This window comes from Gobio gobio (genome assembly GCF_949357685.1).
Source record: "Gobio gobio genome assembly, chromosome: 1".
NCBI lineage: Eukaryota > Metazoa > Chordata > Actinopteri > Cypriniformes > Gobionidae > Gobio > Gobio gobio.
Window position 1 is genome coordinate 50,706,114 of NC_137097.1, and position 288,358 is coordinate 50,994,471.

Below are 288,358 nucleotides of genomic sequence, written 5' to 3' on the forward strand. Positions count from 1 at the left end.
GCGGGTTGGGTACAATATTTTCTTCTTTTTTTTTTGCGGTCCGAGTTGCGGGCGGGTTAGTTGAAAACGCCGGTCGGGTGCGGGTTGTTTATACATTGACCCGCGCATCACTGCCAGATACTGACTGGTTTCTAGACCCCCCCAATACAGTAAAACTGCACATTTTAGAGCGGCCTTTTATTGTGGCCAGCCACCTGTGCAATAATCATGCTGTGTAATCAGCATCTTGATATGCCACACCTGTGAGGTGGATGGATTATCCCGGAAAAGGAGAAGTGCTCACTAACACAGATTTAGACAGATTTGTGAACAATATTTGAGAGAAATACGCCTTTTGTATACATAGAAAAAGTCTTAGATCTTTGAGTTCAGCTCATGAAAAATGGGGGCAAAAACAAATGTTGCGTTTATAATTTTGTTCAGTGTATATACATGCATATGTATAATTATACACAGTACACACACATATATTATGTAAACACAAACTTTTATTTTGGATGTGATTAAATCGCGATTGCCCAGCACTATAAAATAATAACAACAAAAAAAATTATGATATATAATGTCTTAAATAGTATCATGTTTTTCTGCCTTTGTCATAAAAACAAAAGCCTTTTCTGATTTGTTTAATCGAGAGATTTTGTTTATCATCATTTCATAGCTAGAATAATGCTCCCTTCCTGGTTATCGTAAATGTCATACTTCCCACTTTTGAAGTCGTGATTACAAGCCCATCGCATCCAATGCTACCTTCATGCCATGTCGTGATTACAGTAGTTTGTGATGACAGACACGTGACGTTCTATTCTGAGCTGTTAGGTGTGCTCGACTTGAAGAAGCGCTGCACAGGTGATCGTTGTATGACATCAAAGTACTGCAAATTGCTCTCACTGTTATACACTGATCAGTCTTTAAATCATACACACCTGTTCACATCCTCGAACTGCGAATTATGCATTTCTATGGCAACACTATCAATGCCTAAATTAATCTGTAGTGGTCAGGTGGTACAGGTAGGAGCTCTCAGAAAATTCCCATCTTACGAGCTGTAATTACGAGCTCTACAAGGACGTGAACGTTGAAATCTTGTTATTGCAACATGGTGTGAAGTGGCGGTGCTAGGTCGGGGCTTGCTGGGGCTATAACCCCACCAGAAATGTACTTAGCACCAGCACAGCCGGTTTAATAATGTTTTGATTGGGGAGGAGTCAATTGCACGCTCAGGTATGGTCTCCATTTCATGGAGAGGGCGGAGTTTATGAGCTATACTGCATCCAGTCACCTGGGGGCGATCGAGACGCTTTGGCTTCAATTTTCAGGACTTGTGTGGCACACTTGGCCCCAGATCTTAACTTTGTTGCGTTGCTGGAAACGCCCCATCCGGTTTACAACAGTCACTGTCGCTCGTGTCACTGGAAATCACCTGCTCTCCATTGAAATGATGTCGCTGACGTAAGACTCTGTAACGTGTTATCTGGTATCTGCTATCGCACCCGTGCTATCGCACCAGATAACACGTCACAGCGTCTTACGTCAGCAGCGTCACTGTGGCGCGTGAACGCGGATTCAAACTAAACCGGAAGAGAAGACAATGCTTAATAAAGTCTTAGTTTTTGTTATTTTTGGACCAAAATGTATTGTCGACGCTTCAAAAGAGTCTAACTAACAAAATGATGTCACACATGAACTACTTTGATGATGTTTTCATTACCTTTCTGGACGTGGACAGCAAAGTGTGCATACACTTACATTCACAGGACTGAAAGCCCTCGGACTAAATCTAAAATATCTTAAACTGTGTTCCGAGGATCAACGGAGGTCTTACGGGTGTGGAACAACATTGGGGTGAGTCATTAATGGAAGAAATTTCATTTTGGGTGAACTAACCCTTTAATTGAAGCACTTAACTTGAACTGGTGCTAAGGCGAAGTAGCTGTTGTGGAAAAAACAAATAAAGAATACCAGTCACAGGCAGCAATAATTCTCCCCTCCGCCATGTTTCAAGTTTTTGGCCCGTCCAACTTGGGTATCAAAATTTTCCCCAAGCTTTCTAGTGGTAGGCTAAACACGACTTGTGAGGGCATTCATGTCCACTTTTTAAATATGAAACTTGTGTTTACGATAATTCCGATAGCACATGAAAGTGAAGGCACATGAAGGCAGCATATGCGCTCACAGGTAGAGATGCAAACCATTCAGATAAAAACCATAAAGCAACTCTGCAAACGAGAACTGCACTAGTTTTAAGGGACTGTTCATGTGATTAAAGATACTTTGAGAATGTAAATTATGTAAATTATGACACAATAACACCAACAAATTCAGCTCCCTCACTCACACAAACGGAACAGATGAACAGTCTGTGGCCAATTAGTTTTATGTCACCATAGGCTGCCATTCAAATTCAATTGTTGAAATAAAATAATTGATTTCTTAGTTGAAATTCCAATTTCACATATCAGAAATACAATTCTTACAGTAAAAATCATAATATGTTTATATCTATAATTACTTTATTATAGTGCAAATGTCTGTTCTTGATATCAACAATTGAATTGCTATTGTTAAAAATGCTCAGTTTTTATATCAATAATTCGATTGTCACTAGTGAAGAGGTTAATTTCTGATATCTGTGATTGTTACTAGTAAGAAAGCCATTTTAGATATCTGAAATAACAAATGTATCATGTTGAAATACATTTACAGATACCAAGAATTAACATTTCAAGTTTATGGAATTCATGATATCACAAATTAATATTTTTAAAAATATAAAAAATTATGATTTTTAATTTATTATTTTTACTAGTAAGAATTGTATTTCTGATATGTGAAATTGGACTTTCAACTAGTAAGAAATAATTTCTTCATGTCATCAATTGAATTTGAATGGCAGCCTATGGTGACATTTAACTAGAGAAAATACAATTTTATCAAGAATTATAGTTTTTACTAGTGGAAATGTAATTATCAAAAAATGCCATTGTTACTAGTAAAACAAATGTAATCCCTGATATCAACAATTAGCATTTTAACTAGTGAAAATTTAGTTGTTGATATCAAGAATTCATATCCTGGGAATTAATAAAAGTCAAAATGGCTTGCCATAGATGTACTGCAGTTGTGCAAGTGGTGCGCCACTCGCCCTCTAGCGGTTAGATGAGAAAGCGCGTGCTGGGCCTGCCTTCTGCTCAGGAGTCCGGGGATGCTGTCTGTTGCTGGCTTTAAGAATGCTGTGTCTATAGGAACCAGCTCAGAATACTGATTCCACAGTGCAGCACTTGTGCATCAGGGCTGCAGTTAGGCAGACTCAGGCCAAAGACTGTCCACTGTCTTTACCCCCTTCTAAATAAAACAAATGTGTATTATATATTTGGCAATCAATCTATGGTCACAAAATTGTTTTTTGAAGGTATGCTCTACTCATACTTTTAAATCAACCAGATATTAACAAGCAAACAAATATAACCTAAAAAAACAAAAACAATGTCAAGACAGAAATAGATTATGACCCTTCTTATCTAGCTATGCTTTTATTAAGGAGACATGAAAATCTTTTAAGGTTTCTTAATTCTTCCAATAAATTCCAAAGCATGTTGTTTTTATATTGTGTAGATACTCTTGTACTTTAAAAGATATCTGATCTGTGTGCCTTATGACACTACTAATAGACATGGTCCTATGTTAGAAGTGTATTTGGGCATTATATCCTCCTATATTATATCCTCTAAACAAGGGCAAATATTCATAAACATTTATACATTCATAATTTCAATCTGCAAAATATACCAAGAGATATCTTTCTGCATGAATCATACAAACAATGATATCATCTGTGTATGTTAAACAGCACGTTTAGAGGCCATAAACAATAATGAAGGGTAGTTATGAGATCATGAGAGGGGAAGATGAGGAGGGGTGAAGAGCAGAAGCTTGTGCACACTGCCCTATCTCTGAAAAAAAAAAGTACAATTTTGTACCATAGAAGGTACAAACCCTTGTCCCTGGGGTGGTACCTTTTAAGGGGACAGAATTGAAAATCATTAAGAAGACCTTTGTCTCAAAATATAAACATACATTTTATCGATTCTTATTTGCTACTTAAATCTACAACATTTAAAAAAACATCAAATGTTAGATACAAATATAAAGGAACAAATTTGTACCATTCCAGTTTGTACCTTAAAGGACATGATTTGTGCCATGGGGAACCAAAATGTACCTTTAGGTTTTTAAAACTTCAAAGGTACAAATCTTGTCCCTTAAGGTACTACCCCAGGGACAAGCCCGTTTGTACCTTAACTATGTTCCTCCAAGAACTATTAAAGGACATTTTCCTATTGAATAACATACACATTCTACAACTGAATTCAAAAGGCATTTTAAGGCGGTTGAACAAACACTGTTCCAGCTTCCAGTAAAATATTTCTTTGTGTAAATAAATAGTACATCTTTCCAGTTTACAATAAAGACTTCAAAAATTAACAGAGTATCACTTTTAAAATAGCTCAAGTTGCTGCAAAATATTTCACAATACAATTATACTAAAGACTAGACAACCCACTGACTTGTACCTCTAGACTTAATGTAAAATATTTATCATCTAACTACAGATTCTTTGCATATTACACCTGTCAGATTGTGACAATTGTTAACTTTCTCCCTGAATATCACCAGAATTAAATCAATAGCAGAATGAAAGCATACACATCTAAAAAGACATTTAGCATTTATAAAATACATAAAATATTAAATTCATACTTTCAAGTAATCTAAAGACAAAACATGCACACCACAAAGATTCACAGCAACAGCTTATTTTCTGGCATCCATGTAATGTGCTTCTCTAACAGATTTCCCCTTAGCCAACATCAACACATTGGACACACTTTCGCTTAAAGGGTTAATTCACCCCCATAAGACCTTCGCTCATCTTCGGAACACAAATTAAGATATTTTTGAGGAAATCTTTTGTTGAGAAAGCTTTTAGAAATAATTTCTGGTTATTAAGGTCTTGCGGGTTCGAAAAAACATGAGGGTGAGTTAAGAATTTTTGGGTCAACTAACCCTTTAACGAATCCTGGAAACACCTTAAATCAGTTACAGCATACATTCGGCCAATTTCCTGGAATAACTGAAATGCCGATAAGAAAAGAAGAATTCATTACAATTTACGTTATTTCTTGTTTACCATTGAGTAAAATAAAAATTCACACACAGTTTCCATGTTTTATGGGAACTTTCCATAGGCAATTTCTACAATGTACAAACTGCATATTCTATCCCCTAACCCTGCCCTTAAACATAACCCTCACAAAAAAACCCCCACAACAGTTTCACATGATTGACTTTAAGCTTTAAAAAAATACCCAGAAAAAGCATGAATTGTTCTAACAATCATTGTTAGCAGCAGCCCTATATTGCAGTGAAAAAAATGATAGAAGCTTTTTCCCACATTGAGAAACTGCAATATAGAGCTAGGGCTATACTGTATGGGGAAAGGTAAGATGTTCACTAAAAATAAGATGAAAGTCACATGGACAATATTTGTAATGCATTAAGAATTTAAATTTAAGTAATTAAATGGTTAGTTCACTCAAAATGAAAATTCTGTCATCATTTACTCGCCCTCATGTCATTCCAAACCCCAAAAGACTTTTGTACCTCTACAAAACACATGAAGATATATATTGTAATGAAATCTGAGAGCTTTCTGTCGCTCCATTGACAGTCCACGCAACTACCACTTTGATGCTTCAAAAAGTTTATAAAGCGATCATTAAACTAAACCATTTGAATAAAGCGGTTTAGTCCAAATTTTCTGAAGAGACTCGATCACTTTATATGATGAACCGATTGAATGAGTCTTTTATTCACATATAAACATTGAACAAACAGAAGCTCAACCGTAATTGCTTGATGCATGAGAACAAACCTCACTGGTTCTTGTGGAGGCTCAATCATATGTAACACGAGAATGAACCTCATTGTTTCTAGTTGTCCGTTTACCATATCTGATGTGTGCATTGATTAATGCTTATATGTGAATAAAAGCGTAAATTAAATCTGTTCATCATATAAAATGATCGAGTCTCTTCGGAAAATTTGGACTAAACTGCTTGATTCATATGGATCAGCATCAAAGTGGCAGCTGTATGCACTGTAAATGGAGGAACAGAAATCTCTCATTTTCATTAAAGCATTTTCATTTGTGTTTTGAAAATGAATAACAGTCTTAAAGGTTTGGAGTGGCACGAGGGGGAGTAAATTACAATTTTCATTTTGGGATTAACTAACTCTTTAACAATTAGCTGCCATTGTATAGACATCAGCAAGAGAGACATACTGGTTGTGTTGTACTGGTCCTGCAAGGTCTTCACATGGACATTGATTGAAATAGCATCCAATTCCTCACAAACAGCAGACAGTCTTCACCTGCCTATAAATGCAAAACACACACATATGTACTGGCAATATTATTTTGTAAGATTGTATTATATTTAATGTGAATGACCTATTCATTTGGTCAAAGATTAGTGTAACACAATACATTTTACAGATGTATACTGTGTATCAGACATTGCCACCTTGATGGATACCAGTCATCACTCTTGTTGCGCAGAAGAAAAAAAAAATACTTACACTGTTCCATACCTTGGGTCGTGATTTGCTAGACCCCTAAAGCCACTTTGAATGCCCTCTGTGAATTATTCATCAATAATAAAACATGATTTTTTTTTTTCAATCTTCTCAGGGTTTATAAGCCATACTGACAGTAAATGTTAATTACAAAGTTCACGAAAGAATGAACACCAATAAATGTCGATTTTCTCACCCTCATGTTGTTACACACCCCTAAGACTTTCATCCATCGTTGAAACATATATGAGGATATTTTTAATGAAAAAGAGGATTAAATTGCAAGTAAAAATAGAGTTTATTGAATACAATGATAAGGGAGCAGAAATGGTCAGATGATGCAGGGGCAGAACAGCATCTCTGGATAGCGCAGGGACGTTGAATGGGCAACCCGATCCTTCATGGAAGAAGAAGAAGAAGCGAAAAGGTAATCCACACGAACCCAGGCTGGAAACTCAGACTTCCAGATTAATAATAGTGATGTTCGGTTCTTGAACGAACAAATGAGCCGGTTCAAACATCTGTCGAAGTTTGCCGAGGATTACCGAGGATGATTGAGTTGCTGCGAAAAATTTCACAATACAATTATACTACTTGGCGACGAAAGTCTGAGGCATGTAGGCTACAGGAAATATGCTTATGACTACTGTTATTAAATACATTTTATTAAAACCTGCAAAAACCTTTCTGTCGAGATTTAAATACATTTTACTGTAGTTTATTGTGCATGCAGAATAAATTGTTAAGCAAAGTGTATACGTTTATAAGACAGGTTTATTATTTATATAGTTTACTTAAGACATAACATATCCGCGTTTATGCATGTCTGTAATATGTGCTGCATGTCCGAAACTTATTTGAATCTTATCCAAGATGTGGGCTACTCAATATTGGTCAGTCATATACTATCAGACATAAAAGGATCCGCGAATGAAACTGTACTGAAACTGTGAAACACACAGACACACACAGACACACACAGACACACGCAGACACACGCAGACACACGCAGACACACGCAGACACACACAGACACACACAGACACACACAGACAGACACAGACACACACACACACAGACACACACAGACACACACACACAGACACACACACAGAGACACACAGAGAAAGAGTCAGTGAATTCATGAACCGTGACAGAAACCTTATGGTCTCTCAGTTGAAAGTCTGTTGACCCAAAAATGTGATGCTTCAAAAAGTTCATGAAGAGATTATTAAATAAATTAATATGAATCAAATATTTATCAGTGAACAAAGTTTATAGCATTCAGTTTTGGTAAAAGGAAGCTCAAGCATGCTTGCACAATGCATATAAAAGTCTCAATTCATTGATGAGGTTCATTCTCACATTACACCAGCACAAACATGAGCAATGAGATTTGCTTGACATACAAGAACCAGTATGGTTGAGCTTCTGATCAATGTTTATTTAGAAATAAAGGGCTAAATTAGATCTATTCTCTATATAAAGTGATCCCGTTTCTTTAGAAGTCTTGGATTTAGCCACTTGATTCGTATTTATTTTAGAATCTCTTTGTTAAGGAAGCATAAAGTAAGCAAATGTCAATGCAATATGTAAATTGTCAATGATTTCCGTATTTAAATTTACTTTGTCCATACATGTGTGCAACATTTAGGGAAAAATGATCATTCAAATTCAATAATATAATTACATTTGCCATTTCCTACACTAGTTTTAACATATAATTTGTTTAAAAACATAAATAAATGTTTTTTAAATATTTTAAATTAAAATTAAAATGTGTTACAAAAATGATTAGATAGGGGAGAGCGGGGCACAACCTAACGCTTTTTGACTGTCTCAGTTTGTGTAAATCCACTTGGGGTTCAGAGTATTTATTTTTTCCACATTAATTGTACACATGTCTAGTACAATTATTTTGTTTTGTTTCATTAATACAGTGTATATTTTTTTCTTTATTTACCCCAAAAGAATGGAAGTGAAATGTGACAACAAGCCCCATAGGTGAGGTACATTGTAACATGTGAGGGGCACATTGTAATATGAACTTATGGCAGCTTTAAATGTTATCTGATATAATCAAAAAATATCCATGACAAACTAAAATATTTAACTATAGGTCAAAACATTATAATTATTAATAATTTCTGAACATTGACTCACAGTCTTCATTCACATTTTCCTCATGGTTTCTCAATAGAATTCATAAAAGTATAGAAAATAAATGCATATTTCTAATAGGGGCTCATTGTGTTACATCATGCCCCACCTGCACAACTGGGTTGTAAACCCGGCTCATGACGTGTCTTCTGCAGTTAGATCAGCATTAAAGAACTATCTCAAATCTTAAATAACAGATATACGATTACAATAATATTAGATTTGTCTTATTCTAAATAAACACAAAAAAAAAAAATTAACGTTGCAAAATTCAATGTGGCTTTGAAAATGCATTTCGAGCTGCCTTGATGCAATGACTGACAGAGCAGGTCAGGACATGATCATTGAATGTTGTGCATCCATTGTAGGTATTTAATAAAAATGGAAATAACAAGTGTCTTAACCGTTAGTGTAAAAGTAGAAAAAAAAACTTACAATTATCATTTTGCTAAATATTTTGCTTGTTACATATTAAACATATCTAATCATTTTAACACATTTTAATTTCGCAACTTATAAAATGTATGTTTAAATTTTATGTTTAAACTATTGTAGGAAATGGAAAATGTAAATTATATATATATTTATTTATTTTTTTTAATTATCCTTTTGCTCCAAGCATTGCACATAGCATGGAAAATGTAAACTCAAATAAGAAATTCAATGCCACTCTACTAATATTTACATTTGCTACATGTGTGCTTCATGGTTTACAAATATTTTGAAGCATCAGAGATTTGAGTAAATAGACTTTCAATGAAGGGACAGAGATTTCATCTGAAGTGCAGTTTTACAGTGCTTTATCAAGATTGACATTACTCTGTCATTATGGCAAACAAACTCTGAGAACTAAAATTTCAACCTTCGTGTGCTCAGAAGAAAGAATATCATAAGGGAATGTTGTAAGATTAAAAAACATTTTGAACTAATACTTGCAGACTTGTTGGATCAATTTAACTGCTTCTTACAATAACTTACTTCTCAAAAAAACTGCTATTCGTGAGACCAGCACTGACAGTTTCCCCATCATCTTCGTGATGTGAAAGTTAAAAGACACATTTGCTGAGTTTTAAAGTAACGTTACTCTAATAAAATGAATGACATGTGACTTTGAGATAGGGCAGAATCAAGCAAATCACGGGACGGAACACGCATCGCTCGCTGGTGTGTCAATGGGTGGCTGTGTAACATCTTATACAATTTTGATTCGTTTAAATATAAACATAAAACTCACCTTTGAATTTCCTCCGATCTTCTTCTGATAATTGGAGTCGAGCCTCTCGCTTATGAAGTTCTTCTGACGATAAAGAAGCCGAAGTCCTGGTAACTTTAGCGGTGACGCTGAAGCCACCCGGGCGGCTCTGCTTCCCGCTCTCCGTTGTTTGAAAATTCCGTAACGGCTGCTGCGACTTCGGCCAATCAAGTCTTGTGTTGCAACTGTTAATAGTTACAGTGGAAAATATTAAGCAAACGCCATTTTGTATAAGTCCCTATAAAGTCAAAACTAAACATGTGTTCTGAGTTCCTCACACCACAGATAAATGTGTTATGAACCACCCAGCCAAATTTGAATCATAAAAAAATTCGGGAAGTACATAAAATAGCTTATCAAAAACCTGAAAAAATGAGCAGCATTCTCTGCTCTCAAACGCTGGGGGTGTGTCCGCTGTCGGCGCCGAAACCACGCCCACTCGCGGGAAAGCGGCAGTAGCACACAAGACAACACTCACTGATCACGTCTATGATCACGACGTACCAGATGTCGGCAGGACGGGAGGATGAAGGCCTGGGCGGGGGATAGTCGGTTCTGCAGCGGATTATCAGTGAAACCCAGTTGTCTCCGGTGAAAGTTTGTAAAACGATCCGGTGTAAAGTCACTGCAGAGGTAGGTGTAGGTGATGATCCTCAGCTCTCCATCAAGGCTGCTGTTCACAAAATGAATCCACCTCTTCATCGTTTTTGTTTTGTAAGCTGTTATGTAAGTTGTTGACTATAGTAACTAACAGTACTAACAGTAACTCGCGATCGAACTGATGCGAATGTGTTCTAGTTATGATCGTGTTAGGGGAGGAGCCAGGCTCGGTGGCTCCAGTGCGTCATCGAGCCACCGTTTTAGCCCCGCCCAGAACATCCTGAACACAGCAACGGTGAAAAACTGTTTAACGGTCTAACTTCTGAATTCAGTACTTCATAGTTCACAGTCTTTGTAATGTGTTTCAGCAATACATTTCTAACATTTATAATGCGTTTAGAAACAAATCTCAGAATTGCCTTTACAGGGACTTTAGCATTAGTCGCGAAAAGCATTGAGTTCTCCGTAAACTAATTTTGCAAATTTCACGTTGAGTGGCTGAAACATTTAAAATTTTGACTTTTGAACTTAATATTACTTAAATTATCAAAACTCACCTTTTACATTTAGTCGTCTTCATCAAGTTTAACAATAAAAATCCATACTCAAAAAAACTTTTATATTGATAAACGGGCCCAAAAAAAAATAGTCTGCATGACTGCATCCCGCTCTGTTTGAAAATTTATTGATTTCGACCAATCGGAGTCTTGTTGCTATGCCTAATATTTAATAGTTAAAATGTATCACTTGTACCTATGATATGAGAACATTTATGTACCTTAATTAGGGCCCAAGCCCTGAAAGGGCGCAGAGCCCTATTGTTCTTCCTCTGTTTCTTATTAGGGCTCAAGCCTGAAAGGGCGCAGAGCCCTATTGTTTTCCTTAGGATTATTATTAGGGCCCAAGCCCAAAGGGCGCAGAGCCCTATTGTTCTTCCTCTGTTTCTTATTAGGGCCCAAGCCCTGAAAGGGCGCAGAGCCCTATTGTTCTTCCTCAGATTATTCTTTGTTTTTTTTTTTTTTTTTTTTATTTTTTTTTTCGACTTCTCGGGTACTTTTGGGGCACTTAACATGCTCGAAAACTCTTGAAACTTCGCACAGGCGTCGGAATGCGCGGCCATCAGAGCCGGGCTGAAGCTGGTACCCGGGCGTGGCAGGGGGGCTCGACAGCGCCCCCTAAAGTGGGGTCTGAAAACTTGGTCCATATATCAAACACACTTGCACGTACATGTATGAAACTCGGTACACATATAGACCTCATCGGGCCAAACAACTTTCGTGCTCATAGTTATGCGTCAGCCCAACAGGAAGTGAGCTATAATCGGTTGTTCGGAAAACGCATGCTCTGGAATTTAATATACTCCTCCGAGGCCATTGTTTCGATCATTGCCAAACTCGGTCAGCATGAAGAGAACATATCCAGGATGCTAAATTGCGAGCGGATTTTTGATATCTCGAAAAGTCTGGCCGTGGCGATGCAACGAATTTATGGCGAGAAAAGGGAAACAGGAAGTGTGTTATAACTTGTGCAAACATTGACTGGTTTGGATGAAACTTCAGCTGTGTGTTTGTTATAAGAAGCCGATCACATGGATATGACTTTTGTGAGTCAAAGTTATAGCGCCACCAACTGGCAGCAGGAAGTGTGTCACTTTCAAAAATGCTTTGAATCACCATCTTATTTTCACCAGATTTATTTCAAACTTCATCAGTATAATGTGAAAACATGACAGATAGAGACGTATGAAATGGATTCCTGAAATTTCAAATACTGTTGCCATGGCAACGTGTCAAAGTTTAATAATCTTTTGGCTGTTCTGAGGCTCTTAGCATGCTTGAAATTGCTTGAAACTGCTTGAAACTCAACACACACATCAGAGATGTCAGTCAGTACACATTGGCAAAGCCTCAGAAACGGGCGGGGATGAGGGGCTCTCTAGCGCCACCTTTTGACAAAAGTGAAGGGCTTCGTTTCATCTACAATCACCAAACTCAGTATATATATTGACCTCATCGAGCCGGACAACTTTCTAATTTACAGTCATTAGCTCCGACCAACAGGAAGTCAGATATTTTGGTTTGAAGGTAAATTTTTGGTTAAATCGGGGTCTGAGTTTTTACGTTCTCCTCGTAGGCGTTTTATTCAATCTCCACCAAACTCGGTCAACATGAAACAAAGATACTGAAGATGCTAAAATGTGAACGGATATTGGATATCTCAAACGGTGTTTCCATGGCAAGGGATTAAATAAGGACAAAAAAGGGGAACAGAAATTCTCTGTGTCTGCTGCTCTCCCCTCAATGAACACAAGATGGCAGCATTGTATTAGTTTTGAAGCAGGATAAAAAAAAAACTTGTTTCTCTCTCTCTCTCTCTCTCTCTCTCTCTCTCTCTCTCTTGTTTGTGATTTATGAGGACACAAATTTGTATAATGACATGGGTATTACACTGGTATTACAACGTGTATGTGTGTGTGTTTAAAAACATACTAAAACAATGTTTTATTAAAATGTAACCAAATAGCTTTAAAATAATCATACTATTTTTCAGATCAATATATTTATTTTATTTAATATATTTCTTCTGAATATTTCTTCTCTGTCTGCCCTCCCCTCACTAAAAGGTAGCAGTGTTGTTCTGAGGCTCTTAGCATGCTTGAAATTGCTTGAAACTGCTTGAAACTCAAAACACACATCAGAGATGTCAGTCAGTACACATGGACAAAGCCTCAGAAACGGGCGGGGATGAGGGGCTCTCTAGCGCCACCTTTTGACAAAAGTGGGGGGGTTAGTTTTATCTTGAGTCACCAAACTCGGTACATATATTGTTCTCTTCGAGCCGGACAACTTTCTAATTTACAGTCATTAGCTCCGACCAACAGGAAGTCAGATATTTTGGTTTTAAGGTGAATTTTTGGTTAAATCGGGGTCTGAGTTTTTACGTTCTCCTCGTAGGCGATTTATTCAATCTCCACCAAACTCGGTCAACATGAAACAAAGATACGGAAGATGCTAAAATGTGAACGGATTTTGGATATCTCAAACGGTGTTGCCATGGCGAGGGATTAAATAAGGACAAAAAAGAGGAACAGAAATTGTCTCATATCTTGTAAAATCATATTTTGATTTCAATTAAATTAAGATTGTATGTTTGGCAATTGAACTTAGATTAATTTAAAATGACTATACTATTTTTCAGATGAATATATTTATTTATTTAAAATATTTCTGTGAATAATATTTTCTGTGTCTGCTGCTCTCCCCTCAATGAACACAAGATGGCAGCATTGTATTAGTTTTGAAGCAGGACAAAAAAAAACTTGTTTCTCTCTCTCTCTCTTGTTTATGTGATTTATGAGGACACAAATTTGTATAATGACATGGGTATTACACTGGTATTACAACGTGTATGTGTGTGTGTTTAAAAACATACTAAAACAATGTTTTATTAAAATGTAACCAAATAGCTTTAAAATAATCATACTATTTTTCAGATCAATATATTTATTTTATTTAATATATTTCTTCTGAATATTTATTCTCTGTCTGCCCTCCCCTCACTAAAAGGTAGCAGTGTTGTGTTATTTTTTAAACTCTCTTTGTGTGTGTGTGTGTGTGTGTGTGTGTGTGTGTGTGTGTGTGTGTGTGTGTGTGTGTGTGTGTGTGTGTGTGTGTGTGTGTGTGTGTGTGTGTGTGTGTGTGTGTGTGTGTGTGTGTGTGTGTGTGTGTGTGTGTGTGTGTGTGTGTGTGTGTGTGTGTGTGTGTGTGTGTGTGTGTGTGTGTGCAGGCCCGTCGCGACAAGGCAGGCAAACCAAGCAATTGCTTGGGGCCTCGAGCTGGCCTGGGGCCCCAAGACAGCGACAGGTTAAGAATAAAATGAAACGACAAACTGTGTGAGCGCCCCATTGATAGTCAATGCAGTAAAGTGCAATGACACTGCTATCGGGATCCCCCTTAAGGGGCCCCTCTCAGAAGTCGCTGACAGCAGCCAGCCACAACCACGCGATCTCTGCTGTCGGCAAAATACAAAATCTTCGGATTTTAAGCGGAATTTTATGCTTCAGGAAGCCAGAAAAGAAAATAGAGAAAGGAAGAGGAGGATAAGAAAAAACAAGATAGTGGTATGTGATAAATTACACTGGATAAAATAGCTCTACTTGTCTTGTACAAAAAAAGTGTAAGTTTGCAGCAGGTAGGCTAGCAAAAATATGTTTATGTTAGCTATCGTTACCTGCCTGACGGCAAATGCTGCTTGTAACGAACAGTTAGTGCAACTTTTTTTTCGAAAAGACGGAATGACATGAGATTGCTATAGCTTTGTAATAGGTTTTGATGAAAGTGGCATAGCATGCTATACTAACTATTATTTATGCTATGCATAAATAACCTGGAATAGTTAATATAGCATGCTATATTAACAATTATTATAAACATTATTTAACCAGAAAGAGGCAGAGGAACATGATTTTTTTCATAGCTTATCTTAATGTGCTAGTGTCGGGATATACGGTAGTGACAGTTTATGCAAATATGACATTATTTTTATGAGTTACCAATAGATCTTGAACAATTACTTTATTCTGTGGCAATTTTTACACTGTTACCCAGATAGCAAAAAATATCGGCACGGCTTCTTTTTGCCGCCGGCCCTAAGCTGTCGGCTATAGGTGCGTCCCGCTGGCGGTGATGAAACGTTTGCCGCCGAATACGTCACTCCCATTTCTTGCGAGATGCCGCGGCCGACTAGCCGGCGGGCCGCCGGCTTCATTTTCTCTGGCGGTTGCCTCCGCCTAATGGACCGCGGCCGGCTGGCGGCAAGCCGCTGTGAAATACAAGGATTTCTACTCTCAAATTCGACCAGCCACGTTGGCTATGTTTGGCTTGTTGGGAAATAGAGTGGAACTGACAGCATTTTAACTAGTTCTCACATTTGAAGCGATTATAAAATCATAATAGCCTATATGTGAATTATATCAAATATTAGTTTTTTTTGCTCCAAAGCCATTAGGGTTTATAACAGATTCTTGACTCTTGATTCCATGATAAGGTTAGGTTTAGGAAATTACATTTAAATTTTCACTTGATTATTTGCATGTCGAGTGTGTTTAAACAGTGTTGGTCAATTTGACCCATAATGGATGTAATACTTTTTTTTTTTTTAGCATAATAGGAGGGTTAAGAAAGTTTGAAAGTTCATTTTAGGATAACACTTATTTTTGTATTGCCCTTTTTTCTATTTCTTTTTGGACTGACTTTAAAATAGACATGACAAAAAATTAGAACTAACTTCATGACATTTTACTTTGTTTTCAAAACCCATATTTTTCTGAAAAACAAAAATATATTATTAATTATTTAGGAAAAATTCTACATTCATAAGACAAGAATAACTCAAAAGAAGCCCTCTAATATTACCTCTTATAAAGCTGATTTTTACAACTTTGAAACCCTCTCAAACATGAGGTCGCAAAACAAAAAGCTTACAAAACAGAAACCTGAAAGCTTTTCAATTTCATGTGACTGCCTTAATATTATAAAGTATTTTCTATCTCAGAATTCTTATTTTTATTATTTATTTTATATACAGTGTTACATTTGTTGTTATTCTTTGTTCTACATATTCGGAACTGTACCACAATGCTTTATTATTTTTATTTTTCTCTCATTGTACTTTTTGTATTGTACTTGTCTATACTTGTCTATAAAAATAAAATAAAAAAAAACAGAGAAGTACCTCCACCGGCCGAGAGGGGCAGTATACCTAAAAAAGGCGGAAGACAAACCGGTAAAACATACAGATTTACCAACAGCGGCCGCTCATCACATGGTTTTAGTATTTGAAGAGACTGAGAGGAGATCAGAAAATATCCTCGACTACGAGCGTTTAAGTAAGTACATGTTTCCTTTTTGTGTCACACAATATTATGTTCATTTTTGATGTATATACCGGTAGGTTGTTTTAATTAGTTTGTTCAGACACGCACGCTGATATAGTGCACAATTCACAGTGTTAGCTAACACGTGCTGTTTCGCCTTTTTTACACACTGAGTTCAAGCATGTTCTACATGTTAAAATGTATCTAGCTACTGTAGGTAAGTTAGCCAAAGCTTTACATCTAGAAAGACTTAAGTTTAACTTTTGGTGTTTTCTAACAAAACAGAATGATGTATATAGGTTATTTAAATTATTTTGTTAGTCCGAACAAGCATGCTGCTAGGTCAGTTTTAGCAAGTGTTAGCTAACATGTGCTGTGTTGCTACTGTTCTTCTAGCATTTAAGGTCATTTATGAGTTATTTCTCTGAACTGCTGTACTTTTTATGTTTGAGGACAATGCAGTTTACTTTAATCACTACACTGAATGAATACATTTTACTGTTCCACATTTGGCTGACCAGTTTTCCCCCCACAGCATAGCTACTGTATATTCTGTATATAACGTTAACAATGCGGTTTTGTTCACATTTTCTTGCAGATACCTTGACCAGAGCACAATCGGTTATCTTCATCCAAGAGACCTACTATTGGACAATCGTTTCGGCTTTCAAGGTAAATAAATTGTTAGTCACAATGTCTAGTTACTGGGCTATAAGGAGAAGAATATTGAAAGGAGTTGAGATGGACAAACAGGAAATTGCAGATGTTGGAAACTTTAACAGTATGGAAAATTGTGCCTGTAGTTGTTGTTTTATTTATATATATATATATATATATATATATATATATATATATATATATATATATATATATATATATATATATATATATATAATTAAAATAAAATATTTTTTATGTAGATTTCCAGAATGAGAACCAAGCCCTGAGGGAAAGCAATGCACAAGCAGGTGAGAACATGCACTCTTTCTTAAATTTTACTTTTTTGACTGTGATGTAGGTCCAAAATTACCAAATGCCTTTCATTTTGTAGCTTCGGATGACAGCGGCTCACTTCATGAGCAGGTGAAGCAAGTTGGGACAATGTTGACGACGTTTGCTCGTACTGGGCAATCAGGTACAACTTGCAAACAACACCTGTGGTTGTTGGTTTAATTCCCACTGGGGCCACCTGTACATGTAGTAGACCTAGTTGTAAATGTCATAGTTTAGTAGTTGAGGGACCAGGACTGACTGCTTTATTCTTTTATTCTGTGAACCCCTGTAGGTGCAGATCAGACCCTAATGCTGCGACGTCTTGGAGAGTTTGGCGATGTTGTGCGTAGCATGGACAACAAAATGGACACTATGCTGCAACATTTCAGTGCCAATGTGTCTTTTGGAGAGTTATCCCTGCCAGGGGGTCTGTTACTCCCCCTAGACAACCCATTTGGCGTTGCTTGACAACAGTTTGAGGCAGGATAAAGAGCTCCAGTAAGTGTGCTGATTTTGTTTATAATGCTGTAGGGTAATCTAAAAAGTAAAATTTAAGATTGTACACTGCATATTCTACAGTCTGAATCCACAGCCTGTCACATTTTTATATTTATGTATGAGAAGCTTCAGAGATATGTAATTTGTAACACTTTTTTGTATTTTCAGCTTCGGTTTTTGGCAATCAAATGTGGGAGGGACCTAAAGACAACCGTGTGGCGAATACTTCAGAGTATCTTCTCTAATCACCTTTCCATTAATACAACCTGGACGGGTGTAGGGGATAAAGCATGTTTTAGAGACATGTTCCTGAAGACCATTGTTCAAAGTAATATATATAAATATATAAATTTGTTATATATTTAAGTAGATGTGTGTGGCCTTATGACATTCACATGGAATGACAGATCTGTATTTTCTACAGGAGCCATCCGGAAGAACCCGGCAACCCAGGATGCCACTGATGAGGCGGTCCAGGTTAGCGCTATGCGTTACCTGAAAGGAACATCTGATCGTGAAGGCGGAAAAAGACGCCGCACAGCTGAGAGGGACCCACAGCCGACCTCTTACACCTAGGCTGACTACTGACACCTGGAACCCTTTCTTTATCCTGCAGTCAGTAACATCAAGACCCCTAAAGAAGCCAGAAGTTTCAGGCTACACTCACCCAATCCACACTGTTCACTGTGGAAATTACTTTTTTTTATTCCCTGTGACCCTGCCTTGAAGGCAGCTCCTTGGATAGATATGGGATGGCGAGGTTGTTTGTCCTTTATATAGGCGCACAAGAAATCACTGAAGATGAGCCAATTTGCGCTGCCTCATTCTGGAGGTCGGGGAAAACCGGAGAACCCATAGTCAGGCTTGTTATAATGTTCTGTTCTACTACTGTTCTATTCTTCTCCAGAGCTTTACTCTAAATTATTACCATTTATCCTATTGTTAGAAATGGCTTGTTAAATGTGATGTTATACCTCGATTTATTTGGTATCCTGCACATTCTTTGGTACCAAATATCCTCATTATTTGATATAATATTTAATGGTAATTCTTTTCATCCCAGAGCTGACCTATTTGTTATTAACAAATATTGTAAGTGTTATAATTTGCTTGTAAGGCTGTTTTTTTTTTTTTAAACCGAAATTTAATTGGAAACATGCAGGTTCTTTAGTAAAAATGTTTTTTGTTATTTATAGGCCTATTTAAGCTTATTTATTGTCTGTTATATTTCATTTATATTATCTTGTATCTGACAGTTAATGTACTTTGAAATGTGGAATAAAAATGCCAAATGGGAATTTATCTGGTTTGTTCAATTATTATCCATCATAAACTGCATGTTACAAATATATGAATATTAAATAAATATATATATTATTTATTACACAATAAGCGGAGGCAGATCGCTCGAAAATAGCGTTTGCCTCCGACGGGCCGCCTTTTGGTATAAAGGCGGCGGAACGGCGGTTTGCCTGCGGGCCGGCGGCGGTACGAAGGCGGTAGGAAGCCGGCTGCCGCTTTTAAAAAGCGGCTGCCGCCGGCGGTGCGCCGTCAAACGTGTTTGCGATTACGCAATTCTGACGCTTCTACAGCCGCCGGATCACCGCCGGTGGTCCGCCGACTCATTGCTATCTGGGTACATTTTGAAGTACAGTATCAGGACAACCCACATGTTTGACTGGTACTGTTTACATGTTTTACTGGTACTGCCCACGTTTTACTGGTACTGTTTATTAAACTATTTAACAAGGTATTATAGTCATCGGTTGCAACTTTATAATAACCATCCAGATAATGTTTATAGACAGTTTACAAAACAACTAGTAACCCTTAAGTATTCCCAAAGTGTTAGGAATATCTGGTCCGTCTATCTATGTAAAAGTAATGTTTATAGATGTTTAAAAAATGGTTACTTAAAGGTTTAAAAAAAATTTAATGATACAGTGGTGTTTTTTGCAAATGTTTTCAAATTTTATGCACAGTATATGCAACAACAGTATTTGCACTGTAAACCTTTTTATTAATATAAAGTGTAGGTGAACTTAAACTGTATGGCTATGCTGCGGTATGCTGTCTGTGTGTGTGTGTGTGTGTGTGTGTGTGTGTGTGTGTGTGTGTGTGTGTGTGTGTGTGTGTGTGTGTGTGTGTGTGTGTCAGTGTCCTATCTGTGTGGATGCGTCTCATGTCAGCTAATCAAGGGACACTGACACACACACACACACACACACACACACACACACACTCGACGCATAGATAGACTCGCGTCAGTTTCCTGCTCACATCGAGTTCTCTTTTGCTCTTGAACAAACAATAACACAGAGGATTGTGAGTATTTTCATATTCGAGTCTTAAATTAGTTAAATAACGTCTTAAATGAACTTAAAGAGTTGTGAGGAAATGAGATGCGCGGGACAGCGCGTGAGACCCGCGGCTGTTCTTAAAGTGACAGGAGCACTGATGATGCCTGTCATTAATGTTCACCAAAGAACAACGGGAACAGAGAAAATTGTAGCTTTAATGATGATTCATCTATATTTCATTTATTATTTATGCAGTTAAGGAAGGTTTGATAACTATTACATTTCTGTATAACAGGGAAGGCCATGGGTAAATATAACATTTATTATTTTGGTGATTTAGGTAAAATGGTTTAAAAAAACACAGCAGAACCACAGCGCATCTGATATGACTGGCATAACGCTGGCGAAGTTAGGGACCGTCTGCAAAGTTACATACAACATTGAAACGTGTATAACGTTACCAAACTTCACTAGCATTTAAAGAGAATGACAGTCATAAAACTGACTGTAAAGTGTTCATCTAGGTGTCAGGTATGATGCACACATTTTGATATTTAATAAAATAAACTGTCAAATCATATGGAAATATGGATATGCATTATTTCACTTGGATACTGTTTGGGCTCTAACACAAAATATGCTTGATTTAAATGCATCATAGCTGAACACTGATGAGAATATTTATTGAGAATATATTTACAGAGATAATATTAGAGATTATATTTACGACAAATTATTATTATTTATGCGTTATGCGTTGCTATTGACGACGGCCATTAAGTAAAGAAATCCCACAGAATCTAGCTTAAAAAAGTGCTTAGAGCTGCTTTAGTTATTTGTTGTTTGTTTAATTTCAAATATAAAACTTGTTGAAATGTTTTAAGTGTGTGCATCTGTTCTTTTTGAACACTTTCATCTTGTTTGAACAAAACCGTGATAATATTGATAACCGTGATAATTTGGGTCACTATAATCGTGATGTTAAATTTCCATACCGTTTCATCCCTACTTTAGTGTGAATAAGTAAAAAAGAACTACAAACACCTTGAATTAAATACTGGCCTTCTGGACTTACAAAATTTTGAGCAGGAAAATATAACTTTTATTTATTTTATCCTATGATATTAAAATGAATCTAGATTTAAATTACATCATGGGTGTGGCTTGTGGTGATAGTGGCACCAGTTGCTGCGGTAAATGTGGCATATTCGAGCGATTCTAAAATATTCTCCTGTTTAAATGCATATTGCCTGCCGTGCACAGTTAAGCTGATGCCACCGGCGTGGCGGTGCCACCGGCTTGGGCCCGTCATCGCTGCTCGCAGCTTTAATTAGGGCCCAAGCCCAAAGGGCGCAGAGCCCTATTGTTCTTCCTCAGATTATTCTTTGTTTTTTTTTTTATTTTTTTTTTCGACTTCTCGGGTACTTTTGGGGCACTTAACATGCTCGAAAACTCTTGAAACTTCGCACGGGCGTCGGAATGCGCGGCCATCAGAGCCGGGCTGAAGCTGGTACCCGGGCGTGGCAGGGGGGCTCGACAGCGCCCCCTTAAGTGGGGTCTGAAAACTTGGTCCATATATCAAACACACTTGCACGTACATGTATGAAACTCGGTACACATATAGACCTCCTTGGGCCAAACAACTTTCGTGCTCTAAGTTATGCGTCAGCCCTACAGGAAGTGAGCTATAATGGGTTGTTCGGAAAACGCATGCTCTGGAATTTAATATACTCCTCCGAGGCCATTGTTTCGATCATTGCCAAACTCGGTCAGCATCAAGTGAACATATTCAGGATGCTAAATTGCGAGCGGATTTTTGATATCTCAAATGGTTTGGCCGTGGCGAAGCAACGAATTTATGGCGAGAAAAGGGAAACAGGAAGTGTGTTATAACTTGTGCAAACATTGACTGATTTGGATGAAACTTCAGCTGTGTGTTCGTTGTAAGAGGCCGATCACATGGATATGACTTTTGTGAGTCAAAGTTATAGCGCCACCAACTGGCAGCAGGAAGTGTGTCACTTTCAAAAATGCTTTAAATCACCATCTTATTTTGACCCGATTTATTTCAAACTTCATCAGTATAATGTGAAAACATGACAGATAGAGACTTATGAAATGGATTCCTGAAATTTCAAATACTGTTGCCATGGCAACGTGTCAAAGTTTAATAATCGTTTGGCTGTTCTGAGGCTCTTAGCATGCTTGAAATTGCTTGAAACTGCTTGAAACTCAACACACACATCAGAGATATCAGTCAGTACACAATGGCAAAGCCTCAGAAACGGGTGGGGATGAGGGGCTCTCTAGCGCCACCTTTTGACAAAAGTGAAGGGCTTCGTTTCATCTACAATCACCAAACTCAGTATATATATTGACCTCATCGAGCCGGACAACTTTCTAATTTACAGTCATTAGCTCCGACCAACAGGAAGTCAGATATTTTTGTTTGAAGGTGAATTTTTGATTAAATCGGGGTCTGAGTTTTTACGTTCTCCTCGTAGGCGATTTATTCAATCTCCACCAAACTCGGTCAACATGAAACAAAGATACTGAAGATGCTAAAATGTGAACGGATATTGGATATCTCAAACGGTGTTTCCATGGCAAGGAATTAAATAAGGACAAAAAAGGGGAACAGAAATTATCTGTGTCTGCTGCTCTCCCCTCAATGAACACAAGATGGCAGCATTGTATTAGTTTTGAAGCAGGATAAAAAAAAAACTTGTTTCTCTCTCTCTCTCTCTCTCTCTCTCTCTCTCTCTCTCTTGTTTGTGATTTATGAGGACACAAATTTGTATAATGACATGGGTATTAAACTGGTATTACAACGTGTATGTGTGTGTGTTTAAAAACATACTAAAACAATGTTTTATTCAAATGTAATCAAATAGCTTTAAAACAAGCAAATAACGCAGCGTCCGTTTTTATATCCATTTTTGCTTAGCGTTACATGATCACGCTCCTATTCATGTAAATGCTTCCAAGCGCGACAAGACACAAGAGAGCGCGCTGTATGCCAATGTCCTGTGTGTGTGTGTGTGTGTGTGTGTGTGTCAGTGTCCTGTCTGTGTGTGTGTGTGTGTGTGTGTGTGTGTGTGCCAGTGTCCTGTCTGTGTGTGTGTGTGTCAGTGTCCTGTCTGTGTGTGTGTGTGTGTGTGTGTGTGTGTGTGTGTGTGTGTGTGTGTGTGTGTGTGTGTGTGTGTGTGTGTGTGTGTGTGTGTGTGTGTGTGTGTGTCAGTGTCCTGTCTGTGTGGATGCGTCTCATGTCAGCTAATCAAGGTACACTGACACACACACACACACACACACACACACACACACACACACACACACACACACACACACACACTCGATGCATAGATAGACTCGCGTCAGTTTCCTGCTCACATCGAGTTCTCTTTTGCCCAGGGTTGCCAACTCTCACGCATTTGGCGTGACAATCATGCTTTCAGGCTCTGTCTCACGCTCTCACGCTGCCCAACTTAATCTCACGAAATTGCCAAACCTGCTTTTGATATTAAACAATGTCTAAGCTTTTACATTTTTTAAAGTTTTAATGCGAAATTCAAACAATAAATAGCGTTTTGGCGCTAATATGGCATAACAGTTAAAGCCAGAGTGTTGAAAAACCATACGGAGTTGCGACATGCTCTATCATCTCCCGGCGGCGCGCGCAGTCGTGCTTCACAGAAATCTCAATACTTCTAGCGCTGTGTCAATACATTTGAATGGCTTGATACACAACAGCTCCACTTTACAGGGGTTTGCAGCAAGTTTTGGTAAACAGTACAGCATAGTGTGCATTGATTATAACGTCAACCATACAGGATCGTTTTATAATGGAGAGTAATGCAACAATGTTAACATTAATGTTAATGTTTTTTATTGTACTTAGCCTTCAGGTATTCCATACTAATTGGTCATACTCATACTAATTGATGGTCAAATGTGACCATACACCTTAACTATTTTTCAATTAAATAAATGTTCTATATTTTAGTTCAATAATATTTATTGAATATTTTGAGGAGATCTTTTGGTACTAAATACTAGTTGTGCAATATTTATTGTCAATAATGACCACTTAAAATATTTTTCTTCTAATATTTGTATTATTTATATTACAATTAGTATAGTAATAAGGTTAAATTAGAGAATTATTTTTCAAAGAGGCAAATTAGAGTCATTTTGTGGAGTCAGCTTGTCATTAATGTTCATCAAAGAACAACGGGAACAGAGAAAATTGTAGCTTTAATGATGATTCATCTATATTTCATTTATTATTTATACAGTTAAGGAAGGTTTGATAACTATTACATTTCTGTATAACAGGGAAGGCCATGGGTAAATATAACATTTATTATTTTCATTTATTATTTATTTATTCCATTTATTATCATTTATTATTACTATACTCTCCTTGAAGTTTACTTCCCGCTACTTTTTCCCTCTTCCTCCCAACCGCGGCTGCAACTGTCTTCTTCTTCTTCGATAGTAGCCTAAGCCAGTGTTTCCCAACCTTTTTTCAGTCATTTTATCATACGTTACGCTAGGGGTGTAACGGTACAGATTGCTCACGGTTCGGTTTGTATCACGGTTTAAGGTTCACCGTTTCGGTACGGTTCAGTATTTGCTATGTTCAGGGAAAAAAGGACTACTGTCAAATAAAACAAAAGAAAATAATAAGAACAAATCATTTAAATACAAGCAGCAGCACAAATAAATACTATTGAGCAAAGATACTAATAAAATAAACTATGCTTTTCAGGTTTTTCAGGTACGTCTAACATTAGTTTTCAGGTACAGAAATTGATCAAATGTAAAATAACATTGCATATATGACTGTATAAATTAAAGATTAATCCTATTAAACTTACAAACGTTATTCAATCAAGAGCAGTGAGTGATGCCCTTGTCTTTTGTTTGACATTAAACAGACAGCAGTAAAGGCTACTGCCCCTTTAAGACCTCGGATATGCGTCGTCTTTTCTGGACTGTATAAAGCTTACTTAAGCCATATACAGACTATGTCTGCTAGAATACTCATCAATATGTTGACATACTTTTTGCGTGAGTTTGTCCATTCAAGAGCAAGACTTGAAAGAGAACTCAATATTTGCGCGCTGAGAGACGTGTGCGCGCTCTCGGATGAGTGCACGGAAAATTTTCTCACAGTGCGCGCGACTTCTCATTCGCGTCTTCTGGCACTAAACCAGATAGTTGCGTGTTCTGAGTTAACACAATCAGAACGTAAAAATACGGGATATTTTACGGGAAAATACTAAAACGGGAAGACAGCGGGAAAAGAGCTAAAATACGTGAGAAACCCGGAAAAAACGGGAGGGTTGACAGCTATGGTGTGTGTGTGTGTGTGTGTGTGTGCGTGCGATATGTAGGCTTAGGGGTAGTGTAGGGGGATAGAATGTACAGTTTGTACAGTATACAAACCATTAAGTCTATGGAATGCCATCTGCCTGTCTTTCCCCTTCCCCCTCTCTATCTGTGTGTGTGTGTGTGTGTGTGTGTGTGTGTGGGGGGGGGGGTCTCTCTCTCACCCTGTGAGTTTGTGTGTGTGCCTTTCTCTCAGTCCTTCCCCTCCCCCTCACTCTCACTCTATCATTGTGTGTGTGTGTGACTTTCTCTCTTGATCATAATTTAACCCTTTCATATAGGCTATCACAAATAACTATCACTTGAAATAAAAACGTCATGTGATGTGTTTGCCAAGATCACGTATGATGCACATGTCTTTAAATTAATTATTTACTGATATAATATAAATGTATTAAAACATAAATTTCACATGATTTTATAAAAGTGGCTATTTATAATAAACTTCCATAAAATGTAGACACGCATCTTACTCTTACCTGACACTGATATTAAAATCATCTTTGCAGTTTCTGTGATTTGGCTCCATTTATACATTTTTTATTAAAAAAAATTTATTGGACCACCCATATTGAAATTAAAGCATGTTTTATGGTGCATAAGATTGGTGCACAAATGGTAGCTAAGGTAGCTCAAAAACACATGAAGAGAAGTGTTAGAATAAAACAACATCAGCATTCGAATGGTATTCTGAACTCATTCCAATTTGACCTTTGACATAATCTGACATGAAATTCATATAAATTTAATTGATCTCATAGATGTGGCTGTTGTGGTTTGTGGTCATAGCAGCACCAACTGCTGCAGTTAATGTGGTGAATTCAGATGACTTTGACATAGTCCTTTTATGTTTTCCAATTTTAAATGCCTATTGCCTGCCGTGCACAGTTAAACTGATGCCACCGGGGTGGCGGTGCCACCGGCTTGGGCCCGTCATCGCTGCTCGCAGCTTTAATTAGGGCCCAAGCCCTGAAAGGGCGCAGAGCCCTATTGTTCTTCCTCAGATTATTCTTTGTTTTTTTTTTTTTTTTTTTTTTTTTTTTTTTTTTTGACTTCTCGGGTACTTTTGGGGCACTTAACATGCTCGAAAACTCTTGAAACTTCGCACAGGCGTCGGAATGCGCGGCCATCAGAGCCGGACTGAAGCTGGTACCCGGGCGTGGCAGGGGGGCTCGACAGCGCCCCCTAAAGTGGGGTCTGAAAACTTGGTCCATATATCAAACACACTTGCACGTACATGTATGAAACTCGGTACACATATAGATCTCATCGGGCCAAACAACTTTCGTGCTCATAGTTATGCGTCAGCCCAACAGGAAGTGAGCTATAATCGGTTGTTCGGAAAACCCATGCTCTGGAATTTAATATACTCCTCCGAGGCCATTGTTTCGATCATTGCCAAACTCGGTCAGCATCAAGTGAACATATCCAGGATGCTAAATTGCGAGCGGATTTTTGATATCTCAAATGGTTTGGCCGTGGCGAAGCAACGAATTTATGGCGAGAAAAGGGAAACAGGAAGTGTGTTATAACGTCAGCAAACATTGACTGATTTGGATGAAACTTCAGCTGTGTGTTCGTTGTAAGAGGCCGATCACATGGATATGACTTTTGTGAGTCAAAGTTATTGCGCCACCAACTGGCAGCAGGAAGTGTGTCACTTTCAAAAATGCTTTGAATCACCATCTTATTTTCACACGATTGACTTCAAACTTCATCAGTATAATGTGAAAACATGACAGATAGAGACATATGAATGAATTCCTGATATTTCAAATAATGCTGCCATGGCAACATGTCAAAGTTTAATAATGTTTTGACTGTTTGTGTGCCCTCCCCTCTATCACCAAAAGGGGGCAGTGTTGTATTATTTTTGAAACTCCCTTTCTCTCTCTCTCTCTCTCTCTGTGCTTGCTTATGTGATTTATGAGGACACAAATGTGTATGATGACATGGCTATTGGTATTACAACGTAGTGGTTAATGTGGACATGAACTATGACACTATATCACTACAGAACTCATTTTCTAAATCACATTTGAGTTGCAATTCTTATCATCTGACAGCCGTGATTTCATGTACTCATTCAGACAGAACTCTTTTTTTAAAACAGAGGAGTGTGAGTGTGTTTTCTATACATGTGCTTTACAGAAGGTCATGTGCTGTGTTTGCAAAGATCACTTTTGACACATTTGTCTTTAAATTCATTATTTACTGACATAGTTCAAATTTATTTAAAAAAAAAATTCACATTATTTTCTACAAGTGTCTGTTTATAAGTGTCTTTTTTTCACAGAAAGTTTTTGTTTGAACGTGAATATTTGTATAATTCAGGGTCTGAGTTTTTACGTTCTCCTCGTAGGTGATTTATTCAATCTCCACCAAACTCGGTCAACGTGAAACGGAAGCTTAACGCATTAAAAATATTTAACGCAAATAACACAGCGTCCGTTTTTATATCCATTTTTGCTTAGCGTTACATGATCACGCTCCTATTCATGTACATGCTTCCAAGCGCGACAAGACACAAGAGAGCGCGCTGTATGCCAGTGTCCTGTCTGTGTGTGTGTTAGTGTCCTGTCTGTGTGTGTGTGTGTGTGTGTGTGTGTCCTGTCTGTGTGTGTGTGTGTGTGTGTGTGTGTGTATGTGTATGTGTGTGTGTCAGTGTCCTGTCTGTGTGGATGCGTCTCATGTCAGCTATTCAAGGGACACTGACACACACACACACACACACACACACACACACACACACACACACACACACACACACACACTCGATGCATAGATAGACTCGCGTCAGTTTCCTGCTCACATCGAGTTCTCTTTTGCCTAGGGTTGCCAACTCTCACGCATTTGGCGTGACACTCACGCTTTCAGGCTCTGTCTCACGCTCTCACGCTGCCCAACTTAATCTCACGCCAAATTGCCAAACCTGCTTTTGATATTAAACAATGTCTAAGCTTTTACATTTTTTAAAGTTTTAATGCGAAATTCAAACAATAAATAGCGTTTTGGCGCTAATATGGCATAACAGTTAAAGCCAGAGTGTTGAAAAACCATACGGAGTTGCGACATGCTCTATCATCTCCCGGCGGCGCGCGCAGTCGTGCTTCACAGAAATCTCAATACTTCTAGCGCTGTGTCAATACATTTGAATGGCTTGATACACAACAGCTCCACTTTACAGGGGTTTGCAGCAAGTTTTGGTAAACAGTACAGCATAGTGTGCATTGATTATTACATCAACCATACAGGATCGTTTTATAATGGAGAGTAATGCAACAATGTTAACATTAATGTTAATGTTTTTTATTGTACTTAGCCTTCAGGTATTCCATACTAATTGGTCATACTCATACTAATTGATGGTCAAATGTGACCATACACCTTAACTATTTTTCAATTAAATAAATGTTCTATATTTTAGTTCAATAATATTTATTGAATATTTTGAGGAGATCTTTTGGTACTAAATACTAGTTGTGCAATATTTATTGTCAATAATGACCACTTAAAATATTTTTCTTCTAATATTTGTATTATTTATATTACAATTAGTATAGTAATAAGGTTAAATTAGAGAATTATTTTTCAAAGAGGCAAATTAGAGTCATTTTGTGGAGTCAGCCTGTCATTAATGTTCATCAAAGATCAACGGGAACAGAGAAAATTGTAGCTTTAATGATGATTCATCTATATTTCATTTATTATTTATACAGTTAAGGAAGGTTTGATAACTATTACATTTCTGTATAACAGGGAAGGCCATGGGTAAATATAACATTTATTATTTTCATTTATTATTTATTTATTCCATTTATTATCATTTATTATTACTATACTCTCCTTGAAGTTTACTTCCCGCTACTTTTTCCCTCTTCCTCCCAACCGCGGCTGCAACTGTCTTCTTCTTCTTCGATAGTAGCCTAAGCCAGTGTTTCCCAACCTTTTTTCAGTCATTTTATCATACGTTACGCTAGGGGTGTAACGGTACAGATTGCTCACGGTTCGGTTTGTATCACGGTTTAAGGTTCACCGTTTCGGTACGGTTCAGTATTTGCTATGTTCAGGGAAAAAAGGACTACTGTCAAATAAAACAAAAGAAAATAATAAGAACAAATCATTTAAATACAAGCAGCAGCACAAATAAATACTATTGAGCAAAGATACTAATAAAATAAACTATGCTTTTCAGGTTTTTCAGGTACGTCTAACATTAGTTTTCAGGTACAGAAATTGATCAAATGTAAAATAACATTGCATATATGACTGTATAAATTAAAGATTAATCCTATTAAACTTACAAACGTTATTCAATCAAGAGCAGTGAGTGATGCCCTTGTCTTTTGTTTGACATTAAACAGACAGCAGTAAAGGCTACTGCCCCTTTAAGACCTCGGATATGCGTCGTCTTTTCTGGACTGTATAAAGCTTACTTAAGCCATATACAGACTATGTCTGCTAGAATACTCATCAATATGTTGACATACTTTTTGCGTGAGTTTGTCCATTCAAGAGCAAGACTTGAAAGAGAACTCAATATTTGCGCGCTGAGAGACGTGTGCGCGCTCTCGGATGAGTGCACGGAAAATTTTCTCACAGTGCGCGCGACTTCTCATTCGCGTCTTCTGGCACTAAACCAGATAGTTGCGTGTTCTGAGTTAACACAATCAGAACGTAAAAATACGGGATATTTTACGGGAAAATACTAAAACGGGAAGACAGCGGGAAAAGAGCTAAAATACGTGAGAAACCCGGAAAAAACGGGAGGGTTGACAGCTATGGTGTGTGTGTGTGTGTGTGTGTGTGTGTGTGTGTGTGTGTGTGTGTGTGTGTGTGTGTGCGATATGTAGGCTTAGGGGTAGTGTAGGGGGATAGAATGTACAGTTTGTACAGTATACAAACCATTAAGTCTATGGAATGCCATCTGCCTGTCTTTCCCCTTCCCCCTCTCTATCTGTGTGTGTGTGTGTGTGTGTGTGTGTGTGTGTGTGTGTGGGGGGGGGTCTCTCTCTCACCCTGTGAGTTTGTGTGTGTGCCTTTCTCTCAGTCCTTCCCCTCCCCCTCACTCTCACTCTATCATTGTGTGTGTGTGTGTGTGTGTGTGTGACTTTCTCTCTTGATCATAATTTAACCCTTTCATATAGGCTATCACAAATAACTATCACTTGAAATAAAAACGTCATGTGATGTGTTTGCCAAGATCACGTATGATGCACATGTCTTTAAATTAATTATTTACTGATATAATATAAATGTATTAAAACATAAATTTCACATGATTTTATAAAAGTGGCTATTTATAATAAACTTCCATAAAATGTAGACACGCATCTTACTCTTACCTGACACTGATATTAAAATCATCTTTGCAGTTTCTGTGATTTGGCTCCATTTATACATTTTTTATTAAAAAAAATTTATTGGACCACCCATATTGAAATTAAAGCATGTTTTATGGTGCATAAGATTGGTGCACAAACGGTAGCTAAGGTAGCTCAAAAACACATGAAGAGAAGTGTTAGAATAAAACAACATCAGCATTCGAATGGTATTCTGAACTCATTCCAATTTGACCTTTGACATAATCTGACATGAAATTCATATAAATTTAATTGATCTCATAGATGTGGCTGTTGTGGTTTGTGGTCATAGCAGCACCAACTGCTGCAGTTAATGTGGTGAATTCAGATGACTTTGACATAGTCCTTTTATGTTTTCCCATTTTAAATGCCTATTGCCTGCCGTGCACAGTTAAACTGATGCCACCGGGGTGGCGGTGCCACCGGCTTGGGCCCGACATCGCTGCTCGCAGCTTTAATTTTAATTGTACCTTGAAAGGTACCAAACAGCGTCATCTGAGGTCTTTCATGTACCATTAAAGGTAACGTTACAGTTATTGAAAAGGTACAAAACTGTTCTTCGAGGAACATTCATTGCACCATCCAGTACCTTTTTTTCTGAGAGTGTGGGGAATAGCTGTTTGTCCTGCCAGAGCACCTTATATAAGAGAGCACAGTACAGAGAGGAGACCAACACAGACTCACCCCTCGGCCACATTGACATACTGCCGACCCTTTCATCCCTGCGTTTCTCTCTTTTACAAACTCCATATACCTCACAAGGAGGTCTATATAATAACAGAGACTTCTGGTCCTTCCTCAAAAAAAGGTTATCCATCAATTAATAGTTATTATACTAGTAACTGCATTTATTTAAAATATGTATAAAACTATATAGTCCATAATAAACAAACTGGATAAAGGCTAATATAAATTCTTTCACTTGATTACCTGTTAATAAATAATAATAAAAACAATAAAAAATTATTCAACATCATTACATTGTTCTTTTAAAAACTGAAATATCTGGACATTTTAATGAGTAATTGCATTAAATTGTAGTAAATATGAGGTAAGTGCAAATGTATATTGTATTAGCTAAGCTGTCAGGCAAATTGTGTATCTTTATGCTATGCTACTAAGAAAGCTAACTAAAACAAACATTAATAGTCATTATAATGTGGTTAAAACGACAAATGTAATGTGATTTTTTTTATTTTAAACCCATTAAAAGCCAATGGAATCGCTTGTGGTCCTAATAGAAACCCTGATTTTGAGGGACGATCTGATTTATTGTGACACTGGCGTAAAAAAGTCACATAATCAAGCTCAGTCGAAAGCCATCTTATTTTGAAGGATCCTTGGAAGGCAGCCTTCGTTTCACATCCTTCATTCTGCGTTTTTTGAAGGATGCATCAAGTGTATCCTTCGCATCCTCTAATCACCCACAATCCTTTGCACACGTTTCGCTTCACAAACTAGAAATGGCGGGAAATTAGTCGGCACTGAACTCGTCCAATTTCATTTTGAAATCCAAGACAAAAAATATATAATTTTCAGAGATGAAGACATTGTTTTCTTTAGTTGTGTTGTAAATAAATCACATAATGATAAAATGATGTAAATGTAAGTTGTCATTAACTTTATTGTAATAGTTTCAACATTTTTATTACCTAGTATTTTTCTCAAATTCATTTTGAATTTCTGCCGTGACCGCGTGGGCAGAAACCTTCTGTTTGAGAAACACCCTTTGATGAATCGCTGCCATGAGATCAGGCTAGCATGCTTATTAGCCAAACCTTGACCCCTTGGTTTTTCCTAGTGAAATCCAGGCTGGTGCAAGGGTTCAAGCATCTTATAATCCAAACCATCTTTCGTCTTTTCCCCATATCTCTCTCTGATGCTTGGTTGAAACGGCCTGTTGAAGTATTAGTAAGCCTTTCCCTTTGAAAAAGCACAAAAAAGACAAGCCGTGACAAATAAAAAGTGATGAACACGCCAAGGTCTAAGCTCATCATAAAACAGAGCCATCCTTGATAAATCCTTACTAATATTGCCGGAAGGGTTGTGGGTGAGGGGCAAAGCAATTCTTGCCAAGAGTGCAGAAAATCTACCATGTGTGGAGGGAGAAAGGCCTAAATAGTGTGTGAAGAGCTTCCAGGGTTCTTATTACGCTGTGAAATGATGGGGGAAGCAGTTTCGCAACGAGGCAGTGAGGACAAAGAGTCTTAATTAGGTGAGCTCCCTTTGGACACTGTCGTCAACAAAAGCCTCAATCCAAACTTGACACCCTCCGACGCTAAGAGGGATGCTCGGTTCTCAAGGACAAAACCTGCAGGCCTTGTGAAACTAAATTATTGTTGTTGCTTGAGATTGCTACAGCAAAATGTACACACATGGAAAACAGGCAGAGAGGTGCAATGAAAGTCCTTAGCAGCTCTCGTCCAACTGTGATGTAATGGTGGGATTGGGTGGGAGGCCAGAGGGAGTGGGGAGAGCCAGCTGTTTCTTTAGCGTGGACATCTGGGAATGAGTGCTATGGTGCGTTGCGGTTTGACAGATGAATGTGACAGAGGAAGGTAAAATTCCAGACACTGCCCTCATCATCTCTTATTACAATGAAGCTGCCGTCGGTCTGTGCACTAATTAGCTCTTTGTTAGCGATTCTGCAGAATATTATCCACCTGCTTTGAGACATACACTTGCAAATATGTAGAATTATGGAATAAAAAGTAGCACAGAAGTGTTTTGACAAAGGCACGAGCTGAGATTTAGTGTGGACTTTTCCAACCTCATTCTGAATCAACCTTTGTCCTCCAGGAACCATGTGAATGTACAATACTAATTAAGGTATATACAGCATTCATTATCGACCAAGCACCTGAAGGCCAGGATTTTCGCTGAGTCAGGGGGATCTACAAGGGTGCCATTGATCCACTTCCTGCTCTGCAGCACAGCTTCCCTGGTGCAACCTTTTACAGAGGTCATTCACAGAAAACAAAGTTAGACCACACTTCTTGGCAAAAGCCATTTGAGTTGGGTCCATAGACGTAAGATTATAACTTTTAATTTGATCTTGTTTCAGTTTTAATGGACAGCACATTTCAATTATGTGTGCATTCGGAAACAAACTGTGCTGATCCTCTTCCCTATTGTGACATGTCCGAGTGAAACAGCTAATCGAACTAGAAAAATGTTGGGCAAGACTTGATTTTGTGATTTGGGAATTGATTGGAAAGTTGGATCAGTATGGTTTGTTACTTTTGATATCGCATTCAAGTGAGGCATTGCTGCGTGCTTGCACCAGTAAACACAGCGCAACAATCTGAAAGGCTAGCAGCTGATATCCTAGAAAGTGATTACCAAAGGTGTGCTCAAATCTAATGTATGAATCAGAAAGTCATTTGAGAATCATTGACCATTGTGATGTACATGGGAAGATGTAGTTGTTTGACCTTTGATGCATGTCATTGTCAACATGGTGAGACCTCCAAAACAAACCCTTTTCACATTTCTGGGTTTCTTAGTAGCTAATGTCATAGTTGGGTTAATTATTATAACAGTGAATGTGAGTATACATTAAATGTTCCAATTTGCCAAAATAGCAAAATAAACTTCAAAAAGAGGGAATTTAAATGTATTTTTTCTTAATGAAGATACAAAACTTTGCAGGATTTACAATAATTATAGTTCAGTCACCAGTCTGTGAAAAGAAACCTTTATAAAAATAAATTCAAGCTCTCCATTTCACATGTACTATACTATAGCTTCCACACTCTGCCCAAGCACTTGGATATGCACCCAATAACAGTGCACATATCCAAGCTAACATTAGAGTGGCCATGTTGCTACCAACATTTCAATAAGCCATATTTAAGGTCTGCCAAACACTGAGGGGCAGTATATCGCCTTGTTTTTATTATGTATTAAAAACAAACATTTGTTTGAAGTGGTGCAGTCCTATTGCAATATTTAAAAGGTTTCATCGAGTAAAAAAAATTTAACCACTGCAATAACCTGTACAATTGAGTGCACTTAACCTCTTCTGAAAAAAGACAAGTCAGATATGGTTTACACCACTTTTATTAAACAACTCTGCAGTACTGCATGACAACACCAGACAGAGCACATTTATGACTCCTCCTTGGCGAGACGGTCTTTCTTGAGGGGTCCCTGTTGAAAAGAGAAAGAAAATGGTTACCAGCTAATTCAAATTGAGATGAACTACTGTAGATTTTATAAAGATAAGTCATGTCACCAGAGAGTGAACAGGGAGGAAGCACATGAATTCTCACTCCCCTGCCTCACTGAGTTTTAATTTTGCACTGGAATGGAACCCAAATTTCAGACTGATTGGCTGAAACAGGTTACGAACAGTGCACTGATGTGCAAAGGATCATGGGAACTGCATTTTCCCCACCACTTCAGTTTAAACATGCTACACTACATGTAGAGTGAGAAATAAAGCCACTATTGAGTCAGAGCAGAATCATTGCAATTCTTTAGCTAATGTTGTCATTTCTGTTCAGTTGTAGGCAACACCATTCAAGAGGCCCATTACCTATAAACACTACCAATTAGTTTCTTTAAAGGAGACCCATGCACTAACACCCTATAGACTCAGGGCTGACCTCTGACAGATCTTTGGCGACAGCAGGGTTATGGTGCTGAGAAGCCATTGAGTCCTAAAGTTATCATGCACTCACCATGAAGTTCTTCTTCTCTTCGATAGTCTGGAAACGTCCATGACCAAACTTGGAGGTGGTGTCGATGAATTTGAGTTCAATCTTCTCCTGAGCACGGCGGCTGGTCTGGACCAGAAGAGATTTGCGCAGGGTCAAAACCCTCTTCTTGGTTCCGATCACACAGCCTTTCACCATGAGGAAGTCGTTGGTCACCTCACCATAGTGCACAAATCCACCCTGAGGAAAAACACAAGTCAGTTTAAAAGAGCAACTACAGTCTGACGCAACCAAAAGTCACATAAGACAAGACACTCACCAGGGGATTGATGCTCTTGTTGGACAGATCATAATCAGTAGAGGCATTGCTCTTAACTACTTTTCCATCCTTGTTGTGATAGCCCACACCAATCTTGTAGATCTATATAAAAAAAAATAAACCCTCATGAGAAAAACAAATGCACAAAATTGATCCCACAGGAACACTAGGGTCTATTTCTTAGGCCTCACCTTCTTGTTGATCTCAGTGCGGTGGTGGTAGCCCTTCTGACCAGCACGAGCCACAGAGAAAGCCACACGGGCAGGATGCCAGGCTCCAATACAGGCCACCTTACGCAGACCACGATGGGTCTTGCGGGGCAGCTTCTTTGTGTGCCAACGGCTTGTCACACCTACAAGACATTTCTTTGATCAGAAAAGGCCTTTTTGAAGCTCATTTACTTAACATGGCAAGTGTGCTGTCAGAAGGAAGGCAGCATGGTAACTTTCCTCATGCGTTTCGGGCGCCATGCCTGACGCGATTAATCCATGTTTTTCATCATTTTGCACAATGCTTTAAGTCAGTTAAAGCTTTGGGGACAGACTGATGTTGAACAAAAAGCATTTCACCTACCCTTGCATCCATGACCCTTTGTAACGCCGATAACGTCAATCATCTCATCCTGAGCAAAGACATTAGAAATGGGAACCAACTGCTCAAGCTTCTCTCTGGCCCAGTCGACTTTATCAGCGATGGATCCACCATTAAGTTGAATCTCCATCAAGTGAGACTTCTTCTGTCTGTGGGGCAGCAGGCGCATCTACAGAAAAAAAAAAGAAAGTTTGGTAAACCTTCATGACAACTTTACAAAAGCACATATCCAATTATAATAAGTAAAACATACTAAGACTAATGCGTTAAGTTTATACAGCTCGGTGTATGCAACAGATTAATATTGCTGCCTTTTGTTGTAGGGATGGGACGGTATGAAAATATCACGATTATATTGACCAAAATTATCAAGGCTTTGTTAGAGATGAAATTCTTAAATAAAAAATAAAAAAAACCTAGCATTACGTCTTGTACACTATACAAAATAGATTTCTCTCAATTCAATGTCCCCATAATTATCTGGTATAAAAATTAATAAGCTTTTAATGAATATACACCATTATCCGTTAAAAATCACCCTTAATAGTCTTGTTTGAACTTGTTCATTTATCTTTGGCTCAAAGCCACTTGCTGCAAACTTTTCTTAGCGGAAGCTAAGTTGAGAAATTTCACAGGACCCGTCAATAGATGTTGATTTCCACTTGTACACATTACAAACCAGTCACCAGGGCCAGTCACAGTTAAGCTCTCACCTGTGTGTGGGCAATGATGCGAATGATCTGGCAGTACTTCTTCATGGAGGCGAAGTCTTTCTCCAGCTGCTTCTTGCCTTCCTCATCCTGCCACCTCTTGCAGTACTTGGTAAAGGCCTTCTTCTTGGACTTGTACCTGAACGTGGTAGATGAGGGCAGGGAGAAGCACAAAAAAAGGTTTGCACAGCCCCTTCATAGCCTAGCAGGCCAGTGGAAGGAGACTGGGCGTAGCTGCTTTGCCCATCCTCATGGTGAAGGGGAGGCATCAACAGCATTAGGTCATTTTGGCTCATGGCACGGTTTCTAAGGAGCCCTTTCCACCGGCCAGAGGAGCCCGGAGCTCATCAGGGCACAAGGCACCTGAGCGGAGCTGCACCACACCGACACGTTAGATTGGCTCAGAAAAACATGACTGTTTAATCTGGCCAACAACCACCAGCTCCAGACTAAACATGCAAGCAATCATAGCTCTTTTAAAACCAAGTCTTACCAGTTCTTATAGAAGCGACGCTTGCACTCATCACTGATGTGCTCTGCAAAGATGGTCTTGAAAGAGCGCAGGCCACGGGGGGTCATGACGTATCCAACAACACCCACTACGACCATGGGGGGAGCCTCCACAATGGTCACTGCCTCAACCACCTCCTTTTTGTTGACCTCTAAGCACAAGCACAAACTAGTTAGTAAGATGAAAACAATAAGACTTCACTGGTTTTAAACACCAAGCTATATCTAATAATGCAGGTTTAACACTTGGATGGCAACTGCGCTCAGTACTCGACATTCAGCAAGGGCTATAGGCCCAAATATGTCCGCCCGTCGAGGCTCTCATCACTGGCAGGCACACTTCAGGCAAAGTAGGACACGTTTCTAAATGTAACAAATCTGAATGCTGAAACATTAACTCACTTGAGCCAGGTCGGTCAACCTCACGGACTATGTGGGTCATGCCAGCCTTGTAGCCAAGGAAAGCAGTCAGGTGAACAGGCTTGCTGGGATCATCTTTTGGGAAACTCTTCACCTTGCCACGATGGCGTTTGCACCTCTTGCGCGGCAGGAAGCCCAGAGAGCCGTGGCGTGGGGCCGAAAATTTACGGTGAGACTGTTGAAAAAAAAAAAAAGAAGTTATTTTGAGCATCACAAATTCTCAATGTTAAGCTCCCAGTGACCTGACATGATCGGCATAAGTCCATTAGTTTTACAACTGATTTAATTATGTTGGCTACAAACTTAGAAATTGCTCTATGAAAATTATTTAATTTACAATAGAATATTCTTACGGGACCGTTCAAATAGAATGCATTTTTCCATTGACCTGCGCTACTTACCCCATTGTTTTCAATTTAGACACGTGCATGTGGTGCTCAAATTAATACAAAATTAACTTTAAAAAACGCATTGTGTGCGAATGGCCCCTTTCAATAACAAGTGTCAAAGAAAACGCATAATTTTATTTACATCTCCTGAAATGTAACGTTACATGTTTTATTAGAGGAAAGAAACAAACGCGATTTTAAGAGTGGGTCTCCACATGGAAACATCAAGTCTGCCATAAACTACTGCGTAAAAAAACTACTGTTGCCCCTTGTAACTTGCGACTGTAAAATTTATGTCGGCACTTCACGTGATAGGCCCAACAAAGAAATCGCAAAACAGAAACCATAACGAGAACAGCTAAACTCCGAAAAAAGAACATTTGACATGGGGAAAGATTTAATAACTCGGTAGTACCTTCGTGTTTCCTAGAGCATATTAAAATCGTTAAGAGTTAACATAGAAGAACGAAAGCAGCCTGCCATTTTCCCCTCACCGTCAAAATCAAACACTATGTACCAAACACTCAGACTCACACTCCATAATCACAGCAAAACATTTGTTTACCATCTATGTATAATATATTGAATAGGATGTGTCTAAAATCAGAAGGATGACTTTGATTTAGGGTGGATTGAGAAAAAGAGACAGACACTCACCATTTTGTCCCCGGTCCGTTGAAAGAGAGAGACTGAGAGGCGGCGCTTCTTTATAAAGCAAGACGCAAGTTCGACGTGTTTGCGTCACGGCCTACGCATCTCGTACGTTACGGTACGTTACGATCTGTGGTTACGACCATAGACTGTTGGCGTCGCCCTCTGTTGGTGTGTAATGCATTGTGCTCAACATGTAGTTGAACGTAGTAGTGTTTTTTTTTACAGTCTATGTGCTCAACATGTAGTTTGCAGTTCATATAAAGATTTATTTATGAACATGTATTCATTATGTGCCAATAATGTCAAACACACGTAAGAAAATCTATATGCAACAGTTCTTAATGTTTATTTTCTTTGCACGCTTTTTCTTACTATTATTATTAAATGCCTTAATCATCACAGTATGCTAGTGCAAGGGATTAATCAATATGCTGATTGAGGACTGTTTGGGACACTCAGGAACAGAATGGTTCTGTCTGGGGAGACAGGGTCGTTTGACCTCAGTGATATAACGTACCATGTGCTTCACAGGACACGTGCTTTCCACTACATACTATTTATCTAACATGTGTTCTAACATGTAACTATCTCATGTTTGGCCTCATCTTGCAGCTTATAAACTGAACTGAATGATAGTGAACTTAATAGAGATATTAAATCATAATGTACAATCTAGGTAGGCTATTGCTTAAACATGCATTGAGGAGAATATGTTAATGTATTGCTTATCCCCCTCTCAATCACCATTTGCCCTATCTCTTGGTTTTCGTGTTTGTATTCCACTCGTGTTTAGCAATGCTTTGCCCAGGGTATAAGAAGGAAAGGTAACTGTTGATCTGGAAGAAACCATGCCACTCCCGCAAACCGTTGCATAACCTCCTCATACTACAAGAAATGTACAGCCTGTTTGTTATTTGTTGCAGCAAAGTTTTTCTATACGGTATATAGCTTTCTGTATAACATGTAACTTAATAATAAACCTTTCCTGTTTTAAAAGCTTTGAGAATCTTTCCTTTTACCACTGATAATGTTGAAAGCTAAAGTTCTAAGAAAGATTTTCTACCATTAAAGAATAACAACTTTAACGAAGTCAGATAAATAACTGAATCGTGCACGTTATCCTTCAACTGCTTTTTGCTCCGACTGTTGGTTCAAAATAGCAGTAAGCTTCTAGCCTTACAGTGGCTGCATGCAGAATTAGTAAAGATGCAAGTTTAAATTGTAATAAAATTCATATTTGAAATATTTTATGTTTCCTTAATTTCAAGTGTGCTATTACAAAATATCTATAAACAAATTATCACACTAATGTAATCATATTTAACCAAAAAGTACAATTACCATAGTTTCCACCAAAGTTAAAATTCTGTATTTACCCTCACATTAGTCCAACCCTGTATGTCTGTCTAGTAGTAGGGAGGTTAAGCCCAAAAAATAGGCCTTTGACTTCAAGTCATGATGCAAAGGTCCCCTTTGGTAGGTATGGAAGTACCTTAGGGCCATAGAAATAAATGTATCCTAAGACACAAGTGAGATCACATTTTGTAAGTTCAGAAAAAGACCCAAATATATCCTATTCGCCTATTCATTATTTTTCTCACATGAATAGGGTAAAAAATGTAACCTTTAGATATCACAATGAAAATTACTGAGTTGATTACTTATATCAAGACAAACAAAAAAAATTTAAATTGTTTGTTAACATGGACAAACGGTGCATAATCTAATTACATATGTGCTAATTTGCATTGGGTGGAATAAAGATGATGTTCAGCAGTGTTCAAACATTGTTTTTTTTATTTGTCATTTTGTCCATTCAGTAGAAGTGGATGGGGACCAGTGACAGCTGTGGTCACCATTCACTCTCATTGTATAGAAAAGTCATTTAAAAATTCTGCTGGGTAACTCCTGATGTGTTACATGTAAGAAATTAAAGTCCTATCACGCCATGGAAGGACATGAGAGTGAGAAAATGTCGATTTTTATTTTTGAGTGAACTTACCCCTTAAGAATAAATCGTTCTGCTCACATTCCATCTATACCAGGCATATTCAATTACTTTTTATGTACTTTCTCACACTTACTCAGAAATGCAACCTAAAAATAATTTATGTAGTATGGCTTCCTTTTGCTTCAGTAAATGCGGAAAAAGGATTTTAAATGTCTTTTATTAGATAAAATGTGAGAACTGTCTAATCATTTCAAGTCAGCAGTATGTTTACAGCAGTAGATATTGTTTGTATCTGAACTAAATGCAGGTGTAGTTAACAGGACGAGCAAAATAAAAAAATCCCTGTTAAAAAACAACAAGTAAAGCTCAGTACTGAGCTCATTCATTCTGAGGTTTCTTCAACAGGAACAGCAGAGGGCAGCACCGAGTCTTTAATAAAAGGAACTCAAGTCATGCACTGCAGATACAACAACCTGGATGTCTCACCCAACCCTCAGCCATTTCAATAAGTGGGGCATTAATGGGGAGGTAGTGTTTCTGCCAGCATGCTTTGGTATTGTTCCCTAAGGCATCATAGGGTTTGGGGGGGATTGTGCATTTATTGATGCGTCATAACTGAAGTCCTACATCTCAGACGCAAAGTATTAGTTAAAGTCTCACAGCTTTTAATTCCTTGTGCCAGTCAGTAGGCACATCACCCAACAGTTAGAGTTTCCTTCAAAAAACTCTGAGAGAAAAAAAAAAACAAAAAAAAACTCATTACAATGCTGGGTTTAAGTCATCAGTGTTTGCAGTAGCTGACAAGGAGTCCCTCTCAGCTTCCTCAGGGCTTGATCCTGGACAAACCACAGGTCCTCTCGCCCATCTCAAAGACCGCATCTTGCCTGATCCAGATTACGCTTCTGAAAGAAAGTCTTCCCGAACTCATAAGTGCTGATCATGACTGCACAGGCGGGAGCAACTTTGATCACTCTTGGAAGGAAACCTGAAAAAAGCAAAGCTGTTTATTGAATGTATTCAACAGTCTCACTGTTTAAATATAGAAAAAAGTTTAGGCCGTGGTGTGTAGTTTCAAATCCAGTTCGGTCCCACACCAAAATATTGTTTCAGCCAGAAATTGAAAAAAAAAAAAAAAAAGACATCTTATGCTTTGTTACATTTCCAACTTTCTTCAGTGTTACTGTTTGAGCAGGGAAAAGGTCAAAGTGACTCCAAAGGGAGTTATTCTGTATATCAGTAAACTCTGTTTATTCCTCATTTAAATAAGGCTGTCCTGGCTGAATTGCATTAGTTGTGTGTTGAAAATCGCCGTTATGATAAGGGGCGTGACAACTCCAAAACAAGCTTGAAACGGTTGACCAATCTCAACTGGTCCAGCCTACCAATAAGAGCACATCATGCTTTTTAGAAAAAAGTGCTTAATTCATAGTTTTCACGTGTCGTCACACGCTTATAGGAACGCCCACCTGGAGGGCAAAACAAGGCTCTCCTCCATTGCCCGCTAGTCATTTTTACGAGGTTTGTAGTCAGTATAAATGCGGTAAAACAGTGATATTAAAATAATAAATTCAATATACACCTTATTGATGTTGCATACTTTGTACAGGAAAGCAGACGAACACGGAATATTAGTGCAACACAAGGTTTCTCGTTAGGTGTTTTCCCCATCGAAATCCATTATAAAGAAAACGCGTTGCGTTCATATTCTTGCCTCATCTACTCGCCTGTATATAGTATACATCATAAAAAAGGTGTAAACTGAATTTGATCTTTTAATATCACTGTTTAAGTGCATTACGGCACTTTAAGGGTGGGTTGCACTAAGGATTCTTTAGCCTGTAGTCAGTTCACCCTCCATCTGCTGCTTGATCAGCTCTATAACGTTTTACTGCGTAATTAATCTGTTTAAAATGAAGTGGTGCAACAACTCGATTTAAAATAAAACCCAACAAATCCTTTAAACTTTGCTTAATTTAATCCTTATTGGTGCAGCTCACCCTATAGTGTTTTTCACGTTAAGCGTTTTAAAAACGTCCCGCTGTTTTCAGTGATTGAAATACTGCAGCAGGTGCTGTATATGGCTCATAAGTGCCCAAAATGTGCATCTTGTTCACATATTTTTGTTTTAAGATGGAAATTTGACAGGCTTGTGCTGTAGTTCTATGGCGGTTTTGCCCTCCAAGGCTCCGCGACAGTCACGTGACTGAAAACTATGGATAGACTGGAACTAAACAGAGCGTTACTGACAGACTGAGAAATGCTGAAACAATGTCAATATGTGAAAAACTATTTTTTTTTTTTTTTTGGAACATTCAAGCATGAAAACTTATTCTAGTAGACCCCAAAAAACAAGCTTTTGTAAAACGGCATAATATGGCCTCTTTAAAATGTAGGCAGTTGAGTTCATTTTGAGAGTCACAAACAGGCCTGACGTCAATCGCTAGTTTGGTTGATGAAGTTATATAACTACTCTGACATCAATGTCACTAGAAATTAGAGCTTACCTGCAAACAAACCCCTGTATCCCATGTCAATCCAGATATTCCTCATCATGTTCCATGTGGAGGCTGGTTTCTTCATAGAGATTGCTGAGAAAGGTCAAAATGTCATGAAATTTGAGGCCTGACAAATGTAATTAATTTAAGCTTAAGTAATCAGCTCTGAATTGTTTTTAAAAGCGAGTAGTCACCTATTGAGATCATATGTCAGGTTGTATTACTACACTCTTTCTAACGTATAAACAGGTGAAACTACAGAAGCTGCTATACCTCCGAGAGCCTCCATTTCTCCTAACTGGATTTGTCTGCGCGTTTTCACCACGTCAAAGGGCAGGGTCAGAACTGCAGCGATCTGTCAAAAAGAAAATTGATATTTTAATAAGGCAGGCCATATTGCTTTATAAAATCATATCATGGTTTTCAGAAAAATATTCAAAGCAGCACAACTGTTTTCAACATTGATGATAAATGTTTCTTGAGCTTCAAATCATATTAGAATGATTTTTCAAGGATCATGTGACACTGAATACTGGAGTAATTTTTTTCGTTACAGGAATAAACCACATTTATTTTCTATTTTACTACTTATTTGTTCTTCAAATAAATGCAGCCTTGGTGAGCAGAAGAGAACATTAATTATTACTCAGTTATATTCACAATTATACAATTCTATTATCACTGCAAAACCAATCCATTATAAAGAACTTCAACAATGTAGTCATGTTTTAAGTATGTAGTAAGATAATACACAAAATATCACTTGACCATTAGTTAAATGCAATCAGTTTCACTCATGTCCTACATTCATCTGGGACATAAGTCGGCCCAGCATTTGTTCTCATGGAAAAGCCTTTATTGTTAATCAGTCAGGCCAGATAAGATAGGAAGCTCTTTACATTGTTTAATCTTTTTTTTCCTCACAGTAGCCTTTTATAATCATTCATAAACTCATCCATATTAATTTATAGCCATTGAGTTCCTTCTAATGTGTCATTTACAATAAAGTAAAAGTCATCAATAATTTCTGGCTTTTGAGAGTGAGGTGACACTGGGATACTCACTGCTCCTGAGATGGCCCCGGCTGTAAAACTGATGGTGAAGGAGGTCTGTGGTGCCCGGTACCGCTCACACAGCTGTGCCTTCACTAGCTCATAGTTAAACCAGTACAGGGCTAAAGGGGAGAAAAAAAAAAAAGAAACAGTCAAGCATTGCATCTGTGGAACATCCCGCTCACTATCACGCTGCCAGAGAATGAACAGGTCACTGACCTGAAAAGGGCACGTCCCGTAGGACAGTGGGTCCCCACCCTCTCCAGAGAGATAACCAGCCATCCTGAGCCACAGCCGAGCGGACACACAACATCAGCTCACTGTATGGGAGTCTGCGGGACTGCATCTTAGTCCGAACTAACTCCAGAGGGCTGATCACAGACACTGCTCCCACTGAGCAGCACAGAGAGGAGACGTCAATAATGTGACAACAGAGATCACATCACAGCAGTATCGATCTAACATAACAAGTACAACACTAAGGGGTAAAACTGGGGATGCACCAACATTAACATTTTGCAGTTTTTTATTTTTGTCTAAATACATTTATAATAGAACATTTTAAATACTAAAAGTGAATTTACAGCATTATAAATGTACAGTATGAAAAATGTATTTGAGATTTGCTAAAGATTACATATAAACTTAAAGGATTAGTTCACTTCAAAATGAAAATTCTGATATTTTACTCACCCCCATCTCATCCAAGATGTTCATGTCTGTCTTCAGTCGAAAAGAAAATACGTTTTTTGAGGAAAGCATTCCAGGATTTCTCTCCACCATTGACTTCCATTGCAACCAAAATGTTGAAGGTCCAAATCAATGCAGTTTCAAAGCGCTTCGAAGGGCTTCAGAGGCTCTGCATGATCCCAGACGAGGAATAGGGTCTTATCTAGCGAAACCATTGGCCATTTAAAAAAAATATATATATATATTTAAAATGAATATACTTTTTAACCTAAATTGCTCATCTTGCGCTGCTCTGCGCTCGCGAAAACACCACACTAGACATAGGCGGAAGCACCACCCCCGTGTTTACTTCGACATTTTGGTTGCCATGGAAGTCAATGGTGGAGAGAAAAATCCTGGAATGTTTTCCTGAAAAACTTAATTTCTTTTCGACTAAAGAAAGACATGAACATCTTGGATGAGATGGGGGTGAGTAAAATATCAGGAAAATTTAATTTTGAAGTGAACTAATCCTTTAAATATATATACTACTGTTCAAAGTTTTTTGTCTTAAAAATAAATTAGAATCTTTTGTAACATTGTAATGTGTCTTTAAAGTCTTTAAAAGTATTATTTAAAATAAATGCTGTTCTTTCTAATCATCAAAAAAAAATCACTGGTTTCCACAAAAGTATTAAGCAGCACAAGCATTTTCAAGATTAATAAAAATACAAAAAAAAAAATTCTTAAACACCAAATCAGCATATTATAATGATTTCTGAAGGATCATGTGACCGAAGACTGCATTAATGATGCTGAAAATTCAGCTTTTACATCACAGGAATAAATTACATTTTAAAATTGAAAATTTATTTTTAAATGTAATAATATTACTGTTTTACTGCATTTTGATTAAATAAATGCACATATATACATACATAAACATATATATAATTTTTTATTTTTTTTTATTTTTTATATAACTGATTTATTATGCAAGTTTTGTTTAAGGATGCACATTATATAATTTTAAGATCTTCATAATACACATTACAATAATGCAGTACCCATTAAAATAATGCAGTCCCCATCAAAAGATGCTTGTATGAGACAGGAAGGACGAGAAAATACTTACATCTCGCTAACCCTCCTGCTATAAGGGGAATATGGTCCCCTTGATAGCCCATGCCGTAACACAGGAAGTCTCGCAGCTGGTCATAACAGGTGAAGTAGATGACTGTGGCAGGAACTGCCATCACTCTTCAAACACAAACACACCAATGACCATTAGTTGTAAACAACTTGTGCACAAATGTGTGTCATTTTCAAGGATTCATGGTTGTTTTTATTTGCTGGTTTGTCAAGCTCAAGTCAACAGACCCCAAAAAAGATTATTTATTTTACAGTCAGACGTTCAATCATTAACACATATAGACGCTTACACAGCATTTCAGCTATTCAGTAAACAGCATGACTACTGTAGTCGTATTCACAACTAATGACTTCTTTTAATGAGAGTTATCTGTCAGAATCCTACACTCAATGAACTTTGAATCTGTCAAAGCATTTACAGAATTAAAATAACTTAATTACTAAACTTAAAGTCATTGCTTTTGACAACTGCACTTGTTCCAGCAGAATCGAAGTATTTCGTATGAGCTGCAGTTACAGCACACACTTTACAAATATTGGCACACTAACACAAGACTAGATTAGATCTGTCCTATAAAACTGATTTAGTACAAAAAAAAAATATATATATATATATATATATATATAAACTGCGCAAGTCACAGTTTATATGTGTACACTGTGTACACTGGCATGATGCTGGACTTACAGTGTGGGGGGAAGTCCACTCCATAAAGACCTGATCCCCTCATTACGTGTGATCTTAACAAATGCATCCTGAAAAACAAAAAGTGAATTAATCAAGACATGTCATTACAAAAACTTCACAATTTGAATCACAATTTGTAAAGATGCAAATAATTTTTTACCACGGTCCCATTGAAGTGGTTGGGGGTTTTGTACCAGCTGGAACAGCTTGACATATTCTGACACACATAGACGTGGTCCATCAACCCGTTACAATAGAGGAAACATTTCCCTAAAAAGAAAATATAGTAGTATAAACCTAATTTGTAATACTTTTGCAAATAAATTTCCAATTGCCACAAGCACCCAAGTATTTAAAGACATTAGACATACAAAAATACACTCATATTACTTAAGAATGAGAGAAGGTACAATGAGCAAGATGGTGGAATAAGTCCCGCCTTCTAAAATAAAAGACCCAATCACTGATTGATGAAGTCATTGTGTCACTGCAGCTGCCGTTAGAAGCTCCGTTTGCTTTAGAAACAGTTGCCCTATGTAAATACGCACTTGACCACTTGTCTACTTACATGACGTATTTCCTGTACTTGGCCCAAGTGTTCAACTTTGTGTTTATCTAATTAATTTAACTTACAGTGGAACTTTTTCCTCGACATCTCGTGATTTCACGAGTGTGCACTTCAGTGTGCATTAAGGGTACTGCGCTTTGACATGGGACACTTGCGCACTTACTTCCTGTCGCGTACACGCGCTCTCAAGTGGCCAAGACCGCAAGTGAGGGTATTTGGATAGGGCAAGTCTGTTCTGAGACTCATGCTTAGGACTGCACACACGCATTGGCAGATTTAGCCTGAAAAAAAAGGCTTTTTTAATGCTATTTGAGCGTAAGAAACAACATTTATGGGACAGTCGGACAAGTCAGATCTTGTTGCTGATTTGAAATATGTTATTTAATTGTGAGTTCGGAAATCAGTTCTTGAGATTTCAGGTCTCCCTCATTCAAGTTGTCAATTGCATATTTGCAGCACCTCCAAGACCAAGTCTTATCAGCATGAAATTGAACTTGGTCTTGGAGGTGCTGCAAATATGGCCACAGAGTGAACAGACTTTCCTTGAAAGGGACTTTGATAAAGATCAAATCACAAAAAAATTAACCATACAAAACACTTCATTCATTTTTAATCTCAATTGGTTATTGTAGAACATTAAGTAGAAACTTGCAGTCTAAATGGTTAAAGTTAGGACAGCAACTAAACATTAACAATATACATATATGAGTTTAAGACGACATTAAACAAAGACAATTCTCTCTGGTGACGTATGGAGGGCTTCTCCAATCCTTTTGTCTGCTTAAACCCTTACAATTGACTGCAAGCATTTACATCAGCCTCCATCCAATCAACAACCGATGCATAGAACCAAATCACCTCCATACTGTTCTGATACGTCAAATATGGGAGGGAAAGACTTCTGTTTTATTGTGACTTTGAACACTGCCACAATACAGTTAATAACAACAAAAAGACAAAACTGTCTATACAGTGTGAAACCTCAATGACTCCTGGATTGTTGTATTTGCAGACATATGGCAGACATGTGTTTACAATGAGTTTTCCAAGAAAGCCGTTTCCAATAATTTCCTGTATTCAGTTCAAAGGATTTGGTGATTAGGACTGAGGTCTTAGATAAGAGGCTCTATAAATATTAGCGACCATGGCATTGACCATGCTGCGACAGTTTAACCAATTCCAGCCTTGGCACAAACAAGCAGTCCTCCTACTATTTTAAGACATTACGCAAGACCGGTTCAAGGTAGGTCTACCTGGCATGGCTTTTAGTTTGTCCTCAAGAGTTCAGTAAATGATCCACTGCTATAAACACATTGAATAAACATTTAGATACAAGCAGAGAAGACCTCTGAAATATTTTCTGAATGCATTTTTCAACTTGTTGGGGTGTTTTGTGCACATGTGTCATGTCTGTTTGCAATGTGACCTTGCATTTACCCCTTTAGAGACGTGTTATATACCGGTAAGCCAAAATGTTGTTTGCACTATGTGATTTAGTTGTTTTGCAGAACGTTTTTGTAATTCTTTGAGTGGTAGTTAGTGAGTGTTAGTAAAGCGAGCTGCTGGTCTTTGTGAGAGGACCACTGATGACACTTCATCTGATTTACATACTCACATTTTGAAGGGCGGATGACCCTAGCCCAAGGCCTTGAGTCTGCTGCTAGTGCTACGAGAGAGAGAGAGAGAGAGAGAGAGAAAGAAAGCTCATAGTGCATATAGCAAATGCAAAACAGCATGAGGTATGTGTTATCAAGGGCTTATAGCAGGTTTTTAGATATAAACTACTGTTCAAAAGTTTGGGGTCAGTTTGGCTTCAGCAAGGATGCATTCACTTGTCAAAAGTCAAAAGGCATTTATAATGTTACAAAAGATTTCCATTTGAAATCAATTTAAAATCGTAATACTATTTCACAATGTTAGTGTTTTACCGTATTTTTGATCAAATAAAAACAGAATTGGTGAGCAAAAGATACTTCTTTCATAAACATGAAAAAATATATTATGGAATATTGCTGTATTTATTATACATAATTTATCCCACTATTTTTTTGTTATTCATGAGCCGTGGTAATTTACAAATCAAAATAACTTCCTCTCCCTATTGCAGTGACATCTCTTCTCTTCTCAGATTAAGTGTTTACTGGCGTGAGGGCAGGACAACCTGTCATTCACATGACATCACGGCAATAGCAAATCAGAACAATCCAACCAATTCCCAATTGAGAAAATGAAGTCCCTCCCTACACTTTTCTAGTTCGAGAAGCCGTTTCACTAAGATACATTTCACAATAGGGAAGAAAAGACTAATCGCAACTTCCGCTTCATGACGACTTTAAAGACCCCAAACTTTTGAACGTTAGTATAGCTTATTTTTTTTTACTGTTAATAAAGCTCAGTTCTAATTATTTAATTCCAGCTTAATATGCAGAGAGTAAGCCCTTTTTAGGTCAATCAAAGCCATTTGTAGCAATCAAAACATTAGGGGTGTTGAAATGAACCATTGCATCGCGATGCAGAATCTTCCACGTCCGCATCAATGCAGTAATAGACCATAATCGATTATAGCCTACTGATGTTTCTCTGACATCATTCGTCACATACGCGCTTCTAGCTAGCACAAAATGGCAAAACACAAACTATGGCACCCACTATTTTTAACATTTATAGCGTGTGAGCGCGTGCGAGGCTGCATGCATGTGCGTGAGCGTTATTGTAATTTAAGTACACTACTTGACAGTTTCATGCGCTTTTAGTATTTACTAGTTCTAAATGGTCCAGTCGTCTCTGTTCAGACTTAAGTTGTGTTTGATGTTTGCTACATTCATGAAGTGTACTTTCTTGGAGCAGATAAATAAAGGGAGTTCATATATCTGACTGCTTGTATTCATTGTCGAAAATGTAGCCATGTGCAGTAAAATTGAAAATTATGGATGCAACGCATTGTGATATCGAATCGAAGACATGATAATCGTAATCGAATTGAATCGTGAGACCAGTGACATTTCACACCCCTACAAAACATTAGCTCTATTTGTACCCTAACCAACCCAACAGGACGTTGACTCAACCAATGGTGAGAGTTTGGGGCAGGACTGAGTTTAGCAAACTATGGCAGATGGTGTGTGTTTGGAATCAGTCATTTTTGCAATGCTAGTGGCACAGAAAATTCACTTAGCTTCAAGAGACATATTTTGAAGAGGGGAAAAAAATAATTCAGAGATAAAGACCAATATGAACTTGAAGACTGTTTATTTAAAGCATTTGAATGGAAATTTGAAGCACTGGTTGTAGAAACACTGGAACTGATGTTGAACTTGTGTGACTTGTATAATGTCTGGAGAAAATGCATGAAGTTTACAGTTCAATCATCTGACATTCTGTATGTGATCAAGAATTGAAAAGCTGCTTGAGATCTGTACCTTGATAGGGAGGAGTTTGCTGGGTTTGAAGTCTGATCTTCACCACATCCAATGGTGTGACTGCAGAGCAAGAGGGAGAAAAAGTGAAAAAAAAATAAGATTTAGCCTTGTATAAAAGTTAGCATTTCGATTCTACATATAACAAGGCTTGCACAAGCACAATGCAGGAAATGTCCAATTACACTGTAAAACTTTAAACACACTTACTTTATGAAAACATATATACATTTCCCAACATATACTACCGTTCAAAAGTTTGGGGTTCTGTTTGTTTTGAGAAGTGTCTTATGCTCACCAAGAATATATTTTAAAATTTAATTTAGTCCTTTGGTGTCAAAGCTGAATTTTCAGCAGCCATGATGATTCCAGTCCAATATCACATGATCTTTCAAAAATCATTCTAATGATTTACTGAGCAATAAAAAAATTTGTTATTATTATTATCAATGTTGAAAACAGTTGCTTTATATTTTTATGGAAACGGATACATTTTTCAGGAATCCTTGATGAATAGAAAGTTCAAATATCAAGCATTTATTTGAAATGGATATTTTGTAACATTATAAATGTCACTTTTAACCAATTTAAAGGGTCCTTGCTGGGAAAATTATTTAATGTAATGCATTTAATCCCAAATGCAATTTATTAATACTAAAACATATGTATTTGATAACATTTTTACTCTTTCACACTCACTCACACACTCACACACACTCACACGCTAAAATTGGACAAATTAAGGAAATTACGTTACGGTAAAAACAGAAACAAAATTATTGTGCTGATTCTTGTCCTCACCAAACAGAGATGTTAGCACAGCCCCAGTGCCAGACGCCAGCATCTGCTGCACGGGCGTAATAGCAGCCGAAGGCCTGACTGCAGGCCCTTCCCCCATCCTGCCAGCCCACCTGAAAGACAGAGCAGAGGCGACTATTGCATATATCAGAATACATTCATCCTCAGGATTTATCTTTTTTTATGGTCCTGTTTTATAGCTCCTGTCATCAGGGAGACCTCTACTGACCTCCTCAGTCCTCTGTAAGACAGTGTAATATCATCTGCTCTTAAATAACGACATTTATTTTAAAAAACAAAGAGAAAGTAACTCCTAGCAGCAGGGGTGATTATAATGGCCCAGCACAGCATACTGATATCTTATCTACTGAGCACACAGCTGGGGTGGGTCACCCTCCCCGTAGCCTATACTATCCCTGCAGAAGTCTGTAAACTAGCTTATAAGAAACAAGTGTGCTGTCTGGATGCTTTCAGCATGCAACATGTTCAGTGTCAAAGATTGGGGTAGTTAGGAGAGTTAAAGGGAAAGTTCAACCAGAAATGAAAATCCTGAATATTTTGAAAAAGATTGGTAAAGTTGTGGTTCCCTTTGACTTCCATTGATTATTTTCACCCATACAATGGAAGTCAATGGGATCCATAAAATGGAAGTCAATGGGAACCAAAACCAGTCGATTAACAACATTTTTTAAATGTTGGTATAACTTTTTATGTTCCACCGAAGAAAGTCATATGGGTTTGGAATGACATGAGGGTCAGCAAATCTATTCCTTTCAAATCAAGGCATATTATATGAGAATACTAGGGGGGAAAAACAGCAACACTTGTGTGCTGGAGAATTTGAACTACATTGACAAATAGTGCAAAAGCTAGAACAAATGACAGCTTTAGGCTAGTAACACAAAGTAAAATCCATATGCTAAAAGATCAAGAGAGAGCAGAGCAGCTGTGAGCAAAATTGATCTTCATATTGGCCTGACACATATGAGGTACAGGAAGCTGCTGCTAATACGCCATCATGGGTTTTTGCTCTCATTTTGATCAGTGTAAACATGCTCATTTTACATCTGTGTTAAAAGACTCAAAAAGGACAGTCCATAATCTCTAGAGCAGCCAAACAACCCCCAAATAGGTTTTATATCACTCCATCACATCCCTTCATATATACAGGGGTTGGACAATGAAACTGAAACACTGGCCAATATAGTGTTGGAGGTTACCTTTACCTATGGTATCCAGGTTAAATGTCAATATACCACCACGCAGGACGAATCATCATCTCTGATGAGTCCACCATCACTGTTTTTCCCACATCCGGGGGAGTTACGGTGGGGAGAAGACCCAAAGACTCCCATGACATGACAGATGACATTGAAGTTAGTTGACGAATTGCGACAAAAGAGGCCAATGAGCCTTCACGGAGCATAACGGCTTAGGTTTTATTTGTTTTTTGTAAAAGGCGATTTTCAAAGTGAGGTCGCTTCCATAGCAAACATGTCACAACCTGGCATATCTAAAAAAACACTTAATGCTTTAGGGCCTACCTACATTTGGTTTCTAAGGGAAGAGCTGTTGACTATAAAAACAGAAAATCTGACAGTTGATGAGTGAACTCGATGAACTCGTTTAAGATTTCCTAACAACAGATAAAATGAGATTTTGTAAGACAGGATACGAATCCTAAATCAAGATAAGATTTGCTTCTTTTATACAAATTTGTGGAAAATCCTAAATTAACAAAGAGGAATGGCTCAGAATCCCTCTGGCCACTGTGCGGGACTTGTATCGGTCATATCCAAGACGAATTGATGCTGTAATAGCACCAAAAGAAGGCCCTACACCATACTAATAAATTAATGTGGTCTAAAATGAGATGTTTCCTGTATACAAACAAGATTGTTGAGACGTGGGGAAACATGCCACTAGTTTTGCAAATAGTAACATATCTACTTATTAAATTTAGGCAATCCTTTCCGTCAATGCTGCAAAAGTCACTTGATAGCTGCATTTTCTAATCTACATCAGAATAGTTTATTAAATTAATAACATTTCAGATGTATGTATTACATTAAAAAGCTATATGCATTAAGCATATCCAAAATGTTATGGATGTAATCCTTAAGCCTTAAAAAACACTACTGAGCAGCCACAATTCAAAAACAAAGAACAAAAGGTGCTGTCAACTCAAAAACAAAACACTAGTAGGCGAGGAAGTTGATCAAGTCATGGGGTAGCTACAATATTGCCTGTCCAGAACAAAGCACAATGTCATTTTTTTGCTGTTGCCACTATTGGTTAAAAACAAAACAAAACCATTACGGAACGAACATCAAAATCATCAGATACCTGTGCGGTAACGGGTTCTGCTCCATCAATCCAGTTTCAAGAGCTGTACGTGCTCTGCTCGCATTAAAAAGCAATGGCGCACGATCGTGGCACATTGTGTACAGAGCAGTGAATTTAGTCCTTTTGAAGCTAATGGCAAAAATGGAAGGTTGGTTGAGGATTAATATTACGGCTCGTGCAGATAACTCACCTTTTGTCTAAACCGGAGGGTTTTCGTGCATTTGTTCGGTTCGTGACATTCTGAAGTGAGACTCTCCTCCGCTGCGCAGTCGGATTGTCTCAATGCGCACGAGCAGCGCGCAGCGGGTGATAATGAGAAACACAATGCGCCCCCTGCCGGCAGGCCTGAATCCAAATACAGGTTTAGGGTTGTTTTTGTCGTGCAGCCCAGCTAGTTGTGTCACGTTTTAGGCAATGAGAAGAGGGATACAACATACAAGTAACATTTAATGCACTTAATTATATCGCAGGATATCTGCTATCAACTGAAATTATAAGACAAGCATAACAGAGACATGATATATGACTTTTAAAAATTATATAAAAAAAAGGATTTACATAAGTCACATAATAATGACATAACATAGATGAATTGTATATTTTATTGAACTGAAACAAATGCATTTATTATACCTGCTTCCAACCATTAAGGTTGCAGTTTCCCCAAAACATGAAAAAAAAAAAACAGTGAGGCAACATTTTGTGTGAAAAATCCTTGTCTCTGCCAATGCTCCCCTAATTTAGAGCTAGGGCTAAAATGAGTTTTATACACTGGTGATGAAAAAAAACAAGTTTGTAAATGTTTTCAAACAGAAAAAATTTGTCAAAATGAGTTTATAGCTTTAAGAAATCCTTATATGTTAGCTCTCATGTTTACAATGCTCTATGTGAGGTTTATGTACAGTGGGGAGAACAAGTATTTGATACACTGCCGATTTTGCAGGTTTTCCTACTTACAAAGCATTTAGAGATGCTTCTGGATGATCCAGAGGAGGAATGGGAGAAGGTCATGTGGTCTGATGAGAAAAAAATAGAGCTTTTTGGTCTAAACTCCACTCGCCGTGTTTGGAGGGAGAAGGATGAGTACAACCTCAAGAACACCATCCCAACCGTGAAGCATGGAGGTGGAAACATCATTCTTTTGGGATACTTTTCTGCAAAGGGGACAGGACGACTGCACTGTATTGAGGGGAGGATGGATGGGGTCATGTATCATGCGATCTTGGCCAACAACCTCCTTCCCTCAGTAAGAGCACTTAAGAAATACTTATGCAATAAAATGCAAATTAACTACTTAAAAATCATACAATGTGATTTTCTGGATTTTTGTTTTAGATTCCGTCTCTCACAGTTGAAGAGTACCCATGATAAAAATTACAGACCTCTACATGCTTTGCAAGAGGGCAAACCTGCAGTGTATCAAATACTTGTAGAGATTTATCATCATTCATAACCAAGTTCATGTGGGTCTGCATTACCACTTGGCTATTTGTTATCCAGTGTGGTTATAGAGTTTAACATTGTTCACAAATATCTTGGTTGATGTAATACTCTGAATTATGTCACGCAACCTTACAACACGAACAGTAATGTCATATTAGACACAACCAGTAACAACCTTGAGGATTTTGCTTCATTCTATTTTGATTATGAGAAACTTCAGACAACACATCTCTTCCAAAAGTGATTATCAGGAAATACAAAGCGATTATAAGTAACCAAGGTCAAAAGAAATAAGGCAAGGACCACTTGGTGGAATTTTTACAGATTTATTTGCGAAAACAAAAGCTTAGAATCGGAGCTTCTGGAAGAACCATTTGTTCTTGCCTGTCTTGTACCTGTAAAAGAAAACAGTCAGTCATCACAGTATCACAACATTTAGGACAATACATGCATATACTAATAGTAGCAAAGCGAATATTATGTCCTGTGCACAATATCAGACTGTTCATACATCTGAACAGAAGGTAAAGTTAGCAGGTTTTGGATTACATTACGAGTCAAATTCTGCCAGTCATTCCTAGATAAAATTTGGGCAAATTTAGCCAATTATCTGTGCACTACACTATAATCCTTTATGTAACATGCAAGCATTAAATATAAAACAGCATCCAATTTAATTGTAATTGTAAAATGAAGTAGTTCAGATGTATCTGGTGACCAACACCTACCTCTCTTCAAACTTAACCTTGGCCTCTCTCCTGGCTTTGCGCTTCAGAGCAGGGTCCCTGAAAACATCCTTGTTGACAACAGTTTTGTCCAGAGGAATGTCAACAGAGTATCTGAGGAAACATGATGTATTGATTAGACAAACAAATGTACATGAGTAAAATGTGCCTCGTTAGAGTCAGCATTCATTAGACAGGGAAAAGAAACCACGTGCCAGTCAAGAGCCAAAAACAAAACATGAACTCTGAACAGAGAACACCAGACACGCCACACAACTTTATAAATCACAATTAAAAAGGCAAATTAAGGCCTAAAACCTGCTCTGGCTTTAACACTTTGGCTTCAAGAGGAAATGGAGTGGGCATGTAGAGCTAAAGTCATTTCAATTCACTGATTTGCTCTCACCCTTGTTGCAACTGTAACACATTGTGCTTAAAGTGGTCAAATTAAATTCTCTTTTTTTTATTCACAATATAAGCATTTATTAGTGGTAACTGTACAAAAGTTCCATCCTTAAAGCAGCACATTCAATCATGAAAACTGTATGCGACAGTCTGTAAGGTGCACTTAGATCATAAATAGCCCACATCATGACGAGTTAAGACCCCGTGAAAAGCCAGAGTATGCACGCCACATCTGTTAATCTAAAATCCATCGCGTCTCCTCAGAAGACTAAATCACTCAATTTATTATTTTTTACAATGCCTTATTGCCATTTTTTTATCTTTTAAGTTTTAGAGAAATGGAGTTTAAATAAAAGGACAAACCTTTGGATTCCAAATTGTCTTTGGAAGTTGAACTAAAATCTTATAGGTTTGAAACTACATTTTTAGATGAATTATACCTTTTAAAGGGATAGTTCACCCAAAAATTAAAATTAGCCCATAATTTACTCACCCTCAAGTCATCCTAGGTGTATGACATTCTTCTTTCAGACGAATAAAATCTGAGTTATATTAAAAATGTTCTGGCGAATCCAAGCATTATAATAACAGCAATAGTTGCTCTGTTTTTGAAGTACATAAAAAAAATTAGCATCTGTCCGTCAAATAACGTGCTCCATGCGGCTCCAGGGTGTTAATTAAGGCCTTCTGAAGCGAATCAATGTGTTTGTGTAAGAAAAATATACATATTTTAAAAATGTAATTTTTCTTCAATGGCTCTGCATCAGCCGTCCCCGCGCTATCACTTCCGGCCGGCAAAGTGACATGCGTCTGATAAGAGGTAATAAAAATAAATAGATAAATAAATAATTTTTTAAAAACTGTTCACTTTCTCGCAGAAACAGATCGTTTTGTGTCTTTAGACCTCAATGTGTCGCCACGAGCCGCATGGTTTAATAAGGATTTGTATGTCTGTGTTTTTACTCATACTCTAAAATACCCATTGACATGCATTATACGACTATCACACTGCAAAGTAGTGTAAGCAGTCTTGTTTAAAACTTAATTGTCAATCTTATCGTTTACATCAACGATGTCGCATTTTTATGATGCATTGTTAAGACGCCCAATATAAACTACCCCTCAACTTTGTGCTTAGCAGGACATAAAATTAATCAAAGTGACAGTACAGACATTTATATTACAAAATACTTATTTCTCAAATAAACGGTTCTTTTGAACATTCAATGTAAAAAATCCTGGGGGTAATATATCTCACTATATCACAGTATTACTGTTTTTACCGTATTTTTAATCAAATTAATACATCCCTGGTGAGTATGAGACCGTGTTAGGGCTGTGCGATACTGAAGAAATATGCAATATCCTTGTTAAATAATGCAATATTCGATACGATATTGCTTTAAGTGTGTAAAATCTATTTCTTTCCCCAACTGATATCTTTCACTTAAAGCATAGCCGACTGTATTTACATGAATACTAATCAAGACAGCAATTTTGACATAACTGTATTTGACAGTTCGAGTGTGTAACAAGACACGAAAAAAAGAACGGCTTGTGCGCACGTTTTGGTGTCAGACAGCGCAAGACTGCAAAGAGTTGTTTTTTGCAAGTTATTGTGTTTAGTAACTCTTTTTAACGTCAAGCAAGTCACATAAGTAACAGTCGTGTGCCCAGTCTATTCCCTGCTATATACGTCGAACCTAAAACATACACTTTTCACAAATTTGAAGTAGCCTATTAAAATCATTCAGATATTACATCCTGTTGCGATATTTCGATATATTGCGCAGCCCTAGACTGTGTCATAAGAGCAAGCGATGCTCTCAACCTGTGCAAATTATTGCACAGACGTCCCTCAGACTGTTCAGGATGTACATACCTGGTTGGCATGAGGTGGTTGTAGTTGAACACCTTCACAAAGGCCTTGATCTTGGACCTCTTGGCAACCTTCTTCTTGCCCATGGTTGCTGTGACTTTACGAGGATAACGGTCGATGCCTGCGACCAGAGCGTGGCTGTAAGGACGGTCTGCGGTGCCATCATCAATGTTCTGAAAGAAGGAAAAAGAGCACAACACTGTCAATATACACACACTCAAGATGTTATGATTCTAAACGAATATAGCCCCTGGAACCCATCTTTCCCTGAAAATGGAGATATATCACTGAAATGTACCTTGACAATCACAGCCTTTCGTCCAGCATAACGTCCAGCCAGGACCATCACCACCTTACCAGGTTTCATAAACTTGCCCATCTCTGAAAAACATGAGTATGCAGGACATTAGCTCTGCAAGCAAAACCAGCATACAAGACGCCAAGTAGCACAACACAAGCAGTTTATATCGCCATAACCGTTGTGAGCACAATAACGTTGAAGTAATAGTTATAAAGAAGCTATAAAAGTAACAAATGGTCTTTCGGTGCAGCACATTTACCAGTCTAGCTATGGCAGATTACAGCACTATGCTAACTGATAATGATACAGCTGTACTAAAACGCCAGAGTCGAAAATATCTTAGTAATTTCATAATGGAACAAATTAATCTTTACATATTAATTTGTATATTGCACACGAGTCATAATGAACGTAGAGGCTGCCGCTGGTTCCTCGGCACGGGCAGGAAAGCTATCATGTTAGAAGGCAGAGACGGAGAGACTAATAAACCTATTATCTCATACCCGTAACGTAATATTCAGACAATAAACACTTTAAACAGGCGACAGGGATATTCTCTCTATAAGTGACATGAAAGAAACCCCCGTAGGTGTTTTAGTTTTGTCGATGTTCATGGATTATTTTCTCGTGTATGTAACTTACTGATGGTGCTCTATGGCCGACGACAACAGGAAAGGAAGTAGAAAGAGCGAGCGTGACCTTTGGCACCCGCGGCGAGTGACGTATTTCCGAATAAATGTCACCCTCTACACGTAAAAGTTTCTCAAGCTTGCGCAAAAATAACAAACAATTTTTGTGTGAAATAATTTCATTTCACACACATTTGGAACATAGCTTCAATAGTGATTTAATTTCAATTCCACGAATTCAACGAATAAAAATGCATAATGAATGCACCATAAAATGCATAATATATTATTTTCAGAACATTATCATTATTGTAATTGTTTTATAGTATTTATTAAAAGTTTGTGGAAATACCTCAAACATATTTGATAATGTAGTTATGGGTTATTTCCTATGGAAAATGAAACGTATTATTACAAACTACACTGATTTTGTTTTCATTCAATTTTAATTTTAATTCCTCAGTTTTACAAACAATTTACAGTTCTACATCTTACCACCCAATTCAAATTCAGAAACTACCAACTGCCAAAGCCATTGTCAATTCTAGCAACCATTATTAAAATGATATTAAAAATACCTGGAGCTATTATTATTTTGTTTGTACATCCATTTAGAAATCAGTTATAAATAAGTATGAGATAAATAAAACTATAACTAAATCTAATAGCATTAGTAGACCAAATCTATTTTGGAAACTGTAAATATCTTCATTAAATTGTATTATATTTATTAAATTATATATTTTTATGAGAAGAGAGAAAGAACTGGAGCGAATGTGACAGATTCAAAGAGCATCCAGAACATTTAATCCATAAAATCACGGAAAAGACACCATCATTACATCCAAAAATGATGGCACATTTTTTTAAAAAGTGAATGTAATTGACACTGATTTGAAATTATTGAAAGACTATTTAGGTCTAAGTAGAGGTACAAAGATAGCAATCGTTTCTTAAAAAAAAAAACATAGATGGACATCAAAATAAGCCAATCATATATTCATGTGGTGGAGAAGAAAAAGACTACATTAAATAAAAAGGGCTAATAAATGCACAGGGCTCATGGTACAGAGAAAGATCAATTTCCAGTATATGGTAACAAACAGTCCCTTCTTACTGCATGAAGGTTTCAGGAAATCTGTATTTAAGATGGTTTAAAGAACGTGGAATCTGGAATCAGAAGGTGTGCAGCAGCAGGATACAATATCAAGGTTTGTACATTCAATATTTCAGAGCAGTAAAGAAGGATTGACAAGACATGGAAATTACAAGGTATTCAAGCAGAGCCTCTGAACACGGGCATAACAGGTCATAAATAATTCAGTCAGCATCAATGCACAGCATATCAGTTTCATATTCAGCAAATGTGTTTGATGCACTTCCTCCTATAGCAGCACTACCACAAGATTCAGTTTTGTACAATCAGTTTTACAGTGTCAACTGGCAGCAGTGAGCCAGTTTGTGTGAAGGAGAAGAATACAGTGTTTTAAAAACACCAATGAGCATCTCTTCGTTTTTTTCAGAATGACCTGAGTGTCTTGATTGACCTAAGCGAGGTCTCACCAGCATGCATGGTCTCCTCAGACACACAGAGCAGCAATGACCCAGATATGATATGCACTATTCCAGTGTTTGAAATGTAATCACTTTAAATAATGCAAATGGAAAACTTTTTAAAAAGAAAAACATCTTATGTTTTGTCTGTGAAGCACTTTGCAGAAATGTAGTGCATGCTCAGGAAATGAGTGCACTTGGCTACATAAAGTTTATAACAAACCAAATGTATTTAAACCATTAAGTTACTATTTTGCAACTGTGTGTGTGTATTTTTGTAGTGTATGTTATACAGTATACACTGTAGTGCATCTCAAATATATGCACTGGCCCTTGAAAAGAGCTCAAGTAATAAATCATTCTTCTATATAATGTAATGTGGTTGATTTTGGTAAAAGCTAGACATAAACCCCTTCAAAGGAAGCAGTCACATACTCAGGGTCACTAAACTGAGCACATTTCCTGTGAGTTGTGACCAATGCAGCATATTAAAACCTGCCTCAAGTCTCAAAAAAGTGCACAAGTTGCTTCATTTCCATTTTTTAATTCCAGTGTACTTCTGGGAATATGATTTTAACTTCTGAATAAAGAGAAATAGTATTACCGAATGCGTTTTCCATCATAATTTTAATATTTTGAGGATAGGGAGGGTTCCTATTTCCTTATCTCGCCAAAGTGATCAAATATATTTTAGCTTAGAAAGCATCTTTGATATTTTTCAGCTGCCTGACAGCCAAGTCTACAGGAAGGCTGAATTTGAGATGGCTGAGGCGGCCCAGGATGCGCAGGGCACCTTCAAAGCCTGTCTGGGCCATGTAGCTCCAGGGCTGGTAGTGTGAGTGTATGAGTATCCCAGACTTACACAGCAGGTTGAACCATGACACAAGCCTCTGCTCATTGAGAGCCATGCACACTAAGGCCTTGAACTCAGAGTCTGCGCTACGTTTGAATCGTCCGTGCTCTTTAAGAACTGTATGAATGGCCCATAACAGAGACTGTTTGGGTGTGACCGTCACAGGACCGTCCCCTACAGGCAAACTGAAGGATTGCGAGAGCTGTCGGGCAGGTGATTCCACAAACGCCTGGCCATTTTTGGAATGATAGTACTTGACGAAAAGTTCCCAAGGATGCAGGGTCTGAGGAGAGGAGCTGAAGGGCAGCAGGCAGGAAATGGGGGCAAGGACCAGGCTCATGCCCTGAGAAGGAGCATATAATCCGTGGGACAGCAGGTCCCGGAGCGCAACGGCTAGCTCTTTACGCACCAACGCAGTGAGTTCGTCCCGTGGTCCTCCCGGCAACAGGCAGGCGGAGTGGCTGACCACATGTTCCTCCTGAGAGCTGGGCTGCTGGCGGGAGGCTTGGAGACGCACACACTCCACGGCTCCTTCGAGTTTCTGTATCAAGGGGCCGTAATCTTGAGCTTCGGCACCCTGAGACCACACATTCGGGGGCACGTGGCCTGCAGCGCATCCAAACTGGCTCAGAGCAAAGATCTGCAAAACCGCTAAGGCTTTCTGGATGAGCTGGAGCCCGGTTTCCCGCATCCTCTGGGCCTGTTCGGGATCCACTTTGGATGGGAGAAAAAAGGGATGTAAAGTTACATGTCTTAGCTTTAAAATCTAATGAAATGGTATTATAAAGTGAAGTGTAATAACCTCGCTTCATCCCTCCAGTGGCTCCAGCGTTTGGTCCGGCAGCTTGGGGCTGCTGGCTCTTCACACCATCATTTAACAGAGGGTTCCCTACTTCATCTGCGAGGAGCAAGATCAGGACAATGAACGTAAATGTATTTATTTTACTCTACATAGGCACATCAAACTCAAAGGTAACAAAGGCCGAATTTATGCGCAGAAAACTGCAGATAATGGCATAAGAGTCAATAAGATAAACTACCATTCAAAAGTTTGGGGTTAGTAAGATTAAAAAATAATAATAATAATAATACTTTAATTATACTGATCTATTCAGCAAATATATAATGTTACAAAAGATTTCCATTTCAAATAAATGCTGTTATTTGGAACTTTCTTTTCATCAAAGAATCCTGGGGGGAAAATGTATCACAGTTTCCACAAAAATATTAAGCAGCACAACTGTTTTTTCAACATGGCGAATACTAAGAAATGTTTCTTGAGTAGCAAATCATCATATTAGACTGATTTCTGAAGGATCATGTGACACTGAAGACTGGAGTAACAACATCAGAGGAATAAATTACATTTTTGAATATATTAAAATAGAAATTTAATATTAAATAGCTGTTTTCACTTTATTTTAATCAAACAAATGATCCATGCTGAGCATATGAAACTTTCAAAAACATTAAAAATTCTTACTGACCACAATCTTTTAAAAATGATTGAGTCCCTAGTAAAGTATACTAATCTTAGAAAAACCTTTATACCATTTTCAAGAAATGTTTTACATATGCATAACATATTTTCCTTATTCCTTACATTAGTGTCTGCAGGGGTCCACTCTATGATATCACTTGCAGTTGTTTTTTATCTGCATGTTGATCGCACCACATGACTTTGATTTAGCAGACAAACGTTATTTCAAATATTAATAAGCAGTGAGAAGCAGTTTCTTTTTAGAAATAATAATAATAATAATAAAACATGCCAAAAAACTTATAAAATTAATTTTGCTTATTCATGCTTATCATGGAAGAAGTGTATTTAGGTCACTGTACATACAGTATAAATTACATATGAAAGTATTTTTGAATAAATTAAGAGAAACATTAGTGTCACATCAGTAGCCCAAAGCAGACCTCCTCACCCTGTATGAAGTTAATGAACATCTCCAGGTCTCTGATTTGGGTCTTGAGCTGCTCAACCAGCTGCTCTTTGACTCGAGCTGGGTTGACAATCTGAGCTATGGCAGCGTCCACTCTCTGTCGGAGCTCCTCTGGTGTGAGGTTCCCAATGTCTTCATTCAGATTCACGTCCAGCTTCTTAATTAGCTCATCAATGATCACCTAGACCCCAACAATGGTTTTAAGAGTTATTACTTGCATCTTCAAATGACTTTAGGAATGATGTAAACGGCATGAGAGAGTATTATCAGTCATACCCTCTGCCTCTCCATGACAACAGACTGAGGCAGTGAGTCATAACTGCCCTCCTGGTAGGCGAAGCGTTCCAGGTCGTCAAGTTGGGTCTTCAGCTGGAAAATCAGCTCCTTCTGCTTGTTTCGCTGAGCTTCCAAGCGCTCCCTCTTCTCCCTTTCACTCTGCATATCATAAAAGCAAAAACACACAACTTAAAGTCAACCTTAAAATAACCACAATATTTACATTGTAGCTAGCTGAAGATATTTGCATGCTTCCGAGAAGGATAACAAGCTTTTAATTGGTTTGCTTCATTTGACTTTGTTTTGGACGGTTATCTAGAAACGCAATGCAATTCAGAATAGACATAACTACACACAACGTGGCTTCAGGTTAACCATAATCACGTAAAGTGTCTACATTTAATAGGCTCTGAGCACAATATGTAACTGATTAATACAAAAAAGAAAGAGAGACCGAATGAAACAAAACCAAGTATGAATTGTGTCATATTAGAAATACTTAAAATAAACACTAAAGTTCAAAGAAAAGACTGCACAAGCTTATACTACTACTCACCAATTCATCCTGCAAGCAAAGTGTGTGCAGAGGAGGAAATAAGGAGAAAGGAAGGCATTTTAATGGCAGTAACAAGATACTCCAGCATATGAGAAGGAACAGGAAGAAACACAGGGAAAAAGTGACTTTTAAATGTTCCTTGTGCAGTGTTTACTGTGTTTTTTTAACCATAATACGGTGCTGATTATTTTAAAGGGTGTGTTGAAAAGGTGCTGAATGACAAAAACAAGCTTTTAAACAAAAGAGACAGACAAATTGAATGCTTATTCCTGAGGGAAAGCAAATGTCCATTGTTTAGTCTGATTATGTGTGGGTGGGCGCTGGGCGGGGGTTTGTCTTATTATTGATGGGTGTATCACATGTGCATATTGTTAGGAGCTATTGAGGAGTACTGAAGCAGGCCTATTAAAAACAAAACAAAACTGATGACACTGTAGATTAGGTGTTTTCAAACTGGGGTCCATGGAGACGTTCAGAGAAACACGTCATTACAGAGTAAAACTAAATAAATAAGATTACAAAAAAAAAAAAAAATTTGATAAATAAATAAAATACATCTAACAGTACAGTAATGATGTGAATAGGGGAAAATGTGTAACTTAACACACACTAAATGTTTTCCAAATAATATTTTAGACATATTTACAATAATAAAAATATTACACAGTATAAACTGTATCTTTATACAAACTCTATAGATGCATTTTTTTTTGGATGAGGGTCCCTTGCATGAGGATGAACATATTTGGGGGGCCCATGGCATCTAAACGATTGAAAAGCCTCGCTGTGGATTGCATGCATTACAGAGGCTTTCATGCCCCTCAGCACTTGTTTTGAGTCATATTTGAGATCTGGCGATCTACCTGCAGCCTACAACTGTTTGCTGTTAGCTGATTCCAGCTTGGCCAAGCTGGTTTATATCCCCAAAACTGCAGGTCTTAGTTGACTTCAGCTGGTCTAGCTGGACTCCCAGCCTAGCAAAGCTGTTCTTTAGCTGGATTGCAAGCTGGTCCTTCTGCCCAAAGACTATAGATTGCCTGACCAGCTACTCACTCCCTTCAAAAGACTAGTGTGACCCGACTGAGACACCAACTAACTATCTTAGGCTGGTTTAATGTGTTTAATCGAATCCACTACGACAGAAAACAATGAAACTCACAGAGTTTTCCAGCATCTGAGCATCCTGTGCTCTGCACCCGATGACATGAGGGCATCCTTTGAAAGCAAAGTCCTCCAGCTCCAGCAGCATCCTCTCTTTCTCGTCGCTCTGCGCGTGGACGATCTGTTTCAGTCGAAACTGCACTTGAGCGAAGTGAGACGTTAACGCGAGGAGCGATGAATTCAACTGCTCCTGCTCACCCTCTAGCTTCCGCAGCCTGGCAACCATGTCTGCATCGCTGGACGACACGGAACCAACCTGCGTGCCCCTCTTCCACAGCTCATCCTCCGGGCTGGCCACGGCTCCAACGGGCGCCCAGCGCTCCCCGGCTCCAGCGAAGGCAGCTTCGCTGTCGGAAGTGGACAGGTCCTCCGTCGACATCTGGTTGACAGTTGAAGTAGACAGCCTGGCTGCCCTTTTACAGAACACAACTTCGGTCAACTTAATTGATGCGCAGTTTTTTACCGTGAATTCAGAATATACGCAACTACTCCTTCAGCAGGTGCAGCGCAGTGTAATACTTACGTCTTCAGAAAACATTGAAACGTAAGCGAAACGATAGAAGATCTCGCTGTAATATGGAACCAACGCAGCAGAGCCGACAGACGTGCCTTTCTATCAAGATGTTCTATGCATCAACGAATGTGTGGGCAGGATGTTTACGTCAGTGCGTAATGACGTCAGCGAAACGCACAGTTAAATCGACGCCTTTACAGTTTGTTGATCGTTTCTGTCCATATTTACTCTGCCTTCCATTCTCTCTCTGTTTGCTTTAATGAAACGCCCTAAGTGTCAGAGAATTGGATGCCAAACGCACCCTATGACTTTCCTGCCATAGCAGAGATTTTTATTACTGCCATCAAGGCACCACCGACCAGGGAGATTTGATAAGCAACAGTTAAAGAACCGTTAATGGGTTCTTTGATCAGTTATTATGGGTGTCCTGCTGCCCTCTGCCTGCAATGACATGCTACAGTTCAGTATTATTATTGTTGTTGTTGTTTGTGGTGTTGTTGTTATAGTATTAGTAGTTTCCATTTCTTTCTTATTACTGTGCAAAAAAAAAAAAAAAAGTTAAAATCAACCTAAACTGGTTGACCACTAGGTGAGACAAGAAAATAAGCTTAGGTTGGTTTTCTTTCTTTAATTATTAAGTAGGCTATTTATGACATAATACAGGAAAGATTAAATGTAATATTTGTTACTTTTAAAAATGTAGTTGTCCTTCAAAAAAGTGATCTGCATACGAATGATATAAATTATGGAAAAACTGGGTGAACATGCATAGGATATCAACTTTCCTATATACAATTAATTTTAACAAAATCTTTAAGTTTTTTAAGTTTAAATCTTTAATCTTTAAATAAGTTCCCTATCTGTCAGTCATTTCAACGTTGTGTCGATGCGATGACACTAGGGGTCGCATTTGACTTGGGATCCTCAAACACCTCTGATCATAGACTGTAAAACACCTCTGGTCCTCTGATAAGCCTTTTCGCCCGTGTATTTCTTCAGTTGTTTGGCCTGAGCGGCCCGTGCCCAGGCTGAAACGGCGTTTGTGGATGACATGCACTCATTACGAGAGCATGGCCATGGGAACGTCGCGGTCACGACTTTCATTCATTTTAGAAAGGAAGTCACTCCAGTTGCTCCCCATCCTGGTCCTTCTGCTGTCAAGCACAAGACCGCAAGCTCTGGAGGTGAATTGGGGGCTTCAATGGAAGCGTTTCAAGCCTTCCATTCCCTAAAACGCTGGTTTCTTCTGGTCGAGTTCGCGAATGAGCTAGGCAGTTGTTCACGTCGAATTGTAGCCTAGCCTACTTCTGCTCCTAATGTAAACAAATTTAGGAGCACCTTCTGATCAATTACAGAAACTAACATTCTCAACACATAACGATTTTTGACTCCTTAAATTGATTTCCAGGGTAATTTTTTAAACCTTTGTAGGTTTTTTTTTATAACCTTATGCATGTTATCTTTTATGTCAAATTATTACATTTATATTTATAAACTAATTCAAAATGTAATTAACTGATTGGAAAAATGCATGCAATTAGAATAATTAGACACAACAATCAGGCAGAATAATTTATCAATCAAATAAAATCATTAACAAAATTAATTTGCATTGCAAAGGTGGTACAGAAGCACACAAGAAGTGCATTATATTTACAGACTGTTTAATAAGGGTCAGAGGTGGCATGAATGGATTTATGAATGACATGCTGCCCTGTCAATCATCGTCACAGTTAAATTCCTCCACATTTAATTTAATTTCCTACCGTATCGGAGATAAATGTAGTAGCACGTTGATCTGCCAGTCGTGAGTCTTTAATGCAGAGACTCCCCTCATGTGTTTGCAATTTAAAAGGTAATGGCCAAACGTATCATTACAAAAATTCACAATGCTGCTGCATGTGGATAACATTGAATAAATATCTTTTCATCAGGTTAAATACTGATAATTGATCACTCAAACCCCTTAATATAAACCTCTCTACTTAACTAATGTTTGTAGGTTTTTTTAACACTTTTTATCCACGTTTGTAGTTCTAATCGAATCCTCGCCCAACTCGCAATGGTTTGTGGGCAATATCAGCCGTTAGAGTGTGCATTGATCTGCACTTCGTATTCTGACCGGAAATGGTAGACCAACTGGGTATCTTTGGAATACTCTTTTCAACATACTACGATTTGGGACATACTAATTCTATTTTCGATTAGCCGCCACTGGACTCTAGAGCAGTGGAGACGTGTTCTATGGAGTGACGAATCACGCCCCTGTGTCTGGCAATCCGATGGACGAGTCGGTTTCCAGGAGAACGGTACTTGCCTGACTGCATTGTGCCACGTGTGAAGTTTGGTGGAGGGGGGATTGTGGTGTGGGGTTGTTTTTCAGAGTTTGGGATTGGCCCATTAGTTCCAGTGAAAGGAACTCTTAATGCTTCAGCATACCAAGATATTTTGGACAATTTTATGCTCCCAACTTTGTGGGAACAGTTCGGGGATGGCCTCTTCCTGTTCCAACATGACTGTGCACCAGTGCTCAACGAAAGGTCCATAAAGACATGGATGAGTGAATTTGGTGTGGAGGAACTGACCTCAACCCGATAGAACACCTTTGGGATGAATTAGAGCGGAGACTGCGAGCCAGGCCTTCTCATCCAACATCAGTGCCTGACCTCACAAATGCACTTCAAGAAGAATGGTCCCAACACACTCCTTTCCACACCTTGTGGAAAGCTTTCCCAGAAGAGTTGAAGCCATTATAACTGCGAAGGGTGGGCCAACTCCATATTAAACCCTACGGATTAAGAATGGGATGTCATTAAATTTCATGTGCATGTAAAGGCAGGCGTCCCAAAACGTTTGGCAATATAGTGTATATGAGAACGTGAAAGCACTGTAAGCTCAGACTTGACTCCTGAGATGGGCATGGCGCAGCGGCACACATTGCATGACTACCCTGCTGTCCTGGCGCAGCACTTCAGTTCTTGGACTTTTAAGTTTTTCAAGGAATCCACCCTCTGAATACTGTAGTATTCTCTGAAGGGAAAACAAAAGACTACTTCTGACTAAGGCCCCTCTCGGCACAGACGTGCTGGCACACAGCTGCCCCGGGGCCTAAGGGGATATGCATTTTCCACAGTGAGGCTAATTGCACAAATATTGTGCAAAGTCAAGGAGGACAAAAGACGCTGGGCGCTGTACATGCCCAACAGGACTTGGTTCTTGGAACTCATGCGTCTTTCGACAGCCCCTCCCTGGCAAATTATTTTGAAGAAAAAATTTCTCAGGTACAATTGGGCACCCAGGCTAAGACTTCTAGAACTTCAACGTCTGGCCCCTAGATGGGTCATGGCTCATGGGAGACCGAAAGTGGCATTCCAAGCCCAGGGTCTGCCGTGCATACAGTTTGCACTAACAAATACCTCACTAACAGACATGTGTAGAGCAGCAGGCTGCATGGACTACACCCAATTCCTTTGTGTTGCCTCTGGCTTGGCTTGCTCATTTGGGGACACTAAATCTTTCTACATTTTTCAACTAAATATCCAAATAAATCTAATTATTAAACTAAATTAACCATATAAACTAAATTACTGATCTAAAGCCCACACTGTCACTCTATGATAATTGAAATGAGCTAGATGACATCACCGTTTTCTCCGGAATGACTATACGGCTGAATAAAATTCTGTTGCATTATTTTCCTGTTTAACACTGTGAAGCTGCTTTGAAACAACCTGCATTGTTAAAAGCGCTACATAAATAAAGTTGACTTGACTTGACTTGACTTGTGAGATTCTACAATCTCTGAGTTGAGCCAATGTGTTGAACCCATGTTATTGGTCATGAACAGGTAAACTGCAGGCAACTGGCCGGGTGTATCACTTGCACACACCACCTTTCCTATCCCTGAGGTGATAACGTGCGCTTTTTGGTCCATGGGAGTTCCCCGTGTCTGGCAAACAATGGCCATCTTTCTAACCTTTAGCACTCATTGGTGGCAAAGTTCGGAAGAGGAATTCACTACCAGGCCCATTACTCGTGGCATGCCCTTTTTCAGGTAAGTTCTCCATATGTGCTGATTCCCTGACAGTATTCCCATATAATGTATTTTGAGACATTATAAATTGTACACACACACAGATTTTAGCTTAGAGTGTGCGTAAGCTAAAATCCAGACCAACGTTGATATTTATAAAAACAGTCTTTGCGCCACTTAAAGGTCTACGGAGCCCCGCACATGACATGCAGAAACAACTAGTAGACTAAATCGTGCACACGATTTACTAATTCGTTCCCTCGATTTATAGATTGTGCGCACAATTTATAAATCGAGGGAATGAATTAGGAAATCGTGTGGACGGTTTAGCAAGTCGAGGGAACGAAGTAGTAAATTGTGCTCATGATTTATAAATCGAGGGAACGAATTAGTAAATCGTGCGCACAATTTACTATTTTTTTCTTGCACGTCATGTGCGGGGCTCCGTAAAGGTCTAAGCAGACGTATGCACTTTTCCATCGTAACATCAAATGTAGGACAGTTTCTACACATCATTTTTATAAATGTGCCCTGTGTCTTCCCCTGGGCAGAGTCTGTAGAGCTCCTCCCTCTTCAGGTAGGATCTACCACAGGGACAGCATTAGCCACCAGATGGCAGGAGGGTGAACAGTCCATGAAAAGGGTGAGAGGGGTCGTTTGCAATACGGGTAGCTCTGCGGATGCAGCAGTTATGGTATAAGGTATCTATAGTTTGTAAAGAGATCCCATCGATCTTTTCCGCTGTCCTCACAGTCCGCTTTAGAGTCTTGCGGTCGGAGGCTGTGCAGTTCCCGTACCACACAGTGAGACAGCTGGTCAGGACGCTCTCTATCGTCCCTCTGTAGAAGGAGGTGAGAATGGTCGGTGCAAGATTGACTCTCTTTTACCTCTGCAGAAAGTGGACATGTTGCTGGGCCTTCTTGACTAGGTAGGTGGTGTTAAGAGTCCAGGAGAGATCCTCTGTCATATGCACACCAAGAAACGTGGAGCTTTTGACTCTTTCCACATGTGTTTCATTGATGTGTAGTGGTGAGTGGTCCGCTTGGGTTCTCCTGAAGTCAACAATCATTCTTAGTCTTATCAACATTAAGAGATAGATTGTTGTCTCTACACCATACTGCAAGCTGGTACACCTCCTCCCTATACTCTGATTCATCATTATTGCTGATGAGGCCCACACAACCCTGTGGGGCGCCGGTGTTCAATGTGATGGCGCGGGAAGTGGAGTTGCCGATCTTAACAGACTGGGATCTCCCGGTCAAAAAGTCCAGAATCCAGTTGCAGAATGACATCAACGCTAATGTTAGTCTCTCTGTTTTTCCAGAGGTTTACTGTAGTCTGCCGGATCCAGATCAGATGGTGGACCTGCACATGAGACATGACCACAACGCAGAGACCGTGTTAACTAGACTCTCCCTGTGAAAGCCTCCTTCACCTTCCTTCCCCTCTGTACAGATAAAAACACATATGCACTCTTACGTATTCAAACACGCTTGGCTGAACACGTAATGCTTGCGTACATGCCGTCGCCTCTTTCACGGACTCGCCTTTTTTAAGGTTTGCGCGGGGATGATGTGGGTATAGTTTCAAAACTATTTCAAGCCTATTTCATGGTTTGCGTTCTCGGGCCACCAAGTGCTCTTGACGTGCGGATGGGGTCCGGAAGGCATTGGGGGTTTCTGTTTTAGTTGAGGATGGCGTTGTTTAAGTGGTGCCAATTGAAATAACTAATCAGTTTTTACAACGGAAATTAGGCCCCGTTTACACGTACACGGTTATTTTGAAAAACTGAGACATTTCCTTTCGTTTGCGCCCTTCATTTACACGCAAACGGAGAGTTCGCCTCTGAAAACGAGTCTTTCTAAAAACTCCGGCCAGAGTGGAGATTTTGAAAATCTTCGTTTGCACGTTTGTATGTAAACTGAGACAAACGGGTGTTTAGGCAGCCAACGTCACAGTATGCGCCAGAGCTCGCACCTACGTCAAAAGTGCGACCTGTGATCATGGAAGCGTTCAGAGTAGCAGTCGCATTTATGTTGGTGCAAACTCTTCTCGTGTGTTTGCATTTGCAAATACAGCTGCTCCATTATGTCGAGGAGCAGAGACGAATGAGTGCTCGGAGGTCAGCAATTTTGCAACAACTTCTTCCTCCAACACGAAGAACCAATCCGCGTCACCGCCAGCGCCGCCGGTTTTGGGTCCGACCTGGGCGAACTGCTGTCTGGGTGGGAAAACTATTTTCGGGATTCTGATTGGCTTACGTGGGCTTGAGCTTCTCGTTACACCGCCACCTACAGGTTTGGCATGCTCTTGACGGCATATATACACGGGTACATGTAAATGAACACTTTTCTGAAAACTGACATGTGTGCGCGATGTTATTTTTGAAACCGGAGAGGTTGAAATGTCCGTTTATGAAAATAGCCGCCCACGTGTAAACGTAGCCTGAATCAATCAAAAACTTACTTTAGCTTTTCTTCTAAAACAAAATACATTTCCTGTTATCACTGTAAAGCTGCTTTTAAGCAATCTGTGTTGTGAAAAGCGCTATACTAAATGAAGGTGACTTGACTTGCCTTGACTAGTTTCATCACATCGATACAATGCCTAAGTGACTGACAGATAAAGAATGTCTTGATTACTATTGTAACCTCCGTTCCCTGATGGAGGGAATGAGACGATGTGTCCCTCCTGCCACAACACTGAACTACCCACTGAAATGACTGAACTGTCTCGGCTCAGCATAAACCTGAATGAGTGGATTCAAGCCACCTTTTATATCCGTATGTCCAGTGGAGTGGCATTCAAATTCCACTCGCCAATTTTCTGGGGTATCAGGTTTGGGGCTCCCAAGTGCGTTCATCAGAGAATGAAGTTTACAACAGTGACCAAGTCATTCATTGACATAGTATTTGTCTACTTATTTGTATTTATGCTATATATTTTTTTTTTATAAAATACAAAATCAATATTACATAAAATATATATTTTATTTTTTAACCATTTTAATTATATATATATATATATATATTAATTGAATAAATTTGGATATATTTGAATGTAAAAAGAAGATATAAAAGGAAATAAGAGACAAACAATTCTCTTTTATTTATCTTTTAGAACTGATAAGGTTTCAGATCATTCACATTTTTACTTGAGAAATTATTTAGTCTGTCATTTAAAGTCACAAAGCTCAATCAATATAACAGTTAAAAACCAGTAAGCATTTAATTAATTAAAAGAGGAAATTACACAAATAAGAGGAAAGATCAAGACTTGCATAGGGAAGTTACACCGAAAACATCTGGTCTCTGAAGAGGTTAATTTTATATTTTTCCTTGCAGGGCAATATATAATCAAAAAGTCATAATCACAAGACTGCATGATGTCAAGTCTGAAAAAAAAGTAACATTAAAACCAGAGAGGCCTGTGACATTTGTACATGGCAAATTACAATGACTGGCATGTGAATTAATGTGTAAATTCAGCCACTAAAAGGTAATCTACGCTTCAATATGTGTTACATCTTTACACTATTCCATAGTCAAATTAATCTTCAGATAAACTGAGCAGTAACCAAAACACTGAGGAAAAAATGTAAAACTATAAACACTGTGTACACACTTTACAATACAATGACACATTCTTAAAATGTACAAATGGCCCAATGGCTAAAACGTAGTTGGTATTACTGATAGACAATGGAAACTTTAACATCATTGTCAGCCCTCATCAAACTTCCCCCTGCTAATAAAATCAAATTTTTGCAGTAAACGGTCTGATTACCTCTGATTAGTACTTTGTAAAAATGTTTAAATCTGACACCTGGGCACTTTATAAGTGTCTCAGTGGAAATAACCCAGGCGTTTTTTATAGAGTTGCAGCTCGTTTCTTTTTGGAGAAGAACACCCTCCAGTTGTCCCAGTTGTTCCAGTCAAAGCCTACGCCTGGAGTACAAATTCCACCCTCACCACATTGGTCTCCAGCAGGGCAGCAGTGTTTCATATCATCACAGCACTTCGCCTTTAGAGAGAACGATAGCAAAGGAAAGAATGGAGTGAATGAAAGTAGAAGGACGAGAATAGGAATTTGGCTAAATTCAAATGGCATGCAAATGGCATGTATATTTTTATTGTACAGTAAAGTCAATAGAATTGTGATCAGTGTGCTCATTCAAAAGAAAATCATTCTTCAATGCAGCTACATCTTTAACCCAAATGCATTCTTTAAATAAAATCTATTTCTGTTTAGAATCTGATGCAGACAGATGAGGAAGTGATTATATAACCGCAACCATAATATACTGTTACATGTAAGATTTGAAGATATAATTCACTCAAAAATGTAAATTCTGTCATAACCCTCACCCTCATGTCGGTCAAAGCCTTTACAACAAAAGACGATATTCTGAAGAATATTGGTGTTCAATTGGTTCAACATTGGTGTTCAAAACAACACTGGACCCCACTGACATTCATTGTATGGACAAATAAACACAGATATTTCAAAAAAAAAATCTCCTTTCGTGTTCAAAAGAAGAAAAGAAAGTTTGGAATGACATGAGGGTGAGTAAATGATGACAGTTTTCTTTGGTTGCAATTTTTTCTTCTTCTTGGTTTCCATTAAAATATTTTAACTTCCTGAAATTAGATACATGTACTTGAGAGGAAAAATTGCACAAGGTAGTGAAGTCTTGAAGTCTATTTCTTTTACTACATTGGTTTTTCTGTATTTTATGCTTAAAAAAACAACTATTTGCTAAGGGGAAAAAATACTTACTTTCAGAGAATATATCTTAAATTAAATGACTTTTTACATGAGGGTGAGTACAACATTTTTGCGTGAACTATCAATTTAAGGTTTAATACTTTACCATAGAAAACGGGCAACAGCCCCAGGAGGTCTTGGAAGTTGGACAACAGGTCTGACCATCTTGGCAGCTATATCCACCACCACACTGAATGTCTCTCAGCTGTGGATCTTGGACACCAATGTGGACAAGTGTGACTCTTTCCACATACAGCCAGCTGGTCTTTATGCAGGAGCGTCCAAGCAAGTCACACTTGTAGCCTTTGGGACAGCAGTGCTCCTGGTTTGAGCAGCAAACAGCCTATGGCATATAAGTGGTGTATTAAAATTATTAAACGTGAATACATCTTCTGTAGCCAGTCCACATACACATATCAAGATGAACATATTGATCTTCATAACATTCTCCTTTAACAGTGTATTTGTTTTGAAATAGCAAAACAAATTGCATATACTACCGTTCAAAAATTTGGTGAGAATGTTTTTGAAAAAAGTATCTTATTCTCATTTAGTGCTGCATTTACTTGATCAAAAATATTGTGAACACAGTAATATTGTGAAATTGTAATATGTATGATATTTTAATTATGTTTTAATATATTTTTAAAAGATAATTTATTCCTGTGATGCCAAAACTGAATTTTCAGCATCATTACTCCAGTCTTCAGTGTCACATGATCCTTCAGAAATCATTAATCTAATATTCTGTGCTGCTCAAGAAACATTTATTATTTGCTGCGTAATATTTTTGCGGAAACCATGACTATTTTTTCAGAACTCCTTGATGAATAGATATTTTCTATAGAAATCTTTTCTAACATTATAAATGTCTTTACTGTCATTTTTGGTCCTTCCTGAATAAAAGTATTGTTTTCTTTAAAAAAAAAAAAAAGAAAAATTACTGACCACAAAAAAACGGAATAGTTTTTTAGCATCTATTGTCAGTTAGTGAGAAGTGTGCATATCTGTTACAAGCACAAGGAAGTATCTGGAAATATATATACCCTCATCAAAACAAAGGGGCCTCTTCATAATGTAGATGCAATGTCATGATGGTAAAACCAGAAAAACAGGCTCCAAAGTAAACAACAACCGTTTCAGGAGAATTGAGAAGATGTTTAGCACAAATAAACATCTCTATTTTGTATATAAAAGAGTCACACTCACTTCAGACTGAGGGCAACAGCCCCATTTGTTGTTTTTTACAAGACAGCAAGTGGTGTGATCTGGACAGGAAGTATGCGCATCACATGGAACCCTGATTTCATACTTCCCCACTTCCTCTTTCACTTCCTCGTACTGTCTCTGTTCCTCCTTATCTGAGGCTGGGATTATGTCTGACATAGGTACAGAGGTGGTGTTGCTATTACAGGTGAGTGTTACAACGTCACAAGTGGTGCCGCGTGGACAGCAGTGGAATTTATCCCAACAACACACAGCCTGCAGACAGAACAGCCTGACTTTTAGTTATTTTTATGATTCATTCGTTATACTAATATGTGCACTATTAGTATTTATTAATGGGGAAAATAAACTTAATTCAAGATATATACCACTTTTCAAAAGTTCAGTAAGGTAGATCAGTAAGATTCTTTTTTTTAAATGGATTAATTAAATTGGTCAAAATTGGCAAAAATATATATTTTTTAAACAATTATATCCTTTTTAACTTTTAATCAAAGAATCCTGAAAAAAGTGTAAAACTGTTTCCACAAAACTATTAAGCAGCATAATTGTTTTCAACATGGATAATCAAAAATGTTTCTTGAGCAGCAAATCATCATATCAGAATGCTTTCTGAAGGATCATGTGACACTGAAGACTGGAGTAATGATGCTGAAAATTCAGCTTTACACAGTAATAAATACAATTTTAAAATATATATTAAAATAGAAAATAGTTATTTCAAATTGTTGTAATTATGTCACAATATTATTGTTTTTACTGGATTTTTGATCAAATAAAAGCAGCCTTGGTGAGCATAAGACGAATGGTAGGGTATTCCCAGACAATTCTGTCTGAAAGTCTTATTTTACACGGTTTGATATCTCAAATAAATGTTGCTGGGCAACTGAACATCCTTGTGAAAGAGGGACTAAGGGATATCACCAAGAACAATAGAATTCAAAGTTGAATACGGACTGTATATTTTCTCATTCGGTTACTCATGCAAGATTAGACACAAGAAGTATTTTTCCTCTGTGATGTACTGTACCTCAGGCAAAGGACAGCAGCCCCAGTCTCCATCAACATTCTTACAGCAAGTGTTGGATTCAGGACAAACGTGACTAGAGTCGCAATTCACGTTCTCAGTTGACCTTTGATCTGCTCTAGGGCGAGTAGGCACCTTCTCCAGCCAGGGCACACAAGAGCCTGAAGGGTCATCACATGTCCCAGCAGCAACATTACATTTCTTACCATGAGGACAGCAGTGGATGAAGTCGTCACAACACACGGCCTACAGAGAAAATGAACACACACCTTTAACTTTACCTAATACATCAGGACTTGCTATACGAGATGGAGATGTCATGGTCAAGGGGTGATTTACCTCTGGTAGAGGACAGCAGGCCCATCCTCCAGTTTGAGTCTTACAGCACGTGGTTCCATCTTCACAGCTTGCAGTGTCATCACAGGGAACATCGGAGTCTGAATATGCAGAAAGTAAACGGACAGATTTATGTAAAATGTGTACATGTGTTTTCAGTTTCAGCTCTTTGGAGTATTTGTTGACTTACTTTGTACGTCAATCCCATTCTGACTGATGACTGGTTTGACGGGCACCTTCTCCAGCCAGGGCACACTAGAGCCTGAAGGGTCATCACATGTCCCAGCAGCAACATTACATTTCTTACCATGAGGACAGCAGTGGATGAAGTCGTCACAACACACGGCCTACAGAGAAAATGAACACACACCTTTAACTTTACCTAATACATCAGGACTTGCTATACGAGATGGAGATGTCATGGTCAAGGGGTGATTTACCTCTGGTAGAGGACAGCAGGCCCATCCTCCAGTTTGAGTCTTACAGCACGTGGTTCCATCTTCACAGCTTGCAGTGTCATCACAGGGAACATCTGAATACACTGAAGACACAAGAAATTATAGAAACAGATTAAAGGGGTCATTAACTGGCTGACATCTTTGCATATGAAATAAGTAGTACATGTGGAATTCTCTTGAAATCTTTTTCTACGTTTTTTCTATTATGCCATCTTAACAATCCTAAAATTTGTTTAGAGCTTTTTGGATTCAACCGACTTTTTTTTTTTTTTGATACAATTATTTTACAAATTAATATTGTATTTATAAAAATTATTTTATTAACAAGTGTCATGTTTGTGATTTTCATTTGTCAAGTAGCCAGATCCTGCTGATGAAAACGTGATGTTATGGTATTAATTTTATTTATTCAGATACAGAAGTAACATGTGTATTTAACCTTTCTTTTATGTCAGTATTAAAAACTCCAACAGCCAATTCCTTCATTTGACAGACGCCCCGTTTTATTTTTGACGAGCTGAAGCTATATTTTCCTCATCCATTTTGAAACAAAACTTGATTCTACATTATTAAATTACATAAAACATTGATTCTACATTATTAAATTACCTGTACATAAAATATTTTTTATTAACAAATGTCATTTTTTTTTTACTTAGTTCTGAACAGAGTTTAGATCAATACTTGATCAAGCAATATTCAGAAATAGTTTTCTGATGAAGTTTTATTCGATTGAAAAAAACACAAAATTGCAAAAATAAGGATGGATGATGTTTGAGAGGTAATACGTCTACAATTTAATAATATAAATATAATAGATTTAGTGCGCCTCTGAACTACAGAGAAACGTTGCTTTAACGGGAGCAACGGCACGCACGGAAACTGTATATAATAGGCTAATTCTGTCATGTGACACCACATTTATTTGCGTTAAAGCTTTTTTTCTTGACAAAAAATATGAAAAAAGATAGTCAACATTTGCGAAAAAATATGCGATAATTGGCATTTCCATCAACTATATCGGTAAACATTCTGATGCGCTAAACATTTTTTAGCAAAAAAACTCCTTGGATGGAAACCTGGCTATTGATCATAACAGGAGTTTTGGCAGGAGTCCAGAACTCAGTCACTGATAAACTTTGATTGTTTTCTGTATATGTTTTAATTACAATTTAAATAAGAGATTATTTTCATGCTACTAAGAGTAAACCGGAAGTTGACTTTAGTTACTGGTTTGATTTACTGATGCATAAACAGTAATAAACGATTTTGAGACAGAACGTCTGACTACATGAATCATTACATATTACAAATTAGGCATTAGAATTAATGAGCGGTTACTCTCATGTAGTGGCATTACTGTTGGCTTCATATTTTACAGTAAAAGTCTACATTTTGTGCCGAAATTGCGACTGATTTACCAAAGAATCCACAGTGAAATGTACCGAAAAAACGAATAATGCTCTACTTAGACATTTACATAGTTGAAAATAAATAACTACTTTCCTAGCTCTTGTCTTCTCATCTCACTAACGCAGGCAGTTATACTGTGTCTGTGTATGATGGATTCAGTGCTTTGAACTACCTTGTTTAACAGCCACATTCTGACTGATGACTGGTTGGACGGGCACCTTCTTCAGCCAGGGCACACTAGAGCCTGAAGGGTCATAACATTTCCCAGCAGCAACATTACATTTCTTACCATGAGGACAGCAGTGGATGAAGTCGTCACAACACACGGCCTACAGAGAAAATGAACACACACCTTTAACTTTACCCAATACATCAGGACTTGCTATACGAGATGGAGATGTCATGGTCAAGGGGTGATTTACCTCTGGTAGAGGACAGCAGGCCCATCCTCCAGTTTGAGTCTTACAGCACGTGGTTCCATCTTCACAGCTTGCAGTGTCATCACAGGGAACATCAGAGTCTGAATATGCAGAAAGTAAACAGACAGTTCTATGTAAAATGTGTACATGTGTTTTCGGTTTCAGCGCTTTGGAGTATTTGTTGATTTACTTTTTGTGTCAATCCCATTCTGACTGATGACTGGTTGGACGGGCACCTTCTCCAGCCAGGGCACACTAGAGCCTGAAGGGTCATCACATGTCCCAGCAGCAACATTACATTTCTTACCATGAGGACAGCAGTGGATGAAGTCGTCACAACACACGGCCTACAGAGAAAATGAACACACACCTTTAACTTTACCTAATACATCAGGACTTGCTATACGAGATGGAGATGTCATGGTCAAGGGGTGATTTACCTCTGGCAGAGGACAGCAGGCCCATCCTCCAGTTTGAGTCTTACAGCACGTGGTTCCATCTTCACAGCTTGCAGTGTCATCACAGGGAACATCTGAATACACTGAAGACACAAGAAATTATAGAAACAGATTAAAGGGGTCATTAACTGGCTGACATCTTTGCATATGAAATAAGTAGTACATGTGGAATTCTCTTGAAATCTTTTTCTACGTTTTTTCTATTATGCCATCTTAACAATCCTAAAATTTGTTTAGAGCTTTTTGGATTCAACCGACTTTTTTTTTTTTAGATACAATTATTTTACAAATTAATATTGTATTTATAAAAATTATTTTATTAACAAGTGTCATGTTTGTGATTTTCATTTGTCAAGTAGCCAGATCCTGCTGATGAAAACGTGATGTTATGGTATTAATTTTATTTATTCAGATACAGAAGTAACATGTGTATTTTACCTTTCTTTTATGTCAGTATTAAAAACTCCAACAGCCAATTCCTTCATTTGACAGACGCCCCGTTTTATTTTTGACGAGCTGAAGCTATATTTTCCTCATCCATTTTGAAACAAAACTTGATTCTACATTATTAAATTACATAAAACATTGATTCTACATTATTAAATTACCTGTACATAAAATATTTTTTATTAACAAGTGTCATTTTTTTTTTACTTAGTTCTGAACAGAGTTTAGATCAATACTTGATCAAGCAATATTCAGAAATAGTTTTCTGATGAAGTTTTATTCGATTGAAAAAAACACAAAATTGCAAAAATAAGGATGGATGATGTTTGAGAGGTAATACGTCTACAATTTAATAATATAAATATAATAGATTTAGTGCGCCTCTGAACTACAGAGAAACGTTGCTTTAACGGGAGCAACGGCACGCACGGAAACTGTATATAATAGGCTAATTCTGTCATGTGACACCACATTTATTTGCGTTAAAGCTTTTTTTCTTGACAAAAAATATGAAAAAAGATAGTCAACATTTGCGAAAAAATATGCGATAATTGGCATTTCCATCAACTATATCGGTAAACATTCTGATGCGCTAAACATTTTTTAGCAAAAAAACTCCTTGGATGGAAACCTGGCTATTGATCATAACAGGAGTTTTGGCAGGAGTCCAGAACTCAGTCACTGATAAACTTTGATTGTTTTCTGTATATGTTTTAATCACAATTTAAATAAGAGATTATTTTCATGCTACTAAGAGTAAACCGGAAGTTGACTTTAGTTACTGGTTTGATTTACTGATGCATAAACAGTAATAAACGATTTTGAGACAGAACGTCTGACTACATGAATCATTACATATTACAAATTAGGCATTAGAATTAATGAGCGGTTACTCTCATGTAGTGGCATTACTGTTGGCTTCATATTTTACAGTAAAAGTCTACATTTTGTGCCGAAATTGCGACTGATTTACCAAAGAATCCACAGTGAAATGTACCGAAAAAAACGAATAATGCTCTACTTAGACATTTACATAGTTGAAAATAAATAACTACTTTCCTAGCTCTTGTCTTCTCATCTCACTAACGCAGGCAGTTATACTGTGTCTGTGTATGATGGATTCAGTGCTTTGAACTACCTTGTTTAACAGCCACATTCTGACTGATGACTGGTTGGACGGGCACCTTCTTCAGCCAGGGCACACTAGAGCCTGAAGGGTCATAACATTTCCCAGCAGCAACATTACATTTCTTACCATGAGGACAGCAGTGGATGAAGTCGTCACAACACACGGCCTACAGAGAAAATGAACACACACCTTTAACTTTACCCAATACATCAGGACTTGCTATACGAGATGGAGATGTCATGGTCAAGGGGTGATTTACCTCTGGTAGAGGACAGCAGGCCCATCCTCCAGTTTGAGTCTTACAGCACGTGGTTCCATCTTCACAGCTTGCAGTGTCATCACAGGGAACATCAGAGTCTGAATATGCAGAAAGTAAACGGACAGTTCTATGTAAAATGTGTACATGTGTTTTCGGTTTCAGCGCTTAGGAGTATTTGTTGATTTACTTTTTGTGTCAATCCCATTCTGACTGATGACTGGTTTGACGGGCACCTTCTCCAGCCAGGGCACACTAGAGCCTGAAGTGCCCTCACATGTCCCAGCAGCAACATTACATTTCTTACCATGAGGACAGCAGTGGATGAAGTCGTCACAACACACGGCCTACAGAAACAAATTAAGGTGTTCCTGTAACTTAGTGCACATTTTTTTAAAAAATCTTTTCATGGGGCTTGATGACTTCCATATATATAAACCATGGTATTTGCATGATACTCCAAGGTATTACCATGGTACATTACAAAAAAAGGTAATATAATGTTCTCAGATCCAAAATCCTCTTGAATACCATGGTACATTTTGTTACTGAACTGAACTCCATCAGAGTTAGCTATAATTTAAAAAACAAGGGGTCTTGAAAAATGTTTGTTGTCCAGGAGCCCTGAATATGATGAACCCCTTGTAGGGACCTCCATCATAAAATAGAAAAATATTTTAATGTAAAAAGACCCATTTAAAAGGTCTTTAAAAAAAAAAAAACCTCTCAAGAGTCATATTTGAAAAGCAAGAATTTGTTATATTAAATGCATTAAATTCACACTACAGTTCATAATGTTCAGGTCAGTAAGATTTCTTTGAAAGAAACTAATATTTGTATTGAGCAACGATGCATTAAAGTAAAGACGTTTACATCTTGATACAAAATGTTTCCTTTTAAAATAAGTGCTGTTCTTTTAAACTTTCTATTCATCAAAGAATCATAAAAAAGTGTCAAGTTTACACAAAATATTTTATAATATATCAGCACAACTATTTTCAACATGTTTTTTGAGCAGCAAATCATCATATTATAATGATGTCTGAATAACCATGTGACACTGAAGACTGGAGTAACAATGCTGAAAATACAGCTTTGCATCACAGAAATAAATTACATTTTAAAATATATTCAAATAAAAAACTGTTACTTTTAAATTTTACATTTCTTTTCTCTCTCAAATTGTCTATGCAAGCATCCCCAGTGCAAACCATCTCTGGCTCTGCAGTTATTGTAGTTATTGGACAGATATTACAGCTGAGCTAATTGTGCACTGATTCTGCTAAAGTAATAAGATCAGGTGAGGTGATTTACCTCTGGCAGAGGACAGCAGGCCCATCCTCCAGTTTGAGTCTTACAGCACGTGGTTCCATCTTCACAGCTTGCATGGTCATCACAGGGAACATCAGAGTCTGAATATGCAGAAAGTAAACGGACAGTTCTATGTAAAATGTGTACATGTGTTTTCGGTTTCAGCGCTTTGGAGTATTTGTTGATTTACTTTTTGTGTCAATCCCATTCTGACTGATGACTGGTTTGACGGGCACCTTCTCCAGCCAGGGCACACTAGAGCCTGAAGGGTCATCACATGTCCCAGCAGCAACATTACATTTCTTACCATGAGGACAGCAGTGGATGAAGTCGTCACAACACACGGCCTACAGAGAAAATGAACACACACCTTTAACTTTACCTAATACATCAGGACTTGCTATACGAGATGGAGATGTCATGGTCAAGGGGTGATTTACCTCTGGCAGAGGACAGCAGGCCCATCCTCCAGTTTGAGTCTTACAGCACGTGGTTCCATCTTCACAGCTTGCAGTGTCATCACAGGGAACATCGGAGTCTGAATATGCAGAAAGTAAACGAACAGATTTATGTAAAATGTGTACATGTGTTTTCGGTTTCAGCTCTTTGGAGTATTTGTTGACTTACTTTGTACGTCAATCCTATTCTGACTGATTACTTGTTGCACGGGCACCTTCTCCAGCCAGGGCACACTAGAGCCTGAAGGGTCATCACATGTCCCAGCAGCAACATTACATTTCGTACCATGAGGACAGCAGTGGATGAAGTCGTCACAACACACAGCCTACAGAGAAAATGAACACACACCTTTAACTTTACCAAATACATCAGGACTTGCTATACGAGATGGAGATGTCATGGTCCAGGGGTGATTTACCTCTGGCAGAGGACAGCAGGCCCATCCTCCATCTTTAGTCTTACAGCACGTGGTTCCATCTTCACAGCTTGCAGTGTCATTACAGGGAACATCAGAGTCTGAATATGCAGAAGGCACAGGAAATGACAGAAACAGTTTGGGAAGTGTTATATTTTATATGTGCATATAATGTATTACCCTCTTTTCTGCAGCTTTTGAAGGAGAGCAAAGGAATTAAAATGCTGAATTCTATCATTGGAAGTCTCCACTGGAAGTTATCAGAAAATGTATAAATCTCTGGGACAATAGCCTACGTTTGTGATCTTCCCATTCAGCCCTGAGGCGAGCAGGGAACTTGTCCCACATGGGCAGCTCCTGATTGGTGGAGGACATGCATTTAGAGCCTTCAACATCACAAACACTGCCCTCTGGGCAACAGTGGATTTTATCATCACAGCATACAGCCTAAAGAAAACACGTAATAGAGAAAAGAATGCACATTTTTTCAAGGATTCTTTGATGCATACGAACAGGATGTATTTGAAATACAGGACGTTTTTGTAACAATGTCTTTACTGTCACTTTTTAAATTTCAATTGTATTTATGCATATATATTTATTTAAATGTGGTTCTCTGACTGTGAAAAAAATTGCAGGTCTATGCACATATTGGTGTATCGAAACTGTACCCATACCCTTGGCATGGGGCAGCACGACCATTGACCATCTTCTGTCTCACAACACGTGGTGTCCACAGGACACTCTGACTTCCCATCTCCGCAAAGAACAGTCTCAACTTGTCCTAAAAACAATCACATGACAACACTGATGTGGAAACACACAAAGATGACTTAAATTGATTTCCCATCAAAATTACAACATTTAATCTTACGACTGTAAATGCTAATTATAATAATAATAACGACAACTATATTAGCGTCCACACCAACACACAATAACTTTCTGTTTATTATAAGCACTCTGCAGTTATGCAATGTTCTGTTGTAAATGCTCAAGCTCTATGAAGCAGGATGGATACCGATTGGCTGTAAATGTTCTGAAAGTGTTTCCAACAATATTGTTCCTCTGTGTCATTACAGCTGTGGTGTGGACTTCTCTTTTCTCATAGAATAAGAATAATTATTAAAAGTTCATAGTTATAGTTATCATTCTTGGTGTGAGCGGGCCTTTAAACCCTAATACATGTATGTGGGATGATGCATGTTTTAATCCTCTCCCCAAAAACTTTCTTCCATACCTTTTTGTTTGACACACGAACTGCTGTTTGCACTGCATTCATGGTATTTTGGGCAGCAGTGTTTCCCGTCTGAGCACACAAATCCCTGAAACCATTAAAACTACAGTCAACATTTTTTAAACAAATTCTTGCCCCAATTATACATTCATTTACATTTCATTGACTCACAAATATTAATCTGTCTACATGGGTTTATGATTTAGCCACACCCATCTTTTGGGACAGGGTCCTGATGCAGGCCATTCATCATTTCTTTGATAAGGAGGCAATGGTTTGGACCTACAATCCTGTAATAATATAACTTACTTCTGCTACTGGACAACATCCATAAGATGAAGTCATCAGCAGACAGGAGAACTCGGCAGGACAGAAAGAGCCATCAGGGCAGGTGATGTCGTCTTCACTTACAGGTAATGAGGGGATCATTCTGAACGACTGAAGAACAAGAATTATTAAGACATTGCAAATGGCTTCGAGTACTATTATTTTGTCTCTTTATATAATTTCTCACTTTGGAAAGGTCTGTCAGTTTAGTCGGTATCCTCTTCACCAATGGCAGTGTATGTGTGGCGTTTATACATGTGAAGTCCACAACACCGCACAGCATGCCTTCAGGACAGCAGTGCATGTGGTCCTCACAACACTCTCCCTACACACACACACACACACACACAATTATACACATGCATGAGCTGATCATTTATACATGATAAAGACCTCCTGATTACAGCTTCATTTCTTTGAGCTCTTTGAATAGCAAGGTCATCTAGTTAAATAGTGAAGTCATTTGAATGCTGATACTACACGAGTCCCTTATCATAACCTTTATGAAAAGAGATGACAATGTGGATGTGTCTAGTAAAGGGTGCTATTAAATATCTGACAAAGCATAAAAAAATTAGTGACCGTAGAACACGTTGAATTTCGTATCAATGTGCAATTTACTTTGTCTTGTCTAATCTGATCTGCTTTTTACTACCTTTATTAGATTTCTAGAAGAGAATCTGAACCTAATACTCTGAAATTACAAGACTTAAAGGGTTACTTCAGCGATTAGCATTAAGCTTTGTATCAGTAGAAACCCTGTAGTATATTCAAATTATGGTACTTTCCCCTCTCCTGTCCCCCTGAGATGAGAGAATTATGCCTTTTATTTCTGGAAAAAATCCACAGATGACGCAAATATCTTTTTTGGCCAGAGGCTATAGACTACAGCCACTAGATGGAGCTGTTCCGCATGTTATCAATCTGCCCACAGGGGAGGGATCTCACTCACAGAATGTAAATGCGCACGGTGCCGCTCGGCTCGAGCATTCATAACGGAGCAGTGCGGAGCAAAGTGAGTGTTTCAACTTTTCAATTAATTCGTATGAAAGTTTATCTTCCATAGACATGATCTGATAACGCGCCAGACTGGACACGCGCCATGAATTACTGTCGCGCTTACCTCAGCTCTTCGCTCTTGTGATGAATGAAATCTGACTCCTGCTGCATTTGTGTCGTTACTTTCGTTCGGCTCACTCACACTTTATTGAAAAGACACGTTCAAGTTTTAATTGTAGTGTCTGTTCTCTAACTGAACAAAATTATTTTATTACTATGAATATCAAAACCAAAAGCAAGTGATAACCAGTAGCCGTGGCTTTGGGAGTGGCCTGGTAGGGCAGCGAAGCAAGTGCATTCTGGGAGTTGTCTTTCATCCACATGAGACAAAAATAAATGTTCTGTCTTTTCTCGGTCTAGAAGGCACCAAATTCAAAAATAATTTCACATTCCTACTACATAAATGACCCAGTTTAAATACACATTCATCTTCCCAGCGCTTAAGTGCCCCTTTAAGTTAGTCCCAGACTAAAATGCTTGTTTGAGCTGTAGTAACTGAATATGATATCTTAAAATATGTCATTGTCATTGTTTTGTCTCAAGATGCACACCAGTAATGTTTTTTTTTCTAAGGCAGGTTTATAAAAGCTACTTAAATGTTCTAATTGAACTAAGGCCAAATCCTGGCTTAATCTTAGCCCTGTCTGTGAAACCAGGGGCCAGTTGCATAAACTAAGCCATTATGTTAAGACAGTGTCTTAAGATCTAGTATGAGCCACTAGCAGTTAGGCAAGTGGCATTGAGTCTTACTTTTCGTATCAAATTAGGCCAGTCTATGTTTTTATGTAACTGATTTAAAAAAATTATGAACAGTCTTAAAGAAAAAAAAATGTATGTCTAACTTGTAAGACTAGTCTTAACGGTTTATGCAACCAGCCCCAGCAGGCCTTTATGTATCTGTCACTAATTAATTCTCTCACATGATGGAAAGGACAGCAGCAGAACTCTCCGGTGGGATCCTGGCAGCATGTCTGGCCTGCCTCACAGAATTCATTGTTGGGGCACTGCGAGCAAGCAACCAGGGTCACCAGAGCTAGGCTTACTATCAGTTTCAACATCTGGATGGATGGAAAGAGAGAGAGTTCAAATGTTAAAACTAACAGATTTGAAATGTCAAACGTGACTGACGCATTTAAGTGAAAACATGCAAACAGGTCATTTTACAGACTGCAACCCATCAGACCTTCATATCTCAGACGCAGGGTCACAATTTAATAAAACTATTAGGATGTATAGTTCACTGTATGCTCTTGCATAGCAGTGCAAGTTTTAATTCTGGCATTGCTTCCTCTTTCACATCTAGAAATGTTTGGCAGATGCTCGCCAGAGAATCTATGCTGACCTCAGAAACAATAACTGAAACTATAGCATTATGAATGTTTTACAGAAAGCTTTTCAAATCCCACAAAAATAAATTTGGATGTACAGTTGGTCAGTGTCTTTTTGTCTTATTACTGACTGAGGGCACACCAAGGACACTAATCAATTAAAAGTGTGCAATATTGTAAAATAAAATACCTGTGTTCTTAAAGCCCTAGAGTAATTAATCATTGTTATCATGTACATTTTAAATTTAAGATGAAGTTGTAAAAACTTTCATTTATATTTCCTTTTGGAAATGGAAATTCCCCTTATGTTTGCCAACCCACAGTCTGCAAAAACGAGGAACTGCATGGTTCACCTGTTCCGGGTTTTTTTTTTTTTTTTTTTTAAATGAATAAAATTATACAGGCACTGAATAAAAAACTGAAAGAAAGTAAAGTAGTTGCAATTTACCCTCAGCATAATGCTAAAATTAATAACGAATTTATTTCAGTCAATAACATAAACATCAATAAACCTCTTCTGAAGTAAATAAAAGGGAGAAAATGCACTTTAATTCAACTTACCTTTTAATGTAAGGAAGAGGTGGATTTGTAAACAGTTGAAAGTGAATGACCAGTCCGTGGATCCGTGGGGTCCAAGTTACCGATCTGTGAACAGAGATACATGTTTTAGATAAGAGTAACTCAATCATCTTTCCATTGGTCTTTCACAGTTTGTTACATAAATAAATATAATAATAATAATACTACAAATTCTAAACAGACGATCGTATATGCAATGAGTCTGTCAAGTTTAATTTATAATTTCGTGAGTCAATTCATTGTAGGAAAAAAATGTCACATAGCAACTAGTGACGCGTTATTCTGCTTTATGAACCACAATGCGCAAAACACTTTGACACGAAACTTTCACAGTTCAGTTAGAAAATGCACAAAGGACGTCAAAGACGAATGAAAGTTATGCAAGACTTACCGTGGCTCCTCGCGACGTTCCCACACGGAATAAAGAAATGTCTACCTCTTAAATAAACTTAGACTTGTCAAGCTCCGCCTAATTTAGAGGACAGCCTTTGGTTAATTTAACTATCAAAGGTGTGTCATCCGTGTTACAAGGGAATGCGCATGGCAAGATGATCCGCAAGAACGAGCACATGAACAGGATAGTTAGGATAAAATAAAATAAAATAAAAATTTTTTTAATCCCAACGCATGTGGTTCATGAAAGGAACGAAATTACGTGCTCAGGTCCCAGGAATAACCCAACATAGCATTAACGATAATAACAATAATAGTAATAATAATAATAATAATAATAATAATTCATAATAATAATAAAAAGAAATTGGCAAACATATCCAAGCAGACAATCAATGATTAGGCTATGTTAGAGATCAATTTGTATAAGAAATAACACAAATAGTAAATAAGCTTAGAAAATAAATTATTATTAGCCTATTATTAATATCTTAAGTATTTTATCTAACAGATGAATCGTGAAGATCAGAGTATAGAAAAAAGAAGGACCCAAAAGAAGTAAGATGTTTGCATAATGAAAGGAGGAAGAAGAGAAGAAGAGGAAGAAGAAGCCCCGAGTCTTCTGAAACTAAAACTAAACATATGGACTAGGAAAAGTTGACCAGGGAAAGTACCTGATGTCACATCCGCCAGCTGCAGTGCCTTTAATCTCCACCAGAGGGCACTCCTCCCGACTCCTGGGCTTTTGCATTATGGACTTCATTTCTCAGTATCAATTGTCTGTTCTCATGATTGCTGTGTGATTTGTCTGCCTATTTAAGCCCTGTGTTTTCATTCTCACTTTGCATAGTCTTGTTTTGTGTTACACTGCTATTCTGAGTGCCTGTATCCTGGTTTCTCTTGTCTTGGTCTTGTTCTTCTGCCCGTTGTCCTGGATATCCTTGTTTGCCTGTGTTTTTGGACTCGAGTGTAGATTGTTTGGTCTATGGTTTTGACCCTATGTCTGTTATATGGATTATGATTATGTACAGTCCCAATAAAACTGCATTTGGATCTTCAACCCAAGTCTCGAAGCAGTTTGTGGCACCAAGGTACATCACGTGATCAATTCTGATGGAAAATTCACATCACACAGCACAGAAGAGGCACAAAAGGTCTTACATTTGAGAATAATCAAACATATCAGAGTATATGGAATTGTAAATGATTAAAGAAAATAAATGAAAATCAATAACATGTAAAAGACAAGGATATACATCTTTAAAAGGTTATGAGGGCTGAAATGCCAAGGCTAGCATGCTTCAATTTCAAGAAGTTTAGGTGTTGATGGGCCTTCTTTATCAAGCTGGCCATGTTGTTACTCCAGATGAGCTCATCATTAATATGCTCTCCCAAGTATTTGAAGCTGGAGACCACCTCAATGGCTATTCCTCTGATGTCTAGAGGAGGAGAGATGATGCCACCCTTCCTAAAGCCCACAATCATCTCTTTTGTTTTGTTTTTTCACATTAGAGGTTATTTGCTCTACACAAACACCTCCATTCGTTCCACCACTACTTTGACTCATCATTGTTGGAAATGAAACCCACTACTACAGTATCGTCTGCAAATTTAACAATAAGAGTGCTTAAATGCGTGGCTGTGCAATTGTAGGTCAATAAAGTGTACAGAAGAGGGGCTCAAGACACAGCCCTGGGGGGAGCCGGTATTGAGAAGAATGCTGGAGGATGAGAGATAATGAATAATAAACACACCGGTGCCTATTTGTTAAGAGATCTAGTATCCAATTGCATAGAGATGGACTCAGATGAAGCATTGCCAGCTTATTCACCAGAGTTTGTGGGATGATGGTAGAAGCTGAGCTAAAATCAAGGAAGAGATGTCTGACAGATGAGTCTGATTCATTACCAAATGAGTAAGGAATAAGTTAACCATGCACAAAATGAGATGACATTAGCAGTAGATAGGTTTCTCCCATGCGTACTGGTAAGGATCCAAGCCCCCATGTCCTTTATGTGAGCCATAACTACCGCTCAAAGCACTTCATGACTAATGAAGTGCCACCGGTAGACATTTAGGCATAACACTGACAAACTGACAGATTTTATTAATAATATAATAAAATAAAATAGCTGGTGTTCTTACAGCCCTAGAGTAGGCCTAATTATGTAATTGTTATCATGTACATTTTAGCAACTCTGGCACTACCTGAACTTAAAGCTAATGCCTATTTTCCTGTAGCCTGCTGTTTTGTTGTTGTTGTTGTTGTTGTTGATAAAATCAACCCAAATTGTGTCTCCCTATAGGCCTATATCACACTATTTATCTACAAAACAAAGATCTAGATTTATGGCACGACATTTGTAGGCTATAGGTAACGTTAGGTCTAAAAATATAATAACGTAGGCTATACTGGCATACTGTTGCTATACATATATGTTAAGTGATCAACAACACCCCCATGCGAATATGGGCCAGGTTTATTGACGCCGCCCATAGCCTACTGAAACGAAAGCGAAACTGCTCTCTCCTGTTTGCTTCATCGCGGTATGTGTTTGTCTCATCTGTTTACTTATAATTAGCTTATGCGCAAAATAGATTATTACAAGGCTAAACAACAAAAAAGTAGATAAGCTATACAGTGGTTTTAACGGAAAGTCACTATACGTCACTAACTGAATGTTTTGTCGTTGTTTAAAAGGTAGCCGTGAAAGACGCAGCGGATATCACAAGTGAAAGTGTTTAGTGTCAGAATATTTAATTTAAAAAAATTGAAGAAAACAAAACAATTAAGTATAAAAACCATGGTCTTTTCCTATTTATCAAGTGTTTCATAGCGTTTTTTACGATGTCAACAACTCGTGTTGCCATAGTGTGTTGAACTTCATGAAGTTCATACTAAGCTTTAGTAGCCTAATTAAACTGGAATAGCTCGACGGATAAATATGCATTAGATTTTACGAATCACCTAGTTTATAAAAAACGACCTTCTGTCTTTGGTAACCGTGCTTTCTGTCTGTTCACAGGTTCTTGCGTTGGCAGAAATGTCTACTGAGGTAAAGGAAGTGGTCTGGCAAAGTTTTTTGTTGTTGTTGTTTGATTATATATTCAGTACATTGACACTGTTTGTCAATTCAGGATTTCTCTCTTGTTATGGATGTTGATTCTTTGGACAGTAAACAGAAGGAGATCCACAAATGCAAGGTTTGTGAGTTGCTTTTAAAGCTGGATAGGCCTACCTGTCAACCAAAATTCAAGGCATTAATCATTATGTCCTCTCACCTGTCCGCAGAAACAGCATGACGTGTTATTGAGGGAACAAAAAATACTGAGTGATGGCATCGATATAAACAAAAAATTTGCCAAGGAATTTCGACAACGAGCTGAGGATAGGAAAGTGGCAATTGAGGAAGAAAACAAGAAATGTACTAAGACAATTCAGAAAGAGAAGGTCTGTGTAAATAAATATGCTGACACTCATTATATCCACTCATTTAAAGATATATGTTTTATGTTAATGTTAATGGGTTCCTCTGTGTGCAGGAGAAATGCAGAGTAATAGAGGAGGAGAAAAACAGACTGCAGATAGAGATCATGAAAATAAAGGAGGAGCTGCAAAGCCTGGACTGTAAAAACAGCAATCTGAAAAAACAAACTGAGGTTTACAGTATCAAAATATAAAATATATTCACAAAAATATTTTAACTAGTATTCTAAACATTTTCTATATTTTCCCTTTACATTCATATAAATTTGACCCTAAAATCTCCATGTTGATCTAAAAAACATGATACACCAACTGTGAGATTAACACAACTCTATACATTGCCTCCACAGATCTCTACAGCGGTGCCTGAGAGGAGAGTCGTTTTTCAAGGAAAGACAAAAGAGGGAGCGCATGCTGTGAGTTTTGATGTGAATTCACGCATAGTTTATCCGATGGAGGGTGGAACGGCACTGATCACCTTTGAGGAAGAGGATGGTATGTAGCATCGTCACAATGGGAAACGGTCAAAAGTGCTTAAAGGTGCAGTGTGTAATATTTATGAGGATCTATTGACAGAAATTCAATATAGTATACATAACTATGTTTTCAGTGGTATATAAAGACCTTACATAATTAACTGTTAGGTTTTTATTACCTTAGAATGAGCCATTTCTATCTATATACACCGCGGGTCCCCTTACAGTGAAGTCACCATCATGTTTCTACAGTAGCCCTAAACGGACAAACTGCTCTACAGAGCGCTAGCTACTCTCTGCGGTCTCAGACGATGACATCTTTGTCCTGTGTCGGCCACCGTAGCTTCTCTATGTGGTTCGATAGGGAGGGGTGAGCGGTGGGTGGTTGCAAATCCCAACTTCACCACTAGATGCCGATAAAGTTTACACACTGCACCTTTAAAGGGTTAGTTCACCCAAAAATGAAAATTCTGTCATTAATTACTTACCCTCATGTCGTTCGACACCCGTAAGACCTCCGTTTGTCTTCGTAACACAAATGAAGATATTTTAGTTGAAATCTGATGCCTCTGAAAGTCCTCCATTGGCACAATGCACGGTTCACTCTCAAGACCCTTAAAAGGTACTAAAGACGTCGTTACAAAGTCCATCTCACTACAGTGGTTCTAAAATAACTTTATGAATCGGCGAGAATAGTTTTTGTGCGCAAAAAAACCCTAAATAACGACTTACATAGTGATGACGATTTCAAAATACGGCCTCATGAAGCTTCGAAGCGTTATGAATCAGTGAGTCGAATCATGATTCGGATCGCGTGTCAAACCGCCAAACTGCTGAAATTTGGCGATCCAAACTGCTGATTCGGTTCACTGATTCATAACGCTTCGTAGCTTCATGAGGCCGTGTTTTGAAATCGTCATCACTATACAAGTCGTTATTTACGTTTTTTTTGCGCACAAAAACTATTCTCGCCGATTCATAAAGTTATTTTAGAAACCACTGTAGTGAGATGGACTTTGTAACAACGTCCTTTTAAGGGTCTTGAGAGTGAACCGTGCATTGTGCCAATGGAGGGCTTTCAGAGCCATCAGATTTCAACTAAAATATCTTCATTTGTGTTCCGAAGACGAACGGAGGTCTTACGGGTGTCGAACGACATGAGGGTAAGTAATTAATGACAGAATTTTCATTTTTGGGTGAACTAACCCTTTAAAGGGACAGTTGAGCTGTAATACAGAATTTCTACTCATTTACGCATGTCATGATTTTCTTTCACAAAATAAACACAACACAAAATAAGATATTTTAAAGCTGCAGTCCATAACTTTTTGCGCTCTAGCGGTTAATAAACAGAACTGCATGCATCTTGCGGAAGAACATTGCAGCCGGAGCTACTTCTCTCTGTTTATGTCTATGGTGAATCACGCATGGACTGTGCTCCTCCTCCGCGGTTCCTGAAATAGTCCCAATATAAACACTTATTATAAGTGTACCATAATGATGCAGGGTAAGACAAAAACACGGTTTGGAAAATATATTCATGTTGTACATTCTCATTATATAATTTTTGTAAATCTTGAACACAAAAAAAGTTACGGACAGCAGCTTTAAGTAATTTTTCTACTGTTTTTGACCATACAATGAAAGTCAATGGGGTTGTTTGGTCGTTGTTAACTCCATTAACTCACAACAATATTTGAAGGCCCCCAACCAAAACATATTTTAATATATGGTCACTCTTAGTTCTTAAAAAAAGGTGAGAGGTTAAAATAAAATTAGAAAAACGTCTTGATTTTTTTTTTTAAATCATTAAATTCACTGTAATGCATGGGCTTTTGTGACTTATTGTTGTATTCACTTCTCTTCCTTCATTCAAATCTCTTCTAATCCTGCATCTTTAGTGGCTCAGAAAATCTTGAGCCATAAGGAGCATAAAGTGGAGCTTGGGGACTGTGCCATCATTGTGCAGGCTAAACCCATTCAGTTCCTGGTACCTGAATATGTTGAGGTAATGGGTTGACTTCCGTTTACCTACATGGATTGTATATTATGGACTGCATTGTGTTCCTATGGACTATCATGACATAAAACATCTCTCTCTTTCTCTCTCCATCTGTTAGATGGAAACACAGGTGTGCCCACGCAGAATCCTAGTGTCTAACCTGCCAAAGGAAGAAGCCGAGGACCGAGTACTAGACAAACTGGACATCCATTTCTCTAAGAAAAAGAACGGAGGCGGCGAGGTGGAGGAAACAGACATGCTGCACGACTCTGGCACTGTGGTCATTACCTTTGTAGATGATAATAGTACGTTAACCAAATTCATGCAATCGGACATATCTCAGCACAAGATGCTTGAGGTATTTTTTTCTAATTCTTCTATTTGTGTCTCATTCGTCTTCAGTTGCCAAACATCTCTCAGACAAACAGGATCATGAGGTAGATTTTGCTAGGAAGAAGTACAAGGTGAAGGTCACTCCATTCCTCAATGGCGAAATTGCACAGATGAAGGTATGTCACGATAGTGTAAACTGGTAATACCGGTGTTGTTAGGACGTAAACTGACTGTCGCTTCCTCTCAGATTTGTAACTCGGAGTGCATGCGCACAGTGCTGCTTACGGGCATCCCTGACATCATGGACAAGGACAACCTGCAGGACAACCTGGAGATCCACTTCCAGAAGACAACCAATGGTGGTGGAGAGGTGGAAGGCATCATCTACAACCCTCTGGGCCACACCACCCTGGCTTTGTTTGAAGAAGACTGTCCTAAAGACAGCCAGTGAGAAAGCTAATAAACCTCTACAGCCCATAGATCTTATGCTGCCTGTAGATGACAAAATGGAGAATTAATTCATAATCAACTATATGGTACGCTTTATGAACTCTCGATTATGGCCTATTTTGTAGAACGACTATGGATCTAATCTATACATCATTATCCTTTATAGAATATAAATTATGTAATAATATACTTGCCATGTATACATTTGTTTCTTATTTACAGTCCTTAGTTGTATTCTTTGTCTTTTGATGATAAAAATGTGGTCAGATTGAGTTAAGGTGTATGGGTTCATCTGAATCATAGGAGACACGTCTCAAAACTATTGCTATCTGGAAGTGAAAACAACAAAACCTTTAAAAGTAATAAATAAATGTGACAAAACTATCATTGTGATGTGTATGATACAGTGATAGGAACCAAATGAAACCAATGGCAAAAACCCAAAGAAGAAAAGAGAAATTATATTCTGCACAATTAAATTTAAGGTTATTATTATTATTTTTTTTACATGACATTTTATTTGTTTCAATGTTTTTAACTCACAGGTTATTCTCATTACTGTAACAAATTAGTTGTATAATTTATCATTTACTTTCAGTGATTATATCTAATAAGATAGCTATTAAGAAAATACATTACAATTTTAGATTACATGGAGATAAAAAGATAGTCTAACAAATATTACCATGAAGTATCAATATTTTACAGTTTAAATAATATATACATATCTTGTTGGCATTTCAGTAATGAGAAATTTTGTCAGAATTGTGCTTAATTGACACAGAAAACTATTTTTATCTATAATGTTCGGGTAACACTTTATTTCGATAGTCCACTTTAGACATTCTACTGACTATATAAGTAACTTTGCACCTACATGACAATTAACTCTCATTAGAGTATTAGTAGACTGCTTAATATCTTCTGATACTTTATTTTGAAGCTCTCTCAACAGACATTCTACTGACTATAAGTAACTTTGCAAGTACATGTCAACTTGTTCTCCTAACACGTAACCGAGTTAGTTGGCATGTAGTTGCAAAGTTACTTATAGTTAGTAGAAAGTCTAAAGTGTAACAATGTTCTGTTGATTACTTTTCAGATAAAATATGGATCCGACATGCTCTTGTCAAGTGACATTTAGCCAATAATGTGTGGAGGAAGTTTCCTAACATTTTACAGCCACAGAATATTTTTTTTTAATAACCACACATGAAAGCAAACCAGACCTGCTGAAACAAATATTTGTAAGTGGTTAAAGCAAAAGGCATATTATATATTTGGACGCAAATTGAGTTTATTTGTAAAAATACAGTAACAGAAAAAAAGTAAAGACATCTACCCCGAAAACCAACAAAACAAACCATTCTTGAACACAGCAGCAGCCCCCTCAGCACAGTAATGACAAATCTGAAAGATAACTCAAAGAGAAAGTAACAGTCAACTCCATCAGGCACTTAGAAGAGAGATGTGGAGTGCACCCATTAAAATGCTAGTTTAAAATGACGACAAAAAAAAGAGAAAGAAATAAGGGGGGTTCACAAAGAACAAAGATATTTTTTTAAAACAGCCGATGTGTATTTTAGCCATATAACCACTAAAACGACACCAGAAATAAGTTAAAACCGATACATTCTACATGTTCAGCAAACATTACACATTTCACACACACATGTACATACAGGTCACATTGTAGTTCCAGATATATCATATAGATAACAAACAGCCTAGTGATGATCACCTATGATTATCATATCAACATTTTTCTAGTGGTCTCTAGAGCTGCTAATGTCTGGGCCGACCTGAAGCCCTTTGTGCGTGCATAATTTCAGCTCATGGTTTTAAATCATCTAAATCTGGTGAGAATATATTGTCCTTGTTCTAACACCCTTCTCTAGATAGACATATACAATCATTTACACGTTGGACATAAAAATACCAATTTAGTGTCTTTTAAAAGAAAACAGAACTGTTTAGATTGAAGTAAAACTAATAAATACATGTCCCCTGGAGAGTAACAGAGAAGCATGACGGGTCTGTAATTCTCTTACATTACACAAAATAAACAAGCTGCTTAATAAATGAACATTACATTAAAATCAATATGTGCTGAAGTCTGATAGTTCCCAACTGTCTGATTTCTTTTCACCATTCCCTCCATATAAAACTGAAATGTTAATACAGTTAAAAGTTGTAAAAAAAAAAAAAAGAAAGTGTTCAGCCATTTTAGGAGACAAAAAGGACTGGTTGGGAAAAAACACAGGATCAGCAACTACTGCAAAGAGAAAATATTTGCTTGTGCCTTTGTACTTAGTTATATATGGCTTATGACGCGTGTGCTTGACAGGCTTAGGGACGATTTCTAGTGCTACACATTGTGCCATATGGATCTCTAAGCAAGCAGGATGTAAAGTTATCTGGAAAGACTGCATTTATTTAGAAAGGTTGTTACTGTAGAAGAACACCCCTGTCAATTTAGTCCACACAAACACGTGAGATGAGAGGTTTTAGACATGAAACCTGCATGAGATCGGTTAGACGACCAGCGGTGCCCAGTCCCTCTGAATGCGCCCATACTGTACATGGAGAAACGGAGCAGAGGTTTAGGATGGAATGAAAGAAAAATGATGACCGTATTAGGAATTCAAGAGTAATCCAAAAGTAACAAGATTTTACCTGGATGTCAGTGAGCTCCTTATGGAATTTCTTGGCAAGGTCTGGACCGTTTTTCATTGTCGGAATTGGGTAGGTCTAAAAGATAAAAGGAGAGTTTTCAATAAATGTAGTAATATTTATTAAGCTGTAAAAACGCTTTCAATGGACATTTGCATTAGAGAACCGAAGTGCGCATTTTCTGGTTACCTTTCCTCTGTAGAGCAGACTGCCAACTGGACACACCACACACGCAGTGCCAGAACCGAACACCTCCAGAACTCGTCCATCATCTAGAGCACCTATCAGCTCCTGCATTAATACTCGACGCTCTGTAACTTTGAAGTCCCCCTAAAAACGACACACAACCCTTACAAAAATAACTATAGTGGAATCATGATACAGGTATGGCAACAGACACCTTGGTACTTGATATATAACATGTTATGGAACGATCGCAATAGTCAAATATCAGCGGTCGGGAACCTATGATTTGTGAGCCACATCTGGCTCTTTGACAGAAATCATGTGACTCGCCAGGTCTCTCACCCTTTACCAGCAAAAAGCCATGCACATTTGTTTGTTTTTAGTTATCTATGGACATAATAAAGTTACTAGTATTTAAATGGTTTTACAAAAAACACACCGATCAGGAATAACCTTATGACCGCTGACAGGTGAAGTGAATAACACTGATTATCTCTTCATTTTATCCTCAAAGTTGATGTGTTAGAAGCAGGAAAAATGGGTAACCGTAAGGATTTGATTGAGTTTGACAAGGGCCAAATTGTGATGGCTAGACGACTAGTGTTCCCTGGTCTGCAGTGGTCAGTATCTATCAAAAGTGGTCCAAGGAAGGAACAGTGGTGAACCGGTGACAGGGTCATGGGCGGCCAAGGCTCATTGATGCACGTGGGGAGTGAAGGCTGGTCCGTGTGGTCCAATCAAACAGACGAGCTACTGCAGCTCAAATTGCTCAAGAAGTTTAGGCTGGTTCTGATAGAAAGGTGTCAGAATACACAGTGCATCACAGTTTGTTGCGTATGGGGCGGCATAGCCGCAGACCAGTCAGGGTATCCATGCTGACCCGTCCACTGCCGAAAGCGCCAGCAGGGCACGTGAGAATCAGAACTGGACCACGGAGCAATGGAAGAAGGTGGCCTGGTCTGATGAATCACGCTTTCTTTTACATCACGTGGATGGCCGGATGCGTGTGTGTTGCTTACCTGGGGAACACATGGCACCAGGATGTACTATGGGACGAAGGCAAGCTGGTGTGATGTTTTGGGCATTGTTCTGCTGGGAAACCTTGGGTCCTGACATCCATGTGGATGTTACTTTGACACATACCACCTACCTAAGCATTGTTGCAGACCATGTGCACCCTTTCATGGAAACGGTATATATGCGCCCTGCCACAAAGCAAAAATGGTTCAGGAATGTTTGAGGAGCACAACAACGAGTTTGAGGTGTTGACTTGCCCAAATCTCAATCCAATAGAGCATCTGTGGGATGTGCTGAACAAACAAGTCCGATTCCTGGAGGCCCCACCTCGCAACTTACAGGACTAAAAGGATCTTCTGCTAACATCTGGGTGCCAGATACTACAGCACACCCTCAGGGGTCTAGTGGAATCCAAGCCTCGATGGGTAAGGGCTGTTTTTGGCAGTAAAAGGGGGACCAACACAACATTAGGAAGATGGTCTCACCCATTCTCTGGCGAGATCTAGCAGCGACTGCCTGGTGACTCCTGGAAGAATGACGCCATCAAGTGGAGGGGTGACGAGCTCTTTCTCTGCAAAGACACACAAATGAGATGCATTAATATGTATCGCCAGAAGGGGGAGACAAGCATCATTCAACAGGGAATACTGAATGAACATCTTGCCAAAATATACAGCAGAGCTCACTGCATGAGAAACTGTATCCCACAATGCAATGCACTTGACTTGACCTGGCTATTCGGAGAGTGAAAAATGAACCAAAACCAATATCTATTTACTTTAACAGTTTTTTTTGTCTCTTAAGTGCTCCCACACCATTTGATAAATGCATTTCCATGGCTTTTCCATTCCTTCATGATTATCGATTAAAGATAGAAAAAAACACCTTACAGATTTTAAACAAAGAACAATTTCCAGCCAAGTAAATATTTTAGAGCACAACTTATGATGTTACATCACATGATGTTATGAAAATTATATTCATTATATAAATGTCCATATCTTAAGATTCTATTCATTTTCAAGTCTTTTCTGGGCCTGCATATCTCAATTCCATGATAGGAACTGCAGGAACCCTGTAAGGTATTTTTACACACTTACACACACGCTGTGTTTTCATGTTTTATGGGGACTTTCCATAGACATAATGATTTTATGAGATGGATATAAATGAAAGAGAAGATACGCTACCGGCTGACGAAAATCCTCTCAGTTGGTGGCAAAATTATGCAGTATAACGTTATATGTATCCACATATTGCGCAGCTGGCAAATACATAGCTACTTGATCATACCTCACCAAAAAACGCTCAGCACTCGCTGCATGTCAAGTTGACTGTTTGGTGTTTTTGACGAACAATATATAGATATTTAGTGAGTGGAAATGAATTGTTTCTGAATGTCAGTTTGCTATTTTGTGTTCACGTTATGTTCTGTTGAAACGCGTTTTCTCAGGTTACTGATGCACTTGCAGTTTTATTGCACTATGCACTTTTGTTACCTAATTTTCCTTACATGCTCATTAAGGAAATTATATTTTATTTAAAGGGCACCTATTATGCAAAATCCACTTTAACATGATGTTTGAACAAAAATGTGTGTGTAAACAACCACCCTATAACGATTAAAATCCACCCAGTATTTTTTTTTTAATCCCAAAAATCATGAGCAGTGTTTCAGAACAAGCTGTTCTCTGATTCTCTGCAGTGTGACATCACACTGCAAAGGCCCGCCCGCAAGGTTTGACTGACACTGCCATTTTAACATAGACCCGCCCTGTGAGACCTGTATGCAATCTGGCATTGAGGAGAGATGTATATGCTACGCCCTCTTCTAAAGACGGGGCGGGGATATGCAGCTCATTTACATTTAAAGCGGTACACACCAAAACAGTGTTTTTTATAGACAGGCCTCAAAATGACATTTTCAACACGTTATAATAAATTATCTATGGGGTATTTTGTGCTGAAACTTTACAGACACATTTTGGGGACACCAAAGACCAATATGACATCTTGTAAAAAGGGGCAAAATAGGTGCCCTTTAATAACAATTGTTTGAAAAGTTAATGCACTGTAAAAAGTGTGAATGTCATTTCATTTCAATAAAAGACGCAATGCTTGATTTGGTTTACATTTGCTTGTTGCGTTCGCTTGCGCCCTCTTGTGGGCATAGGAGATAATACAGTACTTTTCCCCTCTAAAATTAAGTATTGCCTTTAGAATTCGAATATAATTTGAATTTTGATCATATTTAAGAAAGAATTTCGAATTTAGCTTTTCAGCCATTTTGACAGCCCTACTGCAGAAGGTTTTAATTTACAGTTTCTAGAACAGGGTTTCTGCAGTACATTTAAAGCAACACTTCAGAGCTTGAAGATAAAACTTTTAACAGATATCCATTACGTTTCAATTCATTCTTCATCAAAAAAGATTTACTTGACATCACATTTACTTGAGATGCAAAATTACAGTTTTGTTTTCTATCAAAATGAAGTGAGTTTATGATTCAAACAAGAACAAATATCTGCCAATGGGCTGAGTAAAATCAACTTAATTCAAAGGGAAGTTTTCATAACTTATTGACAGATATTTGTTCTCTGTTTTAAAGCATAAACTCATTTCAGTTTGTTCCATTTTTCAAGATTTCATTTTACATTTGCATCTCAAGAAAATGTATCTTGATTTAAGGAGGTTTAGATATTTGTAATGGAAAAGAGGACAAAAATACTGAAGACATTTTTGTAATGCATGCAATATTTAATGCCCTAACTTTCTGCTCTGATTTAAGTCTTTAAGGCCTTAATTTGTGTGAATTAAGACTAAAACCTGCAGAAACCCTGTAGAAGCTACTCTCACCTCCTTTCTCTGTGGTCCAGTAGATGAAGAGATTCATGGTTCCGACCTCAGTGATCTCCTCCTCCTCTCCGTACAGCCAGAGGACCTGCTGGCAGCCCAGCCTGGCCGCCTCGCTCTGAACAGCGATTGTCGGTCCGTAGTTACTGGGAAACAAACCCACAATTACAGATCTGCATTCAGGCCACAAAACAGTGGGTTACTGCGTTCAAATCAAACATTTGAATGGACGACGTTTATAACAAAGAGTGAAAACACTGTGATTCATAATATAAACAGACATACACTGTCTACACATTATCTGAACACTACGGGACAGCAGCAAAAGCTTTGCTGAAGTGGGCCTTAAATGCTTAATGGGGCAGTAAGACAAGGACCATTAAGAGAGGTGAGTAGCGAAAGATACAGCACATAAACAGAAACCAGAGCTGCATTAGTGTGAAGGGTCAAGGCTGAGGATTTACAACAATCCACAGTTGCACATGACTAGCCTAATGTAGCCTGTGCAAGGCTCAACTTATAACCTGAATGTGGAAATCTACTCCTTAAAAAAAATATTATTTCAAAGGGCAATGGAGTTTGCAACAAATAATCTCCAGCAGAAGTGTAACTGCTCTTCTGCAATTCATGATCTCACCATTAAAACAAGAAAATGCATCACTATCCTGCAACAACGAGAAACCGGATAAAAGTTTAATGCAGATAAGTAACATTTGAAATCCTTTAGCTTTTTCACTTATGAAAATACAAACCAGAGAAAATGGTTCCAAAGTGTTCTTAAATAAAGGTCCCACTTGTTTATATTAAGTGTCTGAATAAAACTGCTATGTACAAACACACTGTTGCAAGTGTTTTGCTGTACAACATGAACATAAGTACATTGTACCTAACTTTTATTTTTTTAATGCAAGTACATATTTGTTAAATACAACTAATATAAAGTGTGACCATAAAGAATAATTTCAGTAACACATTTCTGCTTTAAATTAGCAGGTTTAACTAGGCAAATGTGTTTTATTAACACCAAGAACATATTCAAAAGGACACGAAAAATAAAAATTGAAGTTTGAGATTTTCTCTTATAATGTATGCTTATGCTCATTCGAGAAATGTGACCAAGTCTTTGTGAAAACTCACCCTCCCATCTTGTATTCTCCAACACCGCCCCTCCAGGCCCGAACGTATCGAGGATCTGCCAGCAAAGACACCGGACTAAAGCTTCCAGTGGCAAAATAAGGTCCAACGGGTCCAATAATGACAAAGAGCAAAGCGTGACCTGCTCGGGACACACCTAGAGAAGGCTGAATTAAAGAAGGACGGTCAAAATTAAAGATGAAAAGACCAAAATCATTCAACATATTACACTCACTGGCAACTGTAGCACAGTACACACTTTGCTAGTACCAGGTTGGACCCCATTTTGCCTTATTGCGGCATAGATTCAACAAGGTGCTGGAAACATTCTCATAGATTTTGGTTCATATTGAAATGATAGCATCATGGAGTTGCAGCAGATTTGTTGGCTGTTGCACTACATCCCAAAAGTGCTCTATTGGATTGACATTTGGTGACTGTGGAGGCCATTTGAGTATAGTGAACTCATTGTCATGTTCAAGAAACCAGTTTGAGATCATTTGAGGTGCGTCATGGCACGTTATCTTGCTGGAAGTAGCTGTCAGAAGATGGGTACACTGAGGTCATAAACGGATGGACGTGGTCAGCAACAGTGCTCAGGTAGTCTGTGGTGTTTAAAGATGCTCAATTGGTTCTAAGGGGCCCAAAGTGTACCAAGAAAATATCCTCCACGCCATTACACCAGCAGCAACAGCCTAAACCGTTGATACAAGGAAGGATTATATTTTCTCTTTTTCTGACCATTCTCTGTAAACCCTAGAGATGGTTGTGTGTGAAAGTCCCAGCAGATCAGCAGTTTCTTAAATATTCAGACCAACCCATCTGGGACCAACAACCATGCCACATTGAAAGTCACTTAAATCACCTTACTTCCGCATTCTGATGCTCAGTTTGAAATTCAGCAGATCGTATTGACCATGTCTACATGCTTAAATGCATTGAGGTACCGCCATGTGATTGGCTGATTAACAGGTGTACATAATAAAGTGGCCAGTGAGTGTTCATTTTAATATTTAAGGTTTCTTACTTCAGTTCCTATAAACGTTGGTCTGATGTACAGGCTGGCGTCTGTGGAGTAAGGAACCCATTCTTGGTCGATCTCAACCAGCTTATTGATACACTTCACCAGTTCGACCTTATCAAACAACTAGAAGAGACAGACAGGGAGAATATGTTGATGGCGATGAAAGAAAATACAGTCCACAGATTGGCTCATTTGAAATGTGATATTATCAAAGAGCATCAGTCAATAAACTAAAGTGGCTCTGTAAGTGCCTAATAGGATAAAATGAAGACTAACAGGTAGGCAGCTCCTGTCAGTGCTCCGGTACATGCGCTCCATATTCAACATCGGTCTGAAGAGACGAATGTGGTTATCTACTCCCCGGAAGGCCTTCATGCCCTCAAAAAGCTGAGAAGAAAACAGAAGAACAGAAAAGATCAGATAAAAAAAGGGATTAACTGAAGAAAAGAAAAACTGGCAATAATGTTGGAAATACGGAAATTACGGTTCACTCTAGTTCAAACTGCATCTAATAATAAACAATAGCAATAGTTCGGAATAACTAAGATTTTGTTCATGTTTTGAAGGCTTATGTGCTCACCAAGGCTGAATTAATTTAGTTTTAAAAAACACACAGTAAAAACAGTAATATTGTGAAATATTATTACAATTTAAAATGCTATTTAAATTTACAACTTTTCTAAGTAAATATATTTTAAAATATAACTCATTCCTGTGATGGTAAAGCTGAAATTTCAGCATCATTACTCCAGTCTTCAGTGTCACATGATCCTTCAAAAATCATTCTAATATAATGATTTGCTGCTAAATTAATTATCAAATATTATTAGTGCTGAACTATGAATAATGGTTATTATCATTATCAATGCTGGGATTTTTTTTTTCAGGATTCTTTTGATGAATAGAACTAATTTATTTCTGAATAAAATGTATTGCATCCTTATATATATTAGGGCTGTGACCTTTAACGCGTGCAATTAATTTAAATTCGGACTGTCTATTCACATTTCGAGTGCAAATAGCGGGCCTTGTTGGCAAGTGCTATTTGCACTAGCTCTGCCTAACAATGCCTGGTTTGGCCAAACAAGATTTTTTTTTAAAAAGCTTGTATTTCAACATCTTCAGTGGCTTAAGGATCTTGGTTTTGACTCGATCGACCTGGGTTCGAATTCGCCTTTTGCAGAACTCGCTCTTTTCACTTTTCTCATCACAGATCACATCGGAAAGGCATTTACTTTGAATAAAAATAGGAAAGAAAATAGGAGTGGAAATAAAGTGCCTGACGAAATGTTTAGTAACAATAAAAGCATTTATTGGGTAGGGTTAGGGGTAGGTAACTTTTACTGTCCCATTAAGGCGGCATCCATTTAATAATTTTAATAAATAGAATCATTAACACTATGTAATTATTGCATCCTGTTAATGTACAACAATACTGAGGTGCAAATAGTATGTATCTGTCAAAATAAAGAAAAAATTCCATGCAATTACTATTTACACATATTGCAAAGAACTGCTTCTTTTCTATGGTGTAAATAGAATTTATCACTATTTTCACTTAGTATGCCATTTCACTGTAAATATCATCTAACGCTAAGGTTATTAGCAAATGATGACAAAATGAATGTTATTAATGAGATAAATGGCGTATGCTTAATTTTATGATACGTGTGTGATTAATTGCGATTAATCACACAATATTGCGATTAATCACACACACACACATACATTATATATATATATATATAGAACCATGTGATTCACACACTCCTTTACCTCTATGGAGTAATGCAGAGCTGAGCAAGCAGGGTGAAGGGACAGATTCTGGAAGGGCTTGATCTGAGGTGCCTTCCATCCTTCTGCGGCAGACCAACTGATGGTCAGCATGTGGTCTGAAAACTGCTTGCCAAACACAAGGGTTGAAGGGTCCGGCTTTGGCTTCAGTACAGGGTTCTTCTCTATGGTAAGATCTGCAGCCTGACACAAACAAACAGGGAGAGAAAGACAGAAAAGAGGGAGAGAAAACGAAAAGAGAGAGAGGGGCAGGGGAGTAAAGCGGGCACGTGGAGAGGTGTTTATTCATTATCATTGATTGCACATGCGTTTGAAAAATTAATCTGGATTCATCATGCCAGTCAAGCTCTTATGGAAATTGAATTCAATTAAATTGCCGTGAGAAGAAGGGAAGGGGGTTGTTGGAAGAAAGAAAGCGTGCAAGAAGGCAAAGGCACAAAGAAAAGAGACGTCAGATCCCAAAAGGTGACACTGTGGCCTGCTGTTTAACACTTCAGAAACGGCAACTCAAGATGAGCCATAAAACTTTACAGGTCTGGAAAAGATCTGCATTGCCCCCAAAAATGTGATGTGAGGGAAGACTGAAACAATTGCACAAATTCACAAGACCTGAAACACAGGCTGACTTGTGGTGGAACAGAATCAAAAGCGATGCGTGAACCTGGCTCGACAGGTTTGTTTTAATACCTTGAAGGAGGTACTGACGAACCGCAACGACCCACATGACAGGGAGAGAGGGTGAAGAAAGCGTCCATTTAGTGCCTTAAAACAGAAACAGAATGTGACTTCAACCATTTCCTTTCACAGCTGCTGTTTAGCCCTCAAGGTTGAGTATGTACCAGCTTTATATACCTGCATTTGTGCACAAGGAGACAGCTGGGTCACACAGTAACAGTGCTTTTAATAGCTAAAAAACCCTGAGTGAATCAGCAAAGCAAACAAAGGTAGTGTGTGTTAGCCTATTTTTCATTAATAAACTATAAGACACACACCAGTCAGCTCCCCTTCTAATTCGTTTTCTTTGCATGATATTTTTTATTAGGCCTTTGTTTGCATAATAAATAATGTAGCATGGCTACACGATAGCTTGCTGCTCGATCTGTTGGGTGAACTGAACCCTGCGCATAATTTGGCAAACAAGGCATCTTATGCAAAGACGTTTGACCATTAGTTAATGACAAATTAACTAGCATATATTGCAACTAGTATTTGTTTTAATTAGCACGTATAGCAATAGTTGTTAGTATCTTTTTCAACTTCACAACAATATCAACACATTTCTTGCTAGTATCTATTGGGACAGCATTAGTGAACTCAGTTGTTAGTATGATTTCTTATCTCACTGGTTAAAATAGCATTTTACTCATATGTAATGTCTGACTACTAGTCAGAACCTATTAGTTGAATATTAAAAATATTCAATGTAACTAAAGAATAAGTCTGTTTGTTTATAGTTTAACACTATACCAACTACCCCGGCTATATTCATGGCGAGAAAGATATTACAAATTTCAATTATCTTAGTAAGACCAGATCTAGTTTTAGAATTTTTTATCTATTACTTCATTCAAATCTTTTCATAAATGTCCTAAATAATAAGTACTAGCACCTAATGACAAGTTGCAAGAAAAACAGAGATAGGTGGACTACACACTAGTTGGAAATGAGTAGATAACTTCACAGATCCATATTGATTTTATTTGCAAACTGTAAGTAGTAAAAGTGGAATAGTTTCTTGTTGGATAGTGACTGGAAGCAAAAGGGACACAAGTAACTAAAAAAATATTTGTCACTACTACTGTAATGAAAAAAAAAAAAAAAAAAAATATATATATATATATATATATATATATATATATATATAAAATAAAGCCTCATAATATTGAAATACTAGTAATAAAAAAACGAGCTGGCAAGTGGCAACATAAAGAGATCGTTAAGCCGTCTTGCCGGAAATACGTGTAAGCTGGAGTCATAGCACAAGCGTTCACCCGCGATTTGCAAGCATTTTAGAGAACAGAAATTAAGTGATAACAAAAAAATGATGTTTTATTCTGAAACCCCCGACCCCCCCAAAAAAACAACAAAGACCTAAAATTGTGCATCCCGCACCAGCGGTTTTTGAAACTTGAGTGTTGTCGATTTGCAACGTCTATGATCTGCAGTTTGAAGCTGCTAATTTCAGTTCTGTTAAATGTACTCCAGATACGTCGAGTGTGTTTACGTTAGACAGACCCGTTAAATATTGACAGAATGATTTGGGATGTGGTGGCGGAGATAAGTGAAATGATCTTTGAACTCACCGTCCTGAGCGCTGCCATTGCTGCTGAGATGAATGGTAAACTAGTCCGAGTGGGAGCAACTGCCCCAGACTGACGGATCTCTGCGTTCCGGATTGGACCCCTAGAGAAATAGCGGCAATGTGCTCAGGTTTTGAAATAGTAAAGCTTCATGTTTTTTTTAAATTTTGGTTTATTCTCATCATTTTCGACACGGCTCGTTTGAAATATCTTAAATGTTGTTATTTGTGATGCCTCAAGGATAGCCTTCAAAAGTCAGATACTGGAAACTTTCTAAATGAGTAGAGCATTTTTATTTTTCTGACCACTCATATATAATAATCTTTAATAAAGATGAATCTAGTATATCATTATATGAATTTAAAAATGCATTAATATTACAAACAAAACAATTCCCATCCACCAAAGGGTTAATAATCACCCGCGCGGGTAGGAGTGACGGATCTCTCGCATCTGATTGGATAAAAAAGAGTTGCGGTCAAATCAACGGGGTTAAACAAGGTCACGAGGGAAACATTCCATTCATTCATTAGTTAGTTAGTATACGAGGCGTTGGTCCGACCTGGCTAAATGATTGGCTTTTGGAAATTTGAATAAATATGTTTTATGTCAGTACCTTCAGACGATGATGTGATTCAAATATAAATAGGCTGTCACCTGTGTTGGTCGCTTTTGTAAACAAGGGTGTGTGGCTTTAGATTTCACTGAAGACTGAAACCCAGTTTCTATGTGCATGTTTTATTGATTTGGGTTTTCTTTTTTTTTTTTTATATATTCTGTCATAAACTTTTAAATTAAAGATTTACCAGCTCTTTGCATGGCCATATCATTTTGATATTAAAGGACTCATGACAGTATAGACACATTATTTGTCTTACACTTTTCTGTCTTACATTATCTCAGAATAAGCCCTTGCGTGGCACTGGCCATGTTAAAGACGTTTTGTAATACTTTTTATAGTTAATATTGAATAAAATAATTTGACAACAAATATGTGAAATAGTTAAGCTTTTTAATTGGTACAAAAATTGCAGAAACACAATGTATGAAACAAATCACAACCTATCAAGAGTCATTAATTAAGATTCCAGAACTCACTAAATTTCACTACACGTTTCAAATCTGATTATTATGTGACAAACTGGGCTGGAAATGTTTACTTGTAAACATCAGTCTTCATGGTACTGTAATTCACAGTTCAGGTCCCTTTCATATAATATTTAACTACTATAATATTGGCATTAATAAAAATGAAAAACTCAGCATTAAGATGAATTTCTTAAAATTTCCCAGTAACAATTATTGCACCATTTACCTGACCAAGAAAGTACATGGAAAGTAAAATAATTTCTGAACTTCAGAAAACCTGCAATGATTGTTTAATAGTAAACAAACTCATTCAAATAAAAGTTGTGCAAATTATTTGTGTAATGATTTCAAATGGTGCAATGAAAAAAATCACGGTTATTTTAGTATCCCTGTTACACATATTATATGTACTTATAATAGCAATAACAGTAAATTATGCGCAATTAAACCTAAACCAAACCCTAATCATACATTTGTATAATTACATTGTAACAAAGGCACCTTAAAAAAATGTTACCAAAATCTCATATTTGAAAAGTCAGATACGCATTAAACAAGCTGTCAGAGAGGAGGAATTAAATCAAATTATCATTTCAAGGACCTTTCCATCATTGTTAAGTTATGGAACTTGGCTTTTGAAGCTGTAGTTCAGTTCGGCCCCTCCGCTTAGAAACAAATCTATCCCAGTACAGAAAGTGGCATCAGCTGCCAAGAAAAGGGCAGCTAATCCACTCTCAGCCTCCGTTCCCATTCGACCAATCAGCTGTTGAGTAGAAAACTGTTACTATAACATATCCACCAGCTTCTTCTATTGCTCACTTGCACTTATGAACACTTACCTGAGCATTTTCTCCACCCTTAATAGTGGCCGAAGGGTTTTCGGTTTGGCCAGCAAGCTCCTCCCACAGAGATGTCATTATATTGCCTGGAGAGATGCTATAAAAGAGTTTGAATTTAAAGCCTGGTAATATAACCACAATTAATAAAATATGTCCACAGATGGAAATTCGGTAGGATCAGAGAAAATGAATAAATAGCTTAGATATAAATAAAAAAGGAAGGAACAGCTTAGATGGCAGGTTGATAATGTCACTCACCAGTTCACTCTCACTTGATAGCGACTCTCATCCACAGCCATTGCTTTAGTCATGGCGGTGATCGCCCCCTTGTGGATATATGTAAGTGTTGCCATTACTATCAAGATGATCACGTGCATTTGGCACAAGCTGAGAAACTCACCTTGGTTGCTACATAGGGAACTGCGTCTTTCTGACCTATTGAGGCGACAAGGCTGGACAAATTGATGATATTTCCTTGTGTTTTGCGCAGGTACGGAAGTGCATACTGCCCCGAGGTAATAAAAAGAGGTTAAAAAATGAAACAAAAATCAGTAATTCTGCACTAGATAAGAGACCACAGTGTTATGTTACTTGAGATGTTACCTTGGAAGCAAGGAAGTAGCTGATGAGGTTCAGATTAAGCAGGTCTCTAAACTCCTCTGCAGTGGTTTCATCTGTGGGCTTGTGAGGGGGGTCTGATGTATCATTTAGGGATTTAAATTGAGATCAGAATTTTTAGACTATTTATTTTTATAATTATTATTTTCAAAATAAATGCAAAAGTCCCTGGTTAAAACAATGATCACAAAAAGTTGCAAGTACAAAAAAAAAACCCTACAAAGAAGATGAATAAAACTTCGACTTACGCCACCCAGCGTTGTTCACCAAACAGTCGATTTGTCCAAACCTCTCAATCGTCTCACTTATTAATCGCTTCAAGGTAAGATATCATAATAAAAATAAACAATACATGCATTATAAAATAAACTACTTGGCTTTTAGAAATAGAAATCAGAATTATTTAAGTTTTAAATGGAAACATTTTTTAAATATGGAAACAATTGGAACCCTAAAACCATAAAACGTTCAACTAATAAAGTAAACTTTGAGAGGAAGAAGATAAAGGGGTAGGACAGAGACTGAGGTGAGTGACAAGTTATAAATGCAATCATTTTTTATGATTGCAACAAAACAAAAAACAATATATATATATATATATATATATATATATATATATATATATATATATATATATATATATATATATATATATATATATATATATATATATATATATATATATATATATATATATATATATAAATATACAACTTTGTATACAATGAACATATTGTTAATACATTTTGTATAATGTCAGCAGAATACACAAGAGAAAAAAAGGAGTTAATGATTGGCTGAAAAATGAAAAATACCAAAAGAAAAATAAGGGAAGAGAAAAGATAGAGGAAAATAACACGAGGGGAAGATATTAATCTATACATAAATTACAGTGTACAAATTAAAGTCATTCTACTTGATTTCTTATTTACTGAAGATGTAATATAGTATTAAGATACATTTTAAATTCTTTCAAAAAGACAGAACTAAATAGTTTGTTGTTAGTAAACTTACATTTATGGATATAAAATTTGCAAAGAAGATAAATTAAATTTATAACAAAACAAGGATTTATTTCTAGTAGGGTCAGATGCATATACACCGATCAGGCATTACATTATGACCTAATATTGTGTTAGTCCCCCTGTTTGCTGCCAAAACAGCCCTGACCCGTCGAGGCATGGACTCCACTAGACCCCTGAAGCTGTTGTGGTATCTGGCATCAAATTGTCAGCAGCAGATCCTTTAAGTCCTGTAAGTTGTGAGGTGGGGCCTCCATGGATCAGACTTGTTTGTTCAGCACATCCCACAGATGCTCGATTGGATTGAGATCTGGGCAATTTGGAAGCCAAGTCAACACCTCAAATTTGTTGTTGTGCTCCTCAAACCATTCCTGAACCATTTTTGCTTTGTGGCAGGGCACATTATCCTGCTGAAGGAGGACACAGCCACCAGGGAATACCGTTTCCATGAAAGGTGTACATGGTCTGCAACAATGCTTAGGTAGGTGGTACGTGTCAAAGTAACATCCACATGGATGGCAGGACCCAAGGTTTCCCAGCAGAACATTGCCCAAAGCATCACACACGCCATAGTGCATCCTGGTGCCATGTGTTCCCCAGGTAAGCGACGCACACACACCCGGCCATCCACGTGATGTAAAAGAAAATGTGATTCATCAGGCCAGGCCACCTTCTTCCATTGCTCTGCGGTCCAGTTCTGATGCCTTGCTGTGGACAGGGGTCAGCATGGGCACCCTGACTGGTCTGCGGCTGACCCTGTCGCCAGTTCACCACTGTTCCTTCCTTGGACCACTTTTGATAGATACTGACCACTGCAGACCAGGAACACCCCACAAGAGCTGCAGTTTTGGAGATTCTCTGACCCAGTCGTCTAGCCATCACAATTTGGCCCTTGTCAAACTCGCTCAAATCCTTATGCTTCCCCATTTTTCCTGCTTCTAACACATCAACTCTAAGGACAAAATGTTCACTTGCTGCCTAATATATCCCACCCACTAACAGGTGCCGTGATGAAGAGATAATCAGCATTATACACTTCACTTGTCTGGTCATAATGTTATGCCTGATCGGTGTATCTTGCTGAATATCATCTTTAATAAATGTGTCAATACTTTTCCAAAGTGGTTCAGCATAGAAACATGACCCAAAAAAATGTATAGACAGTTTCTGTGTGAACTTGGCAAAATGAGCACATTGTATCAATATCAGCTTTATATTTAGACATGAAATGTTTGACAGGGTTTATCTATTTTTTATTTTGAAAGACACTTCGTTTACCTTATTAGTGAGAAAGTATTTTTGTTTTAAAGGGATAGTTCACCCAAAAATGAAAATTCTGTCATCATTTAGTCACGCTCAAGTTCCAAACCTGTATACATTTCTTTGTTCTGCTGAACACAAAGGAAGATATTTGGAAGAATGTTTGTAACCAAGCAGATCTCGGCAGCCACTGACTACCATAGTGCGGTAAAAAATACTATGGTAGTCAATGGCTGCCGAGATCTACTTAGTTACAAACATTCATACAACTTGACGGTGAGTAAATGATGACAGAATTTTCATTTTTGGATGAAATATCCCTTTAAGGTCCAATTTAAAATGTAAAATTAATTTTAACCCTTTCATGCATAGTGGTCATTACAGTGGACAGCTATTCAAAAAGCATTTTCTTGCTTATGCATGGGTTTTGATGGCATAGTTGCACATCAACCTCTACAGTGGACCCTTGTGCATCATCCTATACATTGCCACCAAGTGGCAAGCTGTTAAATATCTATGTTTTCCCCTCCAAACCAAGATGGCCAATGGCCAGTCAGAAATGCCAAGTTGCTCCAGAATATCCATCCATTCCTTCTATCCTAGGAGACTCTTGAAGTAAAAAAAAAAATGTTGTAGCACCAAGCAATATCTAATGAGTCATATCACAATTATATTTTTTAAGTATTGATTTTAGATTGGGAGAAAACTCTGATTAATCATCTGTCCACTATAGTGGACATTATGCATCAATAGCTATATTTCAGCTACAGTTCATATTATCATAGAGCTATGGTAGAAATGTGTCCATCTTGAACATAATCATAATTATCAGCTAATAAGGGTAAATCGACATACACTGGTACACTGAAGGGAGCATCTGAGTTGGGCTTCCACAGTTGTACCTTGACAGGTTGTCGAGATCTCTGATGGAATCACATCCTCTTGTTCTGATATCAAAGATACGCAAATTTCAACTTGTATGAAGTTCAATTGCGTTTGCAATCTTTCACATCTATATTTTTGTATATATTTTCATAGTTTTCATACAATTTTATTGATTGGTTTGTTAAATACACACAATATTGCTGTGTTGTTGTATTATGGTTAATACAGAATATCTTCTGTTTAAACCACAAACGCATGCTGTCCACTCTAGTGGACATCTGAAAATCTATTTGAAAAATATATGTCAAAGAATACGTTTCAAATCTTGTTTTTTATGCCCCGAGAGCGATAAAAACAGGGGGGGAAATCCTGACTGAGGTTATCATAATTCATGCATGAAAGGGTTAAATAAATGATTCCAATAAAAGATTGTAGGAGATACAGAAATAATATTTTCAAGAAAAATGGATCTAACTTTATAATTTCTATCCCTTTTTAAAACCTATTTTGCCTATTGGAGTTTCTGATGGCTCAGGGAAAGAAGTACAAGCACAAGTACCATACAACGCCTATGCTTACCTTGATGTCACCCTCTTTTGTCACGTCACATGACAAAAACATGCACGATCCCGGTCCTTCCTTATTCAACACAGACTCAAGAGACTGGCCAGCTGGCAACTCAGCTGACGATTATGGGAGAAAGAAGGAAACGTTATTGAATCCATTGCTGTATTCAACCTTCCAGTCTTCAAAAGTATATTTAAATCAATCACATACTCTCTTGAGCGCAGAACACAACTTTGGACCCATTTTGCACTGCAAAGCAAACAGGACAATATTTTATTTACTCTTCCTTTACTTTCGATTAATGCATAGAAAGATACATTCTATAAATCCTTACCAAACACTTTAACGATGCCCCTTCCGATGCCTCTAGTGCCCCCAGTAACGATGACAACTTTGTTGACATATCGCTGAGCACAAGCCATGTTACTGTGCGTTATACGTCCACTTATGCGTAAGTTACTAATGCAGGAAATGCAACAAATGTCAAGTGTCTGCACACGACTGACAACGTCTTACCGAGTAAGCTGTTTCCAGTGCACTAAAATCATCTGATAGAGAACTATAGCACTTGATATCACGTGTGTATGTGTGTCAAATAGGGATGTTCGCTTCCTGGATGAATCGTTGTTTCGAATCGCTTTTAGCGAACTGGATGAACCAGTTCACGAAGTCCGACTGAATCGTCTGGATCCCTGCTTTCCCGTTTAAACAAAAAACAAACAAACAAACCAACTAACAAAAAATCTCAACAGCGTCCGAGCACATGTCCAAGTAGATGCGGCCTGAAACCGAGCATGTCGTGTACGTGTGTGTGTGTGTGTGTTTTGTGGGTTTGCAAATATGTGGGCTTTGCAAATTTGGTTTGCAGAGAAGAGCGCCGGCTAAACTGGATCCTGTACTATAGGCTATTTTGTAACATACTCATTTAATTTTCTTTTAATTATCGCCTGTTTTGGGTGCTTTAAAAACTGATGAATTAATTATTATTTGGCCTATTATTAGCTAATATTTAATTGAATAAAATGTAAATCAGCTAAACGCGCTTACTCATGACTAATGTGCCAGGATTGTGTATTTGTGACGTAATTGCAGAGGGGTAAATGAACTGAATCGTTTTTTTTCTTCCCCTTTTTCTTCAAATGATCAAATGAACCAGCTGGCTTCGATCTCCGCCCTAAAAAATATCGGTCTTCCTATCAGTTGTCAACAGAACAATCACGTGGATTATGGGACTTGTAGGACTTGTTGGGTTCATTCTGTAAAGAAAGAAAAAATAAATATGTATTTCTATTCACTATATTTATATACAGAAATTATTTATATAAATAATAATTAAACATTCAGTTTATATATTATATTAACCTGTTAACTTTCACTGGCCCACTGGTGGGCCCATTTGCCACTGCATGTTTAAAACAATGATATCCAGTGGCATAACTTTGCTTTGAAAAGTGGTGGGGACACCGCACAACTCATTTTGCTATGTGTTTATTTAAAAAACGAATTTACTTGGGGACTGAGTTCAGAGTTGGAAATGCACTTAATTTTCACTTTGATGTACATGCATTACGTTCACAAATTATTCTATAAACATCCAATAAGCTAAACGTAACATTCGCAACACATCTAGGGTAATGTTAGCCTAATATCAATCAAAATACGCAAGCTAAATATGGCGAACTTACCATTTCATAGTCAGCTCAGCTACAGCGTATTCATTAATTGCACAATTCTTGTGTGTAGCCGCGTTTCCATTACAGATTTGCGCAAAACTTTTGCGATATTTTCTAAAAGTCGATAAAACAATATTGCGAAATGACGCCGTTTCCATTAACTGATGTTATGCGACTAAAACTCCTCTCGTGATAAGTCATTCCAAAAATTATGCCACGTATGTTGTTAGGTTTATATATTATCACTATATTATCTTCACTGCATGTATATTTAAATATATAAGTTATGAAACTTCTCTTTGCCCTCAGTCAAAACGATTTGGCAGACAACAAATTATAGATTCATGACACCAAAGATCGCCCGTTAGATCCACACAAGACGAACCACTACAGGACATCAGAGCCAGCGGCAAACGTCAGAAGGACTGGCCGAGGAAAGGTTGCTCTCGCCGGGGTTAATGAGCGCTGAGTGCCCAGTGATCGCCTGGATCTCACAACTCCAAAATATTTTTTTTAAAATAAGCACTCTCTCTATAAATAAACCACAGATTTGAGCTTTAAACAACTACATTCTCACCTGAAAAAGTCTTAAAACTACCTTTTGTGACACAATAGTAGTATTTTTTAATTATGCAGGGTTTCTCATCACGTCACTTTACCACGTGACAGCAGCAAGCAGGCTCCTGATTGGTTAACGAGGCACGAATTGACGCCAAAGTAAAAAAAAATCAACTCGGGCATCAGACGCGAATTCGCTTCAAACGCGTGAATGCACAAAAAGCACCATTCGCGCATAACACACGTGTTGTACAAGACGCTCAATTTGCGTCATTTAAAGTCCTCATGAAATCAAAATCGATCTTATTTAATTTGTTAGCCCACATTACAGGTTTTAGGGTGAACAACTAATCCGTGCAAGTTAATACACAGAAAAAAATTGTTTGCCGCGGTAATCTTTAATCAAAATCTGAAAAGTAACTTCCGGTCTTGAATGGCGTTCCCTTTCCGATGACGGCAGTTTGACGGCTTGGGTTTGAATATCCTTAACCACTCCCCTCCATCCGTTAGTCTGCTATGAGCGCGAGATGGAGAGGAGGAGCGCTGAAGTAAAACCCTGCCCTCTATTCAATATTCCGTTTCACCTGGAAATACGTCACAGCACTGAAATAAAGTCAGTTGCAACTTCCGGTTCACAGGGACTTTAAGCAAACTGGACGTGCTAATGAGGCGGAATCGCGTCCATCGCGCCGCGCGAAACGTGTCTATCGCGCCGCAGGACCTCCTTTCCATTGACATAACATTGAAATCACTCGCTCCTGACGCTCTATTTGCGTTTGGTGTGAACTCAGCATAAGGCTGAAACTATAGCGGCTTTCTGTTTTAAAACATTTCTTGAATATATGTCTTAATTAAAGTAGGCCTATAGATAGTTATGATATTTGTGGCTGCACCGGGGTCTCTCATTACTAGGTTAAAGTTATGCCACTCTCCTTATTAGGAGAAAATATATGTCGTTTTAACAACATAAGATCTCGTTATTACGACATACTTGAGTGGAAAAAAATAATATGTAGGCCCTATGTGGGAGCAATGCGTGCAGCGTGACCATACCAGGTGACCTGGCAATGCGAAAAAACGGCTCGGGTTATGTATATAACCCTTGTTCCCTGAGAAAGGGAACGAGCACTGCATCGGAACGACGAATTTGGGGACACTCCCTAAGCAACAGCGCGTCTGAAGTATGAATGAAATCAGGCCAATCCTGATTGGTGTTGCGTCATGACGTAACTATGACGGCATACCCGGAAGATACATAAAGGGCAGCCCAGGCATAGTAATGGCAGTTATCGCGATGAAGCATGCGCTCCAGGCCTGCCGAGGTGTGGCGACGAGATGCAGTGCTCGCTCCCTTTCTCAGGGAACAAGGGTTATATACATAACCCGAGCCGTTCCCTTTCGAGGGAACTCCCACTGCATCGGAACGACGAATTTGGGGAACGAGTACCCACTAGGCCACACCGACGGTAGCACCAGTCCTAGTGTGAAGCCGGAGACCGGGCACAGCTAGGACTGGAGTACCCTAGCACCGGGCGTCGCAGGGAGGTGCAGACTATAAAACCTAATAAAGGTGTGTGGAGTAGCCCATCCGGCTGCCTCGCAAATGTCCTGCAAGGGGACCCCAGAAAGGAGGGCCACCGAAGAGGCCATGCCCCTGGTGGAATGTGCCCTCACGGCCATAGGTGAAGGCAGGTTGCGCACCTGATAGGCCGTGGCTATTGCCTGGACAATCCAGTTACTGATAGTCTGGGTTGACGCAGGCAGCCCCTTCTTAGATGAACCAAAACACACTAATAGCTGCTCAGACTTCCTCCACTGCGCAGACTTCTCCACATATAATTTAAGGGCTCTGACCGGGCAGAGCAGGTGAAGCCTCCCTTCTTCCGCCGTCACGTGAGGCAGAGGATGAAATGCCTGAAGAACCAAAGGCCTGACCACGTTCGATGGCACCTTGGGCACATAACCGGCCCTAGGGTGTAAGATGGCCTTCACTTCGCCAGGGGCAAACTCCAGGCAAGTCGGCGTAAGCGCCAAGGCCTGAAGGTCCCCCACCCTCCTCAGAGAAGTGATGGCTAAGAGAAAGGCCATCTTAAGGGTCAAGCTCTTTGGGTCTGCTGACTCTAGTGGCTCGAAGGGGGCCTCAGCCAATCCCTCGACAACCACTGCCAGGTCCCAGGTTGGGACTCTGGACCGAGCCGCAGGCCTCATCCTCCGAGCCCCACGGAGGAACCGTACAACCAACTGGTGCCTACCCAAAGGCCCATCACCCAACGGTGTGTGGAAAGCCCCAATGGCAGCCACGTACACCTTGAGTGTGGACGGGGTAAGCCCTGCAGAGAAACGATCTTGGAGGAACTCCAGCACTGAAGCCACTGGGCAGTTAACTGGGTCCACCTCACGCTCTCTACACCAAGTGGAAAACACATTCCACTTGAGGCTGTACAGTCTCCTTGTAGATGGAGCCCTGGAACTGAGTAAGGTCTCGATCACATGGGCCGGCAGGCCAGCCTCTAGGTATCTGGCCCCCTCAGGGTCATCTCCCAGGGTTGACCTGCCGGCAGAGATATGATGTCCGAGAACCAAACCCGAGTCGGCCAACGTGGCGCCACCAGAAGCAGGTTGGCGCCCTGTCGACGGACCCGCTCCAGGACTCCCGGGAGCAGAGCGATCGGGGGAAATGCATACAGACGTAGCCTCGGCCATGTCAGCACCATGGCATCCAGCCCCAGAGGGGCCGGATGCGTGAGAGAAAACCACAGTGGGAAGTGGGTCGTCTCTCGAGACGCGAATAAATCCACTTCCACTGGGCCAAACCTCTCGCACATGGCATCCACCACCTACGGGTGGAGTCGCCATTCCCCGGGCCTCAGCCCCTGCCTCGACAGGATGTCTGCTCCCTGATTTTGGACCCCCGGGACATACATTGCCCTGATGGACAACAGTTTCCCTTGGGCCCACAGGAGGATCTGATGCGCCAGTCTGCATAGAGGGCGCGATCTGAGACCCCCCTGCCGGTTGAGGTACGCTACGACAGACGTATTGTCTGTCCGTACCAGGACATGGTGACCGCCGAGGTCCGGGAGAAAGCTCCTGAGAGCTTTGTAGACCGCCATCATCTCCAGGCAATTTATGTGCCAGGAGGAATGACGGCCCTCCCAAGGGCCCCTCGCAAAGCGGCCGTCCATGACCGCGCCCCAACCAGTGAGGGAGGCGTCTGTTGAAACGGATTTCCGGCAACAGGACGCTCCCAACACTGGCCCCTGGGACAGAAACCAAGGTTCTTTCCATATGGCTAGGGAACGAAGGCAAACGCGCGTTACCCTGATCATACGGAACGGGTTCCCCCTGGGGGAAAACCCCTTGGTTTTCAGCCACCACTGTAGAGGTCTCATGTGCAGCAGGCCAAAAGGTATTACGTTGGACGCTGCTGCCATGTGACCCAGCACCCTCTGGAAGTGCCTGACAGTGATGCTGTGGCCTAGCCTTAATCCTGAGACCATCGCCCGCGTGGTCTCGACTCGTGCGGGGGCTAATTGCAAATCCCACAAGACTCCCAGGAACGTAGTTCTCTGGGATGGTGTCAACACACTTTTCTTGGTGTTGAGTCTCAGCCCCAAGCACTTTATGTGGGCCAGAACGACATCTCAATGCCGAACCGCCATATCGTACGATTGGGCCAGAATGAGCCAATCGTCGATATAATGCAGCACACGGATGCCCTGGAGTCTCATTGGAGCCAGAGCTGCATCCATGCACTTTGTGAATGTGCGTGGGGAAAGAGCTAGACCAAAGGGAAGCACTCGATATTGGTACGCCTCGCCCCCGAAAGCGAACCTCAAGAGCTTCCTGTGACACGGAAGGATGGATATATGGAAGTATGTGTCCTTCAGATCTATCGTGACGAACCAGTCCTCGGACTGGATCTGACTCACGATAGTAGGAATGGTGAGCATTTTGAACCTGAACCTCATCAGAGATCGGTTCAAATACCTCAGATCCAGAATAGGACGCAACCCTCCATCCTTCTTTGGAACTATGAAGTACCGGCTGTAGAACCCGGACTCCCTCTCTGGCGGGGGAACATACTCTATGGCCCCCTTTACCAGCAAGGATTCTACTTCCTGTTCCATAACCCGAACCCGCTCTGGTTCCACTACAGTCCATGTCACTCCACAGAATTTTGGTGGAGGGTGGCTGAACTGCAGTCTGTAACCTTTTTCTACAGTACGCAGGACCCACGTAGAAATACTCGGAAGGCGTTTCCACGCACCGAGATAATCTACTAAGGGAACCAGCCTCTCGAGGTTGGCTTCGGGTATCAACCGAGCCTTGTCCAACCCCCTGAAGCGGCGAACCGGCAGGGAGCAGTTGGGGACAATTTTCGGTGTACGGACGTGTTAACTGCCCAGTCGCAAGTCCTCCCGGAGGCGGCTGGAGCAGTGAACGTCCGCGGGAAACCGATGTGGCCCGAAGCGTCTGTGATGGCGGGATTACCACATCGATTTCCCGAGAGCGCCGCGGCGGGGACAACCTCGGTTGTTCCTGCGCGGGGGGGACCGCTCTTTGAAGTCCAGCCGAAGCTAGGACTTCTTCCCAGCAGCCTTCCTAGCCTGAAGGACGTTTCTCAAATCGCCCATAGGTGCGGAAGCCTGCTGGTGCGAGCGCCGCCTCTGTTGCCAAGCTCCAGGAGGAGGGGCTCGAGAGGCGACGCTCTGCTTTTGCACCTGCCGGTGCGAGGAACTGGTGGACGGCTGAGGCTTCCCGCTGGAGGCAGCCTTCCCTTTGGAGCGACGAGGGAGATATTGGCGGAAAGCTGCTGACTGCTTCCTCGCCTCCTGGAATCTGTCGACGACGATATTAACGGCGTCGCCGAACAGACCAGAAGGCGAGATCGGGGAATCCAGAAGGAAGGTTTTATCCTTCTCCTTCATCCCCGATAAATTCAGCCATAAATGTCTCTCCACAGTCACCATAGATGCCATAGAGCGGCCCACAGCGCGGGCCGTCTCCTTGGTGATGCGGAGAGACAAATCCGCAGCTTTCCGGAGCTCCAATATGTCCCCCGGAGAGGGACCCTCACCCTCGTCCAACTCCTTCAGGAGGTCGGCCTGGTAGGCTTGCAAGATGGAAAGGGTATGCAAGGAACTACCAGCCTGCCCAGCCGCCATATAGGCTCTGCCCACCAAGGCTGAGGTGTCCCTGCAGGGCTTGGTGGGCAGTACCGGGGCTTTCAGCGACGATGCCGACTCGGGAGAAAGATAGCCCGCGAGCGCATCTTCCACCCGCGGCATCGTCCCGTATCCGGCTTCACGCGCCCCCAGGACATTAGAATAGTCCAATACAGGGGGATTAGAAACGCGTGCCGAATACGGCTTTCTCGTGCAAGTCCGGGAAAAAAGGCAAACCCCGGCGAGGTGTTTGAGCCCGGCGTGAAAGGAATCGGTCATCCAGCCTGCTTGGTGGCTGGATTTCCTCATTTTCCTGTGGCCAATCTAATCTTAATTTGGCCACCGCACGGGTCAAAACCTCGACCAGTTCCTCTTGAGCGGGTGGGTGAAGTGGCGACTCATCTGGTGCTTCACCGCCCGCTTCGATGTCCACCTCATCTGGTTCCTCAGAACCAGAGAGAATGAACATCGGATTCTCCACCCCGGGGGAAGAAGCCGCAGCGCGGGCTTCCACACGGGGAGGGAGAATCTCGGAATCGTCAGACGAAGTTTGGGAAGGTGCCTCAGCAGTCCCAAACCTGTCTGATAGATCCCGCTGTGAGCCCCAGGATCTGCGACGCCGCTTTGCCTCGGCAACAGCGGGTCCAGAACCAGAGGGCTCACGAGGCTGGCCGGCCTCATCGAACACGGCCAGCCGAGAACGCAAGAGCCTGAGTGTGAGCCGCTCACAATGTTCACAGGCGGCTCCCTCGAGAGCCGCCTGAGCATGCTCCACACCCAGGCACTGAACACAAAGCGAGTGTGTGTCCGAGCCCGACATGTAGCGGGGACACGGGTGCACACACTGCTTGAAGTCCCTTGCCTTCTCAGTAGCCATCTCACACACTTTTTCACTCTCACAACGAACAACAATACATAGACAGACAGATTTCACAAAGAGCGCTATGCTGAAGAGCGATAACTGCCATTACTATGCCTGGGCTGCCCTTTATGTATCTTCCGGGTATGCCGTCATAGTTACGTCATGACGCAACACCAATCAGGATTGGCCTGATTTCATTCATACTTCAGACGCGCTGTTGCTTAGGGAGTGTCCCCAAATTCGTCGTTCCGATGCAGTGGGAGTTCCCTCGAAAGGGAACTGTTTCCAATGCAGTTTTGCGAAAATGTCCTTGCCTGAAAAACCACCTCATACGAGGGAGATAAATGGGAGTTTTTGCGAAATTGACGCATTTCCATTGGGCGAATTTTCAATTCGCAATTTCAATTTGCACAATTTGAAACGCGGCTTGTGAGTGTATTAAAATTCATTCTACTTAGAATTACTTACATATTTCCTCTAAATACCAGCAGGACAACTTGCTAAAAGCAGGTGTGATGCAGAACGCGCTGAACATGGAAGAATCAACATTATGTAAAGAGTCAAGACAAGCCCACAAAATGTTTCCTCATCCAATCAAATAATTTAACCAATCCTGAACTACGCAAAACCTTGTGTAAAACAAGAATGAAAGTTAATTTGTATTTAAATGGTTAAACTATCTTTATTAATTAAATAATTAAATAAATAAAATAGTTTGACAAATCTTTTTTTTATTACGTTTTTATAAAAGCTCTATTTTTCCTCCCCCACCCCACATATGTAAAGGCTAGTTAACGGTAAATGTTGCTACCTTTAGCGTAAATGTTAAAACCTAAAAAAAATGTCTAAGAGAAAGTGTGGATTTAAACGAGATTTAATATTCATCGTTGAGGACGTTGAAAAGCTTCTGACCGGCGGAAAAATTTGTTAAATTAATTAATTAAATTATGAAGAATGACGATTTGTAGATTGTGCTTTTGCTTTAATACACACCTTCCGCAATCTATTTTTCAATTACTTTTAAAAAGTGGTGGGGACAATATCGAGCCTGGCAAAAAGTGGTGGGAACATGTCCCACCCGTAAATTACGCCTATGATTATATCCTATATTTATCCTGATCTAATGTTATATTATTCGAAAGCTTACGAACTCAAGATTCATCCTGTGAAAACCGTTTTGAAATCGAATTTAGCGTTACCATGGAAACGGTACTCTAAATTCTTCTAGCGGCTCCTCCGCTAGTGGGCGTCGTCATGTTTCATATTACAACATTTATTTTAAAAACTTTATAATAAAAACCTGTTCTAATCTTGACAAAACACATATTGTAGGAAAGGTCTGAGTCTCACGGTTCTATATCTGCCAACTGTTTTGTGATATTTGGACAAATATATGTACATTTGTTACAGGAGATTACATGATAAAAATCTATGGAATTTCAATGACACCCGGTGGCTATTTGTGGTACAGCGCCTAAACAAAATATCATGGGAACTTACATTTTTGTGATATCAACTTGGTTAGACATTTGGCTTTGATTTGATAGTAATTTTAGAGTACAAATTATTTTGTAACATATACATTTTATATAAAATATTTAGTAAAGTACATTTGATTTACAGTACATTCAACCTTTCATAACTTTTTCATACTTTTATTTTTATACTATATTTTAAGTGATTTCACTTGAGCCATAATCTGCTGACTGTCTTCTTTAAAATGAGACCAAACTTATGTCTAAATTCCAAAGCATTTCTGAATTGCAACCATTTAAGTTTGGATAGTGCATTTTCATATATTTTCAAAAAGGGGGGTGACAGTTAACAGGTCAATTGACTGGAATATTTATGAATACAGCCTAGCTTTACACAAAGAAGATTTTTAATTCATAATAATTCAAACTGCATTACTATTTTAATAAGCTACAATAGAATTACAAAAAGGTGACTTTAAAAACCTTGAAAAAATGGTGAAAGATACATTTTCCAAGAACTATGATTTAATTTAATTTAATTTATGTTCTTAATAATTATTATGGATGGTTATGTTCAGAATTGTTTTATATTTTAACAAATATTTATATTGTTTACTGGCAGAAGTTTTGGGGTGCACAGGATCAATAAACATATTGCAAATCTTTGTATTGTAAAGAAAAATATAAAAGAGAGTAAATGAGAGAGAGAGGCATTTTAAGGTGGTGCTGGTGTGAAGATGTTTGGGACAGTGAGCTGATGAGGGGACGAGGGGCTCTGGATTGAATTTCAGCATGACAGCATTCCCCATAGCTGCAGTGAGCATGAGAGGAGCGTGAAGACAGTGACCTACAACAGGTTTAAGTAGCTATCCTTACTGCACCGACAGAGAGAGAACAGAGTTTATGGTTCAGGAGAAAACACCTCCTGTTTAACTCATAGGGTAGACCGCCTGGCAGAAGGGGGGACAGTAGATACACAGCTCATGGTGTGGAGCAGGTAGGGAAGAAACACGGACAGCGTGGGGTAACTGTTCTGGATCTACGGTCAGGGTAAGTGGAGGGACAGAGTGTCTTCTTAGAAACTTTTCAGAGACTTTATGATACCAAAAATTCAGAATAATAACAGATACTTCAGTTCACGGGTTGTTTTGGTGTCTTCATATAAACCGGCTCTGTTAATTTACCGTGAGGGTCAAAGTGGTAATGGAGTCAACACAGGGTTAGGACAGAGTGCGTGAAATATTTGTATATGATTTCATGGGAATCACTTAAGGAAGGATCTTCAGTTAGGTAACTGAAATAAAAATAAAAAATCATTATATATATATATATATATATATATATATATATATATATATATATATATTATAAATGTACTTTTTATATATGTACATTTAAATGTAAATGTACATTTTAAATAAATAATTAGGCTACATTTACATTTTTAAAAAGACATTTAAATAAATTTAAATGAGTATTACCTATTTTCCTGCTTTACATTATTCCGTAATTGTAATCTTTGCTGTCATTAAAATATGAAAATATATTGATTTAAATGTATTCATTTATTGATTTTAATTTATTAAATAGTTTCAAATTTAATGATAGCAAACAAGATAGTACACAATAATTATATATATATATATATATATATATATATATATATATATATATATATATATATATATATATATATATATATATATATATAATAAATTCAAATCAATAAATTAGATCAAAAATAGCAAATAAGTGCAAAATAATGTAACATTTGAAAATGAGATCTCTTTATTGACAAGGCTGTCAGGTGATACTGGAACTGACACCAGGAGGAATTACCACTTTTGTTAGTCAGCCTAGCTGATACATCAGTCTAACATCAATAATATGTTTCTACAATCCTTCGACTGCTGGGTTCATGTTTAGCTGAAATTATTCTGTTTCTACCCCATATAACAGACTGAGTGAAAAAGAAAGAAGAAAAGATGGACAAAGGAGGAGAAGAAGGAGGAGGAGGAGGATCTGACGGTGGAATCGAGGGCAAAAAACAAGTAGAGGAAGAGGTCAGTGAGAGTGACAAGAAGCTCAAGGACCAGCGCAACAAGGCAGAAAAGGGTGACAAAGAGAAAGGAGAGAGAAAGAGAGAGAATAGAAGATCTGGTTCAATGAGTAGAGGAGGTTGGGCACTGTCTGAAAGACTGGCCATCAATGTGTCCGGCATGCGCTACGAGACACAAATTCGAACCCTGGCCCAGTTCCCTGACTCTCTGCTCGGAGACCCTCAGCGTCGCCTGCGCTACTTTGACCCGCTCCGCAATGAGATCTTCCTGGACCGCAATCGATTCTGCTTTGATGCCATCCTCTACTTCTATCAGTCTGGAGGTCGGTTACGGCGGCCTGCCAATGTGCCTCTGGACGTCTTCATGGATGAACTGCGGTTTTATGAGCTGGGAGAGGATATCATGACTCGCTTCAAGGAAGATGAGGGCTTCCCCAAGGAGGAACCTCGGCCCCTGCCAGACAATGAGATCCAGCGTAAGCTATGGATGCTCTTTGAACACCCAGAATCCTCTGGAGGTGCCCGTATCATCGCCATCATCAGCGTGATGGTGATCGTGGTCTCCATCCTGATCTTCTGTTTGGAAACGCTGCCTGACTTCAGAATAGAAAAGGAGATGAGAGAGGTGAGAGGAGTTACAATGTTTGACCAGAATGTAGCTAACATGATTTGCAAATTGCTATTCCCCTACATAGGATTTTACCATCAATAAACAAAACATGACCAACAACTTGCAGCAAACCCATAGTAATGGGAAAGAATGGTAGAGTGGCAGTTAGCATGAAGCAGATGGGTCCCTGAGCATTTGAAATTGAATGAGCATACATTAATATGTAATATTACATATTAATAGCTATTAATACTATACAACATATATTACTACCATACTATACTATCCTATACTATCCTATACTATCCTATACTATACTATACTATACTATACTATACTATACTATACTATACTATACTATACTATACTATACTATACTATACTACAGAGCTATTAAAAACTTTTAAAACTATTATTTAAAGCCTATTTGTGCAGTCACATTTACTGGTGTTCAGTATTTTGACAAAGAATTCACACAATATGATGTTTCATTAACAAAGTTCGGGAGGAGCACGTTCAAATGATCTATCCAATCATTATGTCATTCCAACCACCTGCCCGCAATCAGTAATCAACATGTCTACCCAATCAGCACAAGTGGAGGACTATATAAATACCCAGTCAACTCATCAATGTTCCTTGACAGGTTTTCAGCATCCCTCCACCACCCCATCTTCCTCACACTCACCTGGTTACTTTCCTAGCCAGAGATACGGGGGGAGTACTCTGGGTTCGGGCCAAATACAGAGCTCGGAGCCCTCTCCTCGGACAGCACGCCAAATACGCATACCATTTATTCTATCTGACATATTTGTAAGTGTGAACTTGTGAACGCAAATTTAGTGCGAAGCTAAAGATTTACCAACGCTGATTTCACAACGAGTTGTGTCGACCAACAGAACGCTGCTTGGTGTGAACCAAGATTAAATATTGGATTAAATATTCTCAGTGTACTTTCTTCACTTCAACAGTGTTGTGGAGGACATGTGCGAGCAGCATTGCCACATAGTACATATTCATTTTCTCATAGCTGGATGGACAGGATGAACCAATCAGTCATTTTTGATTACAGGACAAGTCTGGATATCTACCAATACTTGAAATTAGACTGAGACCAAAAAAAAAGAGAGGAAATTCCCGTTCTCGTAGCATTTGTGACTCAGTGAGCAAAACCCAGATGGTTGACATGTTGTTTTGTTGCCACTTTGAATTATGGGAAATAACATTTAGGCTAGTGTTGTTTGTATTATATACATTTTAGAGCCTTTCGCAAAGTTGTCCCACGTGTAATATGTTTATGCACACTCAATACTAAATTTCTATCAATTGTAAAAACAATGTTATACTGAATACACACTGTCTATATACACTTTTAGTTACAAAACCACATTTAATATCACAAAAAAAAGCGTATCTTTGGAGTGTGAAAAGTAACATTAAAAGAAAAGAAAGGACAGATGAAGAATTTGGGAGCAGGAGAGAGTGTAGAGTTATTGCTGAGATTATTTTAGAAGCGTCATTAAATCTGATACACAGATTGGGAGCAGAGAATCTGGGGGGCTGGAAAACAGTCAAGTGACGTGTCTATGGAGAGATTCAACCGGCATACACAGATAGAAAAAAGGGAAGGAGATGAGAAATGACAAGATGACAGGTGACAGTATGAAAGAGCGTTTGTGCCTGATTGAGTGCGTGGAAAATAGTGAGGCGCAATGCAGGGTGGGGTAGTGTGCAAGGAGAGAAAGTTAGTAAAGAGTATCAAATTAGTTTCCCAGCAGCGACCCACAACCCAGCAACCTCAACACGCTGCCAAAGCAGCTCAGAAATTCTACATGGATCAGACAGTTAACGACAAGTAAACTAAAGCGGGTTGTGGGTCGCTTGCAGAGGGTTATTCTCAAGTTTCACCTTAGAGATCTAAGGCGATATTTTTAGAGTAACACAGATACAGGAGCTTGTATTAATAAACAGACCCACTCAAATGCTGAAATAGGAATGGAAACACACACTTCCACAACATCTTATGATGAGTTTAGCAAAATCAAAATAAGCACTACGATAGGGAACACATAAGAGCCAGCTAGCCAGACACAAGTTGACACATAGCACACGTGCATTTACACATCTCACATGTCATACCATCTAATCTCCTGTTACTCTTTTAAAATCTGTTTACCATGCAAACACACATGCTTAGCTTTTTAACTGGTCATTTAAGTAAGTTTATAGATCTTTAGTGAAACATATTTTAAAATACCCCTACTCTGGTTACCTATTACTCACATACTGATGTGGTTTGCTCTTGTGTACGTTAGACTAAGTAAATTCGTTATGGAGTCATAGTGATACAGAGCAAAAATGACCGACCTTTGAGTGAAAGGTCATATACTGTGACCCTAAAAGCAGAATGAGACCTTCAACATCACTCAAGAAGTGGTTGTCAAATGAGCAACCAAATTGTTTCTGTCAGACACTTGTTAGGCAAAGCATGTCTGGCCTTAAATGCAGTGTCAGAAATAAAATATGTTATATTCTTATTAGGGTTGGGAACTAAGAACCGGTACATTTCCATTAAAGCAAAGCCTGGGTCTGCGGGCAGCGTTTGCAAGTTTCCCACCTGGTCCTTGAAAGGAGTAGGAATTTTGGACACGTATCTGGGCCGGGGTCTCAGGATAACGTGAGACAGGGCTGGCCCGACTCAAGGCGAGATTTGCTGACCGAAAATACCTGCAGGTCCCCATCCTCTTAAAGGAAGCGAGCGTGGTCAGGAGCGCTGTCTTTAGAGACAGGATTTTAAGCTCAACTAAGTCCAGCCACTTGAACTGAGCTCTGTATACCAGAAAGGACCAGAGAGAGGTCCCAGGGGGGATGAGGTGCGGTCTGGGAGGATTTAACCTCCTGGCCCCTCTTAGGAACCTGATGACCAGGTTGTGCTTTCCCAGTGACCTGCCATCAACAGCATCGTGATGTGTTGAGATGGTGGCCACATACACCTTCAATGTGGAAGGGGACAGCCTATGCTTCAAGCCCTCTTAAAGGAAGGAAAGCACAGAGCCAATCGGGTATTTCCAGGGGTCTTCCCATCAGGAAGAACACCACTCAGCGAACAGACTCCACTTCAAAGCATAAGCGCGCCTGTTACAGGGGACTCTAGCTTGAGTGATGGTTCATGCCCATCTCAGGACTCGGCAGTGTAGCCAGTGCTAAAGCGGTCTCAGATGCATCAAACCAGCTGTGGATGCCATATGCCCCAGGAGCCTCTAAAAATGTTTCAGTGGAACCGCTGTCTTCCACCTGAATGCATTCAGGCATTTCACCAACGACATTGGTGAGAACCACTGTCATACTGACCGAGTCCAACTGAGGGGGTAAGGGCAGCCTCCGCGACTTTGGTAAAGACACGGGGAGGCAGGGACAGCCCAAAGGGGAGACCCTCAAACTCAAAGGGTAGGAACGGTCTGTGTCGAGGGACAATCGAGACATGAAAGTACGAGTCCTTCAGGTCGATCGCTGCAAACCAATCCTTAGAGCGAACGCATATGAGGATGCGTTTCTGCATGAGCATCTTGAACGGGAGCTTGTGAAGGGCATCCTGGTTCAGAGCATCCCCCTCCATCTCTGGGCCACCCGTCTCAGAGCCACTTCAATGTGCGCTTTGAGGGTTTAGCGGTCTGAACAGGAAGCGTTGCCTTCCTGCGGGAGGCTCGGGGTGGACGCAATGCCTCCGGTCTTCCCGAAGATGGTGCAGCCCGCTCAGCGACGAGCAGGCTGAGGGGCAGCCCACGGCGGCTTGGTAGCAGTGTCACGCCATGCTAGGATGTGCTTTATTGCCTCAGTCTGGGAGATGGGGGCACCAAGAAAGCTAACTTTGTCGCTGTCCTGCATCTCAGCCAGGTCCAACCAGAGATGAAATCTGAGAGTGTTACTCTTTCGAATGATTCTTTCATCGCAGCTCCTGCAACAACCCTGGCTTATAGCTACCCTCGTGCAGCTCTTTGAGAGCTTTTGCCTGATTGACCATAGCATGCAGGGGGAGGTGGCCTGTCCAGCAGTGCTGTAAGACATCGCATCCAGGGCTGCTGTTGTCTTACTGAACGATAAAAAGCAGAGTGGTGAAACACTGCACTTTCTCCACGCACACCGCTGGATGCGCCTTCACACCGGCAAGAGTTCCCATGACGAGCTGCAAAGCAAAGCAATTTAAATAGCTGTTTTCGGAGGTAATATTTCCTGTTAGCAATTAAAATTGCTGTTTGCTCTTAAAGTACTGTAATGCTTGGAAATAATGATTGGAATGAGCGACCGCTGTCACAACCGCTTGGCTCTGAAGCAAAACATGAATGAAGTGAGTAATGCCGGTCATATTTATACTTGTATATCCAGGGGGATGTGACTGACTGGCATGCAAATCTCACTGGCCAATGTTCATTGGCTCGTTTATTTACCACTTGGAGGTAATTGGGCTCCTAGACGAGACCCCATGACGTCAGTCTGACGTAACATCGAACGTGACTGACTGAATGGAAACAAATTATTCTTATGAGCCAGTTCTTTTTAGTGAATCCGAAACATGCAGTGCAACCAGTGTAGACCAAAACTCAAATGCATGACTCTAATGAGTCTGTTCTTTTTAGTGATTCAAAGTATGTTTTTGCTTGTTTAATATACATGTTTGCTCCCAGCCCTGGTTAATTTCTGACTCTGCTCAACAGAGACATTTATCAACAGATGTAGATGTGCACACACACACACACACACGTTTACTTAGGGACATTACATAGACAATTATATACTGTATTTAGTTATAATAGTTTTAAATACTGTAGCATAACCCTAACTGAAAACCTAATGTTTTTGTTATTGTTGTTTTCAACAAATTAGGCTGTCCCAAAAAGGTTTGTCCAATTTAGCTCACTTACGGGTAGAACTTTGTCCCCGAAACACATACAAACACAGATGCAGAGTAAATGAAAGTATTATGTAAAAATCTCAAAAGCACAAACAATTAGAATATTAATAAACTTTGAATATACAAAATGATCTTTATACTCTAGCCATCAGTTTCCAATTTCTGCATTTAATTTCTCTTTTATTCTTTACTGTCTTTTTTTTCAGCAAAATGCATACCATCCTCATCTCCCTGGAAACAGTACCACAAACATCCCCATGTCTTCTCCCTTCCATGATCCATTCTTCCTGGTGGAGACCATTTGCATCTGCTGGTTCTCGTTTGAGCTATTGATGCGTTTCGCTTGCTCTCCCAGTAAGATGGTCTTCTTCAAGGATGTGATGAACATCATAGACTTCTTTGCCATCATTCCCTACTTCGTCACGCTCGGCACCGAGCTGGCCAAGTCTAAAGGAGCGACGCCGTCCATGTCCCTGGCGATCATAAGGGTCATCCGTCTGGTTCGAGTTTTCCGAATCTTCAAGCTGTCTCGCCACTCCAAAGGCCTTCAGATTCTTGGCCAGACGCTGAAGGCCAGCTTGAGAGAGCTGGCGCTGCTCATCTTCTTCCTCTTCATCGGAGTCATCCTGTTCTCCTCAGCTGTGTACTTTGCCGAGGTGGACTGTCCGGACACGTCCTTCACCAGCATCCCGGAAGCCTTCTGGTGGGCTGTGGTCTCCATGACGACAGTGGGGTATGGCGACATGTACCCGGTGACGGTGGGCGGAAAGCTGGTGGGCTCCATGTGCGCCATCGCGGGCGTGCTCACCATCTCGCTTCCCGTTCCTGTCATCGTTTCCAACTTCAGCTACTTCTACCACCGTGAGACGGAGTGTGTGGAGAACCAGGAGTTCACGCACGTCAGCACCTCTGTTTGGGAGGAGGAAGAGGGTGGTGAAGAAGGAGAAGATGGCGAGGAAGGGCCTGAGGAACAGGGAGACCGCGTTCCACTTGAAGGAGGCACGACCTACAGGGGGATCTGCGCCCCTCTCAATGGGACTCTCCTGGCTGGGCTTTGTGCGGGGCAGGCCGGAGAGCAAAGTGTAGGGAGCGTTTACCCGCTAGTCACCCAAGTCTGAGAGACTGGAGATCATAAAGCGGGAATGGGAGACTATTTGGGGATGACGGGAAGGCGGAGAAGTATGAAGTCACAAAAAACATTGATATTAACCTCCATAAAACATTTTTCTAACGTTCCGGTTACAAAACCTTTATTTTGACATCACAACCTTTACACTGAATGTATTTATTTGTGAAACTATTTGTATCTTTTCAGAGAGATGCTTGGATGCGTTTGGAAAAACTTGCTACGCATAAGCTGAGATGTGTAATACAAGCGTTTGCACTTTTGCTTTAAAGATCTTGCTGGAATTCTCAACATACAGTATATATGTATATATATATATATATATATATATATATATATATATATATATATATATATATATATATATATATATATATATATATATATATATATTGGACTTATTCATAGGAAGAAACGCCATGCGGTGTCATTTAAATGTCATGTATTTTGTCACCCGGGTTGCAGCCATGAATGTGCCAGGGATTTGTGTGCCTGACGGATGGCTAAAGTCTTAAGCATAATTCTCCTGGAACAGTTTAATGTTACTGCTGTTCTGAATGACACTGTTGAAGTGATGTGGATGAGAGATGTGTGTCTACCATTGTGTGTATATTTAAAAGCTTTTAGGAAAATATGTAATATCTAATGTGTGTGCGTGCGCTTTATGAATTATGTAACTCTGAGCCATGTTTGTGTACTATTTATTAAAATTTTTAATCACACAAAAATCATACTGAAGTGACTCAGTGAACTACAAAAAGAACAAACAAATCTGCTCCAGCAGATATCCGTCATGTTATTTAAAATACAATGTTTAATTTAATGTTTAATTTAACAATATTTAAGTTAATAATGATACTTACATAACTTTAAATAATTTTAGACCACAGCAAATAAATAAATATATTCAAATAAATACAGTTTCAGGCAACAAAATACAGTAACAAAACATTTTTAACCTTGCACTACAGTGATAAAGTAAAGTGTGCCTCCATAACTGATGTTCACCAGTCCTCATTTCTTAGTATGCAGACTGGGACTGTACGGAGTCTGTATGCCTGATTGATGTCCCATTCCATATGGGTCACCAGAGTCCAGGTTAATATCTTGATTATACTGTTTCACCTCCTGTATCTGGCTGTCCTCTGCCACCTTATTCATAATGGGGAGGAACCGAGAAAGCTGAGCACCGTGTTTCCGCCCAGACTGCTTTGAGAGGAGCGCCACAGGACGCTTAGTGTGTGGAGAAAGGAAAAAAGAGTATCCATCTACCAGCAATTCCTGAAAGGTGCAGTCTTTTTCTATGTACAGCTGAAAGAGAAAACAAAACCACATGAGTTCAAGTCTCCAATGAAAATGATAAAAGTACCTTAAATGAATACACTGTAACAGTGTTTATTTGCATAACGCATTCGCTGTTCACTATGAAAATGGTTGCTAGCCACAAACAAACAATTCTACACTTTTCAATAATAATAAAAAAAATTGTAAAAATATAAAAAACAAATATGAAACATGAGATAAATATACATTTTATTATATAAAATATAATAAAATCTACATTATGATTAAAAAGACAGAAACGTAATTGAGTATGGTAAATAGAAAAAGTAATTATTAATTATAAAATCATTATTTATGAATACATTTTATATCAATGATTTTAAATGTTTAAAAAATACAATATACAGTTCAAATGTTTAGGGGCTGGTAAATGTTTTTAATGTTTTTGAAAGAAGTTCCTTATGCTCACCAAGACAGTAAAAACAATAATATTATGGAAGATTATTAGAATTTAAAATAACTGTTTCCTATTTCAATGTATTTAAAAATGTAATTTATTCCTGTGATGGCAAAGCCGAATTTACGATCATTATGATCCTTCAGAAATCATTCTGATGATGATTTGCTTCTGAATAAACATTTCTTCTTATTATTATTATTATCAGTGTTTATTAAAAATATCTTTGTGGAAACATTTTTTTTTTAAAGATTATTTGATGAATAAAAAACGGTAAAAAGAACAGCATTTATCTGAAATAAAAATCTTTTGTAAAATTACAAATACTGTCACTTTTGATCAATTTAATGCATCTAACAGTGTTGATCAAAAATACTCATTACCTTCATATGTTTAAATAATAATGCATATTATTAAGTGATTTTAATATTTTAAAGTAAAATAATTTACTCTGACTGCTCTCTAACAAAGCTAAACTAGAATGGTGTCTTTTTGACTGATTGCTATTTTCAGTTTAATAAAAAAATAAAAAAAAACATTTAAATCGACTCTATTGGATGTTTCATATTTGCAATGACGAGATATAATGTTCAGACCTGTCCTTTCAAGTTGTCTTCATCATCCACACAGAGGAAGAGCGATGTAGCCACACTTTTGATGACGGTCTCACCCGCTTGCACTGAACGCAGTTCCAGCACACCTGAGGCGCAAACACCACACCTCTGTCAGCACCATAATTCACATTCATCACCTTTGGACCTCAAATACTAACAACCACTGCCACCATGAAATATTTTCATAACATCAAACCAAAATGACAACAAACGTGCTATTATTTGCATAATCACTGATATTATGAACCCCTTATCTCTTTGATAAGGCATTTTTCTTTGAAGGACATTTGGAGAAGTATCTTGACAGTTACTTAATGACTACTCTTACAGTAAACGGTGCTCTTTAACTCATGTTTGCAGAAGTTGCTTACAGTTTTGTCTTTTTTCCGGAGACCCTCTGACGGAGCCATCAGGATTCATTTCAAGGCACAGTCCATGTGATTTGCTCTCTAAAATGAACAAAAAAACACACAGACACATGAACACACTTGATGCCATTACCTCAAGCCAGTAATTGAGTCGTTTCTCTTTAGGAACAAACCACAGTACACCTGCAGTGCAAAACGAATGCCCTGAAGTAAAAGGCATTTTTATTGTAACATAGAACCAAAAAATGGAAGACGGAAGAAAGTAGCACGTCGCAGTTACCCACATTATGAAAATTGTAACATTTAAACATGACTGTAAATACAAAAATAAGAACATTGCAATAGGTTAAAGGTTAGGATTACCTGTGTAGAGCAGGCGTTCCCTGACATGTGTGCTGAACGGTAGAAGCACGTTCTGTGCAGGAACATACATACACCAATGAATCGTTGGAAACAGAGTAAAAAATATGAAAAAACAGGCAAAAAACATGATTGACCAAGCCGACCAGGTGGACATCAAGAGATATTGATGACTTGAATGAATAGAAATAGAATATGCAAAGGTAAAAAATATCCGTAAAAATGAAATAACTGTAAAAATAAGTCTGAAATATTAACTCCAATCTAAAAACTACTAAGTTAAGCCTAAGATAAACTGAGCCGTGATATCTCCTAGACTTCCAGATATGATGGTCTCCACAAGAAGACATGTCCCAGTAAACTCGTATTTATGAGAGAGAGCGACAGAGAATCCATGAGTCACTCAAGTACGAAAAGGAAAAATGATAACAAACTTGTTTTCAGGAAATGAACCAGGATGAACTGATGGTAAATCTCACAAGGCTATGCCAGTCATGCCAGAGAACTGGGGACCCCCGACTTTCTCAAGAGGAGAAACATCTATAAATTTGCATATTATCAGAGATAAATGAATGTTTATTCAATATAAAGTTATTTCCCCAGTATTGAGAGGAAATGGGAGTGGAGGTGGAGGTGGCAGTTTAAACAGAACAGATAAGAGGCCATAAAAAACACTTTGTGGTCAGCTGTACATCCTCACCTAGGAGATGACAGGATGCGAGGACACTACACTACCATCCCGTCAGCTAGAGAGGGCAGTGTGGCATCAAATTATGATCTATTAATCTTTTTAATGAGAAACTTGCAGTGTGCATGTCTTATCTTAAGAAAAGATAACACAAACGTTATAGCCTGGTCTGTGAATAATTGTCCGATTCCAGGAAATGATTAAAGACTGTAAATACTGAGGTGCAATTGGACAGCTGGGCTCCAACAAGTGATGGCTGATGTCCTTAAGGGCTCACATCCTTTCCCCCAATTGCCATCCTAATACAACTCCCTTAAGCTTTCCCGCTCCGTGTCTGTGACGTCCAGGGGTTCCACGATAACGTCAGTGTCCCTTGTAATCATCCGTGTCCTGCCTCACTGTTGTCCTGGGAAGAATGAGGAGGATTGATGTCTTTCTGGCCATCTGCTGCTCTCTCCCATCCTTTGCTCTCTCCTTCGCTCTTCTTTGAGCGGATTAAATGTCTTTGTCTCATCATTGTGCGAGAAAATTTTGACTCTGCGTACACGAAGGGATTTTGTTTGACCACCGGTCTTAATGCGAGAGCGAGACAGGATTTAAACGTGCTTCACGTTGACACTGACTCTTACACAAGAGGCATTAAAGCACAAACCACTCAAATAAGTTTAAAATAAATTGTTAAGATTTTATTATGCACACCACAGACAGCAGCTGATGTGGTAGAGTATGAATTCAGGGACAAGGGGACACCGTGAGGCGTTTCAGAGATACACTTATGGGGAAATGAATTAAAGTCTATCAGACATACATGAGTCAGACAAAAGACATAAACAACAGCAATTTTTCAAGTGCAACACTAGATAATCATGATAATCAATAATAGCAAATGACAACTAAATTAACATCAAAGTAATTCTTAAATTGTAAAGGAGAAAATATTGCTCTTTCCGAGGTTGTTCTTTCATAGATTAAAAGGCTCAAATGATTTCTCAGTTATGCTTTAGGTATCAATTTCATAAATAAATAAATACAAATAAAAAAAAGATACAATTGTTGATGTACAGTAAGATTACAGAACTATATTGTCCATTGCTTATGATTTGGGAAATAATTGATGAGAAATTTGTGAGTTCATACTGAAATGTGAGATGCTTGATGGAAGATTTTGGTATTGTTATATAAAATTTGAAATTTAGGATCTGTACTAGGCTCTTCTTTTTTCTGACTTCAGCAAAAGTCTCCAATTTCTCTCCATTTTAATGGGAGAAACAATTAAGATATTTTTTAAATTTTATTGGATTTGCACTACCGTTCAAAAGTTTGGAGTCTGTACGATTTTTTTATATTTTCTAAGGAAGTCTTTTAAGCTCACAAAGGCTGCATTTATTTGCAGTAATATTGTGAAACATTATTATAAATTAAAATAACTATTTTAATATATTTAATACAATATTTAATATATTTTTCTATTTGTCACATGACCCTTCATAAATCATTCTAATATGATGTTTTGCTGCTCAAGAAACATTTCTTATTATCATTATGTGGAACACCGGTGTGTTGCTTAATATTTTTGTCAAAACTATTTTTTTGATGAGCAAAAAGATTTACAGGATATATTTTGAATAGATTTTTTGTAACATTACACATGAAAAAAGGTATTAAGACCCCAAACTTTTGAACAGTAGTGTATTTATCTATAATTTAATAATAATTAATACAAAATAATTGATAAATGAATGTGATATTTAGAAGAAAGTCAATTTCAAATGATTTTAATAAATAAAAACATTCTCCGCAATGCTTTGGCAATTTGTACTAAAGCATCCCATGGCAATAAAGCAAAATGAATTCGAAAATAAATTAAAGAAACATCTAATTTGTGTTTTTTAATAGGCTGGATGTGAGTGAGAACTACACTGACATTCATATGAGAGTGGATGACTTGCACGATGACAATAACGTCCTACGTCAGGTTTGTGTAACTGCACTTGGCCTAGTGACTTTGAAGTGTATAAGCCTGACATCACTCGCACTGATCTAAGCAGTGTTTTGGTAAATATGTGCATGCAAATGACGTTCTCAGTATATGATTCACTTTAAGACATGCGGAACGAAAAGAACATGAGGGGTACGGGGAGAAACTTTCATGTATTACTCACAGTTGCTTGTGACGTCCTTGTCACCGTCAAAAGAAAAACCCAACACATCATAAAACGGTTTGGAACCCTTTAAACTGTTTATATTAACCAACTGCCTCGACTCATTTGAACTGCCTGTTGTCATTTCTTTGTTTATGTTGCACTGGAACAATGAACAGAAGACGTCTAGGCTATAAAAAGTCCACTAAGGCAGCTCAAATGAGTCAATGCTCTCTTTTACTTAGATCATTGTGTAAGTCTGGGCTTTACAGTGCAGTGCAATGGCATTACAACCAGTATCCCAGCAGCCAATAAATTATATGACAGGGAAGTCAAAGACTAAATAAAATCAAGAGTGGCACAGCACGTGCAATAAACGCTCAAAGCACTCGTCCGATTTATTATTGAAATCCTGTAAAAGCAAATAACCAATAAAAGCAAATAAGCTGTAAGTTACAAACAATTGGTGTTGCTAGACTATAAAGCTGACACTAAGAAACATACTTGCCAGTGAACCCTCTTTTCTCAAAGCAGAACAAACACACGACACACAAGTCTTTGCCAAACATCAAAACACCAGCTTTCATCCAGCAAGGTGGGTGCTGAAATACAGAAGAAGTATTGTGGAAATGTGGTAAAGCTTTGTCTGTTCCTGTTCAGGGCAGGTCACAAGGTGGGACGGCATGGCGTCTGTCGTACGCAGTGTCATCGCTTTCCTCTCCGTCACTCCCCTCGTCCATCATTCTTTCCTTCTCCTCATCTTCCTCAGTCTCGCTCCCTTTATCCCGCTCCCGTTCTCGCAGTCTCTCTCTTTCTCGGTTTCTTTCCCGGTCTCTGCCTCTCTCTCGGAAACCTCTGGGAAGTGTGGTTATCTGCAGGATATAAAGTGATGAGCGTCAGGGAACAGCATATCTACCCAACAACAACATCATAGTATAGGAATTACCTGATCAGACTGACTCATGTCTTTGCAAACCACATTGTAAAAAAAAAATATTTGCATTTTTCTTTTCAGAAAGACTGCAAAAAATGTATGTTTATTGGCTACCTGTACACAGTGAAAAACAAATGGTTCAACACTGCTGTCAAAATAAAATTTATGGTTTTTGCCAGGAACAATTGTGAAATATTGTTTAATTGATGGTGTAAAACAGTAAAAGGACATTCCTAGAGGTCTCTGTGTGTTAGGTCAAATATCATTTTTTTTTTTTTATAACCAATTTTGTTTATTCTTTTTTTTTCTTACTCTGATGGTGTTTTGTCTTTGTATGACCCCGTACACCAACTATATACCCTTTTAATGTCATGAACACTGATTCATCATGAGGCCTTCTATTGTACCACCTGTATTATTATAGTAGTTATCAGTACATTTTAGGTAAAAAGCTTATTTTGATATTATACCACTTAATGAAATCTTTCCCAGTGTTTATTTTATTTTTTTTATTTTTTAAATATATATAAAGTTGCCAGCCACTGTCATTGATAATTTTCACAAAATGTTCATGGCCCCTAAAATATTTTATTGTATGAATATCTGAACATGCAATATATCAAACGAAAGTACAGAGCTCCTTCTTTAAAAAAGAAAAAAAAGCAATATTTTGAACAAAAATCTGAGAAAATAGCGTTTTTTTCCCCCCAAAGACTAGAAAAAGACTAGAACTAAGCAATCCTTTTATGGCGTGTTTCTGCTTCTTCACCTGTGTTTTGATCTGGAAATTCTCTACTCTTTCAGTAGATGCAAAACAGCGCCCCCTACCGCATAACAGCGAAAACATGGATTGCCGGAAAATTCTGTCAATGGCGGGGAAAGAGTTAAAGGGTACTTCACCGCTGGCAAAATGGGCTTTCAATAAAACTTGACTGCCTATACAGTAGAAAGGTGAATTTATTTGAAATCAGTGCTACCTGGATAGAGAAAACAGAAAAAAAGGCGGCTTTTGCCAAATTGGTAGGAAAACTTCAACACCCATTAATGTACTGCCATCCAAGGCCACTCATACCGCTTACCAGAGTCAAATACCGCCTTGCTTTAGAAGGAAATACTTCTAAGCCAACTTTTAGTCATAATGGTGTGGACTTTTATTGTTCCCGCTCTGTCAGTTCCCCCAAATCCCGCGAAGCAAAACGTTCATAAAGCATTCAAAAACAAACCTCATGGATCAGTCCAATTTGTGAACAAATCATTCAGAGGTTTTGAGAACTGACAGGATTTGACACAAAATAAAGATATAATCACAGATTGGACAGTGTAACTTCTCTCTTGAACACTCCTAAATATGCCAAGAAGCGCTTGACAGTGAATAATGACTTATGGTGATGATACACAGGGCAAGTTTTTGAGCAATGTTACCGTCAACGGGCAACCAGGTAAGAAACAGGGCCCACGACCGATCTAAAGTATCCAGATAGAAATTTGTTGCCCATTCCCAATGGGAAAGTGGCCAAGCAACATTGCTTTGTAACATTGCCCAGCAACATTGCTCAAAAAAGTTGCCCCATTTATCATCACCTTTAGATCTCGTTCTGTTCCTTGCACAAAACAATTGTATTAGTTCAGAGAACTTGCCAATAAAGCACACAGGTTGTATGGATAACTTTTGTGGTAGGCTATATGGAAAATAAAAATAACTAATTGTATGCAGGTTTGGAACGACATGAAGGTGAGTAAATAATAACAGAAATTTCAATATCAGGTAAACTTGATATATAACTAACAGTTCAAAGAAGTGTGTGGCCATTTATTTCAGAACATCACAGCTTAAAAACTTCTGTAAACTAAGAAGAAATCTTAAAATCCTCTAATAATTACAATGACTTAAATCCTCACCTGGTTGTCGTAAGTGGGCAGGGCACAGTATCCAGGCTCTGTCCCGCGTAAAAGACGGGGGGAATGTGTTCGGAAAGGCCTTGGTGAGTGAGAGCACACAGAACGAGGGGAGGGCGAACGGATGGAGTGAGGTGACGGGGAGCGGACGGAACGGGGCGAGTGCGGGATGGAGTGCGATTGAGACTGTGAAGGGGTCAGAGACGGGGCGTGATGATTGAGCTTTGGGGGGCGCGGAGAGCGCGGGGGCAGTTCAGGTGGTTTGAGAGGATCTATAAGGTCTATTTCAGTGAGGAGAGGCGGAGGGGGGACAAACGGCTCATCTGATAGGGGGATGTCCCCGTCGATCACAGCGAGCTCTGCCCGTGACAGGTGGTCCACAATGCCTGCCCCGAAAGAGTCGCCCACCACGTTAATGGAGGTGCGCATTCTGTCACTAAAGACACACAAAAGACAGCTCTAAAAGCTGATACAGAAAAGCTCAGGACAGCTGTTTATGTTCATGAAGACAGTTGATAATTAGTCAGGACGAAACCAGGACCGTCGGCAGGGGGATGCAAGCGACGGCCCTATACGGAACCCAAACAGAGCTGTTTAAACTCACAGAAGCCAGTCGACAGCGACGAGCAGGCTGATGTCTTGAGTCGGAAGGCCCACAGCGGTCAAGATTAGCAACATGGTGACCAGACCTGCACTGGGAATACTGGCCGCTCCCACACTGGCCAAAGTCGCTGTCATACTTAAGAGAAAGAAAGAGAGGGGATTATGATACTATAATGACAGCTGAGACATTATGGGGTGGCACTGACAGATATGATATATTATGAGGGAGTGAAAAGGATTTAAAAAAAAAAAAGAGTAAAAGTTCAATGGACCAAAGAAGGAAAATAACAACAAAAGTAAAATGAATTGGAAGAAGATGTTAGTTCAGTTAAAGGAGAACATATGTGATGCAGCTGTAGCTGCAGGTTAAAGTTCTGTAACTGTATCACAGTTATAGAGCCATTGTAATAAAAATAAATTATAATAACTGTAATAATACCCAGATTGTTATGGAACAACACAAAGGATCATAAAGCCAAACATGTGACTCATAAATCAAGACTGTATTAAGGCTGTTTGAGAAAAGTGCAAAGAGACAACAAAATTTGTTGCAAAAAAAAAATAGAATTTTAAAAGAGGAATAAATGAAATCAATTCTTATCTGAACAAATGCAATTTGAAATAAAATAACATACAAATTTTCAGTCATTAAATTTTTTATATTTTATATATAAATGGATTACAAGGAATAAATTCTTGAACAAAACAAAATAAAATAATTGTAATCATTTCAATAAAATTAAATTGACTATAAATTTGAAGTCATTAAAATGTGAATATGCAGCCTGAAAACTGATTGCTAATCCTGTAAATATGGAAAATTACAAACTAAGAGCCCATTAATAGTAATTCTCTCCAAAGAGAAAGGGATTTTGCTGATGAAAGGGTTATTATACTTTATCGCAGCCACAGCAGAAGCAGCCACAGTTTGTCTGGTTTCAGTTCCATAGTGCCATATTTCCTTACCTGACAGTAATAATCTGTCCTCCATCTAAGGCAATATCATTCATCTGGGCAATGAAAATGGCAGCCACAGCCTCATAGAGTGCAGTCCCATCCATGTTTATGGTGGCTCCAATGGGCAGCACAAAACGAGTCACACGCTTATCAATATTTAGATTCTCCTCCAGACAACGAAATGTCACTGGCAATGTCCCAGCACTGAGAAAGAGAAAGTTATATTGATTATAATCGTTGAAAAACTGCCCTGACTGTCCAAAATAACTCACAAACAGTTGTGTTTTTAAAGAATAAAAAAAGTTGATAGGATTGCATGCATATTCTGTGCCAAATTGACAGTTGGTTTAACATTCAGAAAATGGTTTGGCTTAACAGATGTAATCCCACAAACCCAGCTTTATTCATAAACAACTCTCTAAAATATGTTTTCATAATTTCCCTTCTCTTCCATTTAGACTGATTAATCATTCTGGACTTCTATTCTGGAGAACATCAGAAAGTGTGTGTTTTACTTTGGCCAGATTAGGTCATGCGATTTACGATTGTTTCTAAAATATATCAAGTCATCCATCAGATTTTTTTGGGTTATGTTTGAGTTTATAATAAAATATATATATTTTTTTCAACATAAAAATGTGTTTTGGCTGTAAAAATGTGTATCTCGCTATACTCAAGTCAAAAATGTTTGAACCAAATGTGACCTTTAACTTCAGTCTGTGCTGCCAGAACTCTTCAGTCAGCATTTCCCCATAGACACATAATGTGAATGGTCTGCTAGCTGTACCTGCTGGCTGTTCCCAGAGCAGTGATCCAAGCCTGGAAGATGCCAGAGTAAAACGTGAAGGGGTTTTTCCGAGTCATGGCAAAGTATATGAATGGCAGGATGAGCCCACCATGAATGATGAGGCCAACAATGACCGTGACCATGTACATGCCTAGCTGTCGTGCCACCACTTCCAGGTCACCGATGGCAGCAATTTTCCCACAGATGAGGGAGGCAATGCCAAATGGAGAGTACCTGAGGATAGAAGATCAGTCGAGTTACTTGGAGATTAGTTATGGCTTTTAGCTGCTCTGTTTAGAGTTAGACTCTGAAGTGTGTTTTATCTTATGTTGCTGAGATAGATAGATAGATAGATAGATAGACAGACAGACAGACAGACAGACAGACAGACAGACAGACAGACAGACAGACAGACAGACAGACAGACAGACAGACATTTTAGGAAGAGAGTCTCACACAAGTGGATCATCATATTTACCCAATTTTGTAACCTGAGCGGTAAATTATGTGTCATGAAATGTTACTTCTTATGTGGTCTGAATTTAATTAATCTAAAATGCTATGTATAAATATTTCACCGTCTGTTATGGTAAGCAACAGATGATGTTTATTGTACCATTTGAACCGTTTACATACTGCGAGCGGAAAACACAGGACACTGTTAGTTACAGATGGGACGGTCTCAGGGCTGAGCGGAGTCTGTCTTTGTTGTCATATGCTTTTGTTTTGGGGTATTTACTTATTCTGTGTTTGTTCTTTTATTGTTAAAAACGTATTCGAATATGAAATGAACATGTTCCATCCCACCGTCTCACTCCTTTTGTGCTGTAAAATGTCCTGTTAGATTTATGGATCAAGCGTTTCATTTCTGCAGGCATGCTTTATAAATTCAGCACTGTCTCTGTTTTCAGCTATGTCTGTCTTTGCCAGTGTGTGGGTATCTGTCTGCGGTCTATGTGTCGGAGGATGTATTACATCCAAAATAAAACTCCCACATTTACTCATGGGAACACAAATATGATTCTGCTCTCTCTCAGATTCTTGTTCTGTTCTCTTCCTGACACATTCCCCTCTCTCTTTCTTCCTTACACGCTATACTTTTTTCTTTCTAATTCTCTCACTCTGCTGAACAACTCAGACAGATTTAAAAAAAAACTTTTACACTTCACTAGCTTGTTTTATTCCATGTCTTCGGAATTAAAATATGCAGAGAATAATTAGTGTTCTTTATGACACTCAAAAATGGTTAAAACAACTTAATTTGTTTCCGTTGCAGTAGATAAATAATTGGAAAACACTCAAAATAAATGAAGAATACTGACCACATGATCATGGACACCATCTTCATGATGATCTCATTAAGGATGTTGAAGAAATCAGACATGAGTTTCCCCCTCTCTCCCATTTTCCCCATGCAGATACCAAAGGTGATGAAGAACCCAATCAAACCTTACAAGTAAATAAAAATTTCAATTAAAAACAATTAAATTAAATAGAAATCTATCTATATTCTAACAATAATGTGTGACATTATTTGGTTTTCCAATAATGCAAATACATTCACAATTGGAACAACACTTGTTATATATTTTTTTGGTACTTAAAGGGATAGTTCACCCAAAAATGAAAATTAGCCCATGATTTACTCACCCTCAAGTCATCCTAGGTGTATATGACATTCTTCTTTCAGACTAACACAATCAGCGTTGTATTAAAAATGTCCTGGCTCTTCCAAACTTTATAATGGCAGTGACTGTTGCTCTGTTTTTGAAGTCCATAAAAGTGCATCTATCCGTCAAATAACTGCTCCACACGGCTCTGGGGGGTTAATAAAGGCCTTCTGAAGCAAATCGATGCATTTGTGTGAGAAAAATGTCCATATTTAAAACTTTATAAAGTAAAGTTCCAGCCGATCGCCTTCCGTGGAAAAGTGTTGAAAGTGCCTCGCAATTCAAAATGCGTACGCAACGTCTGATGAGCGTACCTTCAACACTTTTTCCATAAATTGAATACGGAAGGCGATCGGCCGAAACTTTACTTTATAAAGTTTTAAATATGGATACTTTTCTTACACAAACACATCGATTCGCTTCAGAAGGCCTTTATTAACCTCCCAGAGCCATGTGGAGCACGTTATTTGATGGACAAATGCATTTTTTATGGACTTCAAAAACAATTTTGTAATATATCTGATTTTATTCGTCTGAAATAATGTCATATACAGCTAGGATGACTTTAGGGTGAGTAAATCATGGGCTAATTTTCATTTTTGGGTGAACTATCCCTTTAAAATTACATTTATGTTGCAGTTTCTTTTGTTTCAAATAGGCCTACAGAAAAACAGAATATCCTCTAACCTAAAACATTCATTCCCCACTTCATTTCCAGTTTCTTCCTACTGACAAGGACCGGTTCTGTTTGGTTCTCGACTGGCACAGCTACTTTTTTCAGCACCGTTTGAACCTGAAAAGAGAAGTAAGAAAAAGATGATCATTCTTTAAAACTGTAAGCAAACAAACTAAACTAAACTAAATATATTTATTATTATTATTTACCTTTAACAAGAAAGGAATGTAAAAAAGCTGTAAATGCTTTTCTTATTTAAGGAGAAGTCGCCGCATGGCATATCACATTTGATTTTATCATATTTAAATAGCCTCTATCCTCCACGGTGTTTTGAAAACTATTTTAGTGCGGTGTTGCTCAATGAAAATGCGATGTGCAACACTCTCAAAGCAAACAAACTATGAGGGAAAGAGCTCATGATTCAGGTGAATCCACTGTGAAATGGTGCATTTAAAGCACTGAAAAAACATTAACTGGAAGGAACTCCTCAGATGAGAGCTTGGTTATTTGGAATCAATCTCATACACACCGTTGTAATGTTTATCTTCTGCTGTGTAAGTATTCAAAAGCCTCACTGCATTGCAGTAAATGGAAGAACGTGTGCTTCTGCAATACTAAATATAAACTACAGTGTGGACATAAGATATCTTTAAATACATTTTTAAAAAGTGTGAATGTGTCAGGCTTATGTTCTGTTTTTTACTAGGGGTGGAACGGTTCAAATTAATCACGGTTTGGTTTGTATCGCAGTTATAGGGTTACAGTTTCGGTACGGTTCGTTATGTGCTGCGTTCAGGGTGATTAGGACATTTGTCCAATAAAAATAAACAAAATAAGAACAAATAATCAAACTACAAGCAACAGCACGTGTTAAATACGTGTTGTGTGCGGGTGACAAATCAGCGCGCGTGAAATACACATTAAAAATCAGTTTGAACAGGTCAGTGTCATTGGCAAAAAATCCCCTATCAGTGTGCGCACGGTCTCTTTCGCGTCTTGCTCTTGAAAGTTTACATTGGCAAGGCTTAAATGAGTTTAGTTTAAACCCAACGTGTGATGTTCAGGTCTCACCTGCGCTTGGTGACACCGGGTGATGGCAGTTTAAAGTCACGTTCGAGCATATGACACTCGCATACAAGAGTGACAGTTTGGTCCATGCTTTTTGATCATTGCTGTTGCTGTAATGTAGTGGGAAGCCAGAATGTGTATCCATCGACAGAAACATACATTAACCTTACTCTGTCTGTCTATTTTACACGTTGTTATTTTCAACAGACCATATTATCGATGCGTCATCAGATTTGAGATTACCGTGGTGCAAGCATGTGCCGAACCGAGGGTGGAGAACCATACAGTTCGTTTTTTTTTAGCTTGAACCGTTTCACCCCTAATCTTTACTGACTTTTAGTTTGTATTACATAGTTTGCCTGTGTTGTGTTCCTGTTTCCTTTGTTCCTGTTTCTTCTCTGTCTCCTAGGTTACTGATTCGCACACAGCCTGTTTGCTTCCATGCTTCCGGTGTCTAGTTTAGCTTCCCTTGTAGGATATATAGCCCTAAGTTTCTGTTGTCTCTTGTCGGTTCCTGTCATTGTTTAATGTGTTGTATATTTGTATTAACCAAAGAATCCTCAATGTTTTGGTTTCATGGATTAGAGATAATTGAAGTTATCATTCTGAGACGTTCGTGTTGGATTGCACAGCAACAAATGTTTTACAGTGTGCAAAATTTTAAAGATCAAGGTGCACGACAAATCTGCCTAAATTTACTGTCTCCTAAAAGAAAGAATTGATTCTGAACTGCCCAAACAAGTTGTCAGCACCTCCAATCTCACTTCTGTAACACATTTAAATAGGTTTGTAACAAATTTGCATAATGACAGCCTATGGTCTTCATTTGCTGCCTGCAAACAATGTCTCCTTATTTAGTACTTTGACCTGCCCTCAAACACTGTAGTTGTAGCTGTGAAGCAACATGTCGACAACACTACGATGCTACAACATGTCGGGAAAACACTCTTTTGTGCACTACATTCGACTTTGCATGCACTTCCAAAGGATGAGGGCTTGTGCTGGAATTGATGCTGTAAAAACGACGCCATTTTTACTGTTCATATCACTGTGTATACAAGTGCCTAGGAAACATCCGGAGCTGAAATTCAAATATGGCAATGTGCATTCCATTTTTTAAAATGCGCTGTAAACAGTAGACCAATCACAACAGACCGGGCCATCTGACCAATCGGAGCAGAGTAGGCTCGTGGAAAGAAGGAGTTTAATACTGACTCCTTTATCAAGCCGTTTCAGACACTGTGAGAAAAGTGGTGATGTGCAATGTATATTATGAGAAAATTTAAGCGTTTTTTAAACTTGGATGCATGTAAACCTATTGTAGGAGACCTCCAAAACAAAATTATGAAAATTTAAAATATCTTAATAAAAGGCACTTAAAAAGAGATGAGAAAGTGATTCTCACATTGTTTGTTGTCTCTTGTTAGAAGCTAGACAAATTAGGCAGATGGACAGGACAGGTTGTGTGACATGTCCTCATGCTCAAAAAACCAAGAACAAATAATGCAAAAAAAACAACAGCTGTGAATCATTGGCTGCAGACAGCATGAAACCCTCGATCAAATTGAATATGATAGGTCGAACTCGAACCCAGGTTCCCGTGAGCACAGCTTCTTACACACCACAAAGCAACCTGCTACCCTCTGCGCCACTGTTCTGACAGATTTACATTTTCCTAACGACAGAAAAGCAAAAAGACAAATTGCCCATCAGAGACATACATTTTCAAAGCACAAACAATAAGTTTTACCTGTTGAAAACAGGCCTGGACAAGGTTCTCTGGGAAAAGGTTTCGGATCAGATCCAGAAAGGCATCCAGACTGCTGACCTCTTGGTTCTTGGGGGCGGAGCTGACCTGACGGGATCTGAGTTTTGGATTCCCAGGGTGTATGCTAAGCACCAGGATGACACCTAGAATAGCAGCAATTACTGTGGTGGACATGTAGTACACCATTGCTCTGGAGCCCATTCTTCCACTGGAGCGAGCATCCAGACCGGCCAGGCCTGCAAGCCAGGGAGAAGAAGAGAGAGATGCTGTATCAAAGATATTCTTTTCTTGTGCTGTAGACACGCCATTGACATTTAACAAGCAGAAAACAGAGAGTGTGTTCGAGGCCTAACCTGTAATGAGACTGGAGATGATGAGGGGCAGGATGAGCATCTTCAGCATTCTCATCAGTACGTCCCCCGGAAAGGAAACCAGCATGAGACTGTTTGTGTCCAGATCAGGAACATAACGAAGCAACATGCCCATCAGTGTGCCTGCTATTACACCTGTGAGAGTGTGGCAATTACACCGGTTATGTTCAGCCTGCTTATTAAAAGGTGTATGGGTCTCAGCATTGTAGAATTCTAGGTTTTTCACACGCACGACTGCCTAACTGTCCTGCATCTGCAACATCTCAAACTACTGCTGTATAAACAATGTCACTACATGGGGCCAAAGAAAATTGTGGAGGACTTGCTAGTTTGGTATTTGTCTGCGGTTTGATAGATGATCACAGTTATAAAACGACAAACAAGGTTTATATGAATGTTAGTATAAGGAAAGAGTAGATGAAAGCAAAAGATAAAGCCTAACTGGGATTAGAGCATCATATCATAACATTTTTTATAAGTTTTTGGGTGCACTTATACATTTTTGGGCCCAAAATATGAATATATTAGTTTGCATGACCTTGTATTATCCTCTTTCCAGCTTCTATGTATTTAATAAACACCCCCTTTTTGAAATAATCTAATCTCTTCCTGTATGTTATCAACAGTGTTTAGTGATAGTACTGTCTCTCCTGCTTATCACCTCTCTGTGACTTGATTGTCTTTATGAGTTTAAAGCCATATTCGGGTGGTAATTGTTTCTTACATGGAAGTCCATAAAAAGAAATTTGCATGCCACAACAAGTGATAAAACTTGTGTATTTGGATGGGGATTTATTCAAGTTGGAGGAGCGAGTTATGTGATCCTGCGCACCTCAGGTGGTCAATAACATGATTGTATGCTGTAAATAACATTTCATATGCTTGGTATAATAAGAATAAATGCATATTTGATTTAATAATAGGAAAATAATATCCTAATTATTATTTAATTATTTAAATCTGTTTAAAAATAGGAAGATATATAGACGCACATTATAGTTCAAATGGTTTTCTGTCTTGTATTTTATTTTGTCATTTTATTCCACATGGAAATGAACGGAAATAAGTAAATACTTATAAATACTTGCCAGCATTTCAGTAGTAAAAGTCTAGATCTTTAAAATGCGTCCAAATTACAGTGAAGCGCAAATAAAGAGTGGTCAAAAAGGATATAAACAGTGACTTTTGAAGTGATACATTCTTGAAAACTCAGAGATGTGGATTCAGACGGCAATTAAATTACCACATGACCTTGGTGTTTGACAAAAAACAGTAGGTAATTCGGCCAGGGATTTTTACGCGGGTGGTGGGAGAAAAACACTGACATTCTGGATTCGGACAGCAATAAAATCACAGACTAGCCCGTCATTGAGGAAAATACCTTATGACCCCACGAGAAACAATTACCGTCCAATTAGGGCTTATGACCACCAAGTAGGCATTATTATCATAAACTGGCAAACTCCTCGGAACTTCCAAGGAAGGATAACACACACATGTCTGAAGTTGTATACAAACACTCCCCCACATTCATGCACACACAAACACATGTGCGCACCTAGCACGGTGAGAGCAAGAAGAAGGTTGCGTATAAACCAGCCGCATTGTTGGTGTGAGGTGTCTTTTAATTCTGCATGCAGTCCATCGTCCATCTGCAATGCTGTACTTGTCTGGTTGCCCAAATGCTTATTCGTCATTCTATCTGCAAGAGTCAAGAGAGAGAAAGAGAGAAAGGTCAAGGTAAATAAACAATGATGATCACTTAAACATCCTACTCATCACTCTCTGTCTCCAGTGAACTCAGGCTGTCATGCAAAAGGTCAGGGGGTCAAGGTTTTGCTGGTTAGCATGGCCTAGTTAGCCCCTAATGGTTGATGCCATAATTACACAATATTACTGCAAAAACGTCTTGGGTTACGAATGTAACCATGGTTCCCTGACAAGGGGAATGAGACACTGGGTCCTAGGATGCTAATGGGGAATTCCTCCGGCATGACTGGTGTCTGAAGCACGTGTCAAAACGCGACAATAACATTGGTCGGCGACAGCCTATGAAGTCACTACTGGTGTGACCAGAGTAATAAAGGGCACCTGTGAATTACGTCATCCACGTCTTGTCTGAAGGAAACATGGGCAGGCATGCCTGAAGCATCGCAATGAGACACAGTGTCTCGTTCCCCTTCTCAGGCAACCAAAGGTTACATTCATAACCCAATACATTCCCTTTTGAATGGGAATAGAACAAATGCACACTCCGCCATGCTGAAGGAATGAGTGCATTATGGCTGACATAAGTCAGCGATTCAACGAAGCTAATCCAGAATTACAGTTCCCCATCCTAAAAGCTATGCACCAGCAGTCATTTTGACTATACCCAAAGGCCAGAATTTCTGGCTACATACAGTATCAATGGGCAGCTTAGCTCAGGGCCTGGTTTTTAAAGAACATCTTAAGGGGTTAGTTCACCCAAAGATTTAAATTATCCCATAATTTACTCACCCTCAAGCCCTCCTAGGTGTCCATGACTTTCTTCTTTCAGCTAAACACAATCATAATTATATTTAAAAAATATCCTGGTTCTTCCAAGTTTTACAATGAGAGTAAATGGTAACTTGAATTTTGAAGTCCAAAAAAGCTCATCCGTCCATCATAAAAGTAATCCATAGGGCTCCAAGGGGTTAATAAAGGCCTTCTGAAGTACACAGGCCTTGTAAGAAAAATATCCATATTTATAACTTTATAAACTATAACCTCTGGCTTCCTGTAAAAACCGTCCACAAGTCTATAAATATGTTATAAATATTAAAGTTATAAATATGTAATAACTAAGACATTTTAATTTAATATAATTTTTTTTACTTTAAAGATACATTTTTCTTACAAAAATGCATGGAGGAGAGGAGAGGAAACAAGAGGAGACCTGGCAACACTCAGGGGAGCTATAAGAGCAGAGGCCTCAGCAGGACAACTCTCTAAAGTGAGAGGAATCCTAGCAACACCACCTTGAAGACAGTTAACCAGGGTGGCTCAAAAAAAGAGCCTACAAAGAGCCTACAACCCAGCCCACTGCCTCAATGGAGCTCTCAGAGCAGAGGTTTCAACATAACAACCCTCTATAGCCTAACTACGCTCTAGGCTAAAAGACCACCTCACCAAGGAGGCTCACAGAAAGCCACACAACGTGGATATGTTATCTTATGCAGAGCTCTGGGGAGCAGAGATATCAACATGATGACTCTCTAAATCACGAGGAAACCTAACAACACTTCCCTACAGGTGGTTTCACCAAGGAGGCTCACAGAGAGCCATACGACCTGGCATAGCCACATTGACCGAGCTCTAAGAACGGAAGCCTCAGAAAGACAACACTCTCTTAAGAGAGAGGAAGCCTAACTACGGTCTACGCTAAGGACTGCTTACTAAGGAGGCTCAAAAAAAGAGCCTGACAACTCAATACTGCTATCCAGGTGGAGCTCTGGGGACAGAGGCCTCAACAGGATGACTCTCTATAAAGAGAGGAAGCCTAGCAACGCCCACCTTGAAAACAGTTAAAGGGTAACTAAACCCCTGCTCAGAGCTTAACTCCACCCACTGGCAATTTTCAAAAAATGCTGGAAAAGTGGGCAGAGCCCGGCGGACACAGAGGGGATGAACCGAGGGCGGGGCTGAGCGGAGGGCGTGCACCTGAGACCCGCAGTGACGGATTGTTTGACAGCTGTCAGACTCGCGAGTTGCAAAGATGGAGAATGACTGAAGTGACGCCAGCTTTGCAACAGAGCGGTCATTTCTCCTACCTTCACCTGAAGTGGAGGAGGGTGGATTGTCTGTAACAGACACAAACCCGGAGCCTTATCAATGCGAGCCGCAGCTCAAACTGCGTTAACTCCCGATGCCGACGATGCTAGTGAAGCAGCCAGCTAGCTTCAAGTTCTCTCTTGAAGCAGCTAGTGAAGATGCTAGTGCCGACGATGCTTGCGTCCGCGGCAACCACTTCCGTGTCAGGGTTTGAAAGCGCGTCTCATGTATGAAAATTATCTGTACACATGACGGGCGGCAATAATATCGCAAGAAAAGCCTGATGTGTACTGACAACTGCATTATTTAACCGTATTTTCTTCAATACAATGTTAAAGCAAGTGTCAAGTGAGTTTCATTCATAATGTTTACTTCATGTAATATGACAGTTCATACTGGAGTGAAGCCGTTCTCATCGTGTGATTGGGGGAAACATTTCTGAGGGCGTGGTGAGCTCATGCTAGGGGCGCGGATAGAGAGCCGTTGGAGGTACCATCCTACGTCACGATGTACCACAACGTCCAATAGGAAAATTCAACTGCAGTAGCCACCGTTCAACCTTAAGAGGGCAGCACTTTGGCGGTTTTACACCATATTTTATAGAATTAAAACACTTTATACTCAAATGTCAAAACATTTACTCGAATCAATGAACAGCATTAATAAAGCCCCAGTATTACAGATCATTAACTAAAAAAAGTTGGTTTAGGGTTTAGTTACCCTTTAACTAGGGAGGCTAAAAAAAAGAGCCTACAGACAAGTCCACGGAGCTCTCAATGTGGAGGCTTTAGCATAACATCCCTCTATAGCAAGAGGTAGTCTAACTATGCTCTACGCTAAAATCCCACCATACCAGGGAGGCTTACAGATAGCCTTGCAAATCAATACTGCTATCCAGGCGAAGCTCGAGGGAGCAGAGGCCTCAGCAGGATGACTCTCTGAAGCGAGAGGAGACCACTCCACTTTAAGAACAGACAGCCAAGGAGGCTCACAGTGAGCCATACAATCTAGCCTACGAGCGGAGGCCTCAACATGACAACTCTCTAGAATGAGAGAAGGCCTAACTATGTTATATGCTATGACTGGTTATCAAAGAGGCTCAAATGGGAGCCCTACGATCTGATACAGCTATCCTAGTGGAGTTCTGGGGAGTGGAGGTCTCAGTAAAATGTCTCTAAAGCTAGAGGAGACCCAACTACGGTTCCACTAGAAGTCACTCCAGGGAGGCTCATTGTCTAGGTGGTTCCTCCGAGCTGTATGGATCTGAGCTCTGAAAAGAAGAGGCCTCAGTATAATTACTCTCAAAATTAGAGGAGACCTAAGCAATTATAACCGAGGAGGCTCACGAGAGGCAACGATTCGATAGGGCCAACCTGGTCGGAATCTGAGTGCAGAGGCCTCAGCAAAATAACACTCAACTACAGCCAGTATCCTGCGCCGAACCAGGGCAGGGATATAAATAATAAAACACTGCCAAACAACATCATAGGTTCAGCCCCAGGGCCTGATGTAAGCATGTGTTGGAAGCCTCTAATACACCCCACCTGACCTCAGCAGAGTGGGTGGGGGAAGGGAGGCAGATGTTATTTGGCCTTTGCATCCAGAGACCACTGAGCGTGTTTACTCTGTGTTACTCCACTCAAATCCTGTTTTCTTTTCCTGGTTTCGCACCTTCTCTGCACACTCCTCACACGAGGCATGGACTCCACCAGACCCCTGAATGTTAGCAGCAGATCCTGAAAGATCCAAGTCCTGAAAGTTGCAAGGTGGGACCTCCATGGATCGGACTTGTTTGTTCTGCACATCCCACAGATGCTCCATTTGATTGAGATCTGGGGAATTTGGAGGCCAAGTCAACACCTCAAACTCGTTGTTGTGCTCCTCAAACCATTCCTGAACCATTTTTGCTTTGTGGCAGGGCCATTTTCCTGCTTCTGACACATTAACTTTGAAGACAAAATGACAGGTGCCGTGATGAAGAGATAATCAGTTTTATTCACTTCACTGGTCATAATGTTATGCCTGATCGGTGTATACTGTATTGCTCAGAGGGCAAAACTGGCGAGAAAGTTTCTCTCTTTCTCCCAAATGTCTTCAAGGTTAACCCAGAGATGCCACTCTGTAGCCACCATTGCCGCCATCGATCACATCAGCAGTTTGCTTGGAGGGCAAGATCTGTGGTGCGGCAGCGCAGTTCTGCTACCACCTCAGGGGTGCCCCTGACCCTGGTCCAGGTCTTTCAGCAGATCAGACTGGCATTGTGTGCATGGCAACCCCAGCCTGACCCACTCTGCCATTCAAACGTGACGCAGCAGTTTGACTGGCAGAGAGGGAGCCTTCAATGACAATGCCTCCCCTAGTGAGAGCGAGCTGGCCAGCGTCTCTCTTCAACTGGTGGCATTGACTCATATCCATGCTCAAGCAACCCCTCTACTCTTGCATAATTTGCATGCTATTATGGATGAATGTGGGCCGAATATGGTTTCTTCCAAGATTTTTCCATCTCAGCATGCAGATCTGGAAGAAACGGGATCTCCTAGCGCTCAAGCAAATCACTCACAGATCATGTGTATCATCAGGTGTCAGAAGGTAAGGCACTGAAACGGATGTACTCACTGCCTGAAATAAGAAAAAGGATGACGTGTACTACAGGTGCCCTTTTATACTCTGGTCAATGCTATTGTCGTGTTTTGACCTGTGCTTCAGACACCAGTCATGCCGGAAGCATTTCCCATTAGTCTCCATTGACTTTTCGCAACATGTAAAATACAGTTCAAAAGCTTGAGTCTAAGTTTTTTTTTATGTTTTTGAAAATAGTCTCTTATGCTCACCAAGACTGCATTTGTTTGATCAAACATACAGTAAAACAGTAATATTGTAAAATATTATTAACACAACTTAAAATAACTGTTGCGTTTTAGTATATTTTAAAAAGTAATTTATTCCTGTGATGGCAAAGCTGAATTTTCAGCATCATTACTCCAGTCTTCAGTGTCACATGATCCTTTCCATTCTGATATGATGATTTGCTGCTCAAGAAACATTTTTTATTATTATCAATGTTGAAAACAGCTGTGCTGCTAAATATTTATGTGAAAACCGTGATCATTTTTACTCTGCATTTCATTGTGGAATTGAACGTTCAAAAGCATTTATATTCAAAATAAACCTTTTGTATCAAGATGTAAAATATTTACTGTTCCTTTTTGATTAATTTAATGCCTGTTACTATAAAAATATTAATAAAAAAAAAAAATTAAATAACATATGGTACACCAGTAATGGAGGACTCTCAAAAGCATGGAAATATATATATATATATATATATATATATATATATATATATATATATATATATATATATATATATATATATATATATATATATATATATATATATATATATATATATATATATATATATATATATATATATATATATATATATATATATATATATATATATATATATATATATATATATATATATATATATATATATATATATATATATATATAGATCAGGCATAACATTATCTAATATTGTGCTGCCAAAGCAGCCCTGACCCGTCGAGGCTAGCATTCACTCCCCAAGTGCATCAATGAGCCTTGACCGCACATGACCCTGTCGCCGGTTCACCACTGTTCCTTCCTTGGATCACTTTTGATAGATACTGACCACTGCAGACCGGGAACATCCCACAAGAGCTGCAGTTTTGGAGATGCTCTGACCCAGGCACCTAGCCATCACAATTTGGCCCTTGTCAAACTCGCTCAAATCCTTACGCTTGCCTATTTTTCCTGCTTCTAACACATCAACTTTGAGGACAAAATGTTCACTTGCTGCCTAATATATCCCACCCACTAACAGGTGCCATGATGAAGAGATCAGTGTTATTCATTCCACATCTTCCACATCCCTGATCTGTAAGTATATATTATATTATAACTGGTCAAGAACAAGTCCTCACAATAAAGCGCTCAATGATTTCAATCAGGCCTTGAAGATGGTGGATGTCATCTTGCACAACACAGATGGAACCTGATTAACGTCATTAAGATGAATGGGATTGCTAACAGTTTTCTCCAAGTCTAACCAAATTCCTTGGTTATGCCCAGTTACAAAAAATTGCTCTGCACAAATACTAGTGCAATGACGAATTACAAATAAAAATATCTTTAATCTTTCCCGCAAGCTCTCTTTCTATCATGCTAATGAGCAGTGGTTCCGCAAAACAATTTACCACAATGACAACAAATTAGTTTATTTATAAAAGTCGTATTAGAGATGTCTGCGACTGATGAATTGTAGTCGCGGATGAGATTAACAACCTTACGAGGATTAGTCACAAATATTTCACCTCAACGACATAGGCAAATATTACAGTTGGAGTGTGATGATAAGTTCATGAAATTGCATCTGAAAGCCTTGAACGACCCACTGCTGTGTTTACGTGAGCATGCCGACATATAACACACCACATTACCATAATTGGTCATTATTATTTTCATATATCGCTGTCTGTGCTCATGACACTGGAGGCCAATGTATTGCATGGCCTCATTTGACTGTCCAACAGCTTATAGGCTTTAAATTATTGATTTATGACTGACTATGACCCAGTCTGTGTAGTGACAATTTAAAGTGCATAAATAAATAAACAAATAAATAAACAAACAGTTTATTAAAAACTTCCCAGGACATCTGCACCACGCAACATGTCGCTTTTTCTCATCCGCATCAAACAGTTGGCAATTCTGTGATCCGTATGATCGCCCGAAACAGTCAAGCAAAGAGATTATCACCTCCTCATGTCTCGCGCATCGTACAGCTGTTTTTCCTAAGGCTCAGCATCTTTTATAAAGAGAAATCGAATGATGCTGAAATGGAGGCCTTCTTCGGTTTGGAAGGCACTGAGATCACTGATCGCAAAGAAACAAAACCACAAAGCCTCACAGAAAACATTATAACCCCTTTTAAATCTTTTAATCTTCTAAACTGCTACTTTTCAAGCATTCTCTTACATGCACATACAGACACACCCATATACACACTGTCAAACCTCCATATGGGAACAATATGCTCCTGCTCATTTACAATACCATATGACTGCCAACTGGGGCCAATAAACATTTCTTCAACCTCAACCCATTATAAACATCTGCATGAAGCTGGACACTGATTGAAGAGTAATGAGACATAAACACACATGTTCAGAAGAAAGCAAGAGCTGAAAGACAGAGCGACATTTATATTTGCGAACAAACATTTGTGAATTACATCATTGTGGAAAAAAAAATTCATTCTTGTCTCTTTTATCTTAAAATGATTAGACGAGAGAAATACTCACCCGATTTTGCCGTCTTGGCCTTTTTGCCCATTTTGTTCTGGCTGTTTTTTGGTGCTGTGTGGTTCTTACTCTTTGACATCCCTTTCTCGTTCTTTCTCTGCATGTTCCCTGTCCTGTTCATCTGTTTGTTCTTCATCTCAGATTTAAACTAAAACAACAGTTGCTGCTCAGACATAAAGACGGATTGGCAGCATTGCTGAAATGTTTTTTTTTTTTTTTTTTGGAGGGGGAGGGAGGAAAGTCATTTGCCAAGTTTCAATTGCACATACATAATCCTCTGTGAAGCCTCATGGAAGAGAGAGAGAGTGAAAAAGAGAAGCTTATGACCCATGATTCTGCATCCCTTTTTACACTACCTCACAATTTCCCCTGAAGTTGTGAGCTTAAACCTGTTTTCACAGATGTCTTCGCATTCAAACACAGGCATCAACATGCCAGAACTGCGCCTATAAAAATGAAGAGTTGCTACATTCTGCTAATCCCTTTTCTTTTTTTGTGTGGACGTAACAGGTTGTAACTGAATACATCATTTTCAGGCAAACCACTGGTGGGAGGTCACAAGTTAAAAAAAGGCCAGGATGTTAGTGAAACATTGCTGTGCAGTGACAGTCAACAAGTGTCACATCAAGTAAATCACAAAGACTTCAGAAGAATTCAAGAAAACACAAAGAACCAATTATTCTTTCTAACAACGAAACGCACAATTTCTTGTGATCTTAAGCCATGCTGCATGCTGCATCCCTCCCCCAAAAGAGCTTGTGACGGTTTTTCTTCTAAACCAATCCAGACTGATTTATGAATAAGAACGTGGAAAGGATTGGCCAACTAAATATAAAAGCTTTGGCTGTCAGTCAGATTACATTAAAGGGATAGTTCACTCACAATATCCCAAAATAGCTTATTTTGTATTACAACAAAGTCATACAGGTTTGGAATCACATGAGGGTAAATGAGTAAATGAGGGCATCATTTTTATTTTGTGGTCAACTATCTCTTTAAAACATGCCATTTCATGCCAGAGATTAGAACTGATCATATAGATGGCCTATGTACGGACTCCTACACTCCAAAAAAAAAAAAAGGTTCTATATGGCACCAAAAATGGTTCTTTGTCATAATCATAGAGGAACCACTTTTGGTGCTATATAGCACCATATCTTAACATGTTCTGTATGGTAGCGGTGCTATATAGCACCTTAGTCAAACAACCGGTGAAGAACCTCTGAAGAACCACTGAAGCCCCAAAATTGGTGCTATATAGGACTTAAAAAGGTTCCCCTACGATTACGAGCCAAGAACCATTTTTGGTGCCATATAGAACCTTTTTTTTTTGAGGTCACTGTGGTATACAGAAACTACAGGTTTTAGTTTCCATTAATATTTTGTGCAAAATGTAATTTTTGATAATTCATTAATTCATTATTTGAGAGCACAGATGGAGTATGTAAGGTTTAATATGCGATCAGAAAATTATTGTTAAAATATAAAATAATAGTCAGGGCCCAGAGGCAGAGCATAAATCCCCCTTTATTACAATCATTAAATAAATAAATAAATAAATAAATAAATAAATAAATAAATATGAAGATGTTCTATACTTTTACCTGTATAAAAACTGTCCTTTACAATGTACAAATCAATCGGCCTAACAACAAGACAAACAATGCAACAATACAACAACAAACAAAAAATATACTGAATATAAATACTGAAGTCCTCTTACAATCAATTAGACACAAGATGGCACAATTTTTTGTACGAAACAAGAAAGATCGAGTCCACACTGAGAGACATGAAAGTCTGATATACTGCGTTGCCACGGTGACCACTGAATTCCACAACTGACCAATCAGAATAAAGTATTCCAAAGAGCTGTGTAAAATATAAAATGAACGTTAATGTGTGTTAAGCAAGGACCTTCCGTGAAGGTCAGAGTTCAGTGGATTTTAGAGGCGTCTGGGTTTGTCTGTAATTGATTCAAATAATAGTTTTGGGGGTGCAAAGTATTTCTTCATTTTACTTTGAAAATGAAGATCGAAGGGTTTAACCAAAACCCATTGCAACTCAGTTTTATAATTTCCAGTGAACAACATCAAATCTTAAGAAAACAGAATTAAGTCTTAACTTGCTGGTTGCTTCCACATCCTGAGGCAAGGACTATGTGCTCTGCATTAGACACTATTTATTTCTTACACTTACTGACACTTGACGAACATTACCTGAAATCATTCATCAAACAAGTAACCAAACAAATGCCTGAAGCTTAGCCTAGCTAAGCTGCTGGACTTTAGCCATAACAAACAGAACAGGTTCGATTTACACTGGCAAGCTCTTTATGACAGAACAGGATGCTCAGGAATGGAATGGATGAAACGATTAGCCTGAGGCAAAACTACAGCTTACCAAAAAAACAAAAAACACAATCTGGGTCAGTCTCCTTTTATATCACACAGTGTGGAAAGGAAATATTCTGGCTGGGAGGTGTTAGTGCCAAAAAATGTTCCGGAGATGGAGAGATAGGCCAACCACTCTCACTCCTTCAGTCAGAGGACTTGAAGTTGTGGACAAACCCAAATCCCTGGAAGAGAGAACGGCTTGGGGGAATCCCTTTAGAAAGCTAGCCAAGAATCACAATAAGCATTACGAAATGAGAAAGAGATTAGTGAGATGGAGCTAAACCTTGACCAAGCCTGGTTTAAGATGGTTTAGCTAGTCTCAGATGACAAGTGTTTAAAACCCTTATTAAAACCATCCAAACAAACCAGATTGAGACACTTGCTATTACCACCTGAGGCTTTCAGCAGGTAAACTGGAGGAGATAAGAATGCCTTTCTTGTGGTTTGGCTGCCCTTATTTGCAGGAGCGTCAGTGACGGTGTGGGAAAATAGCCATTTCAAACAAACAAGACCGCTATTAGGTTATGCAACAAGTATACCCTGAACAACCACATTGTCGTCACAATTGCAGATACAATTTCCCAATTATGCCTAAAGCTATACAGGAGAACTACTGAACTACGTATGACCGTTTCAGGATACATTTTTGCTTGGATAAGTGATTTTTTTTAAAAAATGTATATGTATATATTTTATAATTGATTGAGCACTCAAAGCATAAAACAAAGCAAATTCAAAGTAGGTGGGTTATTATGATTTGTGTGAGGATGAGGGGAGTCATGTTTTATCTGGACTATCAGAATCACCATTGATTTTAAGGTTACCCACCTCAGAAATATCAATGAATCACTGATGCAAGAGTATGTGTTCGGATGTCTGATTGTGTGGTCAGTGTGTGTGAGGATTATTTTCTGAGGTTGATTGTTTGGTGTGGGCTTTGCAAAGAGATAGAGATATAATCCCATAACTCCCTGCCTCAGTGAGAAAATGGAAGCAGGACAGCGACGGACTGGACACCACAGCTGTCTTTCAACCTCACACATGAACTACACCCAACCATATATAATCTCATTAACCTATAGCAAATACATTTCTGAGTTATATTTTTAAAAATTGGCATGCAACATTTATTGATCAATCCCTAGGAATCAAATGTATGTGTTACTGTGCTCTACTGTTTGAGCTACATTCAATATTCGTTTTGTTACAGCAAATAAGGTCATAATGTATAGTCCAGCTATCCACTGCAATAGATTATTCTCTTAATCAGTGTTTTCAGCTTGCTTTGAAGTATCCTCATTACATTATGTATTTGGCAGATGTTTATATCCAAAGCATCTGCATTCAATGTATATGGTTTATCCGTTCATGCAATCCCTAGGAATTTGATCTTGGTATTGTAAATGCCATGCTCTGCTGTTTGTGCTGCAGGAATACTAAACAGCCTTAAAACAATAACAGTTCAACTGATAAGCAAAAGGTAAAGTTCAGTTCAGTTAATTTGTTGTTTATTTTATTGTTTTTAGCATTTCTTAAAGCATAATATTTGCTGAGTTTTGTTAAATTTTTCTAACGGGAAAAGAAAAATAAACTTTATTCAAGATATATTCTGTTAAACATAGTCTGCAATTATTATTGCTTAAGTATAATGTATCTTATTTTAATGATGTTTTGATATTTTAAATGGACAACCAGATTAAAAATTATGCAATTAATGTAGTCTACAAATCAAATGAGTCTGTGCATGCTAAACTCTACAAACATATTCGCATACACTTTTAAGACATGATGATACATAATCTGAAAGATGAATAATAAGCTTTCCATTGATGTATGGTTTGTTAGGATAGGACAATATTGGGCTGAGATATAACTAAAAATCTGGAATCTGAGGGTGCAAAAAAAAATCTAAATATTAAGAAAATCGCCTTTAAAGTTGTCCAAATGAAGTCTTTAGCAATGCATATTACTAATAATAATATATATATTTTTTTTATTTAAATTTGCAAAATATCCTTTACTTAATGATTTTTGGCATAAAAGAAAAATGGATCATTTTGACCCATACAATGTATTGTTGGCTATTGCCACAAATATACCGTGCGACTTATGACTGGTTTTGTGGTCCAGGGTCACGTTTGTTTAGAAGACTGATGTAAAGTAATCAGCGTTACAGTGAAGTAAGAATGTTCTCTTCTTTTGACTGTGGTTAACTTTGAAAGGGTGATCATGCACATCTGAGCATGCAGGTAGCAGTGTGTAAGTCCATCTGGGGGCTTATTCTTTTGCATGTGCAGGCGTGTCATCTTCGCTTAACCACACGCGCGCACACACACGCACATACACCCTCCCCTCTTACCCCTCTATCTCTGACTATAATCTGAGTGTATTAATCTGTTGTTTGAACTCCTTAAGCACAGACTGTCTATCACATCTGCTCGCCTCACCCTGCTAAAGCTTTGCTATTTATAAATCCCCAATTCCCCCTCTCTCTGTCTTCCTCTGTTTCTCTCCTGCAAGTTTTTCCCTAACCGAACCCCGCAGGAACCCTCATTTTACCTTCCTAAATCCCTGTCAATCTGCCATTAAGCTCCATGATTGCAGAACCAACTCTTTATTCCTCGTTATATGAGCCAATCTAGCGATCTATCCACGACTGATTGACTCCTGTTTGAAAAGTGCCTCTAATGAAGCATTCCTCATTCAGAATCTGCACCCTTAAAACCATCCAACATCTCTATGACACTTCACACTACCACTACACTCAAAGTATGTCCGATAGGGCTATGTGCTGTTAAGTTTGCAGCAATGAAATGTACAATAACAACACTGACAACCCAAGAGGAATTTAAAGGCAAAACAATTGATAATGCACACTCAAAAAATCATGGACAAAAAGTGATATAGTTATGTGCAAGAACTCATGTAGAGGAATTTTTGTCCACTATACAGTGATCGAGCATTTCATAATATATCAAGCTCAATTAAATAAAGCAGTTTGAACCAAAAAAAAAAAAAATGTATGGCATATTGATTAAGGACAAGTTTAAACAGAAACAAGAACAGTGATGTGCAGTTGTTCATATTCTTACCTGTGCTGTTGTGCCGTCTCCCATCCAACAAGATTGAGGCATTAGGAAAGAGACATGTGGAAAGAATGGACAGAGGGTGAGAAAGAGAGATGGAGTGTGAGAGAGAGAGAGAGAGCGAGAGAGAGAGAGAGAGAGAGAGAGACGAAGCAAAGTCACAGTCTTTGCGTCATCTGAGAAAATTCTCAGATTAATAAAAACGGTTTGATTGCCTGAGCCTGCTGCTCGCTCGCTCGCTCAGTCTCTCTCTCTCTCTCTCTCTCTCTCTCTCTCTCTCGCTCTCTCTCTCTCTATCTCTCAATTCAAATTCAAATTCAAAAGAGCTTTATTGGCATGACAAATTGTACATTGTGTTGCCAAAGGATTTGCATATGTGTGTGAATAAGAGTTTGTGTGAGTTCATGTGTGTCAGTGTGTGTGTGTTTGTGTGGACGTATCACTGTTTGGTCAACTCTTCCCTCTTTTTATGGCAGGAATTGATGTATTTTGCTGCTAGTGAAATGCAGTCTCTCTTTTCGCCAAGTAAATATTGAGCTTGTGCATCATTCTTCAACATTTTGAAGTTGGGACAAATATTTTCAAATTTGGGAAAGAAGTGTTTTCAAATGTCATTATAATTAGGGCAGGTGGTTATTAAAGTGCAGCTCTGTTTCAATTTCTCCTTGGCTACAGTACAGACATAACCTGCTCTCTCTGGGCAGCCAGTTCTGTCTGTATCTGCCCTTCTTTATAGCCAAGCTGTGGTCACTCAGTCTGTACCTCGTCATGTTTTTCCTCAGTTTGTGGTCTCTGACTGTGCTCAGGTATTCTGCTGTCGTGTAATCTCTGTTTAGGGCCAAATTACATTGTAATTTGCTTTGTTTTTGTGTTGTTTCATTCCAATAAGTCAGGTAATTTTCTTTTTGTGCTTTTATAATTTGGTTGGGCCGGATTCTGTGGATGAGTGTGTCAGTGTCCTGATGCTGGCTGTTGTTAGTCGTGTTAGTTTGTTTTTGCAGCTTCAGGACCAGCTGAATCAGGGGACTCTTCTCAGTGTTCATTTCATGGTTTTTAAGGGCTTTAAAATGAAAAGAGTTGGGGTCACTCAGTTGTAAATGTTTCCAAAATTTGATGGCTCGTTTCTCAATGTGGATTAGTAAAGGGTATTGGCCTAATTCTGCCCTGCATGCGTTGTTCGGGGTGTTTCTCTGTACTCTCAGGATACTCTTACAGAACTCGGCATGCAGGGTTTCTATCGGATTTTTGTCCCATTTGTCAAATTCATGGTTTAGGAGAGGACCCCCAACTTCACTGCCATATAGTGCAATAGGTTCTATGACTGATTGAAATATTTTGAGCCAGATTCTGATTGGTATTTCAAACTGGATTTATTTTTTTGATGGCCTAGAAAGCCCTTCTTGCTTTCTCTTTCAGTTCATTCATGGCCAAGTTGAAGTTTCCATTTGCACTGAATATCAACCCGAGGTATGTGTAGTTGGTACAATGATCAATTTTGGTCATACCAATGGTGAAATTGTGTGTCTCTCTCTCTCTTTCTCTCTCACTAATTTTCTCTCTTACATATTCTCACGCTACCAGTCAAATATATTTTATTAATCATCCTGTTACTTTGTCAGCTGTGTGTCTGCTTTTACCAACTAATTCAATTAATTTGCATGAATTCATTTATACAGGGCCAGATGACAGTAATGCACTATTTTTGTAAGGTTTTGGATACTTCCGACGGATTTGGTAACACTTGAGTCATTACTAGAGGGTTACCATGAATTTTACTTTATCCAAATAATAAGTCATTCCTTTAGAAGGAAAAAGCAACACTTGGGTCATTTTTATCCAAAACCTTACAAAATGACTTAGTGACTTCAGTCATAACCAGGAAGTTATCATGCTTTTCACTGAGAATACTGATCCAAATAATTAGTCATTCCTTCTGAAGGATTTGGTAATACTTGAGTCATTATATTACCATGATCCTCACTTTAGAATTAATTATACATTATGCATTACTCAAATTAATTATGAACCTGCCTATATAGTAGTTATAGTTATATATAGTTATAGTTATATAGTAGTATAGTAGTAGGAAGAGAGGGGTGGGAAGGGGGTAGAGAGGGGTAGAAAGGGGAAGAGAGGGGTAGAGAGGGGTAGAGAGGGGAAGGGGAAGAGATGGGTAGAGAGGGGAAGGGGAAGAGAGGGGAAGGGGAAGAGATGGGTAGAGAGGGGAAGAGAGGGGAAGGGGAAGAGAGGGGTAGAGAGGGGAAGGGGAAGAGATGGGTAGAGAGGGGAAGGGGAAGAGAGGGGAAGGGAGGGGAAGGGGAAGAGATGGGTAGAGAGGGGAAGGGGAAGAGAGGGGAAGAGAGGGGAAGGGGAAGAGAGGGGTAGAGAGGGGAAGGGGAAGAGATGGGTAGAGAGGGGAAGGGGAAGAGATGGGTAGAGAGGGGAAGGGGAAGAGATGGGTAGAGAGGGGAAGAGAGGGGAAGGGGAAGAGAGGGGTAGAGAGGGGAAGGGGAAGAGATGGGTAGAGAGGGGAAGGGGAAGAGAGGGGTAGAGAGGGGAAGGGGAAGAGAGGGGTAGAGAGGGGAAGGGGAAGAGATGGGTAGAGAGGGGAAGGGGAAGAGAGGGGAAGGGGAAGAGATGGGTAGAGAGGGGAAGGGGAAGAGAGGGGAAGAGAGGGGAAGGGGAAGAGAGGGGAAGAGAGGGGAAGGGGAAGAGAGGGGAAGGGGAAGAGATGGGTAGAGAGGGGAAGAGAGGGGAAGGGGAAGAGAGGGGTAGAGAGGGGAAGGGGAAGAGATGGGTAGAGAGGGGAAGGGGAAGAGAGGGGAAGAGAGGGGAAGGGGAAGAGATGGGTAGAGAGGGGAAGGGGAAGAGAGGGGAAGAGAGGGGAAGGGGAAGAGAGGGGTAGAGAGGGGAAGGGGAAGAGATGGGTAGAGAGGGGAAGGGGAAGAGAGGGGAAGGGGAAGAGATGGGTAGAGAGGGGAAGGGGAAGGGGAAGAGAGGGGAAGGGGAAGAGAGGGGAAGAGAGGGGAAGGGGAAGAGATGGGTAGAGAGGGGAAGGGGAAGAGAGGGGAAGAGAGGGGAAGGGGAAGAGAGGGGTAGAGAGGGGAAGGGGAAGAGAGGGGAAGAGAGGGGAAGGGGAAGAGAGGGGTAGAGAGGGGAAGGGGAAGAGAGGGGTAGAGAGAGGAAGGGGAAGAGAGGGGTAGAGAGGGGTAGAGAGGGGAAGGGGAAGAGAGGGGTAGAGAGGGGAAGGGGAAGAGATGGGTAGAGAGGGGAAGGGGAAGAGAGGGGAAGGGGAAGAGATGGGTAGAGAGGGGAAGGGGAAGAGAGGGGAAGAGAGGGGAAGGGGAAGAGATGGGTAGAGAGGGGAAGAGAGGGGAAGGGGAAGAGAGGGGTAGAGAGGGGAAGGGGAAGAGAGGGGAAGAGAGGAGAAGGGGAAGAGATGGGTAGAGAGGGGAAGAGAGGGGAAGGGGAAGAGAGGGGAAGAGAGGGGAAGGGGAAGAGAGGGGAAGAGAGGGGAAGGGGAAGAGAGGAAGGGGAAGAGATGGGTAGAGAGGGGAAGGGGAAGAGAGGGGAAGGGGAAGAGATGGGTAGAGAGGAGAAGGGGAAGAGATGGGTAGAGAGGGGAAGAGAGGGGAAGAGAGGGGAAGAGAGGGGTAGAGAGGGGAAGGGGAAGAGATGGGTAGAGAGGGGAAGGGGAAGAGAGGGGAAGGGGAAGAGATGGGTAGAGAGGGGAAGGGGAAGGGGAAGAGAGGGGAAGAGAGGGGAAGGGGAAGAGAGGGGAAGAGAGGGGAAGGGGAAGAGAGGGGAAGAGAGGGGAAGGGGAAGAGAGGGGTAGAGAGGGGAAGGGGAAGAGAAGGGAAGAGAGGGGAAGGGGAAGAGAGGGGTAGAGAGGGGAAGGGGAAGAGAGGGGTAGAGAGAGGAAGGGGAAGAGAGGGGTAGAGAGGGGAAGGGGAAGAGAGGGGTAGAGAGGGGAAGGGGAAGAGATGGGTAGAGAGGGGAAGGGGAAGAGAGGGGAAGGGGAAGAGATGGGTAGAGAGGGGAAGGGGAAGAGAGGGGAAGGGGAAGAGATGGGTAGAGAGGGGAAGGGGAAGAGAGGGGAAGAGAGGGGAAGGGGAAGAGATGGGTAGAGAGGGGAAGGGGAAGAGAGGGGAAGGGGAAGAGATGGGTAGAGAGGGGAAGGGGAAGAGAGGGGAAGAGAGGGGAAGGGGAAGAGATGGGTAGAGAGGGGAAGAGAGGGGAAGGGGAAGAGAGGGGTAGAGAGGGGTAGAGAGGGGAAGGGGAAGAGATGGGTAGAGAGGGGAAGGGGAAGAGAGGGGAAGAGAGGAGAAGGGGAAGAGATGGGTAGAGAGGGGAAGAGAGGGGTAGAGAGGGGAAGGGGAAGAGAGGGGTAGAGAGAGGAAGGGGAAGAGAGGGGTAGAGAGGGGTAGAGAGGGGAAGGGGAAGAGAGGGGAAGAGAGGGGAAGGGGAAGAGATGGGTAGAGAGGGGAAGGGGAAGAGAGGGGAAGGGGAAGAGATGGGTAGAGAGGGGAAGGGGAAGAGAGGGGAAGGGGAAGAGAGGGGAAGAGAGGGGAAGGGGAAGAGAGGGGTAGAGAGGGGAAGGGGAAGAGATGGGTAGAGAGGGGAAGGGGAAGAGATGGGTAGAGAGGGGAAGGGGAAGAGAGGGGAAGAGAGGGGAAGGGGAAGAGATGGGTAGAGAGGGGAAGAGAGGGGAAGGGGAAGAGAGGGGTAGAGAGGGGAAGGGGAAGAGATGGGTAGAGAGGGGAAGGGGAAGAGAGGGGAAGAGAGGAGAAGGGGAAGAGATGGGTAGAGAGGGGAAGGGGAAGAGAGGGGAAGGGGAAGAGAGGGGTAGAGAGGGGAAGGGGAAGAGAGGGGTAGAGAGGGGTAGAGAGGGGAAGGGGAAGAGAGGGGTAGAGAGAGGAAGGGGAAGAGAGGGGTAGAGAGGGGTAGAGAGGGGAAGGGGAAGAGAGGGGAAGAGAGGGGAAGGGGAAGAGATGGGTAGAGAGGGGAAGGGGAAGAGAGGGGTAGCGAGAGGAAGGGGAAGAGAGGGGTAGAGAGGGGAAGGGGAAGAGAGGGGAAGAGAGGGGAAGGGGAAGAGATGGGTAGAGAGGGGAAGAGAGGGGAAGGGGAAGAGAGGGGTAGAGAGGGGAAGGGGAAGAGATGGGTAGAGAGGGGAAGGGGAAGAGAGGGGAAGAGAGGAGAAGGGGAAGAGATGGGTAGAGAGGGGAAGGGGAAGAGAGGGGAAGGGGAAGAGAGGGGTAGAGAGGGGAAGGGGAAGAGAGGGGTAGAGAGGGGTAGAGAGGGGAAGGGGAAGAGAGGGGTAGAGAGAGGAAGGGGAAGAGAGGGGTAGAGAGGGGTAGAGAGGGGAAGGGGAAGAGAGGGGAAGAGAGGGGAAGGGGAAGAGATGAGAGAGGGGTAGAGAGGGGAAGGGGAAGAGATGGGTAGAGAGGGGAAGGGGAAGAGAGGGGAAGAGAGGAGAAGGGGAAGAGATGGGTAGAGAGGGGAAGAGAGGGGAAGGGGAAGAGAGGGGTAGAGAGGGGAAGGGGAAGAGAGGGGTAGAGAGAGGAAGGGGAAGAGAGGGGTAGAGAGGGGAAGGGGAAGAGATGGGTAGAGAGGGGAAGAGAGGGGAAGGGGAAGAGAGGGGTAGAGAGGGGAAGGGGAAGAGAGGGGTAGAGAGAGGAAGGGGAAGAGAGGGGTAGAGAGGGGTAGAGAGGGGAAGGGGAAGAGAGGGGAAGAGAGGGGAAGGGGAAGAGAGGGGTAGAGAGGGGAAGGGGAAGAGAGGGTAGAGAGGGGAAGGGGAGGAGAGGGGTAGAGAGGGGAAGGGGAAGAGAGGGGAAGAGAGGGGTAGAGAGGGGTAGAGAGGGGTAGAGAGGGGAAGAGAGGGGAAGGGGAAGAGAGGGGTAGAGAGGGGAAGGGGAAGAGAGGGGTAGAGAGGGGAAGGGGAAGAGAGGGGTAGAGAGGGGAAGGGGAAGAGAGGGGAAGAGAGGGGTAGAGAGGGGTAGAGAGGGGTAGAGAGGGGAAGGGGAAGAGAGGGGTAGAGAGGGGTAGAGAGGGGTAGAGAGGGGAAGGGGAAGAGAGGGGAAGAGAGGGGTAGAGAGGGGAAGGGGAAGAGAGGGGTAGAGAGGGGTAGAGAGGGGAAGGGGAAGAGAGGGGAAGAGAGGGGTAGAGAGGGGAAGAGAGGGGAAGGGGAAGAGAGGGGTAGAGAGGGGAAGGGGAAGAGAGGGGAAGAGAGGGGTAGGAAGAGGTATACTTGGAGTAGGATGTGGCCAAAGAAGACGGGACAAAATTTATCAGATGCGTTTCTACTGAGTACCCATGGGTTGACATTGAGAGAGACTGGACAGAGAATTCAGCCCAACCTCAGCAGATATAAAAAAAACAAACCTTTGAAAATGCATGAATGAATCTAATTATTTTATAAATGTGGAGAGAAATACATATTTTCATCAATATGCAGTACTGGTCTTGTGTGTACTGTTTGGTCAATATATTCATATACTTTACTCTAACAATATCTCTGAAAAAAAATCAAACCCAGATTATATCATTAGAAAAGTAGAAATTTTACAATATTACAAGTGTTTACAGTAAGATTGAGAACAGCAGCGTGTGGATGGCCAGGAGGGTGAGGACGGTAATTTTCATTGTTTTTTTTGTTTTTTTGTGTGTTATATTACAGTATATTATGCTGTATACATTTTCTTTTTACTCTTATGTATGGAAGTTACTTTATGTGTGTGAATGATAATGGTTACATTTTCCTTGGCAGTATGAGTGAAATGTGTGATGTCAAACCTTGGAGGCTACTCTTACCCTAAAATCCTATTTCTTTTTTTTTTTCAGTTTTATACACAATTGTATTCTGTTAGCAAGACAAAAATGAAGGACTGGGCTAAGACTGAAAGGTGGACATGAGGGATATTTCAATGGTCCTCTGCCATAGTGACAAAACATCTAAACATTTTGACTTGCAGTGCTTACACAATGCCAAAGGGACGAAGCATTTTGGGGGCACTGACTGTTTAAATGAGAAGGAAATTTAGTTTTGACACATGAGTGAACTGTTTTGGGAGAGGTATGAGCTTTTGCAGGTGAACCATGGTGTTGTGCCGAACCATCCACGTTATTTTGGCAAAAGCACCAAGAGTGTTGAGAATGTCCGGTCTGTTTCAAGAAATGAGCCAAAGCAATGAGAAGGATCTTTGCCATTTTCATGGCACTGACTATTTATATGGGAAAGGAATTTAGTTCTGAAGCATGAGTGAACAGTTTTGGTAGAGATATTAGCTTTTGCAAGTGAGTTATAGTGTTGTGCTGAACTGTAAGACTGTTTTGCCAAATGATCTTACAATTTTGAGAATGTAATTTCTGTTTCAAGAAATGAGCCAAACCAATGGAGAAAAACTGTAATAGAATGTTAGAATGCTAGAATGTTAATAGTGCATTACTCATTTGTTCCTGTGTAGTTATCCCTTAATGATGGAACAGTATTCTAAAGTGTGACAGACAGACAGACAGACAGACAGACAGACAGACAGACAGATAGATAGATAGGAAAAGGATGAAAGAGGGAGAGATCTGTGGAATTCTGAATAATGTATGATCTAGGACACATTTCATCTCAATGGGTCCCACTTGTACCCACTGGATGGCGATGTGGCTCTGTTTCCACATATATATGATGCAAAGGAAGGCGGGGCTTAGTACAGGTATTTGCATATCAGGAATGACTTAAGATGCCTCACAACTTAGTCATAGGAAAGAGAAATATTGAGTAACTCATCTGTCACCTGAAATCTTTACTTTTATGGCTGCATTTGGATGCTGAGAACCTCGTAAAAGTATGTGGTGATTGATGTATCTTTCAGATACACAACAACGGCATGATCATATTAAACACAGACTGGTTAGATTTCCAGTATGTTCACTGCTGAGAAGTTAAAGTGCTCTCCTAAATTGTTACTTGCACCGACTACCTACTCTGCCCTAAAGGCTTTAATCAGTAGCAAACCAACTCTTTTAAGCTCCAACCACTCACCTCAAACGATTTGATGTGGAAAGAATGGGCACTCTGTGTTATATATTGCCGTTATATATTTGCAGTAAAGGAAAAGGTGTACTGAAGATGTTAAATGACCCATTAAGGAGTCAACTGGCTTTCTGTGTCCAAAGAGTAAGATAATGTAATAATACTAAGGTGATAGTGTTTCACTGTCTCAGTAATCCAACTCTTTTAAACACCTGGCTTTTAAAGGAATACTTCACCCAAAATTGAAATATTGTCATCATTTATTCACCATTATGCTGTTGCAAACCTGTATGACTTTCTTTTATTAATACAAGATATTTTGTAGAATGAATTCTCAGTTTTTTTGTCTATAATGAAAGTAAAAGCAAAGTAAAAAACACTAGACCACACTGACGTTCACTGTATAAACAAAAAAAACAACAAAAAAACGGAGACATTTTTTAATATGTCTTCAGTTGTGCCCCAAAGAAGAAAGGAAGACGTGCGGGTTTGGAATGACAAAGATGCAGAAATTATGACAGAATTTTCATTTCTGGACAAACAATCCCATTAAGGTAAATGCACAATTCTGCCCCACCTCACAGACAGTAAAGCAATGACCACAGAAAAACAACAGAAACGAGAGGAAAATCTCTGTCCACATAATGCATAAATATACAACAAAAACATACGTCCGCATACGCATTCCTTTCGTTATCACACACCCTGTCCCACAGGACTGACAGATGGAGGGGCAGAGGAGAGCTACAGAACTGGGGCGGCCTCTCTGTCTATTCCTCTCTCTCTCTCTGTCTTTTGTGCAGTGGATGGGCTGTAAGTCTATCTCCTGCTAATTGCCACAGTGGTTTAAACACAAAGTCTGCCGCTGAAACAGTACCCAACAGGGTGTTGTATAGTGAGTAAAATTTACAATGTGTTACATTTCTCCTTCAGCATACATCAGGGAGGAGGGAGGGCTCATGTCAGAATTTAAAACGTTTAAAAAGGCACACACATTTCTAATCCCATACTATTAATAATTCTCACTGAAATGTCTATTATTTTGCTCTAAATGGTTAGGTCCAGATTAAAAACAGTTATTGTAAACATGCTCTAATTTGGGTTTTTTTCCCAGCAAAATTGTAATTTTTCTGAGAACACTATGTGACTTTTGTGACCATTTAGGCATGGATTCCTGTCTTGAAGATCTGAAACGGCATTCATCACAAAGGAATCTGCTTTCCCGAGTGAAATATGGTTCATTCTGCCTCCGCTGAGAAAAAGGAGTCAAGTAACTTAAAAAGTTGCAGTATATGATACAACTTCTAAAGGAGTCCCAGGAGCTGTTATGAATGGTTTGTACTGCACAGGAGAAAGACAAAAGGTGTGAATGCTATTAAGACTATGCACAGGTACAATGAGATAAAACATGTGTTATACTACCTGCGCAACATGAGCCAATTGTTATCCATCAAAGAAACCTCCGAGAAACGGACTTTCATCATTTAATCCTGCTAAATTCATGCAAATTCTAAACCCACCAACCAACAACTTTTGCAAATGGAGAATTGTAATTGGACACAGCTTTTTGTCCCATTTTTCCACAACAATTAATCTGACAAACAATAATTTAGAACAGATTCTGTGACCACAAGAGTGCAACTAAAATGGAGCTTGGTAAAAACAATCGCCACACAACCGTTCTTAATCCATGTTTGACATTTAAATTCACTTTCTTCTCCCAGTCTCCAGATGCAGTTTAATTGTGGGAACACATCAAAACCCTGTTCCTCTTCATTCCGTTTCGACAAACTGTCATGCTTTTCATCAATTACTTTTTTTAGGAAAACAAAATGTGGCTGACTACTTGGTGGCACAGGCCAATTTAATTTAAGAAACAGACAAAGCATAATTAGTTTGGTCTTGTAAAACTTGTCAACTCTATTCTGCGTCTAAATAACTATCATCTGTGCAATTATCAAATAGCACACGATATTTAATTACTTTTATGTAAACCTCAATGACCACACACATGGATAGAAACATTCCAGTCGCATTATTGGTAAAACCAAAATAATGGGTTAAATTCCAAGGGAATGCATGAAATTATAAATTGCATACCTCGAAATCACTGAATCTGGTATTTGATAAGTGTCTGTCAAATGTCTAAATGCCCTATAGTTAAAAGAACCGGTTGCCTTTTTGTATTAGCTGGATGCTTAAAAACATTTTTTTCTTCTAATATAATTTGACACAATTGATATATTATGGATTTGGTAGACACTTTTATCCAAAGCAACATGCATTCGTACTTTATATGTACATGCTTTTTTTGGGAATCGCATCAGATTTTATTCCTAATTTGAACATACTGTATGTTGCTGAAACATAATTAGATAGACGAGGTTTGGAAGTTATCTTAAAGGTACTTTAATTTGAAATGTAATCCGGTATACCTCATAAACCCTATAGGCTCAACTTCAACTAGACTAGAATCAACTTCTTATACAGCTCCTAATTTCAGATACGGTTCTTGGTTATATTCTCAACGACTCCCAAAACACCTTGAACGATCTGACCAACAGCAGAAGCTTTGTGTAGTGGTTCAGTGAAATGTGGTTCAATGGTTCAGTGAAATGTGAAATGTTTTGAAAAGGCAGACCAAGGTCTTTTATGAAAATATTCTGTAATAAGGAAAGAAATGCAAACCCTAGACGTGTTAAAAAAGCCTCACAAATTCTCTTTTTATTATTTTTTTTTAATAAATGTAGCTGGAACATTTGAAAAAGTTATGTTCTGTTCACGTACTTTTAATTCATTCTAAATTAACTTCAAGAATAACCAGATCAACACAGAAAGCGTGCAGCGTGGTTTCGTGTTTCTATGCCCTTTAAACCGTTACAAATTATTGCACACTTCAGTTTTACTCTGAAGAGTTTCAACAGTTTTTTTTCCCCGTACAATGGTGGTCATTGGGGTCCAAACCACATTGGACCATCATAACTTTCATTGCACGGACAAAACACACATCCCCCACCAACCCCCTTTTTACTGAATGCTTTTCATATTTTGGTGAACTTTTCCTTTAAGGGAATGCATGGCCTGCCACAAAGACCTTCTATGCTTATCTTCTCAAGGACACTACTTGTGAGAAGTGAAGATAAACTCTAGTAAAACATAAAGCCCTTAAGACGACATAAGAGCCCATCGGATGCCTGCGGCGACAGTGGTCCACCTCACCGTGCTCAACCAAGACTCATTAAGACTGGTAGCCCCAATTTCATACACAAATCCACAGCAGAGTATTTCATGCAAGTTGCTCGTTGAATTTATTCCTGTTAATAGCTTTCCCTCTATTGGTGTTATGAGGACTGTAAAGCAAGGCTGAGGGTGAGATTATAAAAGGGGCTCCATACGAGTTGTAATCATATCGGTTTACAGCAAACACACACAGCATGGAGCCACACTTTTACGTGCTTTATAAAGGCTGACAAGCTTTCCCTCATGCACTATCATTCCTTTTAAAGTTCAACCATTTCTTCTGCCTCCCTCCATTCCATATGAAGCTGTTTCTCATTAGGGATTAAACTGAGAGTTAGGCTCCCCGTTCCCATAATTAAGGCATTCCTAAAATCAATTTCTCCTCTTAAATCCCTTGGTCTAAACCTCTCTTTCCTATTAGCAAGGCATTTCACTGATCGGATACCTATAGCATCTCAGTGTGTGTGAGATTGTGGATTATGTACTTTGGCCTGTGTGTTTTGTTAAGAACTGCATTTGTGTACATGCCTTTGTTCTTGACCTCCCCTCTATGACCCTTTTGTCTTACTACGAAATCCAATTTCAGGCATCAGTAACCCTCTCTGTTCCCAAATATTGAAGAAATTACAGCAGACATACTTTTAAGCTGGTCGAACACGGCCATAATGCTGCGGGACCCGACACATCAATCAAAGGCGCTGTCCCCTCATCCGTCCCACACTCCCACAGACGACCCTTGGCTTCTGACCTCTAGCCTGTCTGCCATGGTGGGTGCTATTGAGGGCAGATCCATGAGATGGGGGCTAATTAGGTCAGATTGCAGCGAGCTGTGCATTACAGACGAAATTGGAAACACATGCTGAGGCCCGCAGACTGAGAAAGAGAGAGAGAGAGAACACCAGGAGAGAGGTAATATTGGTGCTGGGGGTGAGGAAAATGGAGGTAATGTAAGGTGGAGTGGTGGGGTTTCCGATGTGGGATGGATTTAATAAATGAATGACACCTCTTTGAGACCATAAGTCTAACCTCAGGCTCAGGAGAGCGTCTGTGGATAGCATACTGGTCTCCTTGACAGCTCTGCTATTTTCAATAATTGCTATAATGGCTATGTAACAGATTGTAATTGCTTTGATATTTGAGGTTTGAGGTGGGATATCCATTGCCATGGAAATAAAACTAACATGCAGACACATTATTAGCAGGGGACAAAAGAAAACTAAAACGCACCACAAGTATAATAATTACTTAAAAGCTTTTCAGAGTTTGAAAAAAGAATGTATTACTGTTAATAATTGAATGATTAAATAATAAATAAAAATATTAATATTAGTACATTTGATCATTATATTTATTAACTTTATAGATGTGTTATAATATATGTTAAGTATATACACACACAATACAGTCAAAAGTTTGAGATTTTTTCAATGTTTTTAAAGAAGTCTGCATTTATTTGATCCAAAATACAGCAAAAACAGTATTATTGTGAAATATTTTTACAATTTAAAATGACTTTTTTCTATTTGAATATATTTTCAAATGTAATCTATTTCTGTGATTCAAAGCTGAATTTTCAGCATCATTACTCCAGTCTTTAGAGTCACATGATCCTTCAGAAATCATTCTAATATGCCGATTTGCTGCACAAGAAACATTTCTTATTATTATCAATGTTGAAAACAGCGGTGTACAATTTATTTTCAGGATTATTTAATGAATAGAAAGTTCAAAAGAACAGCATTTATCTGAAATATAAAGCTTTGTATGTATGTATGTATGTATGTATGTATGTATGTATGTGTATGTATGTATGTATGTATGTATGTATGTATGTATGTATGTATGTATGTATGTATGTATGTATGTATGTATGTATGTATGTATGTATGTATGTATGTATGTATGTATGTATGTATGTATGTATGTATGTATGTATGTATATATATATATATATATATATATATATATATATATATATATATACTATAAATTAATAATTTTGATAGTATAAAACAGCTATTATAGTTAAATAAAACTATATAGACATACTCATAAAAATTACAAAAAACAACAATTTACAAAGTGTGCATCTAAAAAACGAATTCAAAATAATACAATTATATAATGACATACATTTTTTAAAAACTACAATAATATTGATACTAATACTGATATTAAAATAATTATAGGCAGCATCTATTTATTGAATGCCTTTCCCAAAGCTCAAGGATATATTACGTGCAAAGGATTGTCTCTTATCTGCGGTATGGTTTCGGCATCTGAAAGATGTGCAATTTCGTCAGAGGCTCTCGTCTATGACTCAATGTCAGTGACGTGCGGTGTGGTCCTCGTGTGAGGAGTTGTCCTGCATGGGTAGGTGTTTGGGGTGGTAAAAGGTCTTTGACGAAAACAAGTAACACTATACTAAGGCCCTTCGTCAAATTAAGATGCAGAAATACACTTATATTTTATTTTCTCTGTGCATGTGTGTTCAGCCATTTGAGAGTATGTGAAAGAACTTTTGTACCTCCGTTTGAGTTTGTCCCTTCTTTCCTTTCTACCTTTGTTCGCCTGTCATCTCACTCAATACCTCAGTGACTCCTCTCTCTCAATCATTCTCTGTTCTTGTGGCTCTCTCTCATTCTCACTCCTTCAATCTCACCAATACGCCCTGGGGTTGAAATATCTAAGTGCATACGAAACAAGTTCAGACAAAACCAGAGAGACAGAATAGTGTTTAGGAGGTAAGGACTGGGAGTGAATGACACTAAAAGCCAAAAGGGAGGAACAGCGTCAGGAGAGGACAGAAGCAAAGATCTGAGGGGGCCGGACCACATTTTAGAATTCACTGAGCTTTGTATTTGTGTATGTGTGCGCATGCACGCACCTGTGTTTGTGTGTGTTAAATATGAAGTTCCACAACGGTTCCCCGTTCCTCATTTGAAAACCTCTTTTCTGTACCCCTCTCTTTCTCTTATTCTCTCCCCCATCTCTCTCATCCCCTAACTCTTTCATGGACAGTCTCACCGGGGCAGGCTTGTAACAGAACACTTCTCTCTTTTGTGTCCTTTCTTTTCCTTATCCTTTCATCTTTTTAAACTTTCTGGGGAAATGGGTTTTGGTGGGATGGAAATTTCTGCTAGGTGAAAGAAGGAAAGAGGAGGGGAAAACAAGAGATGGAGAACGAGAGAAGGCAATATACATCTCCTGCTATAAAAACCAAGGGCTGGTTGGCAGTAGATGCTGTAAAAAAAAATCTCCAGAGGAAATTGCTTTAACAAATTGCCCCCTAATTCAAGAGCTGGCCCCAAAATCCAACCCGTCAGACCCCCATAAACTGACATGAAATAAATGAAAGTCTGCTGTCCTATACTTTTCGGTGCAGTTATTAACAACTAAAAGGACATAATGTGTATGATACACTTGCTTGTGGTGATTAGTTTGGACTTAAACTCAATTAACCAGACAGTCTATCCATTGCACTGAAGCATTTTTTCACTCTCTTTTTGTGTTTTTCTACTATGAGATTGAGAACTCTCTACACCCACCGCCAGCAGATGGTCCTCGTCCTTTTTTCCCTCCACCATAATGTCTTCTTTCACTCTGTCCATTCCTCTTCTTCTAAACCAGCCCTCTTTCACTCCCACTGGCTGTTGTCCCCTCACCGCCTTTCATGAAGATACCTTATCGCACGACTTCAGCACTCAGACCTTCTCGCCGCGGGAATTTTTGCATCCACTTAATGTATTTTAAGTTTTTTTTTCTTCCAAGATTGAAAGTCTTCCATTTATAGCTCAAAGTCGGCGATTTGGTGTCCGACTGCTGGAAAAGTAGAGCTCACGCTCATACACGCAGTGTCAGACGTTGCTCACCGCTTGCATGTCAATCCTCCTGAAACTCGCGTGTGAAGACAGACCTGAGATTAAAAGGCGCGTTTTTAACTGATAAACGTGGAAATACAGCTCAACGTGGAACTTCTCAGAGTGGACTCTGGAGATGATATGGGACACGTCTGTCGTTTCAACTATGTGAATCCACAGTTATTCTGGAAATTTCGTTAATTTTTCCGTGAGATTGACGGACTGTTGAATCAATGTGGTGTTTGCCGAAGATACGCGTGGCTCGAAACTCACCTAAACGGTAGGTGCTAACGTTACGTGTTTTTGGCGGAATACAGGTGTCACGTCAGCTATCCGATACTGATAACATCTAAAGTGGTGTAATGACAGATGCAGTTTATTTGGGTTCATTTTCGTAACAGCTAATTTAATGTGAAGCAGGTGTTGATCGGATTTGTTGATGACAGTTGTAGCCTAAGCGTCAGAATGAGCGAACGTAAACGAATCGTTCTTTTGAGTCGAATCTTTATAATAAATCTGATGGATCGGTTCGCAAAATGATTTGTTCACAAAAGCGGACATAATACAGTACGATTAGATAAGAGTCACTCAGTGAACCGAGTCAAATGCTGAATTCGGAACCACATGTTCCGAATTCAACAAAAGTCACAAAATAGTTGGTTTTGATAGCCTAGATTTTTTTTTATTTAAAATATCCTTTCCAATCAGGTGACGTAAATTAATGTCAGTATTTTATTGATTACAATTAAAATTACATAAATTAGTTTGTTTTAATAAGCTGAATCATGGCTGCAACAAACTGGGACACATAAACTCACAATAAACTGTTGTATTGAAAATAATAATAAAATAAACAGCAATTTGCCCGCGTAATTGCTGAACCGTTTAGATAATGTAACATGAGACCACACTTAGCCTACAGTGAAATTGCTGAATCTTTTTTTGAAATGGGTATTTGAAATGATTTCTTCGAAAGAACCGATTCATAGAAACGAGTTGAACTTTCTGCTAGTAGTCGGGATTAAAACGATCGTGAGAAGCGCTTCCCCCAGGCCTTGAGAGAGATGGATTGAAAACTATTTTGGCGAAAGACCAAATCTGTTTAACCTCATATTTTTCAACAGCCAGCGACCCAACAAACCTGGAACTAACAGTAGTCAATGTTCAGTCGTCAATCGCTTGTAGTGTGCGGTAAAACTGTCAATTCAGGTTGACCAGGTGTTTACTTTACGCGGTCAGCAATTAATGTTCACCTTTGTTTACCTATTTGCCTGCGGATCTAGGGAGGAGATCTGTGAAGTCAATACAACATGCTGTTTGAAATACACAGGTGTGTTTTTGCATTTACTATGGCTGTTTAGTTGATATTAAACAACCCATATCATTGTATCGCTTAATATTTTAAGTATTATGCTATGGAGCAAGTATGAAAAACACAAATGTAAATACTTGTACAGTAGTTGGCTTGTAGTTTGTCAGTATCAATGTGTTTACAGTAAAGGTATTTTGGGTGGGTGCAGGCATCCATTAAAAGAATAAACACATGCATGCACATCCCGTCAGCCACCTGCTCGGCTAGCCTACCGGTATACAACAAAAACAGAAGCTCACAACCTTTGTTTACAACGTAATCAATGTTTACATAACTGTTTTCTCACCCCTCTAACATATCATGTGTGGGGGGTGGGGGCTGCATTATACTTGTGGTGCATTAAATACAAACATTTAGTAGGGATCTGAAGCAGGCCAATTCTTTCTCAGACAGAAAAACGAAAAGTGCGAGAGTAGTGGAATGTGTCTCCCAGTGTGTGGTAGATGTGTTTAAGCTACTGCTTTCTCAACAGCTGCACAGTGCCTGATCAAAAACATCTGTACAGTATGCAGATGTTTTTTTTAAATAAATTATTTGATGACAAATGATTTTATGAGAAAGGGGATGGTCAGTAATGTTTGTCTTGGAATAATAACCCCCATCTGCCAATAATAATTTTTTTCTTAGAGGAAATTTTTGCAGCATCCTTTTAGGAAAGATGGCTTTTTTCCTTTTAAATTGGTGAAATCATTTTAGGTTTTCTCAAAAATCTAGTTTTACATGACTGCTGGTCTGCCACTGCTTCTCCAATGTAAACTTTCCATATATATATATATATATATATATATATATATATATATATATATATATATATATATATATATATATATATATATATATATATATATATATATAGCTGACACTGCCCCCATGAAAACCTTATTCCAAAGTCTGCATGCTCTTCATAAAATGTTGAAATGTTCCACACAAATTTCAGAGATGTAATTAGGAAACTACACAAATGCACCATCTGAATAATTTTTAATTCTCTTCCTATTATTTGACTATGAGTGTGCAGGACGGACTGCTAAACACCGAATACCGATGTGTTCATGTATTTATCTGTCTGATGAAAAAATTGTGGAAGCTGCAAGCCATTATTGCAGCTCAGTTTCAATAAATTGTCTTTTTTGGTTACAGTAAAAGGTACAGTAATTGTTTTTTTCATATAAACTAAAAAGTAAAGAAAAATGAAAAAGATACAAATTTAATATAAAGTTATAAAATTGGATTTAGTCATGATAGGGTCATATCAACATGATTTAACCTGTGTTCTTTATCTTTTATTGTCTCTTCGTATGAGAGTTTAGACAGTGTGTGCTGCATTGGATGCTTATGGCCGAGTGTATAGGGTGAGCGGGACGATGGGAAAATTCCAAAATCGTCAGACACGTCAAGTCTGAACAGGGGGCTTGTAGAATGTCTATCATGAGTCATGCTTTTGTTCGGATTGGAGAGGATAAATATAAAAGGCCATACATCTGCTGTAATTGATTTGACAGGCTTGATATTGTGACACCATGAAGTGGTAGCGGGTCCGCCGGCTGATTTCCAGTTAAAAATCTTAGAAAGAGGTTATTTATAAATGAGGCGTAAAGTTTTTTCAGTGGCGTGAAGCTGAGAATAGAACGAGGTGGGAGAGCCTAAAGTGTTTGTCTAAGGTGGCTTTTGTCTAGAAGATGGCAGATTATGCTTGTCATGGGGGTGGGAGTTTTGTGTTCAGATCAAAGATATGTGTGGATGTGTGTGCACAGGTTCTTGTGAGGTAGAGGGTATAAGATCAGGTTAAACATGCGGGTTCATTGTGTTCGGGAGCTTGACGGTTTTTTTTTATGTGAGGCTGGAGGCTCATTTTTGAGCTGTTCATAAGGAGAGGAGAGAAAGTGCAGGGACCCTCTGGATGGCAGAGTTCGTGAGCCTGTCATTGCTGTAAATGGAGCGCACTGATGAAGTGGTTCTGCATGTCTCCCAGCGTCTACAGATATGCCTCCTGCACGTGTGTGTGCCTGCCTACTGCTTGTGTTCCCGTTCCAAAGCAAACATATGCATTAACCGGCAAGTTTCCTCTCAAGACACACACGTACACATGCACTACACCCTTTTTGGTTAAGTGCGCACACACACACACACACACACACACACACTGCCTTCAACCACAAAAATTATTTTTCAGTCGTAAATTCTGTAATAAGTCATTTTTGGGCCGGTGACAAGACACTTTTTTTTTTTGTCTAGATCTTTTAATTGTATGCAGTAAAAATGCAATACATGCATACTATGTTGAGCATGTTATTCATTTATTAGTTCAAATTGATTGTGAAATTTTTAGGGGGCATAAAGTCAAAAATTGTTTAGGGGTAATCATTTATTATTATCGATCGTTATTATTCTGTGTCATGGTCAAGTCTTTAAAAAAATAATTTGACCCTTTTATGACAAGGCAGGGTTAGTTAGTTTATTTTAATAATCATTATTATGAATTATTTTCTAACATATTATGTTAAATGTAGATTAGTGTGTATATATAATCACATATCAAGGTGTCTGGAAAATATTTTATTTTATTACCACATATTTTTTTGAGTTTTTAAATTGAAACTTTACTTAAACGTTGCATAAAAGTTTTCAAAACCATGTGAAACCAACATGAATACAGAGAGTACATTTCTAAGAACTTGACTTTATTTCTTTATTGGACTCTCTCATTTTATGTTCATATTATCTGAACACAGTCTGAATATTGTAAAACAATATCTAGATATTGATTATTTCCTCTATGCTCTCATATATGTGACTTCAGTTCAGCTGTCAACAACATGCTGGGATTTTATTGACACTGTCTTATAAATGAAAAACGCTGAGGCAAAATATGTGGCCTGTCAGGTACGGAAAAATATGTTTCTGTCATTATTTGTGGTTGTGAAAGAACGAGACTATAAATCTCTCCTCATTAAGCAAGTGAATTTGCATTTAAAAGATGACAGAGCATCATTTTTACACAGCACACCTGTTCTTGTGTTCAACGTAAACAGGAAGTAAGCACTTACAGTACATGTTCCATGTCCCAGCATGCATATGGACTTGGTGGGATTCTTTCGCTGCATGTGTCCGCAGGCTCAGTTGTGCGTTGTGTGCGAGCGTGTTCGTTTGGCTTGAGTGTTATTAGAAAACAGTGTCTGGGGTGGGGTGCTGTTATTAGGAGTGTCACAAGTGGTGGTTTTGCACTTCGCACACAATCTTCCTGTCCACCCACCTTCTCCCTTATGAGCCTAATGATTATCTCTCCTCAAACGAATAGTCACTTGACTCTGTGTAGCTGGTCTTACTCACCCTCGGCCTTCATTCTAGTGTGTCCTGCCTGGGGAAACCCAGGAGGAGTTTTCTCGGTTGAAGCCACATCACTGACATTCTGAGCATTCTTCTTTTCTTTTCTTTCTCTCTATATGCCTTTCCCTCCCTCATCTCTCAGCACAACAACGACAGGATTGGTGAGTGATTTACAGCTGGCCTTAACATTGGACAGTTTGGCTGCATGCCTCGCTATATCATCAACAAGATGACACACTCGAAGTCACATTTTTCTTGTTTAAAACTTGCTGATAAGCACATTTTTATGAATCTTTTGAAAATATTTTTGAGTTTTTGCTGCTTTTAAGAGCATCACAGCTGAGCTTAGGTGTACAAGCTTTATGTAGTTGCACACGTTTCCATATACAGTACTGTTAAAAAAATTGGGGTCAGTAAGACTTTTTAAAAGAAATTAAAACTTTTTCTCTGCAAGGATGCATTAAATTGATGAAAAGTGACAGAAAAGACAATTATAATGTTACAAAATATTTCTATGTCAAATAAATACTGTTAAATGCTTTCTCTTCATCAAAGAATCCTGAAACAATGCATCTCGGTTTCCACAAAAAATATTAAGCGGCACGACTGTTTTCAACATTGATAATAATCTGAAATGTTTCTTGATCAGCAAATCATATCAAAATGATTTCTGATGGATCATGTGACACTGAAGACTGGAGTAATGGTGTGAAAATTCAGCTTTGCCATCACAGGAATAAAAATATATTACAATTGAAAGTAGTTATTTTAAATTGTAGTAATATTACTGTTATTTTTGATCCCTTAAAAGCAGCCTCGATGAGCATAAGAGACTGTTCAATTAAAAAAAAAAAAACGTACTGACCGCAAACATTTCAACAGTAGTGTATGTATTTTAATTGTACAATGTGACAAAAAAAAAGTGCCAATGATGAGACACATTTGACCATTTTGGATGTGGGGGTTTTGCTTCCACCTGGTGGTTGACAGTATGCTTATGTTATTGAGTGCTGAAAGTAAAAGGAAGAGTTTATCATTCATCAGTGTAGTTTTACTCTGACCTCCACTAAATAAACACATAAATCACTACCACAGGGCCAGTAACCACCCAGGAGCTTGTCTTAGGCAGAAGACTTCTGAACTTTGGCGTTCCTGTCAATAAATAACCCAAATCTCTGAGGTATTCCCGCTGTTGCTGAGAGTCGTGTTACAGAAGTGTGAATATGGGACCATCAGGTTGAGCGTATGGAACAAAAGATAAAGGAAAATAAAGATAATAAAAGATACGATCAAATCAAAGCATTTCTTTGAAGCCTGAAACCTTCTGTTATTAGATAGTGGAATTTATTATTTGGCTCACGCAGTGTAAAGTGGCATCTTTCTGTTTCCCTCTGTCATGCTCAGAAGCTGTGAAATTTACAACCTTTTCCACACATACCAGAGTTGTTTGTGGTCTCACGTGAAACTAGGCCAGCACCAAACCAACGCAGTTAGTGGCTTTATTTCAAACGGAGTTTGCCAGACGTTGACTAGCTGGTGACTTCATGTCTGTGTCGACTAACCGGAGCAGGCGATGGTGAAGCATGTTTGCGGCTCCATTCTCCCTTTACACGAAGGAAGCAGGCAATTTTGCATCTTTTTCCACTAGCTTGTGCCAAAGCAGTAAAGCTATAGTTTTACAGTTTTAGGCTTATTTTACCTTTTTATTTTTTATGAGCTGGCATTGAGCCGTTCTTTTGAAAGACCCTTTCTCCCTTGTAGTAAAAAAAAAAAAAAAAAAAAAAAAAATATATATATATATATATATATATATATATATATATATATATATATATATATATATATATATATAAAACAGTATTTGCTACTTTTATCTCCCAGCTGTGACTTTTTATATCACATGACTTCTATATTTTGAAGTCAGCATAAAAAATTTAAATGTACCCTATTTTCTAAATGCATGTTAGATCTTTTTGTGCATGATTCGTCTGTGCACGTTTCCCATTTTTTTTAAATCAAAATGTCATAACTGGAGAATAACAAACTTCTCTCAGGTGACGTATGCTGGACTCCAATCATTTAATCTGCATAAACCCTGCCCATTTCTTACAATCAACTGCAAGCTGGCATTAAGATCTGCCTCACCCAATCAACAACCGACGGATAGAACTAAGTCTCCACCCTACATTTAGTTTTTTTATTTTCGATAATCCGTTATACAGTTATAGTCATCTATCTGTTTTATTTTTTACTCTTAAACGTATTTGTGATGTCATGTTAAACCCCACTGTTTTACCTCTTAATGCACTTTCTAATTCTTCCTCACTTTTTATCAATTCATAGTTGACACGTCTTGGGAGTGATGCACTGGCTTCCCCTGGTTGCCATGGTGATCGCCTCGGCCCTGCCTTTCCCTCAAAATCCTGTTCCCAGGCTTGTTGCCGCGACGATAGAGCCTGGCAGAAGCGTCAGCAACACCAGCAGCGTCCCGACAGCTGAGATCAGCATGCCAACCGACCCATCAGTGGACAACGACTCCCATGATGCTGTTTCTCACAACAACTACAGAACACATGACGTGGCTCCTCACAGAACAGTCGACAAGCAGAGCACGCTTACACATGAGGAGGACCATATATCCAAGGGTAGTGCGAACCAAGAGAATCTTTTAGTAGAAGACATTGTTTTCAATAACGCAAAACAGGAATACGCAGGTGGAGGTAGGACTGCCGGAGAAGATGCCTCCAGGTCGCACGATAATAGGGAATACAAATTAGAAAAAGCCAGTACCCCAAGCAACAACATTCTCAAGGACTATCAGCTTAAACATAGCCAGTTTCATGAAGAAAGCAGTATTGAGGCAGAAACTTTTCTTAAAGATGACAGGAATGCAAGAAGTAAACTGAACGACGGGCCTCTTGAAGGTCCTACGGTCACTGTGGAGAGCTCTCCAGTGCAGGAACATCTGGATGGGAGCACCACTGGAAAAGAGTTGGCACAGACAAATGGAGGGTTTGGAACGGACAACCTAGGCCTACGAGAAGAAGATCAGCTGCTTTTGCTGGACGCTCATCCCCGGGTACTCTTCTCCCCGGCTCTTTCCCCACCCAAACACCCACCTCTGCTCCTAATGCTGGAGTTGGGTTTGCTGGCCGATGATGTTGAGGACAAAGAAAGCCACACAATGGATGTTACCACACCCGGTTACGGAGGTGACAAAGAGGCATACAGGAACTTACTATTGGGTCTCTCTGATTCTGACGGCCATGTTCCAAGCGTCCGCCGCAAACGTCACGTCAGCCTCAGCACGCAAGGTCGCGAGCGCTCCGTATGTGAGGCCGAAAGTGGGTGGGTGATTGACAAGAAGATGGCGGTGGACCAACGGAGCAAAACCGTCACTATTCTGCAAGAGATCCAGACCCAGACTGGGCCGCTGAAGCAGTACTTCTTCGAAACGAAGTGCCGTAAGCCACTTCAGCAAGGGAACAGTGAAGGGCAGGGGGTGGAGGGGGCGGGCTGCTTGGGGGTAGATAAGAAACACTGGATGAGCAGGTGCGAAACCAAACAGTCATACGTACGTGCGCTCACCTCGGATGACAACATGAGGATAGGCTGGAGGTGGATCCGCATTGACTCCTCCTGCGTTTGCGTTCTGCTCACTAGAGGAACGTACAACGCTGAGAGGAAGTTAGAGAGGGCAAGAGAGCGAGAAGGCAGAAGGTACAGATAGTTGACGAAGGACTAACACAGAGTTGAACAATTGTGCTAATAAAAGGGACTGTTCTGGTTCACTGTGTGGGGTTCACATGTTGCTAAATCAAACCCATGTGATTTATTTTTGTTCATGGAACACAAAAGGATACCGTGGCCCCAAAAAGTTTTTGTACACTTAAAGTCACTCTTTACAAAAGTCTGAATTGAATCCCATTAGATCCAGAATATCAAAGCAAGTGGCATTTGCAAACAAACAATGCTAGAGCTTTTCTCTGAACTAACTTTTTTAGGTTTTTTTTAACCAACTGGTCATTTTTCATGGATGTATGACGCCAGTTCCCATCAAGTTCACACAGGCATCCTAGCTGAATAACCACCGGTATAGTTCATGATATGATCATATTTTAATTGAGGTTTAAGTGTCCAAATAGTTTTTGGGGTCACTTTTAGCATATTTCATCAACCATACCTGGCTGTCAAGCTCCATGAAAGCACTATAAAAGGGGTCAATACAATTTGTGGACGAATCAAAATCCCTTGTCAGTTCACTTGGCATCCATATTTGCATCACCTCTAGGCAGCTATTTCGGTCATGCAAGACCAACCTATCTACTTTAATGGGGAAATACCAAAAATCTCAATAAGTATCATAGTTCAAATCAGCAATAAAATCTGACATGAACTGTCATGTGATGTTTTATTAACAAAGTTCGAGAGGAGCACGTTCAGATAATCTACCCAATCAGCGCGAGAGGCTTATATATATATAAAGCCGACTTACCTCTGTTCCACAACAGTCCTACAACACAACTCCTCACTCACGACTTTACCTATCCCAGCCAGGGATGGGGGGAGGGGTTGGGGTGCTCTGGTTTCGGGCCAAATTCTGAGCTCGGAGCCCTCTCCTCGGGCAGCACGCCAAATACGCATATTCTATACTATATTTGATTATATGTTAGTGTGGACTTGTGAAAGTTAGGTGTTTCATATCCTCAAATACTGTTAAAAAGAGCATGTTTCAGGTTGGTCCCGCCAATGCGCATATGTAGTCCCAAGTGTGAATCTCCAATTTTTTATGGAGTCCATGTTACAGTTTCTCCTATTCGGAGTAATATGAGTGAACTTCTAAAGCCATGTGATCAGACTGAAATTCATAAGTAATTCATGAAACTATCACTAGGTGCATTCGCTATTACTCTCTTTGTGTTTCATGACATATTATGCAGGCTTAAAGTGATATGAGGTGATGACGAGTCCCTTCACTCTGCTGTCATCGCTCCGGTTCATTCACGTCTCACTAGGCCAGTGTGTAAATTCACACAAACAAGAAAACCTCAATACAGAGACCCCCCCCCCCATTCTTTTCATATATTGTGTTACGTTTGTTTTATTGTATCTATAGTTTACAGACAATAAGTTATTACTTTTGAGTTAGTATGTAAGCGTAAGTACTTGATATTAATATATTTCTTTATAAATGTACAATATGTGAAACATATACATCATGCAAATATATGTGTATTTATAACAACCAAAAATGATTGAGGAATTTGTAACTGCAGATGAAGGCTTTCTCGTAAGTGTCCTTCAAACATGTGCCTCATGGGTTTCACTGTCAGCTACATCTTGGAACGATGGTTCGTCCATGTACTGTGTATCCAACACTCATCCAACGTTACAGAAATAGTCAAAAAATGAGTGTTGGATGAAATGAACTGTAGTCAGATTCCCTGTTTACTGTATTAAGAAAGCTGTGGAGATCAGTCGACAGGGTTTGATGTCATTTTTCACATTGAGTCATTGTAATAAAGTATTATGTAATCTTTGTAAGGTAGATACTTTTGTATATGAATTTTTTTTTTTTACAAAGGGGCTTTAGTAAAATACAAAGTGGAATATATGATTGTAGTTCTATTTGTTTTGTAATAAAAAAAACAAAACAGGAAGTACATCGATTTGCAGTCATCAGATTCAAATAACCTCACACACACACACACCCCTTTCAACAAATTAGCATCTCAAAATCATGAGCACGCTGAACTCTTTAGTACCATTAGGAACACTTTATTTTGATTTGAATCATTATCATCATCATTATTGTTTATTTTGCAGACATCATCTTCGATTTGAATCACTGTCATCCTCATCAACAGTAATGGTTTGTTTTTAAATCATAACACAATTGTGTTGTCAAAATGTACACATACAAGTAGCATATTTTAATGACCATGTTTTTAATATTTCATATTTACGCTTTAAACTAGATCAAATTAAATTACAGTCAGAATTATTAAATGAACATGTACATACAGTTATTCAATACATACATAAAGAAAATAAATATAGTTATCATAAAAATAAAAAATAAAAATGAAAATACACACATTTTACAAATTGTTCCCCAAGCTCTTAACCTCTTATGTTAATGTACACATACTTTTTATTTTTAACTTCATATTGTCTTATTCCCCGAAAGTTGTAGTTCGTTGTCGTCTTGGTTGTTTGACATGCATCGCAACACAGAAGCTAAACGATTTCTCTCACTTGTTTCCCCCTGACCCTCCCCGTCCCTCCCCGTTTCTCCTCCTCGGTTCACCACTTGTCGTCTTTTATGGCTTGCGTTGTTAGAACGATTCTGTCCGTCAGGACCCATTTCTGCTGGTCACTTGCTTTGTCCGCAAGCATCTTCCCTCTCGCTTCATCTCCCAGTATTTCTATCTATCCGCCACCACCAGCTTCCATTTGTTTGCTGACTCGCTCTGCTGACCTTTCATCTTTAATCTAAATGTTTGAGGAAAGAAAAAAAAACACCTAGTTGTAACTGAGCAAGAATTGTGCCCTTTGCAGCCTCAAGTGTAGCTCTCGGTGCGTCTGTCTTTCTCAGCTTGTGCTCGCTCTCCTGATTGAGAAACACATACAGCGAAGTCTTGGCCTCAGAGCCTGGCCCCTCGACTGTGCTCTTAAGTACACTTCCTCTGAACCTCACCGTATGTAAACATCCCTGAAGTCCAGGTTGAGTTGCCACAAACATCCTTTGCTCTCAAGAGACCAATTGCAGGCAGCCGTTCTGAGGAACTAGGGCTGCGGGCAGCGCCATTGAAACGAAGGACGGAAAGACAAGAGAGTTCATCTACAGATGTCCCATCAGCACAGACACAGGAAGTGAGAAGAGAGAACGACAGAAAAAAAGATTAAACAGTCATCCGATTCCTCCAGCCATCCCATTTCCTACCACTCTCTTGTGTCATACATTCTTCATGTCTTTTGTCCTTTTTTTGCTCTTTTTCCCTCTTTCTCCATCCCTCTTCTGTTATTGCAGAATGGTCAGACCAGTAGAGTTATATTTATAAATGTATATATTCATTGCTTTTTTCTGCTTATCCCCCCTCCTCCCCGTGAATGAAATGTAAAGCCGGTTCCAGCTCTCTGACAACGGCGCCTCCTGTGTGCGAGAGACAGAATTAAAACACATCGTCACGATTTTGTGTAATGAAGTTAAGCCAAGAAAAAGCATCAACAATGACCGGTCCCAGATGGAAGCCGCAGACTGGTTTTCATTTTTTTCTGAGCTAATTTTGGGAAGAGCTGTGCGTTTTAACAAAGAATGAGCTGAGTGCACTACACTATTGATAGCTGAAATATTGATAGCTGTTTTACTTATACAAGGTGCATTTGTGAATGACAGGCGTCCATATTCTACAAAGTTTTTGCTGGCACCGATTCAATGTGGCTGATAATGATTCTCAAACAACCACAAATCCAAGTCACATAATGAATCACAATCAAAACATGAAAAGCAACATCCTTTGCAAAAACAAGTTTAACAACACATGGCATACAGAGCATGCAAAATATGGAGGAGGGTTCAACTCCATTATGGCCCTGTAAGGAAACCCAATGGAATGCTAGAACGGTTTCCATCGAACTCGTAAATGAGTGCATTTTTGTGATTTCCATATGTATAAGTATCAACACAGAAGGTATTCATTGGCAATGGTGTACCGCAATTCTTGGGGGCCCTGCCCACACATGGCCATTAAACACTTTCATTAAATACTTTTCTCTTTATATCCTTTTTACAGCTTTCTAGATTTAGAAAGTCTAAATCTTGTGGGCTACAGCAAGTGAACATTCATTTTTTTATTGTAAATATATATATATAAATACAATAGAGCAAAGATACAAAAATATAGTGCTTTATAGGTTTTTCAGGTATCTAACAGTAGTTTTCATGTACAGAAATTGAAAGTAATCAAATATGTAAGGAATAATTTACGACGGGCCGTTCAATTGTGGTGATGTGGTGATGCGGTCACGACGCGAAGCGGAGTGGCCGTTACACCTCGGGTGTGCATTATCATTCTAATAATTGAACGGCCCGGAGTCAATTATTCCGCTTATACTACGGTTACCACACCTCAAGACATCGATCCGATTATATATTTAATGGGATTCGTCCGGTTTTTGTACTTAAATCGCTATTGTGAGTAGGACTATTTCTTCCGCGTCTCATCCAACAGCTCTTTTGCTAGTTCCGAAACGTCATTTTAAAGCTGTTAACGAAGGCTTGAGCCGTTGATAGCATTCTACTGCAGTTATTAATAAAGTTATTAGAAAGAGAATGAGAGCGACAGAGAGAGAGAGAGAGAGAGAGAGAGAGAGAGAGAGAGAGAGAGAGAGAAAGAAAGAGCGCTTGTGTGAACTAGGCTACCTCTGTGCGTCTCTAAACAGCGCTGTTATTACCTCGCTAGTGAAAAAGTCACGTGTAGCCTTTAAGTTGCTCCACTATATAGGCGAACTGATCAAATCGTCAGGGCAGCGCTGACAGCTTTTTGTGCAAACTGTAGTGCGTGTGCGAGCATGTGTGATTTCAGTAATGAGACAGAAAAGCTTGCCTTTGTTGTTTTTCATCTGGACTGTCTAATACTGCTGCCGCCCAGTTGTTGAACGTTTTATATTCACTGTAAATATTAAGATTTACTTTAGGAAAATCGTCTGTCATATTGTTGTTTTTTAGTCCTGTAATTTCCGTTATTACAGTTAACTATGCGCAGTGATATGGAACTGTAATGCGGTCAAGAGAGCTGCCTGGAACTACGTTCGCTGTGCGTCTCCCAGAAAACACAGCACACCTCAGAACATTCATCAGCCAATCAGATTCAAGCATTCAACGGCCCCGTAGTATAAAAAATAACATTGCATATTACAATCTTCACTGTATGAATGAAATAAAGTTGAATCATTAAAGCTATTCAGTCAAGAGCAGTGAGTGATTTCCTTGTCTTTTGTTGTTTTTAGATTATCATTAAAAACACAGACAGCAGGAATATTAGGCTGTTGTCACTTTAAGACATAATGCACAGATCCAGTACACTGATACTGATACACATGCGTTGTCTTTCTCGATTGTTTACGTTCACTTAAGCCATAACCGACTATGTCTGCTAGAATAACCATCAAGACGGGCATGTTGACATCATTTTTATGTGAATTTCTCCGTTCAAGTGCAAGACTTGAAAGAGAACTCAATATTTGCACGCTGTATAAGTGTGTGCGTGCATAAATCTTCTAACAGCACGCGCAAGATCCATTTCACGTCTACTTGCACTTGAATGTTTAAACTGGCAAGGCTTAAAAGAGTTTAGTTTAAACACAACGTGTGCTGTTCAGGTCTCACCTACGCTTGTGCGCTATCAACACCCGGGTGATGACGGCGTAAATGACTGGTCATGTTCGAGTATACAAAGTTTGACTGTTTTGTCCGCGTTTCTTTGATCATCGCTGTTGGCAAGCCAGAATGTGTATCCATCAACAGAAACATACATTAGCGGAACTCTGTCGGTTTTACTCGTTGTTATTTTCAACAAACCATATATGCATCATCAGATTTGAGATTAACCATGATGCAAGGATTTTTACCGAGAACCGTTACACCCCTATCACGCACAATTTCATTAAATACTTTGATAACACTTTAGGTTTCATTTGTTAAAATTAGTTAATGTATTAACTAATATGAACTAACCATGAGCTAACCATTTGTTACTGTATTCGTTAATCTTACATTTAAAAAATACAGCTGTTCATTGTTTGTTAAAGAGGACCAATTATGCCCATTTTCACAAGGTGTAGTATAAGTCTCTGGTGTCCCCAGAATACATCTGTGAAGTATCAGCTCAAAATACCCCACAAATAATATATTATAGCTTGTAAAAATTGCCCCTATTTGGATGTGAGCCAAAACACAGCGTGTTTCCAGAAGAGGGCAGAGCCTTCACAGCTCATGCTGCGGATACTCCGGCAACAACAAAACTGGAGAATCTCACGCAGCCAAAATGTCAGGAATTGTCAGTAGCGGTGTTCAGCCTTACATTCGAACCCGAGTCGGACACTGTTTGGAGAGACTCAGGAAGAAGTTAGAACTTTTAGAATGCAACTGGACGTTTCTGAATGGTTTGTGGATAGATTTATGTAGTTGTTGTGGAGTTGATTCACCTCATCGACTAGCATGTACCTTCATGTTAATCTAAAAATCTTTCAGAAAAAATTTGTGCAAATCCAGCGTTAAACAGACCTTTTGTTTATGAAGCAGTCCGGCGTAAAATTATTTGTGCAAATATATAATACTTAAACGACTCTCTTTGGAACATTTCCTTAATAAATTAAATTCAACCGCAGTTTCCTCAGTGTTTTTAAGAGGCCAAGAGTCTGTGGAGACTCTTATGTTCTTTGTTACATCCAATAACAAAACATTTGTAATGTTTTTTTTTTGGCACTGGCATTGTATACCTCCAGCTGCTACAGCGAGAAGCAGAAATGGCGGACTGCTGCGGTTTACTCACGGCGGGATCTATGCTAATAGGGCAGATCATCACCAGTCGTGGACGGGGCTTTCCCATAGCCTTACGTAAGAATAGGGAAATCTGGGGGGGAAACTTTTTATGATTTATGGGGATTGTAAAATAGGAGAGGGTGGATTTTTATTATTATAGGCTTGTTGTTTACATGCACTGTGAACACATCAGTACATTTTGCATAATAGGTCCCCTTTATTGTTACTTGAATGTGCATTGACTAATGTTAACAAATACAACTTTTGATTTTTATAATGTATTAGTAAATGTTGAAATTAATAAAGATTAATAAATGCTGTAGAAGTGCAGTTCATTATTAGTTAATGTCAACTAAAGTAGTTAACTCTTTCCCCACCAGCGTTTTTTAATAAAATTTAAATATATATGTATTTTTTTTTAAAAAGCCATGTAGCATTTTTGATAATTTTCACAACATTTTCATGGCTCCCAGAATATTTTGTTGCATGAATATCTAAACATGCAATATATCAAAAGAAAGTACACCCAAACCAAAAGTTAAACAAACCAAAAATATTTTATTCTAACACTTGAATGTGTGTACGTTTTATTTTAAAAAATCTAAAATAAAACAGTATTTTGAGTAAAAAACTGAGAAAAACACATTTTTGTCAAAGACTACATCCAGATCGGATTCAGAACGATGATCAAAACATAGATGGAGTAGATCAAGTCCATCAACACCCCCAAAAGCTTGCACAGTTCTATAGCTCGTCCTGGGTCGACATTTCATTCAGTAACATTAGGCAGTTTTGATTTATATGCTATTTAATGTTGATGATCATGATTTCTTTTACATATGCATCTGTTTACATACAGTATGCTATTGCTTGTTTCTGCTTCTTTTTCGTTTGTGTTTTGATCAAGAGATTCTGTACTCTTTCAGAAGATGTGAAATAGCTCCCCCTACCGAATAACAGTAAAAAAAACTTTTCCGTTAAATGGTGGGGAAGCGTTGTCTCATAAATTACGTAAATTTCCATCAGTGGCGGGGAAAGTGTTGACTAATGTTAACTAATGAAACCTTATTGTAAAGTGTTACCAATACATATTCTTTTCTGCTCAGCTTTCTAGATTTAGGAAGTCTTGTGGGCTACAGCGAGTGAACATACATTTTTTATTGTAAAATATATATATAAATATATAATTAAAAAATAAACAAAGCTAGCTAGTCATGTCTCACCTTTGCAGTCCCTCAACAGGAGTAGGTCCTCACTGAGCCAGACTCTGCCCTTGGAGATGCTGGAGAGACAGAGACAGACCCGTGAGATTTAGTTGTAAAAAAAAAAAAAAAATCCTTTCACTCTTGAACCACTTTCTCATAAGGAAACAATGTTCTAACAACGTTTATCTGAGCATCAACACACTGTCATAAAGTTATTGTAGACCTAATTGCGGGGATTTCCACAAAGCCTTGTTTATCTTTGGGTCTTTATCCTGGTTATTTTTCCAGTAATCTTTCCTTTAATAGAATTTGCTCTTATTTATAGTTTGAATTATGTTATTTCCCATTTTATTTTCATTTAGTAACATTTATTTTTTATTTGAGAATTTATTAAAATAGTTTTTTTTCTACATTGTGTAGCACTTTGTTGCTTTTAATGTATATAAATAAATAAATGTTGACAACTATTCACATGATTTTGTTCTATTTGACGGATTTGTAATAATGTAAATTTATCAGGAATTAACCTTCATTTATGACTGCTGTGGAGTGATATAACATACTGTCTGCTTACTGATCAATAGTGTGTTTTATTATTTATGTTAGTACACTATATATTACATGCACACGATCAAAATATCTAAAAAAATATCTCCACATAATTAAGCTATATCTAGTTTTGTCTATCTGCTTAGGGCCTGCTTACACCTGGTCACTTCATGCGTTTTCTCTGATTGGATAGCTATCCGATCGTGAAAAGACCAGGTGTAAAGGCCCTCCGAACCGCTTTGAGAAGGATTTAAATCTGATCACCCAAACCACTTTAGGAGGGGGTTTGAGACATTCCAGACGAAACAGGTGTAAATGCATCTGGTTGTTGAAACCACATTTGTAAATTTGACTCCTCCGAAAATGTTAAAAAATAAACATGTGAGAGCGTGATGTAGGCTATATGACATGTTATAGCCAGATATGACAGCGCTACTGCAACACGCACCACCACAGATGAGCAGTATCTCTTCAGCAAGCCGATGCGCAAAATAACAAATGAAACTAAAAAAGTTTGGCGTCTCCAACGCTCAAAACACAATCACCTTCCTTAAAAATAGTCTAAATAATCTTACCAGTGGTGATGCCGCTCGCTCTCTTATTGCTGTCTTTGATCTTGAAATTAGCTGATGATAAATAAAATGCAGCTCATATCTGTTGCTTTCGTTGACGTGAACTCCGTTAAATTTGCATATACCGCAGGAATTGAAGATCTAATTTACATTCGTTTTGCGGTGTAAATGGATCAGTTTTAGCAAAACGAATCGAGCTATACAATCAGAAAAAATGCATGAAGTGACCAAGTGCAAATAGGCAATCAATCAATCTTATAATATTCAGAGCATCATTCAATAACGTGACAAAATCCTCCTAAATGATTTAAAAACACTTTGGAATTGGCCTGTGACTCCATTCCCAGTACTTGTGAATTGAAAGCATAAAGTGAGATTATTAAAATAAAATAAAAGTGTGGGCTCATAGAGGAAGCCGTGCGAGCTCACCATCGCTCTGGACCTTCCTCAGGGTGACCGAGGGGGTAGAGATGGCTGAGGCACGGAAGTTAGCAGGCAAGGTCTCTGAGGAGTCAGAGGTCACTCCCCTCAGATCTTTCTCACGGAACATCTTCCTCCATGAAGGGGAGCGGGTGAACGTCTTAGTACCATCCTAGAGGACGAGAAATTAAAACGTCAGCGCTTTGAGGAGCATACCCGATGTCTGTAAGTCCAGTCAGGTCACTCAGAAGAGAATACTAATGAATTGAATTATCAGCCATGTCATTTCAATACAAAATACAGTTGAATGTTCAAACTGGCTACGAAACCTAGAAAGTACATGACCCTGTAAGAGGAGTGTCATTATACTACAGTAGTGTGTATTTCAGTGGTGGGAGGTAAAGGATGATTAACATCCAGCTGTGTTCATGTCCCATGGTGCTCACCTCGTCTGGCCTCCTCTCTGTTCCCATGGCGATGAGGGAGTTATATTCTTTCTCCAGAAGTTGCCGTGCCTGGATGTGGAATAAACATAGCTCACATGTAATCAACCCAGACCAGTCAGGAGTAATGAGTAGTCGCTGCTTTCATCCATCAAGATCTTATTGTTTTGAGACTTGATGAATTAACAGGGGGTTCTTTTTCATGCAGTCTGTCTACTTAAAATACATCTACTGTATAAATAGACTCCCTGTATATATATATATATTAGGGGTGTAACGGTACACAAAACTGACGGTTCGTTACGTACCTCGGTTTTGAAGTCACGGATCGGTACGAGTTCGGTACAGCAGTTTTACAAAGTTTACAAAGTTACAAGTCTGTCCTTGAATGAATTAAATTATAACTAAAAGTTTATTGAAGATATTTCTGTAAACTATATAGGGAGTCCTTACTTGCACATTAATATTAAAGGTTAACAACAGAGCCCAAACTATTAGCCTAAATTCAGTTGCTATTTATTTTTAGGTATAATAATCAACACTCAAATAACACATTGTGTGCAAACCTGTTACCTTCACATAAGGCAATTTTTGCATTTACTTCTAAATCTAATTATAAAATAGTTTTTTCTCCAATTCGTTGTTGAAATATAATAATTTATAACCTACACAGTGTCTTTCATTTTCATGACCGGTTTATTTAACATGCATGAAATAATCAAGACATCACTAACAGGTTAAGTAGAATATAATGAATATAACGGCTAATATAGAGCAAATATTTAGTGAAAGAGTTGATTTCTCTAGTGAATAAAATTCTGTGGACACTGAATGACTGCCTGAGGTAAATGTGATGCTAACGTTACATGACATTGTTTAATTTACAAGCAGTTATATTGACGTCTTTCCGCCGTTGAAACACTGATTTAGCGATTGCACCACATATGATATGTGACAGTAAGTTGTAATGTATCCTCAGCATACCTTCAGATGGTCATTCATGTTTATTCTTTAGGAAGAGATGATCGATCGCCTTCACAGATGATCGCGTTCACCAGCGTCAAAACGGCATTTATTGTTTGAATTTCGTGATAAAATGGACTGAATACTTAATATGTTCGTGTGGGAACTCGGATTGAAGAGTGTTCCGTGCTGAAAAACAAGCCGACTGTTAACTGTTAAAGATTGCCCTCGGAAACAGGCGTGGACCGAACCGAAAGCCCTGTACCGAAATGTTTCGGTACGAATACGTGTCCCGTTACACCCCTAATATATATATATTTATATATATATATATAAATGCCATTGATATATAAACATTTACACCTTTAAAGTACAAAAACAAATGGTATCGAATTAAATGTAAGAAAAAAATTGAAATTTTTCAAAAACAATTTGCAAGTAAAGATTTTTTCCCATTTGTTCGATGTGCGACTTTATTCCGTATGCGTTTTCACACAGGTTTTGTGCATGCTTTCTTATCATATAAAATGTATCCATTTTAAACAAATGTATATAATTATTATTTTTTATTTTTTTTGCATTTTGGACATTTTATTTTCAGCATCTTCGTGTTTCCATTCAAAATGTGCATAAAAATGCACACAGTGTGTTTCCCTCATATGTGACAGGTTCAATGAAATCTATAAAAAAATAAAAATTTTGATTGGATTTATCTTCATATATAAATTAACTGTATTAATATTATGTCATAACAAATTTAATTAACTATTACATTAATGTAAACTAAATATATAGATTTTATTATTCAACTATATTACTGATCCGCCCGCATTGTCACTGTATGATACTAAAAAATGAGATGGATGACATCACCGTTTTCTCCAGAGCGGCTGTAAAGCCAAATCAAATTTGCATGTTGCATTATTTTCCTGTTTAATACTGTGAAGCTGCTTTGAAACAATCGGCATTGTAAAAAGCACCATATAAATAAAGGTGACTTGACTTGACTAGATCATGTCTGAAAGTAAGACATGAACATGCACATCACACTGACCTAGGCCATTGTTTTGAAAGGGACAAAACAGTGTTTTCTATGTTCTTTTAAGAAGGGTGACTACTAATACTTTATATTTGATGAAGTGTGCATCATTGATTATCATTTTCCTGTTTATTACTGTGAAGCTGCTTTGAAACAATCTGCATTGTATAAAGCGCTATAGAAATAAAGGTGACTTGACCTGAAGACTTGAAAGTGTGTAAAAGATCTATATATTTGCAAACAGTCATGTCATTGTACCTGTGTGTTCTGATTGGGTATCTGCAGGAGCAGGGCGAGGTCAGTGTAATCAAAGGTGTCGTCCAGCGCGAGCAGGGCACCATGCACACCACTCTCAGTCAGATTATCTGCATACTCCTTCAAGCCGATGGACTGCACCCAGCACATCACACGCTCGTTTGACCACACCATCACATCTACAGAGGAAACACAAGGGCTGGACAATGAATAGAACTCCAGGCGGGCGGTAACCACTGATCATTATCATGGGATAATGATCAATTTTCATCTTGGGTGATGTTTGACGATTTTCAACTCTTGTTTCAGTTGCTCCTGTTTTTTCAGATGGACCTCTTATGGCCAATGCACATTTGGACACATCTGCTTTTGTTTCAGACAAAGTCTTTGTCTCTGTTTTGTATTTCCAGGCTATTCCAAGGGCTTTGCATTTGTTTAGTTGACTCAGCTTCTCCAAACCCAAGTTCAAAGGAAGGAATGCTACCATGGCAAACAGTCAGACCATTCCTCCAGAGTCATTTACAGTGTTAATATCATGGTGTCAATATAAGAAACACCCGTCCAGCATGTGCGTTATTTTTTTATTTAGTAATGTCCTGAATAAGCTGTTTCACAAAACAGATGTTAAAGGGGATAGTTCACCGAAAAATTAAAATTCTGTCATCATTAACTCAAGTTGTTCCAAACCTGTATGAATTTATATCTTCAAAACACAAAAGACGATCATTTGAAGAATGTCAGAAACCGAACAGTTGATGGGCCCCATTGACTTCCATAGTATGGGAATCGGCAGGAGAAAGAAATTCATACAGGTTTGGAACGACTTCTGAGAGAATTCTCATTTTCTCTACTACTATTTCTTTAACATATAGTCCACAAAACAAAATAATAACTGAATTTACACAAACCAGTTCAAAAGTTCACGTACCCTTGAATCTTAATAGTGTGTGTTGCTACCTGGATGATGAACAACTCTTTTTATGTTTTGTGATAGCTGTTCATGAGTCCCTTGTTTGCCCTGAGCAGTTAAACAGCCCAGATAATTCCTCCAGGTCCTGCAAATTCATTGGTTTTCTAGCATCTTCTGCATATTTGAACCCTTTCCCAACATTGACAGTATGATTTTGAAATTCTCACACTGAGGACAATTGAGGGACTCATAGACAACTATTAGAAAAGGTAGAAACATTCACTGATGCTCCAAAAGGAAACACGAAGCATTAAGAGCTGGGGGGTGTGCATATAATGTACAGCATTGAAAATAAATTAGATTTTTACTCAAGGTTACAATAAACTGTTTGTAAAATAGTCACTGTGCTTGTAGCAATGCACACAAAAGTATCCCTGCACTACAGTGGGGAGAGATGTGTGCATGTAAAGTTATTCACTCATGCTTAATATAGTCTCAAATGGCATGAAGGCATCTGTGTTGCTATGCGATGAATAACTTCCAGATCAGCAAAGGCATCTGTTTCTAATCAAGGTACTGAATGAGGCGGTAACTGCACCTTTAAAGCAACTCACAACTGTGAGATTAATAATGCGATCTGTGCATTGTGCTTTGATCAGTTGCTCTTCAAATGTGAAATCTCTATTGTGCCATTGAATCCTGTGCATAATGGAAGGTTGGGCCGCTCAACGCTTTCCAGACGTCATTACTGGTAATGTATGTTATTATTAACAAATGCACTCTGTGTAAACACCCTTCCTCTCTCTCTCTCTCTCTGCCATATTCTTATTCACTGTCCAATGTTTTGATGAACTGTACATTCCACGGCTGACTGTTGTTGCTTTTCCCTTTTGTACAATGTGTTTATCAAACTGCTCTGCTGTATGATTTGATTGATGTTGCAAAGCAAAAGATTAACGTGATAAAACCCAAACAGAACTTGGAAAAGCACCAGAAAATCTCCTGAAATTCCTGCTAGACCAGCTAAGACCAACATTTAGTACTGGTCTAGCTGGTGGATCAAAAAAGCCCAGGCTGCAAAACTTAGCTGGGCGACCAGCCTGATTTTTCTGGAAAAACTAATTGATGAAGGATAGTCTTCCTGCATGAACTACAGTGCAGTTAGTGTAATGAAAAGAATAAATAATGTACACTACCGTTCAAAAGTTTGAGGTCAGTAAGATTTTTTTTTTCTTATTCTCACCAAGGCTGCATTTATTTGACCAAAAATACAGTGAAAACAGTAATATTGTGAAATATTATTATAATTTTAAAATGTAATCTATTTCTGTGATTCTGAATTTTCAGCATCATTACTCCAGTCTTCAGTGTCACATGATCCTTCAGAAATCATTCCAATATGATGATTTGCTGCTCAAGAAACATTTCTTAATATTATCAATGCTGAAAAAATATTTCAAAATATTTAGTTGTGCTGCTTAATATTTTTGCCAAAACCATAATGCATATTTTCAGGAGTCTTTTGATGAATAGAAAGAACAGCATTTATTTAAAATAGAACTCTTTTCTAACATTATAAATGTCTTTCACTTTTGATCTTTTTGATGCAGCTATAAGAATAAAAGTATTAATTAAAAAAAAAATCTTATAGAACCAAAACATTTGAGTGGTAGTATATATCATTCATATTTATACTCATATTTAATACATAGTTACAAGCTACAATAGTGTTAAATGTGTGTAATGGACATCAGCAGGTCATGCTATGGACCAGCATCATATGCAATGCGGAAAAAAGCCCTAAAAGGGTAATCTGTGTTAGCAACAGTAAGCAAGTAAGAAAGAGAGATAAAGGAACAGATCAAAAATAACCTTTATTCTGGTGTTGGCTCTCATCTCTCCTCCTCTCCAGCTCCTTGCGGTCATAATTGAGGCGCTTCAGGCACATGATGCCATAATGCAGGCTCACCCTGTGGGGTCAAAAGGTCACAAGGGTTATTGGAGGTCACGGGGGTATCTAAATTAATTAGGGCATTCCACCCTGACAGAGTGTTACAAGAGCTGACCCCAGGCACATTAGGCCCTAAGACACACACCTGCACCAAGAAAAGAATTGATTGGCATTAGATGGAATGAGATTAAGAACGATAAAGAAAAGGAATAATGAAGTGTGTGGCAGCATTAAACAGATGGGGAGAGGGAGAGAGAAAACACCTGTGGAAACTGTCCACCATTTTCAGCTGCCCACGCAGCTCTTTCTTGGTCAGATGGTCCAACATGCGGGCGTCCACCAGTGACTCCATGAAGTAGCTTCTGTACTGGGGCAAACCCAGACTGGGCAGCCAGTCATTGCCCACCCACTCATGGTTCATATCGCCGTAGGCCAGGATCTACCACAGAGGAAGGCCAAAATACATTAAAAACGCACTTTAGATTTCACAGTTGCATTTCAGTTCATTCATTGCAATGTGTATTTGATGCCTACAAATCCAAACTTCAGGGCAGTTTATGAAACGGTCACTTGCTTATTGGATCAGCACTATATCCTTTTTTTTATCATGCACATTGATTTTTATGCCTAGCATATTGGTAACTAAAACTAAAAAAATTTAAAATCGTTTTCAGTAACTGAAATACAGTTAAAATATAATATAAATATTTAATAAAAAATAATAAAACTGACAAAACACTTAACAAAATTACTAAAATAAAATTTTAGTACAATTATTTTTTTAATAAAAATGTAACATTTGATGTAAAAAATAAATACATGTAAATTAATGTAAAAAATAAATACATGTAAATTAATGTATCATTTCAAATGTAAAATTGTAAATAATACATTTATATTTATGTATTTTACATGTTATTATATTAATATTAGTTATTGCTATTAAATATACATTTAAAATGAAACATATTTATTCATAAAAAAAGGACATTTATATTTTTTTGTCTTGAGGCCAGCAGAAAAAATCCTATACTGTTGAGCTCTGATCTACCTTCCATTTATCAAAAAGGAAACAGCAATGTTTGTATGTGTGTCATTTAGTCTTTACGTTAAGATAATTTAGTCTCAACCATCTGATGGCACCGTCAGTTTTGAAAGTGTTTAATGGACGTTATTGACGTTACTCACCTGATCCCAGCTAATCTCTTTCAGCTCCTTGTGTGCGGAGGTGATAGCATGATAGGAGAGAGGTGAGGAAGAGGAGATAAGGAACACAGCAGAGGGGCAGAAGGAAAGACACATCGATGGACAGGAAGAGGAAAGAAGAATGAAGAGGGAAAGCAGGAAGAGAGGTACAAAGGGAGGAACAGTTTGTTAGTGACCGGGTCATTAGTTGGAAGCAGTTCACACTGAAACAGAAAAAAGAGGGAAAGTTGAGGATGTTCAACGCTACAGCCTAGCCAGACACACAGAGGGGGAGAGAGAAAGAGAGAAACGCATGAACACATGTCCGATCACTCCACTCTCTCCACATGCCGCCTCTCATAATGTCCACTAGGGGGCAGAGCGCTTTACAATCCCACACTTGTGTTGTTTCATTTTAGCTAGATGAAATGTACATTTAAAAAACTGAAGAAAAAAAGCAAGATTGTCTGATTAATACATAACAAAAACTGAATATCAGTTTCCAATACACTATCATCTGTGTCAGAAGTGCAATCCATGGTTGGTAAGAGCTTTTATGTCCAAATCCATTGCTTTCTTAAATGTATTTGTATAATTGTAACTAGTAAGCTAGTCAGAGCAACATTAACAAGTACTGACAAAATACAAAAAATTTGTCTACTAACTGGTTTGGTTGCTGCGGTCAGAGACTCCATCTCAGCATGGGTCATCCACACGTTACTGGTTGACTGTGGGAAGAAAAGGAAACAACACAAACCACACATTAAGTTATCAGGATTGTTATTTATAAGAATTGTTATATTAAAGTGGGGTGAAAAAGAGTCTAAATCTAAATATCTTCTGAATATTTTAATAATTTTGATATAAATCAGTAAAAATAGTTAAGATTCTGCACTATTTTTTGGTCACTATTTATTTGTGACTTTACTGAACTCCTTTGTACAGACGGTCAGATGTTCGTTCTTTGGATCATCTCAAATCATGCTGGAGAACAAGATAAGTGTTGCAAAAGCAAAAGGAGAACCTTTCATCATTTACTCACCCTCATGCCATCCCCCGACTTTTTTTCTTCAGATAAACACAAACAAAGATTTTTAGGGTAATAATCCATGAAAATAGCTTGTGACGTAAGTCCGTTTTGTAAAGTTTGCGCGAGAAGTAACACAGAAGCAGATAGGACCGCCACTCCTCAAATAACACAACGTTGCCCTCATGATCCCATGGTGTCAGTAGACTGAAAACACTGAATGAAATAAAAAAGTTTAAAAAATATTCATATTTTTCTTACTGACGCCAATTGTTTTACTTCAGAAGACATTGATTCATCCACTGAGGTCTTATGGATTAACGTCACGAACGCTGTCTGTGTTTTTTCAAGCATCAAAAGAGCAAAAGCCATTCAATGGCATTATATGGATTCACAGAGAAGGATTATTTCCCTAAAAATCTTTGTTTGTGTTTATCTGAAGAAAGAAAGTCATATACATCGGGGATAGCATGAGGGTGGTGGAACTATTCCTTTAATTTTTTTGAAACGCACTGTAATTTTATAAAAGAATAGTAATTTGAGGGCATTTTAGCGTACGGAGCGTGTGCTGGCTGGGGCCGAGGGGCTGGTCAGGGACACCATCTCTTGAATGGCCAGTCTCAGTTTGAGGCGGTGCAGAGGGTTACTGATGCCAATCTCTCTCTGAATCTCTGTGTCTGACAGGTTAGCCATGATGGCTCCACTCTTCACGTTAGCACGACATGCTGCCACGTACCACGCCGGCATGCCCACCCACAGCTGAGAGAGAGAGAGAGAGCGAGAGAGAGAGAAATAGAGGTGATCTTTAGGAAAGTACAAAACTAACAGGGCATCAAAGTAACACAGAATGGCAGTAGAAAGTAAATTATCAATAGTCAGATATGGAGCCATACTTCCAGCCAGGATACAACAGTGGGTCCATCCCAGGATGCAAAGGGTAGCCCCTGTCGGCATGCCTCCTCCAACAGCTCATGTCTAAAAGAAAGGTATGGATGTTTATTCAGCAAAAAGAATGAGATACTGAGAGTGAAGGAAGCTAATAATGGTGTGAGTAAAATTACTTCTTCTTGCTGCGACGGTCCTTGTCCACCGGACCAGCCATCTTAGTGAGTCCGAGGGGATCCACAGAGCCCAGGTCATCTGAGGGGGTCGAGGCTACAGGAGACACAGAGATGTTAAACACTTTACTGCCCATAAGAGGAACATTTAAGTTGTCAATTACCACATAAATCCCTTTCAGGTCAGTTTATTCCATAAATTCCAATGTAAGTTCCGTTGCATTGATATAGAGTAAGATTTAATTAAAATGTATATTTTGGGTAATCAGAACATTCCTTTAAAAATAAAATAAAATGAAAATCTGAGTTTTAGTTAGTCTCTGTTAGCTTTAGAGCTAACTATATGGTAGTGCACTCCTTAAAGGTTGTCAAAATAACATTTTAATAGATAAACACCCATTCAAAAGTTTGGGGTTGGTTTAAAAAAAAAAACATTCAGCAAGGATTATTAAATTGATCAAAAGTGACAGTAAAGACTTATAATGTTACAAAATATTACTATTTCAAATAAATGTTGTTCTTTTGAACTTTCTATTCATCAAAAAATCCACAACAAATATTAAGCAGCACAAATGTTTTCAACAATGATAATAAGAAATGTTTCATAAGCACCAAATCAGCATATTAGAATGATTTCTGAAGGATCATGTGACACTGAAGACTGGAGTAATGATGCTGAAAATTCAGCTTTGCTGTCAAAGGAATAAATTACATTTTTTAAAATACATTAAAATAGAAAACTGTTATTTTTCATTATATTAATAATTCACAGTATTACTGTTTTTGCTGTGTTTGTAATCAAATAATTGCAGCCTTGGTGAGCAATAGAGACTTCTGTCAAAAACATTAAAAACATTTTACCAACCACAAGCTTTTGAATGCTAGTGTACATATATACAACGTAGAGTTGGACACCAAAAATTTTGATGACTCATGTACTACACACATTTTTGTCCAATCAAATCTCTATATAAAGTGAATGTCCCTCCCACTAATGTTAAAGCAAACAACTAGCATATAGCAAATCATGTTCAATGACTGTGACATAAAAGTTATTTGTTACTTAAAAAAGCAATAAGCTTGTTGATATGTCTCAACCAAACTAATACTTTCAATAGGAAATAAGTTAACAATTTAAGATAATTTAAGGATATAACTCTGATTTTGTGCAATGCTATTGTGTTCATCAAGCATTTGTTTTGTTTTTTGTAGATTTTGCTGTATTTTTAGGTTAGACTCACCGAGAGATGTTGACTCACGTCCAGGCTGACCCATTCGGACCTTATCCTTCTTCCCAAAGAGCCGGCCGATGGAAGACTTGATGCTTTTCTTTTTGCTGGCCTTGTGGAGGGAGTCCTGGCTGCTGTTTGAGCTGCTGCCATCAGCAGAGAGGCTGGAGTCCACAGAGAGAGATGGGGAAAGGTCACTTATACAAGGATATTAAGACTGAAGTGTGACGGGAAAGACGTTTTGCACATTGCAAAAAAAAAAGAATATCATTCCTATGCATGGATGGATTTCGGGCCGGGCAATTAACGCACCTTCGGAACTCACGACTGTCATCTAACATTGCACCAGGGTGAGTGTGCGTCATCCTGTCCAGTCGTAGTGCACGAGGGGTGGGAGGAGGGGTGGAGTCCAAAAGGGCTAGGGATCTGTCATCATCTTTGTTGTTCTGATGGGTAGAATGGTATACAGTCAGCTGATTGCACATTTATTTAATGTGTAATAGCAATACTCATGAATAACCACACATGATCCTACCTGTCTGTCTGTCTCGCGTGCTGGGGAGTGGGGTAGGCGAGGAGTGGAGTGCCCGGAGCTGGGTGGAGAGGGTGATGCCAGGGTGGAGGATGTGAGGGACGGGGGGATGAAGCCACGTCCTGTGCTATCCCGTCCCAGAGAGGTTGGCGGAATGGGAGGGCCATCCAGAGCCACACTGCTGACTCTACTCTCAATTTCTTCAGCACGAAGCTCTGTGCTTTCCTTCTCTTCCTGAATCAGCCTGAAGAAAATGTGACCGGAAGATAAGACGAGGCCTTATGCAGATTTCATGGAGCTAAATTAAAGACTTTTCAAATACCACTTAAATGGAAATTGCCATTATATTTTAGTTTTTTATTTGAAATGCCAAGGGATCACATATATATGACTCTGAACAATTGTAAGCTTATAAATGCTTCTTAAGGTAAAGTACAAATTTACCTTAAATCTACTTAAATCCAACGAGGAATCAATCACAAGTGCTGTATTCCCTTCATACAACATTTAATATTAAAGGAACACTCCACTTTTTTTGAAAATAGGCTCATTTTACAAGTCCCCTAGAGTTAAATAGTTGAGTTTTACCGTTTTTGAATCAATTCAGCCGATCTTTGTATCTGGCAGTAGCACTTTTAGCATAGCTTAGCATACATCATTGATTCTGATCAGTCCATTAGCATCTCATTCAAAAAATGACCAAAGACACTTTCAATATTTTTCCTATTTAAAACTTAACTCTTCTACAGTTACATCGTGTGCTAAGACCAACTGAAAATGAAAAGTTGCGATTTTCTACACCTATATGGCTAGGAACTACTTTCTCATTCCTGCGTAATAGTCGCGGATCTTCACGGCAGTACCATGGCTGCAGCAGCGCAATGATATTACAGCGCCTGAAAGTAGCCCCCAGCTAGGTAACTTTCAATGTGACTGGCACTAAGTTTGTGTAGTTGCAGAGAAAGTTTCAGGCTTGCAGCCGACAAATTGTGTTGTGGATTTACCTGTGTGATTAGCCATGGTTCTGTGTGTTGTAAAGGGCTGTGATAGTAAGTCGAAGGTGTATACTACCACCATGTTTCACAGAATACCAACGAATCATTGCGCCGCTGCAGCCATGATACGGCCGCGAAGATCCGCGACTATTACGCAGGAATGAGAACGTAGTTCCTAGCCATATAGGTGTAGAAAATCGCAACTTTTCATTTTCAGTTGGTCTTAGCACACGATGTAACTGTAGAAGAGTCAAGTTTTCAATAGGAAAAATATTGAAAGTGTCTTTGGTCATTTTTTGAATGAGATGCTAATGGACTGATCAGAATCAATGATGTATGCTAAGCTATGCTAAAAGTGCTACCGCCAGATACAAAGATCGGCTGAATGGATTCAAAAACGGTAAAACTCAACTATTTAACTCTAGGGGACTTTTAAAATGAGCCTATTTTCAAAAAAAGTGGAGTGTTCCTTTAATGCATTATGAAAATACCGTTTGCTCCAATTTAAAACTTTTTTAAGGCATTTAATTGAAAAATAACAAATTAGAACTTTAAGATTTTTTAAATGTGTAAAACCTAAAAAGAGAGAGAATGAAATGAAAAAGAAAAACTAGTTGTAATTTATCAAATAATCCTGAAAAAAATGATCATGCTTCCCACAAAAATATTAAGCAACACAACCGCTTTCAACATTGATAATCATAATCAAATATGTTTCTTGAGCAGCAAATCATCATATTTTAATGATTTCTGAAGGATCATGAGACACTGAAGACTGGAGTAATGATGCTGAAAATTTAGCTTTATAGCTTCAGTTACAAAATCAGTTATTTTAAATTGGAATAATATTTCACAATATTACTGTTTTTGCTGTATTTTGAAAACATAAACATTAGAGACTTCTTTCAAAAACATTAAAACATCTTACCAACCCCAAACATGTCTAATCAGGGTCAGGTAAACCCAAAACGGACAGGATTTTCTTGCCAACTAGTCGATTTTGAAAAGATAACACTTTTTAATGCACTGATGGTCCCTGCCATATAGCCTCCCTTCTGCTCTCTTTCCCTTTCAGAGCACTCTCCATTTCTCCATTTTAAATGAAAGTTTGATTTTTCAAAGCGGCCTTAAGGTCCCTCTGTCTCAACTCTCGAGTAAACTCACTTAATCTCTTTGTTGATGGCCTCCAGCTGCTCCTGCAACATAATAGCGAGAGTCTGCACATCTGTCTGGCCGCTTGGTGAGAGCAGCTCTGAGCCGAAGAGCGTCTCGCGATCCTCTTCATCATCAGAACACCTGTCCTCCACGCCGCCCCCGAACCCAGTGCCCAGCAAAGCTCTGTTTTCCCAATCGTCATACTGCAGAAGAGAAAGGTAAGAAATGACCCATTCAATTTCATATTAAGCCACTTTGTTCAACTATTAGCAAGTTCATACAAAGATGTTCTCACTTTGCTAGTTTCCTCCCTCGCACAACCCCAACGTCCACGATGAGCCCTTCTAACCACGCTTCCAGTGCCTGTGTTTCCATAATGATCTAGGTGGGTAGTGGAGCCAGCAGGAAGTGACCCTCCTCCTTGGGAGTACCTCAGCTCCAGAGCACTTCCTGGCAGAGACCTAATAAAGAACCAGTGGAGGCCACGGTTAAAGTTAACATGAAATCTGCCCGTTTACGGGATAATGCCCACTTCCACATCCCTATCCAAATGATTCCCGATCAATAAAATCATCACATTTTCCTCACTAAATCCCTAGTTTTACACCGTCATTCAAATGTTTGGGGTCTGTAAGATTTCTATTGTAATATAATTATTAATAATTTATTTCTGTGATGTCAAAGCTGAATTTTCAGCATCATTACTCCAGTCTTCAGTGTCACATGGTCCTTCAGAAATCATTCTAATATGATGATTTTCTGCTAACGAAATATTTCTTATTACCAATGTTGAAAGCAGTAGTGCTGCTTAAATTTTTTGTGAAGACTGCATTTCTCTTTACTGTTCCTCCTTGTTCAATAAGAGTATTAATTTCTTTCAAAATGAGGAAAAAAAAGACTGACCCCAAACTTTTGAATGTGTATTTCACAAGTAAAATACATTGTGAATGATGTTTCATGTCAACAAAAGATTGACTAATAAATCTGTCGCATAAATCATAAAATCACATAAATGATCTTTTAATAAAGGACAGCAGAAATGTTATGTGTCTTACCGTGAGTAAGAGGAACCAGGTCTTCCTCTCAGCTGGTCCAGCTCTAGCTGAAGCCTCTCCAGCTCTGCAATCAGTTGATCCTGGGAGGAATAAGACATTATTATCAGATAATGAACCCATCTAAATACAGGTCAAGTGAACAGAACCTTTTTTTAGCATTATGGTTCAGGAATGTACCTTGTTCGCTAAGAGATCATCTTGGATCTTCTTCATGTTAGCGAGCTCCTCGGAGAGAGCGTTCTGTAAAACATTATAACAGGCTCTTTTACATTTACATTCATTCAAAAGTACTTTGTGTGTTTGGGAATCAAACCCATGACAGTAGCACAGTTAAGGTGTGTTCATGTCACGTCGGCATAATATATAATATATATTCCGACTTCACATCCTCATTGAACTTGTAGTAATAACTTGAAAGCTCAGAATTTTTTACGTGATCTGACTCCTATTCTGAAAATGGTAGCGGATTCAGCAGTAAATTGTAGTTAAGTAGTTATCTCATAATATTTCTGTTTAATAATTTGCATAATTGACTATTGAGCATGTCTCGATAACGCAAGAGTAATCTGAAAATAAATGAAAAACATGCAATACCATTTAATGTATTTATAATTTAATGTACTTACCATTTAAATCTACCTTTTAGCACAGAGGTAGACAACTATCAAATAAATTATAATGCATTTGTATAACAATTATTACTTCTTGAATTGTACTTCTGTCTATTGATTACTCAAATTACATAGATTTATTTCGCTGTTGCTATAGACATGCATTGTTCCAATTCCAAGGACGTGACCTGCTCTGAGAAGAATGTCCGGTTTGTCATCTAGTAATTACAGTAATCATGACATTTTCCATGACAATTCTAGTCTTTTGTGATACCTGGAAAATGATTGTTTTTAAAATGAGAAAAAATGTAAAAGCATTACGAGGCATAAATAGTCCTCACTTTATATGAGCTCACAAAAATAGTTAATTGACAACTACTAAATGTTTTACAACTACCTGAATTAATCATGAATTACAGTAGGAATACATGTTAATAAAGCATTTATTAACACACTGAGTAACTATTACTATATGTCTAAATAATAAGATGTAAAAAATTACATTTAAATCGTTTATTAATCATTTAAACTTTCTAAATGATCTTATGAACCACTGACAACTCCTAAATAACTGTTTTTTTTAAATAATGTAATATGTCTTTTAGAAATGATAAATTGATCATTAATAAAGTATGAAAATACAATTATTAAACACATTATAGACATGCTTATAAATCAAGAATAAAGCATTTATAGCGTCTATTAATGCTTTATAAATGATGAATTAACTATTTACTAATGCTTAAATAATGCTTCATAGCGTGCAGTTATTATAAAGTGTTACTGAAAGGAATTATATTGGCCTTAATTCATGATAATTCATGAAATTCATGAAACATTTTTCCAGGTTTTACAGAATCTTGGGAAACCTGGGCATCTTGTGTTTTTTTCACAAACTTTTAAAAATGAATCTGGACACATACCATCCTCATTCTGATTCTGAACACCAGAAAATGCCCCTTTACAAACACATCCGGTGTCATTGGAGACAGAGGAACCAGAAACAGCATAATTATACTTCCTCGAGACAGATTAGTTAACTACAGTATTTGTTCAGGCATCCCACAAGTGGATTTTGAAAATATGCAGTTGTGCACATTCCTACACTATTCGAGTCATGTATTCTATGTTCAGAAACATGTCTTCTGTTTCTGACATTAAGCGCAAGTTACGTTTTAGCCATTCATCACTGATTCTCTGATGAGAAACGCATTGCTTTTTGAACACCTGCTTTTCTGCTGAAATAATGAGGGAGGACACAAAAAGGAAGCCTGAAACTCCTATTATGCTCAAACATAATTGAGGCAACATCTGGATTTTGAGGTAGACATGCTAACGTGGTGAGACGTGGTGACATGTCAAGGCTATTTTTCTGTTTTCTGTATGGTGTATGCAGCGCCAGCGTTGTCAAATAAATTAAATCTGAAGTTGTGGAGGATCGTACCTTTTCCTCCAGGGCAGCCATTCTCTCCTTCAGGTGCAGCTGAAGTCTCTCATTGGACTCAGACAGAAGCTTGTCCACTGTGTCAGAGAGACGCTTGTTGTGTTCATCGTTCATCCGCTCCCTCTGCCTCGCCTTAGGGCAGGGAGAGAAAAAGTGAGGGAAGAGAAAGGAGAAGGATGATGAATATTGAGTATATACTTGAGTATATACAAACAGTGATAAAATATGTGACATGAAGTTGATGAGAAATGATGCCATGTGATTTCAGGCAGAGATCCAAGAGTAACACTATTTTTTGATCCTTATTCTACTGGTTCTTGTTAAAGTCACACATCCCACCAGACGGGGATCCGCTTTTTTTGATGGAGCACTACAAGAAACTTTTCAGATCAGTTCCTTAAAAGCTAGAAGTCGACATCAAATATAACCAGACTATATAAACCACTTATTTTTAGAATATATAGATGTGAAATGCTTAAAATGTAAGGGTTTTTTAATGTGCAGTACTCATACATAGTCTACTTATCAAATTTGGTTCAGATACTCCAGATGAGTCTATTATTATTTTTTTAATGTATTTAAATTTAAAATGTATTTAAATATTTGTTCATTTTCGAAGACGTTTTTATTGTTCATGTATTATTTCAAAAGAAACCGGTTGTAAATCATTTCAGGTGTATAAACACTTGTAGTTTCATTCTCTCGGCTCAATCAAAGAAATTGACACATGTGACTTCATAATGAGTCCTGGTTCGCTTAGCATTCACACTGTCATTTTTAACACTGAACCTAAAGATACAAAACAAAAAGCAGCTTTTATAATATACATTTTGCTACGGAGCTTACAGGACATCCAACCCAATGCTCTGGGCTGGGCTAAACGTGCTTGTTGTATGTGTGTACATATCATGGTATTCTCACAGAGAGCTAATAAAATGTGTAAAGGAGTTCAAACAGTGCCAGGAATTCCTCGGTTACACGCGCAAAGGACGTTCTGCTGCAAGGAGATGACAGTTCTGACGCCTGTACCGAACTGTAATGGGAAACAACAAGACAATGACTAGAAAAAAAGGAATGCTTGAGCATTCTGTCTTTTTTGGGGTGGCATCTTGAGGCATCACGTCCCATTTTGGGTTTGTTTAGATGTCTTTGGTCCGTGTTGCATTCATGTTTCAGCGATGGGCAGAGACTGCTTGTTTGGATGCACCAGGGTTTGGATGGCAGCTTTCACATTATGGGATAGTTCACACAAAAAAAGAAAATGTTGTCATCATTTACAAACCCTTATTTTGTTCCAAACCTGTATGAGTTTCTTTCTTCTGATGAACACAAAAGAAGATATTTTGAGAAATGTTGGTAATGAAACATTTGACAGTAGCCATTGACTTCCATAGTATTTTTTTCCTACTATGTAAGTTAATGACGAACGTCAGCTGTCTGGTTACCAACATTCTTCAAAATATCTTCTTTTGTGTTCAACAGAAGGAAGAAACTCATACAGGTTTGGAACAACTTGAGGGTGAGTAACTGATAACAGAATTTTCATTTTTGGGCGAACTATCCCTTTAATTCAAATGAACCAAATTAGTAGAGCAATTGCATCAGTGTTTGTTTTAATCGGACCAAACCTGTGTGTGAACATACCCTTAAAATTTCTAATGTTTGTGAATCAAGCAAAATATAAATTGTACACACGTCAACTAAATATTTTTAACTTTTAAAGCTTCAAATAATCCATTACTTTTATGTTACTCCAAAAGATATTCCACAGTAAAAGTGCCTCGCTATATCTGAGCCTGACATGCTGAACAAACATAAAAAGACAGGATGAGTCACCCTCTGTAGCTCCTGATTCTTCTCTTCCAATTGTGCCTCCAACTGTCTCAGTCGCTCCTCAAAGTTGCCGTGACGCTCCTCCGCCTAAACAACAGAGCATGGATAAAATATATTTGGTTAATAAATACAGTTTGGACCTGTTCTCCATTCAAAGTGAGTTAATAGCACAGGACCACAAAGAGACAAACAGATCTAAACCTGACTGCACACACCTTGTTGAGTGCCGCCACCCTCTGGGCAAGTTGAGCCTCGATCTCGGGCAGCGTCTCGGCCCTCTGGAGGGTTTGCTGCAGCTTCTGTTTAGCATCGTCCAGACGCTCTTGGAGCTGCCTGTTCTTCTCTTCACTCTGAGGAGACCGAGGGATGAAAAGTGACAGGACAATGAGACTAAGACAATAAAGAACACCATAAGGAACACATTATCTTCAGGACAATAAGTGACCTGGTAAAAACACAATGGAACTTTTCTTAAAATCTCACAAGGTCAAAAAATGAAGCCACCAAAGAATCAAATGAAAAGTATAAGGACTATGAACAAAAAATTATCAGGTAAACGTAAGCAGATGGAAATTTTAGACATTACTTTATCTATAACTAGTGTTCATTTAGATATGTATGAAAGGCAAAGACATACTGTATGATACGTAAAACCAACACGTCTAGACATATCACGGAGCCTGGAAACAGATTCTAAATTCTTGTATCCATAATTACAGACCTCAACCCACAAACCTTTAAAACAATAAAATAAATTCACTCAGATTTAAATGCAAACAGTAATTTAGGTACATTAACACTGATCAGTGGTTCCATAGCTAAGAATGTCTAAATCTACAGTACATCTCTATTTATTATGAATACAGTGCAGGAGTTGCTTTATCTTTAAGATTTGACAGAGAAAGGCTTTTAACTAATATAAAGATATTGAATGAATGACTTTAACCAAATGCAAAAAAATAAAATAAAACAATAATAATTCCATTATTCATTCCCTTTTTATAAATCTGAAGTCAGATTTTGAATGCTACCAAATGGTATACGCTTGTTTATATGGATAGTACATGGAATGAAAGACAGAAACTTTTTATAAAAGTACAAAATAAATGTGAAGAGTGCCATAATTTAAGAAACATTCATCATAAAAAAAAAAATCAATCAATTGGCATGTTCTTTCATAACCATTAAACTTTCAAAAGTTTGGTGTCAATAAGTTTTTACTTTTTAAAGAAATGAATACTGTTACTTTAATGCACAGATGCATTTAATTGATTACTGTTTTACTATTTCAAATAAATGCTGTTCTAAAATAATAAGAAGCGCCATAAATATATTAACATAGAAAACAGTTATTTTAAATTGTAATAATATTTAACAATATAACCGTTTTTACTGTAAGACCTCAAACTTTTGAACTGTAGTATAAATTATATTTAAAATAAACCTTCAAATTAAAATCTCTAAATGTAGCTTTGAATGAAATAAAAATATCACTTTTTCACTGTATATGGTTTATTTTCTATATATATATATAGCCTTGTCAAGCTTGAATAATTTTATGGGGAAAATCCTAGCTATATATCCTAGGCTTGTACTTGATTCACCTGAATATTGGAGGAAGCATGACCCATCTAAAGTGGGTGGTTATAGCCCTGATACTTTGGCCCTGAGGTTGTTAAAATTAGAAAGATTTCTTCAAATCTTAAAAGAAAGAAAAATCTTTTCAAATGAAGTAAATCAAAACAACATTATCAGGCACAAATGATGGCATTTCCTGAGAATAACCCCCAGAGACTCCTGTAGATGTACACGCTGTTAAATGTTCCTTCAATAGTTACACCTTTCATGTGTGTCTGTACATGATTTTCCTTTTGTACCTGTCTGTATAAAGACTCTTTGCTGGCAAGTTCGTTTTCCAGCTTGTCTTTGATGTCATGGAGAGAGGTTGCCTCCCTCTGGGCACTGAGGTACCTACAGACAAAAACACATACAGTGAGAATGTGTTTTTATTCCATCTGTGACATTCGGAAGTGCGGTCAGGGCTAATTACTAAAACTAAGCAGTGAGATCTGGTCTAATCTGGTCAAGTTTACCTGCGCTCTAAGGTGGTGATTCTTTCCTCCATGTCCTCTCTTTGACACAGCGCCTGCGGTTGAGGGGGTGGAAAAAATGTGAGACAAAAGAGAGAAAATGTCAAAAAGAATAAAAGACAACAGCATATGGTTAACTGATTGCAGAAATAAACACACACACACACACATGTTTTGTGAAATGTGAGGACATTCCATAGGCGTAATGGTTTTTATACCGTACAAACCGTATTTTCTATCCCCTTACACTGCCCCTGCCCCTAAACCTAGCCCTCACAGGAGACTGTGCAGTTCACTTTCTGTGAAAAAAAACTCATTCTGTGTGATTTATAAGCATTTTGAAAAGTGAGGACATGGGGAACGTCCTCATATTTCACCCTCTTTTTGTAATACCTATGTCATACCCATGTCATTATACACATTTGTGTCCTGATATTTCACGAAAACATGCCCACACACACACACACACACACACACACACACACACACACACACACACACACACACACACACACACACACACACACACACACACACACACACACACACACACACACACACACACACACAGTAAACGATTACAATCAGACCATTCAGTAACATTATTATGGTTGGGCGTCTGTCTAGACAGCAGTTATACCATAACTGTTTACTTCAAACGGAGCTGACTATAAACAGTTATTGCGAAACAAAAAACCTGTATAGAATATTGCATAATTGTTATGAGGGAGCAGGAAGAGGCGATGAAAGACGAAAGACGAAAGTGTAGCAAAAAGAATGAAAGGCAAATGTGTCTTCTTGGGAACTGAGAAAAAAAAGAACCTTCATTCTCCACTATCGAGACTGTACTTTATGGCAGTCGAAGCAGATTATAAGTGACAAAACCTGCTCAAAGCAAAGGCATCCAGTTTAAATAGGACACCAAGCCAGCACGGTAGCAACCGACAATTCTGGAAAATTCCATAACTAGCGAATCGGTGACATGAAACGAGCGCTGCTGCCAAGTTGGCAAGTCATTGTTACCGCAGGAGAGTACGGCATGCTTCTATTATACAGAAAATTAGACTTCTTCCATGAGGAATGTCAGATAGACAGCTGATTATTTTGTTGGCAGTTTGATTGATCTCGCTTTGGCTGACAGGCACACCCATCAACAACTAGAGCACTTTACTGACAATTAATCACTGCATTGTGGCAGGAAACCCTTCTAAATGGGAAGGGAGGTGGGATGACAGCAAAACCATGGTTGCGTGACACAGGGCTCTTGATTTTGTTTTGAAGCGCTCTCGATGAGAACTTAACCTCCGACCCACCTCTTTCACGTCCCTCTGAAGCTTCTGATTGGCTTCCTCAGATTTAGCTAATTCCCTCCGGGCGGTAGTGAGCTGCTCCTCGATCTCTCCAACCTGCACATGGGCGACAAGGCTCAGACGTTAACATGTGCGCATGAACGCGTGCAAACACAAAAACCAGCCAATGAAACTTGGATGCGTTCCAGTAGCCGTTTCTCCCTCTGTCGTTTCTTGTTTTTTTTTTTATTGCAATTTTGGAATGCGACGCACATCCACCAGAGGGCAGCAGAATGTGACACCGTCTTTCGCTCAGCATCTCCTCTGATCCTGCATCTCTATGGCAACCATAGGAATGCCAGGCAAACTGGAACCTTCTCATCCAAAATGTGTCAATGCTCAGAGTGTGTCATACTGTAGGTCTTCTCCCACCCCGTCTGTCCCGTATTTCCTTCCTGTGTCTGTGAACATTATATATGCATCGCACACATACACTTACAAGCTCTGCTCCAAAACCCAACTGACTTCGAAGTCCTAAGAACCACAGAACCTCACAAATTGCTTATTCTAAATGCTCTACACAGAATTATTCCTTAGAGTTGCCGTTAGCATGTTGCAATACTTTAATAAGAAAACATACTCTTCCTTTAAAGATTTTGAGGTCAGTCGTTTTTTTTTTTAAAGAAATTAATACTTTTATTTAGCAACAATGTATTAAATTGATCAAAAGTGACAGTAAAGACTTTTATAACAAAATATTTCCATTTAAAATAAATGCTGTTTCTTTGAACGTTCTATTCATCAAAGAACTTTGATAATGGTTAGAAATGTTTCTTTAGCAGCAATATTCGTCATATTAGAATGATTTCTGAAGGATCATGTGACACTGAAGACTGGAGTAATGATGCTGAAAATTCAGCTTTACATCACAGAAATATATTACATTTTAAAATATATATAAAAAGAAAACCGTTATTTTAAATTGCAATAATATTTCGCAATATTACTGTTTTACTGTAGGGTAGGTTGGACACCAGAGCATTATGGGATTGCATTCTCTGTGAAAGATACATGCAATGTAAAATTTAGCTAAATTTAGCTTCCTTTTGAATCAGTTTGTCACGTCGGGATTGTGCCTAGTACGATACCTTAAAATGCTCCCTCTGTAGGCAGCAGTGCAATACTCACCTGTCTGCACATAAGCGCCAGTCTTTCTTTTAACTGTGAAAGCTCTGCTCTCTGTCTCTCTATCTCTCCCTCTCTCTGTCTGTCGATCTCGCCATCATCCAAGATGGAGGAGGGGCCGTTCGGGAGCCGCTGCGTGAAAAACAGAGGAACATGAGGAAAAGAACAGTGAAAAAGATTCAATACAAGATTCAAACAGTTGTGACTCACCTCCTTTCCATTGTCCAAACCCCGCTCTCTCCTTTTAATCTGATCCCGTAAAGACAATACCTAAGCATAACGAACAAATCTAAGCATGCAAGACCAGCGTGCCACATACAGAGAGAAATGGGGGTATATACTGTACATATATCAAGATAGTATGATGTTCACCTCATTTGTGGACGATTCCAGCTCTTCCTCTAGAACAGCGACTCTCTCTAAAGCCACACGCAATCTCTCACGCACCTGAGGGAGAGAGGAACAATAGACAATGAATCAACAGGGAGAACTTGTCCAAAAAACATCTTTGAAGAGACACAGTTATTCTATAGACGTCTGGCTGTTTACACATTGACATCGGCCTTAAAAACTTCTTAATGAGTTTGTAAAGTGCAATCTGAGCAGGTTCACCTGCTTCATTGATAGATATGCCTTAACCATAGGTTATGGTTTCTGTGTTTTAAAGGAAAAATTCAAATACCTTTGCAGCAGAGAAATAATGGCTTATGTTTTGTTATTTCCCCTCACATAAAGCTTTTTGCATGGCTTTAGAAGACTTTAAATGCAGTACATTAGTCATGTGGGTTACTTTTATGGTGCTTTTGGTCATATTTGGAGCTTTAGACCAATGTGTTTTCATTATGAGCACGACTAACCAGCACAACACAATGAAAACAGGAAATAAACAACAGCTGTGGTCACAAAAATTCAGATAATTGTATTTATAGTCATGCTGACATGGTGTCAGACGGGACAGAGTAGGGAAGGGGTGCTAAACCTTTTCATCCAGGGCTTTATGGTGTTCGAACAGGGACTTGAGGGCCTTGAGCACCTCCACCTCACTGGAGACTCCAGCAGGAGACTGAGCCTGCCTCTTCACCACAGTCATCCTCAGAGAACGCTCGTGACGAGACACCAGACACTCCAGATGCTCCAGCAGGAGCTAGAAGGCACGGGGAAGAAACAGAGAACGTGAGAGTTTAAATTGGGGAGACGGGGACTAGCTATCACATATTTTTTACTCTAGTGAACATTTCCTAGGGATCAATTTAGGAGAGTCGGATACACTACCATTCAAAATTTTGGGGTCAGTAGGATTTTTTATGGTTTTGAAAAAAGTCTCTGATGCTCACCAAGGCTGCTTTTATTTGATCAGAAATACAGTAAAAACAGTAATATTGTGATTATTACCATTTAAAATTCGTTTTTAAAAATTTGAATACATTTTCAAATGTAATCACATTAACGTAATACTTTTTTTCAGGATTCAGGATGAATGAAGTACAAAAGAATAGCATTTATTTGAAATTTAACATTATAAAGGTATTTTCTGTCACTTTTGATCAATTAAATTCATTCTTACTGAATAAAAGTATTAATTTGTTTCCCAAAAAAAAACTTTTTTTTGAATGGTAGTGTACCTTAAAGTCTTGGCTACAGAAAAACTACTGAATATTTTCACCATTATTGCCTAGGACAAAACATTCACTTTACAAGTAGACCTTTTGTGCACAATAGTAATATAAAGTTAAATTGGAACAACAACAACAAACAGAGCAAATTCTATTTTGTATTTTTAAATTAACAGTGAAATTATTAATTAAAACAAATTTTTAATTTCTCATCAGGTTTTCTTCATCTTTTTTACATTTATTCCAAAATAACAACCATAAGAATCATTAAAACTCAATGGCCTATGGGGAGGCAAGAGAAATGCTGCTTCCCACGATAACTTAAACCGCTCATATCGCTGTTGGACAGTCCAACACTTTGATTATACACATATGATTTATACACTTTTTAATGGCATAATTTGCATTGTTTTATTTTTTCTACAGTGGATTATTTTCCCTTTTTTTTAAAGGGCACTGCCTCCCTTGCCTCCTGGGAGAAAACATCCCTGATATAATATGGCAAGAGTAGGATAGTGCACCCCAGCCAAAACATTTTTTCAAAAACAAACACCCTAAACACAAAAGCACAAACACAGACATGCGATATAAAGAGGATATGTCTGTTTCACACACACAGATTATGGTTATGGGGTTACTGACCCGTGTATTGTTCCTCTCCGCCTTGAGCTCAGCAATCTCCTCTTCTCTCTCCAGCAGCTGCTCCCGACATACATTCAGCTCTTTGGTCAACACCGCAAACTCCTGCTCACACACAAACACACACACAACAACAGAAAATGAGCTCTGTTCTGATCTTTACAGGGTCCTAACAAACAACACAAATAAACCAAAGAGTGTGTATCCAGTGCTGTGGTCAGCCTGAAATATATATACAGTTCACTCAAACCACACACACATAATGTAGAAATAAACACATGCACCATATACATGTGTCCACTGTGTCTGGGCTTCAGACAGCCTCTGCCCACGGACCGCCCACAGACTCACTGACCATCTGAGGCATTACAGCACACACACAACTGAAATGTGCTTTCTTGATCTGGCAAGATCTAATCTGATTGGCTGACTTCAACACGTCTGAAATTGCATACAGTCTGAGTAGGTACTACATTTGAATTTGAACAGCCATTAAAGTGCCCCTATTATGGTTTTTCAAATATTTCCTTTGATGCAGTGTGTAATATCGCTGTTTGTGAATGTAAATGTTCTGCAAAGTTTTAAAGTGCACGATAAATAAACATCTTGTCTCCCAAATGAAAGAATCAACTCTGAATCGCCAATACGAGTTGTTTTTGTTTCGAATCTTACTGCGTGACAGTTCTACGTCACTAGAAACAACATAATGCCCGCCTATGTTGTACGTTGTCCGCCCGCAAACAACTTGACACCCACAAACAACTCATTTTACTGACGACTGCTTCTCAAATCTCTGAGTTCCACAGAGTATTCGCAAAACGTTTGTTCTGGAAATATGGGTCTGTACCCAGTTTGTTTGGACGAGCTTGCTCCTCAGAATCACAACCTGTAAGTGTGATTAATTATTGATGTATATATTTTCTACTGGGTGTTATGACAATATGTATAATGCAAACTATGTCGTTTTGTGTTTTATACTGTGTAAGTTTTCGGCTTACTCACGTTATTACCGTCTAACTGAAATACCCCTGAAAAGCAGCTGTGTGCGATTATTACCTAAAACTGTGTCTATTAATGCAGATTGTCTGTCGTTCTTATTACTTTGAGTAAAGATAAAGGATGGGTTAGCAAGATTTTTTTACCAAACTTTAATGTTACATCAGTCATTCATGTTAGTGCTGTTATTGATACAGTTCCTGCATGTGCACCGCGATAAATAAAAAATATACATGAGTTTGTTGATGGACATACACTTGTTAATGCTGATGGTGAATAACAGTTGAAACATCTCATAATGTACCTCAAACTGACTAGCGTATCACTGAGAAACGTTCTGCTCAAGTCGTCCTTGTGATGGAGGTTCGGGTTGAATAACTTGTTCTTCCAATGTTTCATCATCGGACTCGCACTCGGATTGATATGGTAAAATCTACGTCGCCGTTACTGTACAGTGTCTTTACAGTGAGTACAATCGCTGAGGTTTGGTCCCATATTTTTAAACACAATTTTACACCTCACTCATATATAATGTGGAATAATAAGGACCTACTGTATAAACATAAATCTCTGGTTGGTTTAAAAATGGTATTAGTTTTGTCTCTCAACTTTTTAATCAAAATGGTTCAATCTGTAATTATTCTGAGTTGGTAATTCATGGAATTCCTGTTATTCCAAACGAGTTTGCAATTATAAAGGGTTCTCTTTTTCATCCTTTTGTCACTCAGTGGAACTGTGCAAGACATTTGTTCGTAAACAGTGCCTTTCTACATCTAAATCAAAAAAACAATAAGAAAATGAGTCATGTTTCAGGAGAAGTCTGTTTCTGTGCCATAAGTAATTTATTACTGGAGTGGTTTTGTAAGTGATATTCCCTGGAAGAAAGTTTGGACATTGCCTCACAAATACCTGATAACTAAAAAAAATGAGAGAAATTACCTTTAAGTTAATTAATAGGTTTTACCCAAATCAGGGCTCTCTCAAAAGACTTAAGAACGATATTAATACATTAAACTACTTTACATTTATTTTGGAATTGCTCTCACACAATGACATGTTGTTGTGATATTGGTGATTTAATCAAATGTTATGTGAATCCTAATTTTTAACTTACATATAGAAATGTCATTTTTGTTTTTTGTGAATGTAATTTTTCTTATTTTTCAGTTAGCCAAATATCATATTCATAAATGTACATTTTCTAAATGCAAACCTCTTTTTTTAAGATTTAAACTTGAGATGAAAATGTATTTTGAATCTATTGAGTTTTGAGAAAAAAAGCTACGAGAACAGTGGCTGTGTTTAAGGACTTGGCACTTAATCTGAACTGAAACACTGAAGGACCTTGGCGTATTATTGTATTATTATGGTATGACAATGAAGACAATTGTTGTTACTGTTCTTTCATGCTTTAATTTTTTTTTTAAACAATCGCTGAGGTCTGAGGAAGCATTGTGAGCCTAAGTATGTTAATGGTCGTTTGTTTCCGACATGCAATGTAAGCGGTAGACCAATCACAACAGACTGGACCATCTGGCCAATCAGAGCAGAGTAGGCTTGCGGAAAGGAGGGATTTAGAGAGACTGATTCACCCATCGAGTCATTTGAGAATCATTGAACACTGTGGTGATGTGCAGTGTATTTAATGAGAAAATGAAACTAAGGAGCCTTTAAAATAGCATAATAGGGGTACGTTCTATATCAGGGATGGGCAACTCCAGTCCTCGAGGGCCACTGTCCTGCAAAGTTTAGCTCCAACCCTGATAAAACTCACCTGCCTGTAGCCTTCTAGTAATCCTGAAGACATTGATTAGCTGGTTCAGGTGTGTTTGATTAGGGTTGGAGCTAAACTCTGCAGGACAGTGGCCCTCGAGGACTGGAGTTGCCCATCCCTGTTCTATATAGTATGAATGTGGGTAGTATAAATTAATTTCAGACGTACTGCATCTCCATGTTGTTGCTGTCATGTGATCTACCAGCATCAGTTGCGTGGCTTCACTGCCATTCATAAATGCTCTCTTGTGGCCTCATGGGATAGTAAAGTGTCCATCGAATGTGCACTTCAGAATCTTGGCGGAAGAAGTAGGTCATCCTTTTCACCTACTGTTTTTCAAATACTGTGTATGTATTCAGATGTCCTTGTACTACTCATTTGCCGTACTATTTTTTGCATACTATATAGAAGAGAAGTATTCAATTTCGCACACAGCAAGGGTTTATCATTAGTCTGGTGGCAGAAAGTAGTCAAGAGGCAGAAATTCTGATATCAAAGTCTATACAACCAAACAACACCACACAACAATGAAACAATAATTATAATAAAAGACCAGGACATGTGTAGAGATTACAATTAGAGATGCACCTGTTGACCTGCCATTAATTGGAACCAGATGGTTTTTGCTCCAAACACTGATTTTTTGTTGTTGTTTGTTTAAGGCCAGTTTGGCCTGTAATAGAGATAATAAACAACAAATAAATGCAATTGCTTTTTTTTTAAGTATCAGAATCGGCCCAGTTGCTTGTAAAAAAAAAAAAAAATCAGAATCAGCCGTGAAAAATCATGATCGGTGCATCCCTAATTACAACATAAGAAAACGTTCAATGACAGCAAGTCAACAGCAAATGAAAACAACAGATCTCCAAAAGTGAAAAATGTACAAAACTGTACAGTGGTACGATATCATCCTTTGGTCATTGACCCAGATGACAATGGGCTGCTATTTAGCACAGTTCATCAGTCCAGGCAGTGAGATGTGAATATGTTAACATCTCTTGGGATGACATGTGAGATTCTTTAAATCTGTTGTTCTCATCCAGAGGGCCAGAGGCCTCAGCAAAAATGCTAAAAACACACAAAAATGTTTTTGATGTAAACTGAAATCGCATTCCACCCCCCCACCCCCCCCCCCCCCTCCCAATAACTATTTTTAAAACATACAGAATCAGAATCATTTTCCAGTTTCTGTAAATAACGGAAGGTTTGAAAACAAGCAGCGTTAGAAATGCTAGAGAAAATATCTTAGCCTACGTGAGGGGCCGTCAGGTCAAAAAGTAAGAGGATTTCTGTTTTACATTAAAAAAAAATTAAATAGCTAATTAAATACTTTATTTGAATTTGAATTTATTTGAATTTAATTGAATTGTTTTAAATACATATTGGCCCAATTTCACAGACAGGGCTTAGACTAAGCTAGGATTAGGCCTTAGTTCAATTGGAGCATTTAACTTTTATAAACGTGCCTTAGAAAAAAAACATTCCTGTTGTGCATCTTGAGACTAAAAAGATGATTAAAGTATTGCACATTTACATTGAGATCACTGTTTGTTTGCACTTCCCGTGTGTTTTGTCACAGTTATGTGTTTTTGTTATCCTCGTTGTGCAAGCAGTGTTGCATTTATTGTTCTCTTTACCTGTTCTTTTTCTATGTGCATATATAGTTCATTACTTTTTTGCTTCTGTGTGAACAGATGACAAAAGTCCACATTCTGAACAGTCCAATGAGCAACTCTCGGGTGTAAGGTCTTCATAGCACCATGTTGTGTAAGATGACATATGGCCTCACATGGCTACAACTGCGAGTCTAAAGCCACACCATCTTTTTCTATCTGCCTATATGTGACCGGGTGCCTTCATCAAAAATCACGCGTGACACACCTTCCCTGTCTTACGTAGAGAGAATCACCACGTGCATGTGGAAATATGAACTTTGTGTTTTTATTTATATAAATGCACAGCAAATGTTGGGATTTTTATTAGATGATGTTAAAACATGCGTGCGAGATGACATGGCAAACGTTCGTCAGTAAAGAACCCCCAATAATTAACCTAAAAGTGAATCAAATCCTGTTCAATCGTGTCAGCGACTCTTTGGACATAAACAAAAGTAAATCTCAGCCAAATCTTACTAAGCAATCCCATTCACTCTGCAATGCAAACCAAACCCCAATCAAAAGGCGTTTACAAAGCAAAGCACAATTCTCGACCAATCATGTCGCATGTACCTTCTGAGCTCAAATCGGCCAATCATGTGTTTGGTGGGTCATGTCTCCATCCATCCCGTCTATATCTAACTGCCTCACTTTCTGCCAACAAGCAAAAATAGGGGAAAAAAGCTGGAGCAATAGGAGTGGAAAGGAAAAGAAGGAGGAGTGGGGGGGCTAAGCTTAGGAGTGGTATAGTGGTACACAGATGGTAACTCAGTGGGCCCATAGGACTTTGGCATTCTGGAAATGTACCTTGCTGCGATTGGACTAGAATTATGTTTGGCACAAGCATGGCAAACACAATTGCGTGATAATGTCCTGCCTTATTTCTTTCTCTCATTCAAACTCTTGCGATGGTTCCACTGACACAAAGGACCGCAACAATGGATTGACATCCTCTTTTTCAGCTTCAATTCGTTTTTCTCTCATACGCCCAATGCTGATGGGATGCACCGACTGAACTCTGCTTAATGTATCACTGCTCTGAATATGAGTCTGCTTATTTCAGAGAGTGTTTGCATATGTTTGTGTGTGTGCGTGGGATATTGATTCCCCTCTTCTCTGTGGTGCTTATGCCCCTTAAAGGGTACATAACACACACAGTTTCTGCCAGTCGCGTGTTAATCTTGAGTACCTATAGAGTATTATTGCATCCGTTATATTTCCGAAGAGTCAGGTTTGTAAAAGACGGATATGTTGTACCGATTCTGTCCGAAAACAGCCGAGCTTGTGGAGGCGTGCAGTGGGCGGAGCTAAAAAGTCAAAAACACACACACACACACACACACACACACACACAATACATCATCGCATTATGCCTGGATAAATTTTGATTCACTATACGTTCGGGATGGTTACATTATATGCACTTACGTGCCGATTGCCAACAAAACACAGACATTTGATGCAGTTTTACTTACAGTCTGCGGTTTTGACTCATGACTGGGATCTTTTATCGCTGGGACCGAAAAAATCCAGCATCGAACTGGGCCTTGTTTATAAAAAATTTGTCACCGAAATTCCAGGAACAAACAAACACACTTGCAGAACTCTGTTGCTGCCCCGGAAAAACAAACTGCATCCACTGTTCCCTTAATGCTGGGTTCTTTGGGAAGCTGAACAATGAACAAACTTTCCCTCACAAACGAAAACACACTTCTTTAGTGACATTGTTGATTTCGTGGTCTAAAAACAAAATGGCAGTGCTGCCGACGGCTTCTGTAACCAGACAAAGCTCGTTGATGGGTGTGCCCTTGCTCTCTCTCTGGTTAATGTGTGCACACGCTCATCCGGGAGAAGTGCTGGATAATATGGACGGATGTACGGATATGGATGTCATAATCCGCCCTTTATGACATCATACGCGGAGAGTGTATTTGGCACAGAAATATACGTCCAACTCATTTTTTTAAACATTGGCCAAATTTAGCATGAGAAACAAATGTATTAACTGTGTAAATAAGGCAGAAAAGTCAGAATACGTGAAATAGCATTAGATCACCCCCCCCCCCCCCCTTAAATATCCAGTTTTTCTCCCGGAAAATGGGACTCTCTGATATCTGTTATTTCAAGCCACATGTCAGTGGCAGTTGGCTCCAAAATGTTTCCAATGCTACATACATTTATCATTAGTTGGTATACAAATTGTTCAGTATTTTTGCATTTTATAATTTAATTGTTTAATCAGCATCTGCAAATTGTCACACTTTTGAATCGTGACTTTTCTGACAGGTTTTGAATCAAATCATTTTTATAGGCTAAGTACATTGCAGTCTCTTTAGAATGCAAAAAATATTTTTGTTCATCAGTAATTTTGTCTTATTTACATTTAAAAACATCCAAACATTCTTAAACCAGTTTGTGGTTTAATTTACTTGAGAAACAAAATTGTATTTATGGTACATAAAGAAGATGAATTACCTTCTCTTTCTTACCCCATTAGCAATTTTTCATTTATAGAATAAATGTAACAAAACAAGTAACATACTTTGTTACATTTTACGCTGATAAAACAAATGGGGTTGTAAATATAATAGTAACACTTTATGGCTATGTTCAACTTTGTGACTCAAGTAGTATCATGTTGTGTCTCTTCTGTGCAAAGTGCTTTAAAGGAAAAGAAGAGATGTTGTGCTGAAATGTTAGTTACACAGAAACAAAACTCGTATGACATCGCAACCAAATTTACTCCCTGAAAATTCAGGTAGTGGCAAAGAATTTATCAAATCAACATACGTAGTATGCAAAGAAAGACCAACTAGTTTTTCTCCATAAGGTAACCCATACATTGTGGTTCAAAGAGTGACTCCTTTGTACACACACATTACTGGATTCACTTCTGCAAATAAAAGTGGTCGGCGCTTGCAAAATACTGTGTATGTGTATGTTCTTCAGCACTATAAATTACAAAAATAAAAGTATTGCTTTTTAATTTTGTTCTTGTGTAACTGTAACATTTAAACATAACACAACTCTTTTATAAAAGCAAAGGCATGCTATTACTTGAGTGATAGAGCTGAACAAACCTGTTCTATGACTGGCTGGACTGAAAATGGCTCATCCGATCGGCAAGATGTACACTTTGTGAAATGTTAGATCTCAAAAAAAACATCCAAACACAAATCTAAAATGAACTCAAAATGCGGATTCAACAATCTATTTGTAAATATAAAATCAATCCAAAACTCATGAAAACATATTTTGTGAATTAGGTTAAGCAATTTGCAATTTTTGAAAATGTTCATTGTTCTAACCCTATATGTACAACTGTAATGTCCAACATACCAGCAAGAATTTTTGCATTTAAAAGACGTCTAATAGCAATCCAAACACAGCCCTGACATCTAGGCTAAAACAAGGCTAATCACTGTTGACTTTGCTTACATGATGGAATATCATACATCTCGCAAGTTATTTTGGCAAAAACGACACCAAATTCAAGGTTGTTCTGGCTAGAAGTGGGTTACTCATAGCCAGACTATCTCAGGTCTATAGTTAACCGAGACAGTGAAATGACGGCTATTGCTTGCTGGAATATTATATCACCTTAAGCTGCTATGATGTCATTAAAGGGTTTAAACTCATTATTTGATTAAATCTATCAATGAAACAACCAGGACTGTAACAAAAGACAAAAGATTGACTGTGAAAGACTGTGTACAAAAGATCATATTGTTCAACAAACAAAAAAGTAGCGCCCCAACATGTTAGAGAATCGTAGATAAGCAGATAATCTCAAAAAGATATGTAGAACACCTTAAATTAGATCAGAGGAGAGAAAACAGTTCAAGACCAGATGCAAAAAGGACCAGAACAGCCCACAAGTCTGGAAGATAAAGATTAGCTTGAATGTTAGCCAAATCAGACAGGTATAAATACAGACTGCTCAATTCAGACAAAGGAAATAATACAAAGTTAGCATAGTTCTGACAATCTCTTTCTAGATTCTCTACATCGGTCTGTATGTTACGCTACTTATACTTTATACTTCACTGGCAGGTCATCTTTCCTGAAGACATGGTTCATCTCAATGACCTGTTTTTCCAAACTATTCAGTACAAGGCATTCTTAAAGGAATATTCAATACAAGTTCAATACAAGTTAAAGGATAAGTTGGAAAATTTCAAACCAGCTTTGTATTGTTACAATGTCGGTAGTGTATGCAATTGAACAATGTGTACTCTTTCTCCATGATCCCTGCACCCAGACATCTCCATTTATTTGTCAGCAAAAGTTCAACAGATGCTGGGGCTTTTGTTAAAACTATAGGTAGAACCTCAGCATTTTGCATTCCTGCCCACAAACAGTCGGATCAAAAGAGGGGTGGCGGCAAAATCAAAAGTGCATTATGGATGTTTTAAGTTTTTGGTAAAAGGGAACATCACAGCCCTTTTCTTCTGTTTTCTCTGGTAACACTGATTTAATTCATTTTTCATGTTTCTACTGCATAGACAGCCAAGTTAAGCAGTTAATTACCCCTTCAAACTGAATTGACAGCATTTGTGGTATAATGTTAACTATTACACACACAAAAAAAAACTTTTTTTGACCCAAATCTAAAAAAAAAAAAAAATGTTAAAGTGAGAAACTTACAATGGACGACAATGGTGCCAATTTTAGAGGATTAAAAGCAGAAACATGAGGCTATCATTTTGTAAAAGCATGTACATCAATATGTTAAAACTGTATTATTTGAGCAGCACTGTAAATCTGTTTAAATCACAATTTTTTATATTCATTTTTAGGTTTATGGCAACGACAAAAGTAAAATTGGATATAACTTTACACAGAAAAGGTTAGTAATTGATTTTTTTCACACTAAAATTGTGTTAACACAAATAGTTTACATCTTGTGTGTTAGATTTTTGAAACAGTGAGTTTTTTTGATGTTAACGGATTGGCCTCATTCCTTTCCACTGTAAGTGCCTCACTGTAAACCAGGTTTTTACTCAGTTTTTTTAGAATTTCTTTTTTTGTGGCGATCAACATAATGCCTATCCAACAAATGACGTCAATTAAGCTTACATGTAACTTGAACTGAACCCTGGATATTCCTTTAAAACATGTTACTCCAAAATGATAAAATCTTAACATAATGTTAAAATACAACAATGTGCACAACATACAATAATCATATATTACGAATATCATGCTTTTTAGGCACACATACAGGACCCCCTAAGCGTACCTGTGGCAGTGCGATGGAGAGTTGTCTCTGTAGCGAGTCCTTCTCATGACCTAGCTCTCGCAGACGTAGCTGTGCCGTGCCGAGACTCTCCTGGGTCTCTCGGAGACTCTCTAGCAGCCGCTCTCTCTCTGTCAGCATGTTCACCATTAGAGACTCCAGATTTCCAGTGCTCCCCCCCTCGTCTCCACCACGGGCCTCTCGGCCCCCATAGCCACCACCCATGCCTCCTGCGCCGCCTCCCATACCCCCACCACCTCCGGCTGGAGAGGACGGGCCTCCTCCACCACCACCCCGCCCGTCCTCTGAGATGGTGGGCATCACCTCACACATCATCTTGAGGCCGTGAACAGGTGTGAAAGTTCTTTATCTGGTCGTGTGAGGGAGGTTAAAGGTGAGTACGTGTATGTGTTGGCCTTACAAGTTTGCAAAGAGGAATTTGAGAGAATCACAGTGTGGGACCACAAATCTAATGGTGTTTGCGTGTCTGAGAGCCTAAGGCAAACAGATAAACAACTTGTCATTCATATGCCGATGTCTAGGATGGAGTAACGTGCGGACTGTGGTAAGACTGTGTGCCGTAACAGTCTTTAATGTGTGTGGGAATGTGTGTTGTGTGCAGTATTGCAGATATATTATGCGTGCAGATGTCCCTTGGTTTGTTTTCACCCTATATTCAAGCTTTCTTGGTGGAATCTCCTAATTGCTGTGCTCTTCTTCAAAGGTGGACCATTACTGCCAGTATATCTGAGTGGTCTTCTTTGTGAGTTTATTATCCACAGCCTTTTCCTTTATCCTTTTCCTCAGTACTCAGGTAGATTCATGAGTTGTGTTGCTATTTCCTGAATGGCTTCAAGGCTCCTGATTAGCTCTTAGCATGTGCTGTTCAAAATCCTTGGCTTGGGTGCGTTTGGGTTGAGCAGCAGGGTGTGGTCTCAGGTGGAACAAAAGTGGCAGGAGAAAGTAGGAGGGGAAAGTCGCTGGGTCGCAGGGACTGGATTGGGTAAAAGGAAGGGTGGGCATGGAGGAGAGTCTTCTACCCAATGGGTTTGAACTTCAAGTAAAGGAGAGCTGAAGAGGGAAATAAAGGAGAGTGACATTAGCACAAATGGTCAAAGCTGGGCAAGTCATGAAGAAAGCAAGCATTATAGATCAAATCCAGCGAATTCCCAATCCCTCAGTAAACCAGATTTAGAAAGTAAATCTGATGGGTTGATGTTTCATTTCAAAGAAGTAAGTGTCCCAAATGACTTTAGGTATTTTGCAATAGTGCTTTTATTGATAAATTCGGGGGATACCATAACGAAAAAGGGTAAGACAAGACAGTAAATAGGGAGAAAATAACACAATAAACAAAACCAAAAAGTCTTCGGACAGCGAGAGGTGATAGAAAACTTTTATGATATCTTACTCTTGCAATTGCTGATAAAACATGCTTTTTAATGCAGATATTTAATGCAAAAAATGTTGTACAAGCTGTCAGGTAACACCGGGATAGGGCAGCATCTGTGCTTTTGGATTAATATCAGCTGTCATTTATATCTTTAAAACATATTGTGATTATGGACACCATAAAAAGAAAACTGATGCTTAAAAGTTATCTGCCAATCTTGATGGTGAAAACATTTACATGCACATAACTTTCTGATTAAGGTCCATTATTCTGTGAAAGCATTTCATACGCTCCAGAGCTATTGACATATTACTTATATAATTATAATCTGCATATCCTGAATGAACAAGAAAAGATGTTTTTGTTTGTTTGCTTGTGCCATTAATAGCCCATCATGCATTTAAGTAATTCAAACAACTCATGAAATATCATTCATATACCTAACAATAACACACTCAAGCTATGAATTGCAACATGTAGGTCATGAGACTCTTACAAATAGTTACTTTTACTTTCATAAAATCTTTGTAAGAAAAGAAATAGTCTCCAATATCTTAGCATTGTTTCTTAGCTGTTTATATCCAATATACTTTGCTTGGACATATGCGCATAAAAAAATAATGTTCTGTAACGGTGGATATTCTGAATATACCCGAAAACTCATATTAATACATGCAGATTTCTAGAAACCAAAATACTGGCTTATTCTGGTAATGGCAATTAATGTGTTTGATTACCCTTATCACAATATGACCAAATTCTGTTTAAAAGCTGAATATTTTTGTGCATGTAAACGCACTGAGTGAGAGACATGGGCTGAAATCACTCGGTTCTTCGACACAGGAGTCAGCACTAGATGGTGGCAGACACATTGGGGAGCATCAAACTAAAAATAACATTGTAACCATCGGGTTTCCCCATCACAGAAATCTGGGAATAGCATGAAAGCGAGTCCTGTTCCAGTGAATGTCGACACAGAGGAATTTGGAAGAATCAATAGAGCAGTGATTCCTCGCACAGGCCACAAATCGTGCTAAATACTCCCTGTCTTGAATGTTAACGACGTCGAGGCGAATGAACACAATGTATCAGCCTCGTTTCCGCGACTGTCATGCAGAACATTCAAATCAACACCCAATTCTATTTGTTTTGTCTCTCGGTCTGTCGGTCCGTCCGTCTCTCTGCCTCCCTCCCTCTCTCTTCATCCGACACACACCTATTTCAGATTCCCTTCCATATAGACAGTAGCCGTTTCCTGATATAAATTTTCCGTCTGCCCCTTTGGTATATTTGCTTCTCTAAATAGGCTTCGTACCTTCGTTCCTATTAGTCATGAGGCTAATGGTTGCGCATGATATACGGAAATGAAATTCATGGTGTGTAACGATCATGTAGCCGGGCAGCGCTTTTTGTGTGTCTATGGACGTTGTCGAAACGCAGGAAGGAAGAAACGGGTGTCGTTTAAAGGGAACCTGTGCCTGATTGGATACAACTGATCTTGTTTATTCCGTGCTAACATGAAGAGAACGACAAAAAATAAGCACCGCTCCGTTTGCAATTCGCCCAAACGACGCTCAGTTTTATAGTGTAAAGGGCTGGATGTAGCCTATGTGTTGACGTATTCCTCTGCCGTTCGCTCCACCATGATATATGTGCCGTGTCTCTTCTGCAGATACGCGACTGGACATGCCGTCGAAATGAAATGATTACATTTTAACTAGTCGAATGAATAACGCATCGTGTCATTTCTTCAAATGTTGCTATTTTATCCTCTTCCTCCCATCCTTTCGCCTCGCCCCCTCCTCCCAAGCCCTCCATCCCCCTCCTCATCTCCACAGCTGGGCGATATCACACACACACACAAACATGCATATATAAGAAAATACATGCGATGCTGAAATATGCACCGCTCACCGTTGTCATCGTCGAGAGTAAAGGCTAGACATCATAATTCATCCCCGTCGACCCCATCGGAGCGCAGCGTTTTCGGGTGCCGAATTTGCCCAGTTATCAGCCTCCCCCCTTCCCTCTTCCTCACACATGTAACGACGGCACCGAGCGAGCAAACGTTACACCTAACCACAGACAACCCCAGTCTCTCTCTCTCTCTCTCTCTCTCTCTCTCTCTCTCTCTCTCTCTCTCTCTCTCTCTCTCTCTCTCTCTCTCTCTCTCTCTCTCTCTCTCTCTCTCCCCCTCCCTCTCGATGTAAAGGTGCTGGCTCTTAAAGAAACATTGGCGCCTGCTTCACCACCACAGTGATCACAGAGCTGTTGCTAGGGCTACTGTAACTGTGTGATGATGTCATGTCTGTAAAAGACACGATCCACCACCTCACATAAGAAGATAAACGTGTTATTTTCAGAGCAATGTTTGAGCATTCATGGGCAAAAGGTCCAAATGATCAGCTATGGGTACCACTGAGAACTTGAGCAGTCCACTCTCTCTCTCTCTCTCTATGTGTCGCCACATCCACTCCCTCTACCGGTCACTTTCAGTATTGCGCCTCTCAAACCATCCGCACTTGTTAGCAATCATCACCTAATTTTTCAGCTTTTCATTGCATCGTCACCTAAGTGCGGCTTTTATTGGGTTTAAAACGGCATTTCTTTGATAGTTGTGTTTTGAGTAAAATAATATTTGGCTAATACTTTTCGAAATCTGTCGGTGCCACTCTGGCATAAATAGCCTATTTCCAGCAAAACGAATCAGAAGCAGTTTTTTTTTTTTTTTACATTAAACTCGTTTTTTTAACTCTATTTGAATACTTAAGAATTGAACGCCTGATAAAACTAGTGTACAAATTATATATAAGACTTGGTAGCCTAGACGTTAAAGAAAGTGCCCTTTTTTCGCGCAACCTGGAATGGACTTTTGGCGCTTTGCACAACTCGCGTAACTACCTTACAGACATTTTAACTAAACAAGCTCTTTTTGTGTGTGAATAAATTTGAGATATTTAAATCTATAACGAAGTTTTGTTATTTGCCCGTCCGATATCGAACCTAAAGCGCACGAGCTGAATAGCTACTGTTGCTATGGTTTCCTCCTCAGACGAACGCAACATCCGTTCAGATTTCAATAAACTTGTAATAGCCTATTACTTATGTTGACTGAAACGTTGTTACAGTTGAAATATATATATTTTATATAGGCCTAGTAAAAACAGAAGCCTGTCTGTAACACTGTTTTCCATGCAATTGGAAAGTTCCTTAGCCGCCTCAGACCCCATTCGTAAACTGGAGAAAACTCATTCTCATTTAAAAATGCAATTTGTGAGGTAGCCATAGCCTATATAAATCACAAATTATTCGCAAACTATATGAAATGATCAATAATTATAATATGAAATGTATGGTTTATACAGTTTATTGAAATTAAATTAATCCGCATGACATAGTGCGAAAAAGCCTACCGTAAATAAGAGATAACAACACGTGACTGTACTCGGAGCTGTTCACGTCCTCTTATTAGGTTTATACGTTTCTCTTGCACTATTAATTCCAAAATAGATGTGCAGTGGTCACGTGGTACAAGTCGTAGCTCTCAGAAAATTGTAATTACGCGTTCTACGATCACGTGAATGCCTTTTACAAGTCAGAATCGTTACTGTATTTACGACATGGCGTGAAGCACCTTTAAATTACCCGCGACACGTCTTGCGCCGAGGATCTTCTTTCAGTGGCGGAGGCCACAGACATGAATGCAACAAGCCAATAAAAAATAGACACCGGTGACTTCTCCACCAATACAGCAGACGGCGAGGAGGGCTTCTGCGTTGATAAACGCCAATAAAACGAGGAGAGAATAGGGTGGAGCTATGAGAAGAGTCCCGAAAGGGATGACGTAATGTGTTTTTAGAGAATGATGTCATCGTTGTGCACAAGGAGAGGATTTAAAGACACAGCTGGGCTGTGGTACAACTTGCAGCTGCAGCAAGTGCTGCACAAGAACAATGTGGGGGATCTCAGCTTTGCGTTAGTCGAAATAAAACGACCTCACATGATATTTTCTAGGCAGTTTTCCACTTCTCACTAGAGCACCAGATCATATGCCATTTTTACATAACACCCCCAAATATAACAGGGTGCCAAAATGCACGTGAGTCTTAAACACAACACACTACTCTAATGCATTACAATGTATCTGTAACTTGCATAGCTTGTAGTACTAGCATCTCTCCCCATGCACAGCCAGTCACCATGGCAACAGAGGCAACATGGTGTTGATCAGAGAGTGTCTTTTGGAGCTGCAGCATCAGAGCCTTCCAGGCCAGTGAGCGCTCAGGATAGATAAGGAGAGGACACTGTTGACTGTTGAGGAACACTGGGATAACCAACCCTAGTCCTCACGGGTTCAGGAAAAGTTCAGGATGAGCAGGTCACAACAAAGCCTCGGCTAAGAAAACCTTGCGCGATATTACCATTACAACCAAGGGTTTTGTTTACTTTTATTTAAAGAATCGGGTCACCCAAAAATGGAAATTTTGTAATCATTTACTCACCCTTGTGTTGTTCCGTGAACTTCCTTTTCTTCTGCAGAACACAAAAGAAGATTTTTGAAGAAAGTCGGTATAACCAAACAGTTATGGTTACCATTGGTTTCCATAAAATGGAGAGAAACACAACAACTTTTATATTCCATGGAACCTTTAACCTTATATTCCTTTAACCCTCTATGGGACATCGTCATTTATAAATCAAGCTAAAAAAATGCATTTATAATACAATAATGTTCAAATAATTTTTTTAAATATCATATGACGACCCCCTTCAGCCAATAAAATTAAAATATATTTGCCATGTGTTTGACATTTTTTGCAACAGGGAAGTGAAGAAGACTTGTTAGGTCACATGCTTTCAAGGCACCATAGCGAGCTCATTTTAGACATGAAAATACATATAAATTACTTTTTTCCCCATTGTATATGGTTACAATATGGTTCCTTGAAGAACCTTTAACATCTATGGAACCTTTTGTGGATAAAGTTTCTTTAGATGATTAAAATGTTCTTCACACCAAGACTTTTGTATGTTAGATTATTCTTGCCGTACTCTTCATGTCCTGCAAATGACTCTAGAGATGACAATGACAGTGGGAGACTGTCGTCTGTCCCTGTGAACTCAGCACATTTATATTCTCTCTCTCTCTCTCTCTCTCTATGTGTGTGTGTTTGTGTGTGTGTTGGTGGCCTGAAGTGCAGGACAGTTTGCTTCTGTCACACAATAGCAAAGTGATGACCCAAAAAACACCTGAGCATTATCAGAAAGTACATCAGGAGCAATGTTTCACGCTCAGACTGCAATCCATTGTCTGCATTTTCACCGCTGTTTTGACCATACAGCACAGAGAGCAATATATACATGCGCATACTGGTGCAGAAGCTGCAGAAATGGCTCATATGTGGATATCATGATATAGGAGATGACAATGTATGTTTGGCACGTCTAGAAGTGCAGTGGGAAGTTTTATGAGCTCGTAGCTCCCTCTTCTGTCCATCAAGGCTATTGCAATATGGCCCAGATACAAACACAAGAGGTGCTGTAAGTGTTGAATAATAGTGCTCTGTGTTAAATGCTTAGTTGTCTCTTATCATCACTCAAACCTCACAGGCTGAGAAAAGACAGGGAGAGAGAAAGATCAAGGGGAGAGACATGAAATGTGAATGAGAGAATGTCAAGACTGGTTGTCCAATAAGAAATCAGATATTGTGCAATTTTAGTGGCCGCTTTCCAACAGAATGACAGCATACATCGGTCTTAGATCGGTATCTGCTGAAACCAAAGCACAAGAATTTAAGATTTTAAAGGGATAGTTCAGCTAAAAAAACATTTACTCACTCCAAACGTGTATGGCTGACTTTTCTTCTTCACAAAACGCCAGCCTCATACATCATTCACTTTCATAGTATGGCAATGAAAAAACGATCTAAGGGTGAGTCAATTATGAGAGAATTTTCTTTTTTGTGAACTAATCCTTTAAGAAATCTGTCCGCTACCGGATATTGCAGATAGATTTTGAGAAAAAAGCTGAGAAATCACTGGTGGGACTGTAATGTGCCCCTAACATAAGCAAATGCGAAAAACAGGATGTGGAAACCAGACAGTCAATACTCCAGAGACACTGTAAAATACCTACTGACTTCATAAGGTTTGATATTAAAAAAAGAGGAGCATTGTGAAAAGTGGATGATTCAGCAGCAGTCAGCCCACTCAAGTGATGCAAATGACTCGAACAGAAGCCCTCTTTCACACTAACCAAAGCAAGTACTCGTTTCATCAGACTCTTCCCACAGTCTCTGAGTCATCTTTCTTGGCTCTTTATTTCATTCCTCTTGTCTTTTACAGGCTACAGCATTCAACAAATAATTCCTTACTCTGTTTGCTGGGTAAACACAGAGTTCCCTGTCCTTTTAAGAAAAATCTAATCCTAATTGACACCATTTACTTTCTTAACACATCCATTGTCTTACTTTTGATTTTATCTCCCATATTGTTATTTTAGTATTATTTATTATTGTACTAATATTTTGCATGACCTTTTACCTTTTTTATTTGTCAGTTTTCGTTTTAGTAATTGGTGTTTTTATTAGCGTTTTATTGCTTTTTTATTTCGGTTTTAATCATTTCAGTACATTACCTTTATGTAATTTTTTTTTATGGAGCATTGCTTCAATTAAAAAACAATTGGTAATGGTTTTAATTAACAATAATCTAACTAGATTCATCAGTGCATGCCATTTCAATGGAACAATACATTATGAAATGTAAAATTGGTTCCATAAACTTAAAAGACTTAAAGAGATATAATTTATTCAGCAACATTTACTTGCTTTACTCCAAGCCTGTATGACTTAAATTAATACACAATTTTTAGAATGTTTTTAAATAAAGCCCACAGATTTTGATTGTATAAAAAAAAAGAAAAACAATTTTCAAAATATACAATAAAGTCCCATTAGTTAATGTTAGTTAATTAACATTAAGAATAAGCAATACATTAACAGATACAACTTCTGATTTTAGTAAAGTATTAAATTAACATGAACGAAGAATAATACATGTTTTTAAATTTAATAATAAATGTTAACAACTGGAACCATAAGTGTTACCATTTCATATTTTATGTTTCACAGAAAGAAAGTCATACAGATCTGGAACAACATGACAGAGAATAAGTTATGAAACATTCCTTTTTGAGTGAACTATGCATTTAAAAAAATCTATTGGCAGAAAACCCCTCAAGTAAACAATTTCTGAGAAGAGTTTAAATATGTGGACAGCACTTAAGTTTCAGAGCACCGTAGTGATGTTTGAGTGGAAGGACATTATTTACATATCTATGGTCACATCACGAGTGTGTGTAAAAGTGACAGCTGCAGCAGGAGAGGCGGAGCAACGAGGTCACTGGGGTTAGAGAGTGTCTTACTGGAATTGGAATGGAATTTAAAGCAAATATGTGCCATGTGGCAAGGAGTGCGAGCAAACGACATTCAACGCAGATCAGTGAATACTTCAGAACAATGCCGATGTCACAACAAGAGAGGTGTGAACTGACTTACTGGAGGAGAAATGCAGAACAGCTGAAACTGACATTTGGAGTCAAAGAATTTCAGTTTAGAAACATATGGGTCGAATCATCATATGAATGGTTTTGATGGTATTTGTTGCAAAACACAGTTTGGATTTGAAATGTTTTGTCACTCGTCAACCAACCTAATATAGACTTTTGCTATAAAACCAATATTACATATTATAATGTATCTAAATATGATATAAAGGAAAGCGCAACACTACAATCTCAGAAGTACACTATATTGGCAAAAGTATTGGGACACCCCTCCAAATCATTGAATTCAGGTGTTTCAATCACTTCCATGGCCAAAGGTGTATAAAATCAAGCACCTAGGCATGCAGACGCTTCTACAAACATTTGTGAAAGAATAGGTTGCTCTCAGGAGCTCAGTGAATTCAAGCGTGGTACCGTGATAGGTTGCCACTTGTGCAATAAGTCCATTCATGAAATTTCCTCATTACTAAACATTATATGGTCAACTGTTAGTGGTATTATAACAAAGTGAAAGCAATTGGGACCAACAGCTACACAGCCACTAAGTAAAACTAAGTCAGCCAAGAAAAATCACAGAGCGGGGTCAGCGCATGTTGAGGTAGTCACCAAGTTTCTGCAGAGTGAATAGCTATAGACCTCCAAACTTTGTGTGGCCTTCAGATTAGCTCAAGAACAGTGCGTAGAGAGCTTCATGGAATGGGTTTCCATGGCCGAGCAGCTGCATCCTAGCCTTACATCATCAAGTGCAATGCAAAGCGTCAGATGCAGTGGTGTAAAGCACACCGCCACTGGACTCTAGAGCAGTGGAGACGTGTTCTCTGGAGTGACTAATCACGCTTCTCTGTCTGGCAATCCGATGGACGAGTCTGGGTTTTGCGGTTGCCAGGAGAACGGTGCTTGCTTGACGGAATTGTGCCAAGTGTAAAGTTTGGTGGAGGGGGGATTATGGTGTGGGGGTGTTTTTCAGCGGTTGGGCTTGGCCCCTTAGTTCCAGTGAAAGGAACTCTTAATACTTCAGCATACCAAGATATTTTGGACAATTTTATGCTCCCAACTTTGTGGGAACAGTTTGGGGATGGCCCCTTCCTGTTCCAACATGACTGTGCAACAGTGCACAAAGCAGTCCATAAAAACATGGATGAGCAAGTTTGGTGTGAAGGGACCTTGACTGGCCTGCACAGAGTCCTGTCCTCAACCCGATAGAACACCTTTGGGATGAATTAGAGCGGAGACTGAGAGCCAGGCCTTCTCGTCCAACATCAGTGCCTGACCTCACAAAAGAGCTTGTAGAAGAAAGACAAAAAACATGGGAATTTTTTACCAATACAGTGAAAGTCAATAGGGGCCCAATGTTGTTTTGACTTCTGCTTTTTGTTGGTTTAATCATTAAATTTGTTCAAAATATATTTTTGTGTGTGTTCCACAAACAAATGAAAGTCATACATGTTTGTGTTAGTAAATTACAGAATTTTCATTTTTGGCTGAACTATCCCTTTAAGAAAACCACATTTTCTTTGCAGTAGTTTGCAGGAATCTGACAGAAGTAGCATAATTTGTTTAATATTCTTTATTAAATGAAAGAAATAAAACACTGTCATGAAATAATTGGGATTTTATAGAACATTAACAAAAATGCAGATTCATTGCACATTGCTGTATCTTAATGTTTGGTTTACAGGTCTGCGCTCGTCTCAGTCTGTAATAAACTTCATATCAGAAAGCCTTGTTTTACTGACAATATGAGCCACAGAAAAGAACCACATTTTTCTATTGAGTCAGAAAGATACCAACAAGTAAACAAGGTTGTAAACTTTAAAACCAGGGCAAAGGTATCAATATTTAAGGGGGAAAACCCTGACTACCACCAAACATCCAATATTAATATGCCATTCTTAAGAAGGGAACATGCGAACGCTCTATATTGATGGCAGTGTATTAGGAATTTGAGCATATTTGGTTGAGAATGAAGCTGAAAACCCCATTAGTATGTATTTGACGAGTGTATACGGTTCACATGTGATGGTTTGATCTGATTATGTTATATTGGGTTTCAGATTAGGATAAGTCAGTAGGTTTGTATGTGTGTGTGTGTGTTAGGAGGTGTGCTGAGGCAGATTCTGTGGTGGCTCAGCTGGCAGGTTATTCTGAACATCTCCATTCTGATCGACTGCGACTTTCCCCACTACAAGACAAAACAGGCAATGTTTACTGTGCTGAAACATTTAACCTGAAATGGTTAATAGAATCAATTAAAACAAATATATATTAAGGGTAACCAAAGGCTGAATCATGGACTATTCATTTCATTCTTCTCACCTTGACTGTCTTCATTTGCTAGTTTCTGGATCTCTTTTTGAAACTGGAGCTCTCCATGAGGACCTGAGGGAGGCTGTCTATTCACTGCCTGTTGCTCCTTTTGTTTTTGTGACATCTCCATTACTGCCTGATTAGAAGTAAAACAAGCTCTCAAAATTTTGCCAAAAAGTACAACAATATGCAGTACAAATGTTGTAAATGTTTTAAAATCATTTGTTTTAGTATGGTACAGCAGGGCTCAACAGTAAGTTTTTTTTGAGTTACACGAACACGTGATTTTTTTTTTTACACATGCACGCAAAAAAAAAAAAAAAATCAATTTAAGAATATTATGAACTTATATTACATTTAACATGTATACAGTACTTTAAATTTATTTTATACACATATATTCTTAACCAAGGAACAATTATAATAGCTAGAAATTATACAGCTATTAGAATTATATAGAAAACTCCACGAAAATGGTTGCAACCAAATGTCACAGAAAACAAAATGTTTAAATGTTGTCTACCTGCTGATATTCTCGTTTCTGTGCTTCTAGAGCTTTGCTTCTCTCTTTGAGAAGTTCCTGCTCCTCTCGTAATTTCTCTGCCCTTCTGCCAAGCTCCACCTCCTTATCCCGAAGTTCTGCCTCAAAGCGCTGCAGCTCCTGTTCTGTGTACACTGGCTTTGTATCATCCAGTGTCTTAAATGGAGTTATAAAGAGCGATGAGTAATGAGTTAGCACAAAACACTGCCATGTAAAAGCAGTCTAATAAATCTGGACATGCATCTAAATATGGCTCTAACCTCCCATTCCTTTTTGTCATTAAACTCCTTCTTCTCTGTAGATTTGAGGAACTCTTCCAGGCTGACCAGCCTATCATGATTGATATCAACCTGCAATGTGGGGAAGCAGCGAGTGAGTGGGGAAAAAAAGCCTATTTCAGAAGTCATAGTTAGGTATTTAAAAGCGAACTGAAGAAACTAATTAAAAAAATAAGACATTAGGGCTGTGAATATTTTAAGCCAGATAAAAGAATGACTATTTCTTCCTCTCATGCACCCTGAAGGAACAGAACAGATGGAGACACTGCTGCTCCACACATTGTGAAAGTGTTAAAAAGCTGAGTCTGAGAACGACAGATAAAGGAAAGACAGAGAATGTGTGCATTTAGATACACTATTACAACAGTTATGCTTAAACTGTCAGCCATACACAGCAATTCTGAAAAGTGTTTTATATCAGATAAAAGATAGTGTAAACTCAATCACCAGGTACACATTTTTGCAAATTATCAACATTTGAGTGGCTTATTTGATGTGTACTTATCCGTTTACATTTTAAACAACAAAATCAAAGAAAAAAAGTCACATTTCAAAATAAGTTTACATAGCGTTAAGGCTTTAAGAGCTGAATTTGGTCGTTTTCAGTGTTCGTTGTACATATAAACACACTCAATGAGAGATTGAGTAAGAAATTGAATATTTTACGTTTTGCATGACATGTTCTCGCATCCTCAGCCTTTCCTCCTCCATCTCCATCATGTCATCCTCTTCATTCTTGGGATCATACACTTTCTCCAGCTAAGACAGCAAAAAAGAAAAGAAAAGATTAACACATTGAAAAGATAATAACTACTTAAGCACCCTTTCAGTTATTGATATTTGCTTGTTTATTGCATGTAAAGAACAGCTTTTGAGGCCTCGTCAAACATGTCATTGCAGATTCCCATGTTGAGGATGTTTTACTCGCGATGGCCACTAGAGCCCACTAGAGCCTTAACTGCTAACTCGATTACAACATCTAGAGGCTTACATCACTGCCAATAACAGACTGTCATGACTCATTAACCTCACATGTCAAACATTACCTCTTTTGTAAAGAGGGCCTCCAGCTCTTGCTCATCCAACACACCATCGCCATTTGTATCTAGGAGAGAAAACACAATTCAATTCATTTTGCCAGCAGAACGGCTGCTTATGATCTAGCTGAGGACAAAGCAAAGACTCACCGTGGAGCTTAAAGAAAGTCTTGGGATTGAACTCCTGTGGATCCAGCCCATCTGTCTCTTCCCAGACCTCCCGTAACTGATCCACGCTACCCTGAATGGATGACGAGGAAGTAAAAGAAGAACGTTTTACTAATTGCAAATGTGAAGTAAGCAGAAAAAGATCCAACTCATCTCAGTCTATCTATCCATACATAACCCATTCTTCATCCCTCTCACCGGAGCATTAACTTTAGGATGTTTCCGGTGCTTTTCTTTCAGCTCCTCGATTCGCTTCTCCTCCTTCTCCCTCTTCTCCTGGTCCAAACTCTTCAGGTACTCCCTCCTCTCATGTTCTTTCAGCATCTCGTAGCGTTTAAACTCCTCATGGCGCTCTGCATCGTAATTCTCAAGATCTTTAGTGGCCTGACAAATAAGCACAAAACAAACGCGTATGATTCTATAGACAGTTAACTCTTTCCCTGCCATTGACGAATTGACTCTTCGTACATGAGAAAACGCTTCCCTGTCATTGATGAGTTTACGAATTTCCGTGTTTTCACTGTTATACACTGGGGAAAGCCCTTACATTTCCTGAACGAGTACAGTATCTCCAGATCAAAACAGAAGCACAAACGAGTAAGCAGATGCATATGAAAAATAATGCGATCATCAACAATAAACAGCATATAAATCAAAATGGCGAAATGTTACAGAGTGAAATGTCGACCCAGGAGGTGGTTAGGACTTTATTGGTAAGCATTTTATTTTACAGTTATATTGTATGTCATTTGAAGGGGTTATGCTAATTGGGGTAATATACTGTGGGATATTAATTTGAGGCATTACGGTAGCATAATGTTCTTTTGCAATTTCACATTATGGCGTTTAGGAATGGGCATTACCGTGGCGATAAGCAGCTCCAGGTCTTTGGCCTCAAATGTGTTCTGATTATGAGGATCCAGATGTTCAAACTGCTTCAACAAGGAGGCGTGATCCATCTGAACACCTGATATTTGTGTGTACATAAGCGTGGGAGTCACATCAACAGAACCAACCAATTTTCTTATCAGTATCACTTGAGTAATACATAAGCATACTCACTCTGCGTATTGGTGCTGTCCAATTTTGCCTTCAGCAACATCCTGAGACGTGAGACCTCTTGCCTCTTCAGCTCATCCAGTCGAGTCCTCACATGGTGGCCCACCAAATCCAACTCCTTACTGAGGCGTCCATTCTAATAGACAGTATCTTTCCATTAAGGACTTGAAGTACAGATGAAATTATAAAACTTCAAAGCACAAAGGTTATAGAGCACAACAGAGGCTCCACGCATTTTCAGCGGCACTGGTATTATCCCTATTCATTTTCTCCAGAGGGATTTGTCAGCTCTGAGATGAATCACAACATTACAAACTTTAACTTGAACAAAATATAAGAAAAAGATTGTGTACTTTTTATGAGGTAATGATTGCAAACATATTTCAAATTACATAAAAGAATAAAAATGATGACTGATTTAATTGGTTAGTTCACACAAAAATGAGAATGGCCATTGACTTCCAAAACTATAGGGGGAGGGGAGGGGGGGTACTATGGGCCCATCACCCGTTTACCTTGATGTCTTCTGTGTTGGCTGTCTGGAGTTTTTCTCTGAAGTGAGGGTCTGTTTCCAACACCTCAATCACCTCTCTGAGGTAACGGTCATAGTACAGACCAGTGTCCTGAGACATACACATATAGCAAAAAACAAGAGTATATGTGATTATTGAACTACAGATAAACACATATGATGTGCTCTTGTTCTGAGACCAGGCGTACCACATTTTCTTCTGGTTTCTCCTCCGGAGGGGATTCTTGGTTACGATCTATCGGCACCGTCCACACCACGAGACAGAGTGACAGAAGCAGCAGTCCTTTAAACCCGCCTGTCATCCTTGGGTATCTTGAAAACGCACAGATTTACATTGGTTAGACAGCCTTCTCTTTCACCCTAAAGGAACACCTCGACACCGGAGAATCAATAGCTTATATTTTTGGAGCGAGACATGTCCCTTTAAACAGACATGATTATATGTATAAGAACACGTCGACCATGACTAGAGAGTAGTCGAAAAGAGGAAGTGTGTATGGGAGTTCGCGAAAACACAATGAACACGTTTGACAGCAGATGTAACGTTAACTTCTACAACAACAACAAAAACAGCCACTGACTTCTACAACACTGTCTGTAGTGTCGTTCGGTCCTCTTTAGTCTATATCAAATAAACAGCGAGTTCTCTTACCACAGGGTCAGTCAGATCCTGTTTCAGCGGCGAGTGAAGCCTATGATGACAACAAATTACTCAGCACTGCTGCTTAAAAAAAATGCGGCTATGAATTATGACGCAATCCAACCGCGACGCTTCCTGCGTGCAAACCGGTGCAAACATGTATTGGCCCATAATTACAGTATATTTTCAGTAGCCTGTTTGTATAGTAACACCGTTTGTTATTAAAATTATAAACGCAATACATTTTTCTATAATTCAATTAAACCAGTTTACCAAAAAGGCCAATTCAAAACGTTCGGGAAATGATTACATCAATGTAATGTAAGGATCGCCTAAAATCAACTGTTATTCGGTAGTAAAAAGAAAAAAAAGATATTTTTTATAATGTACTTATATTATTTATATTTATAATAACTAATAATATTTTTATATGATAATACATTATTATATAGTGTATATTATTATTGTTATTATTATTATTATTATTAAAGGGATAGTTCACCCAAAAACGAAAATTTGATGTTTATCTGCTTACCCCCCAGGCATCCAAGATGTAGGTGTCTTTGTTTCTTCAGTAGAACATAAATTAAGATTTTTAACTCCATCCGTTGCTGTGTGCCAGTTGTATAATGCATGTCAATGGGGTCTAATTCTATTAGAGTAAAAAAAACATGGACAGACAACTTCAAATTAAACCCCGCGGCTCGTGACGACACATTGATGTCTTAAGACACGAAACGATCGGTTTCTGAGAGAAACCGAACGGTATTTATGCAATTATATCACCTCATATCAGACGAAAGCTTCAGCTCTCCAGACTGCCATCACTTCCCGTGAGTGAGGTCAAAATTCCGACCGGGTCATAGTTATATACATAGATACCTCATTAGTGCCTGCGTGGATCATGGCGTGGATCGCTCGAATGAGGAATCTACGTATACATATCTATGACCCGGCCGGAATTTTGACCTCACTCACGGGAAGTGATGGCAGTCTGGAGAGCTGAAGCGTTCGTCTGATATGAGGTGATATAATTGCATGAATACCGTTCGGTTTCTCTCAGAAACCGATCGTTTCGTGTCTTAAGACATCAATGTGTCGTCACGAGCCGCGGGGTTTAATTTGAAGTTGTCTGTCCATGTTTTTTTTACTCTAATAGAATTAGACCCCATTGACAAGCATTATATGAGTGACACACAGCAACGGTTGGAGTTAAAAATCTTATTTTGTGTTCTACTGAAGAAACGAAGACACCTACATCTTGGATGCCTTAGGGGTAAGCAAGAAAACATTAAATTTTCGTTTTTGGGTGAACTATCCCTTTAATACATGTGCCACTAAAACTTTCTAAAAGAGCAAGGACCAATATGTTGCACCATGCTTCCTTCTTTTTTCTTCTTCTCATCTCGCATGTAAAATGGACTTTGAGAAACGCACAACAGTTTTGGCAAACATAGACACTTTATTTCAATTACTTCGAAAAATAGATATTAATTTATATCCAACACTTTGATTACATACAGGCTGAAACACTGACAAACAAAATAAATTAAATATAAAAATGTGCACACAATAAATAATATGATAATAAATCAACTATAAAATGTAGAAATGTAATACATAAAGTGGAAAGGATAAACCTGAAATACATAAAAAGTCAAAATTACAGTTATGGCAATAGGAGTAATAAATATGGCACAAGTAATCCATCAAACAAATAAATAAAAAATATTATAAATTAGATCACTTCAGAAGTTACAAAACATAAACATCACATTGTGTTTAAATCAGTTTTACTGATAAATAAAAGTGTGATTCAATAAATATGACTCGTAAATGAACCCTGTAGCTATTAAAAGTCTATTTCTCTTAGGTCTGTGGGGGTGCTGGCTCTTTCGTCTTCAATATCCCCATTTTTCTCTTCCTGCGCTCCATTTCTCAGTCTCTCCCTGAGAGCTCCTTCTATCAGCTCAGTGCAGCACTGCAGCAGCGCCTGTCGGCAGAAGCGACAATAGTTCAAGACAGACAGTTAACAACAGTCACAGACACATACCAGCACAAGCAGAGCAGATACATCTTTGCTTACCACATCAGTCTGACAGAGTGTGGCCAGGGCAGAGGTCATGACACTCAGCTCTCCCGCACTCTTGGCCCTCAAACCCCGAAGGGCAGAGTTCAGTGCAGCTGCAGCAACCAGGGACGGAGGAGTTCCCAGAAAACGCGAGTCACACACACACATGGCAACAAGTGTATCGCTGTGGCGCCGCAGCGTTGTGAGAAACTCTCCTGTATGCGCGTCACCATCCTTGAGTTCCCCGAGAGTGCGCAGGAAGTGTGGGATAAAGTCCTGAGGGGTCACTGCTGCCACATCCCATCGCAGAGTCGCAAGGACAACACGCTCCATTTCCTGTTAGAGTGAGCATATGTACACTGACTTATAGTGTGTGTATATATATATATATATATATATATATATACTTTTTTGTCTCCTAAATGCAAAACACCATTTTTTTATTATATGTATTTGAATTAATTAATTTTATTATATTTTATTTAGTTGTTTCATACTTTTAGACACAACTGAGCATAAGTGAATTTTGATTAATTAAAAAAAAAAGTTTTAAATGGAAAATTAAAAACTCACCCGCAGATTTGATAAGAGAAAGTCGTACTCTGCTGCCGCACATAGGGTATCTGCACTAACTGTGTCACTTTCTGTCAGTTTTGAGGCCACCAGGACACACGCTGCAGCCAGACAGGATGGAGAGACAGGCAAAGATAGAGTGGCCGACAGATATCGATCCAGCAGGGAGACAGCCAGAGGAAATACAGACTCATCACAGTCACATTCACAGCACACCTATTAAAACACAGAAGATGGATGGATGGATGATTTAAAGAACAACAGCAACAACAAAAACCCTCACAGGCATAGCAAGCATGTTCTGAACTTGAAAAAAAACATTTGGACTGTAGAACTGTTCCTGTCATTATAGTTCGTTTCATTCATCTTGATCTGAATTTCTTCTTAAAGGGATGATTCACTCAAAAGCAAAAATTATATCATAATTTATGCATTCCAAACCTGAATGACTTTCCTTAATAGAAGGTGTTTCTAAAACTTTCTTTTTGTCTTTTTAATTAAATGGACAAAAACTTTTGCCCCGATTTCAAAGCCAAGACTTAAGATAGTCCCAGACTAAAATGCATGTTTGAGCTTTTTTAACTAAAAGCAACTTGCATTGACATATCTTAAAATATGTCAGTGCCACTGTTATGTTTCAAGATGCACACCAGTAATGTTTTTTTTTTCCAAGGCCTAATCCTGGCTTAGATTTTAAGCCCTGTCTGTGAAACCGGGCCTTAAAACATTTTTCAAAATCTTTTCCCAAGTTAATTGTTAGGAGAGCCATCCCATTCATTGTGAAAAATTAAATAAATAATAATATTTCAGATCTTCATAAAACCCCAAATCTCCTCCATGGTCCACTTGGGCAGGTTCTCTCAGTGTTTCAGACGTTTTATTTAGATTTTCATGTTTAACAAAAGTTATTTCAATTTTAAAGTATTGATAAAGTATGTTTACGGGCTGTTTAATTCATAAGATGTAATCAAAATAAAAAATGAATTAAAATAAAATGAATTCAAACTAAATCCATAAAATGATCCCATGATAGGAACCCCTAAAAGGTTCAATAGAACTACCTCCATGGTCCACTTGGCCAATTCCTCTCTGCGCTGTGGTTCTCTCTGGATGAGAGAGATGTAGAGAGGAGATGGCAGGTATCTCTCCTCTGACTGCAGAAGTCTCTGAATAACCCTCAGCCCAGAGGCGCTGGGGTCCCATGGGGCTCGGACTGAAGACTGAGTCCTGTCCTGGCCCTCTTCCTCCTCACACCACAGAGACACCGACATCACTCCTGCCAGCAGTTGTGATCCAATACTGAAGTTGTCCAAAGTGTGTCTCAAATGTCCTGGTCCCGAGCAGAAGAGTAAGTGCCAACTTCCTTGTGCTCTTTAAAGTGCTTACGTTTGAATGTGTGCTGGTGAGGGTCTGTTTCTTGCGTTGTTCTCAGCCGTCTTCTCTCTTCGGTCTGCTTATATATCCTCTGAGTGAAAGGGTGACTGGTGATGAATAAAGTGAAAAAGTGAAGAATAAAAGAGGGGTGTGTAAAATGAGTGGAGTAAAAAAATAAAGGACCACAATGTTGGCCGAGCAACAATGGCATCAACAGGTGGAGAGAGAGAGAGAGGGAGGAGGCAAGAGAGGGAGTCGCCCAGAGGGACATGGCAACAGCTTGTCACCGTCAGTGAGCGAAGAAAAGAGAGAACGAAAGAGAGAGAGAGGAGAGAAAGAGGTCATCACCATGCTGTGACAATGGGAATGAATAACAATAAGACATGGATGTTGGTGACAGTGAAGGGTATCAGATAAAGATGGTGGGATTACATTTACACATCTATATATCAAATAAAGATATGCTGTAATTCATGAACTGTAATGTATGACTCCTAAAACCTCCAGCTAGTTGTTGAAGGTCATGGTTTTTAAAGCAATCTCAAGGCACATACCACAAATACTGTACATTCTTAAATATCTCATAACTTTAGCATTAGAGGCACAAATGCCAAACTATTATCTACCGTAAAATTACCCTAGCGTAAAGAGTAGTGAGTTTGAAATGTCTTTATCCCTTGGGAATTTTGGTCTGTCTCACATCACAGATAATTTTGTCATATGTATTGAATTGATATTAAGTTAATTATAATAAAACACAATTTTGCATATACTTTGAGTAAAAAAAAAAAAAAGCTCCAACATTCAACCCAGTTACCCATGTTGTAAAAGAAACAAAACAGAAGATATAAGATGATCAATAACTACAAATAATTATTTTTTTAGTTTTATAAATTGTCTTTCATTTTTATATTATATTACTTATATTATATTATTAGATTAGATTAAAATAGCATATTTGTAACATATAATATTAATAGGATTCCAAAACTTTTTATCTGCAATACCCCTTTGGCCTAAAATATTTACTTGAAGTCCCCTCTGAGATTTTCATTTAATATATTAATAATTTAACAATACATGCACACACACGTTCACGGTTCTCAGATGCTGGTCACATGACATGCAGGTAAAATATTTCAGATTTTGTATGGAACTGCTTTATTTTTTAATAATTAATTATTAACTTTTCATCAACTCACGAACCCCCATGGGTTCGCAAACCTCAATTTGGGAAACCCTGCTTTATGAGTTTCATTCCTATTTTGTACTCTTAAAATTAGTGGCATTTAAAAGCAACTGGATTTTGGTATCATGTAAAGACTAGCTTTGTCTTGTCTAGAATATTTAATGAAGCCTCTAAAGGCTGTTACAAACAGAGAAACTGATAACCCAGAACACCTGATTTTCCAGGTCTGAAATGACAACAGGCTCAGAGCAGATGGAGAAGCTTTTTGAAATCTGATACATGAGTGCAAGACAGAGACTGAGACTGATGGCTAGAACTGGAGAGTGAACTTTTGTTTTGGCGCACTGAAGTCACACTTACTCACGTGCCACCTAATCACCCCGTCCCCCCCTGTTTTCTGGGGAATCTCATTGTCAAAGCAACTAGTCTCCCATTATGTCTCTCCATCTCACACAACACACACACACACACACACACACACACACACACACACACACACACACACACACACACACACACACACACACACACACACACACACACACACACACACACACACACACACACACACACACACACACACACACACACACACACACACACACACACACACACACACACTGCCCCTCCCTGGGCCAGTGGCAATCTGGTGTCCTGTTTAAAGAGCAGTGAGTCCTCATGGGAGGGCTGGGCGAGGTATGTGCAACAGACAGTGGAGCAGGCAGGTCAATGAGGCGTATTGTCTCTCTTTACAAATCACTGTCAGACACCAGTGCCTGGCCTTCTGCTCCCACTCACTCACACACACTTCACACGCTCGCACTCGACTCCTGGATGGCCCTCACAGTCACAGCAAGACACGTTTAAGTGGACTGGATTTCTCATTGTGTCTACAGGTGGCTGAACATTTCAAATGGCAGAAGTCGAGGTTTTCTAAACATGAGTAATACAAAGTTGATTCTACTTTTGTGTACAGCCTGGGCCAAGTCAAATTAACAAATTATTAAAAATTATATTCAGATTTAAAAATGACTTATTTTCGCTGTTTTAGAAAGTCAAAGACTTTGGAAAAGTAATAGCACAAGTCTCAAGAACAGTGGGGCAAAAAAGTATTTAGTCAGCCACCAATTGTACAAGTTCTCCCACTTAAAAAGATGAGAGAGGTCAAGATCATCATAGGTACACTATGAGAGACGGAATGAGAAAAAAAATCCAGAAAATCACATTGTCTGATTTTTAAAGAATTTATTTGCAAATTATGGTGGAAAATAAGTATTTGGTCACCTACAAACAAGCAAGATTTCTGGCTCTCACAGACCTGTAACTTCTTCTTTAAGAGCCTCCTCTGTCCTCCACTCGTTACCTGTATTAATAGCACCTGTTTGAACTTGTTATCAGTATAAAAGACACCTGTCCACAACCTCAAACAGTCAGACTCCAAACTCCACTATGGCCAAGACCAAAGAGCTGTCAAAGGACACCAGAAACAAAATTGTAGACCTGCACCAGGCTGGGAAGACTGAATCTGAAATAGGTAAGCAGCTTGGTGTGAAGAAATCAACTGTGGGAGCAATTATTAGAAAATGGAAGACATACAAGACCACTGATAATCTCCCTCGATCTGGGGCTCCACGCAAGATCTCACACCGTGGGGTCAAAATTATCAAAATCCCAGACCTAGAGAATGACCTGCCGAGAGCTGGGACCAAAGTAAAGGCTACCATCAGTAACACACTACGCCGCCAGGGACTTAAATCCTGCAGTGCCAGACATGTCCCCCTGCTTAAGCCATTACATGTCCGGGCCCGTCTGAAGTTTGCTAGAGAGCATTTGGATGATCCAGAAGAGGATTGGGAGAATGTCATATGGTCCGATGAAACCAAAATAGAACTTTTTGGTAAAAACTCAACTTTTGGAGGAGAAAGAATGCTGAGTTGCATACAAAGAAAACCATACTGTGAAGCATGGGGGTGGAAACATCATGCTTTGGGACTGTTTTTCTGCAAAGGGACCAGGATGACTGATCCGTGTAAAGGAAAGAATGAACGGGGCCATGTATCGTGAGATTTTGAGTATAAACCTCCTTCGATCAGCAAGGGCATTGAAGATGAAACGTGGCTGGGTCTTTCAGCATGACAATGATCCCAAACACACCGCCCGGGCAACGAAGGATTGGCTTCAGAAGAAGCATTTCAAGGTCCTGGAAGGAGTTGAAAATCTGCGTTGCCCAGTGACAGCCCCAAAACATCACTGCTCTAGAGGAGATCTGCATGGAGGAATGGGCCAAACTACCAGCAACATGTGTGTAAAAACCTTGTGGAGACTTACAGAAAACGTTTGACCTCTGTCATTGCCAACAAAGGGTATATAACAAAGAATTGAGATGAACTTTTGTTATTGACTAAATACTTATTTTCCACCATAATTTGCAAATAAATTCTTTAAAAATCAGACAATGTGATTTTCTGGATTTTATTTTCTCATTCTGTCTCTCATAGTTGAAGTGTACCATGATGAAAATTACAGGCCTCTCTCATCTTTTTAAGTGGGAGAACTTGCCCAATTGGTGGCTGACTAAATACTTCTTTGCCCCACTGTACATCTCAACCTTTATTTGTGTGAAAAGAGGACAGAACAATGTGGAAATGTCAGAAATCCAATATAGGAGTCTCTCAACCCAAAGATATTGGCCAAACTGGCACAATCACACAACAATAACCTTCTAAAAACTGATGAAGTTCTCAAATGTACAAAGAGTGACTTCACTCAGACACCATAGAGCTGCTTGAACTGCTTTAGTCCTTAAAAACTAACTAGAGCTTAACTCAGAGCAGATTGAGTTTGAATGAGGAACTCTTCTCTTTTTTTTGTTCCCCAGTAAAGTGAGGTCATGCCGGCCGTAAAAGGGACAAGATGAGTCTCAGGAGTAAAAGCGTGTGTTTGTGTACGGGACAAAGAAGGGTGGCAGATCGCAGGGCTGTTTAAGTGCCATGCTAAATTCATATGCTGCAGCTGTATTCAAACAAACACAGTGGGAAAATGGAGGGAGGGCGAGAGAAAGACAGACAGAGAAAAGAGAAGGACGACCAGCAGAAAGAGCAGTGTGCAGGACGGTGAGAAGGAGGCGTGGTTCTCCACCCCTCATTTTCCAGCTCATTTGGTAGGACAGTGGGCAACAGTGACCCCATTTACCCTGATCTTTTAACCCCAGTCAGACACCTGCTGATGGAGTGTGTGAATGTGTTTGTTTGTGTGACGACGGCACTGGTGGTGAGCCATGCCGTTCGGTGCCAGACATAAATTACATGGTTTAACAAAACATATGTTGAAATAAAAGATTTTCTGGTTCATTAATTCATCTTTTTACTGTAAACATTGATTTTATTTGTTTACTAACCAATTCATAAATTCTCAATTCAAGGGCTCTAAGTTCTTATCTCTCAGTTCATTTTTTCTCTTAAAAGACTTTCTTTTTTTTTGTTTTTTTTTTACGGATAATCTGTTGTAAGCCTCCAAATGATGAAGTCTGACCTATCTGCTCATTCGGCTGAGAATCTAACAAAGAGAGGTGGGTAAAAACGTAAGAGGGTATAAAGATACATAATAATAATAATAATAATAATAATAATAATAATAATAATAATAATAATAATAATAATAATAATAATAATAATAAAGATTTTAAATAAATGTAAATAAATAAATAAAGCTATCAAGAATGTTTTTCCCCCCATTTATTTGTTAGAATAAATAATAATAAAAACATTATCGAAATGAACATTTACATATCATGAAATGATATTTTAATCAAAGTTATTATAAAGTGTTACAGAGAAAGCTGTATTAAGATAATACATACAAAGATGAAAACTATTTCAAATAAATGTAAAAATGTTTATCTATGAGCTGATTTTTATATTATATCTTTTTTAATTATAAGATTTTTTTAACATCAGAATGAACATTTACATATAATGTAATGCTGACTATTATTAAAAAGAGTTTCAGAGAAAGCCGTTTATTATGGTAAAGATATTACAAATAATATATTTCAATATTTCAAAAAACAAATGTTTATCTATGACCTGATTTTTATTTTATCTCCATTAAAATATAAATAAAAAATGTATGACATTTTTAACATCTTAATGAGCATTTACATGTAATCAAAGCTTGTTACGTCTACCAGCTGGAGTGCCCATAGTCGCCACCAGAGGGCACTCCTCCTGTCCCTCTTGCTTTTCCATCATGAACTTCAATTCCCATAACCCATTGCCTCGACTCATTATTGTTTGATCACTTCCACCTGTGTGTCATTACCTCATTAACTCTGCCTTTATAAGCCCTGTGTTTTCAGTAATTTTTTTGCTAAGTCTTGTATGTCACAACTGCATTTCTGAGCGCTCCTTTGTTTATCTGTTCCATGGTTTTGACCATGTTTTCTGGATTTGCCTGTCTCTTAGATTACTCTGTTAGATTACTTAGTTCCTGCCCTGGTATCTGCTTGGACCTTTTGCCTGTTTTGGATTGCCCTTTAATAAACTACTGCGTTTGGATCCTCAGCATCTCTGAGCAGTTTGTAACAAAGCTATTATAAAGTGTTACAGAGAGTATTTTCAGTAACACTTTATTTTAGTGTCATGTAGTTACTATAGTAATAACTATAAATTACGCATAATTACATGTAACTAGCTCTAAACCAAACCCTAATCCTAGCCCTATAGTAAGTACTTGTTACTTAATATCAGTACTTAAATGCAGAATTACAGTGTAACAGACACCTTAAAATAAAGTGTAACTGTTTACTTCTCACTATTTATTAATGTATTAAGATAATTAAAGATATTTATTTGAATACATTTTTAATATCTGAATGAACATTTCCATACAATATTTATTTATATTAAAATAAAAATGAACATTTCCATGACATGTTCTATTATATGAATGAACATTTACATATTAAGCTTTTTGTATTGCCAAGGCTAAAAAACCTTTATGCTATATGTATATTGACCAATGGGGCAAGGAATGAGAACAGTACCTCACACTCAAAATGTCATGAACTCAGTTTCAATGTTTTATTTTAGATGCTTTAGCTGTACGAAAAAGTATAATGTTAAAAACTAACAAAATAAGTAATATGACAGCTCTTTCTACACTGCATGCAAAATGGTACTGCACATTAACTTTCTGTAACAGTAAAGAGAGGGAAAAGTGAATGAGGGACAAAAAGAAAGGAAGAGATATACATTATCGAACAACACACAAAATAACACGGAATTCAGGACTGCAAGTAGTGGGTCAAACTATTAGATGCTCATAAATGCATAAAATATTAACAGATAAAATATGAGCTGGGACTATAATGGTCACACTATAAGCAGATTTCTTTCTCTTCTGTGACTATGTCTGCAATGCCCACAGTCAATTACACATCAGTTTGAATAGCGCATGTCAAAAATACTCTGCCCTGCTTAGGAAAGTACAGTATAAAACAGTCAGCTGATTTCCTTTTTATTAGGTTGCTGCAGGTCTAGATTTCAATCTCTGAATTACATTCACCATATTTTATAACACATTAATCATAAATTTTTGGAATAATTATCATTAGATTTCTGCTAAAATCCTCTGTTCCCCTTCTGCCGATGCCCTTCTGGAATTAGGGGTACGTAGGAGGTGGGCGCTGTGGTGTCTGCCCGTTAATCGGCTGGCACGATGTGGCTCCTCTGGCCTCTGAATGAGTGAGAAGGGTGTCCGTCTCTCTGGGCTCTGAGTCTGGACCCTCTTCTGCTGAGCTTGATGGGACACACAGCCCAATAACTTCTTGCACCTTTGAAGGCAGCTCCTGAGAACAGAGCAGTAAGTAAGCATTATGTAGTATGCATGACAATGGTTATTTTTCAAAGCATATCAGCAGTCATATCTGTCCCATCTCACCTTGCAGTGTGCCAGCTGCAAATAAATAGCCTCTGCTCCACTGAGTATTGACTGCAGATCCAGCTTCATGGTCAACTCATTAATGTGCTGTAAACACACACCCACACGCATTTAGAATAAACCAACTAACTTACTGCATGTAATTTTCCCGGTTCGGGAATTTGCCTCAACGGACTAAAATGCTTTCATACACACCTTAAGTATAGAGTTAAAATCATGATTTGAACCAATCAGCTCCCCTTTTTGAGACTCGAGAATGGAGCAGGCCATAAGTAAGTGGAAGTTTTCACAAGGCAGACGTGTCCACAGGACCTGCAAAACATGGGTAGCAGTCTCATTATTGTTAAAGCTGCAGTCCGTAAGTTTTACATCTTTGTCGCCCTCTCTGTTTGAACCCTGAAATCGCAAATCGTTTTTTGCGATTTGCGATTATCTTCTTTACGTGGGTTGTGCATCGGCGCGGCTCCTCTGTGCGGAAGAATCTAATGTTTTGAGGAGTATGTGTGGGTTGTTTATCAACGCACCAGTTGTCTACGATGATTGCCGTTTTGAACTTTCTGGATTACAAGCCGCCAACAAAATTACAAGTTTATTTACATTCCATCAGCTGTAAGAAGAAGCCACAAACGATCCGACACCTGACGTATACAGATGTGACGTAATGGAGCAAAGACGAATGGCTCGTATTTCCTGCGGAAAGCTACCGGTACCACTCAAATTATAACACATTACTACACATGCATGTATATAAAATTATATTTATAAATCAGATAAATTATATATACAGGTATATAATTCAAATATTTCTTAACTATATACATGCATGTGTGTGTATTTATATATACATAATTAAACACAGTAAACACACATATTATGTAAACAAAAACTTTAATTTTTAAAATATATTATTTACAGTGTATCTAGAAAGTATTCAGAGAGCTTCACTTTTTCCACATTTTGTTATGTTACAGCCTTATACCAAAATGGAATCAAATTCATAATAGTTTCCCTCAATTCCTCAAACAATACCCCAGAATGACAACATGAAAGAAGTCTGTTTGAAATCTTTGCAAATTTATAAAAAAAAAAAAAAACATGATGTGAAAAAATGGTGACCAAGAACCCGATGGTCACTCCGACAGAGCTCCAGTGTTTCTCTGTGGAGAGAGGAGAACCTTCCAGAAGAACAACCATCTCTGCAGCACTCAGCGGACCAATCAGGCCTGTATGGTAGAGTGGCCAGACGGCCCGCCTGGAGTTTGCCAAAAGGCACCTGAAGGACTCTCAGACCACAAGAAACAAAACTCTCTGGTCTGATGAAACAAAGATTGAACTCTTTGGCCTGAATGGCAAGCGTCACGTCTGGAGGAAACCAGGCACCGCTCATCACCTGGCCAATACCATCCCTACAGTGAAGCATGGTGGAGGCAGCATCATGCTGTGGGAATGTTTTTCAGTGGCAGGGATAGCAATGTACAGAGACAACCTTGATGAAAACCTGCTCTAGAGAGCTCTGGACCTCAGACTGGGGCAAAGGTTCATCTTCCAACAGGACAACGCCCCTAAGCACACAGCCAAGATAACAGAGGAGTGGCTACGGGACAACTCTGTAAATGTGCTGGAGTGGCCCAGCCAGAGCCCAGACTTGAACCTTATCTCTGGAGAGATCTGAAAATGGTTGTGCACTGACGCTCCCCATCCAACCTGATGGAGCTTGAGAGGTCCTGAAAAGAAGAATGGGAGAAACTGCCCAAAAATAGGTGTGCCAAGCTTGTAGCATCATACTCAAAAAAGACTTTAGGCTGTAATTGGTGCCAAAGGTGCTTCAACAAAGTGATACTATGAATACTATGGTATTCTTCTAATGTACATGTGATTTTTTTTTAAATAAATTTGCAAAGATTTCAAACAAACTTCTTTCATGTTGTCATTATGGGGTATTGTTTGTAGAATTGAGAAAAAAATGAATTTAATCCATCTTGGAATAAAGCTGTAACATAAAATGTGGAAAAAGTGAAGCACTGTGAATACTTTCCGGATGCACTATATGATGTGTGTGCATTTTTATTTAAAAAAAAAAAAAAACCTTCATATAAAACGTGTTTTGGTTTTTACATTCACGTTTAAATGAAAACATCAATTTTAAGTTTAAGTTTACAAAAGAGTCAAGATCAGCAATTTTACCCTAATTTAACATTAATGTGTTGTTTTTTTGTGCATGACAAAATGTATTGTGTAAAATACACCTCATAGTAGATTTAAAAAAAAAAAAAAAGGAAATTCCTAAAAAATTCTACGCAATTAATACAAATAACTATTTTATCTCATCTTACCTCCCACAGACTCAAGATGTCTTCAAAAGAGAATTCTCTCTTAAACAAAATCAGTAACCATCGGAAACAGAAGCAAAGTGAACCACTGTCCTGAGAGTCTGAGAGAGAAAACCACAACAAATATCAAACAGGTCATGCCACCATGAATCCACCTAAAAAAAGAAAAGAAAAAAAAGTTAAATTTATAGGGAATGTGTGTTTGCGTTTACCCAGGTAGTCACACAGCTCTGGATCGAGTGCCCTCAGTAGGAGGCTGAGCTGAAGGAGCTGCTGTTTCATGGCCTCCTGAGACTCTTCAAAGTTTTGGTGCTAAAGACAATATTCAGACAGAGTTAATACAATGGTTGAATAACACACAATCAGAAAACAAGAGTGTTTACTGACCACTAGATCCATAAAGCCTGTCAAACACCAGAAGGACTCCACCTCATTCTGGGTAACAAAGAGCAGAGGAGACAGAAGATCACTCATCCCCTGGACATAACCTGCAGGGCAAAGTGAGAGAGTGATGAAGAGAGATAGCAGCATCCTCTAGTGGTCGGTAGGTGGAATTAAAATGACATTAGGGAATTGCACATACCTAGATCAAAGTTATACATGCAGTATGTCATCAGTACATCATGGAGCAGTGTAAGTCCTGGGTTCTCATTCCCAGAGAAGAAGGAATTGTGTCTGTCTGTTCGATTCACATCCCGTTCTGTCCAATCAGAGAGTAGAAGCAAATCAGATAGTCGTAGATAGAAAGTCACCAGTTAGACTTGCTGTAAGATTTGACACAGCTGAACGTACCTATGAGGCTACGGTATCCTCGGAAAAGAGAGTTCCTCATCTCCTGCTCTTCACTAACTGATTTCCACTGAACCTTCATCCTGAAATATTCATCCCTGAAAAGGAAAAGAACAAATGGAAACATCTCATGAAAGTTAAGAGAATAATTGATATTGATGTTTAGCGGTGTTAGAAAGATTAGTAAGGAGGGTAGAAGTTCAAAGTGGTAAAAATATACATATACAATATTGTTCAAATTATTGTGGTCAGTAAGATTTTTTATAAAATAAATAAATACTTTTATTCAGCAGAGATGTATTAAATTGACCAAAAGTCACAGTGCAGACATTTATAATGTTATAAAAAATGTGACATGCTGTTGAAATGCTTTTAATTCGGGAAAAAAATCAGAAACCACATCAGAGAGAGAACAAATTCAGTATGTACATTTGTACATCTTTATGGCTTGTGACCACAAAAAAAAAACACATGTTCAGCTTACGTTTTGCCCCTTAGGATGTCCTCTCTCTCTTTGGTTGTGCTGTTCCATGGGTAGAACCCCAGTAAGAACTTCCACACCTCCTTCCGCAGAGATGGAACAATGCCCTAGAAAAAGCAGAAAAGATTTTATTTAATGGAGACTCCATTGGTTTGTGGCATGTAAGCAGGATTAGGAACAGCTCAGTGAAACATAGACACACCCCTCTAAACACTAGCTCCTTGACCCTCTGTGGATCTGTGACACGGCCCTCTGGATCCAAAAATTGATCCCAATCATCCAAAGGCTTTCCTCTTTTGACCTCTGGTCTGGGTCCAAGTTCCGCTCCCTGGTGGAATATATATTTATTTTTCATGTTTACACATTAAATGAACATTTACAGACAGACAACCAGATCCACTGAGACTCACGCAGGTAATGAGCTCAAAGCCTGGCTCCTCATCAGCTGGATGCGGGAAATGGGTGTCCTGAGGTGAGCGGTTACTGTGGGGCGTCTCTGGATGTCTAAGTGTTCCCCGGAAAAAGTTAGTCACTTTGGAGAAGCCCCCAAACGTGGTCGCATAAGGGTCCTGAATGAATCTCTGTGGATACAACCAATCAGATGGCATGTTTACAGGCCCATGTTTATGGCTTTAGCCACACTAAAACACAATAAATATCACTTACAGACACAAGGTCTGCACTGGTATCATCAAATAGGTGCAGCTCATCAAACGACTGCGACAGGGCCCCAGAGTCGTGTGGGTATGCCAGGAAGAGCCTACCATCCATTGGGGACCTTAGTGCGGAATGTGTCACATGAGTATGTTAATATATAGGTACTAAAATGCAAAAGGGTTGGTTGAAAAAGATATATTAGCATGCCACTCACGGAGCCAGTCTGATGTAACGCTGCATGGCTTTTAGCAGCTCTCTAGCACCCCCTCGACGGAAATGCAAGGGAGGGAGAGGATCGCCCCCTCTGCTGGTCAGCACCAAGAAGTTTCTTCCCAGAGAGAAGCGAGCCCTCCGAAGGGAATACAGCTCAGACAGGGGCAGAGAGAATGAGCCCCACTGACCTGCAAAAAGGTGGAATACATAAACTTTTGAAAGCATGTAGTAATTTGTGCAGTCAAAATAAAAAATAAAAAAAAATTCTGTTTAAAGGGGTCATGAACTGGCTTTTTTTATTTATTTATACTGTTGTCTGAGGTCAACTTTTTTTTACATTCAAAAACAATGAATAAGTAATAGGCTATTTTCAACCCTGGTTTTGAGCCTAGCTCTTGAAACGCTCGGTTTTTATGGGCATGTCACATTGAAGACTTGGAAATAAACGCCCACTGCTATGATTGGATAACAGTTTTGCATATTATAATGAGCTTCGGCTCCCTTACACGTGAGGAATTGTTTTGAAAACTTCCAATGTGGAGAAACGGAAACCGGAATGATATGCCCACAGGGCTCGCGAAATGTCTTTATCAAACAAACACAATGATTTATCTCTCATCCACCCGCAATTAATTGGAATGTTATTTCATTTACATTTATGCATTTTGGCAGACGCTTTTATCCAAAGCGACTTACAGTGCCCTTATTACAGGGACAATCCCCCTGGAGCAACATGGAGTAAAGTGCCTTGCTCAAGGACACATTGGTGGTGACCGCTGGGATCGAACCAGCAACCTTCTGTGTTCCATGGTTTAACCCACTGGACCACCATCACACAATTATTAATTGGTCGGCCCGATCTGTGGATATTACCGCAAACTGCATCACAAACACACAGGCATCTGCAAAACTTCACTGCAGACAAATCAACATGTTCAAAACTTCCGCAATTGTATTTTTCCTTCATATTACCAGTCATGAGAGTGAACAATGCACATCAAGAAAGGAATGTTATTTAAATATTTAAGATCCCTGGCCCATACATGTTCTTGTATGATCCCGAATCGCAGGACAATGAACCAACAACACCTCAAATTAGGGCTGTACGATTAATCGAAAAATAACCGAAACCGACATTCAGAACCTCTAACCGATGTATTTTTCCAATGTCGGTTATTCCGGTTTTCACGTGACTCCGCCCCGTCAGTCACATCAAGTGCAGTTTGAAGGCACACAGAGAGATGCAGGAGCAGTTATCTGTGTTTATAGATACCCAGAATCACTATAGTAACTGCATGTTTTACACAGTTTATACAGGTCAGTTAATTGCTGTTCTTATAGCCTACGCGCTGACACACACACACACACACAGACGGCGCGCGCAAGCCCCGAAGCCGCTTTCACTTTCGTGCTCATAACGTTTGTCAAGTAAATGCGTTTAAAGGCTTGCCAGTTTCAACATTTAAAGCGATTGTGAACTATTCAAAAACAACAATACAGAAAACTTCTCCGTTCAGTGCTCAGCTTCTTTCAGTTACACAGAGCCGAGCCGTGTCGCGTCTCTGAAAACGCGCGCGCCCTGAAGGCAGATCTTTCACCTGCGTCCTCGCAAAGCTTTGTCATTTGTATGTGGTTAAGCCCTGCCAGTTTGAACATTAAAGCGAGTTTCGACCATCAGATGTGTATTATGTTGAACTAATGCCTGATATATTTTGACAAACGAACACTCAGACAGAAGCTGTGACTAAAGTAAAGTCACTAAAGTAGCTTAGAAACTCAACCGTTATAGGCATACATTTTAATACCTTTGAAGTAAGTACTACAAACCACAGCTTCATAATGAATAGAGACAGTAAGAGTAATTCACACACACAATCACTCTCTCATTAATGCATTCAAACAAATGTAATGTAGGCCTACAGTGTTAATTTATCTGTATCTGATGTACAACAAACAGAAATCTGCTCCATAGACAATAACTGCTGAAAGTGAACCATTTCCTTCAAGTATTTTTAAATCACAATGCACTTTTTCATTAGAGAATAAAATTCCACCTTTAATAGTAGAAAATATTTACAGTACAAACCTTATCAGTGAACTTACTCAAAAACCTTATGAGGGCAAAAAAGAAAAAAGAAAAAAAAAGAAAAGCAAAATAATCGCTCATTAATCGTAATCGAGGTCAAATGTTCAATTAATCGAGGTTTTTATTTTTGGTCAAATCGTTACAGCCCTACCTCAAATACAAAGGATACAGCCAGGAGTGGAAGTTATGTTTAGTTAGATTCGTACACATAATCAGTCTCAAACGATATGTAACAATGCAATACTATCACATATATAAAACATTAGCGTGTTGCATCATTCCTGTCAGATCCAGAAGCCACAGCATCGTTTTTTATTATTTAATCTCATCCTGTCTGCAAATCCAGTCTCTTGTTTACAAACGAATCCGTGGTGAAATGAAGCGAACAAATACAATCTCTTTACCCACGTGAACTGGATCTTCAACCATGTTCAACCATGCATTGCTAATATTGGAAGCTTATGGCATGTTTGAAACATGCTTTATTGCTTGGAAGTTCGATCCAGTTTAGCTCCACGTAGGCCTATGTTATTTATCTAACATGTCATTACATGCATGAGTCGGTCGGCTTACACAAGGAGGCGTTCGTCTTGAGGCGGCATTTAACTGAACTCTTGATTTTAAAACGCAATTTTAACCAGAATAATCGCAATTAGATATTTTCCCCAAATCGTGCAGCCCTAATATACACAGCCGAGTACAAACAGACTCACCTATAGTTACCTCGACAGTTTTCTGCATCCCTCCGCCACCCTGTTCCTCACTCATGGCTGCGGATACAGGGGGAGAACTGTGGATCTCGATCCCCTCGGACAGCATGCCAAATAAGCTTATTATAAATGTTTTACTCTATTTCGATCATTTGAAAGTGTGAACTCATGAAAACAGCTGCCCCAGGTAATCAGATATTATTTATTTATTTATTAAAATATTTATTTTTGGCGTTTTATCAAAGATCAAAATAATTATTACATTTATGAAGAAAAGGTTCAGCACCCAAGGCTCTATCGCTATTGCCTCAATGGTGTTCAATGTCTTTGGGCAGATTGCTGAGGCAGATTGTCGGCAACAGCCATTAGGATTGTTTGTGATTTGGTCTTAGTGACTTAGGAGTCCTCTTTACTACTCCTAACTTATCTAGATTTAGGAGCTGGTTTTAGCGCTAAAATGGTTTGTGAAATACTCTAGGAGCTAAATTTTGTGAGTCCTAAAATTTGGACTGACGCCCATAATTTTGAAGAATTTCTCCTAAATCGGGAAATTAGGAGCTACTTTTAGCCTTAATATGTTTTGTTAATACAACTCCTTAGTGTTGCACCCTAATATATTAAATGCACAGCTATATGTGACATTTATTAGAATGGGTTTATGTAAAGATTGAAAGATTATGTGAAGGGTTTATGCCTTCATTCAAAGTGCTTAGTAAAAAAAAGATGCCATTAAACAAATATTTAAAATACTGTCGTTATGTTGTTTTTACATTATTTTGAAGATTAAATGTAAAATTATTACAACATAAAAGTATATTAAAAACTGTAATGTTATGTGCGATTAATTGCTTAATTTTTTTAACCGATTGGCATCACTAATAAAAATGCAAGTGCACAGTACCTGTTTCTCTGACTGGTGGAATTTCCTGTCGTCTATCCGGCTTGACTTTACTGATGACGGCCCAGTCTGGCTCATAGCCTGGGTCAAACTTAGTTTCCTCTTCCCCTCCATCGCCATCCTTTCAAGAAACAGAACATATTGAGAAATTAAGAGAAACGCGGTTTAGGTGTCATAGAATACCATTAAAACGTTTGGGGTTGTTAAAGCAGCACTAGGTAACTTTTCAACCTTCATAATATATTTTCAAGACTCTTGTGATGATACATCGACTTACAATAGGTTGAATGACACGTCTGCCATAGCCTGACGGGGTCTGTATCGTTTGTAATTGTACTTTTAAACTTCGGGTTTCGGGTAGTAACCCGAGAACAAAAAGAACTACAAAATTCGACTGCTTTACGGCATATACGTCACTTCCACCACCACCCCCACTTCCTTAAATTCGGACGTGCGAGCCCGAGCCCAACTATCGTTTGTTTGCCGGATGTTATAGTCATGGCCGAAGCAGCACAGAAAAATAAGAAAGCAAAGGTTTTGTCGGAGGAAAGCAAAAAGAGGAAACAAGAAAGTGATCGGATTAAAGGCAGGACGAGGATCAACATTGGGCCAGCGTTTGCTCGTTGGCGTGAGCTGAAGGAGGAGGGGCTACATTCTTGCAAGTAAATACATAAGACGTACAAAATCATATTTTAGGATACCTGACATGTCTGTGATATTTGTTTATTTGTCTTGCCTCAAGCTATAATGCAAATCGATTTTTCGAATTTGCAGATTCATCTATGGTAGCTTGATATTATAATATTGACGATATATGGTTATTACCTACCACTCAAACATTGAATTGAAGTATCATATAGATTCTGTAAAACGGGAACCAATAGACTAGGCTACTATAATGACGCTGGCTTGTAAACGTGAGCATCGCGATCATTTGGTGTTTGAAAAAAATAAAACCCATGAAGTTATATTCATATGACATGCTGAAGCATATGCCACCGTACCTGGGATGAAGACATTTCCCACGCGACGCAAGCAGAACACCTGCATGTGAACTCCTCCTGCAGTGTTCAGGGCTATCATAGTTGTCATGTCAACAAATGCACGTGCGATGCATCCACTGATGTAAGATGACAAGAGTTTACGACAGTAGTAGAGGACAAAACTGTTTCCCAACTGTAGGGGGACCCAGAGAGCAAAACCTACCTAGTGCTACTTTAAGATTTTTTCATGTTTTTGAGAGTCTCTTATGCTCACCATGGCTGATTTAAAAAAAAAAAATCCAAAGTACTGTAATACTGTAAAGGAACAGTAATACTGTGAAATAATAGAAGAGTTATTTTAAATTGTATTTTAACTTAATGTGAAGTGTAATTTATTCCTGTAATGGTAAAGCTGAATTTTCAGCATCATTACTCCAGACCAGTCTTCAGTCACATGATCCTTCAGAAATCATTCTAATATGTTAATTTGATACTCAAAAAACATTTCTGATTATCCATGTTGAAAACAGTTGTGCTGCTTAAAGGTCCTGTTCTACGTGATCCCATTTTTCAAACTTTAGTTAGTGTGTAATGTTGCTGTTAGAGCATAAATAATACCTGTAAAATTATAAAGCTCAAAGTTCAATGCCAAGCGAGATATTTTATTTAACAGAAGTTCCCTTTCAAAGCCTACAGCGAACAGCCGGTTTGGACTACATCCTGGTATTTCCTGCTTTAATTACGTCAGTAGAACAGTTTGTTGACTAACCTCCGCCCACAAGAATACGCGAAAAAGGGGGCGTGGTCTTGTTGCTCCCTCGTGAAGAAGAGGGAGTGTTGCGTTCGGTTCGGTTCGGTTCGGTTCGGTTCGGTTGCGTTTGTCGCCATCAGACGCTGTTATTTTCATCCCGGAGTCAAATCACCTTTGTTTGGCCTTCAGGGGCTGTAGTTTGAGTGCGTTCATCTCCCCGTTATGGTAAGAGGCGTGACCTTCTCGGGCAACGTGCGCTAAGCTGCTGTCGAATCACAACACGGAATCGCTGGCACAATCAGAACTCGATACGTATTTCTGAAGGAGGGACTTCATAGAACGAGGAAATTCTCAGGCCGTTTTGAGGACAGTGAAAACAGCAGTATACAGATAAGTAAATTGTGTGAAAAATACTGTGTTTTTTTACACATGAAACATTAACACATGTTATATTGCACACTGTAAACACAATCAAAGCTTCAAAAAAACACGAAGAACGGGACCTTTAATATTTTTGTAGAACCCGTGATACATTTTTTCAGGATTATTTGATGAATAATAATTTCACCACTTTTGTGGTTGAATATTCATGACTGAGTTATTTTTGATTACTAGATGGCTATTTTACTTTTTTACAATTTTACTTTTATAGAGATTTAAAGACTTAAATATCTCCAGTAAGACAAACACATTTTAATTTCCATCAATTTTCTATGACCATAGGCTTTTTTCCCCATGAATTTTCTAGGCCTGCAAATAACGATTTAAAACGTTTGCCCATTTACGTTTTTTTTTTTTGAACATTAAGTTGAATATTGATCTTTTTTTAATTTTTTTATATATATTTATTGAACCTTTTCCCACTTTATTAGAAAGCACAACAAAAATTTCAACCACCATTAATAAAAAAAAAAAAAAAAAAAAAAAACTGGCATAAGTAATAATGAGCACATTTAAACTAGGCCATTTAAAAGGTAAAAAAAAAAGATACATTATAATTTCAAAACCATTATTTACTCACTTTAGGCACATGAATGGGAAACCCCTTCTTATCAACTATTCTAGTTGACAATTCGGTCCCTAGAATATTGATAATTGATCTTAACGGAGCGTGTGACAAGTGACCTTTGAACTTTGAAGAGCAAACTGACGCTGCATCCGAAAATCGAAGTCTTTCCTACTATTAAAGTATGCAAAAAACAGTATGTTATCAGAGTAGTATGTCCGAATGCATAGTATTCGAAAAACAGTAGGAAAGTCCCTGGATGACCAACTACTTCGGTCAGGATTCTAAAGTGTGCATTCGATTGACACTTTACTATCCCATGAAGTCACAGGAGAGGATTTATAAATTACAGTGAAAACACAAACTTTTCACATTTTGAAAATCCAGCAATTAGTTGATCCTCATAAGCGCTCATTGTCAAAGTTGTAAACACAACAGCGCTCTTCTTCGATGAAGGGGTGTGGAGTTACAACGGCTTTGTTTCGAGGCGGGCAGTTAAAGAATGCGACACACGTCTCCTGAAAATCCTGAATTTCAACCAACCAAATGACGACTTTGAAACTCCCGAAGCAGATGTCTGAGGCTGAGACTACCCACATTCAAATTCAAATTGAGTACCTACTCAGACAATCTGCGATTTCAGACACAGCGTGAGACTTCCTCTACTTGAAGATCCCCTACTACATCTTCTTACCAACCTTTTTGGTGTAGAAGACAGCAGGAGCATTTCTTCCATCATCCTCAACAGGGCACCATTCTAGTGCCGGCTCTCCATCCTGTAAGAGTTGAACCGACATAACAACCTTTAAATACTCTCAGGTTCTGTAAATGATGTTAATAGATATTGCTAAAGACAACAGTATTTATAAATATATAACAACATTATTAATAGATTATGGTATAATAATAAATATATAATAAGTGTTTAATAATAACAACATCTGATCATCCTGATAGTGTCTGCTGGTCATACCCGCTCAACTATCCGGATAAAGCCGGGGATGGTTGTGTCCTGATTGCTCCTCTTGGCATTGGTGTGGAGGTAAACTCCCTCCTTCTCAAAGATCAGCTGATGAATGACATAATATGTCACACTTTCACAGTAGGAATGTCAACAAAACTATAGATAAACAATTTGAAACAAGATGTCTATATGTGATCCTACAGTTTTGATCATATGAACAGCACTAAACTGATTTAATGAATTCAAATTTGGCTTTTCCCCCCTAATACTAAAATGATAAAATAAACGTAGCTTTATTTAATTTCTATAGTGTACATTTCATAATAATACTTCAATGGATTGATAATTCAGCGGGTGACAATTTATTTCAGAAGTCAGATGAGCAACAGATAATCACAGGGAGAAAGAGGTAACGTTAGTGTCAATTCAGCTACTAGTGTCTATAATATTGATTTACGGAATGAGCAAAGCTCTCCAGTTAACGTTAACTGGTTTGACAAGTTACGTACTTTAATAACATTTGCCTCGTTGAACGTGTTACCCAACAGGCGACAGTGGTATTTAAAATCCGTGACAGAAAAGAAATGACAGTGACTAAATCGTCAGGCTTGATACAACATGTCAGTCAGTCACCAGCCTGAGCTATGGCTAACTAGCTCCAGCTGTGGAAAACTGTCCTATCCAGTGACAATAAATGCGTGAAAGGTAAAATCCGCATATAGAGATTTAGGTAATATTATGTCAAATGTGACATCGTCGATATAAACTTAAAGTTATTGACAAACACTATCGCTACTCACCTTGTGACTCTCTGGCTTCGCCTCCATTCCTCCCCCTGTGCTCACGTCGTTTGACCAAAACAATCGCACTTCCGTTTTTTTTCTGCATGACACCGCCCACTTCCGCATCAGCCAATCAGAGACTCGAAAATCATGACGTCTCCTTGGCGCTGCAGTGAGCGCCACTTAGCATTTATTTTACTCTTTGATGGAATTGATCTATTAGATAAGAAATGTACCAGTAGACATGTATGGCAAATGTTTCAGTTTAAAAGGAAAATTTCAACAAGATAAAAGTTCTATTGGAGGTCCCTTATGGAATTCCAAAGCTGTCATAAATAAATATAACAATACATGTAAAAAAGCTAAAATAAATAAATATACTTAGAAAAGCACAAAAACATAAATAAATCATTATTTATACATTTATTTCCTTATTTATGTATATTTATTTCCACATTTATTCATGTCTACATTTATTTATTTATACATTTCTTTGTGCGTAGGGTAATGAGGAGGGTGTGGTTTACCTCAGACATAGCAATCGAGCTCAGAGTAGGCGAGGGCGAAGCGTTGAGGCCACAGTGACACCTTGTGGTCGAAATACAAAAAGTATAGCCTACTGACGTTGATACTGTCTGTGACTTGGATAAGTAAATGGCCAAAATCTTAAATCTTACTGTGTGACATGGATAGGCTACTCTGGTCTGGATTTGTAAAATGTCCTGGGCTAACAATTACGAACAGAAGCAGCGCACAAAACCGCATTATATTCAGTTATGCTGTGACTGTCCTACTCGGAGCTCGATAGCTATGTCTGAGATAAACCACACCGTCCTCATTACCCTACACACAAAGAAATGTATAAATAAATAAATGTAGAAATGAATAAATGTGGAAATAAATAAAAATAGAAATGAATAAATGTATAAATAAATCAAATAATAAATAAATATGGAAAAAAATTATATATACATAAATAAGGAAATAAATGTATAAATAATTATTTATTTTAGTTTTTTTGCTTTTCTATGTATATTTATTTATATGTCTTTATTTATTTTTTAATATTGGCAGCTTTGGAATTCCATAGTCCCTGGTAGAAGATATTGACTGGAAAAGGGCCTGGCTTTTACCTGGGGAATTTGTATTTCCAATAAAGCAAAATAAATAAATTTCAAAATTTTACATAAAATCTACTATGTCAACTGTAACATTCCATTGACAGCTCATGTTCTCTTTGTAAACAAGCAGAGGAGACATTTGAACACTTGTTTTTTGGTTGCTTCCAAACACTTTTGGTTTGACCTATAGGTTCTCACATATTTGATTCTGCCAATGTTACATACTCTTTCAATACATAATTTTTGGTATTATAATAATGTTAAAAATAGACCCCTGGAGTATATTGTTATTTTTTGGTTGGGAATGATAGTGATAACTGAGGCTGTCATTCTAAAGATAACAGTCTCAATCAATTTTGAAGAAAGACTCTTTGATGAAAATTGTATGTTGATAATGCGATATTGGTGACACCAGCTAATTTTCAAATAGCCTATAGTGTGTGCCACTGTGGATTTTAAATAAGTAAATGACTATAACTCTGTTGCCGTTTAGTCTGCGCCAAAGCATTACTGTACATGGAGTCCAGTAAATCATTATATCGTTTATTATCAGCTTCCTTCAATGTCACACCTGCTCTCTTATTTGTACTTTCTGCACGTTACCTCTGCAAATGTGTTGACGCACGACCATCCTGCTCCAAATGTTGCCATGTCCTCTCATTACGCGAATTCTGTCAAGTCGTTTGCAGATAAATATGAGCAGTACCACATTTTTCAGGATTTATTGAGCGTTTCATTGTCTCCATGTGTAAATGTGTTTTCCAAATTTTTTAATAATTATTTAAATTAGCAGGTTGTAGCCTATTTATAAAAATAAAAAAACAACAACATATAATTAATGAAAAGATGATATTGCTGCAAGTTGCAATTGAGTATTGTTATTGGGGTTTTCAAACTGGGCTCTCCCAGAGAGCTTAGGGGTCCATTAAAAAGTTTAGAGAAAAAAAAACAGCAGTAAATAAAATTAGGCTACTTGTGAATTCTGTCACTCAACCATGTTCGGCAGCAGCGTCTCTACTAATAGCGAAACTGTAAGTTTATCTACTCAAGAACAGTGCCTTTATTATTTCGCTAGTGAGAAATGTCATGTAGCTTTTAAGTTGAAACTATTTTACTGATAAATTCATCAGAGCAGCGCTGACAACACGTTGTTTATGTCCGAGTGCGTGTCCGAGTGCGTGTCCATTTGTGCGTGCGTTCGCGTGGGAAAAACCGTACATAACCTAATAAAACGTAATTTTGTGGCAAAAAACATGGAAATGATTTGTTGTTTTTATCCTATTTGTTTACTGTATATTTTGTTGTTGTAGGCTGTTAAGGACCTTTGAAATAACTGAAATCATTTGGCGAAGTGATATGGAACTGTAATGCGGTCAAAACCTGCCTGGAACTACATTAGCCATGCATTTCCCTGAAAATAAATGCGTTCGTCAACCAATCAGATTCAAGAATTCAACAGCCCCAAAAAATGTATTGATTATAAATAAATTAGCTAAATAATGCATGTCATATAACAATAAAGCAGGTCTTTAGTGAGAAAAAATTGTAATAGTGTCATGTAATAGAAACTCCTGGTTTTTGTGCTTTCTATGCTAACAAAGAACGCGTGAAAAAAAAAAGAGGTCGCCTTTGGTGCATGTTTTTCAGACCGTTTGCTTGTTTCTCTTGCGCAATCTGGCAACACGGTCTTCTCCTACTGTAAACAGCGCTGTGAGCGTCGCTGCGCTGGAGTCTACTAGGGGAGAGACAGGCACGGGCAATAGGCTCCGAACAAAGAGGGTTTAATAAAGTTGGAAGTAAAGGACGATTGTGACAGAGGCTGGAGGATATTAAGAGGGTAAGTCAACTAATGGTATTTCTTTCCTCGAATCAACCCGATTGATTATGCAAAACGTTTAAATAGATTTTAGCTGCATTGCTAACGCTGGCTGGCCTGTGGATTTCACTTGGCCTCTTACCAGTGAACTAATCAACAAGCTCTAAATCAGTTTATGTCGAAATGCAAATACCCCGCTGTTTAGGCACAGATTATGGTAGTTGCATATTAAAGCTGACAGTTATAAACAAACGAACGAAAGCAGCAGAAATCATGATTGGCTTTGCGTCATGTTGTCCAGAAAATTCGAGCGATAGACAAATCCGTTGCAGGCAGGCATGCAGCTGCACAACAGGCCTCGAAAATGATTTTTAGCGTTTCAGAAAGACTGATAGTCGTTTTGACAAGAACGTCCCAAACAAACGTGTACGTGTGCTACACGTGCGAGGGAATGGAGGCGTACCCTTCAAACTGAGTGGGGGGGTTTGTGGCACAGCAGTTGATGAGCCAGTTAGAAATCAAAATGCATGTTTATTTTGCATAAATAAAACTGATATGTTTTCTTTTGCACGTTAGATATACATTTCAAAAGGAATGCATGACATATTTTTATTGCATGTTCGATTAATGCATATTATCTTTCATTTTCTAGGTATCATCAGCAAGTGGTGGCGTCCTCCCATCTCTCCCCTAGTTCTCTCATGCACGCAGACACCGTTACCCATTTCAAATGTGCCTCTTCTAACAGTCCCATCAGCATCAGCTAAACCAAGTTCTCATTACCAAAGAGTTATAACTACAAAAACACATTTCATAAACGCAGACGTATACGTTCTCACACACATCAGCATTTCAGCATTCCAAAAGAACGAATTCCGAAAACAGTTCAACAGAGCCATAGGTTGTTGCATAAACACATCATGGCCTCTGTCACCAAATCCTCAAACCCCGAGATCCCTGATAATCACAAGGAGAGCTGGCTGGCGCTGCTTGCTGCCGCCGAGGCTTACAGTCAGACGTCCGGTTGTGATTTGGCTATTTTGACTGCGTATAAAAAGTTCCGTCCCTCTGGGATTGATGTGGAAGGAACAAGGAATAATTCCGGTACCTCCGGAAGCAGAAAGTTTGATTATGCCTATCACGTTTGGGGACAAGGGGCACTTTCAGAGTCGTCACAGCGATACATAGATGACATCGCAGTTCTGCACTCCACCACTGTACTGACGGCACAGAGACACAAACGTCTAAATACACAGGAGGCAGGAGCCAAACTGGGCGTGGATGTGCCGTCTGACAGGCTGGTGAGTGGCGATTCATTACTGATCGCATACATGTTTGATCGCAACACCTCATGACGTTCTGTGTCTTCTTTCCAAAGGGCTTAACTGGAGATGGAGTCGGGAATGTTAGTCCCAACATGAGGCTCTATTCTCAGAGTTACCCATCCATCTACAGCTCAGCTGCTGCCATTGGCCAGCCAGGTAGTCAGCATGGGAATGGTGAAAGGGAGAAAGTGGCAATTGAGGAACGTGAGAAGGCAAGAGAAAGAACTGAAATTGTGGACTTGGAGGAAGAGGAGGAGGAGGAAGATGATGATGAGGAGGAGGAGGAGGAAGAAGATTTGGATGGAAGGAGACGTAACCTGAATGAATCGGCAGGTAAGTTCACCTGTCCTGAGATGGCGTTTGTCATTCCTTCAGGTCATTCATGAACTCAAATACAACTCTCTCTTTCTCAGGCGTCTTCTCAATGGATGAAGATTCTCTGTCCCGGGACTGTGAGCCCTTCTTTGAGTCTGATGGGGAGGAGGAGAGCACTGACGGTGAATAATTATTATTATTACTACTACTATTATTATTATTATATTATTATTTATTTTTTTTAAATGGGGATTCTGGCAAATGGCAAAAAATTATTTCATGTTATGGCACATTTTTTCATGTTTAGACATTTACAACATTGTAATATGTAACATTAAAAATAGATAAGTGTTGTTTTATTTTGATGATGTTTATTAGTGTTTTAAAATATTAACTTTAATCGATTGTTAGAAGGTCATCTAATTGGAGCAAAATGCATAAATGTAATTGTAAAGATAAATTGTAAGGAAATAAGCATACACAAAAATATCTTAATACAGGAACACTACTGTTCAAAGGTTTGGTGTCAGTATTTTTAAAAATAATTGAATACTCTTATTTATCAAGGACACTCTGAATTGATCAAAAGTGACAAAGACATGTATAATGTTACATAAGATTTCCATGTCAAATAAATGCTGTTGTTTTGATCTTTTTCATCAATTCATCAAAGAATCCTGAATAACAATGTATCATGGTTTCTACAAAATATTAAGCATCACAACTGTTTTCAACATTGATAATAATAATACATAATTTTTGAGCAGAATATCATCTTATTAGACTGATTTCTGAAGGATCATGTGACACTGAAGACTGGAGTAATGATGCTGAAAATTCAGCTTTGCCATCACAGAAATAAATTATATTTTAAAATATATTAATATATTTCACAATATTACTGTTTTTACTCTATTTTTGATCAAATAAATGCAGTCTTGAGCATAAGTGACTTATAATCTCTAATAACGTCTGATAACCGATATGGTACCAATATAACTAATAATTCATAGTTTTAAATCCTTATTCAGTAATCACAAGCGATTGGTAATATTGAAAGTATGGAAACCTTGTGTGAGTTACTGAGAGTAACATGTCTCTCCATGTTTTAAGTGCTGTTCAAAGAGATCATTATCTGAGTTGTGTCTGACACTGGAACATAAATGGTTTTATTGCTGTTGTTCATATATTTATATCTGTTTTATTGCTGTCAGGCTCTCTAAGTGAGGAAGCCCCTCCCCCTCCTCGTGGCTTGGCAATGGGTCACCTGTCGTCTCGCTCGTCTAACCCCATGGCAATGGCTCGTTCACTTCCTGTGTCTGTACCAGTGTGGGGCTACAGGAACAACCATGCCCATCAGGGTGACTCCCATAGTGGAGAACGGGTCAGTAACACATCCGCTTTTTACACGCCCTCATCTACATACCCACCTTCAACAGCTTTATAGAGATCAAAATTATTTATTTTTGGCAGATTATGTATGCACTTTTAATACAAAGGATGTGTAAAATTGTAGGTAGCAAAATTGTGTCACCAACTTGCATAACTCATTTGGCCAATATTGTATGTATCCTTCATACATCATGTTCTCATAATTAATGTTTTTTGAACAATTCCATACAAAGTGGAACATGGGGTAGAGGGAAATGTATATTGCCAATATACACCTATACACATATATCTTTCAAAGGTTGGTATTTATTGGAGATTGGTAAGATTACTTTTTTTTAAAAGAAATATGTTGTGTGTCAAATACAGTAAAAACAGTAATATTGAGAAATATTATTATAATTTAAAATAACTTCTATTTTAATATATTTTATATGAAATGTTGAAAACAGTTGTGCTGCCTAATAGTTTTCTAGAAACTTTTTTTCATGATTTTTTTGATGAATAGAAAGTTCAAAAGAACAGCATTTATTAGATAGAGAAATATTTTGTAACAATGTAAAAGTCTTTACTGTTACTATTGATCAATTTAATGCCTCCTTGTTGAATGAAATATATATATTTTTAAATCTGACCCTAAACTTTTGAATGGTAGTATAACTATAGTTTTGTTCTATAGTAATATTCATAAAAAGTTCATTTATAATTAAATAGGTCCAAAAGCAAACTAATATTTTACGATATACTACATATTTTTAATGACATTTTATTCACAAATTAGTGAGTTATTAGGTTCCATTTTTTGTTTATTTAGACAATGTCCCATTAGGGGTGTTGTATCTCAAAGTATTAAGATAATTCCACCTTAAAAAAACTGTATTTTCCCACTGGAAATGTTTCACTAAAACTGTATTTAAATACATTTTGGGGGTAAATCTGTGTTCTAAACATTAAGGTGCAATATTATTGTACTGTATTATTGACCCAGTTATTGATATGGTGTTTTGTCACCACCCTTTCTGCCATTGTGATAAAATCCACTTAGATAGTTGGTTTATTTTTGTTGAAAATGTTTATTACATTTCTCATAATTTTGTCATATATAAATACTTTGCTTGATTTAAAAGGTATATTTTATTTTAGGTGGGCTGTGCAGACCTGGACCACATAGCTGCCAGTATGAAAGCCCTTCTGGTACCGGGAGCCACAGATGGAACGGAGATGTTTGGAGCACTGCCGCGACCTCGCCTCAACACGGGCGACTTCTCTCTTAAGCACTGAGAGAAGACCAACGTGTGCATATGTTTGTTTGAGAGTGCATGAGAACGAGCCGTGAGCTTGTTTGTGTGCGAAAGTGATTTGAACAGAACTGGAGAGTTTAAAAGACACAAGGTTTGATGGATGTTTTTAGCAAAGATGTTGCCAAATCTAAAGCTTCTCCTGCATATCATTAGTATTTCTATGGCGTTAAAAGTGGCAAAACCTTTACCAAGCCTTCACGTCTGCTGCAGAAGGATGAGAGGTTTGATTAGCATGTCTTAATTGGAGAATTTCTTCTGGCTTTGACTGGATGGTTGTGGCAGACATTGTGCATTTCGTTGAGAAACACTAACAGCAAATGTCATTGCATCATTTCATTACTAATCGTCCCCAGTAACTGTCCTCTGCAGTGTGGGATTTACTGATAGTATATGAGCCTATTTACACACTGAGACACTTGCACATCCATCACCAGAGGAGCGTTGTACATTAGCAAACACTACATGTTCTTGGAAATATAGACTACTGCAAATTCAGTAGTGTATATTCCTTGGCAAGATTGCCAAAGCTGACTAGATGTTAATGTGAATGCTTGCAAATGATGTCACTCTCTGCCTGTGTGGACTCACTTTTATTTCCGACACTGTCCTGAAGACTTTCTGATTCAATGCTTTGTAAAACAAAAGGACAATGAGAGGACAAAGCTTTGAAAAAACACCAAATGTTTGGGATTTTATTGACACAAGAAATTACTTGTTTCTGCATTATAATGGATTCATGTGCTTATAATGGATATGAATGCAGGAATATGACGCGTATAATTGTTGATTAGTTTGATAACTTCTCTAAAAAAGGATAAGAATATGTCAAACATGAGGGTTTACAACACTACAGATGTCAACCAGCTGTGTTCATCTTAAACATTTCACAACTGTTCAATGTTTAAGTAAATGCGTTTTTGAATAAAAGTTGTTTGTTGTCGAATCCTGTTGGCCTTTTCGTCTTGGTTTCCTATAAAAGTTCATCGTTTTGCTTAGTGTGGTTGAGTAGACTGAAGAAAATGTCGTACTCTCCAAGGAAAGTATGATTCCTGTGCCCAGCAGAGGGCGATGTTGACTTTTCATGTACAGTTACTCTGTCTATGGATTTAGCAGACACTTTTATTCAAACCACCTACAAATGAATAATACAACAAATCTTAAATTCAGACCCATTTCCTCTTTAAATGGAATGGAGTTTTTTACCAAATGTTGCTAGTTTTTTTTACATAAATGCATAAATTATTCTGCCTGATGGCACAAGAACACATCGGCCGACCTTCATTAATAAATTCTTTAAAATAATAAATATGTAAACTCTAGTCTTTCTGTTTAAAATAATTTGAATAATAATCATTAGGAAACAAATTGTGACTATTGGTGAATGTTGCCGGCAGCAGACCGAGCAAAAAATATAATTACATTTCATGCTTTCAATTACCCTCTGAGAACTGCTAAATGGCAGAACATCTTTGTTAGAGTAGGGCCTAATGTAGGCTAATTGTATTTTATTATTTTTAGCAAAAAAATACTCTTGAATGGCCATCAATAGAGAAAGATTATTTTGTGGCTCCACATGGTGTAGTTACAGCATCTACCCACAACTGGGCCAAACCTTGACCCTTTGAGTAGCCCTACAAGACCTGTACCTGGTTTTAATGTCAGCAATAAGAACAACACACCACTCGTATATAACACAATAGAGTATTATTTTGAACTTGTTTATTAGAGCATAGAGATAAATATTCACTAAAGTATCTGCATTTGTCATCACATGGAATATAAAATTAATACAGTGACTATTCAAAATCATTAGTATAAAGATTAATGCTACACCAATTAAATTACTGGCAAAATAATATATTTTGAGGATGCACACTTTTGAACCAACCTAGTGGTTTGCAACAAAGGCAGATTCAGGTTTAGAATGCAAGTCTCCATTTACAGTTTCATTTTCGTTATTGAAGTTAGAGGCCTTTTTTTTGGCTTCTTACCCCCTAATTAATCAAAGTTTCCAGCATAGCTATTCTGTTCTTTTCCTTACATCACCCTTACCCTGTTTTCTTCCAACCCCTCCTTCTCTTTATGTATTCACCCCTTTACTGGTCCTTCTTTCGGATCCAGCAGTAGGAGTTCCTGCCCACCCAGAAACCAGGGAAGAGATTTTCATTTATGTTGGCTGAAAATCGATGAACCAGTTTGACCTCCTTGGAGCCGTCCTCTCCCTCTTCAACTAGGCAAAACTTGATGATGCCAGCTGGCTGGTCAACGTAGATGCCGATGGTGGGGCAGAGGGGAGCCTGGAATTCTATGTTCTCTCCATTGTGCCAGACATGGTAGCAGGATCCAGCCCAGCCAACACCCCATGACAGCTCATTCTCTCCCAGGCCACATGGGCCATCCTTAGCTTTCCTCCCTGTGCTTTCACACGCTGCCCCGATCACCACCCAGCCCTCACAATCCACCTCCCAGTACCCACGACAGCCCAGAAGACCCTCCTTACACAGCACCTTCAGGAGGATATTGTGAAAGTCAGTTATATTCTTACTATATGTTGACCATGACAGTCCTAAGATTACATTCTGTCGTCATATATTTACCCTCATGTCATTTCAAACCTGTATGACTTTCTTCTGTGAAACTGTGAGATGAACATGAGAACTGGATGAGTCTGATTTGCAAATGGATCATTCAGACTGGTCTTGTAAAGCACATTGACTGATTCATTGAAAAGATGAGACTCAAATGATTTGTTCATGAATAAATACAATCACATACTGTACACAGAATTATGGTCCATTTCCACCACAAAAATACATTATGCTTTAGGAAATCTAATTACGAAAAGTCAAAATTGAAATTAGGACATACAAATAGATAAAACGTCATAATTATGACAAAAAACAAAACAACCAGTCAAACTGACAACCAGTCAAACGTTAATGGTAGCTTGAGACATTAATATCTTTGAGACATTAATATCTGACCAGAAACTTTGAAGTTAAAGTAGTTTTAAAACTTAAAGTTTAAAGGTTTTGAAGGCAATAAACAGACAGACAGATAGAGAGAGATAAGTTGTTTTAGCATGTTTTTAACATGTTGTAACACATTGCTAGCAAGATTTAGCATAATGTTTCTAGCTTGAATTAGCAGATTGCTAACATGTTTTAACATGTTTGCTAACATGTTTTAACATGTTGCTAACATGATTTAATACATTGCTAGCATGAATTACTATGTTGTTAGCATATTTTAACACTGCTGGCATGAATTGGCATGTTTTAATGTGTTGTCAGCATGAATTAGCATTTGCTTGCATGAATCAACATTCATGTATTAGCATGTTTTAGCACACGTTGCTGGCATGAATTAGCATGTTGTAGCACATTGCTAGCATGAATTAACATGTTGATGGCATGTTTTAGCACGTCATGTCCTAAGGTAGTTGCTAGGCTAGTAATATATATGTAGATATATGAAGCTTAAATAATCTATTAGAGTTATTGTATAAAAGTTCTGAATGAAAGTCTATGGGACTTTTCGTAGTTTTGATCGTCTTTTTAAAGAAAATCGTAAGTCAGATCACTTAGAAAAGATATACACACTAATGGCGTTTCCACCGAGCGGTACAGTACAGTACGATTTGGGGCGATAAACCCTGATCCGGCTTGTGTTTCCAACGCCAACAGTAGCCTTACTTGATAGGCGTCTGCGTACCATTCTGTACCGTACTGCTCGGGTTAAACAGCCATAAGTCAGAACAGTCTGAAGGTCTCAGCAGAGTTTTAGTGATTCTAGCTTGAAAGCCCTAGGAAAATTATTACAAAAAATGTCAATTTTGATTTCATATGTCACACTGACAACTTTTTTTCTCATAATCATAACTTAGTATCTCACAACTTTTATGTCATAGTTATGACTTTTTAAGTCATTGATCAATGTTTATATATGAATAAATACTTAAATTAAATCTGTTCAAATCATATTGTATATATCATGTACATGTACATTGTGTCTCTTCAGAAGATATGGATTAAACAATTAATTTCATATAAATTACTTTTACGATGTCAATCAGTACTTTGTGAAGCTTGAAAATGTTGATTTTTGAAGACGTTTTGTTCTGAAGATGAATAAAAGTCTAGGTTTGGAATGACGAGGCATACATGATGACACAATTTTATTTTTTGTGTGAACAAACCTTTTTAAAGCATAAATATAAAGACAGTACTAAAAGAAAGAGTTACATGAGCTGATCTAAAATGATACAACACAACAAAACCTGTGGAGACAGATACATACCTGTGGTGAATGTTCATATCTCTCTGGTCTGTCCAGAACAGGACACACTTCCTCTGCCTTACGTGACACTTTGGCCCCACCTTCTGAGAGCCACAACATTTTCTGAGCAGTTCTGTCATCCAGAGAAAGATTTATCCAGTCTGAGAGAGAAATAACATTTCAGAAGACAAGCGGCTATAAAATAACAATAAAGAACTATATATAAAAGGACTGTCCCATGTGGATGCGTACATTTCATCAGCTCAGCTCTGGTATTGGGCTCAGGGATGTTGGCCTCATACGGTGGTGCCTTTGCTGTGAAAAAGAAAGAAAGAAGAAAGAGCAAGAAGTCATTATATTCTATACCACGACTGCATAATCCTATTTAAATGTCAGCTGTCTAACGAAGGCCAAGGCTTCATGTGATTTGCATTGTATTATGATCCTCTCCTATTTACACAGAGTGGTGTAAAGAGAGCAGTGGTGCAGAACTCACCTTGAAAATGTGGTAATGATCACACATGAAAACCACTTTGTCAGATTTACTATTTTGAAAAATGCTATTTTGATCTGAGTGTCCAGATCTGTTCTATTATAAGAGCACAATGTCCTCCGATAAGACCTGAAATAATGATCTGTTTAGTGACATGGTTTATAGTGAGCGCTCAGCTTGGTGAAATTAAAGCGAGGCTGTGAGGGATAGACATGCATCTCTTCGGAACTGTTATTTAATGTGTTTTTGGGTTGTTCTGCTGACGAAACACTGCAAAAATATATTTCCAAGAAATTTCAGTAGACAAACTCCAGACAACATTAGCTTTTTACAGCGGATGCCATTGAAAACACGGTAAAGGCCCGTTCACACCAAGGACGATAACTATAAAGAATAAAATATAGCCTATAGTTGTAAATATCATTCTCAATATTAAAGAACAGCAGAGTTCACACCACAGCTATAGCGATAACTATATAGAGAAACTATATTGTTGGAATCACTTTCAGAATGATTTTATCCAGCTGATGAACGATAAAAACATTGTCAACCAATCAGAATCCATCCTGCTGTAGGAGCTCGAGCAGACAAGCACGCGCTTATGGTGCACTCAAGTCCTCCTGGGATGTTCGTATTTACGAGGTGAGAAGTCGTGTTTACGACATCATGTGCGTTCGTCTCTTTGGTCGGAGCAAGATGGCGGTGTACCTTCTTTTAATGAATTTCACAAAAATACAGCAAGGTTTGTTAACTCTGCTTATAGAAAATGAATAGCCGCCAGGGTCGTCTAGCAACTCTCCGTTGGCTTGCGAGCTGGAAAAAACAAACTCTGGTCAGGCCAATCACATCGTGTCTAGAGTCGGTGGGCGAGCTTAACATAATGACGGCAGAGTTGCGGCGGTTCCGAGTGCTACTCGTAAACAAAGAAGCTTGCGAACAGCGGTCTTTCGAAACGGTTTTTGCCGCGACTCTGGAAGACTTGGAGTTAGAGTTAAACAAAGAACGGCACTAAAGTCATTCTTAAGAAAGGAAGATGTGTTTGGAGTTTTGCCGACCGGATACTGCGAAAGTTTAATCTATCAACTAGCTCCGCTTCATCTTCTTCGTTGCTCTGGTTGGTTGTAGCGATATCCTATTGCGTGCAGAGGGAATTTGAAAGATAACCGTTTATCGCGCCCCTCGGATTGAGCCCTGCCAATCTTGATGTGGGTCTGGCTTGTCAGGCTAGACGTTGCATCCATTGATTGCGGCATGTTTCTCACTGACACGCCCCCAACTCGTACAGATTGGGACTTAAAGAAAATCCCGAACTTCCCACTGGTATTTACGACTTTGTGGTGGCGTTCATGTGCGTTAAACTCGTAAATATGATCTTTACGACATGACTTGAATGCCATCTTAGAATAAACAGAAATATTTTGTTTGCTGGTGTGGACGCTAATATAGTTAAAGGGCTAAAATTGAAAATTCTGTAATTAATTACTTACCCTCATGTCGTTCCCAACCCGTAAGACCTTTGTTCATCTTCGGAACCCAAATTAAGATATTTTTGTTGAAATCCGATGGCTCAGAAAGGCTTCCATTGGCAGCAATGACATTTCCTCTCTCAAGACGTTGTTAAAAAGTTCATCTCACTACAGTGGTTCTACAATAGTTTTATGTAGCGACGAGAATAGCTTTTTTGTGCGCAAAAAAAAATCGAAATAACGACTTTATTCAACAAGTTCTTGTCTTCCGTCTGGGCCTCTGACGTGATCTCACGAAGCACCACGACGCATGCGCGCGAATATGACGTAGAGCCGGCGTTCTCATAGATATGTATACGTTGAATTCTACATTGATTGTGCTTTAGGTCTTGGCCTAGTGCTCAAAATAGTGCTAAAGTGTGCATTTCCTGAGAAACGAAAAAGTGCACGTAAAAGTGTCTTATCAAAGCCGGCTCTACGTCATATTCTCGCACAACTGCTTTGTGAGTTCACGTCAGAGGCCCAGATGGAAGACAAGAACTTGTTAAATAAAGTTATTTTTGTTTGTTTTTGTGCACAAAAAGTATTCTCATCGCGTTATAAAATTGAGGTTGAACCACTTGAGTCACATGGACTATTTTAACAATGTTTTTACTACCTTTCTGGGCATTGAAAGTGTTATTTAAATAGCTGTCTATGGAGGGGTCTGAGAGCTCTCGACTTTCCTCAAAAAAGTCTATCCCTCACAGCCTCGCTTTCATTCATGCCATGGCACTTCTCTGAATAAGGTCTATACGGGGCGTTCTGGTTAAGTGGTGGAGGTTAACAGTAAACAGTACAGTAGGATTGCATCGTTCACAAGTACCTGCTGGATTTACTTCTGCTCTTGATCCTTTTCTTCCTGTAGGAGTGAAAATTGACATCAGTTAACTTCAGAGGTTAACCTCAAACACTTCAAATGAAGCAATGGGCAAAAAATCACTTGAAGCAATGGGCAGTTTTAAAATTACACTGGCGCTACACAAGCATTCTAGATTCTTCCTTTTCCTTACATTGCTTTTCTGATCCCCCTTCCTTACCTCTCGCGTGCAATGTATCACCCTATGGTATGCCATTCATCTGTTGTTAGCACTGAATCATATAGTTTACCCATGCCTGTCACGGTTTAGGTTACAACTAAGAAGCATGCTATAGGCCTAAACTTACATTCATCATGGACACACATCATAGGCTCTGACAGCAGTTTCTAAGAATACATTTTTGTTTCTGCCGCACTTCATGTCCATGGTGTTAGTGGTGTTGGCATGTTTATGTCCAGCACTGTGTTTGCAGGTTTAACACTTTTCTCTCTATTGTTGATTTTCACAAGCACCTTCTCAGAAAACCATCTCCCGTCCCTGGTTCATGCATTAGCGCTCCCACATTTTTGCCTTCTTTGGCTAATGTTGACACTCTTAGGTTATCATAATGCTGAGTGGCATTAAGTGTATTGGTTCAACTTGTTTGTTTTAATCGCTGCAGCCAGAGGGGGCGAAGGTCACTGTAACAATGAAGTGTACAACTAGACTTCCACATAGTGTCCTGAAAAAAGAGCATTGTAGTGGCTAAAACGGAAAGGTTGCTGGTTTGAGCCCTGCAAGTGGTATTTTTTTTGGAAATTTTAATGGCTGTATTGGATTAGACAGTGTGGAGATTAGAGAGGAAACCACAGGGTAGAGCGAGAAGAACAGGATCAGCACCGGACCTTGAGCTGGGAATCAAACTCAAGTTGGTGACATGTAGTCGCAGTTGCGCTATATGTCAAAGCGCTGAACACGAGGCTATCGACTCTGACAGAAAGGGGTTTTTTTTGTCTTGTTTCCCAGGTATAATATGTTTTCAGAGAATGTATCTTTATAGAATTGCACTTTTACCACAAAAATATATTATATGTTACAATTCTTAAGTATAACAATGTTCAAAACAAGTGAAAAGTCTTTACACTTGCATTTTTAACTTAAATATTTATACATTTTGCAGTGTTGCTTCTCAAATAAAAGAAATGTATTTTAATTGATACTTTTAGCCATTTTAATTGTAATATTTTAGTGCTTTATTTTTAGGTAAGCTATTGTTAGATCAAAAGACTAAACTTTAACACTTAATTTTACAGTGTCCGTATTACACGTTACATGTACTGAAGTAATCCATTTAAAATATGCATAATTACAAGCAACTAACCCTAAACTAACCCAAACAAAGTACATGTAGTACTTAAAGTACTAAATGTTAAGTACTTAAATGTATAATTACACTGTAACATGGATATCTTAAAATAAAATTTAACCATGTCATATTTTTAGTGTAGGGATGTCGGCTGATTAAAAAAAGTCTGAAAGTGACACCTTGAAGAATCTGGTCTCACTTTCAGTGATACCAGATACGATCAGATACCAAAAAAAAAATCATCCTGTCAGTAATTCCTCAGTCACGTTTAAGCAAGCCTGAGATGTTGGTAAAAATGCTTGAGACTCTCTTTTGATTGGCTGAGCGGTTTGGGCCGTCGGAGGGGACAGAGATGACTCACTATAATAGATCCTTGTGACAGTGTGCACCCCTAAGTGATCGGGTCAGCTGTGTTCCAATGCATTCAGGACGGGCACTTTTGTACACCTGTTCAAGACCCCCACCACTGTTTGTGATCTCGCTGACAATCACCAAAAACAGATTGTTTCACCATCATCACCAACATCATCTTTTATCAACCTT

The 288,358-nt window shown here is 38.8% G+C and overlaps 17 protein-coding genes and 1 long non-coding RNA gene across 26 annotated transcripts in view; 4 read left to right on the forward strand and 14 right to left on the reverse strand.

The window, feature by feature from the left end:
* Positions 1-17,526: 17,526 nt before the first annotated feature.
* On the forward strand, positions 17,527-18,797 carry LOC307129186. The gene is made up of 4 exons (XR_013816856.1): positions 17,527-17,661; positions 17,812-18,017; positions 18,186-18,345; positions 18,442-18,797. It is a non-coding gene; the product is annotated as an uncharacterized lncRNA (long non-coding RNA).
* Positions 18,798-35,118: 16,321 nt separating this feature from the next.
* Positions 35,119-39,366, reverse strand: rpl3 (ribosomal protein L3). The gene is made up of 9 exons (XM_079823232.1): positions 39,332-39,366; positions 38,268-38,460; positions 37,849-38,017; positions 37,359-37,494; positions 36,628-36,814; positions 36,246-36,406; positions 36,055-36,156; positions 35,760-35,975; positions 35,119-35,226 (listed from the first exon to the last, which is right to left on the reverse strand). Exons 1-9 carry the CDS (start codon positions 39,332-39,334, stop codon positions 35,185-35,187), a joined length of 1,209 nt encoding a protein of 402 aa, XP_079679358.1. The 5' UTR covers positions 39,335-39,366; the 3' UTR covers positions 35,119-35,184.
* A 2,329-nt stretch (positions 39,367-41,695) lies between these two features.
* Positions 41,696-54,810, reverse strand: slc25a39 (solute carrier family 25 member 39). Of its 2 annotated transcripts, XM_079821809.1 has the most exons (12): positions 54,654-54,810; positions 52,121-52,230; positions 51,323-51,382; positions 49,519-49,569; positions 47,496-47,605; positions 47,336-47,403; positions 46,631-46,755; positions 45,046-45,219; positions 44,839-44,948; positions 44,048-44,129; positions 43,784-43,867; positions 41,696-42,264 (listed from the first exon to the last, which is right to left on the reverse strand). In XM_079821809.1, the coding sequence occupies exons 2-12, from the start codon at positions 52,215-52,217 to the stop codon at positions 42,146-42,148; spliced, it is 1,080 nt and encodes a 359-aa protein (XP_079677935.1). In that variant the 5' UTR covers positions 52,218-52,230; positions 54,654-54,810; the 3' UTR covers positions 41,696-42,145. The 2 variants fall into 2 exon arrangements, with proteins under 2 accessions (XP_079677935.1, XP_079677936.1); XM_079821810.1 differs by lacking the exon at positions 49,519-49,569 and having other exon boundaries at positions 54,654-54,761.
* A 1,406-nt stretch (positions 54,811-56,216) lies between these two features.
* rpl27 (ribosomal protein L27) lies at positions 56,217-59,929 on the reverse strand. The gene is made up of 5 exons (XM_079818294.1): positions 59,859-59,929; positions 59,214-59,296; positions 58,919-59,088; positions 56,635-56,745; positions 56,217-56,301 (listed from the first exon to the last, which is right to left on the reverse strand). Exons 2-5 carry the CDS (start codon positions 59,292-59,294, stop codon positions 56,253-56,255), a joined length of 411 nt encoding a protein of 136 aa, XP_079674420.1. The 5' UTR covers positions 59,295-59,296; positions 59,859-59,929; the 3' UTR covers positions 56,217-56,252.
* Positions 59,930-60,629: 700 nt separating this feature from the next.
* Positions 60,630-66,816, reverse strand: rundc1 (RUN domain containing 1). 2 transcript variants are annotated; one of them, XM_079827744.1, is made up of 6 exons: positions 66,718-66,816; positions 66,193-66,607; positions 64,478-64,636; positions 64,184-64,382; positions 63,055-63,150; positions 60,630-62,966 (listed from the first exon to the last, which is right to left on the reverse strand). In XM_079827744.1, the coding sequence occupies exons 2-6, from the start codon at positions 66,571-66,573 to the stop codon at positions 62,095-62,097; spliced, it is 1,707 nt and encodes a 568-aa protein (XP_079683870.1). In that variant the 5' UTR covers positions 66,574-66,607; positions 66,718-66,816; the 3' UTR covers positions 60,630-62,094. The 2 variants fall into 2 exon arrangements, with proteins under 2 accessions (XP_079683870.1, XP_079683871.1); XM_079827745.1 differs by having other exon boundaries at positions 66,193-66,602; positions 66,718-66,767.
* Positions 66,817-73,825: 7,009 nt separating this feature from the next.
* On the reverse strand, positions 73,826-89,859 carry grna (granulin a). 2 transcript variants are annotated; one of them, XM_079827815.1, is made up of 27 exons: positions 89,785-89,859; positions 89,376-89,459; positions 88,407-88,544; positions 86,615-86,752; positions 86,410-86,538; positions 86,104-86,188; positions 85,541-85,647; positions 85,160-85,310; positions 84,867-84,964; positions 84,617-84,773; positions 84,430-84,527; positions 84,180-84,336; positions 83,993-84,090; positions 82,869-83,025; positions 82,682-82,779; positions 82,432-82,588; positions 80,829-80,929; positions 80,579-80,735; positions 80,392-80,489; positions 80,142-80,298; positions 78,539-78,639; positions 78,289-78,445; positions 78,102-78,199; positions 77,766-78,008; positions 76,718-76,990; positions 75,615-75,851; positions 73,826-74,764 (listed from the first exon to the last, which is right to left on the reverse strand). In XM_079827815.1, the coding sequence occupies exons 3-27, from the start codon at positions 88,542-88,544 to the stop codon at positions 74,612-74,614; spliced, it is 3,543 nt and encodes a 1,180-aa protein (XP_079683941.1). In that variant the 5' UTR covers positions 89,376-89,459; positions 89,785-89,859; the 3' UTR covers positions 73,826-74,611. The 2 variants fall into 2 exon arrangements, with proteins under 2 accessions (XP_079683941.1, XP_079683942.1); XM_079827816.1 differs by lacking the exon at positions 76,718-76,990 and having other exon boundaries at positions 89,785-89,848.
* Positions 89,860-92,268: 2,409 nt separating this feature from the next.
* On the forward strand, positions 92,269-97,816 carry ifi35 (interferon-induced protein 35). 3 transcript variants are annotated; one of them, XM_079817347.1, is made up of 10 exons: positions 92,269-92,333; positions 92,813-92,842; positions 92,925-92,990; positions 93,079-93,237; positions 93,330-93,446; positions 93,624-93,768; positions 95,651-95,757; positions 95,870-96,056; positions 96,154-96,260; positions 96,332-97,816. In XM_079817347.1, exons 2-10 carry the CDS (start codon positions 92,831-92,833, stop codon positions 96,533-96,535), a joined length of 1,104 nt encoding a protein of 367 aa, XP_079673473.1. In that variant the 5' UTR covers positions 92,269-92,333; positions 92,813-92,830; the 3' UTR covers positions 96,536-97,816. The 3 variants fall into 3 exon arrangements, with proteins under 3 accessions (XP_079673473.1, XP_079673474.1, XP_079673475.1); XM_079817348.1 differs by having other exon boundaries at positions 92,328-92,579; XM_079817349.1 differs by having other exon boundaries at positions 92,328-92,487.
* Positions 97,817-109,919, reverse strand: bcat2 (branched chain amino-acid transaminase 2, mitochondrial). 2 transcript variants are annotated; one of them, XM_079817328.1, is made up of 11 exons: positions 109,519-109,919; positions 107,903-107,977; positions 107,198-107,398; positions 105,698-105,808; positions 105,425-105,544; positions 104,401-104,564; positions 103,267-103,409; positions 100,896-100,981; positions 99,397-99,537; positions 99,211-99,285; positions 97,817-99,110 (listed from the first exon to the last, which is right to left on the reverse strand). In XM_079817328.1, exons 1-11 carry the CDS (start codon positions 109,534-109,536, stop codon positions 99,069-99,071), a joined length of 1,176 nt encoding a protein of 391 aa, XP_079673454.1. In that variant the 5' UTR covers positions 109,537-109,919; the 3' UTR covers positions 97,817-99,068. The 2 variants fall into 2 exon arrangements, with proteins under 2 accessions (XP_079673454.1, XP_079673455.1); XM_079817329.1 differs by having other exon boundaries at positions 107,198-107,391; positions 109,519-109,589.
* A 588-nt stretch (positions 109,920-110,507) lies between these two features.
* hsd17b14 (hydroxysteroid (17-beta) dehydrogenase 14) lies at positions 110,508-116,627 on the reverse strand. The gene is made up of 9 exons (XM_079817383.1): positions 116,130-116,627; positions 116,006-116,044; positions 115,808-115,911; positions 112,310-112,376; positions 112,047-112,138; positions 111,844-111,948; positions 111,702-111,769; positions 111,444-111,540; positions 110,508-111,367 (listed from the first exon to the last, which is right to left on the reverse strand). Exons 1-9 carry the CDS (start codon positions 116,215-116,217, stop codon positions 111,224-111,226), a joined length of 804 nt encoding a protein of 267 aa, XP_079673509.1. The 5' UTR covers positions 116,218-116,627; the 3' UTR covers positions 110,508-111,223.
* A 9,792-nt stretch (positions 116,628-126,419) lies between these two features.
* kcna7 (potassium voltage-gated channel, shaker-related subfamily, member 7) lies at positions 126,420-134,503 on the forward strand. Its single transcript, XM_079823142.1, has 3 exons — positions 126,420-126,581; positions 127,491-128,215; positions 133,316-134,503. Exons 2-3 carry the CDS (start codon positions 127,517-127,519, stop codon positions 134,225-134,227), a joined length of 1,611 nt encoding a protein of 536 aa, XP_079679268.1. The 5' UTR covers positions 126,420-126,581; positions 127,491-127,516; the 3' UTR covers positions 134,228-134,503.
* Positions 134,504-135,249: 746 nt separating this feature from the next.
* Positions 135,250-137,448, reverse strand: fgf21 (fibroblast growth factor 21; the record flags this gene model as incomplete). Its single annotated transcript, XM_079810665.1, has 4 exons — positions 135,250-135,546; positions 136,573-136,676; positions 136,962-137,039; positions 137,322-137,448. 4 exons carry the CDS (start codon positions 137,446-137,448, stop codon positions 135,250-135,252), a joined length of 606 nt encoding a protein of 201 aa, XP_079666791.1.
* Positions 137,449-140,803: 3,355 nt separating this feature from the next.
* On the reverse strand, positions 140,804-152,574 carry slc1a9 (solute carrier family 1 member 9; the record flags this gene model as incomplete). The annotated part of the gene is made up of 10 exons (XM_079836237.1): positions 140,804-141,019; positions 142,981-143,413; positions 143,582-143,716; positions 144,547-144,741; positions 145,325-145,558; positions 146,647-146,773; positions 147,682-147,787; positions 150,489-150,742; positions 150,860-151,012; positions 152,436-152,574. 10 exons carry the CDS (start codon positions 152,572-152,574, stop codon positions 140,804-140,806), a joined length of 1,992 nt encoding a protein of 663 aa, XP_079692363.1.
* A 38,691-nt stretch (positions 152,575-191,265) lies between these two features.
* On the reverse strand, positions 191,266-236,267 carry ppfia3 (PTPRF interacting protein alpha 3). Its single transcript, XM_079822190.1, has 32 exons — positions 236,095-236,267; positions 232,791-233,858; positions 223,127-223,228; positions 221,851-222,015; positions 221,244-221,318; positions 221,082-221,141; positions 220,875-221,003; positions 219,711-219,803; positions 218,401-218,453; positions 218,185-218,278; positions 216,523-216,657; positions 216,311-216,394; positions 214,475-214,606; positions 212,597-212,659; positions 212,420-212,499; positions 211,660-211,825; positions 211,374-211,567; positions 209,218-209,458; positions 208,995-209,128; positions 208,695-208,846; positions 207,457-207,550; positions 207,289-207,370; positions 206,954-207,154; positions 206,034-206,096; positions 205,372-205,398; positions 204,447-204,622; positions 204,105-204,202; positions 201,326-201,501; positions 199,069-199,137; positions 198,632-198,794; positions 197,100-197,158; positions 191,266-192,486 (listed from the first exon to the last, which is right to left on the reverse strand). The coding sequence occupies exons 2-31, from the start codon at positions 233,121-233,123 to the stop codon at positions 197,112-197,114; spliced, it is 3,681 nt and encodes a 1,226-aa protein (XP_079678316.1). The 5' UTR covers positions 233,124-233,858; positions 236,095-236,267; the 3' UTR covers positions 191,266-192,486; positions 197,100-197,111.
* A 6,800-nt stretch (positions 236,268-243,067) lies between these two features.
* nucb1 (nucleobindin 1) lies at positions 243,068-248,434 on the reverse strand. 2 transcript variants are annotated; one of them, XM_079827701.1, is made up of 13 exons: positions 248,322-248,434; positions 247,858-247,981; positions 247,653-247,760; positions 247,141-247,273; positions 246,942-247,045; positions 246,277-246,462; positions 246,061-246,151; positions 245,920-245,978; positions 245,540-245,632; positions 244,856-244,945; positions 244,578-244,751; positions 244,064-244,190; positions 243,068-243,929 (listed from the first exon to the last, which is right to left on the reverse strand). In XM_079827701.1, exons 2-13 carry the CDS (start codon positions 247,969-247,971, stop codon positions 243,841-243,843), a joined length of 1,368 nt encoding a protein of 455 aa, XP_079683827.1. In that variant the 5' UTR covers positions 247,972-247,981; positions 248,322-248,434; the 3' UTR covers positions 243,068-243,840. The 2 variants fall into 2 exon arrangements, with proteins under 2 accessions (XP_079683827.1, XP_079683828.1); XM_079827702.1 differs by having other exon boundaries at positions 243,293-243,929; positions 248,251-248,392.
* A 1,727-nt stretch (positions 248,435-250,161) lies between these two features.
* ccndx (cyclin Dx) lies at positions 250,162-252,224 on the reverse strand (the record flags this gene model as incomplete). The annotated part of the gene is made up of 4 exons (XM_079819093.1): positions 250,162-250,302; positions 250,396-250,716; positions 250,954-251,169; positions 252,015-252,224. 4 exons carry the CDS (start codon positions 252,222-252,224, stop codon positions 250,162-250,164), a joined length of 888 nt encoding a protein of 295 aa, XP_079675219.1.
* A 6,359-nt stretch (positions 252,225-258,583) lies between these two features.
* tbc1d17 (TBC1 domain family, member 17) lies at positions 258,584-272,206 on the reverse strand. 2 transcript variants are annotated; one of them, XM_079823181.1, is made up of 18 exons: positions 272,125-272,174; positions 271,334-271,429; positions 271,059-271,136; positions 267,624-267,741; positions 266,726-266,782; positions 263,928-264,114; positions 263,723-263,834; positions 263,467-263,637; positions 263,259-263,384; positions 263,060-263,163; positions 262,579-262,673; positions 262,370-262,486; positions 262,174-262,274; positions 261,999-262,098; positions 261,790-261,887; positions 259,652-259,768; positions 259,457-259,543; positions 258,584-259,364 (listed from the first exon to the last, which is right to left on the reverse strand). In XM_079823181.1, exons 1-18 carry the CDS (start codon positions 272,149-272,151, stop codon positions 259,179-259,181), a joined length of 1,977 nt encoding a protein of 658 aa, XP_079679307.1. In that variant the 5' UTR covers positions 272,152-272,174; the 3' UTR covers positions 258,584-259,178. The 2 variants fall into 2 exon arrangements, with proteins under 2 accessions (XP_079679307.1, XP_079679308.1); XM_079823182.1 differs by lacking the exon at positions 266,726-266,782 and having other exon boundaries at positions 272,125-272,206.
* Positions 272,207-274,912: 2,706 nt separating this feature from the next.
* Positions 274,913-280,316, forward strand: akt1s1 (AKT1 substrate 1 (proline-rich)). The gene is made up of 6 exons (XM_079835578.1): positions 274,913-275,064; positions 275,696-276,344; positions 276,422-276,701; positions 276,782-276,865; positions 277,898-278,067; positions 279,216-280,316. Exons 2-6 carry the CDS (start codon positions 275,964-275,966, stop codon positions 279,351-279,353), a joined length of 1,053 nt encoding a protein of 350 aa, XP_079691704.1. The 5' UTR covers positions 274,913-275,064; positions 275,696-275,963; the 3' UTR covers positions 279,354-280,316.
* Positions 280,317-281,064: 748 nt separating this feature from the next.
* LOC307124405 (tripartite motif-containing protein 16) overlaps positions 281,065-288,358 on the reverse strand; it is a 13,036-nt gene continuing 5,742 nt past the window's right edge. The window contains exons 2-5 of the mRNA XM_079813573.1: positions 286,476-286,511; positions 283,904-283,966; positions 283,673-283,812; positions 281,065-281,880 (exon numbers count right to left, since the gene is read on the reverse strand). Coding sequence (XP_079669699.1) covers positions 281,470-281,880; positions 283,673-283,812; positions 283,904-283,966; positions 286,476-286,511 — 650 coding nt within the window. The 3' untranslated portion in view covers positions 281,065-281,469. The remainder of the gene's footprint in view (positions 281,881-283,672; positions 283,813-283,903; positions 283,967-286,475; positions 286,512-288,358) is intronic.

Coding starts and splice junctions, on each gene's coding strand:
- rpl3 (XM_079823232.1), bottom strand. Junction 38,018..38,267: donor GGTTGACCGACCTGGCTCAA/GTGAGTTAATGT, acceptor GCTTGTGCTTAG/AGGTCAACAAAAAGGAGGTG. Junction 35,976..36,054: donor ACAAGAGCATCAATCCCCTG/GTGAGTGTCTTG, acceptor GTTTTTCCTCAG/GGTGGATTTGTGCACTATGG.
- slc25a39 (XM_079821809.1), bottom strand. CDS start 52,217: ATGGGGGAAGGGCCTGCAGTCAGGCCTTCGGCTGCTATTACGCCCGTG. Junction 46,756..47,335: donor AGTGGACTTCCCCCCACACT/GTAAGTCCAGCA, acceptor TTGTGTTTGAAG/AGTGATGGCAGTTCCTGCCA. Junction 44,130..44,838: donor CCGGGGCCATCTCAGGAGCA/GTGAGTATCCCA, acceptor TCTTTTTGACAG/ATCGCTGCAGTTCTGACCCT.
- rpl27 (XM_079818294.1), bottom strand. CDS start 59,294: ATGGGCAAGTTTATGAAACCTGGTAAGGTGGTGATGGTCCTGGCTGGA. Junction 56,746..58,918: donor AACCACCTCATGCCAACCAG/GTATGTACATCC, acceptor ATGTTTCCTCAG/ATACTCTGTTGACATTCCTC. Junction 56,302..56,634: donor AAGGTTAAGTTTGAAGAGAG/GTAGGTGTTGGT, acceptor TTTCTTTTACAG/GTACAAGACAGGCAAGAACA.
- rundc1 (XM_079827744.1), bottom strand. CDS start 66,573: ATGTCGACGGAGGACCTGTCCACTTCCGACAGCGAAGCTGCCTTCGCT. Junction 64,383..64,477: donor TTGTCATGGAGAGGCAGAGG/GTATGACTGATA, acceptor GTTGGGGTCTAG/GTGATCATTGATGAGCTAAT. Junction 62,967..63,054: donor CACTGGAGGGATGAAGCGAG/GTTATTACACTT, acceptor TCCCATCCAAAG/TGGATCCCGAACAGGCCCAG.
- grna (XM_079827815.1), bottom strand. CDS start 88,544: ATGTTGAAACTGATAGTAAGCCTAGCTCTGGTGACCCTGGTTGCTTGC. Junction 85,648..86,103: donor TTCGTGTGTCAAACAAAAAG/GTATGGAAGAAA, acceptor GATTGTTTTTAG/GACAAGTTGAGACTGTTCTT. Junction 78,200..78,288: donor GAATGGGATTGACGTACAAA/GTAAGTCAACAA, acceptor CTGCATATTCAG/ACTCCGATGTTCCCTGTGAT.
- ifi35 (XM_079817347.1), top strand. Junction 92,991..93,078: donor AGGAGATCCACAAATGCAAG/GTTTGTGAGTTG, acceptor ACCTGTCCGCAG/AAACAGCATGACGTGTTATT. Junction 93,447..93,623: donor ATCTGAAAAAACAAACTGAG/GTTTACAGTATC, acceptor TTGCCTCCACAG/ATCTCTACAGCGGTGCCTGA.
- bcat2 (XM_079817328.1), bottom strand. Junction 107,399..107,902: donor TCGTCAGTACCTCCTTCAAG/GTATTAAAACAA, acceptor TGTTTGTGTCAG/GCTGCAGATCTTACCATAGA. Junction 100,982..103,266: donor CTGGACCACAGAGAAAGGAG/GTGAGAGTAGCT, acceptor GTGTCTTTGCAG/AGAAAGAGCTCGTCACCCCT.
- hsd17b14 (XM_079817383.1), bottom strand. CDS start 116,217: ATGGCTTGTGCTCAGCGATATGTCAACAAAGTTGTCATCGTTACTGGG. Junction 116,045..116,129: donor GGGCATCGTTAAAGTGTTTG/GTAAGGATTTAT, acceptor TTTGCTTTGCAG/TGCAAAATGGGTCCAAAGTT. Junction 111,949..112,046: donor GCTACTTCCTTGCTTCCAAG/GTAACATCTCAA, acceptor ACCTCGGGGCAG/TATGCACTTCCGTACCTGCG.
- kcna7 (XM_079823142.1), top strand. CDS start 127,517: ATGGACAAAGGAGGAGAAGAAGGAGGAGGAGGAGGATCTGACGGTGGA. Junction 128,216..133,315: donor TAGAAAAGGAGATGAGAGAG/GTGAGAGGAGTT, acceptor CTTTTTTTTCAG/CAAAATGCATACCATCCTCA.
- ppfia3 (XM_079822190.1), bottom strand. CDS start 233,123: ATGATGTGTGAGGTGATGCCCACCATCTCAGAGGACGGGCGGGGTGGT. Junction 216,395..216,522: donor GGGTGGCGGCACTCAACAAG/GTGTGTGCAGTC, acceptor TCTGTTGTTTAG/GCGGAGGAGCGTCACGGCAA. Junction 207,371..207,456: donor GACCGTCGCAGCAAGAAGAA/GTAATTTTACTC, acceptor CCTTTCTTTTAG/ACATGAGCTGTTGGAGGAGG.
- nucb1 (XM_079827701.1), bottom strand. CDS start 247,971: ATGACAGGCGGGTTTAAAGGACTGCTGCTTCTGTCACTCTGTCTCGTG. Junction 247,761..247,857: donor AGAAACCAGAAGAAAATGTG/GTACGCCTGGTC, acceptor TGTATGTCTCAG/GACACTGGTCTGTACTATGA. Junction 247,046..247,140: donor GGACAGCACCAATACGCAGA/GTGAGTATGCTT, acceptor CACAAATATCAG/GTGTTCAGATGGATCACGCC.
- tbc1d17 (XM_079823181.1), bottom strand. CDS start 272,151: ATGGAGGCGAAGCCAGAGAGTCACAAG. Junction 263,385..263,466: donor GCTTTGAGCTCATTACCTGC/GTGAGTCTCAGT, acceptor ATATTCCACCAG/GGAGCGGAACTTGGACCCAG. Junction 259,769..261,789: donor ACATCTTGAGTCTGTGGGAG/GTAAGATGAGAT, acceptor CATGTTTTGCAG/GTCCTGTGGACACGTCTGCC.
- akt1s1 (XM_079835578.1), top strand. CDS start 275,964: ATGGCCTCTGTCACCAAATCCTCAAACCCCGAGATCCCTGATAATCAC. Junction 276,866..277,897: donor GGAGGAGGAGAGCACTGACG/GTGAATAATTAT, acceptor TATTGCTGTCAG/GCTCTCTAAGTGAGGAAGCC. Junction 278,068..279,215: donor ACTCCCATAGTGGAGAACGG/GTCAGTAACACA, acceptor ATTTTATTTTAG/GTGGGCTGTGCAGACCTGGA.